Raw genomic sequence first — 257,878 nt, 5'->3', positions numbered from 1 at the left:
CAGGCAAAGTTGCTGCTGTTCAGGGGTGCGCGGTTAAAGACCCTCTCCCGCCCGGGCGGCAGCGGGAGAACCCAGCCGGCTTTGTCCGCTGTGCCATGGCCCGGGCACCTCCGCAAAAGCATCGCGGACCGTGCACCAAGATGCGGACAGGTCTCAGCCCATCTCTGAGCCTCCTCAACCACGCACAAGGCTGCAGGGAGATCGCAGCTCATCCCCTGGCATCCCTGAGCCATGCACTAAGCTGTGCTCAGGACTCAGCTCGTTTTCTGAGCCATGCACTGAACGGTGGCCAGGTCTCAGCCTGCCTCCCGGCCCTGCGAACCACACAGTGAACTGTAGCCGGGTCTCAGTCCTCTCACAGCCCCAGGAACCATGTACTGGGCCGTGACCGGCCCGGAGCCCAGCTCTGGCCCCACGAATCGCACATCGAGCTGCAGCCAGGTCTCAGCTCCCCTTCCCGGCCCCCCAGTCACGAGAGGTCTCAGCCTCGTTTCCCGACCTCTCTACTGACCTGCGGCCCGGTTCCGGCCAGGTCCCTGCCCGGCCTTCCTCGCACCGTCTACCCTCGCCTCGCACGGCCGCCAAAGCCACCGCTGCTCCCCGCCACAGCCGCCGCGGCTAGCTCTACGCCAACTACGGCCGCTACGCCAACAACGTAGCAGCCACAAGGCAAAGCAACGCCACCACAGCCCTTCGGGAATACCAAGCCCACACTACGTAATCTTCCTCCCTGGGGAGGGGTAAGGGGAGCGCCAGAGCGCCGCTGCCCGATTGGGCAAGCAGCAAGGCGAAGGCCCGACCCTAGCACGACTTTCATTGGCTGTTGCAGCAGGGGAGCGGGGAAGAAAGCGCAGAGATTGGAGGCGGATACTGTCCGTTTGGGCAAGGTCCGCCTCCCGGCTGAGACGGTGGGCGGGAAGCGGGGTCTCTACGGCGGGTTCGGTGGCGGGTCAGTGGGGAGAGCGGTGGTAGTTCTGCTCAGTGTGGCTGTAGGGTCAGTGGCTGCAGGGGATGTCCCTCGGACTTCCCGCGCCCCGGGATATGCCACAGCCCCTCGGCATGCCGAGCAGCACGGAGTATGCCGGGCTGGCTGAGGGGATGACAGGCGTTAGCCCTTGTAGCCTTCAGTCGAAGAGTCCCTGCCTCAAGATGATGGCAGAGGCATCTCTGTCAAACTTGGGCTCTCCTTGGCCCTGACCGTTGACAGTAGAACCCTTCGTCCTGTCCCTGTGCCTTCCCTGTCCAAGCAGCTCCCAGTGACGTCTCTTCCCAGTGGTCCATCACATACTGCTCTTCAGGCAGTGCTGCCTCCAATGCAGCAACGTGGCCTTGCTCTGTGCCTCTGGGTACCACAGAGTGGCCCGTGGGTCAAGGTGACCACTGGCACTTGGACTTGTTGTCCTGGAGCAGGAGGAAGGCCCTGTTACCACACACACCTGCAGGTGTTGCGAGGCTGGGCCAGGAGATGGAGTCTCACCCTGTGTGTGTCAGATGTGGCAGCCAGTTAAATGCATCTCTTCAGAAAATGGCGCCCTGTTATTATGTGCTGCTGCTGTGTCCTCTGCTGTGGCTGGGATCCCTGGTTAGGCAGGATTCCATCGTTCAAGGGCAAGCAGGACAAAATGTCTCTCCTTGTCCTGAAGGACTTTGCAATCATCAATGTGATTTGCCTAGTTTTTAAAGTCATGGATGTGTCTAAGATTCTCTGTGGCAGAGAAGTTGAGGCTCATATGGGAGGAAATTTTCCCAAGGCTGATTTGCATGTCTGGCAAAGCCTGGCTGAAAGCCTGGGAGTCCTTGCTCTCTGCCAGGCTTTGATGCCCAGACTCCTTGCCTTTAATGCTCAGACTCCTTGCCTTAAATGCTCAGACTCCTTGCCTTTAATCTTTGCCATCTATGCAGACAATATCAGCGCTATCAAATAGTTCCACCACGAATGCGAGCTTTAAAAAAACCCCAAAACAACAACTCCCCCCGCCCCCAACCTAGGAAAAGTATATGGCAACATACTTGGATAAAAGTTAACAACTGGATTAAGCCAAATGCATTCTTGTGATTCTTGCTTACCAGGTTAAGCAAATACACAGAACTTGGGCTAGGAAAACATTTCATACTGGAACAGTGAAACCAGCACAGAAGATACTAGTCTTCCCATAGAGCAGGGTTTATGGAGGCTGCTTTTAAAGGTAGGGCTCGAATTATTCCATTAGTTGATATCTGGTGCTTTCAAGGCCTTGAGATGTTGCTAGTGATGGGGTGGGGGGTTCTTGCTTTCTGTTTCTCATTTATGGGGAAAGAGCTCAGTCTGCCAAATATTTAATATTTGCCAAGCTGAGATGCTCAAATACTGGAAGCATCTGCAGGATCCAGCCCAGTCCCTCACACTTGTTCCCTGCTTGAAAAGACATGGCGATCTTTTGCTTCCAACACTAGGTAAATGACAAACGATCCCTCTCTTTGTGGTGTGGGAGGAGGCCATGTGTTATCTGGTATGATTCACTCTGATAAAAAAACCTCCTGGGAGGACTTCTCTTGTTTATAGCAACAACCTCGAATGCTAGAGTTTACAGAGATCTTAATCCTTGCTCTTCTCACGCATATTTACTCGGCAGTTTTATCAGAAACATCTCTTGAAAACCTCAGTGTTTTTATAATTAATTGAATAATGTAACTGATGTTAAAAATAAATGGATTTGGAAAAATGCCCAGTGAGCTGCTGAGCAGTGTGTAGTATAGCAACCATAGCTGGATTCTCAGGAGTATGTATATTTTCCTAACAAACACAGTCTCATAACCTAGAAATTAAATCTGCATTAGTTCAAAATTCACCCTGTTGTTTTTTTTCTGTGTTTATACTGCATAATTGTTCCTGAACGTATTCATATATTTTAAGGGGATAGTCCAAACATGTGCCTCTGCTGACCTTGGAGGGGTGAGTTAGCCCCATGGAGGAACCACAGAGGGGTTGTGGGCATAGGGTACCTCTGTCCATCCACCATCCCACTGGCTTGTATTATTTTCTGATCTAGATCCAGTCCATTCAGTAATGAGGAATGGATTTCTCTGACATACATTAATTCTGCTTACCCCAGCCTCAAAAGTTGTTAATGCCTCCTCTCTAACCCCTGCTGTACCAACCTCACCTCTGCTCTGTGGACCTCAGCCATGTCCCTGCCCCATGGTCTCCCTGACCTAGGCCTTTCCTGATGCCGCTCCCCAGTGCCACCACCACTTCCTCAACTTTTGCTGGCTCAGGGCATGGTCTTATCAGTCTGGGAGAATTTATCAGCTTGGGCTCTGCAGTTAAGTCTGGGCCTCACCTCTGCTATAGCCGAAGGTGTATCTTGCTGGCCAGGGCTGGGATCTCTACACTCTGCTCTCCTGGAGACTGCAAGTGAGTAGGAAAAGAGATGGCTTTTCTTGCCTCCTCCCTCCCTGCTTTGAGGACCAAGATAAAGCAGCAGGGAAGAAACAAGAAAAGACAAATTCAGAAGGGACAAAACTCAGTGAGGTGAAGCGAGACAGGTTCTGTAATGCATTTGGTGGGCCATCACATCCTATCTGTTATCCTAGGGGAATTCCAGATACATGAGCAAATTGTCAGGCCCTGTTAAACTACATTAGCAGCATCTTCCTCTGGAAAACATCAGCACGCTGATCCATTTGTCCTAGCAGCCAAAGGACTAAAGTTTGAAAACTAAATTACACAGTTGCTGCAAAAATGTAAACACAGCAATGCCTCTGCTGTGTTACCCCCTCCCCTCAGGCTGTAAGCCTTAATGAGCTTTCAGCCTTATCATCCAAAAGGAAAAGATGATCACAGCTTTATGCTATAAAGGTGTTCTTCACACTGCTGGTGGCCAAGCACCTGCAAAGCACCTGCTCTGAGGAACTGCATGCGAGCTGTCGGTGCCTTTTCCAGAGCTGGAAGGTAGATCCAAGCCAGTGAGCTCCTGAAATGGGGCAGGGGGTGCAGGACACCACAGTGGTATGAGCCCCATCTGTAGCATGCAGGCTGCTGGAAACTGGGTGAGTGGAGTGGGGTCTTCTCCCCATTACACAGGATTGTCCTGAGGTGTGGAGCTACTCTAAGCTTGTGGCTTCTCAAGCTAATTTAATAACAGCCTGCAAGCTCTGTTTTGATCTGATTATACTTTTCACTAGTTCCATATTTAATCAAACTCATCATCATAAAGGCCAGAACTGTTTCACTTTCTGTGCCACGCTGGGGTTCCTCTTGGATGTGCACAAGACACACCAGCCCAGTGGGTTTATGGCCTCACAGAATGGGAGATCCTGTTATCCACAGAGAAAAGGGAGTGCAGGAATCTGGAGTTGGTGGATTCCTTTCCCCAAAACATGTGGCCAGACCTGAAAATCCAGCTGCCTGGCTTTTTTTGTTTACTGGTTTCCATGTCTGTTCCAGTATATCCTGGGAATGTATGTTGGGACTCTCCACTGTTTCCCTGGAAGCCTATCATGGAACTGGAGCTGGTTTGCTGCTTTCAAAACCTGCAGACTGAAATTCACTTTGCCTGGAGGCCCGTTGGGTTTATGAAGTGTTATCCCGGGTCTGTATCTCTTCCCAGGAATCACCTTCAGCACTCTGCTGGACAAGAGGTTGGCTGGCCCCAGGTTTTCCCCCTGGCTCTGTACTTCTCCCTGCAGCCCCACAAATGATACTGCTACCCTGAATGCAGCAGAAAGCTGTAGGTCTGTGGTTCCCACTTGACAGAGCCTCTAGTTTGGGATCCCAGGCAGCAGAGGTAACAGAAACTGTCCCTGCTGGAGCTGGGCTTCTGCCTTGAGTTAATCACCTTGTGGGGCTGGGACTCAAGGGCTGGTTGAGCCCAGTTTGCAGGTGATGTGGGCTTTGTTCCCACCAGGAAGCTGAGACCTTTGGTGTGACACTTCTTGTCAGATGCTTTCAAGAAACACAAAGAATTTTAAATGCTTCAATTTCCATACTTAGCAGACCACGCTTGTGCTGATTGTGCTGGCAGTGACCTCTCAGATGGCAACAGGAAAATAACCTCAAAAGCCCTAGAAGAGTGCTTTGCCAAAACAGGCTTGACAAACTTTAAAAACATGCAGGAGGAGTTAAGGGTAGTTTGGGTGAGTGTGCAGTGAAATCATTCTGTCCCTTGGCACAGACCTGCTCCTAGAGCTGCAATGTGGCTATGGCAGCACACTGCACTTGGGGGGTCTAAATAAATCCAGAACCCTGTCCTTATGCTTATAATTTAAACAAATCACATGGATTTCTATCTTGTCCTTGCCCATTGGGTTCTGCAGTGAACTCAGCCCAAAGAGAGATGTGAGCTCCCGACACCTCAGTGTCCTCTGCCCGTGTTTGTGGGAAGCAGAGGGACCTGGTTTGTCTTCCTAGGGGTTGATTTGTGTTTCTAGGGGTGCCAGTGTTCCTCACCGCTGGGCTCTGCCTGCTGATTTTCTTCCTCTCCCTGTTTTCAGTGCTGAAAAGATTAATCAGTGAGAGGAGCAAGCAGGACCACAAAAGGTCTGGACCACAAGGACCATTTCTGGCTCTGCAGTGCTGCAGCTCGGGACGCCTGTGCCTTGCCCCGTTGTGCAGTGCCACCTCCTGGAAAGCCGTGCCAGAGATGCACACATTCAAAGCACGGTTTTGCTGCTGAAGCAGCTAGTGATGCTGCAAGCAGTGATGCTGCAGGCAGCTCCCCTGCTGCTGCTAATTGCTGCAAAGTTTATCTTCTGGCTCACCAAACGTCTTCTCCTCCACTGGTACAAAGGATGCCACCTGTCACCCCCATCTCCCAGGTACCCTGTGGCAGAACATCTCTGCAAAGCTCTTTCTCACTCTGGATGTAAAATACTAATCTCTAAGTAGCAAAGAGAACACTAGAGGAGCACAGATTAACATCCATAGATGTTACTTCTCAACTTTAGTTCTGCTTCGGCATGTTCCCTGTTCAGTTGAATAGCCCTTGTATATGTTCACCCTCTAAATGCCTTGTTTACCTCTTCCTCCTAATCTGGACTTTAAGGGACATTTTTTTCCATCTTCCTCCCTAAGCTTGATGACTTCGTCATGAGCAACAACCAAGCCCTTCATCCCAGTGCTCAGCCTGTGTTTAAAATGTTGCTACATCTTTTTCATGAGACAAAATCGTGCGTGCAGAACTTGCAGCTGAATGCTGCAGCCTTGACTAAGCTCTATATTTACCCTGAAAAGACAAGAAAAACAGGTGGTTCCAAGGGTAACATATTTACTCCTATTATACAGCAACACAGCCTGAGTGCTTAGTCACTGAAAAAATGCACACTGCAATTTTTCAAGCCAAAGGCTGACACTTCATGCATCATTTCAGGCTACTGTGGCATCTTCTGAGCAGTTGGGAGATTGGTACACTTCAGGAATTGGCCATACCCAAGAAAATAACTAGTGCTCCAAGGTAAGGCTGTAAAAGTTATTATTTGAACCAGCCTGTCATTATGTAAACACAAGGCCACAACATTCACAAACAGGAGAAAAAGCTTCTGTGACACATAGCTGCTCATGGCTTGCTTTGCCCCTTTCACAGGATTGTGTTGCAAACCTGTCACGAACTCACTTCTGCCCAGGAATTTATCAATGAAGTGAAACGGCCTCTTTACCAAAAACTTAGTTTTTATTAAAATTCATATGTAAGGGAAAGATCATTACACAAATGAGGTAAACCAACATGTATGACAGAGTTTTCACTTTAAAAATAAATTTCAGTTGAACAGTTGATTTGATTCCGCAAAGTCCAAGAGGAAGAGTCAGGCGAGTGTTACTCATGTGCTGAGATGCTGGACAAGGCGGGGAGACGCGGCTGATGCTGCCCTGACTCAGTTGTCAGTGCTCAAGGGTTGGGACTCTTCCAGGAGCTGAAATCTTCTCACCATGTTTGTCCTCCCCCTGTCAGCTTTACAGACGAGAGATAAGTAAAGGCTGGAGACAGGCAGCAGTAGCCTCTTTACCTGATGCTCTAACCAGAGGTCTCCCAGCAGCATGCCCCCATAAAAGGCTGTGTAAAGGCTTAATTTGATTGTGCAAATTCACTCCCTCATCAGTTGTCACTCACCACATCTCAGCCCTAAATAAGAGACTTAACAGCAAGCAAACACCAGCTCTGAAAAAGTTCCTTTTAAAAAGCACTATCTGGCAAGCAACAAGCCTGTTAAACATGACACACTGCAAGATATGGTAAGAAAAAGGTTATGCTCCCTTTTTTTTCTCTTTTTTAGGTTTGCCTCCATACGTGTGCAAGTGGAGCTTTCAATTTAAAATTTTAAGAAGTTACTGCAAGTCTGTCGGAATCATATTCACCACCCTGTGAAATGAAGCTTTCTCACCAAGGACCAAGCCCACTGCCTGAACACCTCAGAGAAAAGCAGCTGCAGTTGTACACTGGTTAAGAAAGAAGTGAGGTGAGCCTCAGATCCATTTCTGCAAAGGTCCCTCAAAGGCAGTTCACAGACTAACAATGAAGGGCTGCACTCACTTCCAGCTCCTAACAAGTGCAGGACAAACACCATCACCAACCAGTAGAAGCAAAGAATGCTCCAAAATTCACTCAATTAAATCAGTGGCTGACAAACTCCTACATGTTAGGAATTACTGTATGGCAGAAGCGCTGCAGTCTGCATCCACTTGATGAACTATGGAGGGTGACAGACTGCGCAGAGGATAGGGAGATGGAGTTTCCGCTCTTACACCCACCTGAGTGAAACTCATCCAGGCTCTCATGTATCAGCATTGCTGAGACAGGTGATACCTTACTTCCAATACATTTCCAGAACGCTATCTGATAACCAAGACATCAAATTTTCATCACATCTGACAAGTTTATAATGACATTCCATGACCGCACACAGACAGACCACAAGGTGAATGCACTATTTTAATCCCATTGACATCCTCAGGGGATTTAAACCATGTGTAGGCTTTGTACTGGTCTGCACAGGCTGGATGTCACACTGCAAAAGCAGTATCTGTAACTCTTGGTGTAGAAAGAAGGTTCTACCACATCTGGTACCACGTTTCCAGTAAATGCTTTCAGCAGGAGACGGCACAGCATTCACTGCTGTGTGCTGCAGTTTACGGTTAACAGCACCTAGGCAGCTGCAATACCGTGGGATCACAAGACTGTCCATGTCAGGAGTCAGTTAAAGGCTATAGATCTGGAGAGAGAGTTCTCACACTTTAGAGAGCTTTTTTTTCCAATAAAAAAATAACTGTCTTTTTTTTTTTTTAAATAAATCTATTGTTTGAGGAACTGAAGTAATGTTAAGTTCCCGCTTTATTACACATCCAGCTAGGGCTCTGTATGAGTCCGAAAAGGCAGATTAGGGTAAGATTAGCAAAGAAAGCAAGCTGGTTACGCTCAGCAAGACTCCAAGGTGAGCCACTTCACATTGGCAAGAGCTAGCACCCCTCATTCCTTGTGTCCACTGGCAGCACAGGCAGGTTTCTTCCAAGGAAGACATCCCATCACTGTTTCTTTCACTGGATCATGCCATCTTGCTGTCCTGTCTGGCTGGGGTCAGTGGTGACCGATGGACTGGGTGTATTGCTCTGCAAAAATCGACGGAAGTCCTTAATCATGGGGCGGAGAACCTGGATGAGGGCACTCAGTGCTGCCTGTGTTCCTTCCATGGCTTGTGCTTGCCTCTCCTGGGCACATGCCTGCACCTCCTGCGAGCGACGGATCATCTGAAGCAAGTCATTCTGCTGTTCCAGGTGCTGGGCAATCTCCTTCACGTGCAAATTGGTCACTCGCTGCTCCTGCAAGAGCTTGGCTGAGTTCAGAGCAATTCGGCTTTTCAGCTCCTGGGGTTTTGCAGACACTTCATGTTGATGTGCCATCATTTCCAAGGGTGCTTCGGCAGTGACTGTGGTAGGGGCTTCTGTTGTGCAATACTCCACCACTCCATCCTCCAGACTGTGGTAGGTCGTTTCTGCAGGAACTGAAAACAAAGGACAGAAAGGGGGTAAGAAGTAGTTGCGATATGAGGATTTTTATCTACAGGGCTATTCAATGAATATCACAGGAATACTGCCTGTTTAGTGAGATAACATACAATGAACAGCAATCCACAAAACTACCTATTTTAAGACTACTCCACCCTCATTTGAGCTTCCTTCTAGGCTGTACATTCCAAAGGAACAGGACATGCCTTATCTGTCTAGACAATATAATTTCTCAGCCTTCAGTTCAGAACAATCTTTCCAAGACAAGACCCAAAATTGTACTTATCAGAAGAGCTGCTCCCAGTTTGGGGCAGACCGGGAAATTAGCCATCAAGATGTTTCTGCCCCTGCTTTTGTCCCCAGAGGGGGGAAACCAAAGAATTTGCAGGGTGCAAAGGACACCGGCGTCCCTTGTTCTTAATGCTGAGCCCAGCTGTCAAAGCTGCCTTTCAGTAGGTGTGCATCTTGCAGCCATTCCTCTACAGCAGGAAGACATACTGGGAATGGCATTTTCATTACAGAGATGCAGGGGTTTCTTTTTGCTGGGGCTTTCCCTGCACAGGGCTCAGGGCCTCCTCTCAAGTGAGTGTCAGGACCCCCATATGGCCTTCCACACTGAGCACAAAGCATCTTCAGGAGGTGCAGCACTCACTCTGGGTCAGGGTGACTGTGGTGGCTGATGCAGTGATGGGTATCTCAGTGCCGTCACCTGCGCTGCAGTCCCCACTCGGCAAACTGATGATGGTGGCTTCTCCCAGCAGGTTGCAGATGCGTTGCTGCATGGGGGTGAGGATAACCGGGGCAGCTGCAGCGCCTGTTGGGTCTTCGTTCTCCGGCCCATTGCCGTTGGCATTTTGGCTCTCACTTCCTCCTTCCATAGCAGCCCGGACTTGGGCTACTTTGCGTCGCACCTCGGTCTTGAGGTCGGACCATTTCTTCTTGACCTCGGGCAGCTCGCGGTGGCAGGTGGCGACGGCGTTGACGCGGCGCAGGATGTCGTGCCAGGCAGCGGCCTTGGCAGCTAGGGGCACGCCTGCGTTGAAGTGGTTGATGAGGAGGTGCTTGCCTCGCTCCAGCTCCTCCACGATGATCTCCACCTCCCGCTCCGAGAAATTCATCTTCCGCTTCTTGGCTGGGGGTGCTGGGGGCGACGCCATGGCCATGGGGGGGCACGGAGGAGGGGGTACTGGAGGACACCTGCAGGCTAAAGGGGCCTGGTCAGGCCCAGGGGGTCCAGGGGGAGGCTGGATAGAACCAAGGAGCGGCAGGGCCCCCCCAAGCCTGCTCACCCCCGGGGCTGGGGACAACAGGGGGGGGCCCGAGGCCCCTCAGGGCCCGGAGGTGTCCTTCCCCCCCGCTCCCCCCTTAGAACTGCCAACGATACGCAAATTGCGTACCGCAACCACCCAACAAACCCCACTCAACGGCCTGCACCCTGCGACACTGGCGTAATGGCTTCCAGAATCAGCCCCCTTTTTTGCCTCGTCTGATTGGGTAGTCAGTCTGTCTGTCAGGCGGAGGTCTCGCCTCTCGCCGGCCTTAGCGCGCTGTCATTGGACATCGCGATGCCCATCATGGGGCCAAGAGACAGCTCCACCTCGCCGCCTGCCTCATGCCACTGGGCCTGCGTGAGGCCTGTGAGGGGCCCATGAATTTCCCCGCTTAAGTTCCGTTGGGCACTTCTCTCGTCTATCAACACAAAGCGCTCCCTGTCTCGGAAGTTACTGGATACATGCCACGTCCATCAAGGTCAAACTGACTCCCAGTTCCCGATCTGATTGGAGACGTAGCTTTGTTTCCACCTCCCCGCAAAGGCAGCTTGGCCCGGGCACTTCTACCGCCTGCTTCCGCCCCAGGCGGAGTTTCCTTCCCATTGGTGCAGGGGGAGGCGTTCCTTTGACGTTCGCACCCGCCCAGTCGAGGAGATCGGGGGTGTGGCTGAGGGCGCGTGGGCAGACGCCGGCGCGCGGGCTGCTGCCATTGGTCGGCTGCGGTGTGTGGCGCGAAGGCGGAAGCGCCCCGTGTCGGTTCCTCGCGGCGGAAGCGTCGCCATTTGCCGGCGTCGGCGCGTGTGAGGAGCGAGCGGCGGGACGATGCCGGGAGCGCGGCGCTCGCTGGCCTCCCCGGTGGTGAGCGGCGTGCTCTGTCCCTGCGACTCCCCGCGAGCCGCCGGAGCGGGACCCGGCACGGGAACGGAGGGCGGCGGCGGCGGGAGCGGGAGCGGGAGCGTGGGCTCCTGCGGGCGATCTGTGTGTGAGGCCTCCGAGCAGGACCGGCGCCTCCGCGCCCTCTTCCAGAAGCTCGACGTGAACCGCGACGGTGCACTCTGCATCCACGACCTGGCCGTGGGCCTGGGCCGCCTCGGTCTGCACCGTACCGAGCTGGATCTTCTGGTGAGCGGCGGGCGGTGGGTTTCTGCCCGGTGGAGTTTGACCTGGTGGGGCGAAGCCGTGCCGGGTTCTGAATGTGCTTTCCTTGGGGATGAGCGGGCGTCTGGCTGCACTCCGCATCTTGCGCCCTGTCTGTATCCGCTCCGCAGCGCTAGTCCGTCTCCGAAGCCTGGCTTCAGGCTGTGGAGCTTCATGCTTACCGGTTCCACCATTCTCGGGCGCGGGAGGTGGGCTCGGAAGATCCTTTAACTGTGCTTCGGCTGGGGCAGAAGACCCGCCAGGTCAGTGGTAGCAGCAGGCACCTGGTTGTTGCATGCCACCACTTGCATCTGGTTACCTTCCTGACGTGCGGCCGGGAGGGCCCTGGGTAAGAAGAGGCGTTTGTGCGACGGAAGACGCCGCCGCTCAGCTCTGCACCGCGGAGAGCGTCTGAGCGTTTCTAGGTTCTCGTCTAAAAGCAACCCTGTTGACTTGCACACTGAGCCCGGAGGAATCAGCATGCTTACTGCCTGTGGGCATGTATGGTATTAAGTGTGGAAATTTGAGGTTGAAAACTTACTGCTTGGACAGGAAGAACCATAAAGAAAATTCTCTTTTTTCCAGACACAAGGAGTAGGAAATTTGCCCACTTATTTAAATTTGTAAAAGGTTTTTGGAAGGGATAAGTGCAGTCTGGTTGTCGTGCAGTTTTCATTGCATCACTGTGTTTTCCTCACATTAGTCAATTTGGCACCACGTTGCTACTCAAGTTTCTCACCCAAAATGGCTTTTACATGCCAAATGTGGCTATTTAAAAGTGTTTGAAACGTCATTAAATGTAGGAAGGCTGCTCTGCTTGTGCAGTTTGTATATAAAATGTGCAGTGCGCTGACTTTCTACTTCAGTATTGGCAGCTGTGCCCTTTCGTGGTCACACAGCTCTTTGTGTGATACTGTGAACTGATGATTCTAGGCTTCAAGGTTCAACATGATGTTGCTATGTGTAACTGTAATTAGTGCAATTTACATCTGTGTGATCAGAGTAATAGGCTTGTCCTCAGTGCACAGTTTGTCCCTGCCACGTCTCTTGTATTTTATATTTGGGACCATAAAAAAGCTGAGTCTCTTGGGAGGATAGTAGATAAACAGATGGGTGCAGTCAGGGATGCACCATCTTGGAGTGCCTCACTCCTGCAGGAAGGAAGAAGTGTTTAATGATAACTTCTGAATCACTAAAGAGACATCTAATTCAAGTGACAGTTCTTATTCTCTCTCCCTGTTCTGGGAGTGGTGCCCCAGTTTGAGTGCTTTAATTGCACTTATCTATCCTTTCCAGACTTGCTAGTTCCATTCTAACTTTGAATCTTCAGCATCTTAGTTTCTAATTTTTTTTTGTTGTTTGTTTTGGTTGGCATCTTCCTTGCTGCTGTGAAGCATGAGCATTCTTTGGCAGCATGGGGATCTTGTGAGTGCTTCAGCTGCGCTTCTAAAAATAATGTTAGTGCCTTGGTGATTCTCTGCCCATGAGCATTTGGGTCATGAAACCTGATTATACCCCATAAACCACCAGTGCCTGCCCTGTGAAATGCTGACTGGCTGCCACCCATGGGTGCCAGATCCTTCACCTCTGGGCAAAAGTCTCCTCCACCAGAATTTTTTGTGCTTACACCTGCATGCTTCTTTTTGTTTGCACTCCCTTTTATTCACAGGCATGTTATTCAATCCAGCCTGACATTCTCTAGGCTAGGAGGATGCATGGTAAACCAAAATGCATTTCTACTTCACAGCAGGTAGTTTCTTTGCTTGCCATGCTGCAGGAGCGGCAGAGAGGAACCATTCTGCAGGGCCTGGAGGGAAGTGCTGTCTGGAGCCAGCTGCTTTAACAATCCTGTCTTTCTGCTGAAGCCCTTGTCTGTCAGTAGTGTATCTCAGCCCTCTTCCTCTGCCGACTCTTCCGCCCCGCAGGAAGTGGCTGGGTAGATGAAGGGGGTTGGCATTGTTGGTATCGCAAAGCATCCCCTCAGCGGCGTAAGAAGCATCCGTTAGGAACGAGGATGCAGAGTTCAAAATTCTTCAGGTCCAGTGAAACACGTGGGAACCAGCCTCAGAGTGCTGGCTGCAAAACTTCCGCATTGTGTCGGTTTGAGGGAAATCAAATAAGCTTCCTGTTTCCCAGGCAGTTCTATTAATAAGTCTTTCTTTTTTCTGCCCCATCCGTAGCTAATAATGGCACCTTGATGTTTGGGGTAACTAATGTGAAGTCACGCTCAAGAAAAAGTGCTTAAGCATCAAGATGAAAACCTTTTTGATCTATTGGACGTGGTGTTTGGAGACCAATTAGGCATGAATCACATGGATTGCTTCTGATTAGTAAATTACTTGGTGGCTATGGTGCGTTTCATTTTTCCTTCCATGCAACACTTGATGTGGGAGTTACCATCTAACATTTGGGAGACAGATGGAGAAAATATTAGACTCCTAATGTGAGGTTATCGCCAATCTTAGCTGGGAGTTGCTAATCTCTTTGCGTCAGTAGGCTAAAAGTCCCTGTGAACAATAATAGTTTTGGGCTGCAACTTGAAAACAAAATGAGCAATATTTTGGCTCCTTCAGTGCTTGAGAGTTCTTGCTGAGATAAAACCTTTTGTGGCATTCTTGGAAAATTGCTGCCTTCTGTTTTAGAGGTGGTCTTCTGGGGTGCTGGAGAGAAGGGCTTGTACTTAGATGTCCTTTGAGGTGGAATTTGCTTATGTAAACGATGCATTTTTTTAACCCATGCTGTTGTTATCTTTAAACCATTTGACAAATACAATGTGCCAGACCAGTGAGCCTTCCTAAGAAACTCTTGTTTGTGCTGGTTAGCATGGAGCAATACACATACTTCACTTGGCTTGAGCAGTAAATTGATAACCATGTGAAGCATTTTTTAAAGGCTTTCTTGTTCTGCTGTGCAGAGGGATTGTCTGGGATTGTCTTCTGCTGATGAATTACATCTGCCTCTGGAATAGCCCATCTCCTGTTGCTGCTGCTTCCTGACTTAATTCAGAAAATATTTCATGAAACTATTTGCATAGACTTATGGAACTGGAAATAGGTACTTAATGGAAAAGAGGGCAGTTGAACTGGGACTGGGACTATGTTTTCTCTGTTGTATCTGGAGATGTGTATTGTTGAAAGGATGTGCAATGGCAGTGTCTGTTTGCTAATATGCCTGTTTTCCCACTGATCCTGACTGACTGCAGGGCTGGAATGCTGTTCTAAAACCTCATCTCTGCTGCTGAAGTTCCAGACAGTTTGAACTGCTGAAATTAATCCCAGCTGCCTAAAAGTGGTGAACTTTGTCTTTATCTACCTCTTCTGTGGTTGGTGCTGAGCATCTTCTGATGGACTAATTCTCTCAGCTTTAAGAAGCAGCAAATGTGACCCTTGTCTGTTTTCAGTTATGAATGTCTGTTTGTCTCTGCTGTAATGATGATGTCCTCCTTGGCTTTGTGATACTTCTCCCAAATTCCCTTGTGTGACTGCCTATTGCTCTTTCGGTATCAGCTTCCCTATGTGCAACCGCATCAGCTCCCATTCTGCTGACATCTTCACATCTGCTTTCGTCACTTCTTTCTTAGCCTGCTATCTCCTCTTTGATCTCCAAATTCTGGCTGTCCAAACTCCCAGACACATACTGTTGTTCGCTTTTCACACGGACTGAAGAAGCATACCTGCACTGCTTCAGCCAGACTCTGCAGAATTCTGTTTGCCTCAGGCCTTTCTGAGTGGTTTTGCTTTTTAAGTGTCTCTCTGGACCTTTCCAGCTGTCAGAGAACTCCTTATCGCTGCTGTTCTGGGATGGTTGGTCAGTTAGCTCTTTCGCAAAGTGGCTCCATGGGTGGATTGAGAAACATTCTATTGTAGCAGTTGCAATCATAAAAAGTTTAATCTTGCTTCTGATCAATACTTTATCTTCTGTCATGGCGTGATTTAATTCTTCCTTTCAAACTATTTCTGTAACTGTTTTACTCTAAGGCGTTTGAATACTCTGTATTATACTGTGCATGATGTACTGCCATTCTCAGCCGCTGTAAGGGCAGGGGAAACGGAATCTTTTCTGTGTCATGCTTTCATCTGTTTTCCATTCACAGTCATCTGGAAAAGGAGGACCTCAGTTTTTACTATATAACAGAACTCTGTGGTAAAAAGAGCAAAATTCTCATACTGTTCTGTAATGTAGACTGGAATATCTCTCCAAACCTGCATGCATTTAGATGCAACATTTTCATGGTTTGTGTCTTGAATCCTGCTGGGGGCATTTGTGGAACTTTTAGTAATTCATCATGAAGGTCGCAACACAAAGTCATATCAAACAAATGAAGCCGTGTTACAGGTTGAAATTCCACCTGATACCCTTCCTACTGCTGAAGGGTATTTTCCAACAGCTTCTCAACTATCCATCTCCTGACTAATCCCAAAGGACAAATGTGGATATCCTGAAACAGGTGAACACAAGGTGAAACTGCTTTCAATAACATCTAAAATAATTCCACGCATTTCTCTATAATGTGTGTTAAACAGCAAACAAAAAGATTGTGCTTGCTGGGTCTTTAGGGAGTGGAGGCCTCTTGTTGTTCTTTGTAAATTATGAAATGTATGGTTTGCTGAAGGGCCTGTTCTTAGGCACTTGGGAAACCTTGTGCAAGAACAGAACTGTAGGTCAATGATTTAATTGTAGATAAAGCCTTGAAAATCTGTGATAAGTGGATGAGTTGCTGTGAATTGGGGGTTCTGCTGCCTTCTCTGAATTAGGTATGCTAAGGACGCAAATGAACTCTTTGTAATCAATCAAATGAGTTCTTGACAGCTGCTGCAAAGACTTTGAGAAGAAATAGAGGGATTTGTTTTGGCACAAGGAAACTTCTCAGTGCAGTGTGGGTTATTAATAGCCTTGGCCAAAAGCCTCCTTGAGGGAGAGCTGAGCTGAGCTGGAGGGCATGTGGTGACAGAGAATGTCAGAGGAGGCTGCTGGCACCCTAGCTGCCTGCGCCTGTCACTCTGCCTGGGCCTGGAGGTGAAGGGGAGAGGGACACTGGGGGGCAGGGAATATCACACCATGATGGTGAAAGTCTTTACTCAAACTTGGTCTCTGGTCATCAGACCTGCCTTGGTGTGATTAATGTGTTCAACTGGGAGTGCATGTCCACTGGGTATTCAAAGGGGTGAGTCGGGAGCAAGATTTTAGATGCAAATACATACAAGAGAAACTTGCTCTTGCATAAGTTTACCTTGCATATAAACAAACAAGTGTGGATTAGGCAAGTGTTGCTTTGTGTTCATGTACATACAGGACCAGGTGTATGACTCCTGAGAGTTGCAGTCTTGGGATGGATTTCTTCCAGGATCATTTTTCTTCTACTTGGCAGCAAATCCTGGTGTTTCTCAGGTATTTAGCAGAGACCTTTGTACTGTTTGCAGAGTGATTACAAATGAAGGAGGTTGGCTGACCTTTGGGAGGGAGAGATGAAACTTTGACTTGAGCTTATCAATTTTTAATGTTGATGTTGTGTGAGAGCCTCTTCTGTAGAAAGGCATCCTCCATGGCACTGATGTGGCCTTGAAGTGTTAACATTTTCTGCAGGATGGGACATCTTCTGAACTCTATAGTAAAGTGATTGCCTGCAGAGCCTGAATTAATTGAAACAACAGAATTAATCCAAAGCAATCTATTGTACCTGTGTAGAATCTACAGCAGGGTTTTGGTTTTTTTTTGACATGTGTTCTGTGGGGCATTATTTAGTGACCACGTCTAGATGCCTTAGTAAGTAGTGGAAAATGGCTCCTTATCCTCATCCACATTGGATCATTAGTCAGATTACTGAGATAAGGACAGGTGAAAACCCCCAGGAGTTCAGTATGCTTATTGTTTCTTTTAATTTTTCTTAACCTGGTGATTAATCTGGCTGAATATTGAGCAGAACCTTTAAATAGCTGACAAGTGCAAATAAAATGACATCAAAGCCATGATAAGGACTTGGTCTCCTGTTTGAGAGCCCTGCAAAATAGTGATGCTGCAGTTCTGTGCTCTCTGTTGCATATATTATGCCATGATGGGAGGAGTAGGAGAGGGAGGGATGTCTTTTCTTTCAGACCTACTTGTAGCAAATGGTAAATGAGTCTTTGTTCTTGTTCATGACCTATTGCTATATTTGTCCCTCTGAATGTGGGACATGAGTGCACTTTAATGATGCCCCAGGCTCTGTCTTGGGTGGAGAAGTGTAGCTCAGATAACTGGTGTCAGTGGGGAAGGGTGGCAGATAGGTCTTAGTTTCTTTGAATCACGTATAGTGAGCTGCAGGGGAGCTTCTGGCAGTTCAAGTGGCTTACAGTGGAGAATTCTGCTATAAGAGAAATTGTTGAAATTTTTAGATCATGAGTTGTTTGGAAAGGCAAAGCTGTCTGGTATGCGAACCTGCATTGTTTAGCCCAGGGGGAAGAGGGGTGGTGTGAGAGCCTGCCTGGGCCTGGCCTGCTGGAGGGCTGTGGTTTCTCACTGTCTGTTTTCCTGGTTAACTTTCTAGTGCCACAAGACATTAACTTTATAATTTCTGAGAATTGAGGATGTCTTTTTTTCTTGGTCAGTCCCTGGTTCTTCATCTGGTATGATGCGACTGCCCTGAACAGCGAGTTCCACTGAAATGGTTGCATCTTTCCCCCTCCTTGGCCAGCTCTTGTTGTATCTGTATTTGGCACTGGCCCCCAGCTGCCTTAATATATCACCCCAAACAGCTAATCACTTCTGCCAGGGTTCCTATAACGAGGTGACCTGGGTTTCTTTGTAGTGTTCACAGAACTATGCTGTGTCACCTTAATATATTAACATAGCTGAATGTCACTTAGCTTAATTATTTAAGCAGTAGTGGCCAAGATGTTTAGATCTTACGGCATGGTGCAAGAAGCATCATGCAGGGTTAGCTTTGGCTTTCTAAAGTAGTAAACACTTGATGTGTGCTTTTTACTTTATGAAGTTACATCTGAAAAGATAAGAAATAACAGAAAGAGTTGTGGTGGCCCTTCCTGGCTGGGGCAGGCTGGCTGCTATCTCTAGGTTGCACACATGTAGGCAGCACTCCTTGGGGTGTTTCCAGGAGAGCTCCCAAAGGAGATGAGTCACTGCTGATTCCTATGGGGTCACATAAGGAACTGGAGTCACATAAGGAACTGGAGATGATGGCTGCAGTGGCAGCTCTTCTGCTCTGGAGGAGATGGGTCATTGCTCTGAGCACAGCTCCCTTCTCTCTGCCACCCTTTCTTTTCACCCTCCTCCTGCATTTTTTACGTGTTAGCTAGCTATCTGGTGATGAGACTCACATTCTTGCTGGAAAACACTGCACGTTTACTCAGAAGCCTTCTAAAAGCCATCTTAAAGCAAATGATCTGAGTCTGAATCTCTGCCTGGTACCACCAGGTTGGGAAGGGCAGGTGTCTGTCTGAAACTTGGAGTTGCAGATTCAGCAAGTATTAAGACATGGCCTGCATGATGCGTATCTTCAGAGGATTCCTTAGGTTTGTGCCTTAAAACAGAACCTCCCCCTGACAGCCTGCAGTACTGAGGAAAATATTGTTTTAATTAAGCAAAACACATAACTCTCTTGCTCCTTCCTTCCTCTTTTGTCTCCGTTTGGATGGCTTATATGACTTTATTGTCGGCTTCTCCTCTGGCTATCTAATGACTATCCGTTTCAGTGGTGTAGGACTCTGAGGCCAGCTGCCACAGGCGCCTTCTGTCCCCTGTGACTGGTATGCTGGATCAGATGCTTTCAGATCAGCCCTGGTGCTTTTCTGCTTTCAAAATCCTGGATTTGGTTCATAGAAACTGCTGGAATTGGAGGGGTGACTGTCTCCTAGCAAAGCCTAGGTTGAAAAAGCTGCTGCACTGTAGCCTAGGTGTTCATGATTTCTAGAAAAAGTGAATTTTCTTCTTTTGTGTCACTGTTCAGGCTGGACTCAGGGTATTTATTGTAGCTGTTCTTATGTGTGAACAAATGGCTTCCTGGCAGTGTTGGAAGGGTAGTACCTCCCTACAAACTCCCTATTGAGCAGTTGTCTTGCCTCCAGCTATAATCATCTTGCCATTATTAGGTTTATTATTCTGACCTAATAAAATTCCCGACTTGGTAGAAGAAATGCCCCCCTTTTTTTTTTTGTTGTTGTTAAATATGGTTAGAAAAGTTTGTTCTCAAGGAGATGCGTAGATGAGCGTGATGGCAGAATTTTTTTTACTGAGGACAAAGGCCATGTAAACGTTGCTGAGTTTCTGCTTTAATTGCACCCCAGGCATGTTATTTCTTGCACAAATTATTATTATTATTTGAGTGTGGAATCTCTGAACAAAGTAAGATGGGGTCCCTGCCATGCACACATCACTAAAGCTAATGCTTTGCAAAGAACTGTGAGCATTAGTGTCAGGTAAGATCAGCTGATTTAATGGCCATGTCCTTTTGAGTAGCAGCCCAGCTACAGCAGGCAGCTCTCATGCCCTTTCCACAGGCAGTCATGCTTTCTTGGACCTCACCCATGAGTAGCCTCAGCTGGTTATCCCATCAGAGAGCCCTGTAATTTTTGGCTGGGTTAATGAGGTTGTCAGAGGAGCACAGGAGCAAGGCAAGCTGATGTAGATGTGCGAGATGACCTCTTTTAGTGGCATTAAGCTTCAGATCAGTTCACTGCTTCTTGTGAAATGGCAGCCTTAGGCTAAGAAAAGCTGATTTTGAAGAACCATGCCCAGTTCAGAAAATCAGCTTTGTTCCTCCTCTGGCTTGAGAGCATTAGAAACTTTTAAATGTCATCTTAAAGGATCTGAATCACTCTGCTTTAGAAAGTAGTTTAACTTCTGTGCTTGCAGTTGTGATGATTGGCAGCAGCTCAAGGTAATCGAGGCACGACAAAAGTTCCAAAGCCTGTGCCTGGACTTTCACTATATCCCAACTACAACAGGGCTATGCCATTGCCTAGAGAGGGACAGAGGTTACCCCCACCCTTATGTTACTGCCCCTGAATGTTGTAGGGTTTTTTCTGTTTTGTTATTTTCTTGGTGTGTCAAGTTTTAAGGTAAAAATTTTTGTAATGTACTGTATGTAGACGACGGATTAAACAGCATTTTTTCCTTCATAAGTAACTGAAGAGTAATTGCAGAAGAATTTAATGTGATATCTTTTATGTGCTTGTCTCTCATTTTTTCCATTACTCAGATTGGTTAAAAAGAATTTCAACATTAACAAGCTCCCCAAAAGTGACGCTTCATATTCTTTCTCAAATGTATTTGGAAATTGCCTACCTAAAGCTTGCAGGCCTTCCAGGTTTTTGATTGTATTTTCATAGCCAGTATCTGTAAAACAAGTTTCCTACAGTCTGTCACTCTCAAAAGACAAAAGCTGAAAACAGAGGTCCTCTGCATACCTTGCTGTGCTACTGTGGGAGCCTTCAGTAATGGAAGATTTGATTTGTACTTATTTATCCTGCATGTTGGAAACCCCAAATTGTTCTCTTACAGAGGAAGAGTTTCATACTTTGGAAGTGAAGTGTGCAGTGCCCTCTGTCTGTGGATGCAAAAGGCAGGCGAGAATCTAGGGCTGCAAAGGAAGTTGTTGATACTTTAAAATGGAAAATGAGCCCCTGCTGTTGTACCTGCGAGATGGGTACCACCAAGGTGGGATGACTTTTCTGGGTACTGTGACAGGGAGGCTGATAGCTGCAGCCTTGCAGCCAGAGCTATGATGGAAGCATGGCATTTCTTGTGGAAATTTAGGGAATGGCCTGTGTTGTTTGTATATATTGATATATGTATTTTAGTCCTGCTTTGGCTTATCCTGCCTTGATTATTAAAGGCTCCTTCAGCCTGTTTTGACTAATCAGCAATAGTTTAACCACAGGGTATTAGATGTTGCATAGATGAATAGCCATAAATGCTGTGCAGGCGTGTCGCTGCCTTGTAAGCCAAATGGCAGGAACACAATGCCGCAGCAAAGGGCTATTGTAATGACGGATGAGAATATAATAGAGCAGGCAGAGAGGCTGCAGTTAGAGCTTAATTCAGCCATGGCTGGGAAAAGCCGGCTTCTCTCCGCAGAACCATCTGCTGCTCCAAGGAAGAGCTGCAGCCGAAACCGCCGAGCAGCCCAGAGCAGGGTACGTAGAGGCTTTGGAAGATCCTGTGCTGCCAAACTGCCTCAGGGCCATGGCTGCTGCGCTCCGGCTGCTGCCCAGCTGTCCGCCATGCCTGTACCTGCCCATTGGAGCTGTCGGGCGCGCTCCTCTGCGGGGTGCCTGCTGCTCGGCGCGCTCCCGCCCGGCTGCGCGCTGCCGCGCTCCGCGCACCGCAGTGTTGGGAGCGGGGATTGGCTGGGCGCTGCTGCAGTGGGGACGCAGCCTGGGTGTCGAGCCGCGCTGCTCGGCGGATGTGCCGTTAGGATGAGCTGGGACGCGCGGCTTAATTGGCGGCTCTGAGAAGCGTCTCTTGGAGAGGTTCATCTTTAGCGTTCCTCTTAAGCGCAGAGTCTTGGTTTCCCTGTCCAAGCAGTCTCCAAAGCTCAGAGTCTCGGCTTCGCTTGTGCTTTGTCTGTTGCCATCAGATTTCTGAGGCTCTGGTACAATGAGCTGCTTGTCAGGCCAGGCACGACTGCAGTAGCAGCAATTTCAAAAGGCAGGAAGCGTCTGCAGGAGCGGTCTGTAAAGAATCTGAGCCCGTGGAGTCGCTGGGTTGAACCTCCCGCTGGCTGCCGTGCCGATTCCCGTCTTGGGGGTGCTTGGTAGTGCAGTCACATCATCCTTGGCAGCAGGCAGCTCCTGAGCACGCAGGGTTACCTTGCCTGGGATGCTCGCTGGAGCAGCAATGCTGCAGACCCTTTGGCATTTTCTGTCTAGCTTCCTTCCCAGGGCAATATGTCAAGGTCCTGCAGATGAAAAAGAGGATGAGGCCAGAAACACCACCCCACTTCCAGGCCCCGGGGAGAAAGGGCCAAAGATGGTGGGGAAGCCACAGGACAGAGGGACTGATCCTACTGAAAGGAGACCAACTATCCTACTGGTGGTTGGACCCGCAGAGCATTTTCCAAAGGTAACGGGATATCCAGGGGCCTGAGGAGGGGCTGGCGCACATGACAGTGGAGTGTGTGGTCTGTCGGGAGTAGGGGTGTTGCAGGAGGAGTGTGCAAGTAGCTGGGGGGAGAGTGTGTGCGTATTTGGGGAGAGGCACAGGAAAAGAGCAGACTCCAATGTGAGTGCTTCCTAGAGGGGAAATGTGGGTGAACATGGAGAATGACTGTGAGGAGAGGAGGTGATCCAGCTAACCTTCCAGACATGGTGCTTGAAGGGGGGAAAATGCTGTTCAGGGGCAAGGGGGAATACAGGGTCTCGAAGGTTCCTGGGCAATTTCAAGAAGTGTAACCGAGAGGGCAGGGAATGATCATGCAGGTTCGTGGTGAGTCCCACCCCTGCACTAGAGACCAGCAAAGGATCAAATGGATCCTAAAATGTTCTGGAGTCAGTCTCCTGGTAATTTGGCAAGCCTCTGGGAAAACCAGCATGTTTTGAGCAAATGACTAACTGGCTGTATTATTTGAATGGCACAGCCCAGAAGAGAATAAAGCCTGTCCCTGGGGAGCGGGTGGCATGAGGGAAGAGACTGAAATGTGTGTGAGGATGGGAAGTTCTCAGGGGGTGGGAGAGCAGGGAGCTGGTGGGTGCGCACAATTGGTGGAGGAGAAATGGTGAGGCTTTGTCTGGGGGGAGGCAAACAAAAGCTGCTTTAATTTAGTGCTTGGGCTCCTAGCACAGTGCTGGCTGACTGCAATTCTGATTTAGTTTCGTTGGGGAGGGAATCCTGCCCATCTTTCCTGAGGCTGGTGCAGTCAGCCCCGACTATATGTGGTTTAACACCAAGGGTGTGACCTGGGATTAGGGGAGAAGGAGTCAGGCATGACCCCTTGAGTGATGGGAGTTTGGGATAGTAGTGAAAGGCTGCAGCAGGGGTAGGGGTGCATGACTTGCAGGATCCAGCTTATTTGAGAGAGAATCAGGCATGGTTGTTGCTGTAAGCTTTCTCTCTAAAATGGGGGATGAACAGGTTTAAATTGTAGAGGGGATTAATATCTGTGCTGTTGCTGATTTGAATGGAAATAGGCCGGGCAGCTTTTCATGTTCCAGGGAGCCGAAGCCACTCCCTGCTTGGATCACACTGAAAAATGTGCAAGGACTTTTGCCTTCCTCCTTGTGGTTAGCAGTTAGCATTCTGCATGCTCTTCAAAGAGAGGAGCCTGCACATTTTGAGAAGAGGAGGACTTTTGTGCATAGAGGGTGAAGGAGGACAGAGGCTGGGAACTCGAGGTTTTGTGATGAAAATCATCATGGAGTAGAGCTGAAAATCTCTGGTATCATTCAGGGAACAATGGCCCCTCAGTCAGGGAGAGTCCATCTGTTCACACCTGCAAATGAAGCCTTCTCTGAAAGCTGATATTGATCTTCTCTATCCAGTGTGACCCTGGGAAGTTGTGCTGCATAGAAACCCTAAAATTGGCTAATGGAGAAATACCTAGAGGATAAGGATGTGGTAAAATGGAGTTATTGCAGCTTAGGAAGTAACTGCCCATATGCTAGGTGGTTGTGACTGTGTAATTTTAGCTTGCCCTGATTGTAAAGTAAAAGACAATGTAAAGCTCTTCTGCTGAGGATTATGCAGATATGTTTTACCTTGCAATTGAGGCTGGCAAACGCTGCAGCCAGCTGTTGTGGCTCAGCTGATGGACAGTAACTTGTTAAGCTGCAATGACTTGTTTGTGCTCCATCAGATATCTGTGTTCTAATTACCTGTCTGAAGGAGAAGTGTTGCAAAAACCCTGGTACAGCCTTAGGGATAGATTATAAACCTCTGCAAGCAAACAGCATTATTTGGTGTTCAAAGAAAATACGGGGGGCACACAGCTTTTGCTCACTGATGTTTTGTGACCTTGGGAGAAGTGTCTTGACTGGTATGTCACTTTGTTTGCTAAAAGCACTTGTAATTTACTCATTTGCTAAAAATACACAAAATATTAGCCCACTGCTAGTAAGGAATTGACAAGTATCAATAAACTTGACCAGATGTGTTTCCTAGCCCTGCCCCTTTGGTCTTCACCTTGTCATTGGTGTGTTTCTGTTCAGCTACTTGCCTGAAGGTAATGATTTCAACATGAGGCTGTTTCTGCAAATGTGGGAGAAAATACAGTTTGCAAAGGTGATGTGTTGGCCCCTGGGTGTGTTTTCACAGGAGAGAGGTAGGATCTGCCCCTGATGTCACCATCTGGACTTGTAACTTTGGATCTGTGTGTTGTCAGCAGAACAGATGACCTTTCCTGGTTACCTTTATGTCCAATACCTCTCAGTGTTGTCTGCCTACTTGGATCTGTGTGTCGTCAGTGGAACAGGTCACCTTTCCTGTTGTTTGCCTTTCTCTATCCTTCCCCTTGTACAGCCTTGGCTCTTCATTCTGCTGGGGTCTCTTAAATGATTAACTCCCCTCTTTCATACACTTTCCACTTGTTATTTTGTGTGTTGAGAGGACTTTCTGTACTGTACAATTAATTATAAGCTAGTTTCTAGAAATAAAAAAATATCAAGTCAGCAGAAGCTAGTGAAAACTGGGAGCTGTAGTGCTCTGGCCCATGGTGTACTTGTCTAGCAAGCTCTTTTGCCTGGGAAGGAGGATGTTAGTTATGTAGCTGTGATGCTCACTGGCACTTGGTATTTTTAGAGACTTTTTTTTTTTTTTTTTTTTTTACCAACTAAATTCAAAATTAAACAGCATACTTTCCTGTTCCTTGTATGGCTGCATTCTCCCTTTCTTTGGGAGGTACCTTCTGGAAGTGATGTACTGAAGTGGTGATGAAGCAGATGCCTGGAAGGATACAAATGACTTGGAGTGTTGGAATGTCGACGTATTCAAACTGGTACCTTGTGCAGCATTTAAGTAAGACCCAAATCCTATAAATAGTTTGCAGCTTTCTTGATGGCAAGCAAAGTGAGCCTTCTGTGGAAGGCTCCAAGGGAGCCTCTGGACTCACTAGTTGGATCTAGTGCTTCCCTTAGCAGAGGAGAGGGTATTGGGTAGGCTGGCTTCACATCAGCCACAGACGTATAGGTCCAACTCTGGCTTCACTGGCAAAAATGGTAGATGGAAGAAGTATCAGGGGAGGATTGATACTGACTTTATCAGACTTTATTTGGAGCTCTGTGCCCTGTCCTTGGTTGGATCAGGAATAGACCGTGTTAATGAGGGATGTACTGTCCATAGCTCATGTCTGAAGCCCTGGGGTGGGTGTGATGCTGTCAGAAGGGGCTGGGGGAGTGGAGCCAGCTCTGTGCTGAGACTTGGGCAGTGATCCCATACTGTGTTCCAGCAGCCAAGGTTGCAGTCAGCTCTGGAGGGGGTTCAGTTCTTCTAAGTTTACCAGGATTTTTTACGTGAAATCTAAAACCTTCTAAATGCTTATTTAAGTTCCTTTTGTCATTATAACCAGAATTGCTGGTATAAACTTCATTCATAATCTGTCTCTCCTTCTTAGCTTGCTGTCCTGTAATTAATACCCTGATTAAGATCAGCTTTCTTAGCCTCATTACCTTTCTCCTTTTCTCTGACGTAGGTAGTAGGGCTTTTTTTCCTAAAATGTGCAGATTTTGCCTGTTGTCTCTAGCTGCCAGCTCCAGAGTTTATTAGGAGGATCTGCATCATGTTGGCATAGCAACTGAGCTGCCAAGCAGCTATAACAGTGATGCTTGGCAACTCGTGGGAAGGACTGTGGAGGATCTTAAGGCTTGGTGGGGCAAACCTGAATTACATTTGTTCACTTACTATCTGGAGCTAGGAAGAGAGCTGCCCATCTTGGTCAGGCTGCTGCAAAGGTGTTTGCTTTTGGCCTGTGGCCTGTGTAGCATTTCAGGTTCTGCTTACAGCGAGTCTGGACTTGGTGGGAAGGTTGGGGTGTGCTGCTGGCATGCATGTAGTGAGCTGCTGCAGCTGATCTTTAAGAGGATCTGGAGTCGCTGAGAAGATCCTGTTTTCGTGCAGAGAGACGTCAGCAGGGAGTAGGTTAAGCCTGGTTAGGTAACAAGGCAGTAGTGCCATGGTAGGTGAGGTGCCAGGGGGAAGGGGATAGGAAGCTGTCTCAGGTCACGGTTCTAAAGGGTACTGACTTGCTGCGAGTTGTGATCTATTAAGCTTTCAAAAAAATCCTTGAAATCAAGCCCCAGATTAAATATTCCCAATTTGTGTGATTGACATGCAGCTCCACACACAGTTTATTACAGACCTTGGCTTTCCTTTAAATACCACAGTAAAGACATAAAGGCCCCCTGTGCATCCGAGGAGGGGAGTGCTTGCTGGACTTTGCACTGGCCAGGCAGTCTGATTAAAGAGAGCAAACAGGAAAATAGTGCTGTGTCTGCGGTGCTGGGGAAGGCTGTTAGCTGGCTGGTTTAAACCCGTGTAGCAAACACTGTTTTACTTCAAGTGCAGGCAGGATTATAGTGTTTTAGTTATTGGCTGTGGGGTTTTGCATCATGCCTGTGTGATAGTTTCTCTTTGGCAAATTTCAAGACTATAACTTCATTTTAAAATTAATGTTGATTCTACAGAGTCTCTACAGAGTAGCATTGTTACCTGCTGCACTTCTTACTCTCACTTCAGTGCCTAGGTGTTTTCCCATGCATCAAACTCCACTAAATGGTCAGAAGCCTGTAATTATGCCCACATAAATGATATGTGTACCACACTCGCTCTTCAGCCTGGCTAGCTCCTGATGAAAGCTCAGGAACTCCCTTACAAAGTGGTTAAATTGTAAACGGTAGAAACTGGAAAATGTTGTTCTGCCCAGGCCACTTCTCGTTCTAGCACATATCTCTCTGCAATGTTTAATTGTAGTTGGAAGAGAAGGGAAAACTATTAAGCTGATGTAACTGCTGTGGTTGCTTAGCTGGGAGGCTTTGAAGCAGCTGGGTCTGTTTTGTAGCCTGCCCTTGATTTTTGATGGTTTTCTGGGTATTTGGCACAATAGCAAAGCTTCTCTACAGGCTTTAGTGCTGCCTGTATTAGTACTTGTAGAGTGCTGCAGAGGAGACAAATGTTGGTGAGCAGGGGTTGTCTGTGCCTAGCTGGCACAAGTATGTTTGGGAGAACTTGTAACCAAAGCCAATGAACTCTGGCATGGCAAAGTAACCTTATAAAAGTGGAATCTCAAGGCTTGTGCTTAAGCTGGATATCCCAAACATGTATGAAAACAGCAAGTGGCTGGCATCCTGCTCGTACTGTGTTCTGGAGGAAGAATTTTTGGGAAGAGGAAGACAATGACAATCGTCCTGTGTTGTGGGTGGGAAAGGTTGTGATGAAGACTGGTCCCTACTGTGCTGCACGTGTAAATCCCCAGATCAATGAGAACAGGATCAGAAAGGGCTGATCTGATCTAGGAACAGCAAGTGAGCTGTCTCGGACCTTGGCCAAAGCCTCTTGGGTTAAAAAACACACCCAGTAAGAGTTAACTTGTGGTGAGCGTGATGTAAGAGCTGTGGGCATAATGGGAGTCTGGTGTTGAGCAATGGGAGTAGCTCACATGCTTCCTCCTGATCTGCTCCCTGGGTGGGACTTCACAACCACCACTTGCCTTTTAAGTAGAAGGGCAGGACTTGTAGAGCCAATCCCACCCGAGCCCTATTTGCTCATAGGCATGTGTCATGAGACTTGCTGGCATTTCCTTTCCACTACGCACTGAAATCAGCTCCGGGGAATTGCTCAGTCCTACTTCCCTTGCCGGTCAGTCTGAGCTCAGAGATGCTCTGCCTCTGTCTGTATGTGCCAGCTTTCGGGGAGTCGCAGACGGAGTTTCAGTACTTTGAGTCGAAGGGGCTGCCTGCTGAACTCAAATCCATCTTCCGACTCAGCCTCTTCATTCCTTCCCAGGAGTTCTCCACCTACCGCCAGTGGAAGCAGGTATGACCCCGAAGGAGGACGTGAGCTGTGGAGGGCTGGTTCCCAATGCCCCGAGTGGCTGGTTGGAGGGGAGAAGGTCGTGATGGCTCTGCTGTATAGCTGGGTACAGCACGGGCATGCTTCTCTTGACCTTGGCAGGGATTGCCAAAGCAGCGTGGAGTGGATATTTCTCTTCTTACTTCTTTTGGCTTGAATCTGATGAGATCTCAGTGCCTCTAAGACTGAACCAGGTGACCTGTATAGAAAAAGGGGGTTTCCATTCTATAGATTCCTATGCTTTAAGTGGGCTGCTCAAATAGGTTTCACATCCTCTTCCCTTTCCTTCCCCTTGCACTCTTCTTCCTACCCTGCCGCTCTTGGGAGATGAGTAATCTGATGACAGCTCCTCAAGCCAGCATGGGGCTCTCCCCAGTACAGGGAGGGGTTGGCAGCAGTAGGTGGGCTGAGCAAGGCAGGCTGTGCAGGAGCATTTCCCTTTGCTGCAGAAGGGAGATGCACTGAATCTGGGGAGCACTCTCAACTGCTTTTTATCAACCACAACCCACCCTTCCTTCGTCTTGCTGCTACCAGCATGATTTTCATGACCAGGCTGTCAAGGGCACAGACAGCTTATTACTGACCACAAGTGGGGGTTGTAGTGAACTTAGAGGTGTGTGGGGTCCCAAAGCATGCTGCAGGCACAGCTGCAGGTGACCATAGAAACGTCTGCAGCCAGCAGAGCAGGGCATGAACAGTTCTGTCTAGGGAGTTTTTATATTTGCTGGTAAAAGCGAAGAGCTGCAGGCAGATGGTTGTTCATCTCTCTGGAGAAGATGCTGGGAGCTTGGCTTTCTCACCCTTCACACACGTTGGAGGTTACTGGTCAACAGGCTTGCGGCGTTTTTGCTTTGTGGTCATGGAGGAGCTCTGTGGTCATGGAGGAAAGCCAGTGGAGAAAGGCAGCTTTGATTACCTGCAGTCTGTGATCTCTGACTGCACATCTCTGCAGTTGTTGTCCTGAGAGGACAGGAGCAGTTGCAGAGTCACATCTCACTTACAGTGCCTCTGAATTATTCCTGCCTGTCAACTGGTTGGGGGTTGCCAGTCGGAGGGAAGCCCTGATTCAGCTGTTGAAGGCCAGTCCAGTGACATGTGAGAAGTGTTGGTCTATCTTTAGCCTGCAAGTTGAATGTGGGGTCATAGCTGAACTTTACAACAGTCATTTGATAAATGGCAGGTTGAGAATACTGGGCATACCTCAAAGGTCAGGGCAGCTGGGACAACACTTTCTTATTTAAGGTTCATGAAACGATTAGGAATAATCCTCATGGCATTAGGACTAGTGACAGGACTTGGTGAGGTGAGAGAGAGTGGATTTTAATAGTGAAGTATTTAGTAGTGAACTCATTTAAAGTGGCATTGAAACAAAGACTTAAGGCTTATGAAGGTGACAGGACAAAGTATCACAATAAGCCTATTGCCTTATTGAAGAAAATATTGATGAGCAGAGGGCCAGCCTAGTGTTTGCTCCCAGATCAGAGCTTCCTTAACACTCTGCCTGCTGTTCATAGAAGTGTTATAAGAATTAGACCAAAAGCTTAGGTGGTGCAGTAGACTGAATCACACTTCATTTAGTGTTGCTCACAGATTCATGTTGACAAAGACTTACAGGCTGTCAAAGAGGGACTCCCTGAGCCACATTCCTGCAGTCTGGACATCACCTCTTCTGGCAACAAGTAGCCATGTGCCCTTAGAACAGTCCATCTGCTCTTGCTCCATGCTGGAGTGAATTAATGAGTTTGCCTTGTCGTAAATGGCACAGAGTCTGATCTTGATTTTGGCTTTGTCCCACTAAGAACATTTTCTTGTTCTATATGCATCTCATGGAAACTGGTATAATTAAAGCACATAGCTCTAGGGTGCCTAAACCAGTTCGTAGGGGTTTTTATCTTTGTCTGTGTCCATTAAAGCTGGACAGGCTTTTTCTGGTTGGAGTTAGTTATTGCTGGAGGGAGCTTACTTCTCTGAGAATCATAGTAGGCATGAAATTCCTTCTCTTGGTCAGGTTTTTTAATTACCTGAAGTTTTGTGATTCACTTCTTAGGCAAATCTCTTGCCTCATACTTAGTTTAAGAACCTCCACAGGGCCTTTGTAAGGTGTCAATCAAGACAAAGGGCTGAGATTAGACACATGATACTCTCAGTATATCCCTGATAAAAGCATGAAGCATTTCAGCTGTGTAACTAAATTTGGGAGACAGTTGCCTGGAATCAGGTGACTTTTCTACACTACTGCTTTGTTCAAAGGGGGAGTTATCAGAAATCTGTTGGCTACGTTCTAGAGAAAAGTCAAAGTTGTGTAGGAGGTGATCTTCAAATATCATAGAAGGGGCAGATCTACCTGAATGAACAAAGAAACTTACAGGCTTTGATTGGTTTTTCTTGATCAGAAAATTGTGAAGGCTGGAGACAAGGACTTGGATGGACAGCTGGATTTTGAGGAATTTGTTCACTATCTCCAAGATCATGAAAAAAAGCTGAGACTGGTCTTCAAGAGTTTGGATAAGAAGAATGATGGTAAACACATTTCTCATGCTCATGAGTAGACTGCTGCATGCATTGGCGTTTGTAATTCATGTGCTTGAGCTCTCTGGCTTACCTTGGCAGGCCGCATTGATGCCCAGGAGATTGTGCAGTCTCTTCGGGACCTGGGAGTCAAGATCTCTGAACAGCAGGCTGAGAAAATACTGAAGAGGTGAGGATTCAGCTGGTTCTTCTGTTTTACCATTGAGGGGGTTAGAAGGGAATGTAGGGACATGGAACCCATCGCCTCTTTCTACCCTGTACACACTTTCCAGAGACTTCAGCTACTCCCTTTTTGCCTGTTACTCCTTGTTTTGCATTGTGGAGGATTATTGTCAGACTCTTTTCCTGACCTATTGTGGGGTAGTGCTTGCACCTGAGTTGATATGCATCCCTGTTGTGACTGTCCTGCTGCCCTGAGCTTGTTGCTTTGGAGAGGGATTGTGCAGTTGCTCTTTGGAAGTGCTGAGTGCTTTATGCATGTGGCACTAACACATTAACAACCACTTATTTGTGCTGTTTTTTCCTCTTTCTTTCCTCTGCTACCTTCCCTCTGTCTGTTTGCCTCTGTGTCAGAATAAGGACGGGACACTTCTGGGGTCCTGTCACCTAGTAAGTATGACTTCTCCCTTCAGTGTCAGTTATGTCCTTAAGTTTGGTAGGAGGAGGGTGTAAAGGGGAGAGAGGGGAGGAAAAAGGGAGCCCACTTTTACCTCTGCAGTGTGTGGTGAATAGAAGATTTCCCAGCTTTGTCTTGTGTCTCTTTAGAAGTCTTTTGGTAGTTGCTTTGCAAAGCTTTTTTTTGGTGCATAGTCAAAGGGAAGGGGAGAAGGAATTTGTCTCCTTGTGGGAGTCTGTGCTTATCTAGTGATAAATCTTTTTAGCATGGATAAAAATGGGACAATGACAATTGATTGGAATGAGTGGCGAGACTATCACCTGCTGCACCCAGTGGAGAACATTCCTGAAATCATCCTCTACTGGAAGCACTCAACGGTAAGAAATGGCTCCTCTGCATCAGGTCTTGGTCTTCTCAGGCTCCTGACTGCCAGGAGCTGCTATCAGCAGTCCCTATCTTTCTCTTCATGGTTCAATGGCTGTCTTGTAGCCCTAGAAGCCAAATCACTTCCTGTCCTGTTATCTTGCCATCTATCACTTTTGCAGGAAGATGAAAGTTCACTTGACTCACACCTCTGAGAGCTTGTACCAGTGGCCAGCCCCTGCTGGTGCAGGACCTGTTAAGACTAGAAACTGATTTGACAGGCAGCCATCCTTCCTGGAGATATTTCAGTGTGTGAAAATAGCACAAAACAAGATTAGACTGGCTGCCAGCTTGAAAGGTTCCAGAGAAGTCCAGCTCTTTCACCATGCCACTGCCAGCAGTTGGTCATTTTGTTTCTTTCTATCAGCCACAGTACTTCAATGCAGACAAACGTTCAACAGCTGCCAGCTTCTTGCACAGAGGTCTCTGAATGTGAAGTTTCCCCAGGTGACATGTTACAGCAGTGGCAGTTCTGTGAGCCAGGCACAGCAGTTAATGGCTGTAAATAAGCTGCTGATTTGGAATAAGCATATCCAGTACTTCAGCGCTTAGCACTGATACAGAGCAATAAAACTTCAGAACATCATCAATAGCTGATGCAACATTTCTCAACACCTTCTACTTTGCAGATCTTTGATGTAGGAGAGAATTTGACTGTCCCGGATGAGTTCACAGTGGAAGAGAGGCAGACAGGGATGTGGTGGAGACATCTGGTTGCAGGTGGAGGTGCAGGTGCCGTGTCCAGAACCTGTACAGCTCCCTTGGACCGCTTGAAAGTGCTCATGCAGGTATGATGGAGCAGTTCCAGTTCACATACCCAAGCAGATTCCTCTCTTATTTTTGGATGCCCAGGAGATGGTAACGTTCATCCACACAGCACAGCACTGTGGCCAGGATTAATCTCATTGTTCTTCTGTTGCTATTTTGGAAAGCTTTTGGGGGTTACTTAAATGATCCAAGTCATCTTATGAAGTTATTCTTCACTGACCTGAAAAAATACAGAGAATCTTGTGGGAGGTAGACATGTGAAAACTTACTGGCTAGGGAGCATTGTGGTCTAGAGCACTGGCAAACTTGGGGTTTGGTGAAACAGGTTCAAGTGGTGTTTTCATGGGAGTCACCGAGGCCACAAGAGCTGAGGTGGTTTTGGTGCTCAGCTAGTGGAGCTGGTACTCAGTGTAAGTATTGCCAGTGTTAGAAAGGAGTTAGAAGAACTTGATTTTGGCCTGGTCTGTCACTGTACCTGCTCCTGAGCCAGCTGAGATGCTTACCCTGGGTAGCTGATCCTACAGTAGGTATAGGGTGGGGGTTTTCCTATGTAGCCTTTCCTCTGATTTCAAAGGGAGGTATTGATTAGATTCATTAGTTCACATTAGACTTTGCAAAAGAGAAAAGAAGGTTTCCTAATGTGGAAGTTATCTGGAAGGGGATTAAAGCCTTGGCAGATCTCTGGGCAAATAAAAAAAGCGCCCTTTTGTCCCTGGATTATGGAAAAACGTAGCACTGGCGTAATTGTGGCTGGAACTGATCCAAGCTGGCTTGCTCTCTCCCAGGTTCATGCCTCCCGCAGTAACAACATGTGCATCATCGGTGGCTTTACTCAAATGATCCGAGAGGGTGGCACACGGTCGCTGTGGCGAGGGAACGGCATCAATGTGTTGAAGATTGCACCAGAATCTGCCATCAAGTTCATGGCCTATGAGCAGGTGAGTCAAAAGACGCAGACAAGTCTGGCTGCAGAAGGGTTGACAGAAGGACAAGCTGATGGAAAAAAGGTGGCTGAGATAAGTCGTTGAGCCTCAACGTTTGTCTGCTTTGGCTCCTGCAGATCAAGCGCTTCATTGGCACGGACCAGGAGATGCTGAGGATCCATGAGCGACTCTTAGCTGGGTCTCTGGCGGGGGCAATTGCACAGAGCAGCATCTACCCGATGGAGGTGAGGCAGGTGGCTGATGGTCCAGCCCATGAGGGTCATGGCAAGGGGCTGAGGTGGGAAACTGGGGGTAGAACACCAGTTCTTGAAGGTGCTATCAGGTACCACTTGCATGGCACTTGCTGTAGTCCTGACTGTCGTGCTCTTGGGAATGACATTGTCTGTAGGTTTTTCTTCTGTTGATTCTCCTGTAGGTCTTCATGGTGTTTATGTTTGTCTTCTAGGTTCTGAAAACACGGATGGCTCTAAGGAAGACAGGACAGTATTCAGGCATGTTGGATTGTGCCAAAAACATCCTTTCAAAGGAAGGAATGGCTGCTTTCTACAAAGGCTACATCCCCAACATGCTAGGAATCATTCCGTATGCTGGTATTGACCTGGCAGTCTATGAGGTATGAAGCCTGTAACCTATTCTAGGGCTGTGCTGCTGGTGTAGCTTAAAATCCTATAGTAACTGACATGCCTGACAGTAATAGTGATTTTTCAAAGCTTTATTTGTGAGCCTTATGGGGCACCCAAAATGGCCTAAAGAGAATCCAATACAAGGATTCTCCTTTCTTAGTCAACGTCGAGCATAGTCCCTCATTTCTCTTTGTTAATGAGAAAACTGCAGCAGGAAATTACAGAAGGGATTTTTCCCCAGGAGTTACAGTAGCAGTAGCTCAAAGAGATCTGAGAAGCCTGCTGCTTCCTGCTGAAGTTGCACATAGCTTTCTGGGCCTCCATGCTAGGTCTTTCATGTAAAGTGATAACTCTTTTGATTGCCTCTGCACTGCTGACTTCTGGCTTGTTCCTTACAGACACTAAAAAATACCTGGCTGCAGCGCTATGCTGTCAACAGTGCTGACCCTGGAGTCTTTGTTCTGTTGGCTTGTGGTACCATCTCCAGTACCTGTGGACAGCTTGCTAGTTACCCACTGGCTCTTGTGAGGACACGCATGCAGGCCCAAGGTGAGAACTTCAGTGAGCTGTGGGAGCTCCTGTCATGGTCTCTGAGCAGGGTAAAGGTCCTTTCATTGGTACACATTGCAACAGCTGCCTCCACTGGCCTGTGCTGCCGAGCAGTGGGCTGTTTGCTGTGCTGCAAGAGGACAAAGGACTTTGTGCTGCTCTCAGCGTCTGGGGCCAAGCAGCTCCAGGACAGAGGTTCTGTTTTGCGCAGAAGTTGTGGGCTAAGGGTGTCTGCAGACCAGTTTGGGAAAATGGGTGTGATGTGCTGCATGGCTATGATGTACAGCACAGCCATGGCTTGCTGAGAAGTTAGATGCTGTCCCTTATGAAGTGTCTTTGCACATGAATCAGACCTGCTTTGTGAGACAGATGTCACCTTAGTGTTTTCACCCCATGGGCTGCCTTATTTATTGTGGCTTTTCCTATTGCAGCTTCAGTGGAAGGGGCTCCTGAAGTGACCATGAGGGGACTGTTCAAACACATCCTGAAGACAGAAGGAGCATTTGGTCTTTACCGGGGTCTGGCACCGAACTTTATGAAGGTGATCCCAGCTGTAAGCATCAGCTATGTGGTTTATGAAAACTTGAAGATGACTCTGGGTGTGGAGTCACGGTGACCAGGAGATGCTGAAGACCTGGAACTCTGAAATCTTGGGGTGCAATCCCAAGACGTACAGCCATCTCTCATTCTGTGAATGTGTTGACACTAAGCTGACTAAGCAAAGCTGTGAAATCTTCAGATTGTTTGTGAGTCAGTAAGGGGGAGGGGAGGATCTGGTGTCCTTTGCCATCTTGCTACTCGGAGCTCCACATAAACCATCACATGGTCCTTTTTGTTGGGCCTTTTGGGAGACCAAGAAGTGAACTCCTGGGAGAGTTTTAAGGCAAGAGCTGCCGAGGTCAGTTCCCAGCAGTATGGCAGAGTAGCAGAGGTTTGGGTAACAGGTCTGCTTTCAGCATGTTGTGTGTGCAGAGCTGTTTGCCTGCAGATGAGCACCTTCTGACTTGCTGAAAGAGCTTCTTTTTCCATTCAAAGAGCTTCTTTTTCCATTCAGTTGTTGAAATTTGTACAAACCTTGTGTAGGAGCTGCTGCCACACCAGGCTTGTTGTTATGTTTACATATGTTCCTTTGGGTAGGAGACATTCATGTTCTGCTTCCAAGACTTGACATGAAATGTAACTTTTGAACTATACTGGTTTTGAGGGCTGGTGGGCAGTGGTTTATCCAGACAGGTTGAAAGTTACTTAGGCCAGCCTAATGAAGAATTAGGATTATTTATTTTTATAGGTTTAAGTATGTCTCATAAATCCACTAACAAGATGCACTTACTAACAGAAGCAGCAGACCAGAGCCTGCATGCTTGTATCCTTTGCATGCTGGATTGGCTTGTCCTATACTCAGCAGGGGCTTGGAAAGGGGAGGGCAGCAGAGCCCTGAGTGAACTGGCACCTTGATGCATGGCTTTAGTGAACAAAAGACAATATTTCACAGCTTCTGTGCAGTTGTGCTCCCAACATGACATGAGAGCCCCTGTGCAGGATTGCATGGACCTCTGAATTCCATTCTGCCTGGTGCTGAGGATAGCTGGTGGACCTTTTCCAAGCCCCGTGCCTATGCTGCTATCTCTTTAGACCTCTGTGTAGATTGATGTTCAAGTTTGCATTAGTGGGAGGGAGTCCCCAAGCGAGGAGTTATGTCTGCTGTGGGAAGGTGTGTGAGGCAGAGAGTCACTGGGAGAGGTGAGCTTTTGGTCCTGAAGACGTGCTTGCTTTTCTTTCAAAGGGTGCTTTTCATAAAGCTAAGGGAAAGAAATGGCTTTAAAATTTCTCTGACTGCATTATGGGCTACTTTAGTTGCTAGGATCTGGCTTCAGAGGCCTGGGAGATCCTCATCCAACTTTTCATTCTGGGCAAAACGGACCAGCGTTGCATTCCACTGTTGTACTGCTTAAAGCGTATTTATTTTGTATTTATTTGAACAGAGTTATGTCAGACTATTTTTATAGACTTGTTTAAATATTGTTGCTGTGCTTATATTCCTCCTGTTCTAAAAAGTTCTCTATTTGTTTTCTTACATCACACGGCTGAGTCGTGGGGAGGGATGCTCAAGTCACAGGAGGACCTTCCCTTTGGGGCTTGAGCTGCCTTTTGCACGTCTGGGGCTGTTGCTGGAGGACCTCAGCCCAGAGAAATTCTGTAGCAAGAAGCCATAGGAGAGCAGGGAGCTGGTGAGGAAGCAGACCCTCGGGAGGAGGGGAGAAGGGTGCGCTGTGAGGCTCACCTGAGTTTGGAATTGCCTCTGTGTGTGGCTGAAAGGCTTTCAGGTGGATGGCTGAAGATGGGAAGTAGAAGGTCTGTGTATGTTGCATGTCACAATGGCTAATTGAGAGGGATCTTGGGGAATCTTTAGGTAAAGGGGGAGGGCAGAAATCTCAGGGTCTAAAGAAAACACAAGTTTCCAGTGAGATGGAAGGAAACTTACACTTGGACATAAGCTGCTGCAGTTGTGCTTTGAGGCTGAATCAGCAGCCCCTGTTGCTGACCCACTGCTCATCACCTGCAGATGGGTGCTCTGGACATGTGAGAAATCAAAAGGATTTGCTAGCACCCAGCGGCTGCTTTTTTGCTGATAGATTTTGGTAGTTCATGGAGAGCCTTCCAGATGAGGCTCTGCCTTGACTATCCAGTGCTGTCAGTAGTTAGCCACATGGAAATCTAACAAATGTGGATATTTCTGATCTGATTTTTTTCCCAGCCCCACTTCTTGAGACCTGTCATAAACTTTGCAGTGGCTCCTTCCTACCAGTGTGGCCTAATGGGAATATGAATATCAGAATGCAAAAATCAATGCAAAATGACAACCATCTTTGTAGCTGTAACCACAAATTGTTATAATGCAAATCTAACTCAGATTCTTCATGTAGGGAACAGTCTGCTAATAAAGGTCTGTCAAAGAGATACCACGTGTCTGCATCTCTTTCTTGATGGGTTTATTGGTGCCCTTTGTGGCCAGACTCTTCCTGGGATGGTTTTCTCCAAGGACATTGACACTGGGAAGGATTCTCCCTATGAGGACAAAGGCAAACCTGGGGATGTGCAGATGCTGTTAACCTCTCTGAGCGTTGCTGGATTTTGCTCATCTGTGCAGTATCCATAACTGTTCAGAGAAGTGAGTTTCCCAGAAAAGCTGGAAGCTCTGCAGTCTAATTATGCCCTCAAAGGAACTTGGCTTACAGAGTTTTCAAAACAAAGGCTTTGCACTTTTTCTTTTTTTTTCCCTTAAAACAAATAAAAACCCAGCCAGGAGAGTTGTCCTTGAAGGTCATTCAGAAACCACAGCTGGCAGCACAAGTGGCCTCTGATTCTGGTGAACAAGATTTGACGTGGGGGCCAGACTGGGTTTGTTGGTTCCTTATGTCCCTGACTGCAGTTCAAGGCTTTTTATTCAGCTGTACATCTACTCCTGAAGTCTGGGTCCCTGTAATCTGAGCTGCTGCTCTCCAGTGGTGTCAGCTGAGATGCTTATTGATGCTCTGGACTGCAGTGCTCAAGGCAGCTGGCAGCATCCCCTCTCCTACCTAGCCTTTAGCTGTCTCACTTCTCAAGGTGGGGTTTGTGTCACAGTAATAAAGATGTCTCTGAAGCAAGGGCTGGCCAGGTACCTGTGCCCTGAGACCAGGAGGGAATTGGCTGTGCTCAACCTTTTTAAAAACTCATTTTTGTTACAGGAATGGGGCCAAAGGCTCAGCACTGAAACACTGCCCAGGAAATGCTGCCATACAGGGACAGGGCACCCTGCTGCCACAGAGGGAGGAGCAGGGCTCTTGTCTTTTCTCTTTTTCTGCCTTTTTAAGGAAGAAAGATATTTTCAGTGTTTAATTACTAGGTTAGAGCTTGAGAGTGAATTGCTCTCCAGAAATGCAGCAAGAAAGTCTCTTTTTAAACTCCCCCTGCTGTGACAAACACAGTGACAGTGCTTTCCTGCCCTTGGGGCTGGGGATGTGATGAGGGCTATGTGAGGTGCCCCACAAGTGCAGGGGTGAACTGGAGGCACGGAGAGCAACGTCATGGCACTTGAACCTTCTCACCTCTGGCGTGCCAAGCTGCTTGGGAAATGAGGAAACATGACCTGCTTCTCTGGAGAATTAAAAATCCAGCCTGGGTTGGGCTGGCTCCCCCTCCTTCTCTGGCAGGAAGATGATTTGTCAGTGTCATCCTACCGTGTTGCAAACCTTGCTGTGGATGTACACTACTGAGGAGCTCCTGCCCTGGATCAAAGAGTTTGGGCACAGCTGGGCTATGTCCAACAGTCAAGCCGCTGTCAAGAGACCTGGCAGTTTCTAGCTAGGCACCCTCTTGGTTTGAAGAGAAGGTTCTGGCTTTCTGTATATTTGTTACTCACCAAAAGCTTGGCACCCATTTAAAATAGTTAATCATTGCCCTCTTCTGGTTAGCCTCCATCACGGCTCCACTTAAGCACTGCTGCTTTAGCAGAGCTCCCGTGAGCTCGGTGTGAGTCAGCACTGAAAAACTTCCACGTGTCACCTTGTTTTGCATCCCTTATTGCTTAAGCTTGACTTTTCCCAGCTCCTGGTTGAAATACACACGAGGTAACTGGTTGTTCCATTTATTTTTTGGAAGCCCCACTTCTAATCTCTCCAGAACCTCTGCTCTCCAACATCTTGGCAACAACAGGAACGCAGTTTGAGCAAGATATTTATTGCCTTACATGGGGGGTTGGTTGCCCATGCTCCAGGGCTGGTGGGTACCTGGAGGAGGTGATGCTGGGACCATAGCTGTGGGCTCCATGTGAGGGCTGTTTCCTTTTTCCATCTCTTTCACTTGACATAGCTCCTTCTAAAAGAACAAGAACAGCATAAGTGAAACTAGCAGTGCACCAGGAGGAGAGAATTTACTGAGGGAACAAGTATTCTTCTTTTCATCTAACTTAGTCTAAGAGGGCCTAGAGAAGCTACAGGCTTCCTCATGCTGCCCCAGTCACAGATGCTGCTTGCCTCGATGTGGAGCTGCTAGTGGTGCCATTTTTCATGTCTGTGCTGTAAGAAGGAAACCAGGTTTCTGGGGCAAAACTCTGCTGTGCTGGGGGCGGTCAGGGAGTGAAGAAAAGGGGATTCAGTCTTCCTGAGAAGTAAGGAAAAAGCTCATGCTGCCCAGGCACTCAGGAGTTCTGCTAATGCCTTGAGGTATGTGAGCCTTTGCTCTGGTGGTCTGTTTATGTCCATCTCTTTCAGCCTGATGACAAAGGTCCCTAAAATCTTTACTGCCTTTATTTGATTGGTTTCATTTTTACCTTTTAGCTGGGCACAAAACCCTTCTCTGCTAACAGCGATCACACCAGAGCCTGTATGGACAAACAGCTCTGGCTGATTCCATCCATTTTGGCTTTCTCCAAATGCAATTTGTACTGCCCAAATTTAGATGTGAGCCAGCTGTGCCTTGCCTCACAGGTGCTGCCAATTGCCAGAGAGGAGACCTGACCTGCCCATTCCCCACCCTGAGGGTTTCCACCTGTGCCTGTGCCCCTGTTCCTAGTTCCTAGTCTAAACTTGAACCTGGGGGGGTCATAGTTTTAGTAGAAGTCTCTTGAGGCTGGGGCATGTCAGGGGCTACATCAGGTCCAGTCTGGCAGCTCAGAGTGGGGTTTGGGGCACCACTGGAAGCTCAGAGTCTCCTGCTATGGATGAGTAGACAGCCAGGACAGGAATGGATGGCCAGGATGGGGCTGAAAAAGGTAAGGTATTTTTTCTCCCCCCAGCTTTGCAAAAGGAAGCCTCATCAAGCTGGCTTGGGAACTGGGTTGTGTGCAGGATAAAACATCTTAAAACAGGGGTTAGGGCTAGGGCTGGGTCTGGTTAAAACTAAAGGAAAAGGTCTGTTTTAATGGGAGTGGCTGGCATTGATTCTTTTTTAGTTTTCTCTCCCCTGGCAGGGGAGGCAAACAGTTACCAAGTTTCCCACTGGAGATGCTCAGGTGCAAGTTATTTGCTTTGAGGAGTCACATAACTGCCCGGGGGTGTTAACTGTAATCCACCGTCACCGTCGAAGCAAACTTGCATTTATTTAGTCCCCGAAATCATTTCCACCACCTCAAAAATCTCTCTGAGCCCCCAGTTTGGTGGCTGGAGCTACAGCCTGGGATCTGTGAACCCCTGCCTGAGGCGGGGCCACGGTGCTCCGCCAGCCCCTGTCCACGCAGGAGCAGCTACCTACCCTGTTCCACGGCGCATACACGATCTCCTCCTTGCCCAGCCCCAGGCACCGGGCGTGGTGCTCAAACTCTTCCCGGTGGGATGTGCTCATGCTCAGGTTTCGGGCTGGAATAGGAGAAGCATTTGCCAGGCATTAGATACAGAGCAGAGGCCTCGATGCAGCCCTTTGTGCTGTGCCCCTGCCCTCACTGCCTCGCTTCCCCAGGCTACCACTGAACATTTGCTGTGGCCATGGTCTCTGCTGGGGTCCCCTGCCCGCCTGGGGAACACACCTGAATAAAACCAGCATTGGGCTTTGCTTTTTTAAACTCTCCCTGCAGTAAGCTCTGGTTCTGTCTGCTCTCAAGGGTTGTGGGATAGTCTGATACTCTAGGGCACTGGGAGGGACCCAGGCTGAGTATGGAGCCAATTTTCTATACATGCCTCTCAGGAAACTGCTTTGCATCTTGGAAGGGCAATGGGAAACCTTATCAAGGTGTAAAATGCTGCTTCATGGGGTTGTGGGTAGATCTGATCAGCCTTGCTTGTGCTGGTATCACAAAGCCACATGCTCTGCTCTGGGAGGTAAGTGCTGAAAACTGATGGTTGGCTTGAAAATACCAAGATCTACAACGATATCAATGCTGAGCTGTGTTGGCTTCCTGCTCTCTGAACATCTGTGGCGTAAGTGGTTTTGTCTTCAACTTGCTCTTTCCCTTCTGCCAAGAGATTGAAGTTTTAATGGGATTTGTAAATACTCAGTGACTGCTGGAGTGGTGGTTCCAAGAAAATCACTGGCTGCTGGTGAAATCAAGTTCCTGTGTAGCTTGAGCTGATAATTTTGTGTGTGTGCTTTGGTGTCTTGTGATAGCTTTATGGTGCTTCAGGAGGGAGTTTGCATACCATAGAGGTACAGTCCCAAATATGTCCTTTCCCTCTGCAGTTCATATTGGATGAGTAAAACATCTTCAGAGCTGAGGTTCACCAGTGTCCCCACAGTTTCTTGGGTCCTGGCTTTGAGAAAATAGAGTCAGGGTTAGGAACAGCCACAATATTCAGTATTTCCAGTGCTGCAGCAGTGATAAACCACAGCCTGTGGGTGAGCAATGGCTGTATCCCCAGAATCCAGCCCTTAGCAGTGGGTGAGAACAAATGTCCTGACCTGGGGTGACTTGCTTGGCTCTTGGTTTATTTGAATTGTATTTCTTAAATGTGAAGGAGCCAGGCTTGCCCAGCTCCTGTCCTACTGTTGCCGTGTGTTGTATGATGTGGATTGCTGATCTGACCAGCCCCAAAGCTTGGAGGGCTGCAAAAATAGGGAGAAACTGTCCCCTGCTCATGGCAATGCTGTCTTGGCTGGGTCAGTGCGAACTGTCTTTCAGAGGGTTTGCAACTCCTACCCCAAATAGCTCACCCCATTTCCTCATTGAGGAGGAAACACTTTGTATTGTGAGGCTTCATTAATCCGCTGAAACCTGCTGTAAACGTTCTCTTCCTTTCCCTGAGGCATTGTGAAATGGCTTTGCAAACATCTACAAGGCTGGGAGCGGGTTTGTTCCTTGCTCCTGCCACGGCTTTGCCTTGTAGGGTTTAGTGTGGTGTGATGGTGTGACCACAGTCCCCAGGGTGTCGCCAGTCCTGGGGAGCCATTTAAGAGTCCACCAGTGCTTCGGACAGACAAAGCAACCTGGGACTAAAATGCACCAGATGATGTAAACCATGGACATGGGCCCTTTGTATGTCTCAGCCTGACCAAAAAATGGAGTGGCTGCTAACCCCCATGGCTGCACCTGCTGGTGCTACTCACTGTGCTTCACCAGCGTAGCATTCCCGGTGGAGATTTCAAAGTAGGTGGAGTTGTTGGTGAGACATTGGTCCCCCCTGGAGAGAGAGGGAAAGAGGGGACATGGGGAATGACAGAAGAGACACCCATAGTGGGCTTGAAAGGACCAGCAAAGCCCCAGACCTGGCCCTGGCACTGCACAGCACATGTGCCCCCAGCCATGGGATAGGAACAGGGCTGTGCCAGCTCCTCTGCAGGGTTAACTGCTTTCAATGTCAGAATGAAGCCATTTCTCCTGTGCCTTTGTCTGACCTCCACCTGCAGCTGTGATCTTAGCCTTGCCCTTGCTGCTCAATAGCAAGGTGTTTTTCACACTGAAATACCTGAAACTGTCTGCATTGGCACAGAGAAATTAATCCTCTTAAAATCTGACCCTGGGTGTGGGGGAAGCAGCTTTTGGTGCCTAGCAGAGCCAGCAACCACGGCACAGGGATCTCTGGAAACGTCTTCTCCTTGCCTGCATCCTGCAGCTTCCACCCCTGCAGGGCTTTGGGGGCTTGGTGTCTGCAACCTGCAAAACTTGTATAAATCTAGGGGCTCTTGAAGAAATAAACAAAAGGAGGGGTGAAGAAAGAGGGGACAGGAGAAACTCTCTTTGGGTAAAACAAGTCTGAAACTGTGCTCCTGTCATACACTGCAGTGGCTGCAGGTGCTGCAGCAGCTGGGAGGAGATGGTTTGGGGCAGAGACTCCAGGGCTGCATCTTACACTGCGACGTGTTGGGTGATGAGCAGCTCCTGCTCTGCGGTGTGGGGCCCCACGTAGAGGTAGCCGTGGTCGATGAGCAGCATCTCCAGGACGTGCTGAGGGAACTGGGCAGCCCCGGCCACGTACAGCCACGTCCCCAGCAGCTGTGGGGAGAGAGGGACAGGGTGATGAGAGCTTTGGGGTGTGCAGGGTGGGTTTTCGGGAAGAAATTTTCACCCTCCGCACAGCAAACCGGTTACTTTTCACTTTGGACCGCAGCAGCGACCCGAAACCTGTGCAAATGCCCGGGAAAAAAACCCCAAACCCAAAACAAAGCAGCTGAAGGTGGGGATTGGGAACCGGTGCTGGTGCGGGCTGCGGGTGCCACTGCGTGGTGCAGCTGCGTGAGGACAGCTCCGTGCTGCCCGGGGGATTAGAACCGAAATCCATCCAGCCGATCCCCAGGTTTCGAGGTCACCTTGTTGAAGGACCACCAGAAAACTGTGGTAATTCGAGGTGTATTGGAAAGCAAAGGCTTCCTCTTTGTGGCAGGTGTGTTGTGGAGAACACCTCAGCAGATGTGCCAGGGGGAGGAGGGAGGGAGGGTTTCCCCCTTTCCCAGGGGACAGTGACGCTTAGCAGAGCCCCCCCCTACACTCAGTGCAGGAGTAGGGCAGCCTCCCCGGGTCCCGGGGCTCTCCTACCGTCGATGCCGTGGTGTTGTCCCGGTGCGGGGCTCCGCAGGGGAAGGCGGCCGTGGGCAGCAGGACCCCAAGAGTGAGCAGGGCAGCGACCACGGCCGTGGCCGCCTGGAAGTGAGGGGCGAGCAAAGCCCTGGACAGACGGACGGACATGCTCGGCTGCCTGCTTCTGAGCCCTGCGAGGCGGGGACGTGCTGGGGGCTGTCGGCTCCGTGCTGGTGACGCAACCAGCACCTTTTGCAGGCACTGCCCAGAGCCGGTAACCCAGCCCCGGGCTTGGTGCTTCCCTGCCTGCGGCCCCTTGGCGTGGCTGCAGATGATGGAGGTGAGGCGCTTGCTCCATCTAAAACTAAAATCTGCCCTAAATTTGCCTGTTTTGTTCCCGAAAGCGGCTGCTCTAGTTGCCTCTTGCTCTGAATGAGGCACTGTGCAGCCCCCAGCCCTGGTGCTGGCTGAGGTGCAGCTTTCCTCCCACAATGGTGAAGTCTGGGGGGCTTTGAAAAGTCATCTTCTTCCTGGGCAGAAAGGTGTTTTCCCCTTCCTTGCCAAAGCAGGTCATAACAATGGGGCTGAGGGAACCCCAGGTGGTCACCCCTGTCCTGCTGGACATATCTCCTGTAGTGGCTTCCCCTGACCTCCCCATCCTTCTCCACTGGGTAAGGCAGGACCTGCTCTTCTGGATTTTTTTGTTTGCCCTTTCCTCCCTGGTAGCAGAGCCCCCTGAGGCCCTCACTTTGTCCATGGGTGATGGTTTTTCCCACCCTCTCCTGCTTCCCCTTTTTGACACCTGTGGAAGCATTGATGTTACCCTGTGTCACCCCATCCTGCTGTGACCCCTGCTCGAGCCCCAGGTGCAGGGGAAGCTTTGTGGGATTTGCTTGAAAATTCAGAGTGGGATGTTTGGATGCTGAAACCCCTTTGACTGGTTTGAGCTGTAGTGGAAGAGACCCAGAGGGGTTGGTAGGTTTGTGCATCCACCTGTGGGGTTCAGGCTGATGGCTGGGTGCTTGCATCACTGTGCCCTGGGCTTGATCTAGTTGGAGGTGTCCCCTGCTCGCTGCAGTGGGGTTGGACAAGATGACCTTTGGGGGTCCTTTCCAACCCCATGCAATCTGAATCTGTGGAGGGAACCTGCTGGGTGAGGTAGCCAGGAGGGTCCTGTGCTGCTGCAGAGCTGGTGGGAGGAACAAGCATTTCCATGCCTGCTGGCATACTCAGTCCTGGTGGGGTTTTGTCCAGGGCTTATCATGCCTCTCAGTGGCTTTAAAGATGCAGCATTGTGGGCAGGACAGGCAGGAGGGGTCCTGCCTGCCCCCCGGTGAGGATGCAGCAGAAGGTTGTCACACAGAGGTTTATTTCAGGTCTGGGTGAGAACAGGAAAAGCAGGTGATGCGTCAGGGAGGGAGAAATAAAACCTCCACACAAAGTGCTGAGGCTGAGCTGAGTCCATCCAGGGCTGTAGGAATGGCTGTCCCGGTGGAGGAGCTGGAGGAGGATGGAGTGGCTGACAGCCCAAGTCAGTTACCCAGCTGAGACTCTGTGTCACCTTCATCTGTCTTCTCTCCAGGCAGGGGACAGGCATACTGCAGGAGACAGGGAGAGTGCCATTGGTGCCCCATTGCCCCAAAACCATCTGAAGAGCCAAGGATGGCTGGGGTGGATGCCTGGGGAGGAGAGGGGTTGTACAGAGGGGCAGCCATGGTGGGGAACCAATCTTACAACACCCCCAGCCCCATCCCAGCTGGTGTCAGCAGCAGCCCAGGCTGGGGCTCTCCCACCCTGAGGAGAGGTTCAGACCTTTTCAGAAGTGAAGAACATCTCCTCATCGGTGAAGCCCAGGCAGTGCAGCTGGGCTCTGAACTCCTCCAGGTACTCCTTGCTCACGTTGAGTGTTCGTGCTGTTAAAAAAACAGGGTGATAAAAGGAGAAAGGGGGGTGGGAAGGCTGGGAAATAGAGTTTTAGAGTGTGGGCTTCTCCTTGTTGGTCCTTGTAGTGTTGCTGGGGAGGTCACTGCCTGCCCATCTCCATCTTTCACCTCTCCACACCAGTGAGAAGTGGCTTTTTGCTGTGAGGTCTGAGACTGCCAGTGCCTATTGATGTGTCCCCAGGCAGAGCTGTGTCCTATGGATCCAGGGCAGCATCCACTCACCTGAATAGCTCAGACCTGGGAAGTTGCCATTGGAGTGGTTCAGGATGAGGAAGCCTTTGTCATTTTGGATAAGTTGGGCTGTAGAAGTCACATTTTCATCGACTGGAAGACAGAGGCAGACCAAGGTCCCCATTAGTGAGTGTCATGCTGTGCCCAGGTTCAGCCTGGGCAGAGCTGGAGGGAGCTTCTCATCCCCTTTACTCCAGGAGCCTGATCCCAGTAGGGACCAGTCTGGTCCCACAGTGCTGCCACACACCCATTGCATAGAGAAGAACAAAATCCACCTTCCCCCCAACCCAGATGTGGTTTTAGGTGTAAAAGGACCTAGTGCTGGGGGCTCAGGTTGCCAAATATTGGGGGACAGAAGCAGATAGGGTGTAAAGTGCAGTAGTAGACATGTCCCCATCCCCACCCCACCATGCCCTGGCTGGGCCTTTACCATGCATCAGGGTGGAGTTTTCCCGAAAGACCTGGATCTTGCTGGTGTTCCTTGTCATGCAGGTCTCATTCCTGTGGGGCACAGAGGTCAGGCAGGGCAAAATATCTCCCTCCACACCTGCCCCAACTAAGCCTAAAGGATTCAGAACCCAGGCTGGGCAGCAAAGCTTGAATAAATTTGGCATAGCTGCTCTCCAGCCCCAAACTGGTGAAGATGTCTCAGCCCAGAGGGTAGTACCAGCAGATGGAAATGCTTCTGGGGAGGGGGAAGCTGGGGGAGGGGGGTGAATCCCCATGCTTACATTCTCATGACTTCCAGGACATTGAGCTCATCCTCATGGCTGCCAGGAAGGAGGGAAAAAATGGCGTATTTGACTGCTTTGAGCTCCTCCAGGTGAGGTGGGTATTTGGAGGCACCAGTGATGTAGATCCATGCTCCCAGGAGCTACAGAGGGAAGGGGAGTGGGGAAGGGTTGGTGGGGGCCATGTTGGGACACCATGTCAGTAAAAGCAGATGCTGTGACCTGCCATGAGCATCCCAGGTAGGTGACCACCTTGGGCAGGGTCCAGGCTGGGTGAGGGGCTCTTGGTATTGTCCCCTCCCAGCTAAGGCAATGCTCCAGCTGCCAGCTTGTTTCTGCAGCCATGTCCCTCCTGCCCTGTGCCTGGCTCTCATTGCTCTCCTCCCATTAACCATCCCCAGGGGACTAAATACTGTTTATGCAGTGAAGGGTTTTGAGGATGGACCCAAGTACCCACCACTTGAAGGACTGAAAATAGAGTGTCAAAGCACTGCCCTGCCTGGTTTGCATGGGGAGATGGAAGCAGGAGTCCCCCTGAAGGTGCCTGCTCATGAGATCATGGGTGCAGAGCTGCAAGGGTCACCCCTTCCCCGTGCTCCTGTGGAGAAGCCTTGTGTGTTTTAGGAAAATAAGCATGAACAGTGAGCCAAGCACTGAGCTGCCAGCTGGGTTCACAGCCTCTTGCTGGCCCCACAGCAGCTGGTGATGCTGATAGCAAGAGAGAACAGGGCCCTCACTGAGGGCAGTGCTTACCCTGGGGATGGTGTCACTGTCGAAGGTGACTGGGACGAGCGGGGTGCAGGTGGGGGGCTCGGTGGTGAGGGCGAGTGGCAGCCCCAGGAGGAGGGTGAGGGAGGCCAACATCTCCTGGCTGGCTGAGCAGAGGCTCCTGCTCTGACAGGGTGCAGCTCAGCTCCATCCCTTATATACAGCTGCCTGCAAAGCTGGGTGTCCCCAGCCCTGAAGTGCTTGTTCAGCAGCTGGGCTGTTTGCTCAGGCATGAAGCAATAGCAGGTAGGGGAAATTAAACTTGCAACAGCTTGGATTTCTTCAACAGGAAAGATGAAACAAAGCCAACATTTCACCATCATGGGCTTTTGTTCTCGGAAATTGCAATTAATATTGCCAGTGCCTGGCAAAGAGCTCAGCCAGCTCCAGGTGTGTTTGGAGGCCTCAAGGGAACCGAATGTCACCTGGATGTGGCTTTTCTCCACAGGGCAAATAAATCCCCATGGTGACAGTTGGGTGGTGGCTGCTCATTGTGTGAAGGATTTGGATCTGCACCAGCCTTGCTCCTCAGCAGCGTATGCAGCTGGTGCTGGGCTCAATGTAGGTTCTTGAGTGGGGGAATGGGACAGGCATGGTGTGGATGCTGCTTGGGATGGGGCTCTGCAGGTGGATGTGCACAGCAGGATTAGGCTTCTTACAAGCTAAGATTCCTTGGTACAGCAGAGACATGGACCTGTTGTAGCAAGTCCAGAGGAGGTCACAAAACTGTTCAAAGGGCTGGAATCCTTCTGCTGTGAGGATGGGCTGAGAGAGTTGGGGTTGTTCAGCCTGGAGAAGAGAAAGCTATAGGGAGACCTGGTGGCCCTCCAATACTGTAAAGGGTGTCCATAAGAAAGATGGGGACATGTTGTGACAGTACAAGGGGTGATGGTTTGAAGCTAAAAGAGGGAGATTTAGACTAGAGAGAAGGAAGAAATTTTGTGTTTGTTTGGTTTTTCTGTTTGTTTGTTTTTACACTGAGGATGGTGAGATCCTGGTCCAGATTGTCCTGAGAGATGGTGGATTCTCCATTCCAGGTCAGGTTGTATGGGGCTCTGAGCAACCTGCTCTAGCTGTAGATGTCCCTGCTGACTGCAGGTGGGTTGGGCTAGGTGAGAGGTCCCTTCCCACCCAAACCATTCCATGACAAGCTGCACTATTTAAAACCCAAACCCCACCACCCACCATCTCCTTCCTTCCTGCAGTGGTGCCACTGCCCTGCCCTGGTGCCTGAGCCATCCCTTAAGCTCTGAAATTTGGGGGCTTTGCCCCTTCCAGCTGAGCTCCCTGTTGTGCCTTGTCTCAGTCCACCTTTGCAGTCTTAAAGTGGCCTTTTGTTTGTGAGTGCTGATAATGTTCACAGCTGATTGTCTTAAGTAATCAAAAATACTTGGCAGGAACTTGTTTGATGAGTCCTGGCTGGGAGGGGTGGGTACTCCACTGACCAGTGCCTTCTGCCTCCTCCAGCTCTGTCCCTTGGCCCCTCCAGCTGCCCGGGGCACTGCCGGGAAGCGGAGCAGTGTAGTAAGCAAACAGTCCTGGCCCCTTCCCGCTATGCCTGGCGCAACCTGGCACCAGCCAAGGCAGCTCCTGTGGCTTGGCCTGATGGGGGGTGTGGGGTCACTCCTGTGTCCCCTTTCCTGGCTCAAGCCCATGGGAGCTTTGCTGTTGTCTCTCATATGTGATAGAGGCAGCCACAAGGGTTGAGGCTGAAGGTAAGTCTGGGGCCAGGAGACCTCCTAAGCAAGGAGAAGTTTAGTTTCAAAATCAGCCTGAAGCAACTGAGATGTGATTTGGGCTTCAGCAATGAAAAAGGTCAGCTCAGCTCTTTTATTTTAACTTGTAATTGTTTTTCTTTCTTCTTGCTCCCTGGCATTGTCTCAGGATGGGGACATGGATGAGGAATGGGCTGGTGGCAGCAGTGGGGTGATGTACAGTGGGGAGGAGTCGTTTGGATCCCAGCCTTGTCACACAGCATCATGCTAAGGGTTGGACAGGTTATGCTGTGACTGGCAACAGGGTGGTCTTGGGATGGGGGCTGAGCTTCCCAGGTCACTTGGGGGAGGTCTCTGAGCTGTCACACCAACATCATCATCCTTCAGCAATGGAGTATTTTCCCTCTTGCCTCCTTAGTTTTCCATGGAGAAGCAAAAAAAGTATACCAGTCCTGTTTCATTGCCTCAGTTTTAAATATTTATTTAAAGTCCCGAAACAAAACAAAACCAAGAAACAAAAAAGGAAAAAAAAAGTAGGTTTAAAAAAAAAAAAAAAGGAAAGGAAAAATAATCTTTAATTGAGAACAAATGGTAACTCCAGCCTTGAGAAACACAAAACTGATGGTGAGAAAGGGAAAAACCCAGGAGTGTGTGCAGGGGCAGGCAGCAAGCAGGTGATGGGAGATGGAGGTTTTGGCTGGGGGTTGCCAGGGCAAGCTGCCCTGGGGGGTGAGGTATTTACTGAGCAGAGGCAGGGCTGCATGGAGGGTGAGGTATTTGGGACAGATCTTGTTAACCTTTTCTGATGGTTGTTAGGAACCAACCAGCAGGCAGTAGTAAAAAGAAAAAAAAAAAAGATACACAAAGAGAAACTCACATATAATTATTTCTTTTTTTGTTTTTTCCTCAAAAAAATAAAATCCATAGTCCATATGAGACATGAAAACTCCAAACAGGCACTGAAGCGTTTCTGATACAGTACAGCTCTGATTACATCAATATTATTCCTTATATAGAATCCAAGCTTACCATAATTATCCTCTTTAAAAAAAAAAACCACAAAAAATCCTCCAAATTTACATACAGAGACTAAATTTCTACAAAACTTAACAAAACCAAACCCCTCCAAGCCTGGCTGGGTTCTGAAAGAAGGTACCATCGTGTCAGTCTTGACGGAGGGCCCAGGCAGAAGGGTTGCAGAGCTTGGTTTAAATCTGAGCTTAGCCCAGGGAATCGCCAGCAGGGACGCGTGGCCAGCGCGACCGCAGCAAAGTGTTACATGGCAAACCGACTCAGAAAAAGAGCTCTGTCTGAGGCTCAGTGCTTCCAGGTGAGCTGTATCCCTCACTCCCCTCCCAAAGCAGTGAAGTGCTGATTAACAACGCCAACAACTGGAAGTTGCTTTTCAAACATCCCGCGGGTGATTCGGGACAGGGTTGGGGTTGTTGCACACCATCGACATCGGCGGTGAAGAAAGGATCCCTTAAAGGTGGCTGTTCCTCTGATTTAGCTGAATGTGACCTCCTCTCTTCCCAGAGAGATGGTCCTATGGGCTTTTTTTTTTTTTTTTTCTTTTTTTTTGATTATTTTTGTTTTGGGGTCTGTGGCAAGACACTGTAGCACCTTCACAACCTTAAATAAAGTCATATATATAAAATAATACCATTTTTAAAGAGCACCAGAGATTTCACAGTGAGAGGTAGAAACAAATCAGACGAGCCCATCCTCTCTCTCTCTCTATTTTAGCACCAATCTCTTCCCTTCTCCTCCTTCCATTCCCCTCTCTTGGCTTCAGGACTCTCCCCTACCCCTACCACTACACATGAGAAGGGACATTGATTAAGCTCACCCATGGAAGGAGGAACTTAGTTGTGTTTATTTTTTTTCTTCCTTTTTTTTTTTTTCCTTTTTTTAATCTTTTGCTTTTTGCTTTAAATAATATAATATATATATATATTTTTTGTTTCTTCTAATATTGCACATCAAAATGCTTCCTGTACACAGAGCAGCCAGATCCAACTTGCAGCTCCACCTGGGAGACCTTACGCAGCACGTGGCCATCCAGAAGGCAACAAGCTCTGAGAGGGAAGCTCTACCCTTTAATTGCTTTTGAATGGAAAGAACATTTGGTAACTCAGGAACCAGGTAAAGACAAAATGGGGAGGGGGGTGGGTGGGGAAACAACCCAACCAGCCACACACACTGCATGTTGCTTGAGGTTTCTCTCAATGTTTTCTTTGGTCATGAAAAAGCTTTGTGTGTGGAACCACTGCAACGTTAGTCCCCTGATCCCTTTGCATTCCTCATGTCCTGCTTCCCCCACCTCCTTGTTAGTCCTCTCAACAGTCTGCTGAGTTCAGTAGATCACAGGTTCTCTGAGACCTGGAGCCAAAGGCTAGAGCAAGAGTTGACCCAGAAGATACAGCCCAGCTGTCCTTGCTGCAGAGAGGTGGGAGAGCCTGTGAGAAGACATAGGCCAAACCTGGGGTCAGAGCCTTGCAGCCTGGTTTTGATGGCTTTGTTCAAAGGAAGCACACGGGGCCGACCTCGAGGTGATATTGCTTTCCTGGCTCGGATGGGGGGAGGTTGTAGATGTTGACAATTGGCAGCTGCTGAGGGTCCTGTGTCCGAAATGAAAAGAGAGTCCGATGCCAGCGTCCGTCCTTGATCTGCGCAGGGAGGAGGGACAGAGAAGAAGATGTTTAGCAGAGTGAACCCTGCTGGAAAGGAAAGTGCTTCATAAGCCCTGCCTGAGGCAAGAGGCTGCCCTGGGGCTGAGCAGGGCTGCAGTGAGGCTTAGAAGGCATTTTGGGGAACCCTTTATCCAGGTCAGATTGGGCTTGGAATGGTATCACCAAACATGAGCTGCTGAAGCAGCGAGCCCAGACTGGACACAGGGCTGCCAACTCCTCAGGGCATTGGGCAGGAGCAGCAGCAGTGCCTTTGTGTGGCAATTCCCCTTTCTGCCTTTTGGCTGCTGCCACACCTGGCACTGAACTTTGGAATTTGACTTTTTTGCTTTCTGTTTGAAGGCCACAGAATCATAGAATGCATCGGGTTGGAAGGGACCCTCAAAGGTCATCTTGTCCAACCCCCCCTGCAGGGACATCTCCAACTAGCACAGGTTGTTCAGGGCCCCTTCAGTGTCTCCAAGGATGGGGCCTCCTACCATGTCTTTCAGCCACCTGTTCCAGTATTTCACCACCCTTATTGTAAAGAATTTCCTCCCATGTCCAACCTAAATCTCCCCTGCTCCAGTTTCAAACCAATGCCCCTTGTCCTGTCACCTTCTAAACAGTCCCTCCCAGCCTTCCTGTAGGTCCTGTCCAGACACTGAAAGGCATTTGCTTAATGGGAGCTGCTACAGCACCCTGGACTGGACAATGAAAGCGGAGAGCAGGTAAATCAGACCCTTCTTTTTTGTAGAATAAGAAGCCCAGGTGTAACTTGAGCCTTGCTGTGTGCCCTGTGGGGGGTTTCAGCCTGGCATTTCTCTCCTTCTCTCCCCTCTTTTGCAGCAAAGTACCTTGCAATCATCAGCTGCCACTTCAGGCCTGAGCTGCCCATCTGCCTCGAACATCTGCCCATTCCAGGCCTTGAAGCGCAGGGCTTTGTCTGAGGGCTTCTCAGCTGAGCCCTCCCTCCAGACAGAGGTGTTCAGGCAGTGGATAGTGATGTGCTGCACCACCTCTGAGCTCAGGAGCCGCAGGAAGTTCATCTGGACTCTGCCAATGTCAAAATCCAGCTGTGAAGGTGAGAGAGGTGTTAGATGTACCCCCGTGGTGGGGCTGGAGGGAGGGAGCAGCAGGGTTAGAGCAACCTGTGACAGCAAGGATGGTCCCTGTGCTCTGCTTAGGCTGGAGGTGGCTGTGCATGGATGGCCAGAACAGGACCTGGTGTGAGTATGGGCATAAGGGCCAAGTCAGCCTGGAAAGCTGTCCTGGGGGCACAGCAGGGTTGTTTTTTCCAGAACAAACTGGCAGAAAGAAAATAGTGTAACTGTTGAATGCAACACACACCTCTGCAAAACAGCAACTTCAGCTCATCTGCAGGTGAACCCAGATACTGCTAGTAGTATCTTTTGGTTCCAAGAAAAGTCCTGTGGCATGAATTTCACTGGGGACTTGTATATTTAAGCTGACCTTACTTTTGCAGGTGGCAGAGAACAATGTGACCCAAACACAGATCAATTCAACAAAGCATTTGGGAGCAGCATGCTTGTGAAATTACTGTCCCCTTGTTAAGGTTTTGGGTCAATTAAACATCTCTGGAAACACTCTGCTTTGTCTTGGCAAGAATCAACAACCGTCTTGGGTGTGTTTTTTAACTGCACAAGAGCACTTCTGAATGTTCAGCTACACTAACTCTGCCTCCAGGAGAAACCAGCTGTGTCAGAGCGGTCACCATCTGGCCTCCTGGGACAACAAACCCCTGGGTAAATATTTGGTAATAGTAGTATGGGAAATGCTGTGCTGGGGTGGAGCTGTGTGTACCTTGGAGACGGTGATGGGGCTGAGACATGTCTGCCCACCATTGGTGAAGTTGCAGATGACCTTTATGGTGTCTGAGGAACAGCCAAGATTTGGGTCAATCCAGTAGGTACCTGAAGAAGTGGAGGATTTAGGGATTAACAAAGACACTTAACCTTTTCAGTGAAGGAGAAAAGGAATGTTTCAATTTCTACATTACTAGTCCCAAGGAAGGAGACCAGTTTGGGCTGTGTGAAATGGCCCTGTGGAGGAAGCAGCCTTTGCACACTTGAGGCTTCCTACCGTCGTTCATTTTCTGTTCACAGTTCATGAGGTCTCGACAGATGCGTGCAGGGTTTTCCTTGGTTCCCAGGGGTCTTTTGATGCTCTGAATGAGGTTGCTGAGGTAGTGTAGAGTCTTAAAGATCTCCCCTCCATGGTCCAGCATGAGAAGGTCTGGATGTTGGTAACCCTGGAGAGAAAAGGAGGCAAAGTTAGATGTGCCCTGGGGGACACCAGGTGATATAACCACATGGGTTTCTGATTTATCTGTGGGGAAACTGAGAGGGTCAAAGACAGGCTCTGCTGGCTGGGATCCAGTGAGCTACAGCCCCTGCACTGTCCTGAGTGGAACATCTCTTAACTTCTGGCAAAGTGGTGAGGTCTGAACCTTCACAAATGAATAACTCAAAAAAACTGTATCCTTTCAGTGGATCTTTGTATGCACAAACCCCAGATACTCCACAGTAACTGCAACAAACCACAGCAGGTAACACACAAAGGCTGTATAGGCTTGAAGCATGCAGGAAGAACAAGCAACATGGTGCCCATTCCCATTCCCAGCCTCCAGCCCCAGGAAAGACCAATGGGTTCCCAAGTACCCTCCTACCTCTGTCTTGAGCGCGATGTTTGAGTCGATGAGAGTCTGGAAAGCTGCCCCAAAGCCATCTTGTTGCTAGTGTGGGGGTGGAAAAGACATGAACTTGAGAGTGTTAGAAGCTGAACATGCCCTGATGCAATCAAATCCTTCTTGGTGTAGGGCTGTGAGTCAAGCAGTGCTCTGCTAACACAGCATCTCCTGCTGGACCTGAGTGTGTGTCTTCAGGATCCCAGCAGCTCTTTCTGGAAGTGCCATCAGCACCTTGGCTCTGCATGACTTATTCTCATCATTAACAACCATACAGAAAATGACAACTTACAAAGGAGGCTGGAATTCCTGGTGGTCCCTAAAAACCAAAGCAAAAACAAAAAAGGGGCATTAGCCAGAAGGATGTGCAGGCACCACTGCAAAGCTACTCAGTCATGTCCTTTTGAAATCCTCCTTCCCCTGGAGCTCCTCAGTGCAGATGAGTGAGAGGGGCAACAATGCTGTCTCTATATAATACTTGGAGATGGTTTGGGCTCAAGCACAAGAAACACTGGTCCATTCACTCACACATTTTTGCATATGGGGAATGGGGCTAAGCTGTAATTTCCAATGAGTGAAGAGTCTCTCTGGAGAGTATCACAGCAATAACTTTAGCTTGTTTGAATAATGGCTTTGAACTCTTTCCACAGCTACATACCGGAGGGCCAGGGTGTCCTCGTGGGCCTGGAGGACCCTAAAGACAGAGTGGCAGCAGTTAGTGAAAGATCTCCCATTTAGATTTCTACTTCTCATGGTTTTCACAAGCATGAGTCTGTTCCCTGCTAAAAATCCTCCTGATTTTTGACATCTTGCAGCATCTGCTCTCCCAAACCCTTCAGGAAAGAGGAGGTGGCCCCAGTTTGTCCTGGGTGCATCTATCTGTACCTGGTCCATTCACTACTGCCTCCCTCACTCCCAGCTTTATCTCTTTAACTGTCATGAATGCCATAACCCCAGGTACTTACCACATCCCCTGTATGCACAATTGCCCACCCTACAGCTTTACATTTGCTCAAAGCAGCTGTTTTTATTTAAATACAAGACAGTAGTCAGAAAATGTGGTTTCAAATACTTACCCTTGGACCTTGCAGACCCTGCAGGGAAAAAGAAAACAGCACAAAACACAAAAGGAAGAAGCTGTCAGAAGATGCTTGCAAATAACCCAAACTCTCCCTCTGCAGCTGTGTGCTTTTCCCAAGCTGCCTGCACAAGCCTGGGTGCTGTGATGGCTGGACAGTGAAAACAGGGCCCCAGCAGTGTGTGCCAACAGCAGCCAGGGTTGTGGCAAAGGATGCTGTGGCTTTGCCACAAGCAAATGCTTGCTCTGGGGCTCAGATTCTCACCAGCCCACTGTCCTTTTCTGTGCCCATGGAGGTGGAGAATGGTGAGCAAGAAGAGGCAGAGGCAGCACCCTGGCTTGTTAGAAACATCCACTGGGGTTTTTGCTATCCAGTATACTCCATCACATACCCTCTATGGTGAGAACATCAAAGATATATGAGAAGGTGTAAAAGTCCATCAGCCCCCCTGTAAGAAGGGGCCCAGAGGAGGAGCAGAAGGTGAGAATGTGCTCTGGCACTATTCCCCCAGCTGTGGGGGCTGCACCCAGGCAGCACTGCTGCTCACACAGGTCCTGTACCCCTGGCCTGGGCAGGCTGAGGCTTCCTGAGCTGCCATTCACTGTGGTTTGCTCCTGGAGATGCCATGCTCATAGCTAATATGGTAATGTGGCAGCTTTTGCTGTGTTAACAGCAACGTGGGTGCATAGGTGCACACCTGGAGGTGCATGCACATAGGTCTGTGCACACGTGGACAGATGGCATTGCCCTCGTGGGAGCCTGATGCCACCACACTGAGCTGGAGCACACACAGGTGCAGTGGAGCCCAGCATGACTCTGGGCTGCTCAGAGGGACCCTCCTCATGGCAGGAGACACCAGGGCTGTGGACCAGCACTTACCATTTCTCCACGGCTGCCTTTGTCTCCCTTGGGCCCCTGTGAAAGCAGACAAGGCACCCTCAGTGACTGTTGGCAAGATGCACTGCCTTTGGACATGGGCATGGAGTGACAGGAGAAGGGGTGACAGCTTTAAACTGAGTGAGGGAAGATTTAGATTAGATTTAAGGAAGAAATTCTTCACTGTGAGATGCTGGAACAGGCTGCCCCAAGAAGCTGTGGATGTCCCCTCCCTGGGAATGTTCAAGGCCAGGTAGGACAAGGCTTTGAGCAGCTGGTCTAGAGGAAGATGTCCCTGCCCATAGCAGGGGGTTGGAACTACATGGCCTTTAAGATCCCTTCCAACCCAACCTATTCTATGTTGCCACCCAGAAACTCCTTGCAAGGACCCAAGTGTACCTCTAAACAGATTAGCTCAGGTTACCATATAAGCCAAGGCAAAAAAAAAAAAAAAAAAAAAAAGCTGTTAGTGGATATTTTGGCAATGTCCAAGTCCATCTTATTGCTTTTCATTTCTGCCAGTAGCAGCCTCTGGATTGGACTCTGAGCAGCTTCATGCTCTTGTTTTTATGAAGCCCTGGCCTGACCTTTAGGCCTTTGGCATTTTGGGGCAGGCAGGGATTTCCAGCACTTCCCAGAATTGAGCTGTTGCCAGTTTAAAACGTTATCAGTTTGGGGAATCTTTTTTTTCCCCCATGTTCCCTCCCCTGAGGCCAAGTCCTTTGGAAAATCTGGCAGCTTGCTCTTGAAAGACTGCAATGAAATTCTTGTCTTCTGGTCAGAGCCAATCTATCCACACACTTTCACTTAGCTTACTCCTTACTCTTAAGTTGATGTTGTCCCTGCAACTAGAAATGCAGCCACAGAGTCTAAGCCTGTGCTTCTCTCAAGCTGCACATCTTGAAGACCATTTTGTTTCCCTTGTTACAGCAGGGCTTGGGATTTACTTCTGCTGGTCTTCTAAAAGTATAGGCAGAAAAAGGCACAGATACTTACTGGGCTCCCTGTGGGACCCTGAATGCCAAGTGGACCAATAATTCCTTCTTTTCCCTAGAAAAGAGAAGATGTGAGTGAGCCATCATGTGGGAACTGATGGTGCCTTTTACCATGGCAGGCTCAGGAAAGACACTGGATCTCTGCTGCTTTTCAGCAGCATGATTGTGGTATTTGCTGTAGCTGAAATCAAACTGTTTCAAAACACACATCCAAAGACACAAGACCTCCACAGTATGGCTGTCAGGACACAGGTAAAAACTTCAGAAATTCCAGAAAGAGAAAGACATCAGTGTAACTGGAGTGGTCTGTGCAGTGGTCAGAGCAACATGACTGTCTCCAAGGCAGAAGAGACCCACCTAGTGCACATGTGGTTGCCTACAGATGTGCTTGGTGACTCAGAGGTGGTGCAACAGGCAGGTGGTGAGCAGTGCACTGTGCTCGTTGTAGCAAGCACCCTGTAGCCTCCCACAAATAGAGAATGGAGGAAGAAAATCCTCCCAAACCAAACAAACTGAAAAAAAAAAACCACTTACCATGAGACCAGGGGGCCCACGTGGTCCCTGAATACCTTTGAAACCAAAGTCTCCTGGGGGGCCCTGCAAGCAGAAATGAGATGCCAGATGCCCTTAAACACAGCCCATGTGTATGCCCTTGCTTACAGCTCTGCTGCAAGGACAGAGGTGCTGCCTGGTGTGTGGGAATGGGAAGGTCCAAGTTTAGACAAACTTTCCCCACTCCTGTTTTGCAAACCCTTTACTTCATACAGAAGACAAACTGCCCTCCCTTCACCAGGTAAATCATTGAATCACAGAATCATTTTGGTTGGAAGAGACCTTTAAGACCACTGATTTCAACAGTTACCCCAGCACTGCCAGGTCACCACTAAGCTATGCCTCTCAGCAACCACATCTACAAGGCTTTTAAACCCCACCAGGGATGGGGACTCCACCACTCCCTGGGCAGCCTGCTCCAGGGCTTGACAACCCTTTTGGGGAAGAAATTATTCCTCATGTCCAACCTAAACCTCCCCTGGTGGAACTTGAGGCTGTTTCCTCTTACTGCTTTTCACCTGTCAGAAGAGACATCCCCCTGGCTCCAACTTCCTTTCAGGAAATTTTGGAGGCTGAGAAGGTCTCCTGTCAGCCACCTTTTCACCAAACTAAACAGCCCCAATTCCCTCAGTCAATTCTCACAAAACTTCTGCTCCAGACCCTTCACCAGCTTCATGCCATTCTTTGGACATGATCCAGTACCTCAATATCCTTCTTGTAGTGAGGGGCCCATTATATTCTGATAAAATGATTCTAAACATCTAAAGATGCCCCTCTTCACTTCAGAGGGGCTGGACTAGATGACCTTTAAAGGTCCTTTCTAATCCAAACCAGTCTATGATTCTGTGACAAATTTCAAATCAAGGCTTTCAACATTAGGAGCAGGTATCAGTGTCTGAGGTGCAGACTGATGACTGATGCTGGAAACCTGAAAGGTGTTCAGGTGAGGAAACCAGCTCCAGGCTATACAGACATCCCTTTTTCCTCTATCATCCACCCCTTTTAGCAGGATTAAGCTCCAATGAAGCACATATAACCACACACTCATTTAGCAAAGGAAGATGGATGAACTAAGGGTAGCTGGAATCATGACGCAATGTCAATAGCTTCTGCAGAGCTGCTAATAAAATCTGTAACAAATATTGTACTGTCTGTCCCCAGTAGAGAGAGACTAGAAAGCCAGCTGGTCACAAGGCAGCCTCTTACCTTTGGCCCAAGCATGCCCATGGTCCCTGGAAATCCTGCCTCACCAAAGTCTCCCTGCAAGTAACAGCCAAGACAAACACAAGAAGAACGAACAGTGGTGAGCTTATATTGAACTCAGACACATGGCAAGAGCTCAGCAGCTTCAGAGAAAGAGAGAGCCATTAGTATTCTTCAGTCCAAGCAGGAGTGAGAAGAAAGAAGTATCAAAGCAATTGGAAAGAGGAATTACACAAACATCAGGCTAGAAGCAGCTCCAGAAAATCTCATAGACTTGTAGGTCACTCAGATCTCATAAACTAAGCATTTTTGCATCAGGCTAGAAGCAACTCCAGAAGATCTAACAGACTGGAAGATCATTTAGATCTCATGGACTAAGCCTTTTTGCCCCTCAAATGGGAGGTGTACTGGCACTACTTCTAGCAGATGCTTGTCTAGCTTGGACCACACTCAGTGGAAGCAGGATGGAGAGCATTTACTCTGATCTTGGAAGTTTATGTTGCAAAAAAATCCCAACAAAGAGCCTCAAAGGCCTTTAGGACAAGCTCTTCTTGGACTGACCAAGTACTACAGGATATTTTCAAACTGTGCTCATTCAAGTTGTCACAAAAGTGCATGTTCCTATAACAACCTCCCACTCAAAGCCAGGAAACCCATGCATACCCCTGAATTCTTTTCCTATTCAACCCTGCAGGGATGCTCAATTTCTTAAAAAAAAAAAAAAATAAAATGTTTGGAAGGCCATGCAGCTTAGATTAGCACATAGCATGCACTCAGAATAAAAACCCCACGCTGTGCTTGTATAAACAGCCTGGTTTCAGCAGGTCTGAGATGTCCTTTGATATTTCCTGGGCATCTCAGATGTCAAAATGTGAAATGACTCAACGTTAAAAAATCCATGGGTCAGAAACCATCCACCAGCTGATTCATCTACAGTCTTAGGAAGAGAACAGAGATGGAAAAGGCTTGTTTGGACTCTCAGCAGGACTGTGTGACCCATGCTGCATTGCACTTTATGGGATGTTTTACAATGCCCAGTTACAAATGACTCAAGCTATGGGGTTTCCACCACCTCTATTACAAGGCTCTTCCAGAGTCAGTCTGGAGACCTCACTGCTAGAGGCATCTTCCTGCCATGACAGTAAGAAACTGCTTGGCAAGAGAGGGCTTGTTTGGACTCAGTGGAGCAAAAGAAACTTTCCAAGGATGCAGATTCATTTATCTGTCCATTTATGGGTCCTGGAAAGGAAAACTGCAACTAAAAGAGGAATAAGGTCTTTCCTGTGTTAAAAGAACCAAGTAAGCCTTCTTTCTAGAGGAATTTCAGGCAACAGTCAGCAGGGTTTAAATGCCATGGAGTCATCTCAGCTAAGGGCTCCTGGTCTGTAGTTGTGCAGCAGAGTAGGCAGTGGCAGTACAGGGCAAACGAACCTGCCACTTGTGGATGTGAGGCAAAATGATGTTAGGATGTTGCTGCTTGGGATTCATCTTCTCCTTTCTTTTGTATGACTCCTAATCTCTTTTCCTCATGTTAGTTTTACATCTGTAGCCTAACTAGACCCTCTGATCTAAATCTAATCTAAACAGCTAAAGGATTCTCACTATAGCCTCAGGCTGATGAAGTGTAACACAGCAGTGCTAATCTGGGCACCACCAGCACAATAAATGAAGCAGGAAGGATTGGGAGCCTGTGGGAATTGAGCCTCTGCCTTGACCAAAGCTTCTTGGTGCTTCTTCCTCAGTGTGCCCTGAGCTTGCAGCTCCAGTGCCCTCCAAACTGCACTGGTGACACAAGCACTGGTGACACATGCTCTTGCATCTCCTGCACGTCCCAGTGGAGCCACTTTTGGATGGCTTGGAGTGCTTAGTTCTCCTCCACTCAACACTTCCCACAGGCTCTGTTCACCACTCCCATAACAGCTCTCCCCAGAGACAGTGCTGAGGGGTGTGTGAGGTGGCTCTGCAGCCTGGCTGCCAGCACACACCACGGGCACCAGGCTGATGTGAACAGTGCTGCTGCCTTGGGGAGAGCAGGCAGGGCTGAAGCCTCTCTGTGCACAAGTGGGCAGGGAAGAGCAGGGAAATGTGGACACCTGAGAGAGCTAGTTGTGGCCTCCTCTGTAATAGTCCCTACAAGGTTCAACCTGATCTTCCAGCCTGTGGCTCTGCTCCCTCTCCTGCAGAAGACAGCTTGGAGTCAGGTCTGCTCAGCTCTGGCCATCACTAACCGGCTGTCCTTTGGGTCCTGGGTCGCCAGGGCTCCCTGGAAGGCCTGTTCCTCCTGATGATCCTCTCTTCCCTGTTTGGCCAGTCTGTCCAGGCAATCCTCTTTCACCCTAAAAATAACAGAATTCAAGTAATTCTGAAGGACAGGAGCTAAATATAACAAGGCTCAGCTGAAATAGCCATAGATGGAAAGCTGGGAAAGAGTGGCTCATGGGGATGAGGAATGTGGCCTCAGCAGGAGATGCCTCAGGTCTGCTGAGGAGAGTTGTTGCAGGGTGCACAGCATGAGACTGGTGCTGGGCATGGCCACGTCCCCTCCTGAGCTCCACAGAGAGCAGGAGCTCCAGCAGAGCTGTATTGCTTGCATCAGGGCTATGGACAGGAAGGGGCTGAAACATCCTCTGTTTGCACTTCTCTCTGTTGTCCATCCTGCCCTGCAGTTTCTCACCATCTTTGCCCCCCAGCAGGCTACCAATTGATGATTAATCCATCTACAATGTGGAAGACATGCCAAGACTTCAGCTGTAGGTCTTCAGTTCAGAGGCTGCAAAACCAACACTTTCCCAACACCTACTCCACAAGTAAGGACAAGAGAGTGGCTTCTGAGAGCCAGCCCCACATTTTGCTCTCCAAGCAGCAGGAGCAACACAAGCCCCGGGTGCTTGATCTGGGAGAGAGAAACAGAGGCAGCAGGAGCCTAGAAAGCTTGAGCAGCTGTAAAAGGGCAGTCATGGGCCGAGTGTCATAACACACAAGGGTCTGTCAGTCCTTTGCGGTAGCAGCCTGTGATTCTACACAAGGCAGCTGGAGGGCAGCAAGTGACAGTTAGTGATGTGTTAGGGGAGGCATAATTTAAATCAGACCTGGTAGCCTCTCCAAACCCAGCTGGAACCTTCCTATTTCCAGAGACTTGCTACAAACAGCTGAATTTCTGTTGGCCCAGTTTAGATCCCTGTGTCCACCCTGGACCAGGGCAAGGACCAGGAAGAAACTTCAAGGTCACTAAAGCAGCTTGTCCCTGCTCCCACCCAGAGTGATGTCCAGGCCCGTACTGGTTCCAGCTGTTCCAAACCAGTAAGCATTTGCTAAAAACCAAGCAGCACAAATATCCCTTCAGCAGTTCAGGCCTCACAGGGCCACAGCTAGAGGACACCCAAATCTCCCATGGAGTTGTCCATCCTGGACATCCTGCAGACAGGCTGCAGCAGTTCCTTTGCAACTTCCCCAAGGCCATGTTCTTTTAGCCAGGTTTCTAATGAAAGAAGGCTGAAGTGTTTGTAGTGTGTGTATCTGCTCCTGAGCTCAGTGAACCCTGACAAAGGGCTCTGGGACATTCAGCTGCTCTGAATGTCATGAAAATGGATGGATGGATGGATGGATGGATGGATGGATGGATGGATGGATAGATGGATGGATGGGTGGATGGATGGATGGGTGGATGGATGGATGGGTGGATGGATGGATGGGTGGATGGATGGATGGGTGGATGAATGGATGGGTGGATGGATGGATGGGTGGATGGGTGGATGGGTGGATGGGTGGATGGATGGATGGGTGGATGGGTGGATGGATGGATGGGTGGATGGGTGGATGGGTGGATGGGTGGATGGGTGGATGGGTGGATGGATGGATGGATGGGTAGATGGGTGGATGGGTGGATGGGTGGATGGGTGGATGGGTGGATAGATGGATGGATGGGTGGATGGATGGATGGATGGGTGGATGGATGGATGGATGGATGGATGGATGGATGGATAGATGGATGGATGGATGGATAGATGGATGGATGGATGGGTGGATGGATGGATGGATGGGTGGATGGGTGGATGGATGGATGGGTGGATGGATGGATGGGATGGGATGGATGGGTGGATGGATGGGTGGATGGGATGGTGGATGGATGGGTGGATGGGTGGATGGGTGGATGGGTGGGTGGATGGATGGATAGATGGATGGATGGATGGATAGATGGATGGATGGATGGGTGGATGGATGGATGGATGGGTGGATGGGTGGATGGATGGATGGATGGATGGGTGGATGGATGGGTGGATGGGTGGATGGATGGGTGGATGGGTGGATGGGTGGATGGGGAGAAAGATTTACTGAGCCTACAGATGAGTGGAAGATGGCAGCAGATGTTGAGACTTTATTAGAGCTTGGATTCTCCAATAGAGACAACAGGCTCACAAATTGGAATGCTTGTGGTAGTATCTGAGGGAGTCAGAAACTCACCTTGAATCCTGGTGGTCCCTGTGCTCCAGGGAGTCCTGCTATGCCAGGGTTCCCTCTTTTGCCTGACATCCCTGTCACACCTTCTTCCCCATCATCACCCTGCTCTCCCTGGAAAAGAAACCCAGAAGACATTGTTAAATAAGATGCTCTGTTTCCACCTCTGCACAGCTTCAGGGTGGGACAGGGATGTAGTATGACTGCCCTCAGCAAGCACCATGCATCTGGGCATGGGTGGGCTTGCAGAGATGTAGACAAAAGTCTGTGCATGCAAGTATCTGCCAGGCTGGAAACACCACATTGGTTACAGACTTGGCCATGCAAAGGCAGCTGCTGCCTCAGTGTGCATGTGAGATGTGAAGAGGAGCACATGATGTGCTCTGGGAACATGCAAACTGGGATATCTACAGCTGCACCACATCCATTTCTGCTGGGCTACCTGTTAGTTTTCCAGCTCCTAAGCTGCTTTTGCTCTTGGTGCTGTAAGGTTACGACCACAAACTCACCAGCATCCCAGGCACGCCGTCCTTCCCCGGCACTCCGTCCACTCCAGGGGCACCCTCTTGACCCTGTCTTCCTACCACTCCTCGAGGACCTGGGAGCCCAAGGATGCCCTAAAATCACAAGGCTGTTAGTGGTGGAGCTCCCAGACAGCACTTACTGGAGGCAGAAAATCGAATCTTTACCTACCGGTGAGCCTCTGCTGCCTGCATGGCCCCGAGCTCCTTGCTTTCCTTTTTGACCCTGCAAGTGGAAACCAAGAAGACAATCTAAAATTGCTGCAGTTCTAGCACAGCTCTACTTGGCAGCCTGACTTGAGGGTGAGCTTTTGGATAATGGTTGGGAAGAGTTTTGTAAAAAGGAGATTTATAAAGTCAGTTGCTGCAAGGCTGGGGAATGAACTGCTATTTGGTTTTATTACAAGTGAGTCTTCATATGTCTTGAGAGTTCTAGGACAGGAATGAATAGCTAGGAGGCAAGGAGCTACATTTTTCTTAATAGAGAGCAGATGAGGACAAATAAAGCAGAATGAATTCAAAGGAGGACTCAGTGAACTGGCAAACATTAGAACAAGATGCTTAAAACCTACATCCTCTGTCAGCTCATTGAGAGCACAGTGACAAGCCCTCTGCAGGGTGTCCAGGAAGAGCTCTGCTCTGTGAGGTAGCTCCCTCTGGTTTGGGAAGTTAATGTGAATGCAAAGGGTATCGTGTGTCCAAGATCTGCAATGATGCTTTGTGAAGAAAGACATTGAAAAAACCCCAAACCAAACCCCAGAACTCCCGAGGTTTATTAGCTGTAAAAAAGGGATTAATTTCTGCAGAATGAATGGAAAACTCAGCTCATCACCTTCACCAGGGCTCTCTTGGTGAGGTCATGCACTAAAGCACTTTTAAATTGAAGCACTGCATTTTCTGTGCATTGTTTCTCCATCTGCAAAGGACCAGGCAGGCCAGCTTCAGCTACACAAATGTCACTCCTGAGGGTGCTTTCTCTGCTGTTCATTAGACCCAAAGGCAGTTCCAGATTATCCATGGATGGGCAGAGTTTATTTATCTTATTGCCTGGTACACTCTTTTGCCAAGAACACCTACTGTTGGTTAAACTATCCTCTGGCATTGCCCCAGCAGGGTCAGATTAAAAATCCTGACATCTGCCAAAAGGGAGCAGGAATTTGCTGAATATTGAAGCCACATACTTATGTTTTAACAAATCAAGTCCCTGATCTGTGAGAATAATTAGCAAGCTGTCATTATAGCCAGATGTGGAGGTAGGAGTAGGTATGAGGTACCCCAATGAACCTTGAAGGACCCATGTGCACTGTGCTTTCTTGCTCAATAAAGGCAAGAAGTTAGAGGGAGGCTTCCAAGACAAACAACTGTGTGGATATATGGACTTCAAATTTGCAAGGTTTCAAGCCAGAAAAGTTTATGGTCCAAGTGGAAGAGAGACACTTGCCTGGTTCAGACCTCCTTAGGGGCAGACAAGCCAGCTGTGGCTGGAGGCACCACAAACAGGGGTATGGGAAAGAAACACAACCCATAGCAATGACTAAAGACCTACCCAGGAGTCACCCATCATGCTGGAGCTGTAATTGTCCTGATCTTCTCCAGCTCCACAAAGCCAACAAACTATTGGGCTTGGACACTCCAATACATGTTTACAGCCCTCCCACCAGGTTCTCCAGTCTTTCAAGGCATAGACCATAGGCCAAATCACACATGCTGGCAAAACCCATGACAGCCCTCTTGATTAGACATCTTCTTTAAGCTTGGGACACTGTAAATCCACCCTGCTGAAACCTACCACATCACCTTTGGATCCCTTTGCTCCTGGCTGGCCTGGTGGTCCAGGATCCCCCTACAAAACATAAGCAAGAAAAACCTGCTTGAAATTCTCTTCTGGCACTATCTTGCATGAAGCACAAAGAACAGCATTTTTTGTGCCCCAACCATGCTGACTGCATGGAAACAATTCAGGGGAACAGCCTGTGCTCAGACAGGCCTCCTGGGGAAAAAGGAGTAAAGAACTCAGGAGAGAGCATTTAGCAGGGTGTCAACTGGAGAAGAAGCAATGCTAGCCCCTCACTTGGGTGTTTGTATTTGCAGAGATCATTCACTGAATTCCAGAGGGTGCCTGGAAAACAGCACAGAGCAATGGGCAGGAAGGAGCCTGTCTTGAGAAAGGTGCTGCAGAAGCAAGGTGCAGAACAAGCACTTTATCCACTGACTACATCTTTAGTGCTGGTACCACCTCCCACTTGCAGGCTGCAGCCCTTTCCCTGGTTTCACCTGGATGTCAGATATTAGAAAGCTACCTATAGGGGAGTAAAGCAGAGAGGATATTTCACTACTCTCTTAGTGGTCTCTTCCCCAAAACATGTCTCCATCTTTTCATCTGTCCATCCAGGGCTTTTAATTTGCGTCAGGGGCAATTTCTGGACTAATCTCAAGTAAATGTAAATCAGGACACACCTGCAGAGCTCTCCTTCAGCTTCTTAGCTATGTGTTTCTAATGACCCTTTACTAAAGACAATCCAAAGCTCCTGCTCTCATCTGAAACACTGACACCTGAGGGGCTACCAACCCTCAGAACAAGTTACATCCACTTGGGAATGCATCCCAGTTCTAGGCCATATGACAGGGCACTAAGGCTTTACCCCAGACTAGAATCTGTTGCTCTTCTCAGCAGCTCTACAAAGAACAGGAATTAATTGGACAAAGAACATTTGCTTTGCTGCACTCCCAGCTGCATTCATCTCATATACAAATGAGGTGCTGCTCTATATAGCAAGTTCTCCCCTGAAATTTGGATTTAATGGCATCTTTCATAAGTGCCCTGGGTTGAGAAGAAACACCATGCAGACAGAATAGCAATGGTCTCACTACACACTGGACCAGCTCTCACCAGCAGCAAGGCAAATGTGTAATTTCCAAGCAGACCCTTCCACTGTGGCTGTCATCTCCCACTGTCCATCTCTAGTCCCTCTTGGATCATTCAGAAAAGACAGTTTTGGAGACAGGCTTCTGGGAGTGCCTCCAGCTCCATTTATTAGTCCCAACATGTGACTCACAAATGCCCATTCTTTAGGTCAGGCTCAGGGCAATGTTGCATTTCACAGCTCACCACACACTCCCTCCTGTAGCCCTTCCTACCTTGCTTTTTGCACCTGTTTTTCATATGCACTTGACATTAGCTTACAATAAAGCAGCATCTCTTACAGGTAAGCCTTGCTGTCCAGGTTTCCCTCTTTCTCCATCAAGCCCTTCTTGACCCTGAAATAAAAGCCAGAGAGGGAACACATTTGTTCTTGGGTACTTTTGTGGCAATGGGATACAAAACCTGGTTGTACCATGCTCTGTGGGCCAGAAGAAGATTTAAATATCTGCTAATATAGAAATGTTGAAGTTTGGGTGGTGCACATGCTCCTGTGGCTATGCACCAGAAAGAAATAACCAGAAAGAGGAACTGCTAACCACCATCTAAGCAGTGAAGGTGACTTTCTGACATGTCCCTAAATACAGACAGCACTAAAGTAGGTGGACAGTTGGAGGCTGCTGTTCTACAAATAAGGTGAATGTAAACTCTTCTGTCACTCTGACCAGCTGCTTTTGCATGGAGGTAAGACTTAGTCCACAGAGCCTTTGCAGAGCAACATCAGCTAGCTGGCATCTCCTGCAAAGAGGGCTTCAGAAGCACAGCAAAATAGTTCCTAACCCTGGTCTGGCTTTTGAGAGAAATCCCAATAGGATTTAGGAAGCTTTGAAACCTCCAAGTGAAAAGAGATATTCCCATGAAAGAGTCTACAGCCATGGGCACATCAGTCTTGAATTTTGTCCAGCACTGACACGGCTTCTTTGCTATACATCTTCCCCAGGATACTTCCTTGATAATCACAAATACCTCTGGTGAGGTGATCCCTGCTCATTTTTTTCAGTCTCCTGTGCTCAGGCAGGTGCATGGCATAGTGAGATGCTGACCTGCAGGGCCTCCATTTGACTTCAGCCAAATTTGTAGCACTTCAGGCAAAGCTGTCTGAATTACTGCTTGTCTGAAACACAGCCATGTGCAGCAGCTGATGAGGGACAGCAGTGGGTTATGACTTGTGACTGCTGGGCACAGGGCAGACCTTCTGTGGGCTGATGCAGATTGGAAGCACTTCCCCAAGACAAACATTTCTGAATCATGTATTTAGAATAAGACTTACAGGATAACCAGGGTCTCCAGGCTCCCCTCGATCACCTCTGTCACCAACAGGGCCCTGCAACAAGAATAACAAATACCTCAATGCCTTGGGCATATTCTACAAGTAAGGAAGCCACCCAACTAATTCACCAGCAAAAATAAGGTCAGGATCGATTGGAGAAGGGATTCAACATCTTACTCTGTCTCCAGGTGGTCCCTGTGGGCCTTCTACCTTCCCATCATCACCTTGTTCTCCCTGTGAATAAAAATGCTGGTATTAATAGAAATTATATGGCAGATGCTTCTGCAGAGACCTGATCCAATCCTCCCCTAACTCAATGCCACTGTGGAATTTACTAACTTTCCCTCCAAAGAGAGTCTAAACAATTTGGGGTTTGTTTTGTTTCACAACCTGGAGTTACATTGCCTCTTCCCACTGCTTTTATGGTTTCTTTGGTGGTTGTTTGTGCCTGGTCGAACAATCCTCCCTCAGGAACCAGGTGCAAAGGGTTATTTTCAACAACTCCTCAAGCAAAGCAAGCAGCATGTAATTGTGACAATATGGGGAATGGTTCTCTGCTGCTGCATCTTATTGCTGACAGTCAAAACAAACTCTTTAATCAAGCATTTCTCCACCCTCACTGTCTGACAGGCTGTCATGGGAACAAGGGTGGTCTGGATGGGCTCTCCAGATGTGTGCCACTATTGTGGGCTTCTCTTACACAGGTGAAAGAGTCAGCCCCTCACACACTCACTGTATGAGCAGCTCTATAGAAAGAGCTTTGATGTTGCAGCTACCGGAGAGAGGAAGTCTGGAAGGTTCTGCCCCAGTGGAAGCTGCTGTTTGGAGAGCTTGGGGTGCTCCTAGAGCCTTCAATATCTGAATCTCCACAGCTATGCAAAGCTAAGTTTTCCACAGACTTCTGTAACTCTCAGTGGCTGCATCAGTCCTTCCTGATGTATTTACAACTGTCTTTGACTTTCTCTCTAGGCGACTCTGATCTTCTGTTCAAGTTGCAGGTGCTGATAGTAAGAATGCTTGGGCAATTTCTCAGAGGTCCTGCTGGAGAAGGCATTTGGGGTGCTTTGCTTATGTGTGATGTTTGGTAATGACACACCTGGAGCAGCAAATAACCTTCAGTGAAAACACTCAGGCAGTGGAGCCAATGTGCAGGAACTGGGCCACAGCTCAGAGGGACACACTGATCCATGCTGACTTCTACACAGGCTGAGCACTGCTATCAACATTGACAGCTTGGCAGAACGAGGTTCAAGATTTGGCAAAATCTCTTGTAGTTAACCTCAATAGGTAGTAAAGGGCTCTGTGCATCTCTCTTCATCAGGTCCTTGATGACAGTGACATTTTCTTCCTCTGCTGCCATGTGTGTTGGATGAATGTTGCCAGGATTTCAGATATGCTCACGGGTTATGGCCACACTGTCCTTGAAAGATCATGTGCTGGCTGGGGAACTCCAGCATACTTGTCTGGAGTTCTGAGGAGGTATCATGGTAGAAGAAATATATAAGGAGAAACTGTGCCAGGAAGGCTTAAGAATGTAGTATCGAGCAATGTAGACAGAGAAATCTGGGTGGCAAAGCAGAAGGAAAGAAAGGTAATGCCTAAAAGGCTCTGCCAACAGTTTACAGTGCTACTGAGCTTGCTGGTTGAAGTCAGCAGCAGAATGCCTGGCATCTGGTTTGCTTTCTCACCACTATCAAAAGAATGTAGGCCAGAAGGGAAACAAAGCCACCACTTCTCAAGCCTCACTAAAAAACCCCAATAATATCCCAGTATATGTGTTACTGTGCACAAGTCTTGGCACTGATTGCTTCTTTCCAAACAAGGGAACACCTTGCCACCTGGGAGGTGAGATGAGCATGATGAACTCAAAGAGAGCTCATAATTTTGGGGACCCTTGGAGAGCATCAAGACTCACAGACTTCCTCCCCAAAGCTGAGTTGTATTTTTTTGTCCCCTTTAGTCTAATTCCCACCTTGCCCTTTGTCCTCTGACTGAGAAAATCCTGCAGCCTGGTCATCTCTAGGTCTGCAAGACTGAGCTCCTCTAGGACTTCCTGATGCCTCAGCTGCCCAAGAGGGAGATGAAAGGTCTGCACTAATTCTTTGGAAAGTTGCAGTGAAAAAAAAAAAAAAAAAGTTAGAGTAAAGGGCAGCAAAGTAAACATCTTGGAATACAAATGGAAAAGGCATGGAGAAGAAGGGAAGGCTTGTTGTTATTGGCTCCTGTCCCAAAGTGAGATACACCAGTTTGTAATTTTTAAAAGGATCCCATCTGGACTGCTTTAAGCAGCTGCCAAGGGCAGGCGTCTGCTCCGAGCAAGGCCTCTTGGAGAAGCTGTAAACCTATTAGAAGCGGAGCAGTGTCTGGCTGGTACCGCACAAGGCAGCTGCATTCCCCGGGACTGCCTCTCTCCATGCTGCTTTCTTCTTGGGAAAAGGGAAGACCTTCCCCACCCTCCCCCATCCTCCTCCAGCACAGCTAAGTTTGCCATGTTGTTTAAAGCTCATAGTCCCATTTTTGTTTCCTCCTCATTTCTCAGGATTCAGGCTTCCATTTTCACATTTACACACGTTACAGGTGTCCAGAGGGAGGGAATCTGTGTATCCTTAGGCTGGGTCCAGGACACTCTTAGAAGACAAGGAAGGATGGATAAGATGCAAGATTTTTCTGGAGCACTTGGATGCTACAGAGAATGGTGCTGGAGGCTCAGCATGTGTGAGGCTGTGCTTTGCACATTCAGCTGGAGCTGCTCCCCAGTAAGATGCCAGCAGATCTGCTGACCTTCCAGGAAGACAGGAGTGAGATCTGTCTGCCAAAGGTCACTAACAGATCTGACTGTTCTCAGCAGGACACATTAAGTACTTTGGTGTCTTTGTCAGGCTTCAGCTTGGACACTTGCATATAGAATTCATTATATCATCAGTGTTGCTATGCTCTGATGACACAAGGTCCATGTCATCCCTGAGGGAGTGCTCTTCTACTGTCCATTTGCAGAAGAATATTTTGTTGGTGAAGGGTGACATTGAGTGCTTCAGATTAATCATTTGGGGAGAATTTACTACTGAAATGATGGGAGCTTTCGAGAAGATGGCAACTTTCAGTGCTTTAAAATAGAAAATCAGCTGCAATTTAATCCAGAGACACATATCTGCATATCTCTTACTCCTTCTACTGCACAGCCAGTGGCTGGTCTTGGTTTTGGTAGTAATGACTCACAACTTTTCGCCAGGATGCTGAAGTTTCATCAGTGGGACTGTGAGAAACTTCTGGCCAGGCTCTCAGCTGGCAATGTGCTTGGTCATGGCCTCTCACATTGTTATCCTGGGCTGTCTGTACCTGTTAGCCTGGGCTGGTTAACACTTGTGACTTCCTGCATGGTCACTCAGCAGAATACACTTGAGGGGGAATGCTGGTCAAGTCTGGAAGGCTGGAGAGGAAATTCAGCAAGGCAGTGATGGAGATGTGGAGCAGCAGGAACATCACCAGCTGTTCCTCCACGGATGCATCTCAGCAGCAGGAAATGAGAGGAAAAGCAGCATGACCATTGCTCATCCCCAGAGCAAAATTTCTAATGCATGTGAATAACTGAGGTGAGCACAACAGATCACTCTGCCCTGCTGACTCCCGGCCACCAGCACTGAGATCTGCTGCTGCACACAGGGTCTTCAGGCACAGCACAGAGTGAACCAGGTGTCCTGACACCCAGAAGGCTGAGCTGGAAGACTCAAAGGCACAGCAAGGCAAGCCCTTGGGATCTCTGTCCCACACACAGAGCTGTGATCACACCTGTGTGCAGAGGGAAGCCCAAAGTTCTTGGCGATGGGGAGCAAAAAGAGTTTATCTTTCCTCTTCATGGGGACTCCCAAGACTGACCAATCCCAATTGTCATCATTTCCCTTCCCACACCAAGGGAGGGAGCATCACTGCTGCTGCAGAAGGCACGTGTGGGGCTCCAGCAGCACAGCCAAACCCAGCTGGGCCATCCTGGGAGCGGAGCAGCCAGCCCCCGGCAGGAAACCATTAAAGAGTGAGTCACTTCTCCAGCTTGAACTGGTTATGGTTTGCTGACTCAGCAAAATGTGGAAACACCCAGGGAAAGCTGCTGTGGAAAGAGAGCTCTGACTCAGGGCAGCAGCGGCAAGGGGGATTCATTGAGGGGAGGAGGGGATGAGTGAGGTCAGGAGGTGGCAGTCGATGAGGAAAATGGAGCAAGGGTAATGGAGAGGAGACCAGTTCTGCCTCAATTATAACATGCTATCATCTGATTTAAGCACAGATGCTGAAGATCAGCTTCTTTGTGCAGAGCCTTATTCTGACTTCATCACAGAAAGCTACTGCTCTGATTCCTTTTGCTTGGGGATTGAGCAAGATTTCTGTGAATGCAGGAAAAATGCGTCCCCAGAACACGTGCCGGCTGGCCCAGCCACCACTGCAAGGGCACGTGGTGTCTGGAAAGCATATGCTGGTGGCACTGCTGGTTTGCTGAAGTAAAGCTGCAGCAGGACTTAATGTGGGTGGCCATGCTGCAGAGGAGGCACCTCTGCCACAGGTAGGGGAGGAGAGCACGGATGGCAGTGGGGCAATCATCTCTGTGTCAGATCAGCTGACAAAAGGGGAGACAGCTGAAATCTGTGAACTTACCTTTTCCCCCTTTGGTCCTGGTGGTCCAAGTGGCCCTGGTGGTCCTGCATGTCCCTGTGGAGAGCAGACAGCATGTGAAGGGACAGGAAAGAGCTGTTTGACTGAAAGCCCTCCCTGGTTTCCTGCCAGATCTCTCAAGCCTTGTGTCGTGCATCCTAGATTTGGAGGGACATATGGGTCATGGCAGAGAAGAACCAAATGGATCTGGAGAAATGGTGATGGTAAAGGCAGACACTAGAGAAAAACTAAACTGAACTCAAGATCAGAAATAAATCAGTTTAAGGACAATTTTGCATCCTGGAGTGGCAGTTTTGTTCCATTTGAGAATAGATAGAAGCTGAAGGATGAAAATTAATCCTTACCTGGTAGCCCTTTAAGCCAGGATCCCCTTGAGCACCCATCCTTCCTGGAGCACCCTGGAGAGGCAAGCACATAAAGCACCATAAAAGTGGCTGTGAGTATTACCCCACAAGAAGAGGATGCGTTTGGCTATGCAAAACAAAGCCCAGCACCACGAGGGAGTGCAGCCACTGGTGAGCTTTGCTGAAGCCATCTGAAATGCTCTTGCTTGGTTTTAGCCTTTCACATATGGAGAGTGATGCAAGTAGTCCAGTCTGTGTCTTTGCCAGCCTACAGCAATTGTGTCCTCACCTCACCTGAGCTTCTGGGTGTCTTTACATCCAAATTAGCTTTGTGGTAGGAAGTCCACCAGTGAGACCATTCTCATGCATGACCTGAACCTAAACTGCTGCAAGGAAACCTTTTCAGTGTGAGTTCTGAGGCCAAGAAAGGAGTTTTCTGTGTTGTGATGAGGGCACTGCAAGAGCTGTTTATTGCATCTTTAGCAGACTGAACGGTTTCAATCAGATCATCAGGTTAAAGCAAACTGCAAACTTTCCATATAATCCCATTTAGCACGGAAGAAAGCCCTTCCCACAAGACAGAGCTGTGGTCAATCCAATAGACTGCTGCTGAGATACTGCTTTGCTTCCTTGTGAAATAATCCATGGAGGCTTTGCCAAAGAATAGGAAGAGACAATATATGGAAAGGCCATAATTTTTCGTGCAGGAAAACCCAGAACAGTGGAGTCCTTTACTCCATCATCGCTCATTTGCTACTGTTCTGAATCATCACCACGATTCCCTGTTCATAAATCACTCCTGCTTTTTTACTAACTTCTACCAAATATGGTGCAAGAAGTTTCCTTATCAGGCTACAGTGCATGAGGATGGATTTTTTACCTTACTGCTGCTGTCCTAATACTTTTTTCTCATGTGCCTAAAGCAAATTAACTTTCTTCCCTCTTTGCCATACTACTATGTTCTCTCTGAAAGCCTCACCTTCAGCCCCCAACTCAAACCCTTTCCCATGCTGTACTTCTTCTTGCTGCAAGTGTTTTAGATAAGTAGATCAAGAGTGGGTGTAGAAACAGGGCAGAAGTCCAAGGCAGAGTTCCTTGTAACAACACAGTTGGAAGCAGCTCTTGCCATGAGCGTGCAGTCTCAAAGGGAAAGATCTGAGCAAAAAATAGCTTATCAGGCTCACTTCCTTCTCAGGAAAAAACCCCAATATTTCAGCCCATCTGGGGAGGTGAGAAGAATTGCCACGAAGCAGCATGGGCTAGGTTCACAGGGCATCAACACAACCATCAAAAGAGAGTCTCTTGTGTGCTGCTCAGTGTTAAACTGTTTTGCCCAACCAAAGCCCGCTAACATCATTTCAGTTTCTGTTCCCTGAAGCCTCTGTCAGGCTCCGCTTCTCTCAGACCTGTGCCCACCACTGCTAGTCACATATCTGTGTGTTGTGTTCAACCATTTGCAGAGCTCTTCTTCTCACCATAGGTCCCAGGGTACCTCGGGATCCTTTAGGGCCTTGGTTCCCCTTGGGCCCTGCCTTCCCTGGAGATCCTGTCTCGCCGAGCTGCCCCTGGTAGCCCTTGCTGCCCTGCAGAACAAAAGCACTGGCATCAACGTAGGATAAAACAGCTTCTACAGATAAATATCAAAGATGAGCATGAAAAAAAGATCCAGAGAAGGAGATGCTATCAACAGGAAATGTTCCTACCTTCTGGCCAGGCTTGCCCTTTTCCCCCTGTTTTCCTGGTTTCCCTTCTGGTCCCTAGGAGAGCAAAAAAAAACTCTTGGAATGGGAAAGCAAAGAAATCCAATCCCAGCCATCCACTCCCATGCTCCCTCCTTGTAGACTCAACCCCGATAGTGTCCTCACCTGTCCTATCCTATTCCCAAAGAAGCCAACAAGCAGGCTAGGAAGACATACAGGTAAGGCTGCAATTCACAGGTACTACAGCTCTTTAGGTTGGAAAAGACCTTTCAGGTCATGGATTCCAACGGTTAACCCAGCACTGCCTGTCACCACTAAACCATGTCCCTCAGCACCACATCTACATGACTTTTCAATCTCTCCAGGGATGGGAATTCCACCACCTCCCTGGGCAACTTGATCCAGGGCTCAACTATCCTTCTGGGGAACAAATTTTCGATAATGTCCAAACTAAACCTCCACTGCGACAACTCCAGGCTGTTTCCTTGTGTCTTACTGTTTATTACTTGGGAGGAGAGACAAACCCCCACCTGGCTCCAACCACCTTTCAGGGAGTTGTAGAGAGCAAGATGATCTCCTCTCAGCCTCTTTTTCCCTAGACTAAACAACCCAAATTCCCTCAGCAGACTTCTGCTCTAGATCCTTCACCAGCTTTGTTGCCCTTCTCTGGACACACTCCAGCACCTCAATGTCCTTCTTGTAGTGAGAAGCCCAAACCCGAACCCAGTCCTCGAGGTGCAGCCTCACCAGCGCTGCGGAACGCTGGCCTGCTTTGTGCACCCAGCACGGGTGCCTCAGAGGGAGCAGAACCTGCCGCCCCTCCTCGCACACACAGCACAGAGATTAGCTGAGATGGACTTCTAAGTCTAGCACACTCTCCTTAGGGAGCCCAGGGAACTCGCTTACTGAGCATTTGACCCTGCTGGCTGCAAGGCAGACAGTGTATTTTGGATTTGACAGAAAGAAGCAAGAGTATCACTGAGGAAAATGGCTCCTGTGTTTTGGCAATCCTGACTAATTTTTCAACAGCATCTACACACCAGCACAGCATCCTTCCCACTGCTCTCCCACCACAAGGTACAATTTTCACACCACGATGTTGCAGCCTCATCTGAACAAAGGCAACTTATCAGGCTAGCTGTATCAGAAGGTTTTCACTCTGATCTGCAACATGGACCTCATAAGTGCCTGCTCTTAGCACAAAGAAGCAATTCAGACTTACTATAGCCCTGAAGAATCGTGCCAGTCCCTCACCTCCCCAAAGGGAATTGCTCCATTTTACCTAAATCAAACATTTCCAGAGCCTACCTTGCCAACACTACTAGAGCTCCACAAAGAAGAGTCCTTGCTGAGGAGTACCTGAGCCCTGGTCTGTTGTGTCTTCTGCTTGGGGTTTTTGTTTGCTATTTTTTGCTGCCACTTTCCAAGAGCTCACTTTTGGAATGATTTTCCCACAGATACCGAGCAACCACAACACACGATGGGCTGTGGGTGCCAAGCCTCCAGCGTCACCCACATGATTTATGCTTTTGACAGGAGCACAGAGAAATCCTTCCCAATGAAAGCAGCAGCCTGGGAAATGGCCATCCCCATCCAGTTTTGCAGCTAGCTCTGCAAGGTCCCTCAAATCCCAGCTTCCGAGTTGAGACCTTGTGTAGCAAAGCAACAATAACATTTGCAGACCCTGTTCTGCAGCAATACTCTGATGTTTAGTGGCTTGAAAATCTGGAGAGTGAATAGAGGAATCCCTCACAAGTTTACTGTCAAAACAAGACATGAAGGAATAAAGACACAACTGGGATTTATAATTAATTGCACAGTGTTTTTCCATCAGTTTCCTTGAACTGTGCATTAAGATCTTTTGGAAGCACAGGCAAGAGATGTTTCTTGTAAATGGAAGAAAGTCCTTTTTAAGCTAAATCCATTCCTTGCCCTAGTGATAGCCAAGGCCTTGATCTTCTCCAGAAGAGTCACTTTGCATGCTCAGATGTGCTCCTGAATTGCTCTGCTGTAACAGCTCTTGAAACAAACACTTCCATGTTACAGTTCCATGCCCAGGATGTGGATCATTACCCTGTGAAAAATGCAGACACCAAGGCACTGACGACATGTTCCCTTTGATCATTGTGGGGGGCAGAGGGACCCCATTCACAGAGGAGGTCATGAGGATCTCATGGCTGCTTCAGTGGGGTTTGAAGTACAGCCTGGTTCCCCCCACTTAGATACATCTCCTGTAGAAGCAATGACTGCTTCTACTCCGCACTGAGAAAAGTCTTTGCTTTTTGAGAACAAAGGTTCAGGCCTTAAATCTTCCCATGTGAGAAACAACAATGCCACACTGCTCCTAAAATCTCACACTTGTACCCATGATTATTAAAAAGAGAGATAGGGTTAGAGCCATCTGGGAGAGGGAAAATCCCAAAGCGTAAACCCAGCTTTGACAGCTCAAGCCCCGCTCACAAAAATAAACGTGATCCTCAGAGGGTTGTGCCATGGTCAAACAGTGTCTCAGCTTGCTCTGGGTTCCCTCAGCTTGTCTTTCCCTCTTGGTGGAGTTGGAGCACAGATAGGGGCACGGGTTTTTCCTTTCAGGACGCCTTGGCCTCATTGAGCAGGGCTGTTCGTCTACTCCAGAAGGCTCTCCTGGGTCCTCCAGCTGGGGTGCGGCTCCTTTTTCATTGCTGGAGAGAAAAAAAATTGGCAGCATCTCCAACTTTTGTCAGTGATAGTGAGATCAGCTGTCACTTGCTGTAAACCACAGAGATCTTTCTTTGAGCCTCCCTCACTCTTGCTGGCTCTCATCTGCCAGTTAAAAGCTTTGCTGGTATAAATAAATGGGTCAAACCATGCTGGCAACACCATCAGCAGAGACGTGGCTTGGATCTTGCAGCCTAGGTCATCTCCTGGGTCTGAGTAAACTCTATCAGCAGAGGCTATTTCCCTGCTCTACCAGCATGCTTTCTAGGACTTTGGCCAGCAGAGCTCTGCTGGTGAGCGGGAAGCTTACCATATGTGTGATTTTCCTGGATCTGCTTTCTCCAACTGCACAGGAATTCTGACCAGATGAATTTAGGGGCAGCTCAACGCTTGTCTGGGGATCCCAGATATGTGATATCTCTCTGCTTGTGATGTTCCAGTTATGGTTGCTGCTTGTTGCAATCCCAGATGTTCCCAGGACACATAGGCAGTGGTTTTGCACACTTCCCAGAAATCACCACACGGTACATAGGGTACTGCCCAGCAAAAACTTTGGTAGCCTTCAAAAAAGGTCAGACCTTTTTTTTTTTTTTTTTCTTTTTTCTCTCCTTTCTTCTGACTCATCTGTCCAAGAATGGAAAAGTCAGAGACAGAACAGGGAAAAAAAATCTAAAAGGACAAAAATAAAATTCAGTGAGATTGTAACTTCATCCAGGGTCTCCAAGCACATCAGGAAGCTAGAATCTTTTGGCACCTCTTTTGCTGCAATGTGAAGTTCCTAGGGTTTCTGGTCTCTTTAGCAGAGACAGCAACGAGGAGCAGAAAAAATGTACAAAAGCCTATACATAAGAATAATTAATTCCAAGTTCTTTTTGCTGGAATCAAATCAGTTGGCTTAGTGTGCCAAGGCACTGAACACTTGATGCTTTTATTCTTGGGTTTGTACACATTTTGTTGTATGCTTTGGGTTGCTGGTTTGCTGAGAAAACAAATCTTCTTTCCAAGCTTCTTCTGTGAGTGGGATTATTTTGAAATGGTGATTTCTCTTTATATAGTGCACTCTTCACTGGAGAAGTGGATCAGCACCTCCAGAAGATGTTGATGTTTGTGACCAGGGACAGTGGAAAGCAGTGGTTTTACAAAGTCACATGCCAAAATATCCAAGGAAAGCAAAACCCAAATCATCTCAATTCTAGCATGTTTAAAAGGTCATTGCCAGCTTCAGTAAGGACCCCATCTTTTAAGTTTTTACTTATTATTATTTAAAAAAAAAAATTAGTATGGCCTTGGATATTCCCCTAAGGGAAAAGCTGAATGGTTTATTTTCCAATGCAAATTCATTAATTTTTAGGGGGAAAAAAGAAGCTTTCAGCTGCTTCTGGCCTTGGCAGCAAAGGCAGGTCTCTCGCAGTAATGTTTATTGGGAGCAAATAAATGAGCAGCCCAGCTTTAAATTCTCAAGACATCAACAGTTGCAATCTATGTTACAGCAACAACATCCAGAAAAACAAAGTAAGGAAGTTGAATGAACTGCAGAGAGATATGCCTCAAATGAAGCCAAACAACAAAGAGCATTAAAATCCAGACCCAAACTTCCCCCACATCCAGCAATGCTCTGCACTGGATCTGGGGAAGTGGTTAGTGAGACATGACTCACTGTCCTGGTTTGACTCAAGGGCAACTGTGGCTCTTGGCACTTCAGGGGACAGACATGTTCCTGCTTTGCTTGCAGACTGACTGCACAGCATGGGAGGGAAGCTCTCTAAGAGCACAGCACTGAGAGAGAGCTTCCCCAAGCCTGTCTTAAGCAGGTTCAGGATTGCTTAGGACTGTTGTGGAGCAGGAGCATATTCAGAGATTGCATTGGGTTGGAAGAGACCCTCAGATGTCATCTTGTCCAATCCTCCTGCACTCAGCAGGGACACCTCCAACTAGATCAGGCTGCCCAGGGACACATCAAGTCTGATGTTGAATGTTTCCAGGGACAGGGCCTCAACCACATCTCTGGGCAACTTGTTTCAGTTTTTTACCACCCTCATTGTGAAGAAATTCCTCCTGATGTCCAACCTAAATCTCCCCAGCTCCAGTTTCAGACCAGTGTCCCTTGTGCTATCTGAGCCCTTTGAAACAGTCCTTCCCCAGCCTTCCTGTAGGTCTCCTTCAGATACTGAAACATCATTTTCCAATTCCAATATCCAACCTATATTCTCAAGTTTGTTTTGGGTGTGAGAGGGTGAAGATCTGAGGTCACTCCTCCCTACCAAAAAACAGACATGAAGAAACAGAAGAATCAGAATTCAGCTACTGTGTAGAAAAAAGAAAGTGCCGATGGCGATGGGGAGAAAAGCCCAGGTGCTAGTTTGAGGCACTGGATGTAGAAAGGGCAGAAAAGCTAAAGCCACACTAAAGGTAGGAAGCACAAAACATAGGATGACCATGGCCATGTTGTTCAGGGCCTAGCCAACGAGCTCATTTAAAGGGAAATGAAAAAGCTCCATATCATTTCCTACTGCTCAGCAACGTCTCCATATGAGAACTTCTGCTTAATAAGCTTTGATCGAGAAAAGCCTCCCCCCATGCAGGACAGTTCACAAGCACTCAGGAAATTAGTGGGATTATTTGGGCTGGGCATTTGAAGACATAAATGTTTCAGATTTATAAGAAACACATTTCATAATCACTCTGCCTCGCTGCAGTTTGGAAGGGGAGGAGACAGGGCAGCAGCTCCTGAATGAGTATGGGGAAAAGAAAGACTCAAGTGTTCTCAAGAAGAAAGACCTGATTGTGCTGGGGTTCAGAGGGCTTCACTGGGATCACTGGCAAGTAATGGGCTCCTGGCCTGCTTGTGGAAACCCGAGTGGTGAGTGCAGGTAGGGCTGGCTGGCTGAATGCAAAGAAAATGTGAGGTGGGGAAATTCTGTAAAAAGGTCTTGGCTGGAGAGGCTACAGCTAGTGTCACTATGGCTTTCCTTTCAGCTGAGTTCCTCAACTTAAAATGCAGACTCCAACCCAAAATCTTGTGTGACTCTCTGCTTTAGTAAAAATTATCTGCATGCAGATGTTGCTCCAAAATGGGCCAGTTCTGGGTTTGTGGATAAGGAGGTCTATTTAACTTGGTTTTCCTAAGCAGTCACAGTGCAAGGCACTAAAGAGAACCATGTACAGAGCAGGGCTGTGTGCTCTGAGCTGCTCTGGTTGGCTTTGATAGCCCTGAACTGCCACTCATTTGTTGTTTATGGCAGCCTCTTTGCCTCTATTTCCGCATCTCTATGGAAGCACACGAGACAAAAGTGCCACCAAAAGGCTTGAAGGGTGGGTGGGTGGGAAGTGAAGGCAAAGTACAAGCCCTCATTCCTACTGAGCTGTGAAGCTTTCACACATGATGACACCAAAATGTTCCAAAGAATTATTAGCCAGTGTTGGAAGCTGACAACTGGGAAGAAAGGAATGGACAGAGCACTTGGGCACTGTGATTCCCCCTTACACTCAGTGCTACTTGTTCTCTTTTTAACCTCTCTCAAACACTAAGGGTTAATATCTTCATTTTGAAGGACACAGATGCCCTGGGGTTGTGGAAGAGGAGGGGAATGAAATCCTCTCTTGCAATAAGGAGGGGGAATCTTTAAGCAACTGCTCAAAAAGTGCATCTCCTTCGTCTGAGTCAGGAAAGAAACCGTGCCAAGTCAATGGGATTTATTTCAAATTCTGGCTCATTTTGACTCCTATTAACTCTAAACGAAGACCAGCTGGGATCAGCCTTCCCCAGCAGCCCTGAGACCAGGCAGAGCTGGCTGATGCACTGTGAGGGCCAACAGCCCCTCGGCTGAAGGGGAGCAACCTTGGTCACTGCAAGCAGTGGTTCCCTGGGGATTGGGAGAGCCCTGTGATTCCCAGCAGGATTCCCAGGGCACACAGGCAAACCCAGTCCACTCTAAAGTTTTCAATGGATGTGGTGGGCTGAGTCAAAGATACCAGAATAGCAGAGAAGGGGGGAGGGGGGGGGAAGGGAAATCCCAAGCCACAAAATCCAGCGTGTATCTCTCCGTAAAATGGGATATTTGCACTTCCACAGATGAGGCTGAACCTGAAGCCATCAGTGATGCACTGAATATGAAAGCAGAAGAAGGAGAAGCTAATTGCATCTAAAGGCAGAGCAGCCCAGGGATGACAACATGCTTCTAAAAGGGGAATCAGAGAGCAGTGGAGTACAGCTGTGAGAGGCTCTTGCTCCTGCCCTACTCAAAGCAGGGTGTTTCAGCTACATTCCTGAGCAACTCCTATTTGCCTTTGGGTTTTGATGCAAGGCAACTACCTGCTTATGGCTTTGCTGGATATTGGTCCTCATGAGCAATGCTGCTCCAAGGTAGTTCCACAGTGACACATTGTACAGAAGGGGTAGCTGTGGCTTGGGATGTGGATCCTGCACAAGCCCAGGAGATATTCACCTCCGCAGCAGAGGCCATGCCTTTAGACAAGCACAGCTGCCTCAGGAAACACCTACTGAGATGTGTCTGGTCCAAGGCTCCCCGTCTGCCCCTGACTGAACCTCCTGCATGACCCTGAGCAAGTCACTTTTCTGCTTTGTGCATCTTCTGCTAAGACATTATTCAAGGGCAAGATCAGGATTAGCAAGACTCGTTTCCTAGATGAAGGGTGTGAGGAGCGCATTGTTACCACTGACATGCTGCTGGGGCTGTCACAGCCCTCCCCTGCACACTGAGCCCAGTGCTCTCCAGTCCTTCCATAGCTCAGTCAGGGGATAACCCCACACCCTCCAGTTGAGGGAGTTTACAAAACTTCTTTCAAGCAAGAACTCTGCAGACAGCCCATAGAGCAGGGCATGAGAAGCAGCTTTCCCAGGAAACAACAGCTCAGCACATTATCAAAAAAGCAAAGATTCCTGCATGGAGAGCAGAGATTAAAACCAGAAGTGACTCCAGGACTGTCCTTGGGCAGGCTCAGTGTTTTCAGGGAGCTGAATGCCATGTCAGTGATGTGGCATTGCCAGCTGTGGCTGAGCTCATGTGCAGGGGCTGAATGGCTGGATTCAGCGGCGGCAGAGCGAGAGGCTTTGTTGCAGAAAATCTTTGAATCGTGTTTTCAGTGGCAGGAAACAGAAAAGAACAAAGAACAAAAAGCCACTCTGGGACAAATTCTGCTCTGAGTGGTGTTTGGACAACTTTGTAATAGAGCAGTGTGTCGGATGAGAATGAGCTCCTGCTCTCCCCTGGCTCTGCAGCGCCCAGAAACCAGCCCCATCTCAGCTGTCACTGCCACATGCTGTTCCTGAAGCAGCTCTGCTAGCTGAGAGCAGAAGGTCCATCCTGGTCAGAAAGTCCTCCCTTCCTCTTCAGAACTGTAGGCTGTAGATGGTGGAGAAACAAGAACATGATGGGAAGGATGTTCTCCTCAGGGCACCATCCAACACTGCGCAGGGGGTTGCTGCTGCTCGGGGGAGCAATGTGGCTGAGACCACAGTGCTGGAGCCAAAAGCCAGGAGTTCATCCAGCTCTCTGTACCGGGCTGCATAGTGGCTTTATCCTTCTCACAACACTGTGAGTTCCTTCAAAAACCTTTCTCATATCTCCACCCCAGTCCAGCTCCATCTATGTATCCTCTTGGAGAGCAAACGAAAGGACTTTGGACCTTGTTGCATCAGAGCAAAAGGATTCTCCAGCCCTTTGAGCTCTGTTGGTCTGCTGGTGCACATCTGCATCACGCAGCAGGGCTGGCACATGCAGCCAGACCTTCTCTGATGTAATTGTTTATGGTGATTGGTAGCATTGGATTGTCTGCCTCAAAGCTGTCCAAGTCCTGACGTGGCTCGAATGACACTGCAGATTGGATGGCAGGTTAGAAATGAAGTGGAAAAGGAAAAAGACCCAAAAAACTCAGCTCCCAGTTCTGCTGCACACAAGAAGGGATTTTCTTGTTTCAGAGCATGTTGGACTTCATTACCTACAGGCTCTGCAGTTACTTTCCTGGCACTGTCAAAGCCTCACTATCAGATGTCTGCCCTGTGCCACAACCATCACAGAAACCACAGTGCACAGCTGGAAACCCACCTCCTCCCTCCTGCCAACTGCCTTGGACCTTCTGCACAGCCACTGCAGGACTGGTTGACCTCCAAGGGAAGGGCCACAATGCTGTATTTTCTGTAGGTGGAGCAGAGCAGCAGCAGAGAGGAGCAGTTTTGTGGGGGTTGTCCTAAGGGACACTTGCCTGTGTCCAGGTTGCTGGTTGCATGCTGGTGACTTCAGCCTTTGGCTCATACCATCCTCTGTTGGGAAGAGCAGCACTGACTGGCAGCCAGAGCCTCTGCAAATGCACATTGCTCTCCAACAATGTTCTTTGGGTATTGGAAGCCCTGTGGCACTACTCCCTCATACAGGTCAGCAGATGAACTACCTTTTTATTTTGGCAGACTACACCATGACACTTGCACTGCTGATGGATGCCTTGCCAGGGTTCAACAGGCTGTTGTATCTTCCAGCCTCCTCACAAACTCCAGAGACAGATCCTTATCCTGCTTTGCCCATACAGGAAGTCTGGATCTCAAGTGGCTAACTCCTCCTCCTGTTGATACAAAGATTTCCATCTGATCTCTCTGAGTGAAGATGTCCAAAAAGTCCTTTGTGCTCTGCAAGGACAAGAGATCTTCAGCTCTTTGCTGCTCAGACAAGCCAACCACAGGTCAAATGGCCAAGTCCAGAAGATAGCCAAGATCAAGTGAAGGCAACAAGTTTGTATTAGAAGATGGAAACCACTGAGAGGAGATACGTCAGACAGAGCTCATCTCAAGAAAGATGCACATCTCTGATGTGAATTTTGAAATCTCAAGTGCATCTTGCACTCAGCTCTGAATCAGTGTTTCAGGAGCTTTGGGTTCTTGTTTTATGACCAGAGGGACAACTGGCCCATCCCTTTGCTAAACAGGAACTGGAATTGAACAGAGAGCAGTGTGAACTTGGACAAAGTGACCAAAAGATAGAGGATACTTGTGTATCTCAGCTCCAGCTGCCTTGAGTCCTTCCAGCCACAGCTGTGAGACTCATGGACCATCTCAGTTGCCAGGTTCATTTGGTGAAATCCACTGGGGTTGAAATATGTACAAACTACCCCTTGAGACTTGGCTGGGGCCTCCTTGCTGCTTGGGTTTGAGATTTAAAACCACAGTGAAAACCAGTTTTCAGATATGTTAATACTGGAGATGGCTGAGCCAAGCTAAAGCTCTTTGAAAAATATTCTTTGAGCACCAAGAGAAGTTTGGTTGTGCTCAGCTGGTGATGTTGTATCATAACCTTGCTCCATAAAGTCAGACATGTCCCTGCTCTAGGGCTTGATTGCTGGATGAATGCCTCTCTTCTGCATGACCCTGAAGGGCAGCACAGACCCTTTGTGCTTCCTCCAGCTTTAGCACCTGTGAAGGTGCTCCAGTACATCCTGTCAGGTTGAACAGGCTGCTCAGAGAGGTGATAGAAAACCCATCCCTGGAAACACTCAAGATCAGGTTGGACAAGGCTCTGGAGCAACCTGATCTAGTTGAAGATGTTCCTGCTGACTGCCATCATGCAGAGAGCTCTGTGGCTGCACAGACTGAACAACTGTTCATCTCTTTCCATCCCTTGTGCTGGTCCATTCCCATGTGGTGTGCAAGCTTGTGCATGCCCTGCCAAGTTCCCCAGCTTCTACCTGCTCTGCAGCTACATGGGACACTGCCAGCACCAGGCCTCTGCCCCAGGCCAGTATGTGCAAACTGGGCTGAAAATGTAGTAAAAGCAGATAATTTCAGGGCAATCAGACACCTCATTTCCTGTATGTGTCAAGAGGACACTTGATAGTGAAGTGTCATGTTCCCTTAGACATAAGCAAAATAAAGATTAAGACTAAACATATCCTTGGTGTTAAGGAAAAAAATCTTCAAGAAGTGGTGTAGCTGCAGGGACTTGTGATGAAAAGCACTTTCCAGAGATCTTTGCTGTTTGTGGAGGACCTGTTCCTGTGGGGCCCCTCTAGAGCCAAGGCAGAGGGCAACACAAGGCCAGGCCAAAGCATAGGAGAAGTTTGTCTCTATGTCCACGACTGCAGAAGGGCATCAGCTTCCCTGAGCTAACAGGAATCTGTTCCAGAAGCAGAAGTTGAGCTACACTCCCAGAGGTCAGTTTGTTGGCACAGGCAGCTTGCCAGGTTTGTTGTGTGTGTCTCTCCCACTGACAGCACAGAAGCATCACCACCTCCCCTGTTCCTTTGTAGATGAGCAGGATATCTGAATGTGTTTGAGCAGAAGCAAACATCTCTAGGAAATCAGTGGATCCAGGCAGGAATGCAGTGAAGCATGGATGTAAGGACTTCTGAGTGTCACGCCAGCAGAGAAAAAACGAAGATGCAAAGCTAAAGATGAAATTCTCATTAAAAACATCTAAACTGAGTACTGGACAGCACAACACCCTCACATCAGATGCACTAAAACCACATGCATGGTGGAATGTGCATCTCCACAGCCAGCATGCCTCTTCCCACCGATGCAAGTGCCTCCACACCTTCTCCAGGCAGTTCCAGTGCCACCCTACAAAGCCTGGGCAGGAGTTCATCACCATGCAGCCTTGGCATTTGTTTTGGGTGAATACCTCTGGAATTTTGGTTATCTTTGTCAAGCAGCATTAAAGCCTCACTGTCCATCCTATATGTTTGTGGTGGGCCTGTGCCTGAGGTGGCTTTTGTGGCATGTTGGTTTCATGTTCCAGCTTCCAATCCTCAGCTGAAGAGGGCTGCAGTTATCTCTGATGGTTTCAATCCCTGAGCTGTAAACTTTATCTTGACAGAAATCTAAGGAAGAAGCCACCAATATTTGTGCATTTTCTCCATGGGAAGGTAGGATAAAAGTCTCAAAGGGAAAAAATGGGAAGAGAAAAAATGATTTGCCCTCTGCCAGAGGACTTCCATCCTTGAATTACCTCAGTGAGTACAGGAACAGCAGCTGATTAGGTAAGGGCTGGGTTTTTGGCAGGGGAGGCAAAGCTAGCTGGAACCTGCATGGTCCCTGAGTCTGCTTGAGTTTGGACATAAGGATATACAAAGCAGCACATTAAAATAGTAGATGGAAGTACAGCACTAGGCAGTAAAACCCAAAAAACTAAAAAGGAGTGATTATGGGCAGGAATCTTGGCTCTGTTGACTCTTTTTTTTTAATAAAACAGAAAATGGCATCACATTCCCAGGGACATGCTGGCAAATAGCAGGGGCAGATTCTGAGAGAATCTATATTTCATATGCTAGAACTTAATATGGCTTTTGCTTGACTTTAGTATTTTTATTGGTTCTTTAAACACACACAGTGTAAACACAGGAACCTGCCAGAAGCACAGCCCAGGGAGGGCTGGGCTCCAAGGGCAGCTGTCCAGCTGTGCCAGCCTGCAGCTGGGAGGGAACTGGGATACTGGGGACCATCCCTTGCCTGTGGTACAGTCCTAGTCCTGCAAAGAGCTTCTCAAGGGTACAAGGGCCTGTGGTTGAAGATGGCCTTATCCGGGGCAGGTCTACAGCCCTATTCTGCACACTGATGGAGCTGCACCACAGTATTAAGCCAATGTTTCCACTTTCTAGTCAAGTCAGCACTCAAATCCCAACCTCAGCCCAAAAATAACATAAATCCATCCCCTTTGCTAGTTCCAACCCCTCACACCCTTCTCTCTGCCCTCTTTTTAGCCAGCCATAACATCACCAAATGGAAAAACAAAACTCTTCAGCAAAGAGCATCCACACAGCTCTCAGAGGTACCTGCTTGCCCTGCTGCCTCCTACCTATCCCAAGCAGAGATTTCAGAGCTGCCATCAAACTTGGTGAGACTTGGGCTACTCATTCCTTCTGATGTGCTGGGGCTGCTCACATGCCACCTGGAGAGGTGTGGTGTGGAAGCCAGCAGCAAGGCTCATGGTACAGGTGCATGGCCACTCTGGCCAGACAGTGGCTATGGCTTCACAGAGAGAGCCCTACAAGTCCATACTTTCTATAACTTTGATCCACAACAACAATTACAACACAACTGTTTTGGTTGGAAGAGTTCTTTAAGCTCACCAAGTCCAACTGTTAACCCAGCACGGCTAAGTTGCCACTAAGCCATGTTCCTCAGCACCACATCTTGATGGCTTTTTAATCCCTCCAGGGATGGGAACTCCACCACTTCTTTGGACAGCCTGTTCCAGAGCTTGACAACTCTTTTTGGGGAAGAAATTTTTCCTCGTGTCCAATCTAAACCCTCACTGGTGAACTTAAGGCTGTTTCCTGTTATCCTATCTCAAGGACAAATCATGTCATCAAGCTGACAAACCACATTTCAAGCAGAAGAGCAGCCCACTGGGGTACTGGGCAGAGCTAACCTCCATCTGGCACCACAAAAGAGACCTTGCCCAACTCCTCTGGCCCCACAGCTCTCACCTCAGAGTCAGAATCATATTTTTTCTGTGGCACTAAGCTCAAAACTTCTAAGTGAACCAGACATGCCTATGATAATCACTGAATATTCAGGAACAATTTTCTGCTAATTTCTTCTATTTGTTTTCTGTGTCTAAGGAGAAAACTTTAGAAGGGGAAAACAGAAGTGAGCAAGTAATCATCAACCAGCAGAAAGTAAAATCTGGCCATTTCCAAACTGTGGCAGGGGAAACTCTGCTTCTCTGTCCATCCTTCTCTCAGACCCTGCAAGGTGGCCTACTCTACAGATGCAGTATAAAGAGGCACAGTGCCCCAAAGCCTATGGCAGACCAGAGAAGAGATCCACATCTCAAGTGTTTATCCTGATGAAGAGAGTAAACCCTCTCCTGGTTGTAGTTTTTCACAAAAAATAACACTCTTCATGATGACATTCACAGGAGTCACATCTCAGATGTCTTCCTGCCCTAACCACCATCATGGTTCACTGCCTGCCATCTGCCTTTTAGTCTGCCCACAGGTGCTTTGCTGCAACATGCCATGCCCTGTTACAATAAAGTTAATGTCTGCAGTAATTGCTACCTTTGTCAAAAGAAAAAAAAAAGGGCAAAAAAAGGGGAAAAAAACCCAGGAAAAAATAAAAAAAAAGAGGAAACAAGTAAACATAAAAACCCCAACCAAACAACACCAACCAAAAACAAAAAAAAAGATAAAAAGAAAAAGGAGAAAATTAGAAAAAGAGCCTATTTATTTCTTACCAGGGTTAAACACAGTCCAGGGTCCCAGACACAAGACTGTAAACTTTCTTTTGCCCTCTTGTTGCAGAAGGATCCCCTCTCCAGAGGAGCTGGTTTGCCTCCTGCAGCCAGAGCTCAGTGCATGCCCTCTGTGCCCTGTGCCAGAGCTGGGGAGCAGGGACTGCACCTGCAGGCCTGTGCTGCAGCCCTTGGGAAGGTTCCAGTCATCCTGAACCCAGGGAGCTGCACAACAGCAGGTAGCAGTCTGCTGATCCTTTTGGGGCTAGATGTGGCTGCTGGTTTGGAAACCAAAGTGCAGATGGCCCTGTGGAGGAGCTGTGCTGGCAAATGGTGATCTGAGATGCACACACCACTACCTGGGCAGCCTGGGAGAGGAGCACTAATTCCCTTGGGACCCCCACAGAGCAGCTATGGGGGTGAGCAGGCTGGGTTTGCAGACTCACTCGGACACCTGTGATGCCAGGATATCCTGGGGGCCCTTCTTTTCCCTTCAGTCCTTCATTGCCTTTTTCTCCTTTCTCTCCTTCCAGGCCCTGGTCTCCTTTGTCTCCCTGTGGAAGAGAGGAGGTTAGGAGCTTTTCATACCCACACAACCATACCTGGCCCTTGCAAGATAAAAACCCACCACATAATTAATATTTCAGGAGGCTGGGAGGAGGGCAGCCTGCAAGCAAGAGGATGAATGAGGTTGAGTCATAACACACTTGACATTTAACAAAGTGAGCAAAAAGTGAACCTTTTGGCTGGAGTAGAAGGATCTCCCCCATCACCCAGGGTCATGTGAACCCCTTTGCTTCTCCTGCAATAAGGCCTGAACCTCCCAAATGAATGAGACAGGCTGACAAGATCTTAAAGTCACCCAGAAGCCCTGAGCATGGGATGCTGAAAGGTTTTTAATAGGATGGGTTTGTCTGGAGTGGCTGCATGGCTCTTGCTGCCAAATGGGCATCAGCCCAGGACTTGAATAAACCCTCTGTGAAACATCTCCTCTTGCCCCTGTGAAGGATTTGTAGTCCAGGCACTAGGCATCATATCAAATCACTCTTCTTATAACTGATGGCACAAAATCTTCTGGAGACAATCAAGAAGGCCAATTCTGTACTGACAGCAAACTTGTGCACCCAACCAGCCTTGACAGAGTCATTTTTCCACTAGCATCTGCATTAGGGAGAGCACAGCACCATCTGATCTGGTTATAGAAATGCTCCCACAGCAAGCAGCTGCTCTTCTACTGTCCACAAACACAGTCAAGGTTGAGAAGATCTGGTCTGGTTCAAGAGCTCTTAGGCACAGTTAGTGGTGGCAAGAAAATACAGAAGTCTTTAAGGAAGAGTCTTTTGGCCCAGAATTCAGAGATAAGCAGGAGCAGAGACACATGGCAAATAGTTTAACTAGAACGAAGCAATAAAGTGCATTGTTGTGGGACTGGCTGCCTTTCCTTTCCATGGAACAAAACTGTTGGCCTCTTTGGAAAGGCTGGCTGTGCAGGGACAGAAATTAGAGTCCTGAGCCAAAGGCAAGGTAGCAAAGTCACAGCAGTGAGATACACAGCACAGTGCAAGCCCTGGGTGAGCACCTGGGGCTTTGCCAAGAAGAAGGGAATCTGATTTCTTCACTTGCTAATCGCGTTCTGGTCAGCCCCATGCAGAGTGATGGACAGTTCCTGATTCCCCCTGCCAGGGCCCAGGAATTCCTGATTAGCTGGAAATTTAATCTGTAAAGACTCAAATAAAACAGAAAAGTTGTTGGATTTTGAAGAACTTGACCTTTTTGGAGATCTGATTGGATGCCAAAAATGTGGGTAAGGAGCAAAACAGGAGGAGTCCGTTATGTGTGCTTGCAGAAAAAAAAATTCCTTAGAGGGAGCAGTGCAGAGGCTTATTGCACAGGGGACTCAACAAACCCCTTGGCTTCAACCTTGCCCTGGGAACCATGGGGGCCTGAGTGCATGAGGATGTGCATGAGAGCTGAAATGAGTGAGGTTTACCTTGACACCGTCTGGCCCAGGTGGTCCATTGTCCCCTTCCAGCCCTGATTCTCCCTGCAAGACAGAAACAAGCAGCATAAGGCTGTGCCTAAACCTGCTCTATTCTCATTCTCAGCTCTCTGCAGATGAATGAGAATTGTAGACTGGAAGAGATCTTTCAGATCGTCAAGGCAAACAGTTAACCCAGCACTGCCAGGTCACCACTAAACCATGTCCCTCAGCACCACTTCTACAAGGCTTTTAATTCCCTCCAGGGATGGGGATTCCACCACTTCTCTGGGCAGCCTGCTCCAGGGCTGGTCAACTCTTTGGGTGAAGAAATTTTTCCTCATGTCCAACCTAAACCTCCCCTGGAGCAACTTGAGGTTGTTTCCTCTTGTCCTGTCAAGGACAGCAAGTTGTGGCTGCAGGGACAGGAGCCCCACACTGCACTTTGACACATGTCCTATCTCATATCCTAATGCTGAACAAGCTTTTCCTGGAGCAGGAGTGGGAATTCAGCCTCTTGCTTTATTCTGAGCCGTGGTTTCTCCTCCATGGATCCTGCTGCTAGCTGGCAAGAAGGTCTCCTTCCCCGTGTTGAAAAGGGAGCTCAGTCTGTATTCACTTAACCTGGGACTTCCCATCCTGCTCCAACAACTGACCTTAGTCCCAAGAAGGGACAAGAGGCACAGCCAGCATCAATCCCTGCATTCATCCTGTCCCTGGCTGCCTCCCATGGGTGCACAGTGCTACCAGTGTTTCCCTGCTTAATGCTGAGCAGGCTGTAACCTCCTGGTGAACAGGACCAGTCTGTTCCCTCACTCCCCATCTCATACAGGAGGTTGTCACAGCAGCTCTGTAGCTTTGGAGAGGCTCATGCAGGCTGGTGAGCTCCACAAGACAGACTCTGCCAGGAAGGTCTTTCCACCACTCAGAAGCAGCAAAGGACATATGGGTTACAGCATGCCCAGGTCAGGGTCTGCCAGGGAACAGAGCCTTTGGGGAACTGATAAGGCACAGATCATCTACCAGATGATTGTACTTACTCTTTGGCCAGTGAGGCCTTGCTCTCCAGGGACTCCCAACTGGCCAGGGTCACCCTAAAAAGAAGGAACCAGACATGGAGATGAGCTGTTTATGAACAGCAAGCAAGCATGGAACACTTCCCACTGCACCCAGAATGTTGACTCTTTCTTTTCTTCTCCCACACAAACACCTTCACTTCACTTGCAAGGGGGTCTCACAGTACAGGCTGGCATCACCAATGCTTCTGCTCACACAGAGTCATCACACACCTTACAGGCTCTGTTGCAATGATCAACCACGTTGAAAGGGACCTGAAGGATCATTTGGTTCAACTCTTCTTGGCAAAAGTGTGGTCTAGTTAAGGTGGCCCAGAACCCTGTCCAGCTGAATCTTGGAAGTGTTCAATGCTGACTACTCCATCACTTCCCTGGGGAGATTATTCCAATGGCTGATTGTCCCTGTGCATTTTTTTTTCCTGAGCCTAACTGGAAATTCCCCAGGAGTAACTTGCACCCATTAACCTTTGTCTTTTCCATATAACTCCTTGTAGAAAGGGAATCTCCATCTTCTTTGTAGCCACCCTTTAAATACTGGAGCACTATTTAAATGATACTTGACAAAGGATAGAGGTGGAGGAGAGGTTTGTCCTGTCTGCAGCTGCAGAGCCAGAAGATATTGCCTTGGCCTGGCCCTTCAGCAGAAGAGTAGCAATACTGGGTGCAATGCAGTGTTGCATCAGGCACAACCAGAGCCAGCAGTTAGTTCTTTGAGCCTCAGCATGACTGATCAGGGTGGAGAAGAACCTGAGCCTTTGATGGCACCAAAATGAGAGTGAACAGAAGGTGCTGGAGCTGGCAAACAAAGGGACCTTGGTGACAGGCTAGGAGTTTGCAATTCAGCATGGAGAATACAATGGTCACAGGACAACTACCTCCCACAGGTCCCCATCCAAGCCAACACCTTTGCAAGGAGGAGAGCTCACAAAATGCAGAGACATAAGGGAAAAAGCTTTGACCCATCCATACATCTCATCCTGCAGCCAACTGGTCTGCAAGCAATGGCTGTCCAGAGCAACTCCAGCCTGTCCCAGCACCTCCCAGCTCAGGAGAAGGAGCAGCTTGGGAGACTTGCTCCGTGACTCCTCAGCAAGGATGTGTGCCACTGGCAGCTGGTAAAGGGGTGTTTGTGCAAGCCACTGAATCCTGTGGCTGAGGAGGGCAGCCAGGAGCAGAGGAGCTGAAACACTCGTGCAGTATCAGGGTGCCAGAGACACGGTAGCTCCAGTGAAGCTTCAGAAGATTTGCCAAGGAAAACATGGCAAAGGATGGGGCTGGGGGTGGGGAGTGCAGGACACCAAAGAGGAAATTGCATTTAATTCCCACACCGAGTCTGTTCAAAAGCTCTGCACACAGAAGCAAACCTTCAAACCAAGTGGAAAGGGGGTTAGGATAAAATAACCCCCCCTCTGAACTGCTCAGCACAGGCATCTTATTCAAACAAAGAGATGGTTTTTATAGGCCTTTCCATGTGGACAAGAAGGTGCATTCATGGCTCTGGAGCAGGGCATCCTTCCCCCATAACCATGAGAGGAGTTCAGTCCCTCAGAGCTAAGGCTTGGAAACTGTGGTGGGACCTTGTCTGAGGGTATTTTTAAGCTTGGGACCTTCCTAAGACTCTTGTTTCAAATGAGAAGCTGCCTGGATCTCTGGGTCTTGAGAACTCTCCACTCAGATTTTGCATCTGCAAAGGAGTAGAGCTTCGTTCCCAAGGTCCTTCACAGCTCTTGAGGCACAAGATCCCTGGGACAATGCTTCTCCCCAGCACTGACAGCCTCCCCCTCGAGATGGGGCTCAGGAATTTGTAACCAAGGGCTTGAAGTTAACCTGATTTTGTTTCTCAGACTTTATCTTTTGTGGAATGTGCTTTCTGCTGCTGCTGCTGGAGGGTGAACCTGCAACGTTACCCGGTCCTGCAGGAATAGAAGTTGCTCTTATCTCCCTGGTCTGACTGAGAAACTGCACTAAGGGTTTCTCTTACCTTCATGCCAGGTTCACCTGCAAGGCCAGGTTGTCCTATTGAGCCAGGCGGTCCCTGGAAAGGAAAAAAGCAGGATAATGAAAAAGCCCATTGTAACCAAGTAGAAAGCAAGATCAAAGACATAATTCCTTTAGCAGAGCTCTCCTGGGACAGCAGAGCCCTGGTTGCAATGTAATTACCTCCCTGGAGCTAGCTCAGGCTACACAGCATCAAAGAGGCCCAGTTGTGCCTGGTTTCTGGGAGGACTCCACTCGTCTCTCACACCTCCCCTCTTCCCAGCCTCCCAGCAGCCCCCCAGCCTCCTCTGCCAAGCACCTTGCTCCAACTCCTTCCAACCCCTCTGCTCTCTAAGATTAGTGACCATGCCAAGGAGCAGCACTGGGACTAGTTGGGGCAGAAGGGAGAAGGTCCAGAACTAGGCTTGAAAGGCTCCAGCAGGTTGGCTGGCACAGTGGATAACAAAAATTCTCAGCTGTGCTCATGCTCCCTGCTCCCCATGACTATTACTACCGGTGTGGGAACATTGCCCATGCTACTGGTCTAATTTAGGTTGTGGTAAAGCATTACACAGCCCCAGGGTCTGCAGGCACATTGAGCTGTCCTGCCTTTGCAGAAGCAGATGACCCAGCTTGGAGCTGAGCTACTGGCCCCATGCTTCCAGCAAGTGAGTGGCACAATAGTGCTGTCTTCAGCTGTCCAGGACAGCTGAAAGGAGCCAAGAGAACAACAAGGTTACACCAAAGACCCCAGCACAAACTATGGCTGCATTAACCTTGCCATCCATCACTCACTTTCTCTGGCTGTAATGGGCCAACAAACATCTTAATGCCAGCAGCTGGGCTTGGGCCAAAAATGCACATCACAGGGCTGTCACCAGGGTGAAAAACCCATGTCTGGCAGATGAGATGATGTGGCTTATCTGTCTGAGCACAGACCCTGGTGGAGGGGTTTGGCAACTCTCAAAGAGTGAAAACTGAGCTGGAAAAGTATGGGAAGTAAGATAAAAAGACAGGAGATGAGAGAATGACCTTGCAAACTGTTCTCACTCAGTGTCCAGCTGCCATATGCAGCCTTGAGCTAGAGGGGTCAGGTTCATTTGCTATCTTTAGTACCAAGATCAGTTGGGAGCTTTAATCTGTGTACATTTTCTGCTACCTCTGCATAAGGAATGAGAATTTGTACAACAAGGCCAAAGATGGGACAGCAAAACTTGTCCTTAAAGGATTTGAGTGGTTTATTTACTCATGGTATTTGCTTTCCGGACAACAATCTCCCTTCTCTTTACAGTTGGGAATAAAGGGAAAAATAGAGCACATAGTCAAGGGAGCACTCTGCTGCCCAGGGAATAAAGCCAGCTCCTGGCTTGCTGAAATGGATTCAGGGAGAGGAGGGGGAGGAGGGGGTGCATTGGGTTTATGAACAAATGGTCAAACCACGCAATGAGAAAATGGAAGCTCCAATGAAAGCAAAAATCCTACTTTGGTTTCTCCAGAGGTGCCAACACAGAGAAAAGCTCCTGGAAGAGTCACAGAGTTGAATAAAGCTCTGTACTTTCTTGGTTGGCAACATGCAGAGTGGCTTGGTAGCACTTTTCCAGCTCCCCAGTGTGGTTTACCATGCTGAGAGCTCGTTCCATTCCATCCAGCAGCCATGAGAATGGAAACTTTCCTGACTCACACCCTTTGCAGAAGGCTGCATTCAAAGCCACCTTCACTGCTGCTTTCACAACCCAGTGTAACATCACATCCACATTACAGCTCAGGACCAATGGAAAGAAGCTACCCAAGGGGAACTGGCACACCTGGGATAAACAGCCAAAGCTATAACGCTTCAAGGGGAAGGAAATCAAGCCAAGGCTGCAGATGAGTCAGGAGGAAACCACGGAGGCATCTCCTGCACTCCATCAAGGCAGTGTTTGGCAGTTGCTGCTCCTTTGGTTGTGGTGTGTTTGTGCCACTGCTTCATGGCAACAGCAGCCCAAAAGCACAGCCAGCAGCAAAGGTGCTTCTCTGAGCTTTCTCCACTGGCTCCACTCCACTGGAGTGGCTTCTGATGGGACTGTCCTAGCAGTCCAGGAGGACTGACATAAGAGTGTCTCATCAGCAATGGCACCAGGGAGTGGGAGGGACCAGTTCTCAGTCTGAATTGGTTTTTGGTCTGTTTCTCTACAGCCTGGTGCAGAAAGGTGTCCCTGCTGTGGTCATAGAGCCATGCCTGGGATATGCTTGTCAGTGTGATCAGCTTTGAGAGGTTTCTCCTGTTGTGAAGATGTGTCTGCACAGCTACCAGCTGGGTGTCTATGGCCTGTGATGGAAATGGTGCTCAGATTTCTGACTTTCACTGTTTTCTTTGGAAGTTAGTTTCCTACTTGAGGGGAACGCTTTGTGCTCGTGTCCCCACGTGTGGAAGGATGTGCCTCTGCACCTCTCCTCCTCCCTCAGTCCTGCCACTGGTGATGCAAGGGGAAAACAAATAGGAGCAAAGATCAGACCTACCTTATGCCCAATTTCTCCCAAAGGCCCAGGTGGTCCCTGTGGTCCTTGTGGACCCTGAAAAACAGAGACACAAGGCTCTTTTCATTACAGCTCTTTTCATTTGTGAAGGGCCATCACTTCCATGGTCTGTAAGAGCAAACACCATTTCCACCCACGTCACAGTAGAGTTATGCAGTGTGCAAGAGAAGGCAGGTGAGGTGGAGAGGCCAGCAGTGGGTGTGCTGAGGCACCTTAACAGGCAAACAGCTCTAAAGGTTCTTCATCTTTTTGGCTCATGTCTAAGCAACTACAGCTGACAACCTGACCATGCCTGCTATACCCTCTGCCTTCGAAGTCCAGCTCAGTCCCCATAGACACAAAAGACGACCTCTCTTTCTGCTTTGGTGGTGCTGTGGGCCCTTCTTGAGGTCTGTGTCTTCACTTCTCACCTCCCAGTGCCTCCCCCAAAGCTGTGGGTTTGGTTCTGACACTGTCAGCCTCCCATCCACTGCCCCTTCTGCTCTACCTACCAGTGCAGTCCAACCCCTCCTGTTACATCTGACTCTCTCCCAGACCCAGCCTTGCCCTTTTTTCCTCCCTTCCCTTCTGAAATCCAGCCCAGGCTGTATCCTACACTCTCCCTGGTTGATCCATGGCTCCCTTTTGCTTTCCATGGGTCTGACCTTGTCTTCCCTCATTGCCTCCTAGGAGCCTAGCCAAGTCTTTCACATCTGTGACCACACTGGAATTGGCAAGGACAGAGAAGCTGGGATAGGAATAAGTAGTGGGGAAGAGAGAGACAGACAATGAAATGAAGTGTCTGGGTCAGTAGCATAGATGAAGAGAGAGTGATAAGACACTTGCCGGGTCGCCTGGAGCCCCTTTTGCTCCTGGAGGTCCAGAAGGTCCTTGGATACCCTAAAAAAATTAAAAATACCAAAGTCAGCTCCAACTCCCTAGAAATCCTTCCTGCCTGTCAGCAGTAACGTGCATCTCATGAAATGCTTACAGAGGGCCCTGTAAGTGAGACACCGTCCATGATCCTCCTCCTGGACCAGGACTCAAACCTCACAGCCTTGAGTGGAAGGAGGTTATGAGAAGAAGCACCAGGGATGGACTCACCGGGAAGCCACGTGCTCCTGTCTCCCCAGTCTCACCCATCTTCCCCTGTGGACACACAGTTACAGCAATTAGCAGCTGGGAACGTGCTGAGACACCTGCAAGGCCTTGGCCAGTGGAAGCTGCAGTTCCCTGGGCACTGTGTCTGTGTAGCTACCCCCATGGGGGACTGACACCATGCCAGGTGGCTCTCTCAGAGGACATACCTGCAGCCCATTTGGTCCCAGCTTGCCTGGCTCCCCTGGTCGACCCTGCAAAGCAAGAAGACAAAGACACTTTGGCACGAGCCAAAACTTGGTGTTCCTCTGCCACAACACATCTGCTCTTGCATTTTTGTGCATCAAATATCCCCTCCAGTTTCCTGCAGTATTTGAGATGCCAAATGCCCAGCATCCTGCACTGAGGAACACCCCAACCAGCAGAGAGCATGGGCAATGGGCTGCATGACCTAAAGCTTTTGGAGCAAAGACTGTCAGGGCATGAAATCAGGGAGATTCTCCACCCAAGTTCCATTCACAGGGCCATGTGTACCATGCAGGAGATGGAGTCTATGATGTTCAATGGCAGGAAACTGGTCCAGCTCTGCCACACTATTCTTATATCAGGCTGCTGCCAAAGAGAGACACTCTCCCATAGACTCATCTCAGAGCCTACTGTGGAGCAGGCTCACCCTGGGTGAGGATCTGCTTGGGTAGGGTATCTGCCTCTGGCTCTCTTTGCATCAGGCTTCTCTTGCCCTGCATTTTTACCCTATCCTGATCTAACTAACATGAAGTACATCAGAACAGTTACATATTCCCCCCCAAGGCCATGTTTTACCATTCATGTTAAATTGCTCTGATTTTCCTGCTACAGACATCTCAATCAAGCACACTGACTGTCAGTTAAGCTACTCCCTTTTCCTGCAAGGGACTCTCTTATTTTAGCAGAGGTCCTTTTTATGTTTTTGGACTCTGTATTCAGGGACTCAGAACCCAGCAGCCAGAGCCCTGATGCCCACATTGGACAGATTTTACTGTGCTTGCACAAAAGACTCATCCCTGCTGGCTGATCCTCATGGAGCAATTGACCATTCCCTGTTCCTAGAGGAGAACATGACCTTGATTCTGCTCAGAGCATTCCACAACACAGCTAAGAGAAGCCTTGACCAAGCTGGCCACCTTCTGGGACTCACCTTGACACCTCGTGGCCCTGGCTCACCTACTGGTCCATCAGGCCCTCTGGGACCCTGGAAAAAGGCAAAAATAAGAACACAGGTTGTAATTCTCCCTGGAAAATACAGCAGTCACCCTGGCTTTGGCCACCAGCAAAGCCCATGAGATCAATCCTGGCTAAGCCAACCCATACCTGCTTGGGTTGAGCTCAGCAGCTTGGAACCCAGGACTCAAAAGAACTTTTCTTTGGTTTGTTGCTTCATTTCTCACCATTACCAGCACAGAGCACCAAAACATCTTTTATTCCTGTTAAACCAACTGCCAGCCACAAACCAGAGGAGAGGAGCAGGCCAGGAACAACCTTATTTTCAGGTAACAGTTACACAACAGTTTTGCAACACACAGACTTGCAGGTCTAGCCTTACTGTTAGCAAACCTCTTCCTTCCTAGAAACCCTGCTTTGCCAGCTTCCCCTGCCCTTAACTCTCAGCACACTGCTGTCTTATGGTCATGATCGGGGCAATAAAGCTACAAAATATAGAGAGGCACACAAGCCCCCACTGTAGGGTACCTTCACAACTGTGTTGGGCCCCAAGATGCTCCCAAAGAGCAGGGCTTGTTTGCTGGCAGCTGAGTTCCAAGCCTCCAGCTCCAGTTACCTGCTATTTAAAGAGCTGGCTGCTGCTAAGGACCAGGCAGGTGCTCATGCATATGCAAGATGTATGCTGGGAGAAGAGCAGCCTGACTGCCTGCTTTGGCATGTCTGGTCCTATGCCCAGCATCTGCTCCTGGGTGTGTGTGCAGCAGGAACCAGCAACTCAGGAGGTGCATGGGATACAGCAAATGCTCATGGCACGTTCAAGAGTTCAGGTGAGGAGCCGCCCTGCACATGATTAACTGAAATGGAACAGTTCTCCTTGTGCTTTCCAGAGGGTTCTAAGTGAGGAGAACCTTGGGAAGCAAGGATAGCTGGGATCTAGCTCCAAGGCTAACTTCAGAAGAGCTGAACACAGCTCTCTGCACTGTTTGAACCCCCCAAAACAGTGGGACACACCGACAGAGAGTAAACAGAGCCATGGTCAGGGAAAAGAAGAGAGTGAACAAAAGGTTTATCAAGAGACCCTATTAACACATAGCCTGATTAGGAACATGACATGAGCACAGTTGGGACTCTCAGGCACTACTGCAATAGAAATAACAAATAAAAACACAGAGCAGTGCTAGAATGTAGTGGTGAGAGGAATCCTGAGAGCAGGCCAGTGCGGAAATAGAGAAAACAGGAGCCAGCGAGCTTCATCGGGATGCAAACCGAGTGCCAAAAGTAATAACAGGGCTAGGGAGTCAGTGCGTTAGAAAAGCAACTCCAGTGTGACAGGCAGAGAGAGAGAGACTCACAAAGAGCAGCAGTGTAACAGCAGAAGATGTGTGGGAGACTCAGCCAAATTATTACAGCAGGCAAACATTGTCAATATAAAATAATGCAAAAGCTTCTACTGTGCCTGGCAAAGCCCTGTGCTGCTGAGCCTCCCAGAGACTGAACAGCCAAACGCCTGCCATGTGTGGCAGTAAGACACAGCTCTGAGGAGTGCTCAGCCTGGTCTCCAGGACAGATGGACAGAGAAGGGCTGTGCAGCAGATGGGAACCCCACAACCAAATGGGATGTGTCACAGGTTGGTGCTTTGCTGCTCTAATGTGAGAGCAGCTCTCACCAGCCCTGGACGTCAAGCGCCCTGCTGATGCTGGCCCTGAGATCAGAGAGCAATAAGGACAAAAAATTGTATTAGTCCATGTCCCTGTAAACCTCAAAGCACAATGACATAAACCAGAAGGTCATTTAAAAGCAGGACTACTGGCAGCCCAAGTCAGACACAGCTGGAAGCTTGGAGGCATCTGAGGAGCTGTCTGGGTGACTAGGGCACCCATCAATCCAGCAAAACACACAGACCTGCCCTGGGCTAGGTACTGGACTGCCCAAAAAGAAGGGAGATGGCAGTATGTGTATGGCATGGGCACCCTGGGAAAACACCTTGCCATCCAACTTCTCACCTTCCCTGAAAAACAAACTGTTCCCCTCCTCTCTGAGCAGCCACTCAGATATTTTGTGATCTTTACTGTTCAAGCTGATGGGGTCAGCTGCTTGTGAAGAGGATATATGTGCAGAGGGGAAGGACACTCAGTAGTTCAGGCCCGGTATGTCAGAGAGTGCAGGTATCAGAGGCAAGTAGGACACGAAAACAACAGTGATGACCCAGGTTAGAGGTTTCCAGAACAGATGTGGCCAGGAAAGAAAAGTGGAATGTGTCTAGCTCCTCCACACTCATCTTCTCTAGCCTGTTCTGCCCTGCTCATCCCTTTTGCCAGTGCTGGGCTGCTCTGAGCTGGATGGAGGCTACTGGGTGCCCTCAGTCCTCACTCAGCCTCAGTGGAGGCTGTGGTTCTCTGGTCCAACCCAGCAGGGCTGGCTGGGGACTTGCTTATGGTATCCTGGTTTCCTCCAGCAGAGCCCTGTCATCAGCATCACAGGGTCTGCCAGGCCAATCTCATGTCACAGCAGCCACCTGCCTAATCTCATCACAACACATCCCATCGGCATCTGACCTAAAGAAAGAGAAAGTGACCCTGTAGTTGCAAATGCAAGGAGCAAGCTTCATCATCACCAGCTTCCTGGGCTGAAACCCAGGATAAATGCTTCCCTTAATATGCTCTGACAGGACAGGCTACATTTAGTCAATTAGTTAAATCTTTCAAACTCTCTTTTACTGACAGTGCTGGTTAGAGAGGAGTGAGCGAGGTCCTGGCAGCTCTCCAGGGAGCATCCCTTGCCAAATGCTGCGAGGCACAGCATGCTGCCTTTCCCCTGCAGACCTGGCAGCTTGGCCTTGCAGACAGGGCTCAGCACAGCTCCCCAGGCTCCCCCTGGACCCTCAGCACTTCCAAATTAACTGAGCAGCCAGGCATGCTACCCTGAGAGCAGGGCAGAGGGACCAGGGTGGGCATAGAACCACAGAAGCATAGAATTCTTTTGGCTGGAAAAGACCTCTAAGGTCATTGAGTTCAATTATTAGCCCAGCGCTGCCACATCACCACTAAACAACATCCCTCAGCACCACAGCTACATGGTTTTTAAACCCCTCCAGGGATGGGGACTCCACCACTGCCCTGGGCAACCTGTTCCACAGCTTGACAACACTTTTGGAGAAGAAATTGTTCCTAATGCCCAATGCCCAACTTAAACCTTCATTGGTGCAACATGAGGCTGTTTCCTCTTGTCCTATCACTTATTTTTTGGGAGAAGAAACCAATCCCCACATTGCTCCAACCTCTTTTTGGGGAGTTTTGGAGAGAAAGGTCTCCCTTGAGCCTTCTTTTCTCCAGACTAACAACCTCAGTTGCCTCAGCATCTTCTCAGAAGACTTGTTCTCTAGAGAGGCACCTTGGAGAGTGTCCTCCTAAGGACATGTGCAGCATGGACCCATCCTAAGAATGGGGTAAGGAGGCTGCAGTGAAAGCCATGGCTCTTATCACTGGTGTCAGCATTTCTAGGAGACCTTGACACAGAGAAGGAAGCTTTTCTTTGCTCTGTGTTAGTATTTATACAGCAGCACACAGCTCAGGAAAGGTCCCACTGGGCCAGGGCTGTGCAAACAGTGCAAGCTCCAAGCAGCTTTACAATGTAAACAGGAAAAAAAGGAAGTTTAAATTGAGACCTGTACACTCCTTTGCACAGAGGCAGCCAGGGTGCAGAGTGATACAGGCTCATGGAGCATTGGAGAATCTTTCTCCACTGTTTCACCAAAACCAGGAGGAAAAGAATAGGCAGCTTAAAGGCATTGCCATGTCTGTCTCAAAGCAGTTCACCCAAGGTCATGCAGGGAGTCACAGCACAGGGACATGCCTAGGCAGTCCCACTGCAGCACATGAGCTACAAGACCAAGTGCCATCACTCATTGCTACCTAGATGAAGATGTTCCCCTTCTGGCTGTGTAGTCAGGCAAGAGGAGCCACACTGGTATTGCACAGGAAATCAGGGCTCCAGTGCTCCAGCTGCAGTAAGCCATGCTTGTGCTGAGCTCCTGGATCTCAGCAGTTGCAAGACACTTGGGGCTGGGCAGAGCCCAGCTGTTTTTAAATTCTGGTATCAACATCCTTTGTAGGCACATTTCTCATGGTCACCCCTTTGTGGTTCCCCACAGAGCTATGTAGGAGAAAGCTGGTGTTAAGCCCTTGCGAGTCTTACCTGCAGTCATGTTCTGCCCCCTGTAAGCATGAGTTATTTTCAATGTAGGCTCCAGCAGTGGTAGAAAACAGGTCCCAGTGCCCCACATGTCAAGAGCTTGTTTCCCTCAGAGACATGGAATACTGAGCAGCACTATCAGCCATCCCAGAGCAAACAAAGTACAACGACGCTCGCCTGATATGAAGTGCACCAGCTCACTAGTGCAGGGGAATTCAGCTCCAGGCTTTGAAGATCAGGTTTACTGCTAGTCCATGTGAGGTGACAGAGATACAGCCTGATGCTAGAGCAGAGAACATCCCTGCAGAACAGAGCTAAATACTCAACAAGGTGTTTCTCCCAAATGGTGCTGTATTTCCCCCTGTTTAAACAGATAGAGCTGAGAGGCATAACCAGCTTCTGAAGAGCAGAAGCAGCAGCACAAACAAATGGACAGTAGCTCCTTTCCAGGAATCCAAAGCTTCTTCCTTATTCCTTTATCCAAATATTGATATTCCACTATCACAGTCTGGCCAAATGAAAAGCAAGCAGATGCCTTGAGTGAAGCTGAAGGGACACATCCCTGGCCATAGATCTGTAGCTAACATTTCCTTAAACAATTCTAAAGCATCTCCAGCTGACTAGAAAGATCCCTGGGAGCAAAACAAGAGACCTCTGCTTTTTCTCCATGAACAACTTCTCAGCTGGGCCTGGAAGTAGCAACAGTTTTCAGGTTTGTTTAGACAACTCCACTTTATAAGCCCCAGACATTTACAAATCCCTGCAGCCAGCCATGCTGCGGTGCCTTGGGTTCAGGTGGCAGACTCAGTGGTCCTCTCCTACCCAAAGCAGCAGGGTGCTGGGAGAGGAGCTGGGCATGTCTTAGCTCCTCTTTGCAGGTTTCACCTGGGCCAGAGTTAATGCAAGAGCCTGCTGAAGGAATGGCATGTTGGAAAAGAGAAATATGCTTTGGGGTTTGAAGAGCTCCTCTGAATCACCCAGTGACAGGACAGAATATTGACAAACACCTTGGCCAGAGGAACAGGGCAAGGTCAGTCACTTCACAGCAGGATTTGTGATCTGAGTTCCAAAGTCATGGTTCCCATTGATATTTAACCTTTTGTGGAGATTCTTATCTAATATCTGGGCTTTTTGGTATCCCTATCGTCAACAAAGGATGCTGGAGGCCACAAGCTCTCCTGCTGTGAGGAGCTGATTACACAAATGTGCTTTTAAATTTAAGTGAGATAGGGTGAGGGACTTGCTGAATCAGCCAACTCCGAATTTAAACCTTGATTTGGTTAAATAATTAGGTTGAAATGTGTGCATAGCTGTCACTAGATGAATATTAAGCACATGCCTAAGTGCTAGACTGAGCACGGATGAAGCGAAATCAGCCTGAGCTCACAGATCCAAGTTTCTTATCCTTAGGGAAAGAGGAGAAGGGAAATCACTTTTGTGGAAGAATCAGCATCACTTTGATGGGCTAAACAAAGACCTGGGAAGGAACACAAGCCTTGCAATGATTAAAAATAACGGTCACCATTTTAAAGGACTTTTCTTTCTAAAATTTGTACTTATATCCTGACACTACAAAAGCTATCACAACATAAATACAGACCCCAAAAGGTCTCCATTGTTCTTCACAATCAAAACCATATTTGCTATTTACGTTTCCTTCAAAAGCAGAATTGCTTTAATGAAGTATCCACAAACACAGCTCATGGAATCCACAAACATCTGGTGGAGGCTGCATTCATATTTCCACTCTGAATTGAATTACATCCCTTTTGTAAGCTAGGACAGACAGAGGGTAATGTCTGAAATTACAATTGGGGGATCATTTCCCTATCCTGAGAAAACCAAGAGCCGGAATAGCAGGACAGACTAAGCAAAGAAAGAATACTGTGTGCCTGGAATATCTTCTGAGAGCATGAAGAGAAGGAAAACGTGAGAGGGGAATATACAAAGCAGAAATGCTACAGGCAGGAGAACTGCTGGTCCTTACAATACCAACTTTCCCACTAAAATCTGTAGGATAGCAGAGCAGCATCCAAGTTCCCTCTCTCTGCTGGGCATCTTAGAAAGGATGTCTGTCTGTCTGTCTTGCAAATTCTGCATGGATTGTATCACTGTGAAGCTCAAATGCACCAAATCTGCACCATGCCACGGTCCGGCAGTGAGTGTTGAGGGCAGGATCAGTGCAAAGCACCATCAGCAGATCAGGTGCCACTGACAGAGGCTTACCCCTCACTGATACCAGCGTCCTTAGGGCAGGATCAAGCCCTTAGGTGCACCCTCTTCCCTGGGTGCTGCCTCCTGTTCTACCTCCACGTTCTGCACCTCCTGGGTGACATTTTGCAGGGCGTTGCAGCCAGCTGGGTTAGAGCTACTGCTGCATTTCTATTTTCCAGGGCTGGGATGCCCTTTGATGTCTGGGTTTCCTCAGCAGAGGAATGTCCAGGGGCACAGAGTCTGCTGGACTCGACATCTGAAGAGGAAATGCAACCCAAGGCCCTGAAGCGGAATGTCTCTGCCATGCAGTACATAGTTCTGAGGATGGACAGTGCTGGCACCAGTTGGTGTCCTGTGGGGGTTCTCCTGAGGGTTTGGCACCCACTCTCTGGAGCTAGCTACACCCAAAGGAAGGTTTCTGCCATGCCAACCAACATCCTTTCTTAGCAGCTGAATACAACTTTGCCCTTGGTTTTACCTCATGTAATAATAAGAATTCCCCCTGGATGCATTCCTGTACAACCTGATCTAGGTGAACTTGCATTAGCAGGGGGGTTGGACTAGATGACCTCCAAAGGCCACTTCCAACCCCCACCATGCTGGGATTCTGTGATTCCTGGCAGTACAAGTGGAGCTGAAAACAGCCTGGTCAGTTGTACTTTCCTTGTGCATTGAAGACTTTAGGCCAATGCAGATGTAAGAAGCTGAAGAACATTTCTGCAAGTGAATCTCACCCAAGCAGAGAGCCAAACACCACAGCTGCACGCAGCTGCCTGCTGTAAGGAGAGGCTCCATGCCAGGGGATGTGGCTGGCATCCTTGGCTGGCATCTGGGAATACACAGTGCTGGGGCTCCTTCTCCATCACTGCACATGTTTAAAGGCAGTGGTAGAAATATCTGACCCCCTGAGAGCACCCACCTCTCCAAGAGCTACAGTTTGCAGCCTGCGTTCTTTCACAAGGTGTTTCCTGTTCAGCTCTGTGCTGTAGTTTTACCTTGAGATGTTTTTCCACTGTCCATTCACAGTCTCCTATGAAAGGATGCCTCCAGCTTCTCATCTGTCATGGACATGGATGTCCCAGGCAGCTCAGTTAATTGCTGCTATGCAGCACAGAGAAACCTTGCACCCTAAGGGACCCTCTGAAAGTGGAGCTGGAGAACAAGAACCAGGGGCCTTCCCACTGAGGAGAACAGAGCCAAGGAAGTTGTTTTTCCCAGCCACAAGCTAAAAGCTGAACCCTGATAGGCATCTGCTGCTCTTGAATGTTACTGCTGTCCTTGTAGCTGTGCTTTTATGCTTAAAGCAGTTCCAGGGTACATAACTCTGTGGTTATAAAGCTTTCTAGTTGGTTATTCCATTTCCCTTTGCTGGTCTCAGCTACCTGAAGAGAGTATTAGCTCTGCTATAGAGAAACAAATGTAATCCTTGGCTGTCTTGAATTCCCCAGGCAGGAGTTGCAGTAGAAGCAGAGACTGGGGGTGGGTAAAGTGCATAGTTTACTCCAGCCTGTGTCTTTGAAATGAAGCATGGAAACAGATCTCGTAAGATCCTTGGAGGGAGAAATGCAAAACATGTTGTTGTTGGGGCCTGCAGCAGAAGCCATGTGCACTCACCATTAATACTTTGTAAAGCAGCTGGACAAGGGAAAACAACCCAAAGCAGGGATGCTCCTGCAATGAATGTACCATTGAAGAAGAAAGATTGAGGAGCTCAGTGGGACATGGGTTGGATGTCACAGGCAGGAAAACAAGAAGCTTCAGCAGGCCTAGAGGTCACTCTACTGTGGGCTGTCACCCAAATAGAGCAGGAAGAACCACACATGAAGTCACACAGAGTGCTAGTGAAATATTTATCCAGTGTACCATGTGCTTGGAGCACTGTCAGTGATGCTGGTTAGTGCCATTACCCAGCAACCAGGCTGGGGGTCTGCTCTTTCCTGGCAGAGTGAGGTTTCACACATGCTTCGTGGTGTGGTACTCTTTAGAAATGTAGAGATAAAATCAAGACCTTGTGTTATGGGCTGGAAAAACCCACGGAGAGATAGGGGACATGCTTAGAATTTTATCTACTGACAGTGCAAGCCACACCTTTCTCTACCAGAAGATATTAATCCTGTGAGACTGAAAGGGAAGACACGAGAAAAGGAGGCAGTCTGGCTCCTTGCCAGCTTTATTTCTGCCTTCTTCATCTCTTGATTCTTCTTCATGGTGTAACATCTCCTGCTTTATCTGCCTCTGGTTAAATCACAACACTTCACATCCCAGCTGCTCTCCACCCATTGGCAGCAAAGGCACTTTTACTGGTCCTCTACCTGCACCCTTTTTCCCAGCCCAGATGCATCTTCAGGTGACTGAACCCTCCTCACCATCTGCCCCAGAAGTGTCCATAACAATTGCTTTGACATTGCAGGTGGCTGGGAAAGGTGCACTGGACCACTTCCAGGATAAACTCTACACTGGGACCCCCTCCTGCCTGTACACATCACTTGCATTTGCAGCCCTTGGAGGACTCGCTCCAGTGACCACAGTCTTTATACACAGCAGACACGTGGCTGTGGAGGTGCTGCCCAACTGTTGCTCATCTTCACACCCCCAAACACTCACACCAGCTGACTTCCAATGGCTGAAACAGGAGAGAGAGAAAAACTTGTGAAAGCACTTACCCTGCGGCCCTTCGTCCCTCTAATCCCTGGTGCACCACGGACTCCTGTTGGACCCTGGAAGGAGAGAAAAGGGAAAAAAATTGAAGATGGAGAAGGAGGAAGAAGGCAGCAGATGTTGAGAGGATCCCACATGTGATCTGCAGGGGCCTCAGACACAGACTCTTGACCAGCAGGTTGGTTCAAAAAACTCATGCCAAAGACATGACCTTGTCTGTAGATGCTCTTTTTTAAAAAACTTGCTGAATGTCTTTGGATTATGAACATTTAGGCCAAGGATCCTGGCTGTGGTTTGTGTGCTTAAATATCTGCAGCTTGTTGTCTAAGTGGTGTGATCTGAAGAGAAACTCAACATCCAGAATTCCCTTCGAAGCTATTAAAAGCAGCTGTTGCTCAGTATCTGTACAAAAATCATAATAACCAAGATCTGCCTTTCAGTTGTCCAAACACAAAATCAGACACCTCAGCTTAGGTATCCAAGTGTGACCTTTTCAGTCAAATACGGATTTTTATCTTCAAGTAACTGTTGCCCTGTTAGTGCTGCCAGAAATGCTAATTTCATTTGGATGCTTGGTGCTGTGGGTGATCCTGCTCTTACACTTACTGAAAGATTTCAGGTTTTCTTTGTACAAACTCGGGTTTGTACATACTTGAGTTGTTAATGTGCATACAGAAGATGCAGATGAAAATGAAACAGCTCTTTTTTTTTTTTTTTTCTTTTTTCTGTTTGGATATTTTTCAGATTAAAAAATGAGAGATTATATTTAATTACCAGGATTTATTTCTGTATTATGACTTCAAAAACTTGTATTTAAAGGTAGGGTCTTTCTGCTGTCAGAAAAGAAAACCTCAGATTGACACATTCCATTCTTACTCTCTCAAGCATTCCACATCAAAGCTTTGCTATTTATACATTCATAGTTTTTTACCAAGTGTCAACCCTGCAAACTCTACCAAGGATCAGAACAAAACTGGACTGTGGTCTTCCTCCTGCTTGTTCCACTGCCACTAATAAAGATTTTGCTTTTGGAATGGAGGTATCTTTCAGCAAGTTCAGCATATAAATGCTTAGCTGTTCTCACTCAAGATGGAAAAGTTAGTTGCCTGTAACTATATTTGCAGTCCCAGTAAATCTTGGGTTTGCCAGTGAGTCAGTAGCGACTGGCACAGACAGGCAGTGGATGTGTCAGATGCCTGTTTTATAGAGATTTTTATGATAAACTCATACTGAAATGAAATTCTTTGTTGGCATTTGGAATATCCTCCTGGAAGTCTCAGCCTATCCCAAGTGGCTTATTAAAACACAAGCACAGGAATATTTGTTATGATGGCAAAATGTTGAGGAAAGTACTAGATCTCATGCTGGGAATGTCAAGGAACTGTTCAGGAGGAGATGAGTGACCTTTAATATCACTACATGTGCACAGCATTTTCAAAACTGTGTATTAACAAAAGATGTGCCAGGATGCGAGCAAGAGGAGGGGAAAAGGAATTCACAAGCCTCAGTAAGCTGAAATTAAGGACAGAGTTTCCTGCCATTGACTCTACCTTTGCTTCCCACTCCCAATCACCCTCTGTTGAATTAATCAGCCATCAAGAGCTGCTAAGGCTCAAAGATTTTAACAGTTCAGGACAAACAACAACAGCATGCCTCAGGTCTGGCTTGAAAAGCAAATAATGAATGTTTGGTGGAGAAACAGCTGGAGTTAATGAGTGGGGATTTGATATTAAGAGATTATTTGATTTACTGGCTTTGTGGGGAAGTTTGACTTATTGAATTAAGACTTTTTAAAATGCAGTCTTGGAGGAAACATTTGGCTTGGATGAGCTTGCTATTTGCCTGCAGAAGAACAGGGAACTGAGGGCAATGGCAGGACCTGGGGATGGTTTCAGCTCCAAGAGCTCTGCAGAGAGGTTTCAGCATCTCTACTCCAAGTTGATGTCTCAGCTCATACTGCTGTTGTCATGCCCCAGTGAAGTAAGAAGACCCCCAGCCTTAACTGAAGCTACTGGTTAGTGGTGCACTAGATAAGGCTTCAGGATTGGGAGCCCTCTGCCACATGGTGAGTGAAGAACCCACTTCTGTTCAGGACACACTCCTGTCCTCCCCATGCTCACAGACATGGAGAAAACAGGGGGCTTCTCTAACGCTCCAGCTACCCCCAAGTCAGGCAGCAGCTAGCGTGCTAAGAAAACTGCTAAGAAAGGGACATCTGCAGATCTCCACCTGCCTCCTAGACTCCTGTCAACAGCAAGTACTGCCGCAAGGGGCCACAGAGCAGCTAAGGGCTGTGGGCAGCATCATTCTCCTTGCATAGCAAGGGCCTGGCCCAGTGCCATGCTGATGCTCTTCTGGTAGGGATAGGTCACCCTGAGGTGCTGCTTGACCTCAGACCTTTTCTTGCCCTCACCTCCAATGACTTGCAACTGTGAAATCTCTCCTCAAGCAGCAGCTGGTATACTCAGAGCATCCCCTGAGCTCTCTGCAGTGGGCAGAGCTGCTGCTGACCTGGAGGCCAAACCTTTGGCACTGCCCAGGCCTTTCACTGCTGTGATCTTCCTCCCAATTAACAAAGCTGTGGGAATTCACACACTGAGCAAAATCCATTCTCTGTACCCTCCTGGAGCTGCCTTTCTGCTGGTTCCAGCACAGGACACGTAGTGGTGTTTGTGCTGCTGGGAGAGCTGGAGCTCCGTCTAAACAATGGCTGTGGGAAACTGGGGCCACACGAGAATCTGCTCCACATCAATTGCACGCTCCAGCCACAGCTGCACATGTACCAGATGAGCACAGCCAGATGGAGGATGCATCTGGGGGCAGCTGCTCTCACTCCAGTGAGGGGCTCTGAAAGTGCCTGATGTAGTCACACACACAGAGTCACTGTGTGGTGTGGTGTGATGTGATCACCATGCTGCCAGCCACCCCCGGCAGAAAGAGATGGCCCTGCAATAACAGCTTGTGCTGGTGAGCCTGTGCTCAGCTAGAAGATTGAGGCTGGAGTGTGAGTTTTGGATCCTCCATTAGGGAAACAGGCTAGAAATGTTTGAAATAACAGCACTTCTTTTCCCTTCATCTCCCTTTCATCCCTGTCCATGCTGTCCCTACCCATGCCCCATTCCTTTCCCCAGTATCTCTTGTACATATCAGACTCAGACCAGCTGGGACACTGTTGCTTCACTCAGTTGCTTGGCTCAGCCTATGAGTGCCCAGCATGTGAGATGCTGATTTTTGGTGTGTGGCATTACAAGGTGGTGATAGACTATAGACTTTACTTACTGTTGGTCCAGGGATCCCAGGAAAACCCACTCCTCCTGGTGTCCCAGGGTGCCCCTAAAAGAGAAGGAATCAAAAATGCCTGGTGTGACTTCCCAGGATCCAAGAAGGATGACATGAAAAAAGGCAGTGTTGGTTGCTTGCAGGGTCAGGCAGGTCTGTTATTTGTCAGGGTAATATTGCTTGGGGTAGATGGAGAAGGCCAGACTGCCAAAATCCCAGCTCCACCCACACTTAGGGGTGTAAGCACCTAGCTTTTCTGAACAGTCCAGAAAAGAATGGGCTGAAGTAATATAAAACTCTGTCTTTGGGTCCTGCACTATGGTAGGCAGGAGGTAAGTGTCAGAGCAAGACACGACCTTGCTGGGCACCCCCAAATGGCAGCACTCATAGCACAGCAGAACACCACAGCTGTGCTGGCCAAGCAGCCTTGCCTCTCCAGCTACCCCTGGTGACATGGTGGAATGTGACCAACAGATCCCTGTTCCTGGACTTTGTTCAGTAGCCAGGATGCTTGGAAACAGGCAGTCCTTCAGGTGCTACAGCCTGCAGTTCCTGGTTATCTCTACTTCATACAGGTCCTCACTGGATGGAGCTGCAGAGCATGTGTCAAAACCCAGTGTTTCCTGAGGGGCAGATTGCTGAACATGAGTGCTGGGGAGAGGTTACACCTCAATATCCAATCAGTCAAATGGCCATTCCCACTCCCCCAGAAACAGGATGAATTCTGCACTTGTTGTCATGTAACCAAAAGACCAGGAGAAGATGCCCCCATTGCTAGGAAAGAGAGAGAGGCAGCAGCAAGAGCAAGAGAATGCAGACTTACTCCTTACCATCGACCCCTTGACTCCTGGAGGGCCTGGGGGTCCCACTGAGCCACGGTCACCCTAGGAGAGATGCAGGTATGGGGAAGAGTGAGGAGATCTGCTAACAAGCACTCTGAGCTGGAGCAACAGGGATCTAGAGCAATGAGACAACTAGAAAATTCAAACCCTGCAGCCTATGCCATAGGATTTCTACCAGAAAGGCTTGCAGTATAGAATAACCCTCTTTCATCACCCATCACCTTCTTTCAATTATCCATCTCATCAGAGTAGCTGAAGGACTATAGCAAGAATTAGCTAATCCTCTACGTCCCCAAAGAGGAGACTTCACTATTGCCATCAAACCACTGAGTAACAAGAAACAAACAATGCACTCAAGAACACCTTCAACTCCATCCAGGGCTAGGACTGGATCCCAGGAGATCCCCAGTCCTTCCCACCCAAGGCATGACATCCCTCTCTGTTCTGCAGTGTCATGATCCCTAAGCATTCCAGCATTTCTGGAGGCATGAATTTGAAAGGTCTGATCCTGAGGCCCTGCTGGGCTCAGGGAATCAAGTTGGAAAACCCTAGAGGTGTTGCCAGGCATAGATGGCTGGTGCTTTCAGAAGACTGTAGGTGTTCTGGGAGGACTCCCTATCCTGTGGCTCATTCTGAGACCATAGTATAAACAAGCACTCTCTGGTGGCCTGTGTTTATGAAGCTTCTAAAGCAAGCCACCATTTGGCATTAAAAAACCTTAATGTACCCAAAAATCACTTATTCATTCTGAAGGCTTTCTTTATACCCATGAGCAGAACATCTCACTTCCCCCAGCACATCCTAGGCCCTACAACTCATCCAAGAACAGGAGACAAGGTGAGCACCATCACAACCTGCTGATGAAAGGACAAGTTGAAGGCAGAGCTCTTAGCCAAGGGACATCAACTGCTCCTCTTTGGAGAGAGTGGCAGTTCCCACCATGACTTTGTGTACTCTCCCTTGCAGCACTAGGAGTTAGGTGTGTTAAGTTGTGTGCTTGGGGGGATGAGGAAGGAGGAGTTAGCAAATGCTGCCAAGTAGTTTACGCCCAAAATCTGACCTACCTTCCAACAGCCAAAACGTAAGGGGAAATATTTTCTGGGCTCTAAGCAGCTTATTGAAAACAAACTCCAGAGTCTGTGTTGTCACCAGCTGGACCCTTGTAAACCAATGGAAGGTTTTTTTTTTTCCCCTCCTGTATGCATGGATTTTATTAAGTCTGTATTAAGTGCATTGTTCTCTTTGATAATCTTTGGATTCTACTGGCTTCAGCCTTAAGTTTTGCAGCTCTCAGGACAGAGAATGCTGACTCAGCTATGTCTAATGAGAGCGTATTTCCCACTTCATTTATCTCGTAGTAAGCTGCAGGGTGCTGTGGCTATGCCAACTGGAAGCCTGGTTGAGGTTTTGATTGGATGATAGTTATTTCTGTCATCCAAAAGTTTGTCCTGGTAGAGAAGCTGTCTGATACAAATCACAGCTGTGCAGAGGATCTCCTAGGGCAAATTTTCAAAGGACAGCCTGGGTTTGCCTTAACACCAGTGTAACATCATGGTGTTAGAGTCCATCTGCAAGATGAGGATAGCTCATGTGCTCAGGTCATTGGCATGGAAGTCACAGGGCCAGATGTGAATTTGCTGCAGTGAGGAAAAAGATCTTCCCACGTCTCCTGCATGGTAAACTCCTTATTCCTCATTCAATTCAGGGCTGCAGCTGCCATTGAGACAGCTCACTCAGGCACCAATTTTCTGTGTAACCAATTTGGACACATCACAGACTCCTTATTCCTCTGTTTTCCCTCTGTAAAACGCAGCCCACATCATGTCAGTCCTTTTAGTGCTTGTGTGCCTGCTCCTGCTCCACCAGAGGCCATCCAGTGCAAAGGGCTTTCCAAAGGCTGCTGCAGACAGGCAGTAAAATGCATTTGCAGTGAGCACAGTATAACTGTCACAGAGTCCTGACATCATTACCCAGAGGACAGGGCTTGAAGTAATAAAAACACAAGAGAGAACTGATGTGCAGAATGCATCATTTTATGCTCTTTACTATCTTTATAGCTGGACTGTGAATAATTAAACCACCAATGAAACCCAGCAGTCTGCAGCTGAGACACAATGAATGACATAGATGATTTGTCTTTGAAAGCTATCCCTGAATAAAATTTTACACTCTAATAGGGAACAAATTAATGTACATTTACATTTTTATAGAAAATAAAGCCATTTTTCTTCCTGAAAGCAGCACACAACTGTACTGTACACAAGAGGGCACCAGCCCTTAGTAGCATGCCCAGAGCAACCATATGGGCAGCCAGATGGGACGGTCTTCATCAAACAAAAAGGGAAATTTTTGGACCAGCCTAGGCTCAGATAGGCAGGTGGCTGCTCTCTTGTACCTTCTCTGTACCTGGGAAATTGCTTGAGATCTCCTGTTCAATGCAGGCTCAGTCCTAGTCTTGTGTGACCCCATTGACAACTCAGCCTGGGCTTGTGAGCACCATCTCTGCACAAGTCTATCTGTAACCTGAAATGCTTGGACTCCTCCCTTGACCAGAAACACAGGGCTGATGGGTCCCTCATTCCCAGAAAAACCAGGACTGTTCAGTACAAGCTTTCTGGCAGATTAGGAATGATTAAAGCTTAAATTTCCAGAGAATATGTTACAGCATCTCCTTGGAAGGCAAGTGCATTTTCATTCCTAAAAGTGAAGTGAATGATTTTTGCCTGGCCCAAGACGAGCTCAGCCACCTTGGATGTGCTGTATTCCCAGCTGGGTGTTGCACTGACATGGCAACTTAAATCTTCACAATATTCCTCCCACCCTGCAGAAGTTACAACAACCAACTCATTGCAAGCAACCTTACCTTTTCTCCCACTATCCCAAGCTCCCCTAAAGGACCAATGAATCCCATGAGACCCTGAGAAAAGAGAAAAGCACAATTAATTTTCAGCTTAATTTGCTGAGAAAGTGAACAGTTTCTTTGGTCCACCTTGCTGGTTGAAATAGCACAACATCCCTTCTCTAGAGCTCAGTAATTCCTACTGGCTACCAGCATGGACAGAGTTGCTCCTGGCCATGGGAATGTCTCACTCCACAGCTGGTCCTGCTTTAGGCGCCAGCTGGAACAGCAGTGCTGGGATCTGCAAGAGCCACAGCATGAGGGATCAGGGATGAGTGAAGCACGTTTCAGAGCAAGGCTGTGAGGCCACAGCCTGGCTTTTCCCAACACATCAGCACAGCTTCCCCAAGAGCATCAATAGCAGGAGCTCCTGGGTTGCACAAAGTCTGAGAGCTGCCATCATCTTCACTGCTGCACTGGGCAGACTTCCTCTGGGTTAACCTGCGCTGCCTCAAACTCTCCTGCAAAATCATTTTGACCTGGAAAGGGTCACGCTCTTGGGATGTCAGTAGGAAACATAGGTCTGAGGACAAAGCCTGTGGGGTCAGCAGGGGAGCAGATCCATCACAATGCTCAGAAACTATATTGGAAAAAAAAAAACCAGTCTAAGCTTAGGATTTCTCAGAATTTAACAACGTTTGGGAAAATGAAGAAACAAAGAGAACTGCTTTTAATTAGGAAGATGGGAACAGATGCATCTCAAGATAAGATTCCTGTGAATTAAAATGCAGCAGCCTTCCTACCAATGCCAGTGGGTTGCTGGCTCTGAGATGCTAGGGACCATCCTCCTGTTGTGGTAGGTGCCCTCTCTCACTGCAAGATTCTCACAGTCTTATCTCAAGTCCCAGCAAGGTTTCCTGGGAGATCGGTATCTATATTTAGTCCTCCAATGAGTCTGTAACTAAAGGGATTCATCTCCTGTTGGAAGTCTTCATAACCTGCCAGCAGCTAGCATGAGGATGACAAATGAAGCTGGGCCCCAGCTGTTTGATTTTAGGCAGTGATCTGATTGGTACCAGGAGGTGTGCTGACCAGATCCAGGAGAGGAGATAGGTTCTCAGGTGATATCACCCTACTCTTCCTCTTTTTCACAGTAATTTGAAGTCTTCATAGTAAATTGCAAAGTTCCTTGATGCAAATTCATCTCAGCTTCTCATTTCAACATCAAAGAGGTTTTTAACTGACACATTCAAGAAAATATTCAGCATTAACAAACAAGACAGGAAAAAAGCTACACTAGCAAGGCAACTGCTGGAGTGTGGTCTCAGAAAAGGAAGAGCTTTTCACCCTGCTATCTCCTTTCTGGGGAACAGCAAGAGAAGAAGCAAAGGTTCCCTCTCTACTCTTGCTCCATTGTTTTTTCCATTCCCAGCTGGCCTGACACATCTGCAGTTTGCAGAGGAGCTGTCTACAGGCTGTGCATCGCTGTGGTTCTGTTCACCTCTATGCATGGACAGTGTAGAGTGGCATCACTCAGCTACAGAGGAGCATCCAAGCAGCACAGCGAAGACTACTCGGGTTGTGCCTCTTCTCCTGCCATCAAAAGCCTCTCTCTCTTTATGAAGTCACATTCACAACATGAAGCTGTAGTAGAATATAACCAGTCCCATTGCTCCTCCCATATGTGTGAGGCTCAGCAGATCCACTTAGAGACACAAAACACAGCGTGGGTCACTGTCCAGTGACTTTTAGAGGGAACGGCTTCTGATGATGACTCCAAACACCAAGAGACCTCATGCATTAACATTCCTCACACAGTGCAATTAAATGGCATCCTTTGAACACTACTGGAGAGAGGAGCTCCTCAATGAGGCATGCTGATGGGCTTAACAAAAGCATCTCTCATGGGGATGCTCAGCTGGCTTTGCCTCTTGCAGGGAGCAGCCACACACATTCTGCTCTCAGCGGTGGTTTTCACATCCCGGCATGGGAGCAACATCCAGGTGAAAATTGTTGGGAAAAATCTCATGAGAGAAGGCAATGAGCTCAGTGGTTACATTGGAGCTGGAGTTAGGTGCTTCCATTAGAAATTCATCCAGAGATCATGTCCCAGGAGATAGGCATAATGGACACATTGATTAACTGTGGGAAGGCAGCTGCTGCCAGGAAAGCTCTGCTATCCTGTCAAGGGCTTAATGTCACCAACCCTTCTGACATCAGTGCTGAAATGTCCTTTGCTGTGTCTGAAGGTGAAGCAGTCCCTGTGCACAGGCATGCTGTTGTGGCCAGGCTCCATGGACAGCACATGTGTGGAAGGCAAAGCAGCACTGGGCTCAGCAGCAGATAGTGCAGTGCAGGAGCCAAAGAGAGAGGAGGCAAATTTGCAATATCTGCTCACCAAGGTTGCCACTGCATGGCATTGCTGAAGGCTGCTGAATTGATTATCCTTTCCTTGGACACGAGGGAGGTTTAGAGTGGATATTAGCAAAAATTTCTTTACTGAAAGTGTGTTCAGGCATTGGACAGGCTGCCCAGGAAGGTGATGGAGTCACTGTCCCTGGAGCTGTTCAAAAACCCATGTAGTTATGGCACTTTGGGACATGGTTTAAAGGCTGTGGTGTTGTTAGGTTGACAGTTAGACTTGATGATCTTAAAAGTCTTTTCCAGCTGAAACAATTCTATGATTTTAAGTGCAGATACAGAACTGAAAACTGTATCCAGTTACTGGAGTTTTCCAGTAGCTCAAGGCCATCAAGAAGGCAAATGTTAAGGCAGAGGAGAGAACAGCGAAGCAATGAGAGGGAACAAGGAAATGCATTGCTAGGCAAAAAAAGGTAATAGAGCAAGAAAGAATAGATTCATTCCTTTGTTTCCAGTTTCTCAGAACTGCCAAGCTCACTCTCTCTCCCTGAGACGATGCTCTCTAAGATATTTCTGGGTTACTTGGGTCAGTCCCTGCAGAGGAAGAGAGATTTGCTCTTGCAGCAAGTGTTGACACCGTTCAGAACAAGACTGTTTCAAAAATGCCACTGAAAGACACTACATATCCAAACCTGGCTTGAAGCTATCCTTCTGGTACACTGTTCATGGCAGCTTCAGCTCCCACCCTACAAAGTCTCTAAGGAATCTGGGTCATGAAGCAAGATACACTGATTGTGCTTCCCAGCAAGCCCAGCAGTGTTCTAGAGAGAGTTCTCAGAGCACTGATTGCCCCTACAGCAGCCCTCAGACCCACTGCCCTCCTGAGAACTCTCTTGCTGTCACGGGTGAGCAGTTTGTTATCACAGCCAATGTGAGCTGGATAGTGTCAGGGTACACATCAGGATGGTGGAGGAGCACACCCAAAATTTCTGGCCTGATCTTTGCTGCAAACCTGGGGAAAATTCTGTCCATGCTAGAACATCAAGTTTCTGTTCAAGGGAAGATGTCACTGCTCCCCACATACCCAGAAAGAGGAAGCGTCCCATGGTGTGACCATGATGGAGTTGGGATTGAAGTGAGACAGCAGAGTAGGGACCCTGTGACATGGCCAGGATTCCAGCACAGTAGCTCTGTAGTGTTTGCAGCCAATGCTGTCTGCTGTGGGCTCCATTAACTAAGATTGCTGTGTCTCCAAGCAGACACGAATCGAGATAGATATGTCTAGGCAAAAAAATCTCCATAAATTATTGGGAGCGTATGAAACAACTGGGAGAGATTGGGGAATGATATTCTTCAGCAGCCAGAATGGGACAGACACTAAAGGGAACACAAGCAGCAAAAGATTTAGGTTTTAAGAACCAGAAAAGTCACTGGTGGCAAATATTAAATCACAGCAGATGTGAATTGTGGCCATCACACTAAAATGGCTGCGGCAGAACATGTTTTTCCCAGGTTCCCAGGGTTGAAAAGCAGCCCTGCCTGGAACACGACTCCAGGCAGTGTGTGTAATGATGCACGTGAAGTCCCAGCAGCGGTGCCTGCCCGGATAAAGGCCCACAGTATACAGCAAAGAATGTCAAACATTTATATTAGAGGGGGAGTTCAGCATGTTGCTCATGATTCAGTCTGCTGCAGTCCCCGGCCAAGGGCACGGCGGAAAAGGGATGGAGATTGTTAAAAAGTTCCTGGGGGCTTGGAGGGAAGGAAAGGGGGGGACTGGAGGGGTGTAATTCCTAACTCCAGTCTGGCTTACCCCATTTATTGTCCAGCTCTGTCATAATTAAGCTCCCCCCCTCTTGGCTGCATCAACAGAGAGCAAGTCAGCAATGAAGCCTTGCATAAATCATAGCCCATTTGAGAGGCAGAGGCGAAAGGCGAGCCCAGCGTGAGCAGGGTCTCCCAGGGACGGCACCGCCAGTCGCTCCCAGCAGGAACCGATCATGGCCTTTCTGTTTTACTGGTTCGCTAGAACTCAAAACAAAACAAACCAGGGACAAAGGACGGGAGAGAGGAAATGTACAATCCTCCCATTCAGATGAAAGAAAGGGAAAGTAAAACAGTAAATATCGCAGTTTAAGGGAGGACGCTCTGACCCGCAAAGGAAAGCCATGTGGTTTAACCCTCTGTGCACCGGGCTCAGCTGTGCCCTGGGGCTGGGTTGGGGTCCCACTGCCCTCTGAGAAGTGAGGAAAGGAAAGGTGGAGACACGCTGACAAAACACAGATCAAGGGGCTGTGTGCACCACAGTGCCCATAAATCCCTGAAGGAGAGAGTTCTGCAGCTCAGGGGAATGCATTGGGAAAGGTGCTGCTCTGAGCTGTGGGAAATGCTGGTGCAATTCCCTTGCTTGGTTCTTGGGGACTCATTTGACCTTGATGAAGTCAATCCAGATCTCCACATGTCAGACCCCACCTGCCAAACTGGCACTATAGCATATCCCTCCTTTGTAAGAGCACTGCAAGGAGAATACTCGAAGGACGTAACTGATGGCCCTGGTTTCCTTTGACAAATGATTGCAGAATAGTATCTGATACTGGGACCAGATGCCCCTTCCTGGAAGGAAGAGATTCCCCCGAAGAGCCATGGAGCCACTCTCCTTCCCAGCTTGGTGCAATGGGTGTGTGGCTGACCCAAAGATCACCACTTGAGTGAGCAGGGCTTCCTGCTATGACAGGACCACCCTCATTGCCATGTGGACGTAGGCCAGCTGCAGCCTCTCTCAGCTGGCACAACTCCTTGATATTTTCAGTCTCTGGTGCAGAGCAGGAAGGTCCATGGGCTTGTGGCATGCTTCCCCAGGTTGCTATCCTGTCTCTTGTGGGGTGTTGCTTCTCCTGCAGGGCTGTCTGACCTTCAACATGGACATTTTGGTGATACCCTCTTTGCTCTACCTTCCTAGCTCTGGAAGACCTCCATATTCTTCTTCATATTCTTCTGCCTCCATCTACTGGCAAGGAAGGGTTAAACCACACATTTCCAGGGTACAGGGGAGCCCAAAAGCTGGAGTCCTTCCAGCATATGAAGACAATAAGCATCTTATGAATGAACTTCCTGAGACAGTATCCTTGCAATGGAAAAACAACACTTCAGGGACTGCCCTGTCTCATTTTTCCAGTGAGAGCTCAAGTGCCACTTGCAACCTTACAGAAACTCCCAAGTTTGCCTAAACAGATATCCTTAAGAAGGAAGAGAGCTTAAATGAGATGGATGGCTGATCTCTTCTCATGCTGAGGGTTTCCTCTCAGAGGGCAGAACAGGAAGTTTGAAAAGTTTGACCACTCTTTATTTGTTTCCAAGGAACAGAAAACATCAAGGGCTTCTCAAGGGAAAACAGGGGTGAGGTGAAGGTGTATTTTAGTTCCAAGTGACCTGGGTAGCTCAACCTCTCAGACATCTGCAAAAAACCAACCCAGCTCCAACACCAAATGCTGAATCTTAAGTGGAGGGAGGAATGAAAATGCAGCACTCCAGTGCTGCTCAGCAAAGGTGTGATGGGAGAGGAGGTTATTCCTCACTAATCTGGTGTGACATTTTTTGTTCTTATGACTTCACTGGTACAGAAATGGAAATTCTTTTTGGGTGATATTTCTAGGGAGAGACTAAGAACAATACAAACAGCTTTCATACCACTGTGCTGGTTTTGGTGTCAGCAGAGGCCAGCTGTGTTTTCTTTTTGGTGAGCAGTGCCTACAGTTTTCACCCAAGGTCAGTCCTGAGGGACATTAAAGAATAATAACCCTAATGATGCTTTTTCCTTCAAGGATGATGTTTTGTTAAGGATCTTAAAGCACTTCTAAAATACTCATTTTTAACTGCAACAGTATCCACAAGTGCCACCTGAGAACAGACATTGAGCTAGGCGCTGCTCAGAGCTGTCTCATGCCTTCCACAGAAGGGGAAACTCAAGCACAGAGCACTGCAAGGTGTTGCCTGAGATCATGCAGAATCTAATAAAGCTGCAGCTAGAACTCAGAGGTGTGGAAGAATTTTGCTTCTTCAGTTGTTTGCTCCTCATGAAGTAAATTATTTATCACATAGAAACAGGTCGAATTTCCAGATAGAAATTACTGTTCTTGATATATACCGCAACCTGTCAGGTCGTTGGTACTGAAAAGGACCCACCTTGGGTTTTTGGATGTGCTTGGCCAGAAACCCATGGAGGAAGCAATCCCCAGCCTGCTGCACAGAGGGGAAAGAAGAGCCAGAGAGGCTGACAAGCTAAACAAAATCTAACCAAACTTGTTGACCATTGGTCAGGGAAAATACTGGCAAGAGCAGCTGTGTCATGAAGCAGCACCCTCTGCCAGGGCCAGATGCTGCGGCCAGCTTGATGTGGTCATGTAGGAATACAGAGAACATGTTGGAGGTTCTGTGGCTGCAATTTCAGGGCTGCTGGTGGACAAGTTGGTTGGTTTCAGTCACAGAGACATGGGAACAACTGTTTCTTTTTCCTTGATGCTTGTGGTTCCCTTAAGCCTACAGGGATGGTGCACATCCCCTGCTACATGCCTCTCTTCTCCAGGGGCTCGTTTCTTCAGCTTCTATCTCCTCTGCTCCCCAAAAAGATTCAGAGGGAACCAAAGCAGCACAGCACCCAAAGCAGAGGATGCACCTTAAACCTACATAGGCAAAGGCTGGAAATTGCCCTTTTAGGGATAAGAGCAATACACAGCAATTCAGTCTCTTTCCTGACTGTGGGTTTAGCTCCTCGAGAAGCACAGCCAGCTCCAATGTGCTGTCCTGCTGCCAGGACTGGGAGCACATCCACCTGCACTGCGACTTATCACAGCATGGTGACTATGGAAAAACCTTCAGTTTGAAACAGACACCATGGACACTATCACTACTGTTCACCAAGAGCTTTGGCCAAACTATAAGCACCCCAGCTGGAGCAACAGTTTTGAGGTGGCCAGAAAGCCCTGGCCACTGCCCTCTGCCTGCACTCTGATCATCTAGGAGATAATGTATGTAGGAGGTTATCAAAAAGACAAGGAAAACAAAGAGTTTACCTGCTCACCAACTTTCCCTGGTCGGCCACTGTTTCCTGGCTCACCCTGCAAGACAAGGAAAGACAAAGCACACAGGTTACTTGGTGCTCCCAGCCAGACTCTCAGTACGTGATTGATCCTTTGCACACCCATGATTTGGGCTGCTCTGTGTCAATCATGGGAAATCAGCAAAACCCCAACATTTTGCAAACCCAACTGTGTCTTGAAAGATAATCCAAAGCAAGAAACACAGCTGACACAAACATGAAGCAAACACTTGCTGCTCTGTAGCAAAATGCCCCAGAAGCAGCTGGTCCTGCTGTGGTAAAAAAAAACTTTACAAAACTGAGCTCAGATACTGAAACATAAGCTGTCCACTTTCTTGTGGCACATCCTGGTTGCTTTATCCCTGTGTTTAAGAAGACAGGAGTTCTCATCAGGGATGTGTCTGAAGTTGGGCTGTTTCTGACCCATAACATTTCAATCTGAAAGGCCAAGTCAATCAGACAGATGAAGACAGAAACACAGCAGCAGCAGGAAGAGAGGAGGAGAGGACTCTGATTAACCAAGGGATTTGAGGATCATCTAGGGAAAGCAAGAGTACAGACACCATGGGGAGGTGTAGTTCCTGAATGACAGAGGAGAAGGGATCCAAGAGAATCCACAGGAATAAAAGACAACCCAAATATTCCCAGGCAGTATTGCACCCTGATTCTTCTCTTGCAAAGTCTCAAACACAGGCATGTTCCTGTCACATGAAGCATCCATGAAAGCCAAAGAAAGAACATACATGAAAGAAATCACAGTGCAAGATGAGAGAAATTCAGAGAACAAGAAAAATGTGAGGTGAAGAGAAAAGCAAGAGAAGGGGGAGAATTTCAAACCCACATGGGATAAGGGCAGCTGTGGCAGCACATGAAGGCTGGTGGAGTGGCCCTGGACAAGCCATCCAGAGGCCACAGTCACTGGATTGTCTCTGGGTGATGGCAGCTGCCTTTTCTCAGTAGGCACATACTCCAGATGTGCTGCCAGACCACATTTTTGCTATTTACTGTTTGAAGAGGTTGTTTTTGTTGGGCTTTCTCTTTCCTTTTGAGTGTGGGTTTGCGGAGCACGCTGCCCTGGCTCCTGCTGCTCATTAGGCAGCAAAGATAGGAATGATGTGCATTGTTTTAGAACAAAAACATGGAGAAGCAATGGAAAATAAGATGAGCTGATGGAAGGGCGAGTTGGTTAATATCAAAGGAGAAACACACTTGTTTGTAATAAAGCACATGGCCTAAAAAGTGCACCATCATTCTTTTTGGTGAAGAAACCAAGCAGAAGCTGAAACCCCAAAATTCAGAGAAAAAGAGAAATCCTCAGTTCTCCTTGTCCTCTCTGGAATAAATACCCTAGGCTTGAAGTGTTGTAGGAGTTAAGCAAACATATTTTCCTCTTTCTTTCATCTCTTCTACCCCCTGCTTCCCTGATCATGAACAAACTGTTTCCTCACCTTTGGACCATCTGGACCAGGTCTTCCTGGAAATCCCTTCCGGCCGGATCGACCCTGAAATCCATGGAAAAACAACCAACGTGAAGAGCTTGCAGCTGCCCTTGGTCACAGCAGTGTGTCTGTGAACCTATCAGCTTACAGTGTTCCCCATAGATTCAAGGTGATAGAGGTGGGGTAGCCCTTGCTGAGGACAAGGCAATGCAGAAGGAACGCACTGGAGTGTCCCTGGGTTTAGTCCATGGGGAGCATGCCTGGACAGGTACTCCATGGCTCAGCCCATTCGGACACCTGAGCTTGATTCATTCCATTACTTAAGCCTCAGATCAGGAACATAAGCACAGGATCACAGAATGGTTTAGGTTGGAAAAGACCTTTCAGATCATGGAGTCTAACCATTAACACAGCACTGCCAAATCTGCCACTAAACCAGTTTGGTTTCCAGTCAAAGTGCTTTACTATTTAAACGTTAGGTGAGAGTTCAAGGTCTGAGACTCTAAGCAAGTAATAAAATTAGAGTCCCACTCAACACCTTGGACAAGACACTTCCTTAGAAGGGCAGATCATTTTCTAAACTAGGAGGTCTGGAGGTTAATGTCAATTTAATAAATGTTGCTAAATATCTGAGGGCTGGGTGTCAAGAGGGAGGGGACAGGATCTTCTCAGCTGCACCCTATGACAGGACATGTTATGGATATAAACTACAGCACAGGAGGTTCCACCTCAACATGAGAAGGAGCTTCTTCACTTTGAGGGTCATGGAGCACTGGAACAGGATGCCCAGAGAGGTTGTGGAGTTTCCTTCTCTAGAGATTTTCAAGACCCATCTGGATGCATTCCTGTGTGACCTGTGCTAGATTCTATGGTCCTGCTCTGGCAGGGGGTTGGACCTGAAGATCTCTGGAGGTCCCTTCCAACCCCTAACATCCTGTGATCCTGCAATTTAACTACAAATCCACTGCAAGGTCAGCAGAGCTGGTAGTAACTGAGTAAAGGACTGAAACCTACCTCTGGCCCAGGGACTCCTGGTGGTCCTAAGGGTCCTTCATCTCCCTGAAGTGAAAAGAAATGAAATTAAATGATAAAGTAGTGACAAAATTTGGAGTCACCTTGCAGCAAGAACAAAAGGTCTGCAGCATGAGCAGCAGTTAAATGCAGGCTGTGTGCTCAGCTGACACATTTTAACAACTGAGCCCTTCTCAATCTTAGAGCAGGCAGCTCAGCATCTCTGAGATTTCTCATCTCCCTTCTCCATCTCAGAAAAAAAAAAAAATCTATCATCAAGTCCTGCAGCAAAAGCTATTCAAAGTCTGACCAAAGTCAAGGTCAGTTGATTGGGCCTATCATGGGCTGGATTTGGCCCACAGGGTTCCCTTGACATGCTTGCATGGCTCTGCTTCACTTGATTTGGCAAGGATATCAATGCTTGAGTACTCTACTCTTTTTCTTTCATTCTTTCTTTCTTTTCTTTTCCCCTCCTCACAAAAAGGGTGTTGCAAAATTTCCCACAGAACCATTTGGCAACTGCATGAAGGTTTCCCTTTTGCTTTCAAATGGGACTACACATGCTGCAGGATGGAGCTATCTCAAAATCTCACACAGCAATTGGACTCGGTCCTTTCCCTTGGCTCTACACCAATTTCTAATATGATAGGATCAGATCTACAGTTTCTAGGAGACCTTCAATTAAGCTTCACAAAAGTTATCTCAAGTGTCTAAAACTGACTGCCAAGAGAGAAATTAAAAGCACCCTTGGCAGCCACAGTTCTGGCTGTTCTCATTTAGGTGGTCAGCCGTGGTAATGAAGTGGCACGAGCTGGCGGGATGAAGATGGGACTGGAAGTCAGACAAACCACCCACAATCTGCCACATTTCTAAATCCACAGCCTTGGCCTTGGGTAGCCACAGTGGTAAAGGCAAAGTGGTGTAGTCTGGTGCACACTTAAAGTCTTTCAGCACAGCTGTTGTCAAACTCCATGTCCATGTCTTTAGTCTTACTTTTTGCACTCACTAACTAGAGTAAATTGAAGGCAGCTTGGTCATGCCTGCCTGAACCTGGAATGCAGAGCTTTGATTCCCTTTGTAAATAGTCTAGAATATTTTTCTCCCCTATTTCAGTGCAAATAAATGAGCTAATTTGCACTAATCCCATTTAGAGAACAAGCAAAAGAGTTCCCAGAAAAAGTTAAGAATTATTAGCATTATCAGAATGAATTCCTGTCCATGTGTGCAGTAAGCACTCACTGCACAATGTCTCGTGCCTCTGGACAGACAGCTCAGGCTGGTCTAAGTGAGAAGAAACCACACAAGTCACTGGAGTTGCAGCAGGACAAGCAGAGGGCACTCATATCTTCTCTGTTGCTACAAAATACTTGCAGGTACCCCAGGACTAATTAAATCAATGACAATTGTTCCTTCTCAGTGACTGCGAGTGGAATGAAGCTTCAAGTTTTCATGTGAAGTGGTCAGTGAAAGCTGGGAGTTCCCAGGTGCTGGGGCACATGGATCTTTGCAGAACAGCAAAGTCTCTGTGCTTTTTATACAAACACTTTAAAGGGGCAGAAAGCAAAAGCTGGGTCAGAATATTCCTGTGCCTGGAAAAGGGCATTGACACCCATCCTTGGTGCATGTGGGTGGGGGGGAAACAGTCTTTAAAATAAAAGCCAATGCAGAGTTCAAGGTCAGCAGATCAGAAGTGATCAGAAGCAAAGAGCACAGAATTGCAGCTTTAGGGGAAGCTGCTCTTCAGCTGGTCTCTGATCGCTGAATATGAGCAATCTGCTTCCAGATTCAGAGAGGCTGGAGGTTTTCGAGTCACAGGCACCATTTCAATGTGCATTCATCTTCAAAACTCAACATTATTTCTTTAAATCTGATCTGCTTTTGGTCTGAGGACACTCACCTCTTGCCCAGGCAGCCCTCTCGGCCCAGGTAAACCTCGTGCTCCTGGCTTTCCCTGAGAAAGAGCCAAAGGAAAAGTTACTCAGAAAACAGAAAGCTAAGTGCAGAAGGGCAATTAAAATGAGAAAGCCTCTTTCAGGGCCATGGGACATCATCCAATGTCAATTTTGTTACAGAAAAAAATAACTGAAAAAAAGAAAGCCCTGCACTTGGAGGGACCTCAAGCCAAACAGACCAAGCTGAAAGGTTTTCCAGGACAATCTTTAGGAATCTCCAGGGCTTTTTCTTTCCCTCCGTCCCACTACTTTGTTTTCCCTGGCTGCTTCCCACCCCACACAGGGCTTTGATCTATGCTCCACTTACCTTCAGGCCTTCAGGACCATTTTCTCCTGGTGGGCCAATGTCACCTGGGAAGCCCTGAAGAAAACAAGAATTTGTTAGGGTACAGAGCTGGACTTTTGCAGCCAGCTTCAGAGGACAGCCTCAGTGAGAGTTTGAATTGAAGGCCAAGGGCCGAGATGTTCGTTACGTGTTGGCAGTGTCTGTGCCTGGCTTCTAGAGGGAAAGGAACAGGACAATGGGAGCAGTGCTATCAGTTTGAGTCAAGAGCAGCCTTTCCCAGCAGCTCCCTTTAGGTCCATCTTCTTAGAAGATTTATTGCTGTGAGGGCCTCCCTGTCATCACACAGCTAGAACTGGCAATTTGTGTTTTAATTAATCTTTGTGAGTCAGCACATCATCGCGGTGCTGGGCGAAAGGAGCTGCAGTGACAGGGGAAGCAGGCAGGAATTAGCAAAGGTGCTGACACGCTCATTAGCTGCTGCCTTCAGCCAGGCAGAGACTCCTTTCCTCCCACCAGCCCTGCACTGAGGAAACAAAGGAATCTGTGGTTACTTCCAACAGCAACAAAGAGGAACGATTGCTAAGTGGCAGCACTCAAACCAGAGCTCTTCCAGACCCAGCAAAATACCAGAACACTGATGAGGAGAAAACAGATCAGCAATTGTGCTGGAAGTGGTTCTCTAGCATCTTACAAATGTTGTCTGGTTGCTTATGAAGGAGAAAAGTAATGATGTGTTGGGGGAAGCTGATCCTCCCACCATGAGAGTTTCTTCAGTAAGGGCAGTAAGAGAATTTTTTCTACATGAAACAGGATTTTGTGGGGGGAAAACTGGAAAAAAAAAAAGCCTCTCCACAATATCCAGGACAAAAAGTGGAAGAGAATAACAGGAAATAATGAGATGCAGAGTCATGAACCCATCTTGATCCTTTCTACCTCATCACCCCTCATGTACCATCATATTCTAGCAGAGAAGTGAAGCTCTAAGATGAAAAGAGGAGGGTACATGGGAATTAAGGTGCAAGAATCATGAAATGAGTGTTCTGTTCTGCAAAAGCAGATGAAGAACAGTCAGGGAGTAATATGGTGAGAACAAAGACCAGTGGCCACAGAGACTGGCCTGTGACTTGGCCTGTGACTTGGAGACAGTCTGGGGCTCTATTCCACTGCTTTTTGTCATTCTGGTTTTTGGAAGCTCTCTGTTTTTCTGGAGACTTGAGATCTTCTGTCTGCAAAATGACAGGATGCTCTGCTTTGCAAGATGGGGAGAAGTTGCTGGTTGTGATAAGCTGCTTGCCAGGTTAGAAGCAACCTCTGGGAACTGGCCTTTCACAACAAGAACAGAACAAGCTGTTACACACAGGATTTTCACAGGAATATTGGGAAGAAAAAGGCTTGGAATGGTAGCTGGAGACCAGGAAATCTGAATGTAGGGTGGCTAGAGGTTACAAGATGCACAGTTTGTTCAGTCTCCCAGTTTGAACAAAAGTGGACCTCAGTTCATTAAAAAACAGTAAACGCTACAGCGCAGCGAAGATCTTCTGCCTCGGCATTTCTGCAGCCCTGTTGTGCACTGTCCTAAAGCAACCCATCTGCTTGTTGTTAGCTCTGACCCCAGGACACACCACTTCGGGGTAGGTAAATATATCAGGTGTCATGGTGAGCAGTAGCAGTGGCAGCCATCCCCTCCTTCCATCAGGCTGGGTGCCCACGTGGGAGGCAGTGCTTGGCTTTTGCTTTCTGTATGAATTAGCAACAGCTCCATGCATATGCCTCCTAATCAAAACCCTGTGTGGGCCTGTCTGTGCATGGCTGGAGAGCTGAAAACCTCCAGCAGAGAAAGGAGATAGGCATCTCTGACAGTCCCTCAAGTGCCACATGGGTGTTTATCAGAGAGCTGATTCTCAGCGGGTGGCAAGTTGCAGACATCAAATAGCTGCTGCTGCAGGGGCAAAACGAGGTGGGAGAGAGCTACCATGTGGGTGTGCTGGAGAAAAGATGCTGCAGAAGTTACAGCAGAAAGGAAATATGTGAGGAGAAGGTGGTGGGACGTACCTCAGGGCCAGGTGGTCCTGGAAACCCAGCTGGACCTTTGTCACCAACTTTTCCCTGCAGTAATGAAAAAAATATGGAGACAAATGAGCTGGCTCCTGGCTTGCCTGTTGGAACAGCACATCCCTGCCAGGCTGTCTTTCCAGCTGGGCACTGAACCTTTAGAAAGGGAGATCGGGAAGCAGAAGATGCTTGATCACTTACCAAGGGGCCTGGTTTCCCTCGTGGCCCAGGGACCCCAGGCAGACCCTGGCTGCCCTGAGAGAAAGACACATTTTTTTCAGAATCATCATAAAAAAAAAAAAAAAAAAAAAAAAAGAAATCCTAATTCCCCAGGCTCCAGCTCCTCTGCAGCAGAGAGAGAAGCACTTTCTAAGGGCTGCACTGAGCCCTAGCAGGAGTTGGGACAGTTGCACTAATGTCAGTGAGATGTTTCTGCTAAAGCTAGGGCTGAATTTAGCCCTGAAGAACACATGAGCTGTTGCAGTTCATTGTGGCTCAGAGCCATGTCAGCCCCAGAGCAGTGCTAAGCACAGTGTTAGTCAGCTAAAGTCAGTATCATATTGTAGTCACAGGGGAGAAGTCATTTGCTTAGAAGTTCTACATGGTGTTAAGTGCTTCACTGGGTCAGGGTTTAAGTTGCTGCACTGAGCAGACAAAACCTCCAAGTCTGCAGCCGCTGGACCACACACGTTCACCCCCACCCCCATCAATCCCATCCCTTCCCATTTCTGCCTGAAGACATGGCTGCTTTTCTAGAGAGCCCCCAGCAGAAGAGCTTTTATTATCAACTGGCATCATTTTCAGAAAGGCTCAGCGGACCCCAAGAGGGAACTACCCAAGCAGGGGAACCTGACAACAGGATGCACCTAGTTCCAGCTGCTCCTGGCTTAAGATGAGCTGAGGAAGCTGGTGGCCACACAGACTGCTATGTGAGGGATAAAAATGGTGGAGTACGGAAAACTACTTACCTTGTCTCCTTGGAAGCCGATATCTCCTGGAACACCTGCTCCTCCCTGATCACCCTGGGTACACATCACCAGAGAGTTAAAATAGGCAACAGCAATGCCCCAAATGCCCAGGTAGATGCTAGATGGAGCATTGTACAGCAGAAGTCTCAGCACTATTCACATTCAAAACTGAACTGCTGGCAGAATGTAGATGATATTAACCATAACAACAACCCTGAAGGAAGTGTGTATCTCCCAACATTGATCCTGAAGTGAGAAATGGAACTGTAGGAGAGAGAAAAATAGGAATTCCCAAGCATTGTGTTTCTACAGGAGCTACAGGAAGAGAGACAATGTTCCTCTGGCTAACAGCAACCGTGAAGGTGGTGAAGTGCTAAAATTCAGCAGAACAGAAGAGCTAGTTTAGTGTTCAGTGAATGGACCTCTTCTCTCATAAGGCTCAAAAGAAAAGAAAACAATACTCATGGTTTCTGTGAGCATATCCTAGTGCTGGCACCAAAGATCAGTCTTCTTCCATAAGAAAACAATAGTAACTTCCAGTAATGTTTAAGTGACCTCTCACTGCCAATATTTAGGCTGAGATTTCCTAGGAGGGGTAGGCTGATGTTCTTTGGGATGTAGATCCCATCTTTGAGCACACCATCACTGACAATATTTTCTAAGCTATCTTTCTTACCCCTCTTTCAACCACTGCAACAGATTCTGACTCCCTGGGTAGAAAATAAGTATCCCTGCAGGTGTTCTTAGGAACAGTGAGTTTTCTTACATTGCCTCTCAGCCCTGCTCTGAGCAGGCTAGTGGACAAGATGACCTCATGGTTTCTTTTCCAACCTCGTTTATTTAATAACTTACTTAAACAAAGGATAAGTCAATGATGGGGCAGAGAAAGGAAAATTCTGCTTGGGAAGTTAAAGGAGGAATGACTGTAAAAACTTGGTACAATGACAAGACCCAACAGAAACAACTGTTAGAGGAACTCTGTCCCATGCACAGCACATGCCTCTGAACTTGGCTTCCTAGTAAGGGAAGAAGCCATACCAGAGCAGAGAGCTATATGTCTAAACATAGTCCACATGGAAGACATATGGATTGCTGCACCAGAGCCAAAGTCTACTAAGAGATGACAGAGGAAGTCTACTTCTACTCAAGCAGAACCCACCCATTTGTTATCAGAGCTGAAATAATTCTAACTACTTCAGTAACATGCAGGACATAATGAAATTGTGGACGGTTAAGGCTTGTTTTGGGAAAGACTTTTTGGAGACAACTTTTTCATAAGAAAAATAATTAAGAACTATGCAGAGTCAATGATGGAAACATTTCCTGCATTCATGCTAAATTTGCTTAAATATTTTGGTAAATGTTCCCAGAACGTTTCACTCAACCATCTTAAATCTTTTACAGAGCAAAATTGAAACATTGCTCTCAAAAAAAAAAAAAAAAAAGCTAAATTAATTTTGCTCATTTGGTTTTTAACCCAAAATATTTTAATTTGAGTTAGACAGCCAATATTTTGTTTCATTTAAGCTATTTTCCATCTATCCTTTTTTTCCCCCCTCATTTTTTTTTTCTTTTGGCAATGTAAGCAAATGGAAACAATCAGCTATTTGCACAGCTTCAGTTCAGATGAACCTCAAGTATGAGATATAATGGAGATGGCAAAAAACCTACTGTATGACCCAGTTCATTTCCAGCATTGCCACATATCCCTCATCTTTTCTGAATTTTCTACTTAATTTATCTAGTCCAAGACTTAGACCACTGAAACCCACACTAATCCTGGCTCTTACCAGATGACAGCAGGAAAATAGATTTTCTTGAGAGGTTTGCTCTGAAAACTCCTTGTCAAAGGGTCAAAAAAAAAAAAAAAAGAAGAAGTATTTTTCCATTAAATTGTTTTCTACCTGCACTGAAATACTATTTTGGAAGAAATGGCTACTAGAAGAAAAGATTTTCTTGAGCAGAGTTAAAGTCAGGAACAAGCCTTTACCCCTGACCTTTAAGCAAAGTGGGATAGTGACCACATGACAAACAGTTTTCAAACGACTCTGAGAAATAGGCACTAGAGAGGTAAGAAGGAAGTAGGAAAGACAAAACATCTTTATCTTCAGCTGAGCTCCACTCAAGATGTTCACATGCTATTGCAATAGCACAGCATGAAGGATCCATCTGCAAAGGCCATTAGTATATTAAACCAAAAGTGAGAACCAGGGCATCTCCTTTCACCTGCCTTGAGCGTAGTAAATCTGAAACTGTCAGATCTGAAATCAGGGAGTGTGTCCTTAAGGTGAGGGAAAAAAAATAAGGAGGAAAGGGGTCAGGAATGTTTATAATTTAAAAAAGGGGCTGCAATGACTTTCCTCATGGGAAGGAGGAGGAATGCACCATCTGAAATTACAAACAGGCTCTGCCCAGGGGTTGTTGCCTGTTTCATGTTTCACCTATAAAAAGAGCTGCAGCTTTGGAGACCCTGAGGTGCTTCTTAACACCATGCACAGAACAGGGGCTGGGAGGGAAGTGACAGATTTGCAAGGGCAAGGTGTGTTTGCTGTTTGCAGTGTGCAGATGAGGTCACTGTGCAGAAACCTCATTTTGCTCTTGACTGGACATCTCTTTTCCCAAGACTTTTTGATTAGCAATACAAAGGGAGCTAACACTGAAAAACTACTTGAGGTATTTTACTGAGCTGCATACTTCACAAGTTACAGATGTGCCGATTCATAAAACTCCTTTATGTGAACAAGCAGCTAGGATTTCCTCCACTTCCTCCACCTTTCCTCTGCACTCATCACATCATGTGGTCTTCTCAAGATCACTCTTTATCTCAGGGTTATGCAGTGTCATAAAATCCCTACACGGTGAGTGTTGGAAGGGACCTCTGGAGATTGTCAGGTCCAACCCACCCTGCTAAAGCGAGTTCACCCAGAGCAAGTTGCCCAGGATTATATCCAGATTGGTTTTCAATCTCTCCAGGCAGCCTGCTCTAGGGCTCCAGCACCCAGTAATTCCACTTCTCCCTGTAAGAGCAGACACAACCCTCTCTGCCCCTTCTCCTTGCCTCCACAAACACATTTAAATAGAAACGGAAGGATGACGCATTTTGTGGGAAAACCAAAGCTGTAAAAAACATCCTTCAGTTCTGTGGTACCAGGCTTTTGTGGGGGATGCTGATGGAGTTGGTGAGCATTGGTGTGCTCTGTACTTGCCTGTCTAGCTGCTAGATAAAAAGCTGTGATTTCTGCAGGAGGAGTGGGATGTTGCCCTTTATTTGAGTTCATGCCTGGCCTCCACCATGTGATGCATTGGGATTAATGAGCTCCACCTTGTAGAGCATGGAGCAAGGCTTTCTGCTCTATGGGCTCTGCCCCATCTCTGCACAGTATGGTGCCAGTCCTCCCTTTGCCTGCAGCACTCCTGGGGAATGCACTGCAGGAAAGCAGCACCAGCTTGGAAGGCTGAAATAATTTGCTCTTCAAAGAGAGCTTGGGGACCTCATATGATCATAGAGGAGGACAGTGGCATAGGTGTGCTTGAGCCACACTGATGTGTGGGGAACAGCTTGCTGCACAGTGGCTGGACAGTCGTCCCCTACTAGTTAGCTAAATTCACCCTTCTAATTGCATCTTCAACACCCAGCAGAAGTCACAATCTAATCAACAGAATAAAGAATAGTAGACAAGGAAACAAAGCCTTAAATATGACATCACAGCCTAAAAATAGCAGTAGCAGCAGAAACTAAAGTGACACAACTGGATTACAGAAGGGAGCCTCCAACACAAATCAACCCCTCTGCTCCAGGCAGGGTCCTTCCTGTGACCAAGGCCTAGCTGGGCACTAAATGAACACACAGACTCTGCCTCTGTGTTCCCATATGTGGGATTTCCTTAAGTCAGGTATTTCTAAGTCCAACTTCAATGCAAAACCAAGCATGGGATGATTGGGGGAGGATGGATAATTCTACACTTGGGAGTATTGTAAGGAGAACTCTAGGGAGAGCTTCAAACCATTTGGTTACTGTGAGAGTGGTGGCTGAAGAAATACTGGGGATAAATAGATCAGTCTGTGTAAAGTGATGGAGGCTTCTGCCCAGGAAAGTTGAATTTGCTAAACAATGATTTGAATATTGGTAATTCTTAAGATACTCAAGCATTTACTTAAGCAGCAAACAGAAGAATGTGTAGGCTATACAGAACTGGTGTTGAGACAAGAAACCAACTTGTCCTAAAGAAAATGTCCTCCTCCTGCCTTGTCCCTCCTTCCCTGCAAAAGTGAAAAGGTGGTACTGGGGAGGAAAGGAAACTGCAGACACAGCAGCCCTGGCAAAGAGCTGCTGTAGCACAAGGGAAATGGAATCAGCTGGCTTGAGACAACTTCCCCCTTGTGCAGTTTTGGGCTGCTAAATCATTCTTTAAAAGCAAACACCTAACAAGAGAATAAGACAGCAGACAGGAAGAGGGAAATACAGCTAATGGTCATTTTCCATTGCCCTCCTGAGCAATCAGAGCCAACAATAAATGATTGCAACTCCCACTCTTTCAGACTAAATAAACCCTGCAGTAGAATATCTGTAGGAGGATGGTTCTCATGACACTGAGACATTTACACAGTTTCATGCTGATTTAGCTCAAGCTGCGTGGTTTTGTGCCAGCAGCACTAAATCACTGCAATCACTGCCCTTCTCCTTTTTTCTTTTCCTAAAGTGATTTAGATCAGTTCAGTATAAGGCAATTTCCTCTCAGCAGGAAGCTGAACTGAGGTGAGTTTCTCCTAACATGTGCAGAAGTACCTAACACAGAAGAGCTTTTCCTGGGAATCCAGCTGGTTGGCTTGGTCCAGTGAGTTGTGCTGCTTTGTTATGTGTTTCCCTCAAATACATTAATTCAAACTCACTGTGAGTATTGTTAGGTCTTCCTCCTCCTCCCCATCCCAACATGTAACCAATATAAAAGCATAAAACCCCAGTGAAACTCCAGAAAATCTTACAGTCACTGTCATCATCAGTGGGAGACAGAAGGTCCAGAGAGGATCTGAGCATAACTGGTCTATACTCCATGGAAAAGGGGATGGGGCAGACATCATAAAAGAAAGAAAACTCAAAACTAGAATGTCAAGGAAGGAGGAAGAGTGGGAGGCTGGGGGCAAAGAGCAGCCAGAGTGGAACCAGTTCCATGGTGCTGAATGAGGAAAAGAAGCTAGGCAGGGAAGGAAGGGGATTTCACATGCAAAATTAAAACACAGTGCAATAAGGGAGTATTCAGATCACCTTATCACCTTTCAGTCCATGTTCTCCAGGGTTTCCTATCAGTCCCTGAAACAAAAGAAAGTTCAGAGTGAGTCCTAGTCAACTGTGAAGTCTTACTCAGGTCTAGGACATTGATGCTGCTGATGGGGCTGGTGGCTTGGATCAACAGCATTGACCTGGCACAGCCCCAAGGCCAGGCTGATCCCAAAGATCCGTCCCATGTTCTTTGAACATCCTCCATTGGCTGGAAGCACTTAGGGAAATGCTCCCGGGGTTCTGCATTGACCTGCACCTGCTGCCAACCACCAGTGGGATGTTGTATTAACAGTCCTGGGTCAGTACTGCTGCCCATCCTTTCTCTCAGGACAGTGAACACCGTCCAAGGGAGAAACAAAAGAATCTTCAGCCCTGCCATGGTGGGACATGAGCTCACACAGCTCAGTTTTTCTCTCACCTTTAAGCCTTTTGGTCCTCGGTAGCCCATTGGTCCAATAGGGCCTATGTCACCCTAGTAAGAGAAAGAGAAGTACCAAAGCCATTAGCTGAAAAGCCAACAGATGTGGTGAGAAATTCCTCTCTTGTCTGCACCACTGACTGCAGCAGAAGCAGCATCCTGGCAAGGAGGCACAAGACTTTTAACATGTAGATAGTCTCTAAGGAAGAGAAGCAGAGGGGCTTTGCCTTGCAGGTATATGAGGAAAGAAGAGCAGCACCTATCTGCATCCTTCCCTTGCCACAAAGCAGAAACCCTAAAGTGCCTTGACACTAATCACTGGAGATGTGAGCTGTCCCCCATGACCAGCTCACCCAGCCTCACCATGCTGCAGCTCCTCTGCATGGCTATGGCAAGTGGGCAGTGTGCTGGGTGCTTGGAGAAAGTGTGATTATCCTGCTCCTGCACCACACATTAGGGTGCCTGGGAGTGTGTTCAGACTCCCAAACAGGATCCACTAAAAAACAAATAGATAAGGAATTCTAGCTAGTAACCAATTGAAAAAAAAAAATTAAAAGCAAATGGAAAAGGAAAATTAATGAAGAAACCACCTTGAAGTCCACAGCTGGGGTAGGATCTGAGAAATGAGTTTTTGGTATGTTCTTCCTAACTTTTGCATGGATGAATTTGCCTCTTCCACTGTTTGAAAATTTAAAATACGGAGCTGCTTCAAGACACCCCTGGAGTATATTTCTTTCCAGTGAAGCTACTCGTGGTTCCAGAAAAAATCTACCACAGTATTCTTGAGTTCTACAGAGGGAATCTGAGGGCATGTTCTAAAGGACACAGACTCAAATGTGAAAAGGCAATAGTCAAAAAATTTGGGTCACTTCTGAGCTCTGATATCTGAAAGTGATATGGGGAGAAGAGAGGAGAACAGGAATTAAGGACAGAGGTGTTCCATCAGCGTGGCCATCCTGCTGGAGCAAGAAGTCAGCATGGCATTGTGTATTGGGACTTGGAGGAGAAGCTGCAGCACAGGAGGATGCTGGAGCTCAGGGTTGCTGTGAGTAGCTTCATGTGCAGGCACAAAAGAAGCCTTCAGTAAGCAGCATTTAAAGAGGCTTTGACTGCTCTCTGCCCATGAACAGAGTCAGTGATTGGGTGCACCAGCCTTGCCTGCAATGTGTAAATAAACAGGGCAGGCTCTGCTGAAGGAAGACTTCTCTGGTCAGCAGCCTTGGGCCCACAGCCACACTGGGAGCACTGGGCTGCAGCCGCCTGAACAGATGAGCTTTTCATACCTCCCCACATAAAGGCTTCTTGTAGAAATGCATTTAGTTAAAGCTTTGCCCATGCAGTTAATTAGGAGAGCAAGAGCCTTCATCTACTTTTAATTCTGCTCTTCAGCTTCTCTTAAACAGCGAACCCAGACACCTGTGGGGTGTGTGGAGGCAGTCGGGAACCTGGCTGGTCCCCAGGGTGGCTGTAGCTGGGAAGGAAGCTAGCAACTGAAAGGGGGCCAGCCCAGAGCAAACACCCAGCCACCTTCTCCAGGCCCTGCAGTGTGAGCCCCATGCTGCAGACCCCAGGGCAGGAGGCTGGTGATGTCCTACAGAGATGACAAGGCAGGAGGGGTGTTTGGAGAAGGATGAAGGAGGTCAGTATCAGCTCAATCCCACCAGAGATGCTTCAGCATCCTGAATTCAAGAGTTGTATATTACCCTGGGATACAAGATCTGACTCAGATGGACCTGAGTCTCACTTTTGAAACTTTTATTTGCCCAGACAGGTATCACCAGACTAATTTGAAAAGACAGCAGCCAACTGCTGCTGCAGCAAGTGATTCCTGAAAAGCCATTATTGCAAAGGACCAACTTTCTGCCTTAAAAGTAGAGCTACAAAGTAACTCACAACAGAAATGATCATTTCTTCAGCAGAAAGGAGGGAAGGGAGAATACAGATCAGGCTTAGCAGCAAAAGGAGAACTGCTGCTTTTCCAACAAAAACATGAGTAGTTGGGAAGTTAGTAGAAACCAACATAATGGATCAAGACAGAGAAGGTGACAGACTTGAGCTATCTGGTGATGAAGTTGAATGGTGGTCCAGGACATGCAATGCGAGATCTTGGGGACAGCCAGGGATAAAAAAACCCCAAAAAACAGTTTAGTTGTATCTCACATAGAATTTGGTGCCATTTAGGTAGCTGTAGCTAGTGTGGGATAAAAACCTCATGATCACAAAGGCAGGTTAGAAACCACATGCTGCCTGTCCTCGTTTCAGATCACTTCCAGGCAAAACCTGTGCTTCCTGGCTCTGGTGATCTACCCCAAGCATGAAGAGTTATAGAATCATGAAGCTTGGAAAAGACCTTCAAGATCATTGAGTCCAACCATTAATCTAATGCCAATTCCACAAGTAAGCCATGTTCCTCAGCACCACTTCTGCATGGCTTTTAAGTCCTTCCAGAGATGGGGACTCCACCACTTTGCTGGGAAGCCTGTTCCAGTGTTTGATACCTTGCTAGAACCTCCTTTCAGGGAATTGTACAGAATGAGAAGGTCTCCCCTGAGCCTCCTTTTCTCCAGGCTAAACAACCCCAGTTCCCTCAGCTGCTTCTCATAGGACTTGTGCTCTAGACCCATGACAGGCTTCGTGCTGACAGGAGCTACCACTTTATGTGCACAGAAGGAAATCTCTTGAAACAAGAACTGATACTAAAAATAAATCCCAGCATGTTCAGCTGGGTATTCACTAATCCCCAGCACAGCTGCCAGAGGATGAGTTGCCACCCATCCTTACAGTCATTTATCTCCTGCTGGGGAAGGGTGTAATGAAACATGGAATGTGACTATGTGCATAATTACCTGGGTTAGTGATGGGATGGGGAGGGTGCACATCAAATTCCTGTGTGCCCAGAGGACAGACGGTTCCTGCCCACCGCCTCTCCAGTGAGCAAGAGCTGTGTGTCCCTGGGTCACTGCTTACAGGGGCTTGCTTTCTGAAAGATGGCAGATCCTGGTGTGGAATGAATATTGTGTCTTTGAAGACAAACACCCTGGTAAGTGTTATCAAAAGAGTGTGTTACTAGGAATAGAGGCACTAACAGCAAACCTTTAATCTGTTCCCTTTTGCTTAGAGTTTGCCCTCCTCCACCTCCCAGTCTACCAGCCAGCCTCCTCTCTCCCCAGACATCACACCTCCCCCACACAAAAAGTCATCCTGTTCACTGCCCTGCCAGAGGAAGAAGAAAATCTGTGCCTAGTTATGCAGCCTGAAAGGGTTAAACCCGGAGAAGCCAGATCTCAATTTGTTTTTGTACTTACAATGAGTCCAAGGACTCCAGGAGGACCTGGGGCTCCCAGTTCTCCCTAAAAGGAAAGACAGACCGACATGGTTACAGGCACTTTGTAGACAAACAGAGCCTGAAAGGCCTCTCAGTGTTTCAAGAACTTGAGGGAAGGGCAAAGACCGTCCCTCCCCCTTCCATCCCCCCACAGCCCCTTCCCCAGCCAACACAATCCAGAGCTTCCATCTCAGGAAGTGCTTGGGAGTGCAGCTTCCAGACACAGGGCTGCTTGTTGCTCAACATTTGCTTGCAGGGTTGACTTCCCCTCCTGGGAGCTGGCTGGAGAAAAGGAGCATTTCACTGTCCAGGGAGGGGAGTGGCTGGGAGCCTGCCCCTGGTGAGATGCAGGCATGGGCAGGGAGAGGGACCAGGGACAACACCAAGGTGGAAAGAGGAGGAAAGCTGTTGCTTAGTTTTGGGAAGTTGAGATTTTGGGGGAATGGTTGAAAACCAACAAAACTCATGAGAAAAGAAAGGCTTGGATGAAAAATGAAGTGGTTAATTTAGGGAGAGGGTATACCAGCTTCTGAAGCTGCTTCATGGGCCCTGGAAGTACCCTTGGTACAGGATGCTCTGAGGCTGCTGCTCCTCTATGTAAGAGAGGATTTAAGGTGGGGAGCCAGCAGCATCCTCTGCACTCTGCCTCATCCAGCCATTTCTTTAATTTCCTGGAAAAGCCCCTAGTCTTGGGACTGCAGCTTGTCTGCAGGGAGGTGGCTCAGCACCTTGTGTCTGAAGCAGGGAGCTTTCTGCAGGGCAGCCAGCGCTTGCTTAGGGGTCGAGCAGCGGATGGACTACAGACGTTTTTGTCTTGGGCTCCATGCTCATTTGCTGTCTCTTACAGACTGTCCCCAAGCAGGGCATTTTGGAAAGCACCAGCTCCTCTTAAGAGGCTTTTCAAGAGCATGTCAGGGCTCACTATTCAAGGGAGTCACTATCAGGGGGGCTGGCTTGAATTCCCAGCTCCACTACAAACTCCCCCCCCACGCCAGCTTTCCAAAGACAAGCACATGCCAGGAGTGCCTGCAGGTGCCTGATAGCATTTCCAGGTGAAGTGCAGCAGAGAAGCTGTGTCAGACCCACACAAATCACCCATCTAGGAGCCCAGGTGCTTTGGCAACCACGTGATGCTCAGCCTGTCCCTGTGTCTCCCTCGGTGGATCACCTGCTCCTTTGCTGCACTGACAGTGGATTACTTGTCAGGGCAAGGACCTGCTCTTACACGCCTCCATCTTCACCAGGGCCTCTCAAAACAAGTGCACTGGAAATACTAAACTTCCCCTTGGCTCTGCCCTGCCCTCCCCACCCCTGCTCTGGCTCATGCTGGCTATTTCCTTTGACAGAGCAGTTGAGTTTATGGTGCACATCTGGTGTAGTCCCCTTCAGTGCAATAAAACTCCCCTTTTATGGAAAGCTTTGCCTAGTGAAAGAGAAGGGGACACAACGTGAGTAAACGTGCTCAGCCTCCTTGGGTAAGGGGTTATGTGTGTTTATTTTATGGGAAGTGGAGTAGAGGACTGTTGGGCAAGCACACACAAAAAGCGTTTCATAATCTCAACCAGCCTAAAATTGCCTTTTTTATGGCCGGATCCTTTCCTGCATACTTGGGACATCTGTGGAGCAATTGTTACCCGTGGGTGGGATTTCTGTGTCCTCAGAGCTACTGTAATAAGGTCGGCTTCAAGCTATATGTAAGCTGAGGCCTGGCATTACTAGGCTCAGCAAGAAGAGGGAATATCCTCAGGAACACTGAGCACAGGAGCTGCACAGTGGCCTGAGGTTCCCAGTAAGCTCTGCAGGCTCTAAGGGTGACTGGAATGGTTGGCTCTTGGTCCCACCAGCTGCAGGAAGAGACTGTCTGGATTTCTGAGTTATGTCATGTGGGCATTCCTCAAGAAAGAGTAAATGTGGAAATACATAGCCTCACATCTTAGGCAAGAGGATTTCCTCTTGGAAGAGGAGGGGGTGGACTCCCCTGGGAGATGTGGACAGGACTGGTTGTTAATTTGAGTCATTGGATGGCTTGGGAAATGGAGGCTTTACAGGTGCTCTTTTGTGGCTCTCAGTAATGACAGGCTGTTCCCTGACCTGTGAGGGAAACTGGGCTCTCTTCTCCTTTCTTCAGTGCATGGACTGGGAAATGGGAAAAGAGACAAGGAGATGAATCAAGAGGCCTTTCCCATGTCTAATTCCCGTGATTAAGAGACTAATTGGAGTGGCTAAAGCGCTCCAGGAGCGGGGATCTGGAATGTGATGGCTCAACAGTTCTCAGCAAGCTGGTAGGAGGGAAGAAGGGGAAAACGCTGCTGTGGCTGGAAGAGCCTTTGCTCTGTCTGGAGGGGGCGGAAAGAAGATCAGAGACCGTCGGCTTCTGCCATCCCCAAGAGATGGAGGCGGCAGCAGCAGCCTAAGTGCTCCGTGGATCAAACAGAGGCTGAGGCAGCTCAGGCCCCGTGGCAGCCTGCCTACAATTCAGCTGCATTCTCCACCTAGCAAACTCGGCATATTTATGTGCTCCACAAACAGACTTTCTGGCATTTTTCTGCGTCTGTGACTCCGCTTGTGACCCTGTGAACCTCCCTTTAAGTCAGCTGAAACAGTCTGTTTTCATTCTACAATCTCCAAGGCACATTAATATTGAAAAGCCCTTGATAAGATGAAAGAAGAGCAATCTTTGGGGCTGAAGGAAGGGAAGGGACATTAGCTTCTTTCCAACACTCTGGGAACTGACATTCAGCTAATACTGAGCCCATCTTCTGAATGGGGCTCAGAAAACTTGCAAAATTAAAAGAAATCAAAAAAAGTTATTTGGGAATAAAACATCTTTCTGACCTCCAAGACTCCTGGTCTTCCCAGTGGGCTGGCTGGAAATAGCAATGCAATCTAGAGAGTCTTCTACTTTGGGACTACTGATTCCACTCTGACCCATGGCTTAAGTTGACTGAAGGATGGGAAAAGTCCTGCAGAATTATTCCTTGGGAATCTGATTCTTGCAGTTTGCTGCATTTCTCACTCATATGTTGAATTCCCACAAAGGCTGGGCTGTGGCTGAGCTTGGCTTGCTGATTATAGTCCTTTGTGAAAATAACTTTTATGCTCTATATATGATGAATAGGAACTCGAAGACACATGTTGAGTGGGTTACTTCACAGAAATTATTCCATCAAACCCCAAGAGCAGCACTGTGTTTATGTGTGAATAACCCAGACAGCAGGAATTTTAAAGATGAATCAGCACTGCTCACATGCTAATTGAGGGAGAACCAAAGTAATTCAGAAAGTAATTTAGAGTAATTAATACATCTGAGGACTTTTGCAATCCACAAGGACATGTTTTGTGAGCAGTGGAAAAGACAGCTCATAGCTAATTGTTTGGTATTAAGTGCTACAAGAGCAGAGCAAAATAAACCTTATCAGCATGCAGCTGCTTAAATAGTCTCTGTGACCATCCTGACCCAATTCCCAGGAGACACATCCCATTCTTAGAAAGCCAGCAGGGGTCAGATGAAGACCGGACAGAGGCCAAGAACTCAGGAGCCTGGAGACTTCTCCCACTGCAGTCCCAGGGCAGCTTGAGGCAAGGGGCAGAGTAGCAGAAGCCTGGGCTATGGAGTTTGTCCCAGTGCTCCCAGATGCTGGAGTGGGGAATGTGGCACTTCTTGCACCCCTGTTAATAGTCACTTCAGATAGGGAAAGGTACTCAGCTTGGAGTACTTTAGAAACTTATTTCTACAGGGTGGTGAGATGCAAAGCAAGAGGTACCAGTTTGCTAACCTGCATTTCAAAATGAGATGTGGTGAAAGGAAAGGAACATGTATCTTTATGTACCTCATGGCCTGCTCTGGAGGTTCATGTGCACTCAAGTAGTGCCTTATGATGCTACACCCCTCTGCCTGTGGGTCCATGCCTCCCTGCTATGTTCATATGAAGCTCCATTCAGAGGACACTAGTCAATAAGGTGACTCCTGCAGCTCTCAACAACTTTGCATTATGCCCTGTAGTATGGACAACATGCTCCAACAACTGCCTGCTAACCAGGAGCAACATCCCTGCCTTTTCTCTCTTGACTTTTCTTCTACTCATATCCTCAGAATGAAAAAGCATCTCTCAAGATTGAAGTGCAAGAAAGATGGAGATGGAAAGCAAATAGCAACATGATGACCTGGCAGTTACAGAATGTTTACTTGAACACAGGAGTTCACAGCATGCTTGACCAGGGCAGGGATATATGTTTGTTTTTAAGGAAGAACAAACCCAAAATGCTAGCAGCTGCCACCAAACTTAAAAGCTTCATTCAGCTCTAACTAGCTGAAGTAGGACAGTGTGCTAGCTGATGATGCAGTAGTGTGCTGCCTGCTGCAACAGAAAGAAAGAAGGAATAAAGCTATTGACTTACTGGGTTCCCATCGATGCCTGGAGGTCCTCGTTCCCCAAAATCACCAGGAAAGCCCTGAGGAGAGGAGGCAAACACAAATATTAGTTATTGATGGACAAAAACCGGTCAGTTTAAGAACTGCTCCCCCTGCACTCAGTGCAGCACTTTGGTAGGCAGCAGATCACAAGGAAGTGTGGTCCAAGAGCCTACTTGTTCTCATCCAAACCATTCTTGCACCACCAGCACATCTGCTCAGCAAGAAGCTCCATAAGGCCAAAAGCTCTGATTCACTGCTCTCTCCTGGGGCCAGTGAAGGGTAACCAGAAGTACTGTTCACAAGGCTCAGCCATGAGCTGCACATTTATTAATGGGAGCCTTGAGAGGAAGAATCAATGAGGAGACAGGAAGACTTTTTCCTTGGTCATGCTATGACAAGCACCCAATGTTGAAGCTGCTGGTTCACACCTTGCCTTGTAGGCTATGTCCAGTCCTCAGTCAGCTGTGCCTTTTCTTAGCACCATTTGACAGCCCTGGGCTTCACATGACAGACAGGACTTTTGAAGAAAGCCAATGTGAGCATGCATAGCAGAGAGCAAGGGTGGAAATCAGTGCTTCAGTCTTCTTTTGGCTCACCTAAGTACTCCTATATGTCCAACAAGGAACATGCAGCCCTGAAGATTGTGCTGTCTAGTTTATATAGGAAAGGATACTCTCACATTAGGAAAATCAAAGTCTATATTTAAAGATACAGTGCTTTCCAGCCTCTTTTAGGAGGTAATAGCCTACACCTAGGGATACTTCCTTAAAAGTCAATCCCAAATCTCTTATGTTCTGGAAGAATACATAAACCTCACTGCAATGACTATCCTCAGAAATGGATTGTCAATCTGAATTATTTCATCCTGCCTGCTAACACAATCAGTTTAACAGTACCCCCTTCTCACAGGATAGCTGAACAGTGTCATGTCTGTTGGAGCCCATGCAGATGCTTAATGGAGCTGATCAAAGATGCCTAGTGAATTCACTCCAATGCATTCACGACCTTTCAGCTTGCCAGAGGAACAAATGATTCCAAGCTCATTATGGTCCACACCCCAGAGCTGTGAAAGACCATGTTTACTACATGAAAAAGTCACCACAAAAGACTTCTTCATCATCTCATTATATCTGATACAAATTTGGAAGACTTCAAACAATTACAGAGAAGGGAGCAGAAGTACTGAGCCAGAACGTGGCGGTGTGACACAGTGCTCTTGCTTGCACTGCTGGACAGACCCTGTGCTCCCCTAAGCCCCCCCAGTTCCTCATTGCAAACAAATAATAGAGCAGCTTGCTCTTCCCTGTCTTGACATGCTCCATCTCCTTCAGAAGGAACTCAGCAGACGGGTAACACCACCTCTCTGGTTAGTAAAACTTCTTAGTCACTACACCAATGTTTTCTAGGAGGAAGTAGTTGAGCTTAAGATGGATTGGACTCAATTATTCCCTGAGCTTGAACTTTATTCAGCAATGGACTGGTGGGCAACAGGCTGTGAAGAGCTATCAGGGACCGGCTCAAATATCAGCAGCTTCCACTTAGGCTGCAGTGGAAGGTGCTTTGGGGAGGTTGTGATGTTGCATTAAGAGAGTGCTGTAACTCTCCACTTCTTTTTCTTGTATCGCTCTTAAGATGGAGTGGGGTAAACTACGACACACCATCCACCTCCTGTAACTCTGAGCCAGTGGGGAAATCATTGTCTGCTAGAGGAGCTCTCCATGGACAGAACATATGCAGAGCCTAAACCCCAGGCTCTGACTGCTGGATTTGGCTAATTTAGCCACGGCTAGAATCCTGCTTTATTCTCACACAGTTCTGACTGTGGGCATCAGGATGGAAAACTAAGGAATATATATGCATATAAAAAGGTTCCTAGACAGAGCATCTACCTCTGTGCTTCAGTTCAGAATGGGAACTTGTAAAGCAAAGCTCAAACCACCTCTGCTACCATTTCTGTTTATGGTGGAGCAGTCTTGGAGAGTAGCAGTATTGCTTAATGAGGCTACACCAGAAGATGTGCTTCACCAACAAGTTTCAACTGCTAGTGAGTGCAGCACTTCTGACTCAACTGGGAGTAAAATTGCCTTACACCCTTCAGTGGCTCCACCACTGTGGAGATACAAAGGACACAACAACCATGTTGTGGGTTAGTTAAGGGCTTAAGAGACAGGGATGGAGAGGACAGGGAGAAGATGGTCCTTGCTGAGCCAGAAGGATGCTCTCTGTTTCTGCCTGCTCCTCTGTATGCTACAAACTCTGGTTACCTTGGAAAAGCAAACCTGAGCCAACAGCAGCACGTTATCTGGAAACCCACCAGCAACACTGAAAATTGAAATAATCACAGTGGACAGAACAGGAAACTACACTGGAAAGCTCTGCAGTGAAAGATGTCATCCATGACCTCCCTTCAGTGTTTGAGAGTTTACAAATTCGAGTCAACAAAACTAGGTGAAAAGATACCTGGGAGAAATGGAAGGCTTGTTTAACACAACCAAAATCTTGCCACTGACTTTAGAGCCAGCATTTCGCTTCTTCTGTACCAGTTCCCTACAGCATTCAGTAGTCACTCCTGAATGGACACAAGCTATTGCTTTCTTGCTTGGATTCAGTACTTCCGTTTTATGGGCAACACCATGAATGGGAAAGTTGTCTGCCTTTTCCTGTCTGGGTATTACATCCCTCAAGCCTGAGCACATGCCAAGAAGCTGTGGTAAACAGCCACTGGAAACAGCCTTCTGCCATCTAGAGACAAGGACATCAAATATAACAAGAAGGTGTGGGGGTGTGCCCTACAATTTTCTTTAAGGAAAAAAAAGAAAAAGGGAAAAATAACTCTGCTACATGCTGAATCAATAAGATCAGAACAGAGATGTGTAGGGAAAACTCATTGCTCAGGCAAGACAAAAAATATTTGACTGCCTTGGAATATTTTGCAGTTTACAGTCATACAACTTGCCAAGGAAAATACGAGTGCACACAGACTGATACTGTACTTATGCTGCTGTGGGTTTCAGTCACAGCCTTCAGCACTTGTCCAGCTGCGTCTTTCCTTTCTCACTGGGCAGAGCTGGGCACAGAGTGACCCTTAGGTGCCATGGAGCAGCCTGGCCCTAGGGCTGCTCAAGTGTCTTCTGTCAAACTAAGGACTTGCCAGCATGGGAAGGTTTTACTACTCTGAATAGTACAATCATAGTATCAGCTAGAGGAACGCTTGCTCCAGACCAGAAACGTCTTCTAAATTGGGTTTAAGTCTCTTCCAATGTGATATAAACAAGGCACTCCCCTATCAGAATAAAAGAGTCCTGATAAAGAACTATTTAAATTTGTATATTTCCCACTAATCTCTTTTTTGTGTCCCAGTTTCCAGTACTAACCTTACTGCTTGAAGATATAGGAGATGAAGCACTTAGTAACATAATTAATAAAATTTTAGCTTTTAGACAGGCTTTCCAACAGTAGATCTCCAAGCATTTAAAAAAAAAAAAACACACACACACAAACAAAACCAAAACAGATTATTGATTATTCCTGTGTTTTGGAGGCAGAGAGCTGAACACCTGAGATCACTTGGCCAATGCTACCCAGTACGCAAGGGACTAGACAACAAAATCCATTCACAACACACTGTGACTCTTCCCACAGTGCCAGGGTTTCTGCCTGTCCTCAAAAGGATATGGAAAAGAGTCAAAGTGGGAAGAAATAGAGAAGAAAACCCAGACAAGTATGGGCTGGCAACATTGCTCCTACAGCCAGGCCCAAGACAAAACTCAGCACAAAGCCAGCACCTGATTGCCCTTAACACACCATCTGCTCTGCTGGCATGAGCACCCCTTCCAGCCCAGGCTCACTGATCTCTGAGGTGTTGGGTGGTCCCCTGGTACTTTTTGGCCTGAGCTGTAAAACAAACCCAGAAGAGGAGACAAATGGAAAGAGCAGCTTCAATTCAACTAACCCCAGCATCCTAGACCAGTTTTGGAGCTTAGCAACACATGTGTTAAGAGTCTTTTGCACATTAAGTGAGACTAAGGCTGGTGTCTGAAGGAGGATATTTCTACATCCACACAGTCTCCAAAGACCCAAACCAGGTTGTGAAACTTGTCCCAACACAGTCCTATGCACAGCAGGAAACAATCAATCTTGTAAGCCCCTAATAAAAAGAAAGCACTTTCTTTCCATGGGGTAAGCAATAGCATTTTAAACCACAGCAAGAGTTCCAGTGACCACAGTGTCCTAATTTATTGGCTCTCACATATCTGTTAAAGCTGTTTTTTTCACTGCCTCTTTCCTCCTGCCTCAACCTAAAGGACAGAGATGTTCCCCAGTAAAAAAACTAGCACTATTCAACCAAAGCAAGCAACCTAACAATTACAAGTAGACTTAACACATCCATTTCATTCCTGTAAGTGACAGCACCTCTGCTCCTCTCCTGTGCACTACTCCAGCAGCCTCAGGAGCCCAAACAGAGAGAGAACACATCGGGCAGGAAGCTCATTTTAGGGTGCTGGTGGACAGGCAGGTCACAAGTGGCAGCCCATTACAGGAGATTTGTGAAAGAGATTAAAAGCCACAGCACATTCAGAGTCTCCTGAGCTTCCCAAAGTGGGTGCAGAAGGGATTTTGGTGCAGCAAATCCACTGTTTGTCAGGGTGCAGCTCTTTTTCCAGGAAGACTGGTCCCTGAAAATTATACTTAAGAACGGGGATGGCAAAATAAAACACCCTAGTGAAAAATACCAATTTGGTATCCTGCCCACCCTGCAGGAGGGAATGGACAGGCAGAGAAAGACCAGGACCAGGAAAGAATGGCAAATAGCAGCAGAGCTAGGAGGAGAACGCCTGACTAATAAGTTCTAGTGGCCAAGAGCCAGTGGGGTGCTCCTCTGCAGTGGCTGAGGTCAGGTTGTTGGCTTTATCTCAAAACTGGGAAATGCTGAGAGGAGGTGGGGAAAAGTAATCCAGCTGAATGGATTTCACATTGTCTGAAGGAGAAGTTCAGTGAAAGAAGCAAGATGAAGCTTGAAGAAGAGCTGGAGAAAAACCATGCAAGCAGATGCTCTGCTCTAAGATCTGGGTGATGCTGTGCTCTCCTGTCCCCAAGCAGAGCTTTACAGTGGTTGTTGCAGTTTGTTGTCACTGCATTCGGTGGAGCTGAGGAACCACTGTTAGAGAAGGAACTAAGGCACAGGGAGATGCAAACTGATTTATCCCAGGAATGAGAAGTTCAGAGCTGAACCAATAACTAAATCTCTATCTTTGTGGCCCTACAATAGTGCCCTAATTCCTTTTCATCCACACTCCCTGCAAAGGACATCCTTTCATACACCAGGAGCCTCCTGCTGAGAACAACCAGACCTAGACAGACACTGGAACCAGCTCCTCCTGCACCAGGGGATTACATCCCCCTCCCCTCCCCTTCTTTTCTTCCTCTGCTTAGAAGAAACAGAGCAGCAGGCCCTTTCTTGCTGTTGTCAGCCAAAGGGCTATTCTGTTTAAGCAGATGTCACCACTGCTTGTCCCTTGAAGCAGCTGTCCTCAGGGAAGTGGAGACCAGTGGGGTGCACCATGTCCCTTGCTTCCTCAAGGCTTTTTCAGGTGTGTGCATGTGGGTGGGTGTGTTGTATGTACACAACATCTGATTCATTTTAAAGCTTGATCTCTGATGGAGTAAGGGAGGCAGTCTGGCAGTTGCTGCTCCAAGGAATCCTGGCAGGTCCTCACGCCAACAGAATCCTTCTCCAAAAATAGGACTTTATTTTCCTGTTGGCTGAAGGTGAAGCTGCTCAGACCAACCAGCCCTCCTGTCTTGTCTGTGAAAGACTCTATTTGCCAGTTGGCTCTGGCCAGGTGAATCCCTGCCCAAGAGTCTCCCCAAGGGATGGACCTTTCAAGTCAAACAATTTAAATAATAATATTAAAAAAAGGTGGTGTTGGAGAAGCAGGGCTGAAGGTGAGAGAAGGCATTCACTGGAAAAAAAAGGAGGAGAATAAGATAAACAAGTGTAGCTTATATTGGCAGCTTACACCTCTGAGAGCATTCTTGGTGGAGAGAGCAGACATGATCCCCTTGGCAGGTGGGCATGAAGGCAAGCAGGCTACTCAGCCCCCATGCTGGTTCCTAGAGCATTGAGAGCCACCCTAAAGGGAGCCTGGCAAACCCCACACTCACTGGCTTTAATGCAGGCAGTGATGTGGGAGTCTAGACCTGAGGCTGACAGCTTTCATCCCTGTGAGGAAGGAAGAGGTCAGGACTGTTGGTCCTGCTGCAGTTCTGTTCCTTTGCCACCCAAAAGGGAGGTTTGCTCTCTCTCCCCAAGAGACTTCACAGTTCCTTGTCACATCCCTCTTTGGCTAAAGATTTCATAGAATTTCTAAACACAACTACCCCTGCAGCTGTGGGAGCACAGCCCTCATGGGCAGCCCATTCATCCAAATACAAGGAAAAGTCCCATGAAGCCCTTTCAGCCAAACATCACTGAAGTTATCTGACAGCCCCTCCACCCTCTTGCCCTTTTATGCCTGGGTTTGACTCTTCCCCAGTCTGTGGGGCCCTAACAGAGTGCAGGTTGCACAGCCCCTGTTACCTAATGCTGAAGAGCACTGGATCTGCCACCACTGCTCATTATTTGTGGCCAAGATTTCCAAATTAAGCAGTCTTCTATTTAAGAAAGTCAAATAGCTTTGGTGATCAAAATATTTTCAGACTCAAAAATGGTAGTAGTTTTTCCTTATATTTCTAATGAAAATAATTCTGAGGCTTTGATCTGATTTATGAATGAACATTTTCCTGAAGCAAGAAAGATGATCTCCTGTTTAGGAGACTTTGGTTCAATTCTTCATGAGTATTTTTGAATTGTAATGGACAAGTCACTTAGGGACATTCTTGGAAACAAACCATCTCTGAGTTTGCTCTTGTCTTTCAGCTGAAACTATGGCCATTGGCACCTTTCAAACTCTTTTCTCTGTGTTTTCAAGCTCTTTGGTTTTCTCATTCTGTAAAGTGTGAACTACATGCCAATATTGTCCACCTTGCCAGGTTATTTGGATGATGTAATCAGGAACGTAGGAACACGTTCTGATATCGGAGTGATAAGTAACCATGCAAGAACCTCACCACAGAGATTTGGGAAACTCCAGACATGTGGAACACATCTTGGGCCAAAAAAAAGAGATGGCAACATTTGCTCTGGGCTTGTGCCTGCATTTCAGAGTGGTGAACCAGACCCAGAGGGGAAGAGAGACCAGCTGCCCAGTTTCAGTGTCCAACTTAAGCATTAAAAAAAAAAAAAAAATCACTGCCTGCTCAAAACAAATCTATTTTAAAAGTTCAAGTTAATAAAAATTATAGCAAAGAATTGACTTAGATGGCTAACAGGAAAAAGCAATTCAGGGACTAAAACTCCCTCAGTAACATAGTTTGGTTGATTACTAATTCTGAAGACCTCCACTTGCCTCTTCATGCAAACAGACTGTTTACAAGCATGGCTTATGCACCAACACTGAAGTGTCACCTAGCTCAGTGGGAAACCACAGTTCATCCCTACTTTTTTTTTCAATTTAAGTTACAATATTCCTTTCAAATGTTTCTCAGAGAAGTACAGCTCCATTCTTTAAATCTATCATTTTTTTTTTTTTTTTTTTTTTTTTAGGTAACAGGGTCCCAGTGACAAGAGAGACACAGCTGGACCCTTAACAGTCCCTGTCGAGCCATGATCCCCAGTTCTGTAGGTGGGAGCTCTTGGGGTGTATGTCTGTGCTTTGATACTGATGAGAAAAGCCAGATGGGCTGCCACTTTGCAGCCCCAGTGAGCTCAGAGGAGTCAGCTAGGGTTTGGCAAACACTTGTTAAAGAAGAGGTGCTTTGAAATGCAGTTATCAGTCTCTCAAATCTCAACTTGTGTGGTGCAGGAGACTCTTGCTTGCTTCTCTTCGAATGCAAGGAAGGACCTCAGCTGCATCCAAAGCAGAGAAAAGATTGGAGCAAGAAGAGAGGAGCTGTTTATCATCTTAGTCCCTGGGGAGAGGAGCAAAATTTATTTTCTCAGTAATTTGTGGTTATGCCAGCCTTGCCAGACACATGGCAAACCACGTCCCCCATTGTTTGCATGGACAACAGCTGAGACTGAGCAACTTGGCAAAGTCCCATGTGCTTACTACGTTCACCACTAAGTTATCTTAGCCATATATCAAAAGGCTGGGGGAAGTTGTGAAATGAAACCTTCTCCACCCAAGGGCAGCACTGGTGTCTCCTACATGCCTTTTCACATGATGCCACAGCCTACCCATACTGCTGGGGAGTGCAGGGGTATCACAGGCACTTCTAACAACTTATCAGAGGAAGGAAAAAGAATATATTGAGACTTGGTGTTTACTGGAGGCAGCAGTTGATACATAACTTCCTAAGTTGACATGGAAGAAGACAGCAGACGTGAAAAACAGCCTGGCAAGCAGGCCCTGCCATGTTACACGCTGAGAGCTGGCAGAGGGGCCCCTGTCTGTGGTCAGCTCGTGGGAAGCGATGCCAGATTCGGCAGCTTGCCACCACGCTGATGCTCACAGCAAATACTGAGCCTATGTTAGAGTGGCTGCCAGATCACTGCTGGCTCTCACACCCTCCATGCTGCGGCTGACAGGCAGAAGGAAGGAAGACTTCTGAACTCACCTAGGTACTGCTCTCTAATACTTAACCCCCACACACCACTTTGCAACACCTCCTCCTTGACATCTGCACAGTAATCCTTAGCGTTTGCACGCTAAGTTTCAGCTGCTGAGCTGAAGGGTGAGCTGAGTGTGTTATCCATGTTTCACACGCAGTCAAGAATGGCTAAACAGCTTGTCTGAAGTTGCATGCCACAGGGAAAAAATCAGGTCCCTTATTCTCTTCCTCCTCTTATTCATTCACCAAGCAATGCAGCATCTCTCCACCTTGCCTTGGCAGACTCCAGCTGTTCTCACAGGCAGAGGTGTCAACTTTCCTGGCCCTGTGTCCTGACTGCACACCATCTCTCTGTGCCTGCTACTTACATGGTCTACTCCACCTGTTAAGCTATCACATCAGAGCAGCACATCAGCAGCATGTTGGCGCTTGCCAAACGCTATGCAGAGCCTGATGACAAAACCTGTGCTGTCAGGAGGTGTTTGCCTCCCTGGCCTGAGGTTGGCAGGTGGGCAGGAACCCCACCACGGCACTCAACAGTTGGTGACACAGAGCTGCCTATCACTTGCAACAACAAGAAGACCAAAGAGGGAGAACAGTACCAATGAGCACAGCCAGACAGGCTGGGAAGCCCAAATGTCTGCTTGTGGTATCAATGATTTGCTTACACTATTGTATGTCAAAACCTTCCAGCCCTGGGGATGATCTGATCCAGTGATGATTTGTAATCTAAAGTGATGGATCCTTTGGGCCAGGGCTTTTCTTTCATGAGGTGTTCACTTGGTACCTGACACGGTGAGGCTTTCAGTGTTGCATGGAACCAGCAGCACTAACAGCTTTGCAGAAAAATATAAGGAAACCTCAGTTATGTTTGGCTAAACTGTGAATAGACCTCAGACAAACCCAAGAATTACCAAATATGTCTTGGAACTAAACTTTGCTCCTTCCTTTCTATCTCTTTTAAAATATTACTACTAATAATACACATTGTATGCAAAAATCAGGCATAGGATAGTGGAGCTGGTGCAGTATTGATACTCTACATGAAAAAAAGAGATACAAGCACATACTAAAAATGAAAATGAACAAAAAAAAAAACCCAAGAACTCAGACCTCTTTGGATATATTTCCTGAAGGTTTGCCTTTAAGTAGCTTTCTCTAACAGGACTTGACTGCTGAAAATATTGCATTACTTGAAGCTTAATACAGTCTGCGGTGCAGCCATTTCTGATTTCAGCTACCCACCTCCCACAGCATAAGGAGACCACATCACCTCCAGCTTTGTGCTTCTTGAATGATGGCTAACTGTATCTTCTCTGCCTGCAGGTTATCTCCCCAAGTGACAGTACACCTCCTTTCTAAAGATGAACTAGGACCAGTACGTTGCCTATACATGCCAAGACAGAGGATAACAACAGCTCCTGTCAGTCCTTACCCTCAGCACAGTGCAGACCACAGCCCTGCTTCCCTCACAGCAATGGGGCCTTTTTTAATTCTCTTTTTTTTTTTTATTTTTTTTGGCCAGCTGCTCAGCTGAACACTAAAAATCCACAAAACCACCAGAAGAAGCCATTCTCTCTTCAGTCACTGCATTGGCAAGACCTTAGGTTTAAGCTAGCAGCCACTTCAGCTCCAGGCCTCCATCCTAACTCTAAACCAGGCAGCAAATCCTGGTGTTATTTCAGTCTCCCTAAAGTACAGTGCATGGTGTTTTAATCATAACTCTCCCTCAGCCCACCCCCAACCCTCTCCTTGCTCAAGAGTTCTCCAGGATCCACATGTTAGGAATGCCCTCGCCTCCTGCATTGCTGGTGCACTGCAGGGAGAGCAGAGTGGGAGGTGGAGTCAGCTCCTTCCACAACAGACTCACCATGTCCCTCACAGCTCTGCAAAACTTAACTTCCCTGGAAGGTTTTCAAGATCTGACTCATGTCCAGTTCTTCTATTTTAATCATTCCCTCTTACATCATTCTCGGAGGCCCACAGAGTCACATGCAAACTCCCCCAGCCCCCTGCTCCCCTTCTGCAGAGCACTAAATCTGTTGCCTACTCTCATCCCAAACAAAACTAAGTAAAAAAATGCATTTTATACCAACTTCTCTGCTCTCCATAGTATTTTCCAGCTTTGGGTGGCAGATAATAATGGATTCTAAGAGCTCTCCTTTGCAATGACGACACTGAAACAGAACAGCAATGGTAGCCACGCCAGCAAACCCAGTGATACAAGAGAGCAGAGAAATCACAGCAGGCTCACTCATGCTGGAAACCAGCTGGGACACAGCACAGGCCAGGAGATAAGTGTTGGGAAGGGACCAAGTCAGCTGGTTCCTACTTTCCATTCTCCCAGTGACTTCCTGAATCACTCTGGATGTCACTTAATCTTTTTGTTCACGCTGGGAAGTACAAATCATCAGCGTCAGCCCATTCAAGATTTCTTATTAAACCTGATATCATGAAATGGGGATGGAGCCAAAACCCTCTGAAAGAGCAGCGTAGAACAAAGGTGCTGATGTGCAGCCTCTTAATCCCTTCTCTAGATCCCAGCCGAAAAGCCTCCATGGATGAGAGATTCCCTGCTGATCTCAGGGGAGCCCCTTGTAACAGTGGCTGCCAGGCCAAAACTCTTGCCTGGAAGATTACAAACTGTAGCCAAAGAACAGCTGGAATGCTTGGAGCCTCCAGCCTGCTCTGTGCAGAAACAAGGCAGAGAGCAGAAACCCTGCACCTAACGACCGTTGCTTTGTTTGCTTGACTCTGGTCAATGAGTCATCCTTACAGCCACTGGGTCTCTGCAGTTACTCATCACAGAAGGTATTGGTGCAACCAGTGCCACACAAAACCATAAGATCTGCTGCCACCTCCCCCCCAAATCTCTCTCTTCCCTCCATTCCAGGGAGAGAGGACCAGCCAGCTGGGATGAATGTGGCACTGTTGGGATGTTTGCAGGGCTATGGCTGTGAGAACAGCAGCAAGCAGTAGGCGTGGGACTCCTGGAAAGCAGGCGTTCGCATGCAAGGGTAACAAGGAGAGCGCTGGATTTTTCCGTGTGTGGGTGAGTGGACATTTTGCAAGGAGCATGTGAGTGCAATGATGTCAGGAGATGGACTCAGGCTGACACAAAGGGCAAGGTGCAAATCAATGAGACACACCAGGGCACAAATGTGCTTGATCTGTGCTCTCCTCTGACTCCTGGAGCCAAAAACTTTATACCTTTTGCTGAAGGTGACAGGCAGAATCACTTGGGAGAAGGAAAGTTCTCCTTTCTGTCCTCTTCCTCTTTCCTCAACTCCTTCCAGTACTTTCCCCACCTCTTGCTTTTTGCTATGGTCAGCACAAGCCCCTTTCTTCTTATATGCAACTCTCACAGTTTCCACCTTGTTTTCAGCCCTACCTGCAAACACCTCTTCCTCCTGGTCAAGCTCTCAAATTTACTTGGTCTCCTTGCTCCTCAAATATGTCTTCAGCTGATCTGTGACTGCTTTAACTCTCTACCACCACCAAGGGTAAGAAGGTTTCTATACAAAAGTACACTTGCATTATTCAAACCAGGGTTGGAGAGAATCACAGCAGAGTGGGAAATGTGATGGGACTGGTGGGAGCACAGAACAGTAGATGGAACAGTGCAAGCACAGACACCTGGGATGCTGCAATCATGGTGGAGAATTAAAAAATTCTTTCAGAGAAAAGGTTGGATAGAGTGGAAGGCTTTCTCAGAAGAGAAGCTGAGAAGTGTAAGATCCAAAGGAGTGTGGAGACAGTGAGAAAAAGAAGAAAAATGCCTGTGAAGTGGGCAGGGCATGGAAGAAAGGAAGAAACCAATATTTGTATCTTCAATATTCTTCCCTGTTTGAGACATGGAAAGACTTGTTTGATCTCCCCATTTAGTTCCCATTAGAGGAGATGAAGAGACCCAGCCAAAAGCCAGAGGTTTTGTTTCCAGTTTCATTCAACAACTGTCTGCATAATAGACGAGGAAAAACTTTACCGGCCTACCCATCTTGCCCCTCTTCCCAGGAACTCCAGGGATCCCCTGCAAGGAAAACACACAGAGAAAAAAAATAATAGGTCTGGTTGAGAAAGCAAACAGCCAACCAACAATACAAAACAAAACTAGAGGAGAAAGGGGAATGCAAAACAGGCTAATGACTACGGCATTGTTCGGGAATCAAAATGTCAGCTACTTGCAGTCAGCTGCGAGAGCAGAAGACAATTAACCTTCACCCACTAACTATGGCCCTCCCCGAGGAGCACACACGCAGGCAACATCCACACCCAGGGCAACAGGCTGAAGCTGTGCTTAGCAGGAGCAGTCATTAAGCTACTGGTCTGGAACCGAATGAAGGCCACCGCCGAGGCAGTCGCTGGAGAACTCCTGTTTATGTTTCTTATTTAGTTATACAAGCATTAAATCAGCGACTTCAGAGTGCAGGGTAGTCCCCTTCCAGGCAGGCACACACACACACTCACTCCCACATGCTCCTGGGGCCTCTCTTGTTTCTGGACCTTGCATTTGAGGGAGAAAAAAATGGAATCAGTCTTCATCTCACGGTTACCTTCCTTGCGGTGGGAAGAAGGGATCCCTGCGAGGGTAGAGATAAGGCAGATGGGGGAACATGGGGGAGAAGAGCAAAAAAAGGAAGGGAGGTCCTGCAAAGCTCTGAACATGTGGCTTTGGAGAAGGCACAATAAAATGAATGGGGGGAAGGGAGGACACATGGGAACAGCAGTCAAAGCAGCCCATCCACAAACCCCAGTCTTGACTGCCCAAACTCAATGTAAATGAAAGGAAAGCTATTGTCAGAAAGTCCCAGGCACTGGGCTTTCCAAGAGCCAAGCTCTTTCTACACATCTCCAGTGTGGACACCCAAAACGCTGGGACACTGTGGCTGTGATGTCATTCCTGTGGGAGGAGAGAATTTGCATGTACATTCTGTACCCCACTACATCTCACTAAGGAGAACTCATAAGGGGGAGGAGGAAGGCAAGTTTTTAAGTGAAGGAAGATACAGAAAAACTCCTCTCTACTCAACAATGAGGTGTGAGGATCCCATCTGAAGCTTAGGTTTTCCTGAGCTGAATGTGAACATCATACAGGGACACAGGTCTTCATGCAAGAGTAGGAACAGCTTAAAGAAGGCATGGTTAAACATCAGGCGTCCTTTCCTCTTTTCAGGAACAAGGGATACAGAAGGTTACAACAGGCTCTGTAGAACTGTATTCAACCAACACACCAGGGTTTTCTTCATAAAATACTCACTCGTTCTCCATCAGCCCCTGGGAAACCAAACAATCCTGGGAGACCAATATATCCCTAAAGAAAAGAGGAAAGAAGCAGTCAAGCACATTTCTCCTTTAGCAGCCAATCAGTCTGTCTTCCCTGAAGAGCGAGCATCCTCCAGCGCGGGTCAATGGCAGCCGTGATGAAATAAACCTTGAGGCAAGTGTATATGCCCATGGACTGCATGGTGCTGGCTTCCACGATGTAGTCCAAGGGCACATACCCTCACACCAGGGATCATGAGGACTCCAGGCAGGAAGGAGCCAGCAGGAAGAAACCTTACCTGGGCTGGCTCTAAGTGTACCTGAGGGAAATGGAGCTTGGTGCAAGGTTAGCAAATGTAATGCAGATGCCTACACCTCCTTTCAATGTCTCCAAGGGCTCTTTCCCTGCCTTTGGCACTCATCCTGCACTGTGTTGTGAAAACATCCTCTTGCATCAAGCCCTTTCTTCTTGTCTAACATCACATGGTGGTCCCACAGCCAACCCCTCCTCATGCAAACACCTTGTCCTGGCATGCAATGCTGCCCAGCACCCTGCAGCTGAAAGAGGAGCAAGTCCATAATGGTTCTGCCTGAAGCCTTTACCTGCAGATTCTGTTGCACCACTAAAACCTTTTGCAAAATTTGTATCAACCTGAGCACCAAAGAGCCTTACTGAGACAGGGAAAGGCTAAATGTGCCACTTCAGGCTCTTTGGATCCAGTGTGCAAGGCTCAGTGTGTACATACAGACTCTCTGACACCCAGCTGTGAAGAAGCCTCCTCTACACCAATGTGTTTCACAAACTCATCAGCAGGCAGCACATTTTCAAGTATGCAGCATCTCTCTACATCCTTGAGATCCCGCTAAGACATGATGTATAAAATCCTCTGTTTTCCTTTCCTTGCAACAATTGAAGCCTTGTGTTTAATCCTCTTTGCTCAGTGGTTAGTACAAAGTTACCTTGTGTGCTGGTCCTCTGCAAAGGACTAAATTGTGCCAAACAGGCAGAATCAAGAGGAAGTGAATGTCAGCAGGGAGCCCCCTCGGTGGCACCTCACTGTTACAAGAGCCAAGTGTTAACACTGATTTTCTCTCATCTTTCTTTCCCCATCATCACTAAATCTCTTACTGTCAAGCTCACCAAAATTTTTCACCAGTCCATCACTCCCTTTAGGGATAATTCCTAGCCTGGAAATGTGACTACATTAAAACCATGCTGTTTGCTTTTGCCTCCTGAACCCCAAGACAAACCAGGTAACTTCTGAACTACTTCCTGTAGAAGAAAAATGTAGAGGTGGAGTGTGAAGAAGAGTCCAGAGCTGGCTCCCTCAATCCACAAAGTGCAGATATCTCACCTTAGTACCTAATTCTGAATGACTGCATTTGAATTGAGAAATGGCTTTCTTGGGTAGCTGTAAATATTTCAGTCCTCAGCTCTCAGGATTGCAAAAAGTGGGAAATAATTTTCAGTTCTTATGTTCTGCACATACATCACACAACAATTACAAGAGGTCCTGGCCAGACCAGTCAAACAGTTGCCCCAGGGAAAACTTCATCACTTGCAGAAGTGAGGTGAGCAAGCCTGTGCTATGTCACATCTTCCTCCCTCTCCTGCAGGACACTGAACGTGCCATCTCCCTTCCCAGCTCAGGAATACAGCTAGCTACGGGGTCAACATTTGTTTGTTCCTTGCAGTTTTCCTAGTGATGAAAGCCAGCTGGTTGGGTTACAGAGAAAGTATCACATGTTAGAGAAATGGGGGATTTTATTGGCTCTGAATCTTATTGTGAATTTATAATTGCAGGAAAAGAACAAACTGTGATTAACAAGAGCCCTTAACTGGTGAAAAGACAACAATCCTTTGCAGTGAGAATGAGCCTCCAGCAATTCAGTTTGGTGAGAAAACCCAGGCAGAACAGAGATATTAATGTTTGTATTTGCACATGGCTTCAAGATGCTGGCTTGCTCTTCTGTATAATATAAATCACTCTCAAACCCAGGACTGTACCCAAATGAGCCCATATTCAGTGTGGTTGAAGACTGCTGAACCACACTTAGTGGAACTAAAGAGGCCTTTGGGAGATGGGGCTTGCAGAAAGCTCAGAGTTTGGTCTTTGGTAGGAATTTGTGTGCTGTTCTTTCCTCTTCTGCAATGTGAGCTCTGAAGGGGTTTGACTTTGTATCAACAGCACTATTGGTGAACTTTGATCCTGGTGCATTCCACATCTAATTTTAAAAGTTTGGTAGTGCTTCAGCAAACAAATGGTGCACAGCTCACCTCCCCTGAATGCAACAAATGAAAGCAACTAGCCTCAGGACTGCACAATTAGGCATAAATTTCCTGGAGAAGACTTTGGTAAAAACAAGTAGAGAAAAGCCAAACAAAAGTCTACTTACCCGACTGCCTTTTGGACCAGCTTCCCCTATGGGGCCAGGTAAACCCTAGAGCAGAGGAAAAAACAAAGACGAATGTGGACAGGCTTTCGCTCAAGCCAATGAGCAGTGCCAAATCCCCAGCACTGTCCCTGTGTGGTTTCAGCGCAGAGTCCAAGGCGTATCAACAAAGGAGGGAAAAAAGGACAAAATTATACAAATAACAAATCTCCCATTGTTGGGGAGCTGGGACTCTGCAGAACCTGAGACTGCTGCACATAGTGAGCCTTCCCTGGGGCTGAAGTAGAGATTTCTGATCATAAAGCCCAAACAGGCTAATGCAGCAGGGTGCAGGGAGGTTGTGTTACACTTCAGATGCGATGGACAGTGATGCTCTGTACCCAACAGCTCTTGGTTCATTTTCCTGCCTAGCTGAACACAAGCATAGCAGATGACAAATGTATTTCAATACTTGTTCAGGGAGCACAAGTGGACCCTGATGCAGTGAGAAAGTCTCTCTAATTTCTACACCCTACAAAGCCACTTAGCAGTGGAGATGCTGCAATATCTCTAACTCTTTCCAGCATCAACAGCCATGGAAAGAACTGAAAATACATTCCCCATTTTAGTTCTATGCTTATTGCTGCTCCCTAAAGGTATTGTGAAAAAGAACCCTGTAAAAATGCATGATGAATTTTACTTGTTCATTGTCTTCTAGCAAGTTCCTAGGTCCATTTTGTCTAGTTTCAAATGTTGCTGGGCTTTTTTGGAAGGGAAGATTAAAAGAAAGAAAAGGCTCACTCGATATTTTCTGTAGCTGGCAGCACTGCACATTCAGCCTGGGATCTGAAAGTCAAGTTGTGCTCTTTCCTGACTCATGCATCATTGCCAAAGATTTCAGCCATTGGGGTGAAGTTAAGAATTTTGCCTATGATGCACAAATCAAAACAGAGCCAAGCTCTTTCTCCCATTATGCTGCAGAGCCAGCACAGCTGACAGGAGTAACAAGTAGTAAAATCTCAGTGAAGTAAACAGCTGATGTTGGATACACACAGCATCCAGACATGCTGAAGAAAGCTGCCTTAATAATAATAATAATAAAAAAGTCACTTTTCTGACCCAAATCACATTGTAAGAAAGCACTTTTTTTCTTGACATGTGGAGTGCAAAGATTTCCCTCTGCTTATGTGATAGGCAGGACTCTGGAGAATTGCTGAACAGCCTTCATTAACCTTGTATGTCCAATATGGTTTGGACCTCTCAATGTTAGTCACCTAACACACATTCACACCTAGAAGATTCTTTGACATGCAGATCTCTAAGAGCCTTTCAGAGTATGAATGGAGCATTTAGTCAGGTGCATAAAGCTCTCATCCAGTTCTACCATCTGCACTCTCCAGCATGCTAAGCAAGGTGTCCAATTAATTTTCACTTCAAAGTGGACCACACATTCTTGATAGTCTGAAAGAGGGAGATGCAGACATGTTCTGCACATCTAGCTCACATTTAGGCCAATAACCTACACTTCTGGGTAAGAACTCACAAGTCTGAGCCTGCGTGGGGTCTTTGACATCTGTCTAGCCCCTCAGGTATGTACTTAAAGGGAAAGATGGTGAAATACAACATTAATGTGTCCAGTTTAGAAAACCATGGATAAACTCATTTCACTTCAAAATTTTACAAAGGCCAGGTCATCCGCCCCTCAATAGATTCCATTTAGGGTCTTACAAATTCTCCCTCTTCATTTTCTTCCTGCTACTCAGCATTTTACATCAGTAAGACAGCAAAGATCCAGTCTTGATCCATTTTTCTTTGCACACTCCTCCATTCCTACAGTTATCTCTGTGCATTTTCTTTCAAAATGAAAACAAAGTCTTGATTTTCTTTCATCACCTATTTTTTTTTGGCAGCTGCAGATATGTTTTCTATACATATTTATGGTCCATGCATAATGTTCTATATGTATATATGATTATACTAATGAAATGTACAATTGAGAGTTCATGAAAGTATTTCCTTTTATTGACACACTTCTTTTTTTCTGTCCCAGGTTTCTAACCTGCTCAACTTTAGGTGCAATTTATGCCTAAGAGTTTGCAGGCATGTTTCTCTGCCATGTTTTTTATTAATATTTTTTTTCCTCTTTTCCTCCTTTCATTATATTGAAGCAAAAATCGATCAGATTTTGCTGTAGAAATGAAAGTTTTATCTATCACAGGTATAAAATAATTTCTAACAACCTTAATGTCCCCCAGAATTGAAAGCTTGTGACGTTGATACAACACCTTGGAAAGGGAAGAAGGAAAATATTCAACCACATTCTAGAGGTCTGCACTGTCTCTAGTGGGACATGTATTTAGTGGGGCATATACTTAGCTACCTGCACACCCAAATCCCTAGCCTGTTCACAGCACGATGAGATTTACTGCACCTGCCTGCCAGGATAACCTTTGGCACCTGGGCTTCCATCTGGTCCTCGGTGGCCCTTTGGAAAGAGAAAAAAAAGCAGCAGGTAAGGTGAATGTCATACTTGGGAAAGCTTTTTAGCTGCTTCATCCTTCAAGCTGGAGGGAAAGGAGGATGGAATGGATTAACCAGGAGCAATTTATAGAGAAGAAGACAATATTAAGGGTAGACAGTGATATAAATTAATGAGAGGGGGAAACACACAGAAGCCAAGTCAATAGGACCCAGGCATTAAGCAAGTGTTGCAGTTTCTCTTTCTCCCTCCATCTGCAGTGAAAGCAGCAGATAGTTTGAAACAAGGAGGCTAAGAGAAGGTGTAAGGCTGCATGTATATCTGGCATATGGAACCGTTTTACTGGGGGAGAACCACTGCCAAAATTCTTCAGAACTAAATGGATTCATGTATAATATCCTTTAACATCATTGCTAACAGGGCCTGCTATTCATTGCCCTTTTTTTTCCCCCTCAACTGCAAACATCAGACTTAACCAAATAAAAAAAAAAAGGGGGGGGGGGGGGGGGGAGGAGGGAGGGGAGCAGAGGGGGAGGAGGAGAAAAAGCCAGAGGGGGAATGGGCTTTGGGAGGGGAGTTTCATGTTAGTACTTAATATGATGTGGTCTAGTAAACTCCAGGTGAAATTAATGTAAAAGGAAAAATAAAGGGGGAGTAGGGCAAGCTGGTATTTCTTCCACCACACAAACTTAACATGGTTAAGGAATAAACATTATAAATTAAATTTAGAAACTCCAGGGCAGTCTCCTCCCACCAACCTGCTGATGCTTGGTCAGTGTATGTACATGGCTGCTGGCAGCAGGAGAGCTCTCTGCCCATCCCTGTGTGTGCCAAGCCTCCCCTGGCAGGACACAGGAGCTGGCTGTCCATACACACGGGATCCAAACCAGCATCAGAGTCAGCAAATCCTCCCCCCTTTAAAGATTCAGTGTTGGAAACTGGGAAGACTCACCTGGTCTCCAGGGTGACCTGGTGGTCCAGGGTAGCCTTTATATCCCTGTTGAAATAGGATGGAAGAGACAAATAATAAGAAAAAGGCCTGACAAATAAAATAATCTGGTTGGAATTTACAAGGTGGGACTAAAGTTCTGAGGAGAAGCAGGCTTTTAGATATGGGATGTCACTGCAGAACCACATGGACTTTTATCATGTTGATTTGTGTCTGCATCACTCAAACCCTCTTGGGGTCTAGTGGTCACTCAAGAAGGAACTTGTTCCATGAATAAATGTAACAGTTTATAGCCACACTCAGATCTGTCTGTAATCTACACACTTAGCAAAGCTACCCTTAATCCTTTGGAAACCACAGGCTTGTATGGTGAAATGTTGGCTTTGAGCAAGCTGGAGAACTCCATGGGTCACATTTCAGAGCACTCACTTTTGCTTTAGAGCTTGGCATGCCATAAGAAACACCAAATGAACTATTGACTGTCATGGGAAACCTCATGGGTTTTTTTCTACCTTGAATTTGTCCAGCTTCCCTTTTTTCTAATCCAATTATTACAAGATATAGAATCATAGAATTGTTGTGGTTTGAAGAGACCCCTAAGATCATAAAGTCCAACCTTCAATCCAACACCACCATGGCCAATAAACCATGTCCTAAGAAAGACAAGATGCAGAGTCCTCCATTATGAAGCTACCTAAAATGGTGAGCAAGCTGTCTCTTAACCTGCTCTCTCTCTGCTGAATTAATTAGAAGGAGTTTCTTAATCCAGTTTGTTGGTTGGCAAGTGTTGCAGGCTTCAAATTGTTCTCAAAGGTCTTTCATAAACCTGCCTCAGTTTTTTACTTTTTTTTTTTTAATTATTTTTGAGAAGCAGATGCTGGAGCAGGACAAAGGTAGCCTGTTTCACTGCAGCATGTATTGTAGCAGAGTTTGCTTTCTCCAGGATTTAGCTTGGGCTCTCTTCAGACACAGTAAAATCTGCAAATGACAGGAACTTCAGATATTTCCCCCTATCCTTTCTTATCTTGCTTCAGGTATTTAAAACAAACTCATTTCCATCAAGTGGAGTCAGAGCAGGTTAGGAGCTACAGAGATGACTCTTTAGCTGGGCTACCAGCAAGACTGTTTTTAAAGGGCAGAAAATGTAACTTGAAAAAAACAGGGAGAAAAAACAAACAAGAAACAACCCTTACACAAATACTACAGAGATCACAAGATGCTTTCAGGGTGGGTTGCAACTGCTTATTGTAACTCAGGCTCTGCTACTCACCCTGTCCCCAGGCAGGGCTCCCGGCACACATCACCTGGCTGTGAAACCCACAGAAGAGCATCCCCTGCTCTGGAAGCCATAACCAAGCCCTGGCCAAGGACTTGGCCTTTTGCTTCACTCACTAGGATGAACCCAGAGGTCCACACCTCTGCGTAACAGCCTTTTTATTCTTCCCACGGGCTATTGTAGAGCTGCAGCATAAGCCTTTGCTGGCAGAAGTAAGCAATGCTCTCAGCCATCCTGGCTACTGCCCACTCCCCTCTGCATTCCTCCTTGATTGTTAGTTCAGACATTTTGGCCTGGAAAGATGTTGATTCCCTTTTCACCAGTTCTCTCCTGCCCAACCTTGCTGATCATGGCCCACACTTTAGACTGAGCTGCACCTCCTGAGAAGGTGGTGGCTGACCTGAAAGACCATTTGGCTACTGCCTGGCCCTTATCTGAAGCACTTGAAAGGTCCTTTCTCCAAATGCTGCCAGTGCTTCTCAGCCAACAGCTCCTAATTGGAAAGGCCTCAGCAGCTCTTGGAGCAGGATCAGAAGACAGGATTCCCTGCCCTCTCCAGGAATATGTCCCATGAGGTCTTCTCTTGCTTATCCTCTGCCTGGCTCCTTGACAGAAGCTCAGCATCATCAGAAAGGAAAGAGGATGCTTCACCTGGCTGGGTGTCTGGCCTGAAAGTGAAGGCATGCTGTGAAGGTCTAGACCCACTTGAATGTTCTGGCCAACCCCCCATGCCTTCCAGAGAGAGCTGCCAACAAAACAGCCCTGAGTTCAGCACCTCTAGCTGTGGTCTGGGATTTAGAATGGAGCCAGTGGGGCCTCTGCCCAGCTATTCTGGCCACAGCCTGGAGCAGGAACTACCTTTTTCTCCAGACAACTGGAGCACCTACTTCCATGGATACAAACACTTACAGATGTCTCTCTCCCTCCACTGATAGGAAGCAGGTGCCTAACTTGAGGCTCCAAGTCATTCTGATCTGACTGGGTTCCTGCAGGACAGGTAATTCAAGCCTGCAATGTCCACCTAGAACAGGTGGTTGGATGGTAGCCCCTTAAGGTGCTCGAATCATGTGCTGAGCTGAAGTTTGTGACAAACACTGCCTTGATGTCTCTAACAGTAAGCGAATGGCACTTCAGTGAAATATGTAGACAATCCACTAGTGTTGCAGCCTATTAAATATCCTCCTCACACAGAAGGAGCTCTAGGAAGCTTTGAATATGTGTTTCTTCATGGTATGCTGCAATGTTTCTGTCTCAGGTTAATTAAGTGAGGAAAAACCACAAAAGCCTGTGTGTGCTTAAGCTGGCTGAAATGTAAAAGCATTTACCTGCTAAAACCCTCTTCAAATAGCACTAAAATGACAGGGCAGAGGGTATGAAAACAACTCCATTTGCTTTTTTATCCAGACACTTCCTGATGATTACAGGGTGCTCAACACAAAGGGCTGTGATTCAGAAAGGAAATTGCACTCCAGTGAAGGATTTACTCATCTGTGATGATATTTATAATCCCTGCTCGCTAGCTAAAACTGGATCATGCTGCAGTTTGATAGGAAATGTGAAGAGTAAAGAGCCAGGGAAGGAGATCTGTGTGGCAGGCTGTGTTTTGAAGCACTGACCAATGCCCAGCTCTGTCTCTGCTCTCTGAGTGACTTGAACAAAGCTGTTTCTCTCTCACTGCTGCTGTCTTCTACAATCATGTATTTTGCTACAACCATTTTCTCCTCCACAGCACTTGATGCTGGGAGCAATGATGTGCTCTGCTGAGATGTATCTGCAAGGCAGCTGTAGTCTGCAGCCTGCTGCCAAAAGCCAAAGTCCTTGTAGGCAGCAAAGGGCAGAGGGGACATTCAAGTCCTGCCACTGCTCCCAAGGACTGCCTGTAGGCAAAAGCAACATTTGCTGCATGGAGAGAACAGGAATGAGATCTGCTGTTTGAAAGACAGTTTCATATACTCATAGATTGGTGCAGGCAAATGGCTTTGGGGGTGCTGGGATGAGAGTCTCCAAGCATACAAAGAGCAAAGCTCTGCGTTCACAAGGCAGGGGCCACAGTATCCAGAACCAGATGCTGCCTGGTTGTGGCTCCAGCTCATGCTGCTGAGCCAGTTGTTTCATTTAGTGAGAAGAGTATTTTGTTTCCTCTGGTGAAATATTTTGCCTATTTGAAAGTTTCTACATGGTGTTTTCAGATCAAAGCCCTTTGAGCTCCTTTCACAGTCCCTCCATGGACTGAGCAGGAGGGATGTCCTTTTCCAAGGCGTTGCTGTTTTCTGGTAGCCAAGATGTGTTGTTCACCTTCAGCCAAACACCAGCATATTTTCACTGGGAGAATGCCAGGAGGGAATCCAGATTAAAAAAAAGACTTTTTTCCCCCCAAAACATTTCTCCAACAGCTGCAAATTTTTTTTCTTAATGCAGGATGCTAATAAAAGCCAGGTTACACCAAACCTACTGCCAGACTAGTGCTACTGGGAGGTGGGGTTTTTAAGCTGCACCAAAGGAAAAATTTCAGCATCCAGCTTGCTCATTACTTGAAGAAACAGAAGCCTACCCCTGCTGTTGCCCCGTCCTGTGGGAGCTGAGCTCAGATGTGAAGGCTATGTGCTGGACTCAGGAATGTTTGTTCAATCTCCTATTCCTTCTCCACTTTTTCCACTATGAGTCCTTGCACTCCTGACATTACATTTTGCTGATCACAACAGCAAGGTTTTGTTTTATGAGCTGTTATACCAGGAGAATGGGATTCTTTGCACCCTATTTGTTAGAACTTGTTTGTGACAGCAAAGGGTTGGTAATTAATCACTCGATTGCTCCTAGCTCCACACAGCACCTCAAGCATGACCAGTCTTGGGACAAATCCAACCCCCTACTCTTGGCAATTTTGTTCCAATATAAAGCATACAACCAACAGTCTTGGAGAAGCCTCCTCCACACCTTCTTTCTCTCCCCAGAGTCTTAAAGCATACCTGAGTAGGTGTTTGTGTGGAGCTAATTGGCCTGAGGAACAGTCTAACTTCAACCACTCATTGACTGATGAAGTGATTGAAACAAGATGCTAAATTTAACTATCAGCTTAGTTATGTCAATACTGGCCTGCTGAGGAGTCATGTCCCCTGAGCCCAACTATCAAACAGCTCCCTGTAACAGGTCCAGCTTTCACAAACCCAAACCAGCCTACCAACATAACCTGGAAGTGGAAGGTCAGCTGAAGTGTCCTTGATGTATGGAAGTTATGAGCTCACTATATGGATTGCTGAGGTATTGCTGTGCAGACTTGAATGCAAGGCTGTGAGCACACAAACACTGCTGCTGTATGAAGGCAAGGATGGATCTTGTGCTCTATCCCTACATACTTTCTCTAGGCATAAGTGTGCTGTTGGTGATGTTTATGCTGTTGAAACACCAACATGAAAGGAAATTAAGTAAAACCTGCCTAGTGCTGTCAGACTCCAGGGGAAACAGAGAGGGCACACTGATATTTTCTTTGATATGTGCTTTACCAGGAGAAGACAATCAAGGTTTCCTCAGAGTTTCTAAGCCTGTTCTGAATCCAGGCTTTGAGTACTGATGCTGGTTGTGGATCCATTTAGTTAACACATTGGTTGAACCAGGTCCAATTTCAGCTTCCTGATGGAGACTTAGTGTCAGGATGCAGTGCAGAGGGACATGGAATACAAAGAAGGAACAGAAATTTGGACCCAGAATTTAATTTCATACCCTTACATAGTCTTGATGCTACAACCTTTCTAGACCTGCAAATCAGGCACCAGATTTTTTTTTTTTCTGGATTCTAGGACTTTTAGCCTGATTTAGAGAAGAAACTTTCAGAACAGATCTAATTAATTAGAAAAGAATACTCTTACCTTCCTACCAGGTGGTCCAGGGAACCCAGTCAAACCAGGCAACCCCACATCTCCCTGCAGGAAGCAAGCAAGTTGGATTAGTTTTCCCTGTGCCTGCAATGATTTTGCTGACAGCAGGACCCAGCTATTAATATTTCTGATTCTAATTGCAACTCTTCACAAAATGCCTGGGTGAGAAGTGTAGATTTAAACAACATCTCTATTAACTGGCTTATATAAATAATAAACCCAGTTAATTAATGGCAGCTGTTGCTTTTTTGCCAGCAGAATGGATGCTTTTGTGTTTTGCAGTGATCTCATTCAGTCACATGCTTCACTTGCCTTTCGATAGGCATTTGAATAGCCAGGGCAAGGAAATTTTAGCTTTTAGATGCAATAAGAACAATAGGCACCTCCTGCCAAACCCAAACCACACTGGCTCAGCTCATGGCTCCAGTGCTGATGGTACTGATGGGATAATTATTTAACCTGCCTACAGAACATGGGTCTTTGCAGGCTGCTGGTGTGGAAGGGTTTTTTCCAGTGGCCTTTGCTTTTGAAGAGGGACTGCATCACATCCCAGCTGTCATACTCAAATCATCATAGGAACAGAGAAGTGTTTTCCTTGTGTAACCTCCCTAGCACCCAATCACTTTGTACAAGCCCACTTTGGCCTCCTCTGATTAGGATCAAAACCACCTTTAAAGTCTCTGACGGTGTGCTGTGCCTGATTACTGAAAACGCATTTGGAGTATCTAGCTTGAAAATTAGGCATCACTCCAAACTCCTGCAGGAAGCTCCTTGTTTCTCTTACTGCTAACAGGAATAAAGCCTTGTTAACATGAGCTGAAAGTGATCTGGATCTCTCCCTTTCTTACACTGAGCACGCTTGCAAGAAAATGGTTCCAGACTCTGCAGGTGGATGATTTCCAGCCAATGCCATTCCCCATCTAGTGCACCAGAAAATTCAAAAGGCATCTCGTGCTGTTAAGTTAAAAGCAGCATTTCAGACTTAGCCTTCTCAGTGTTTTCTAGAATTGCTCTCCATCTTGCATTTCTGTGGCTTGCTGTGCTTCGTGCAGGCATCTGGTTTCAAATGAAAGGCCTAAGTTCTTCATGGCTGATGCTTTCTATTAGCTGTGCACTTATAGCAAGGCTTATCATGAAAGGAAAAGAAACAGGCTTCTCACCCTGGACACGAGTTATGAAGTATTGTGCAGGCAACACTGAAAGAACTAATTGAGGTAGAAGTTGTGGAGCTTTAATAGCTCTACTGTTCACTTCTAGACTTCTGTGAGGACTCATTACCTCAGTAAAAATTGCTCAGCTGTGAAACAGCAAAGAATTAGCAGAACTCTGATTCTTAATAATTACTAAATCAAAAACCCAACTATGCTTCCCACTTGTGTGCTTGGTGTTGATCTGAGCAGACCCTGGTGGAAATTATTATCAGACAGCAGAGCTGTGGTCTGAGCAGCTTCCCTTTCTCCACCAGTAGGACATCAAGGCTGCTCCCACGGCAGTGATCTGCTGTGGGTTGCGTGTGTGATGTGAGGCAAGCCACTGCTTCTCAGCTCCTCAACCAGAACATCCTTCCTTTTGCCTCCAGGCTTTTCAGGGCTTACACTGGGACTGCCTCTTTCTACAGCTGCATGCCCAGAGCTGGCAAGGTGTGGCTGTTTCTCTTACACCCTAGATCAAATGCTTATCTTAAGTAGCCATGAGCCAGCAGCAAGCAGAAGCTGCAGATTGTGCATAAAATGGAGAAACACTTAGACAACAAAAAGCTGTGGCAGCAGGCACTTCAGTGCACTGTGGTCAATACCTTAGCTAGCTCTCTTTACTCCTGGAGCCTGGGTCTAAGTCTTAATTTTCGGTCCTAAGCCTACATAGGTATTTGTGAAGCTGGTGGCTGCAGGATGGACTCCCCCCACGTGTATACACAGGGTTTAAAGCACTGTTTGTGATCCCTGAGCAGCACCTTACCTTCTGTCCACTGCGAGCTTTGCCAGGAGACAGCCCAGGATCGCCTTTCTGACCCTGAAATGATAAACTTCAGTTAATGACATAATCCAAGGGCCCAGCCCATAGATTGTGTTCTGCTTCCACCAAGCCTCCAAACCAGAAAAACATTTTGTTTTATCTCTGCCCTGCCCCAGCCTCCCAAATGTGTTCAGTCCCTGGGTATAGCTGTTTTGCTGGGGGTGGTTTTGGTGAGTGATTGCTGCTGTTGCTGCTGCTGCTAAAGCATTGAGTTTTAAATAGTATTTGACAGTATTAAATTGACTAAAGACAGGATAACTGGAAGTAGGCAATGTCAGGACTTTTGAAATTTATTAGACTAGACAGCTGTGATATCTTTCTTGTCTACAACTACCATCACAAAAATAATTAGCAGGCTTATTACTGTGACTAAATCATCTTTATACGACTTGCTAGATGCTGTTGCTTTTTTAAAACTGTGGGCAACAGATGAAACTGCAGAGAAAGTTACATTAATTAGATACTACCAACAGCCAGAGCAATTGTGAGGCTTTTGGGCTGGCAGGGGAAGGAGACACAACTTTATCTTCAACTGGCAGAATTCTCTATTTTCCTTTTGAACAACTGTAATGAGAGAAATTACAGTTTAAGACTGTGATCTTCTGATGAACACAGGCTTAATTTCAGCAGCATTTGAACATCTCATTCCAACAGATTCCTTTGAAAATCCTGGTTTGTGTATTTAGAAGGTGGAAAGGTGATGTGTACAGCTAACAGGGTGGGAGATAGAAGCAGGAAAAGCTGGTAGAAATCTGAAGCATGCCAGATTCTTTTGAAAGGAGAGAGGTGAAGGGTAGCATGCAAAGCAGGACAGGTCTGTATAACATCTCTTCTGGCACAGCTAAGACACAGGTATCCCAGTATCAGGCACTGGCTGTTTAACACCTCTGGGATGATAAACCAGTTACAGCTTCTGTGTTGCCACATGAGCAGCATGGGATTCAAAACCAACAGCCAAGCACAGGGCAGTTGTGAGGGTTAGTTAATGGCTCTCAGGTGAAGTGCTTGGAGGGAAGGTGGGACCCTACAAAGGACTAATAGTATTTCTAAACTGGTGTTTCTCATTAGCAGCACAAAGGTCTAGTTTTAGTGAGCTGGGCAGCTTTTCCATGCAGCCTTACTACAACTGCATTCAACACATGCTTTCTGCCTTACTTCTTTCTCCACCATCCACCACACGCTGCAAGGTTCAGAGTGTTGGACTATTTGGCTATGGACTGTAGGGAGCACTGCTGATTCAAGGCAGATGCATCTGTACAACTTATGAATGAAGGCTGTCTGGTTTCCAAACAGCCTATGAAGTCATGCAGCTAATCTTGCTTTGCATGCAGCTGTTATCAAGGGCAATTCTCCCACTTATGTGAGCTTCAGAGCAGTCAGTGGGTGCTACAACTGCTTGGAACAGATTGGAGCAGGCCTCAGGATCACAGGGTATTAATTTCTGCTCTGCAAAATGACTGTACTGCAGCAGGTAGACACCCACCACTCTCCCTAAACCTTGCCATGTGCTCAGTGATGAATTTGAGCCATGTAAAGGAATACAAGCCTCTAACATTTTTCCCTGGGATGCTCCAGATCACATTAGCAGACTGCTTTGCAATACAGCTCTGTGCTCAGCACTGCAGATGTGGGTCCACAGTGTTCATCACACAGATGGAGAACTCAGCCACAAGAAGGACCACACATCCCTCAGATTAATCAGCAAGATGGCACCAGGGCCAGAAAGAATGGAGGCCTGGATGAGAGGGCTGTAATTGTGGATTAATTGTCCAACTCTTCTCACACAGAAACCACAACATGGGAATTAGCCTGAGCCTTGTACATTGCTAAGCCACTGCACCTTGCCCACAAGCTTCTCTCTGCTTGAGCATACTACTTCCTCTTTCAAAGGAAGAAAATTTTCCTGTTTTTTTTTTTTTCTCCTACCTAGGAGAAAGTCCAGAGTCTAGAAGTCTGGAGCACCACTTAAACACCTCAGCTTTGCAATCCCACTAATAATATTCTAAACATCAGTGAGCCAAGCTGCTGCGCTATCTCAAAGTGAAATCCTTCACAAAAAGGAAAATTCAGTTTTTTCCTAGCATGATAACAAGACAGAGTTATTTAGAGCAGGTATATAAGCAAACCATACTAACCCCTGATGCCAAAAGCCTCCACAAGAGAAATGTGAACCCAACTCTTGTCATGACTTCTGAAAAACACCTTATCTGACAGCTAACTCTCCTCCCAATCCCAAATTCCATTACAGCATCCTTGGATCTACATCTAGTCATTAGCAGAAAACCCCTTCCTGCCCCTCCAGCAGCCTAGAGGTCAATGTAGACAGATCCAACCCCAGCCCAGCATCTGTCTGCAACCATTAAAGAGGTTATCTACTATAATCAGGTTTTGCTAACTAGATGCAATTGCAATTTTGCAGCTGCCAAGGACAATAAACAGAATGCAGAGAGTGGCAAGAAGCCCCTTTAAGCAGCTGCACATTATAAATGGTTGAGAAAAACACCACGGGCTCAATTCTCAGGCGGCACGAGCGAGTGTAATGCCACTGAAGGCAATGGAACCATGCCCAAGCAGATCAGCAGGAATTTGGCTCACCAGCTACACACAGCTCTGTGCAAAAGATCAGATTCCTAAGCACCAGGAGTTACAAGCTCTCAGCTCCAGTGATGAGAATGAAGTGGACTCTGCACAGGATAGAGATGAGGCGGTCCAACACAAGACTGGTGCTCACCAGTGCAACACAGCTTACAAGAGACAACTGGAGCATGCCTATCTCTGCAGCTGCAAAGCCACGTCATGTCCCTCACATGCAGCTGATCCCCTGACCTTAGCAGTGCTCTCTTAATGCAGCTGATAAAAATTGTGTTCCTGGGCTCCTTCCTAAGTGACAACCGCTTGGTGTTAGTCATTGTTTCCAAGCTGTATCTATCTAGGAAACTTCTGTTTCCTTGCTTGGATTGCTTGTTTTCCCCCTGGTGTTAATAGCTATTTGGGTAAGACCTAGCAGTCACTTGAACACTCTCAGCAAGAGAAGTTCTAGTTGGGGCTGCTTGGCCTTGTTGCCCAGGCTGAGCTTTCACAAGTTCATATTTTTGGTCGTGGGCTGGGTGGGCTACAAAAGACAGCAGGTTGCAGGTGCAGGCTTGTCAAGCCTGGTGAAGAGTATGAGCATCAAAAATGTAAGGGGGGGGGAAATAGCACTTTTTGTGTGTGTGTGTGAAGTCCACCTTCTGAAACTGGTGTAACACCAGGAAAATGAAAGGAAGGAAGTCAAAACCCCAAGATCTGATAGACACCTTCCAAAAGGTGCTTCTGATCTTGCATTCATGGCTTAGCAGCTCTCTCTGCTAGAGGTGAAGTTATATCCAGGTCTGGGCAGAGCTGAAGCTCTCACATCCCATTACAAACTTAGTACTTATTTCAATGAAACATCCCAAGAACAATCTAGAGTCCTGCAAATGGTGGCACAGACCAATGACACCAGGTCTCTGATGCAGACTCCCACAGCTGTCCATCCGCTGAGGGCTTCCTGCTGCCAGATCGTCCATCAAGATGCAGGAAAAATACTTACAGGTGGTTTTTATACCTAGTAAACACCAACTGAATACAGCTGTACAGCTAAATGATGATTTCTGACAAGGCATTAGGCTAAAAGCATTTAAAAAAAATTCCTAAGGCACAGAAACGTTGTTTTGACTCTGCAGGTTGGACCAGGCTGAATTTGCAAGACTGGAAGTTAGATAAAAGAACTTTGATTTGAGTTATAAAACTCAACAAGTGTGATCTGGAAGTCATTGATGGAGAATAAACGCAGAACACCAAGATGTAGAACTTTTACAGCTTCACTTTTCAGGCCATATAACTACAGCTCAGAATTTAAAACAGCTGCTGTTCACCAGCATGTCTCCAGTGCTTAATTTTTAATCACATAGAGGCCATCTGCCAAGTTTCCAGAATCTTTTTCCCAGAGCATCAATAGTGTTCATAACATCTCTGCCTACTGATGAGATCATGACAAGGAAGAACTCTTGCTTGTACCTTTATGTTTGGCTGAGACATTCTACAGCTTCCTTGGTAGTGAAAACCTTTAAGTACTACCTTTCAAAACCCAACTATTCATAGAATGGTTTGGGTTGGAGGGAAATTTTCAAGGTCATCTGGCCCAACCCCTCTACCATGAGCAGGGATGTCTCCAACTAGATCAGATAGCTCAGAGCCCACTCCAAGCTGAGCTGGAATGGTTCCAGGGGTGGTGCCTCTACCATCTCCCTGGGCAGCCTGGGTCAGTATCTCACAAATGTCATTGTGAAAAAGGTCTTCCTTACATCTAGTGTCAATGTCCTGCCTTTCAGTTTGAACACATCTTGTCCTATCACAGCAGGCCCTGCTAAAAAGTCTCTTCCTATCTTATAGGCCCCTTTAAGTACTGGAAAGCCACAAGAAGGTCTCCCTGGAACCTTCTCTTCCCCAGGCTGCAGTACCTCAGGTCTCTCAGCCCGTCCTCACAGGAGAGAAGTATCAGTCCTCTAATCATACCTGATTATTTTTTGTGTCCCAGCTAGGTGTTATAAAATATAAATTTATTTCTGTAAGCAACCACACCAAAACAATCCAAACCAGTTTCCTACGAACTTCACAATCTTTAGGAAACACAAAGCCTTATACACAGGAACAAGCTGGGAATTAAAAGAGCTTTCTGAAGGGTTTTGCAGCACACTGGGTCAGCTTCCCTCTGGAGCCACCTCTCTGTGTTAAAGTCCCACACGAAAGGAGAAGGTTTGGCTAGGTGGGGTGACTCCCACTCAGCAACAGCACCCCAGGGGGAATGTGTGCACAGGAGAAAAGCACAGAACACAGGAGGAGGTCTGAGACACCTCACGGGGGAGATGAGGACACCTAGAAGGAAGTAATGGGATCAGTTTGGGAGGACTAATGGAGATCAGTGTTCCCAGAAACTCTGGAGAGGGAAGGAGAGACAAGGGAGTTTCAGAAGGAGGAAGGCAGAGGAAGAAGCCAGGTTCTGCCAGACCACGCTGCCACTGTCTGGACCCTAAGGCGGAGTAACAGGCTGCAAAACCCAGGGAGGAGATATGAGAAAGCAGAGAAATCCAGACCTGCTGAGGCTCTGGAGTGGGCAGATTGCACTGCCCTCCTCTCAACATAGCAGTTTGCTTCCTGGCATAGGCACAGCTTAAGCAGGATCCTATTTAGGCAGTCTGTGAAATTAGGGAGAACTCAGAACTGAGACATAACCCAGAGCTGAGGCACACAGCAGGGCCTCTCTCAAGCACAGGAAAAGGTTTTGGTTGTGCTGCTGGAGGGTCTGTGTGCAAGCAGAGGGGTGAAATGGCTTCTATTACTTGTAATACTGTATGTAGAAGGATGAAAAGCTGCACTTTCCCCTCTGGGACATCCCCTCAAACAGGACAGCAAAGCTTCTCACACCAGTCAATACTTACTTTCAAACCTGGGGGGCCAGGTGAGCCAGGATTTCCGTGGGGACCTGGAGGACCCTACAAACACAACAAACACAAAATAGAGTTAAAAGGAGTCAGTAGGCATCTGAGTTAGACCTGGGAGCTACAGGAAGCTGCAGGCTGTGGCCAGACCCAAGAGCAGAGCAACCACAGCCTGCAGAGGCAGAGACAGCTCCATGTGAACCCTCAGTAGTGCCTTCAGAGCTGTGAACCTTGGCTGCTGGATCCCACCTGCCTTCATGGGAGGGGATGTGTGTTTGTCACCACAAAATATGTCATGATAATGAATCTATTTGGGTACACCAAATATTCCACAATCAGGGACAGAAAATACACTTGGGATCAGGGGAGTCACAGCTCTGCAAGAAGCCCTGGCAGATGGAGGCAGGCAGGGGAGAGCGGGGGTGTTAAGTTTTTTTGGCCAAAATGAAAGAGAACAGAGGTAATTACTAAAGGGAACTTGTTCAGCTCTTTGGGATGAGCTCATTTCCTCGACAAGGCAACCAGGTTTTTGACTTCAGAGGTTAGAAAGAGAATAGACGGCTGGAGAGTAAAACAGAGGGAGCAGAAGTGGATCCATATCTAAGCCATTTAAATCTGTATTTTTGCATTGGTCTCCCAACTCGGTGATACTGACAAAGTATCTACCTCAGGTCACACTCAGCAGTATCTCCTTTTACATCTACCTCAGGTCACACACAGCACAACCTCCTTTTACATTATATTTTAACAGCATCCTGCATATTTTCCAATGACCATTTCCAGGATACTATTTAAGGAATTATCTGGAATAAGTAGCTAAGAATAGTTTATGCCAGGACTGTATACAGTACAGAAGATCTATTAACCTTTCAGGCAGAAGTAATAACAATTCTAAGTCCTCTTGAACACGTTCCTGGGAGATGAAACAACCTGAAGATTCAATTCCAAGGACTCCTGTTCTGCCAAGACTGTGTGTGAGCTTTACACTACCTCGAGGAGCATTTTGATGTACCCTCTAGTTAGGGGAAGTGCAGGCAAGGGAATAAAAAGCCACTCAGACACTTTCTCAGTAAGCTGTAGTATTTTCAATGAGCATTTTAGCACATGTGGGGCCAAAGTCTTCAGGGTCTGATTTCCAGGGAAAATTACTGCACTTAAACATGTGACTGCCATCCAAGTTCAGTGCCCTTGCTCTCTTTGGAGAGAACATCAGGGCGCTGATGTCTGTTCAGTTCTATTTTTACTGCCCTGTAATAGCAAAAAATGGCTTTATTTATTTATTTAGCTCTTGCATCCTGTGGCACAGACAGTTGTTTACTGCTCAGTGCTGCTATTTCACAACATACTCTGCTCCACTGCAAGAGGCTGTTCAATTAAAAGGCTGAGGATGAGCTTTCCAAATGGCATTTTTAACCCAAATGTCCCATTCTCAAACTCCTCTCAAATTTTCAGCATGAAATTCTCCAATAGATTACCCTGGCTGTGAATTTCCAATGAAACTGAAACAGCTTTAATTAAAATTAAGCTGTTTGGGTATCAAATTGTTATTTGAACCCCCTTATAGCTGCTGTAAACACAGTAACTGAGCACTGAGTAGACTTAAATAAATTCATCTTTCCAGCAAACTGTGGCATCATCTGTTCACCTCATTGAGTGGGACACCAAGTCAGAGACTTCATGTCCTTCTTACAGTAATCCAACAAATCTGTGGGAGCAAAAGAGCTACCCAACTCTTCCAAGTCTCCAATATGTATGAAAATTAATATGAAGTGAGAGAAAACAGAACAGTAAAGTCTCTATAAAAGATGAGTTCCTAAAAAGCTCTTACACGTAAGCAATAATCTAGGTAGCTCTGAACAGGGTTCACAAATCCAGACTACTGCTAGATTTGAGGAGGAAATTCAGCTGTTATTCAATTTTGGAGTCAGGCAGCTTGGCTTAAAGCCCATTTCAATGCAGTTAGTTGAAATCCATGCTCCACCACAGCCTGGGACAGGCTTAAACCAGTGTCAGACTGGAGGGAACAGCATGATTTGGTGTGACTCCTAACTAGAAATAATAGTTTCCAGGAGCAAACCTGGAACACTGAAGCACAGCTGCTGATCAAGCTCTCCTTGATAAGAGATTATTCACACCACTGACATAATTTAATGCAGGCTCTTCCAGCCCTAAACCAAAGCAGAGCAATAAAATCATAAGAAGCCTTAACCAAAAGGGAAGAAGGGAGAAGGAATCTAGTCCCAGTATCTGGTAACAAAATGTGATTATGAAAAACACAGGCTCTTGACACAAGCTGGAGCCTTTACCACCAAATTCAACAATACTCATTGCACATAATCCAGGCAAAGGAAGGTCAGAGACCCATCAAGTTCCTTCAGACCGATGTGGTCTTATCCTAGTGAGAAGAGCCCACGTTCTGCTCACGAAGTGACAGTGGGAAGTCCAGTCTGGCACACAAGAAACTGCTGTAAGCAAATGCAGGGCTTGTGCTAGCTGTTTTAAACTGCTCTCATAAATGTGGAGCAAAGGGCGTAGTCTGGCAGCAGTCCTAAAAATGGTATAAAATAACTGATCTTGATGTGTTCCAACATGGTTAGTCCTGAATCTGTGATTACACCCACATTCTTGGCAGAGCAAGAAGATGTGGTGTGGTACAGTTAGATTGGCTGAGTGTCAAGAGGTACAGGACAGCAGCTGCCTCAGGAGCTGTTAGCAGTACAAAATCAGAGCTGGCAGGCCTCACAGGTTAATCCACACACCAATCTCCAACCCCCAGTAACACTCATCATGCCCCAAGCTACCCACCCTTGTTTTATCCAACTCAGTCCAGCATTCATTCCTCTTCTCCTACTGTGCCCAACAGAATTACCCATTCCTAACCAGTACTCCCAGAAAGGTCTCTCTTTCCACACGGAAGGAATTCAAGAGTTAATTGCTCTGTAGTTTTATAGTGAATTGCTGTATTTCACTCATGCTATCCTGGATTTCGTTCAATTTTCCACTCATATATAGAAATTTGGATTCCCCTAAATGTATTTATGATCAATACATTCATTTTGCTCCTCTTTTATATGCACAGGATGGGACTGTGATGAGACCACTGAATAGAATAACCCTCAGCACATGTTACAGTTTGCACATGTATCTGTTCACCCGCTGGTTTTAGCTCCCTTGTAAGTGCTGAAACACTCCAGTCTAGCAGCAAGCAAACTTGCATCTGAAATATTCCAGAGCCTTGCACCAGAAATTCCAAGGAAAATGTTACCATGGGACAACAGCAGCCCAAGGTTCCGTGGCACGGAGACCAGAACAATCCCTGAATGTGTTCTCCAAGTGAGGCAGGGTTTCCCAAAGGTGACAGGGTTTGTAATCTCCCTGGAATGTCCTTTACTTGAATGATGTTACTTGAGAACTGTGCTGTGCCATCCAGTTCATCTCAGTGACGTGCCTGGAGATGGGACCCTGCTCACAGAAGCGCTTTTATGTCTAATGGTTCACAGCCCTCAAAAATTAACAAAAGTGTAACTGTGCACAGCTCCCCCCAGCCCTCCACTATTCACAGGGAGAACTCCTGCAAAATGCTAGAAAGCTTCAGTCCGAGGAGTGACCACTGATTAAAAACTCATTATGTGTTGGGGTTTCACTGTGTAAAAGCAACTTCTTCTGCTCCTGACCTACAGATCCCACTCTGACCTCTGGCTTGCTGAAAAATGAGCTAAATATTTGAAGCGAGGCCAAACAAACTGTTTCTTTAAACACTTCTTTCAGGAATTGGAAAACCTTCCTAATGAAATGAGGATACCAGGGAACCTCTACAGCTGACTAAGTTCTTGCTTGTTTGAGGAGGGAAGCCCTGCATTTTAAAGGAAAGGGAGATTTTTTGCAACCACAGACCAAATGTAACAGGGATGTGTTACACTGGGACCTTGCAAACTTTCAAGCTGCTAAGGTTCACAGGAGGATGCCAAGAGCATCCCAAAGCATCGGGGAGTGCACATACATTCTCTTGACCCATCCATTTGGATTTCTCCTGTATTGCATCAGGAGGTTGAATAAAACAGGGGCAGTCACAGTAAGCCAAGTTTTTTATCCCCAGTTCAGCTTCTGAGCTGTTATATATCACAGATAAACCCCTGCACTTGTCTCTGAGTATGCTCACCTGTTAGAAAGGGAGATTGACTTTCAGTGAGACATGGCTTCCTAAATTACTTATTTTGGAAAGTTTGACCACAGCTCTTTTCTTGCTGTCCTGAGAGCAAAGCCAACAACAAACTCCTGCCTGTCAGGTGTCAGCTTGCTGCGTCCTTCACGTCAGAGGGGAACAGATGACTGAGGTTTAATACAGTGCTGGTCCAGAAGGGCGCATTTAGGACCAAGGGTGATGGTTCCCAGCACATTTCTGCAGACCTGATTAGACTGTGGGTAGTTTGCTGGTCTGACTATACCAGTGAGGACTGGAATGAGTCACAATTTGTGATCAACAAAAGCTTCTCCTGCAGACAGCATGGGAGTGAAGCTAATTGAGCCTGGGTGAGGCAGGAATAAGCTACAATGGTTCAGAAGTTATTACTCCACTGGGATCCCTTTGCTGACAGTTACTTGTAGAGCTTGTTAGCACAGCTCTGCTAGCAAACCCCAGCCCCCGTTGCTGCCTCCCCACTAAACCTTGATGTTTGAAGAAACACAAAGGTCATCTGCAGAAATGATGTGCAACACACATTGCTCCCACAGAACTGCTCCGCTCGGGTTGCTGTGCACATACCCAGATGTCACCGCTCACATACACAGCCATGGCAAAGCTGTCCCACTGTATGCTTTCACATCACACAAAATGGGGAAATCCTTCATTGCTAGAACTGCCATTTCTTTCAAGAGGCACTTCAGACCTTACACAAACACTTGCCAAGGCACATGACACATTTATTGGAGGAGGAACGGTCTGAACAGATCTCTTGCTTAAGCCTCACAGACATAATGGTAAAGCTACAACAATCCTATCTGGATACAGAGAGAAAACCTTCCTGTGAGGCACATATGACCAATGCAGCAATATCCACACAGGTTTGCAGGGCTTCTGAAAAGGTGGTGTGAGCCAGGAAGTGTTATTTCCAGTCATGAGAATGGCAACACTTTCCCTCCTTACCCTTGAAATCCCTCATGCAATAAGGAAAAGAAGAAACATCAGCTTTCATTTGTTATATATCTCTGTCTTCCTAGTCACAGAGTAGAGCCTGAATCTCCTTCAGTGGGTGCAAAATTAATTCCATGCTTGTAAAAATCAAGAAACTGGCTTTTTCAGGAAGACTGCCACTATCCACTTTGCTACCCTACCTTGGCTTGCACTTCAATGCTGAGATGTGTCCTGAGCACAGCATCTTCCATGCTTTTGCAAAACTTTTGTTATTGCAAACCAGGTGGCATTGTCTCCCTGGAGGAGCCAGATTCAGACTGCACAGGCAAGTCTGTGTCTTATCTGCTGGATACTCATCTGCTGGAAACAAGGAGGGGGAATCATGTGATCAGCCAGGTTTTCTTACCAGCTGCCACTGATTGCAACCTCCTCTACAAAGCCAAAGCTAATCAGAGCTTTTACTTTACCCTGATCAATACTGGGGGAGAGAGGGAAATAAACCAGAGACTATAAGAAATTCAAAGAAGTGGAAATACTGCACTGTGTCAGCAAGAGAGCAACTTTATGGAATTCACAGCTGCAGAAGTTTGAGTCAAATGTTGCTACTAGATTTTCAAATGAGCCAAGTAGTTGTATAAGCATCGAGAATGTAGAAATTATGCAAGATACAATGAGGGTAAATATTGTTCCTTTCCTCTGGCATCCAGCGCTGCAAGCTTACATGCAATATCCACCTCCCCTCAGGAGCTCAAGTCTTGGGTAGGAGCTTCATGAGATACCTTATGTGCTCTGCATGGGCTGGGCAGGAGGAAGAACTCTGCAGCTGCTTTGTTCGAGGATCAGGTTGGGCAGTGGTAGCACAAAACCCCTGCAGTGTTGCACGTTTATTTTACTTTGCATAACTAAAGCAAAAGTTGCAAGAATTCCCCTAAGCCTGTCTTAGTTTCTGGCAGCTCTTCTTCTTTGCAACGAAAGCCTTAAGCCCCCAAGAGCCGCGAGAAAAAAATACTAGGAGAAACACGTTGCAAATCAAAACAACTTATACACAGAGTAGTTCTGTTTCCAGTGCTCCAGGCCAGACATTTACAGAATGACCCTTTTGCCCCCTCCCAAAATTAGCACAGCCTCTTTGCAGAGGTCTGAGCCAAGCCAGGCTCAGCTGTGCTGAGCGCTTCCTAACTGGGAACTCTTTCCTGGGCTGATTCTCAGCACCTCTAGCAGGGACTGAACTCAGCAATCCTCTCTTGCTTATTGGCTGTCAAAGCTTCATCTTAAGTGTAAGATGGAGATGCTACAGCTGGGGACTAACACAGAAAGTTATAACACAACTCTCATAATTCTTTTCTCTTCAGAAAAGCTCAGCTTTTGGTGGGTAGTGGGGTTCTGATGAAGAGCTGAGATTTGATCATTCCCACATCAGGCAGGGGATGCAGCTGGGGTCTCCAGCCACAGAGTCAAGGTTGTGCACAAGAAGATTGCAAGAAGTAACACCAAACATTTCTCATGAGCAGTGAACTGGGCTAAGAACAAACTTTCAGCCTCAAGGGGGACTTACTAAGAACTGCAAATTCTGGGCAATTTGCTGCTGTGGTTGCTGCTCAGGTATTTGTAAACAGGAGACACCAGGACTGTCAGACCAGTCCTGCTGATTTTTCACTAGACAACATAGCACTTTGTCCTGTCTGTGAAGTGTATGAGCCTGGTGCTATCTAATGCCTTAACCTCATGGTTCAAATCAGCATTCAGGTCTGTTGATAGCCATGCTCAAACCATGGGAGGTCCTGCAGACCTTTTGGCTTTTCCTGTTGTAGAAAGGAGGTGTGTTTATCCTTGCTGGTTACTGTAAGATCTCACAGCACTGTAACAAGTGTCCTCAGGGAATGCACAGCCTTCTAGCTCTTAGCCTTTCAGTTGTTCTTTAAAGACATTACGTTGAGTTGAGTTTTAGCCAAGTGTGTGTGAGGAAATCTCCCTCTGCTGCCAGGTCAGGATGCTGCCTGGATCACAGATCCAAATATGCCCTTCTTCCATCCTCAGACACTTGCATCTTTTGATTCCCAACCCACATCGTTTCAGTGGTCAGGAAACGGCCTTCACAGCAGTACCTTGTGAGACAGCACCATGCTACCAAGAAAACAGTGCCAACAGGTAACTGTATCCAGGTCAGGCATGTTGCCCAGCTTTGGAAGACTATTTCTGTAGCTTGGCCAAAGCAGAAAACTTTTCTCACATTGAGCTGCACCACTTGGCACCAGACGTTTCCTCAACATAGCACTCAATGTTCAAATATCTGCATCAGAATTCCATCTGAGGAGGAAGAAATTTAGGAATTTGCAATGGATCTTGTAGAACAGATACAACATTTTGATTTAGGTCTTGAAATGGAGGCAGAGAACAAGACTGAGTCTGGGAGGAGAAACAAAAGTTCACCCCTGTGTGTTGAGTCCTTGGTCCTAGACCAGGGCCCCACTAGTGAAGGCATTGTGACAGTGAAGAATCTCAAAAGGAAGCAATTTGGGAAGTTGGGGAAAGTGAAGGACTGAACAAAAAGCAGCCAAAACTAATGTTCAGCCCTGGGTTTGTAGGAAGGAATGGATACTGGAAACAAAATGAGACAGACAGAGCTCACTCTTCTGACAGCCATTTGGAAACATTCATCCCCAGCCTTTGCTGGTGCCAAACCTTAGCACAGGGAGACTACAAATCACCAAATGTGGCCTCTTGAAAACCTTTAACAGGGAACAAGAGAAAGGAGGAAGGCCAGACCTTAACAGTGGAGCAATCAGTATTCAGCCATAGGACCATACAAGAGCCCTTGGAACAGGAGGACAGGCAGATGCAAGTACAAATGGATAGAAATTTTGAAACTGCTTACTCGGGAACCTCTCTTGCCAGGTGGTCCTGGTAAGCCTGGTAGACCTGGTGGACCCTAGAAAAATAAAAACAAACATTAATGACAGTTCTGTAACAGGATGCTGCTCCTGACAGTGTTTCAAAGAGACCCATAATACAGCCTTTTGGAGATGACCTGGGGAGAAGGGCCAGCTGTAACACCACAGCCAGAACATCCCTTCAGCTTACACTACTGCTATAAAGGAATAAAACACCATGCACAGTAACATCTGCAGAAGCTTGTCTTTTCATAAAGCAGACACACAGCCTTCACATCTTTCTGCTGTGGAGCACATTCCCATGATCACAGCTGTTTCACAGTTCCATTTCCTGGACCTGTTCTGTAACACAGGGATAACACAACTGTCTCTCAGCTTTGGAGTTTCCTGCTACATGCCAGCACATAGCAGAAGTGATGTGTTGAGGTTGAGTGGTGTGTTGCTTGGTGAGGAAGGAACATTGTGTGTGGTAATACGTGTCAGCGGAGGGCGTGTAGCTCTTGGTATTGCAGGTTCCTTCATGAGTTATAACATAACCACATCCCAGCACTTCATATGTTAAAGTGACTTGTTATAAAGTATAATAAAAGTGGTGTCAGTATTGGGAGTTCTTAAATACTGCTCTTTAACGTAGGAGAGGGCAACTCATATACGTCAAAGCAGTGGGGGTTCCTGGAAGAGGGTGAGAACAAAGTGGAGATATCAGGCACCCAGCTGTGCACTGATCTGAAACAGGTTAGAAAAATACACTTAAGCAATGAGGTTTGAACTCCTTTGAATTTATTAATTTATTTTTTTTCCCCCAACGGCCTGGAGAATTCAGATTTCTGGAAAGCCATTTGTAACTCCTCATAATTCCTCAAAACTGCTTTCCCCCCAAGCCAAACATGTCTAACAAGAATAACTGTTAATTAAAGTGTTTCCCAGAGGGTTCATATTCTAGTAGCTTGTTGCAAGAGTTTTCATCACATCCAGGGGAGAGCGAGAGAGAGAGAGAGAAAGAGAGAGAGAGATCCAGAGAAGTAGACTGAAGGATATTGGAAGACAAGCTGAGCTCTCTAACCACATGGTGGGCAGGAGAGCAGGTCCCAAGAGCCATGCTGTGTGGGGAACATGAGTACACTGCATGGAGTGGGTGCAGTCTGGCCCCAGCATGGCCTCACTCCCTTCTCCCTGGGTCATATCTATAGGACCTCACATGCACAATGGCCCTGAGCAGAGCCTGCTGCAAGGCTGACCCTGCTGCTGCTGCTGAAGGATTGCCAGCCAGAGCTGCTCAGGCTCTTCAGTGTTACTGACCCTGAGGAGCAGTAAAAAGTTCATGATCTCTAAGGCAGTTTTCAGGGGTCATCAAGTGTGTGATTTAGTCACAAAAACAATCTCTGGAGATTTCTACTCAAAATCTCATGCCCAGAGTAAGATTTTGAACAGAGAAAACTTGCTTGAACCCAACAGATAATTGATGAACAAACACTTCCCTAATATTACCAACCCTCCTATACATAAGCAGCAAATTACTACGTATTCAAGTGTAAAAGACATTGATTAAAAAAAACAAACAACAAAACAAACAGGAGGAGTCAGCAAATCTCAGGGTAGGTCTCCCTGTGGTACTAATTTCTCAGGACATCAAATTAATCATAACATTTTTTTCCCCTGTAGTTAATTCCATCTGTAGGAAAAGATGTCAAGAAAAGGATTGTTGTGAAAGTGTGAGAGCTTACACAGCACAGAATAGCTGATTTCCCACACTGAGACACACAGGGAGAGACTTCAACCACCTTATCTCTCACTGCTGCTACCCAACACTGCTGCCTGTCCTGGAGATTTCCAGTCTCTAGAGCCTGGGACACTTCATCTGACCCTTTGGAAGTGACTTATTGCTAGCTAAGACAGTATTACTGCTCCTTGTATTAACAACCTGCATTGATACAGCTGACCCTCATTTCAGCAATATACACAGCATTTTAACCTGCCATTGTGCCAGCTCAGGGCCCCATGCATAATGCAATTATACAGCTGTGCAAATAGACACATGATTGGAGGGGTTTTTAAGGCTCCTGTATAATTGTGCTCCAGAATCCAAGCTTTTATTTAAAAAAATTCCCTTCCCTCTTAGTTGGGAGGGGTCCACAACATCGACCCAATGCCGCTGATGCAGCAACATTTAATAGAGTTTAACAAAGATTAATACAAGTTCTTAACCTCTTCTCTATCAAATCTCATCCTCATTTACCCCCTACATGAAGTAAAAGAGAAGCAGCAACTGAGAACTGCGTTCCCTGTGTTCCAGAACTGAGGTGACCTTTTCCACCTTCCTGCTAACAGCAGCTGTAATTGTATTTGGCCACTTGAATAAAAAACTTCTCCAAATATCTGGGCTGCTCAGAAGAAACTGAAACTAACATAACAGAGAGACAATACCTGAACTGGAGTGGGAATATGGAGTTAAAAGAAAGGCATTTAGCTGGAACAGCACAAAAAGAGCAGTACACAATTGACGAGTCCCAGGCATAGAATCATAGAATGGTTTGGGTTGGAAGGGACCTCCAAACTTCATCTAGTCCAACCCCCCAGCAGTGAGCAGGGACATCTTCCACTACATCATTCAGATTCAAGGCCCAGAGACCTTGAATATCTCCAAGGATAGGGTCTCAACTACCTCCCTGGGCAACCTGTTCCAGTGTTCCACCACCCTCATGGTAAAGAACTTCCTTTTAACATCCAACCTAAATCTCCTCTAATTTCAAACCATTGCTCCTCATCCTCTGGCTACAGACCTTTGTAAACAGTCCCTCTGCAGCCTTCTTGTAGACCCCTTCAGGTGTTGGAAGGCCACTATCAGGACTCCCCAGAGCCTCCTCTTCTCAGGCTGAACAATCCCAGCTCCCTCAGCCTGCCCTAGTAGAAGAGGTGCTCCAGCCCCCTGATCATTTTCATGGCCCTCCTCTGGACCATCAGGTCCATGTCCTTCCTGTGCTGAGAGCACAAAGCTGGACACAGTACTCCAGGTGAGGTCTTACCAGAGCGAAGTGGCAGAATCACCTCTCTCAAACCTGCTGCCTTCTTTTGATGTGCACACTGTCTGCTCCTGTCCAGCTTCTCATGCACCAGAGCTTTCCCAAGTCCTTTTCTGCAGGGCTGCTTTCTGTCAGGTGATTCCTATCAGCCTATATTGATAATTAGGATTGTTCCAGCCCAGGTGCAGGACCCTGTACTCGGTCTTGTTAAACCTCATGAGGTTCACCTGGGCCCATCTTTCCAGCTTGCCCAATTTGTTTTTCCCTCAAGCCTTTTTTCCCCCCCTCTTCTGAAGAGTAAGAGGAATAAGGTGACTGTGGGATGAGTGGCTGAAAGCTATCAGCCAGTATGGTAACTGCATAAGGCAAAAGTGTGACCATACATAACTTAGCAGCCAGCCAGGGGGGCAGAGGACTGGGGTAGCTGGATGAGCACAGCTGGTTGTGGAACATAACACTGCAAGACCACATTGCAGCTTCTCACACAGTTGTAACTGGATGGAACATGTCCTGTGACTTCCTCCTAACTCATTTCTGCTCTGCCCTGTACATGCCTCTGCATCATCCAGCTCAAGCTCTCAAACAAGAGGCCCACGTCAGACAACTGGCTTTGCCTGGGGAGAGCAATACTGAAATACACACAAAGAAAAATTCACATCTGCAGAGGCAGCCAAAAAAAGAGTAAGACTGGATCAGGGCCTGGCTGCTTACAGATGATGGATGCAGTCCCACTTACAATGTAGGGCTCTGAGACACAGAGAGTAAAAGACATCTATCAACAAGTCACCATCCAGCAAGCTGTGAATCTGCCAGGAGGTAATGTCCATGCAGTCCCTATGCTCACCAGAGACACCTCCACCTTCACCTCTAACGTAGAGTTCCAGGGAAGAGTTAAATGGATCTCACAGAGCCTGTGTGGACCTTTACATTGTACCCTTTGGAGCATTCCTGGGGAATTCCATAGGGAGGCAGGAAAGTTTCCTTCTCCTGGCAGCTGGAGGAAGATATCTCTTCTCTGCTCCTGCCCTCCCATTGCACAGAAGCCCCATGAGATCAGCAAAGCTGATGGCCTCCTGCAGCAAGGTAGCTCCAAGCACTTTGCTTCTTGTCTCCCTGGCTTCTTGCCTGCTCCCTTCTGCGAACTGATGGCAGAGCACACACCCTCTTGTCACACAAAGGAAAATCAGAAATCAAGGAGAAACGTAGCAAAGGCAGACTCTCTCTCTTCTCAAGCCAAACAGCTGATTTGTTAACCAGCCTGCACAGTTCTGTGAAGCAGCTAATGGCAGCCACCTAAAAATTTAACCCTTCTCAGTTTCCCACGGTAGCATTAGCAACAATGACTGATCCCACCAAATGATTATAGGATTTATTCTAAGCTGCTGCTGGGAAACTTTCTGGAGCAAAAGGACCTTTTTTTCCTTAGCTTTTTGAGCTTCAAATTGCATATGGAGAATTAAGCTAAGTTGTCTGAAAGGGAAATACATCGGACCCTGAGGACAAGAGAAATCTCACCATTTCCTCTTGCTGTCAAGATCAGCCAGGCAGAGCCTCTGCCTCTCCCACATCGTGACCCTCCTCACGCTGCCTCCCCTGCCCACAGCAGTGCTGCTGGCAGCTAGGGGCCTTCAGATCTTAGAACCTGAACAAGGCTGAACCTGCTCTGAGAGGGCTTGAAGGAAAGTGTAATCAGCAGAGGAATTGGTGCTGTGATTTGGGAAATGAGTGGCTTCCTTTTGAGTGGCTCCCGACTCAGCCAGCTCAGAGAGCAAACCTTTCCTCAATCGTTTCTCCAGAGTCAGGCATGATGCCTAGTAGCAAATAGCTGATGATCACCCAGGACACAGTTCAGCTCAGATTCCACACTGACAGACTGACTTGTCTGTAATTTAGGTTCCTTACAAACTCTGTCTCCCCTGCTCTGTACCCCTGCATAGCACTATTGGCAGTGTTCTCTCCCAAAAAAGGGCTGTGGTCCAGGTGTGGGCATCCTGCCCTGCAAAACACTGCAACATTCTTTCTCAGATATGAATGCATGTGGTGAAAGCCAGCTTAAAAGGGAGCTCAGAAAACGTATCAAAAGCTTCTCCTCAATTTGACATCAAATTCTGGGTAGTGACATTACTCCTGCAGCTGAAGAACCTGGTTTGGTTTTCTTCCCAGAAGACAAGGCATATCTCACGTGCAAGGCCAGTGCCACAAATCCACCATTTGACCTTGTACATCTGGAAAGCACCAACACAGAGGGACTGAGCCACTACAGAAACAGCACTAGAATTAAAAATCCCCTGCTCAGGAGAACAGAAGAAGAGCAGAAGACCTCATCTCCAAAAGACATGCCAACCCTGCTTCACCTCACTGTCCTTGCCAGGCACTGTGTAGAGGGGAAACAGGACCTGGCTTGAAGTACTGCCTAAAACAATTCTGCAATTTGGGGGTAAAAAAAAAAAATAAAAATCCAGTACTTTGGTTACTTTCTTTTCCAAGGCAGACTTATCTTATTAAATTTGAACACATCTGGGTTTCAACCAGTTGAAAAAAGAAAAATCCCTCATAATTCTGGCAGGAACTGAGATGTTGGTGGAAAGCCAGTCTTGTAATATGATTTCCGCAGTAGACGCAGATGTTTATTCTGGGTTTGTGCAACACCTATCACAGAAAAGTCCTGGTCTACAACTGGGTTCCTAATAGAGTGGCAACACAATACATAAAAAAATATTAGTATTCCAGCCTGATGAAAGCAGCTTTTCTATAGAGACATTTCAGGAATAGTCTCTGCATGAGGCACTTCAGACTCTTTAGCAACCTCAGGCCTTGGAAGGAAGTCTGAAGGAGTGTGAAGAAATAGAAGAATCCCATACTCTGTCACTCACTTAAAACCCAAAAGTATTTATTACAGTTCCTGTATGTATTTACACAATGCATCCCTACATCCTTTGCAGCACAATCATCTCAATCACGCTTTGAACTAATGCTCTTAGAAACGAACTTTTGTTTTATGCAAATAGAGCTCTCTGATGCTTAGTCATTTGCCTGCAAAAAGCCTTCCCTTTGGGGATAGTTATGGGTAAATTAGCAATAAAAAAAAAATAAAAATCATGATCCAACTCTGTGAGTGAGGTTAAAACACTATACAAAGTCTGTGAGCTTTTTTTTTTTTTTTTTAAATGGCATTAATATGACTCATTCATTAAGAGACATTCAAACATGTTGTGTGTTCCTTAATTTATCATAGACTGTCAGCTGGAGTAGCCTTTTCTGGTACAAGGAAGACTGGAAACAAGCACTTCATATTTTATCAGCGCTCCCAATCACCTCTCTCTCCTACCCACTGATTGAATTGGCAGGGACTGGTCCTTTATGGAAGGAACTGGGCTCCAAGACAAACCGCTCGTGCGGAAGATGGCAGCTGGAGCAGTCTAGACTCTGAAACACATCTGCCTTTGAAAGGAGGCTGCCTGCCAGGGTGACACCAAACCTTTGGCTGGGCTTGCTGCCACCAGGGTTTGAACCTGGGGCTCCTGGCCACGCACTGTACCGGGTGGGTGGGAGCTAAGGCTGCTGGTGTGTCCATCCAGAGACTCTTCTGACTTGGGAACCTGGGGAGCCATTGGAAACATGCTCCCTCCCTCCCCACTGCTCTTCTGTTACTCAATGCTTCCACAGCCTTTTCATGAACTCAGGTTTTCTTGATCTCAGACACTGTCAAATAAGTCAATATGGTGGGGTTTTTGTTGTTGTTTTGTAGAGGCCAAAAAGCTAGGGAATTAAAGCCTTACTAGATAGGAGGAGGAGAAAGGCCCAGTTTGAGGTACACCATGGTCAACCCAGGTAGACCATCTCTGCCAGGACAAGGGGTCTGAGCAGCTTTACCTCATTACACAGAACATACACATCCCAGCAGGCATCCTTGTGCTGATGGGCACAGGAGTGGGCTACAGCTCCCTAGATCTCCCATCAAACCTGTTGCTGGTATAGAGAAGCAAACATTACCCCAAGCACCTACCACATCACAGCCTTACAAGGGTCTGAAGGTTTGACAAGCTGGCAACAAAATACTGGTTTTCAACACATATATTTTTTCTGTGGGTGACGAAGCTACTCAGTGGCACATGCTGAGGATGCACTGCAGGTTGAGTGATGCTCATCCATCACAGGGACCTTGATGGAAATACAGCAGAGGTGCTGCAGGCAGCCTTGGGAATGATTCAGAGGGACCACAGCCAGCTGCTGAGTCAGGTCTGTGTTACTGACTTAGCATGATGTTTGGGTGTTCTTTCTGCTCTTCCCCCCACTAAAGAAATTTAGAGCAGAGATCCCAAATTCTTGTGGTTATTAATGGTTCCCAAGAAATTGTTTCTTTTTAAAGAACCTATTATCCTCCCTCCTCCAGCCTCCCAGCAAACCCAACATTCCTGAAGAATTATTGTTCTGTCATCAGTTGCATGTGGGACACTGTATCTCCATTTCCTGTTGTGCATCACTGTGGTGGTCCTTCAAGACAGATCAATCTACAGAGGGTGCTGCCTTTTATTGCTAGGTGAACCGACCTTTTTAGCCCCTTGCTTGCACTCCTCTAACCCTGAAGACACCTCCCTTGGTTGTGGAAAGGGGGCCATTCTGTACAACTAAATTATACCACACTTAGCTTGGTAGCATTCACAAAGTCAGAACTACAGGGAGACCACAGCGCCTGAGTCATCACTGCTTCATACCATAGTTGTCATTCACATCCTGATTTGGGGATGATCAGGATGAAAGAAGGTCTTTTCTTTCAGAGTGGAAGCCAGACAGGCAGGATTCTGTCCATAAACCGTTGCCAAGGTGGCCCCAATCCTTGCTGAAAAGGGAGCTGGCAGTTTCCTATACACCTTCTCTGCCTAAAGGCTTCTCGAAGAGCTCGTGTATCACCACAACTGGGAAAACTAATCAATCACTTTATCCTTCCATCCATGTGCCAGACTGGAATGACGTTCCCAGCCCACAACCTGCCCTGTCCAGGGAAAGCACTGTGCTGCCATATCACGCAGCTGAGCAGGAAGGGCTGTACTGACCTCACCAGAAACGGCTGCACGGCAACGCGAGGACGGCGCCAGGTAATTACTCAAGCACACAGCGTTTATCAGCACTTGCTCTGAAACATGCTGGCCTGGCCATAGAAGTGCTGCATTAATTGCTCAATATGTCATCCCCGTTCTGGTCTTTTCTCCTCTTTCTCTTCCCACGTCAGAGACATCCAGCAAAGTATGGTAGAGAGATCTCTGAGTGAGTCACAGGAGCTATCGAGCACCGCACAGCAGCCAGCTCCAGCCAAGCCATAACCTTTCCCTCCCAAAGTGCTGACTGTTTCCAGCAGTCAGAGAGGATAAGCCAGACAGAGCCTCGAAATGTTCTCCTTTCCCTCAGTTCAGGACTCCATTTGTTCTCAAACAGGATGGAAAAATCCTGCCATCTCTTCCCTCAGGCCTCCACAGCCTGAATCTGTTTCTTTGCTATGATTCACAAGCTGAGAAGGATTTTCCACTCCAGTTCAATAATAAGCTCTCTACATTGCAGAGAGAAGTGAGAGGGTGGGAGCCTGGTCACCCTCCTGACACTTGCAGGGCAAGAAGGTGGAAAAGGTCAGGATTTCACTGGGCTCAGGGAAGGCCACACAGATTTACCCCTTACAGCTGAGTGCTGTTTTAACAGAAGTTCACAACTGGTGGATTTCTCCTCCTGGAAATATGCCTGAAATGACTCTTCATGACACAGAAGACTGCCCAAAGACAAAAACCACTCAAGCTCATGCTGTCTACTCAGGGATTTAGCAAAATGTCTTCAAGTACAAAGACTACATCAGGGATGTGTGCCTGGTAAGTCAGGCAGGAACACAGGGCTGCCTGTGCTGCATCGTGCTGCCAAGGGCAGCACCTTCCCTTATCACAGAGCTCACAGAATCCCAGCGTGGTGGGGGTTGGAAGGGACCTCTGGAAATCATTTAGTCCAACCTCCTGCTAAAGCAGGGTCACCCAGAGCAGGTTACCCAGAATTGTGTTCAGATGGGTTTGGAATCTCTCCAGAGAAGGAGACTCCACAACCTCTCTGCCCATGCTCTGACACCCTCACAGGAGAGAAGTTTTTCCTTATAGGACCCTTCGAACAAAACACACTCTTCAGTGACTTCCCACCCAAATTACAAGGAGAGACATCTGCCACACTGCTTTGAAATGAGACAGCCAGTAAATGCAGACCTTGAAGGTAAGCACCCACTGAGGGCTTAGCAAAACACAACCATTGCACTTTAGGTGTTACTTGCAGCAATGAGCACCACATCTGCAGACACAAGGACTGCTGATCGTGCTCCTTAAGCCAGTCTCAAAATTTCCATTGTAAACCCTTCTTCCACTATTTAAAGAAGTCAGCTGTAAAAATTTTCTGGAGGCTGGAACTTGGCAACCAAAGACTCTGTCTGAGAGCAACTTATTTTACATGTACAACCCCTCTCTCGTATACACAATACATTGAAAAGCTTGGGTTGGAACACCAAATCCTCCTAAGAGCTGGCCAATTTAAGGATCCTGTTTGCATTCTTGCATTTGAAAAAAGGAAAAAAAAAACAACCAAACCAAAACCCAAGCTAGCAGATGATGACTGTGGCCTGACTGCTTTTAGCATTACCAAATGTGTGTATACTTTTAGGATGGCCAAGATATACACCCTGAGAGTGGTTATTGTGTGTGGAATGCAGTAGTTAAATTTATAAAGGAAACTCTTTGCACGTTTTAGGAGCACGCTATGAGAAATAAAAAAAATAAATGAACTTAATACCATGAAAAACAGAGGAGAGCAATCTCTGTGCTTGCATTTGCTGAAACAGAGCACTTTGTTGGAAATGTGGATTTCAGGGACAAAACAAATTAAGAACCAGTTTTAAGGAACAGTTAATTTGTGGCACGTTTTGGAGGCACCTGGGTTTTCTTTGGAAGGTGGCCAGCAAGCTCTGCCCTCTTGGCCCTGAGAAAAACTAGGGGTAGGGAACAGAGCCTCAACCTGGCCCTCAACTTGTAGGAAGGAAGGTGAGATTTCATTTTTTCTTTCTTTTCTTAAATCTAATATTAAGCAGCAACTTTAATCACAAACTTTAAAGGGGCATCCACCATCACATCCATTCCAGTTTACACTGAGATAGGTGCTGAAACTGTCACCAGCAGAAATGTCCAAGATGGGGCCAGTCTCTTGTCAGTGCTGCCCAGAGACAGGACAAGGAGCACATGCTGGAACCCAGGAGGTTCCATCTGAACACAAGGAAGAGATTCTTTCCTGTGAGGGTGCTGGAGTACTGGAGCAGGCCTCCCAGAGAGGTTGTGGAATCTCCTTCTCTGGTGAGATTCCAAACCTGCCTGGATGTCGTGATCCTGGGCAACCTGCCCTGGGTGACCCTGCTTGAGCAGGGGGGTTGTACTAGATTATCTCCATAGGTGCCTTCCAGCCCCCATGCTGGGATTCTGTGATTTGTGTTTGGCTGCTACTGCTAGTCTTTGTGGACACCCTTGTAGGCTGTGTTTTGCCAACCACTTGGCTGAGCTGTGATCAGGAAGAGGTAGCATTAAAAGCCTGAACTTACCTGAGGTCCTCTCTCTCCTTTCACTCCTGGATATCCCAGTAAAAATGGAAACGGAGTGGGTCCAAGTGGGTCAAAGATCTGATAGCCATCAGTGGCAGCTGGGGTTGTGAGGTTGAAGGTCCGTGTCCTGGCCCCTGAGGCGGGACGGGCAGACCCCAGGGGCGGTTTGGTGTACACCAGAAGGACGTCAGGAGGATCCACTTTCCTGGTGGGGGACGGCATGTGCTTCTTTGGGACAGACCCCTTGCTTGGGCTCTGAGGGGTTTGCTTCAGGGTGACAAAGTGGACGTTGCTGGTTGTGTTATCAGTCATCCTCCTCGTTGGCTTTACAGTACTGGGTGCGTCAGAGGGCTCAGTGGTGGGTTTTTGGTTGCTCTTCTTTTTGGTGCCTTGCTTGGATTCCTTCCTGCTGGCCCTGGAGGGTGTCTGGCTTGCTGGTGAGGACCTCTTGGCAGTAGGAAGGGGACTTTTCTCCATGTGTGTGCTGGGAGTGGGCCGAGACACCCTGAGGGTCGTCACTGTCCCCCGAGGGAGCGAAGGGGCAGGTGGCTGTGTTTTAGTGCTCGATGGAACAGGAGGTGAGACCACTGTGACCTTTGTGGCTTTGGTCGTCAGTCTCGGCAGTGACGGTGGGGATGACACCCCTGTGATGGCTGGTGTGTGTGTGCCTGAACCCCGAGTCTTGAGGGGTGCAGTGACCCTGCCAAACTCCAAGGATGGGGCAGCAGTGGTCAGGTTTGTCAGGCCCTTCAGCAGGAGCTCCATGTGCTGTGGGGTACTCGGGGAGGCACTGGGATCCCTGGGCAGGAGGGGGACGAGGGGAGGCAGTTTTGGCCGGTAGGTATCTGCTTGCCTGCACTGCTTTTTCAGGTATTTACAGTAATGATGAGCTGCCTTGGCAGAAGGATAAATATCAAACTGGCAGATGGCTCCTTCAAACTGCACGGAGTGCTGGTTTATCTTCCCAAAGAGGAAAGATCCCTGTGGATCCAGTGCCTCGTTCTTTTTAAGATGCAAATCCGCATGTACTCTGTGCTTCCCACAAGAAGTAAATAAAGTGACGGTCTGGCCACGGATATCGATGGCCATATTGTGCCACTGGCCATCATGGACATTGTAATCAAAATATACAGAGCGCTTGTGGCCCACGTACACGATGATCTTCCCAGGAACAAACTGGACCCCCAGCTGCAGTTTTTTCTTTTTGCTCTTGACAGCAAAGAGAAAAGCATTGTTGATGCGGTGGGAGCAGAGGCTCAGCACCAGGAGCAGGTCAGTGCTGGAGCCTGCGGGGAGGATGGCACTGACCGGTGCTTCAATCCGTGCTCGCTGAGTGAAGATGACCCCTGATTTGAAAGGAATGACTCCTTGAGGAGCTGCACGTGATGAGGACCATCCACTTGATGGCCTTTTCCCTGACAGGCCGAGTCTTTGAAGAACATCCACATCTGAAAGGGAAGCATGAAGAAAATGCAAGGTGCTGGGAACCCAAGGAGTCAAAAACAGTTCATGGAAAAAAAGGCAACAGGATGCAGGAAACCTCAACTATCCTCACACAAATACACATTCAAGTGTTCAGAATGGAGAGAACATAGCTGTTCTGCACATTCTTGAGGAGCAAATAGACGTTCAGCTTGGTCACCAGCAATTGCCAAAATGCATCAGCTCCATGGTTCATCTGGATAGTTATCCTGTCCCACCAGGAAAGAATTCCAAATGTTCTGAAGGGAGCTGACCTCAATGCAAGGAAATTTCCCACTGAGCACCAGTAGCCCACTTCTCTGGGGTTTAATTCTGAGTACTGACCACACAGTTGGAAATGAATTTGAACACCAGACTGAGCTGGGATTGCAAAATGTTACATCCCCAGAAGGCAAGTAAGAGAACTTTCAATAGGGAGCAAACCCCTTGTATTTGCCTCTCTCCAAATTAGTAAAGAAGCAGCTTTTGACCTTTGAGACTCCAGAGAGTTTAGGGAAGCAAAGGTGCCTCCCAGAGCGAAAAAAAAATTTGCACCTAGATTTCACTGAACCACTTTGGGTTCTCAAAAGCAGCACTTTTTTTCCCAGTGGATCATCTGACAGACTGCAATTAATTTAATAGGTTGAAAGAACCAGACTTGGTTTGTGAAGAGCTACTGGGCAGTAGAGGCAAGACCAGCCTCCAGCATTTGTCACCCAGGATCCAGGTGCCTTGTTCAAGACTGAATGAGAGTGACTGATGTCCAGAAACACCTATCTCTCTTCACCAACTGCAGGAGAAGTCTGCAACAGACAGACAATCAGAATGCTCTGGTTTCTGGCTCCAAGGTCTAACAGGAGTCACACACAGCTCAGAGTCCAAGGCAGATTAGCAGGCAACAGCAACACAACCTGGAGCCAACTGGCCACAGCATCCACTGAACAGCTTAACTGGGGAAGATGCTGAGGTCTGCGTGAGAAAAGCTGCAAAGCTAAACGTGTCCAGACCTAGAAAAGTGTGCATGCACCCAAACCCTTGTCCTTTTACTCCAGCTTGAACATTTGGCCTATCAGAGGATGTTACCTACACAGTATAGACAGATAAAGACTAGGCTGTAAACAATTACCATGACAGTACCACTGCTGAAATGAGCCAGGGTACCTGCATTTCCCTCCCTTTTTTCTGCCCAGATGCACCCCCATTACTCAATGACCAGCAAACTCTGAAGTGCTCCCAGGGGCAGCTAGCCCAGGATGGACAATTCAAACTCTGATCTCACAAGGTAAAAATTTGACAATCAGAGATGTGGCAGTGCCAAAAGTGGCTGCACATCACCTAACACCATGGGGCTGCAGCTTTCTTACATTAAAAGGAAAAGTAAATCAAAGGCTGTCCAAAGGGAAAACAAGCTCTTTCTCTAAAGGGCCTTGGAATTTTGCCTCTTTCACCCTCAATTATGAAATATTCAGCACAATACCAAATATTTGGAGAACTGGTACTTGAAAGAGGTCATCAGTGTTAGCCAGAAGGGTTGTAGGCTCAAGCCAGTCTGAAGCCTGTAATGTGGCTGGCCAGGAAAGGGAGGAGAATAATGACAAAACCTCTGTTCCTTGACTTTGGCAAAAACTTTAGCCATTTTTGTATGTAAGAACAAGTCAATCAATATTTACTTTGTCTGAGCTCAGCTTTATTCCCACCTCCCTTTTTTAAGGCAGCAGAGATTACCCTGGACAAGTTGTATCAGAGGTGAAAGGAGATGGAAATGTTCCCACTCTATGCAGAGGGAACGATTTACTGCACAGTATCACAGTATATCAGAGGTTGGAAGTGACCTCAAGAGATCATCAGGTCCAACCCCCCTGCCAGAACAGGATCACTTAGGGTAGTCCTCACAGGAACACATCCAGGTGGGTTTTGAAAGTCTCCAGAGAAGGAGACTCCACAACCCCCCTGGGGAGCCTGTTCCAGTGCTCTGTCACCCTCACTGTAAAGAAGTTTCTCCTCATGTTGAGGTAAAATCTTCTGTGTTCTAGTTTGAACCCATTGTTCCTTGTCTTATCACTGTGAACCACTGAAAAGAGCCTGGCCCCCTCTACTTGGCACCCACCCCTCAGTATGTGCCAGTGTTGACGATGGTACTGCTCTCATGCTGTGAAATCCCAACGTTTTTCTGCCATATTGCCCAACAGGACTGTCTGTCATCACAGCAAAGGTGGAGCCTTCCCCTCTCTGCATTGACTGAGGGAATCACAGCAGTATCTTCACAAAGGACAATCTCCAGAGCCCATGGAACAGCAAAGGCCAAGGACTGGTTTTAGCAAAGTCAAGTAGGACCCTTGCCACAGACTTCAAAGGCATCATGATTTAGCCCTAAGGAAATAAATTTGCTACATAAACTAGGAGCTAGACTGCAGCTTCCAATTTCTACATATAATTTTAAGCCCTCTTCCAGAGGCAGACAGTGCTGTGTCTCTACTAGGCAGAGGTGCTTTACACTCCAGGAACTATTCATTCGGTGGCTGCTCTGCAAAGACATAAGGATGTTTCTCTGCTCAGAGGATGCTGCTGCTGTTTCTAATACCAATCCAACTGCCTCATTAGCAACTGCATCCAACAGTGCTTAAGAAAAAGGAAAAAAAAAGCACAACCCAACCACTCCTTTCCCTCAGAACCCACTAAGGTAGAGCCAAACTCTAGATGCCTACGCAAAAACCTGATTAAAAGAGCCCTCATGCAGGACATGTACGTGGATTTTCCAGCACCAGGTCCAGGCACACAGGATTCCTGTGCACCCAGCCTGTCTGCCTCTCCATCCCATGTCGACTGTCCTGGGCTGGGGAGGCACATCCCCCAGGGATGATGGGATGTCATCAACTAACATAAAACGCAAGGTAATTTTGACTTCCTTAAATAGCTCCAAGTTTAGCAAAGCATTTTTTCCCCTTCAATTTTTTTCCTCTGTAGCTTTTTCCATCAAAACACAGTATTTAAAAAACCCATGCACTTAGAGCTGCCTGGTCCCTGCTGCCTTCAAGCTACTTGCAATGTTTGAACAACTGGGAAAATTTTTCCTAGCAGACACTGTGCATAAAGTGAGATGCACAGAGATTCCTGAACAACCACATGATCATCTCTGAAAGAGGGGATAAAATGTTTTATTGCTTCCTTTCCCATCTCTTTCTTTCCCTCCCCACACAAAAGGCTTTATAAGAAGAAGAAGCAGCCAAAAGGCAGGAGAGAAATAACTTGCAGCTTCCTGAGATGGGATGCCCACAGCTAAAGCTGAGTGGAATGAAAGCTACATTTCCCAAGGTTACTGTCCAGACCCTTACTCAGTGCACACCATATACTCACAAATTTCATGATCCTTTAGATTTGTAACACTTACAGAAAAATCATCCTCTGCATTCCCTGATTTTCCAGCATGCAGGAAGACTCTAAGCCTTACCACAATAACTGCAGTGTTTGCAAAGGCCTTGGTTTAATTTCATCCTCACACAGATCTGTGAACAAACTCTTACTGCTTTTGTAAATCTCATTTTTGAAAATCCCAAGTAATAACACAGTCTGAGGAAACAATGTTTCCTCACAGCCTTCACTTCCTTGGAAGGTTTTGCTTTCTGGTACACAGATGAGGAGCCTGTCTCTGCCTGGGGAAACCAAGCAAGATTAAAAATATTCCTCTATCATTGAGAAGGTATCTCAGAGAGGAGTTATCCACTACACTAAGGTAATGCAAAAAGAGCAAAGTGAAAGATTTTTCCTTGAGATTGATGGTAACAATCAAAAAAAGACATGGTGCTATCCCATAATTACCATAGGAGTAATGATGGATAGAGATGAATCTCAACAGCATATTAAAATCTGCTTTAAAAAACACAAAAAGGAGACGCCAACACACAGTATTTGTTCTGCCTCTTTATGAGCTGACATAAAACTTGCTCTGAAAACTGCTTGACTAAGTAATTCAGCCAGATGTTCACCTCTTCTGCACTGAAGCAGAATTTGGAAAATATTACATTTTTCAAAATTGCTGATGGCAGGGATGTGTTTTCTTTTTTTTTTTTTTTTCCCCTCCTGTAAAAAGTGCTCCATGGGCTGCCTGACAGTTGAGCATTGACCAACTTTCTAGTTTTCCTTCATGTTTTGGAGACTGAAAGGAGAGCCCTGGAGCCTGCTAGTCCACTTATTGTTGTCTACTGATTGCAGAGGAAGCTCTTCAGTTCCAGCATATACCCCTGTAAAGCTGCCATGTGGAAGAGGTGTTGCTATTTTAAGATGAGATGGCTCCTTTACAAACAGATGTTGCAGAGATGCTTGGCTCCCACTACTAACTGTACAAGAGGAGTTTACTTTTATTTTTGTTGACTGAAGATTTCTCTCTCCTCTTGTGAGGTCAGTCATTATTATATCCCAACCTTTTGTCCTGCTCCCATCAGCACTGGGAGGGGATGCTAAGAGAAGGGGTGTAAAGACAGGCTGAAAGTGCATAATCACTACAGAATACTTTCCCTGCTGCACAGGGACTGAGCCAGATGTAGGCATTCTAATATCATAGACATTATTTATGTTGGAAGAGACCTTTAAGATCATCAGATCCAACTCTTAAGCCAGCACTGCCAGGTCACCATTAAACCATGTCACTCAGCACCACACCTACATGGCTTTTCAATCCCTACAGGGATGGGGACTCCACCATTATCCTGGGCAGCCTGTTCCAGGGCTTGACAACCCTTTTGGGGAAGAAATTTTTACTCGTGTCCAACCTAAATCTCCCTTAGCACAACTTAGGCTATTGCCTTTTGGCCTATTGCTTGTTATTTGAGAGAAGAGACCAATGCCCACCTCGCTACAACCACCTTTCAGGAAGTTATAGAGAGCAATAAGGTCTCCCCTGAGCCTCCTTTTCTCCAAGCTAAACAATCCCAGTTCCCTCAGCTGCTCCTCACCAGACTCGTGCTCTAGATGCTTCACCAGCTTTGGTGCCCTTCTTTGGGCACACTCCAACACCTCAATGTCTTTGTAGTGAGGACCCAAAACTGAATCCAGTATTTGAAGTGTGACCTCACCAGTGCCCAGTACTAGGGGATGATCCCTGCTGTGGTCCTGCTGGCCACACTATTGCTGATACAGACCAGGATGCTGTTTGCCTTCTTGGCCACCTGGGCACACAGCTGGCTCATATTTAGCTGGCTATCCACCTCTGTAGAATTTTTCTTCTTTAAATTTGCTTTTACTTTTAAAACTCACATCATTTCTGTGTGCACCATGTCCTGTGTACCTGCACAGGCACAATCAGGTTGCATTCAAGTCAAGGAAAAACCAGTCTGCCAGAGCCACTTAATTCCTTAATGCCCCAGCCTCAAGGGGCACTTTCCAAAAGCAGTTAAGTCCTAGCAAGTGCAGGTAGATGCCAGTGACATTTTAGACACAAAGTGCTTCATTCCCACCAGCTGCACCAGACAGACAAGCACTTTTGGAACTCCTGTGGGGCACATAATCACCTGTTAAAAATTGGTCCTTTTGCCAGCTGTTAACTGCGTCATCTATACCATCAGTTCTGCAGTGATCATCAATAAATGCATTTAATTCTGTGCACTAGGCTCAGCTATTACTAAATTATGGTTCTTAACTGACATTAAAGCACTTGGCTTCTGCTTTTCTTGAAAGGGGAGAGAGAGAAAAAAAAAAAAAAAAAAGAAGTGTAATTTACCTTCAGAATTTCCCTGTGTGAATCCCAGGAACCAGGTAAAACATAATACAGTCCAGAGAAAGCAGAATCCCCTACAATTGGAAGAAAAGAAAAGAAAAAAAAAAAAAAAGATGAGTTTCTACAACACCATTGACAAAAGCTTGTCCCCTTCCCCATTAAGGGTCTTCTTGATCACAAGTCCAGTGAAGCCAGTGGCAGTGTCCGTGTGTCTCTGGGAAATGAAGAATGGACACTCAGCAGAGCAGCGCTCACTTCTGACTGAGATCTCACTTTGCTACTTTAAAGTCATCTAAAAGCCACTGAAACTAGTGGAAGGTTTTCCCACTGGTTTTAGGAGGTGCTGATCAAGCCTTGAACAAGGACCAGACTAGTGTTTTGAGATGCAGGGTCATCAGTGCCAGGTCAGCAGTTCCTTTACTACTGCTACTCTTTGGCACTTACCCTGTCTAGGACAGAACATCAGAAATACAAGAGCATGGAGAAATAATTCAAAATTGGAAGGTCAAAAGACATGCCAGGAGAATATGCCTGTGAGGATAGGAAATGATCTGACATGCAGTGACATGACACCAGGATCTCAGCAAACAAATTCAGAGTTCTTATGCTTTCCTACATAAACATATTCTAAAGATACAAAATCTTACATGGCTCTATTCCTCCTTTTACACCCTGATGCAAAGATGGTGGCAGCTTCTACCCACTCAGCACCCCATGCTGTTGCCACTAATGACTTTTTCATTAGCTTGGTAGAGCAGGAAATTTTAGAACATGTGAGAGCTGCAGACTCCCAAGTGCAGTGGCTCTCCAGACCCTTTCATGATGGAGAGGGAAATGAACAAACCTTTCAGTTGGCTCAGCTTCAAGCCTTGAAGTGCCACTGAAAACAGCAGCAGAGAGGAAAACTTTTACCAGAAAGGTAGCTGAATCCCCCCCTTAACCCACCAACATCCTTGATTTGTAGCCAAACAATGAACACAGGAAAGTCCTTGGGTAAGCTCACTTAAAACCCTCAGTGGAAAGTCTGAAGATTGAAATCCCTCCTTTTGTAGAGATGGTGTTTAGCAGCTTTGATCAGCAAGAGATGCTAGAGAAAAAGAGGCAAAATGTAAGCTACAGAAAGCCCTCAGCCAGAAGAATGCAGTGTGGGGCATCCACAGGTTGTTCTTCACTTCAGTCAGTGCAAACGCTGGGATATGCAAAGCAATGCCAAAGTGCAGCTTGCTCCTCTCTTTGGATCTGGCAAAGACAAATCATTTATCAAATGGGATTAGAGACCACTCTTCTCCTGCCATCGAGCCACAGATTTAGCACAAGAAAGCATCCTCTGAGAGAATGTATTATCCTGGGCCAGATCCTCACCCAGTGCAGGAGACCCTCTCCCACAGCTAAAATGAAGCCGCAGTGATTTACACATGAGTGGGGAAACCTGGCCTTCAACCTGGCCTTCAATGTAAAACTCCGTGCAGGAATCCAGCCACTGTTATTTTAAGCCTGAAGGGATAAAATACTGGAGCAGCCCTGCATCGCTCGGGAAACAAATAAGATGAACCACATCACTCTGTGCTGTTTCCATTACCCTGACACTGGGCTGCACATTTCAGGAGCTCTGGGGCAGCTTTAGTTTATGCATGAAGAAACCACAGCTTGGAATAGCTTGGAACTGAGGTATTCTCTCAGCATGTCCTGTAGCTGGCCACATGCTAACCAACAAATCCTCACCAGGTTCAAGAAATTTCGAGCTGGGGACACTTGGTTGTTTTCTCCCCGTTTCATCCCACAGAACACAATGCTGGGCTGAAGATGCTGCTGAGACCAAGGAGAGCTATTGCCCCATTTCATTCAAGGGATGTAGGAAGGGGAGGAGAACATGAAGATTCTTCATGGCCACAAGTCTTTTTATGACTTAAAAGAGGCTAAAATTCATTTCATGGAAAGACCTGCATCGCTGTGCAGATCACCAGAGAACACGGGAGTTTTAAGATGCAGACACAATTCCTTGCATGCATGGAACAAAGACCTTGCTGGGGATCATCAGCTGGGTTTACCTGCCTCATGAGAGCATGGGAAGATGAGCATGAACACCAAGGGCAGCAGGAGTCCCAAGCATTAAGAACCTTTTCCCTCATGAGGATCAGGTTTGTACCACTATGCACAAATACTGGTGTGTACAGCGAACCTATCTGAAGTCCATCTCTTTTTTCTGCAGGGTACCTTCATAGCCCAAATTTGCTTCCAAAATTCCTATTGACCAACACAGTGAGGGAAACAAGCCTTAGGGGAAAATGCAGCACGTAATTTCATTCCAGTGACACTGACAGGGCTATAAAGGAGACGAATGTGCAGTGTGGGATCCAGCTGGCCTCAGCCAAGCTCCTGGACCCCTTGCACAGCCAATACCATAAGAGCCGAGAGTGGGGCCCAGTGCCAAAACACTGAAGAAAAACACTTTGGCAAAATTCACCAACTTAATGGAAAAAGCAAAAGTGGCTTCCAAATGGCAGACCTGTGACTGATGGGGCTGTTAATTATTGTGGGGGTTTATAATGCAGACTCTTTTTCCGTTACAATTCCGCAGTGACAGGATTGCATAAGCAGCTTGAGCAGCAATAGTAAAGGAAGATTTTTCTCCTTATATAGAGCTATCAAACCCACCTTGCCTTTATCTCAGCTTCTTTCCACAACCAGCAATTTCCACAAAGACTCTATAGAAATAGTCCCCACTAAAGGCAGTTATTTCTTGTACTGCACAGAGCCTGTGGATACCAGAATGAGAACCCCGCTGCTATAGTCACTAGGTGAAGCAATGCCCCTAACCACAGGTGATGTAAGTTCGTGGGAACCCTAAAACTTTTCTAGTTCTTACAAATTCCCTTTATAACAAACTGAAGCTACTGACTAATTTTGCTTTGGTACTTTTTGTGAACTTCTGTGATCAGTTTGTGGGGACTAACCAGTGCCAAAAGTGCAAGGCAAAGGACAGCAGAGAGGGACAGAGGATCACAGTGACCGGTATTAACACTACTCAGACTTCATGGTGATTTTAGCATCTTCTCAGTGAGGACCATATGCACACAGGTAGCAGCCAAGAATAAACATCCTTGGGAGTTCCTACAAAAAGTAACCAGAAGCTCTAGGCCGTGTTTCTTCTGAGGCTTCAGGACAGAGAGCAGGTCCCTGCACATGGTTGTAGGCAGCAATTCAGAGACCTGATGAAATCACAACTTCCAGTTAGCTTACAGTTACAAAATTGTGCTTTGGGTTTTCAGCTTCCAGACTCATTTGCTGTCTTCTTACTGAGCATTGAAAGATCAGAGTGCTAAGAGTGGCAAGCTGTGTCTTGGAGGCTAAAGAGTTCTCACTTCATAGCTTGTGTGGTGTGTGATAGCCCCAGAAATGTCATGTTCAAGGTGGCAACCTCAAGAGCAAAAGGAAAGGAAAACTTCTGCTGACCATATTGGTTCTTACCTGACAACCTTTTGAACAAAGCACTACCCTGAACTAAGGACAACACTGAGACAATAGCCTCTAGGGTAGACTTAGTCAGGAACTAGCCTCAAAAAAGTGCAAGCTTGATGAAGCTTGAAGCACTCTGTAAAACAGTTATTTAAATCCACTGTAAAACAGTGGATTCAGCTAACTCTCCACAATTTCTGGAACTGGTTGGAAGGATTTCAGCTTTTTTAGATTAAAAGGTCTGTCCCTACCTTAAAAAAAAAAAAAAAAAGACCAAATGATTTTGACATCTTAGAATCACAGAATTGCTGGTTGGAAAAAACCTTTAAGATCACCTTTTTTGCTTATTTGATGGATTAAAGCTGAAGAAATTGTTACAAGGGCTCAAAGCAGCAGGTTTTTTTAACTTTGTTGTTGTTTTCTCTTTCATTTACAGTGGGGAAATGTTTTTGAAACTGCAAACATTATTGCAGTGTGGAAAAACGATTCCCCCTCCCCCCTTCCATTCAGGTGCATTTTTTTCCTGTCTGAAAGACCATAAAGTCAGCTGGATGCTGAAAATTGCTTTCCAAGAAAGGCAAATTTGCATTTCTAGCTGTAGGTCAGGCAGTGTATCTTAAAAGCAGAAAATGTTTATGCTGCTTAAGATCCTTTGCACATAACTGGAGGTGATATAATTTTATAAGACTCCCAAGCAGTTTTGATAGTCAACAGGAACCAAAAAATCACAACCTACATACTGAGGCTTTAAATTGCACTGTGACATTGATTCCACTCCCAGCTTTTTTGGGGTAGAAATCTTATTTTGTACTAGTACCATCCTTTGCAGAGCAGACATCTGGTCTCTTTTCAGGGCTTATGGAAACTGTGATATTTCTTCTGTCACCTATGGTTTCTGCAGAGATCAATGGGAACATACAGTTATGGAGACGACCCTGTATCAACCCTGCATAGACCTTTGCTGGCCCTTTTCTGCAGTATAAAGCAGCTATCAATGCACACCTCCACACACAAAGGCTTTGTCTGATGTATGCAGGCCCTGCTGCACACCCCAGCATGCTAAGGGGAGAATCTCTGAGATGACTGAAATAATATGAACTTTAAATACCATCCAGCATCAAGTACAAAACCCATTTCAGTATCCAACCCACTGCTCCTAGGCACAGGTTGATCAAAACAGATTTTTCAGATGACAACCAGAAACTCAGTGCACATGCAGCTGTAATGGAGAAGATGAAGTGGGGTCTGGCTGGCTGCCTGAGCTTTACCATACTCTGAGCAGAGGGTCCCACCATTATTACTGGAGACTCCAGCAGCCCAAATAGGGAAACTCCCTTGGATGGAAAACTCTCCAGACCATACTTCAGCCCCTCCTTGGAGTGATCCTGAACAGGAATGTCTGAATCCCCCTACACCTTGCCCCAGAGTTTGGGGTGTGTGTGCATATCCAGAGATTCCCATGGTTTCTGTGGCACCATTTCTGACAAATCTAATCTTCATTCAGGATGAAAATGTCCTCAGTGCTGTGCCTGTAGAGGTCTGTCTCAGACTCTATCTCACTTTGGCAACTGTGGTCCAGAAGTAGCTGCTGTTTCCTTTGAAGGAGGCCCTTGGCAGAGAGGAACAACCCACTAGGGCCTGATGAATGGGAAGAACTCTGTTCACAAAGGGGATGGACCTCAGCTTCTGGCAGTGCTACAGGAGCTGGTCTCAAGGACTGCAAAGAAGCTTTCTACTCTTAAAAGACTGCATATCAGCCAAGGTCTAGATGTGAAAGGCCTGGTGTTTGCTCCCTCAGCAACTATAGCTCCTCTCAGGATTTCTCCCAGAGAGAATGCAGATCTGCAGTCCACAGATGAAGTGTTAGTGTGGCAAATCCTTTCTCCTGCAGACACCTTACACCTTGCTCTTTCAGGTTCTGTCATCTGCAGACAAATGGCTGATGGGTTTCAAATCACTGGTCCTTGTCCTCCTAATTGGGAACTAGAGCTCATGCTTTTGTTGCACAAAGCTGGCTCTGAGCTCACCAGCTCCGCTGAGCTGCTGGTGGTGACAACCTACTTCCTCACCTGCTGGATCCAAGACTGACTGACATTGCTATAATACCCTCTCAGAAATATCCTACAATAGGGAATCTTTCTTGACAACCCATCGCTTGGTCTCCTCTTTGGTCACCACCCCTGTTTGTCTGGATTATTGAGTTTGCTGCTGTTTGAAGTGACAGCATTCAAGTACTGGCCCTTGCCTTTGTGCTCTCAGTTAGTAACCAGAGCCCTCAACAAACAGAAGTGCTAAGTATGATCTGTCATCTAACTCTTGGGGGTTTTTTGCCTTTCCAACAAATGCCTTTGCGTTCCTTCATTTTGTGAATGGGGTTTGGCAGAGCCCTTACAAAACTTCCCCTTGTTTCCATTTGCACTTCAGTAAGAGTTCATCATTTCTACTTATGTCCCCAACAAATTGAAAAAGATAAAAAAATAACCCCTGTGCCTGTCTCTATTCAGAGGTTTCCTGCAACCCCCTCACCTCAAGTCCTGAGCAACCCTTGATCCATAGCATAACCTCCATAAAAACTGTTTTCAAGCAATAAAAATTTTATCCCCTCAACCCACTGCAGGATGGGGATGGAGCTAGAGCTTTATTAAAAGGACATGCTCAGAGATACATCGAGGCAGCAGTAGATGGGAGACCTGGACTCTGGACTTCAACTTGTACTGTGGCTGTGGCACTGTCCCCTCCTGGGACACAGCTCCAAGAGGCTATGTAATTGCCTCCTTTTTATGCTATGCACCTAGCACTCATTTGCCTGCCTACTGTATTTGTCCAGCTGTGCCATAATTTCTTCTCAGATCACCCTTCCACCTTGCATCCAATGGTCTTTTCCTCTTGAAACAGGAGCCATACCTTTCTTTAGCCCGTTTCAGGGGCTGACCCACCTTGGCAGTGCCAGGTGGGTGCTGTACCACCTGTGTGCCTCTTTGTCATCCAGCACGTGGGCCAGGCAGCCCCTGAGTAGCATTACACCAACAACCCAGAGCTGTAACAGCAACGAGGCACCCATCAGAAGCCTCCAGAACATCAGCTGCCTTCATGGGCAGCATGGTGCACTGGGGCTGGAAGGGGCCAAGGTGGCACAATGACAACTGAAGAGCACAAGTGCTAAGGTCTTGACACATGCTCAGTTCACAGCTGAATGTAAAACCTTCGTCTTTGGTTTAGTAAGCCTGTGCTCACTAAAAATGCATCAATGGTAATGATCAAGAGAGGCATTTTAGGCTTGCAGAGCCTGTAAAACTTTGTGTTCTGGTTTTACAAGCTGTAGCTGCTCGAGCCAGGACAAAGCTTCAACACATTCTGCAACTGCTTCTCCTTCCCTGGTGAGCCAGCCCTCCCACTCCCATCTATGGGTCTCTCCTGCATGTCTGGCAGCTCCTCCTCCTGAGGATGCTGCAGGAGTGCTGGGACAAGCAGGACCTCCAGTGCCACGTGGTAGTACACCAGTACCTTCCCATTACAAGCTGCCTTCGGGAAGCACAACCCGCACCCACCCCTAGGAAGACGGCGGCACAAGGGTGGCTTAGTGAGCCCAGGCACAAGCCAGATCTGGGCTCAGAGGACTCTCTCCAAAACTAACAGCCTCAAGAGGAACATCCAGCTGTGGGAATGGTGAGATGCACAGCACTCAGCTCTGCCAAGCACATCAAAACCCAGCCGCAGAAAGCCCATCGGGAGATAATGTGAAGGGGAGCAAGCGACCTCTGCTGAGGAGGGGACGTAGCAGCAGCACATTGGCGAGGTAGCTAAGCCAGAGCAGATCCTGGGAACAAAAGGCACACATATTCCGAGTCACCAGAAAAGACCAACCACAGACTTCCCGTGGCACAGCCGCACTCAAACCTTGTGCAGCCCTGCACAGCGCTAGCCTGGGACACCGAGATTCAAAACCAGATACAGACCTCTGTGAGCAGGCGGCCACACTGCCTTCTCCTGGGTCCCCATTTCCTAACCCTGTCTTCAAGCAGCATCCCGTTTGCCCTGGGATTGGAGCAGGATCTCCCTGTCCTTATTTGTACCGTGACTGTGGTCAACTTCTCCATCGTGGGAGTGAGTCAAGTAGGTGCTCTGTGTGGCAGCTGTGCCTCATGCCAATTATCTTCCCAGCATCGGGCCCCTCCCGTCACCTCAATGCTCTCCATCTTTGAAAGGAGTCTTTCAAAGACTGTCACAAATGGTGAAGCCCAAAGGGGAGCAATCACCGTCACACGGTCTCAAGCAGGCAGTTCACTCCAGACCATAACCAACACTAAAACAGTGCAGCTGGGAGGCACTCTAGTTACCAGTATCTCCAGACATGCTACAGCCACATCTAGGCAAAAAAAAAAAAAAAAAAAAAAAAAAAGAAAAAGAAAAAAAAATATCCTTTGAGCACTGAAATTCAGTCCTTGTGAGTATAGAAGCACAGGCAAAACTCCTCAAGGGGAGCTGGTTGCAGCCCTCGGGAGAGGTTCTGGTCTCTGCACAGAGCTTCACAGGCTGACACAGAGCAGAGCGTGCGCTGAGCCCACAAAGGAGCTGCACGTTCATCCCTGGCCAGGCACTGCGCTCTAGGAGCAGCTGCCGGAGCGGGGTGACCCTCAGGGTGAAGGGGCCCTGCCCCCAGATCCCCTCACCCGCTTTCCACCCTTTCACCCCATCTCACAGTCCAGCCGAGGCCGGCAGGAGCAGAGGGATCCTGTACACAACTTTTTCAAACTGCCAGGCAGAAGAATCCCAGTCTTTCCAAGGGAGTGTCGGTAAATCATCATTACATCCGACAACGCAACCAGAGGGATTAACCCTTTGCTAGTCCCCGGGAAAATAATAATAACAGCAACGACAACACATTTAACAACGAAAACAGTGCAAGCAGATCCCAGCTGTGTGAGAAGGAGGACGGGCAGGGTGTCTGATTTTTTGTCTCTAAACATAGATAGATAGCAAGAGGTATTTGTGCGCGGGTGCGGACGCTGAGCACATGAGGGACATGCCACCCGGCACCCGCCAGCCGCTGCCCCAGCTCAGCCCTCCCCATGGCTCTCCACTGCCTGAGGACCGCGGTGGCCAGCTCCGGGTACTCGTGCCCCCACGATCCTGCGGGACAGGAGCAGGGAGTGGCATTTCTCCCCTACTCCCAGGAAGGATTTGGGACTCTCCCCCCCTGCCCGGGAAGATTGCAGGTGTGCAGGGTTGGGGGGGGGGACTGCAATTGCCCGTTGCTGCATCTCGCCTGGGTGCAACACCGGCACCCCCCCACCCCCTCCCCCGGAGCAGTTCCCGGGCTGGGAGCTTCTTCCCCGGGTGCATGGGAACGGGGGGGTCGGGGGGCTCCTCCCCCGCTTCCCGACTCCGAGACCCCAGCTCTCATCCGCTTTCTGCACACCCCAACACCATTCCCATCCTCCTGCTGCAGCGTGGCCTCCCTTCTCTCTCAGCCCATTCTCCTCTGCAAGCCCAGGAGTTTTCACATCATCCCCTGGCAGAAGGAATGTCTTCCCTCCACCCCATCCCCAACCACCCGGGAGCGGAGTTCCCCTCTCGGGCCGGCTCTCCCCTCCCGCAGCCCTCCCGGGATCCCCCGGCTCCCCGGGCACCCCCATCCCCGCCCGGGATGCCCTTCCCCAGCGCCGGGAGAAGTCGGACTTTGTACTCACCCCCTGCCTGCTGCAGCTCTGAGTCTGGAGACCGGCTCTGATTCCGGCTCCATCACGTTTAGTGCATTGTCTCTTTCGGGCAATTTTTGCGGCAATCCATCAGAAAAAGAGGGACAGGCTGGTTTGTGGGTACATCCTTCCCAGGAGCTCAGCTCTCTGCCTCTCTAAGGGGCTCAGCCGTGTCAAAGACACCCCCTGGCCCGAACGGCTCACTCCTTCCTCCTTCTCTTCTGGGTCCTTTTGCTTACACAGATCTTTTAATCCCATTTAACTCCCTCTCGGCAGACTGCAATTACCTTGGGAAAAAGGAGAGAGAACAGAAAGTACACGCTAGGAAGCCAGGCTGGCCCATGGTCGCTGGATTTCTTGCCTCTCCTTTTTTTTTTTTTTCCTCCTCCTTATTAATAGCACAATTTCTGTGATCTCTGATTTCCAAAATCCTTGATTGAAAGTGTTTGGTTTTTTTTTTCTTAGCTGTTACTTTGTGGTTGTTGGTTGGTTGTTGGTTGTAATTATTATTTTTATTTGCAGTGCAGATGTGCCTCCCACCCCTCCAAGGACCTCTCCTCTAGACTTACAGAGAAGAGGAAAAGGCAGATTTCGAGAAATGAAAATTATTTAAGGATGTCCCTGCTGCCTCTCTCTGCTGCCCTCCTCTGTAACACCGAAGCACTTACAAAAAATAATACAAAGTAAATAAATAATTAAAAAAAAAAAAAAAAGGAAACTATTTCGGCCAAAAGAGCTGCTGAGAAGCAACCAAAGATCCCTTCCAGGTTCCATGGAGGACATGCATAGGCCCCTGGAGGCTGCTGATGGAGGTCTTTTCTACTTTGCTCTCACCTGCCAGGAGCCATGAGCCCTCTGCCCAGACTGGCTTGGACCCACCTCACCACAGACTGGCGAAGGACCTATGTTATGAGGTACTTGACGCAGCTTTTCCCCTGGGCTCAGCGTTTGGTGGGGAGCATTGGGGGCCTGTGGAGGGGGCTCAGGCTTGCAGAAAAGCCTCCCTGGGTCCCTGCTCCTCTCCTTGCCCTGCCTTGCTTCCACAGAGGACTGGGTGCGGGGCTTTACCAGACCCCCCCTCCTCCTGGCACCAAGTGGTGGAAGAAGCTGCAGCCTGGAGGGCAGGGAAAGGGGCATGGGTTTTCTCATGCAAGGTCCACCAGAGCAAATCAGATCCCAAGTCCATTTAGCCAGCTCCACCAGGAGAGAGAGCTTTTGTATGTGGATAAAACCTGCACCCTTGTGCCCTGTCCTCTCCCAGCTCTTGCAGAATCCCACCAAGCTGGGACCCAGCCACTGCGCACACCCCACGGTGTCCAGCAGGTCCCTTTCAACCACCGCAGGACGCGGCAAATCCCTGAGCTCTATGAGATCCCCTCAGGTAAGTGAGGGCAGCCCATCACAGCGAGACCTCCCACCTTGTACCTGCACCCCCGGGTGCCCCTTGGCCCTGCTCCTTTCCCCTTGGCACAGCGTCTCTGCCTCGGGCACTTACTTTGCAGGCAAGCGAGAGGCACCTTGTCCTGGCAGCCCTGCGTGCATTTGTCCCAGCAGCTTATAGTAATTTCTACTTAAAAAAAAAAAACAAAAACCCAAACCCCACAATACCCCTAAACGACAAACCCCCAAGCCCCTTCCTCCCTCCTTCTCCTTCAGTCTCAAGGTGTCTCCTGTGCCGGGGACCAGAGACCCCAGGCTTTCTTCTCCTGGCAAGCCTGAGGTTCCCCCAGGTTCAACAGATAATCCTTCCCCAGGGCTGCTTCGGGCAGGTCCCCCTCGGGCCGTCGCTCCCCTCGTGGGTCACGGATGCTGCAAGGATCCAGGAGAGAAGAGAGGTTGGGACCGGGCGCTGGGAGGGACATGGATGTGAAAGAGATGGGAGTTGTGCGGCTGCCCTTGTCCTTTTAAATAGCTGCAGCCAGGGCACTCCGCCGGCGGGCTGGGGTGCTCCAGGTATCCGGTTTCAGCAAACAGCAGCTAATGAGCAGAGATCCAGCCTCCGAGGGGCAGGTTCAGGGCTGCTCTGCAGACAGGGGGGCACCCCGGGCACCCCACCGGCGAGGGATGGGGCAGGGATGAAGCTGGAGGAGGGAGGTGAGAGCTGAGGGTGAAGACTTATTTGGTTGCTGTTGCTCCAGGGTGGAGGGCAGGTTGCAGCTCCCTGTAGCAAGTTTTACAAGGCAAGGGACAGCTCCTGCGAGGTGCACAAGGCTGAGGTGCTAGCATGGGTCTAGGTATCAAATCTGAGCCACCCCAGGAACTTGCTCCACAAAGGTAAAGGTATTTTGTATCTTGCCATGTGATCTTAAGGGTCTTTTCCAACCTAAATGATTCTATGCTTCAATGATCATTCCCCAAGGCAGGGTGAATGATCAAGCAGAACTAAAGCACCTTGAATCTGGATATAAGCATTAAGCTTACACACTTCCCGTGGCAAAAAACAGAGCCACAAGTAGAATCAGCATCGACCCACCAAGTACCTACCCTTGAAGCTAGAGGGGAATGATGCTATCCTTGGAGCAGAAAGTTCAAGGATCCACTGGCCTGACTCAGCAATGCATGTTTTACTCAGAAAACTGACCTCAGAATGTGGCCAAAAATTAAGGTTTCCACCAAAATCTGATCTCCCATCCACATGACATCTATCACCATGCAGGCTGAGGGCTTCTCTCTATATGTATATTTGAGTTGTGGATGCTTGCCAGGACTGTGGTTTTGCATCTCCCATTTTCTATAGGCATAAGATTTTGTTCATACCTTTGCTGTCGAGAATCAGAATTTTGTTTCCTCGCTTGCTGCAACAGATGAAGCTTTAAGGAACAACAACAAAAGAATGTAAAACAAGCAGTGTTATGGCTGGGGTAGATAACTAAAGGACTGCTGTCCTCAGAAAAAGCTTCAGGGAAGTTCAGATAAGTTACACATCCAGATGCTTTAAGAGACTGGTCTGCACAGACAAAACCATCTCAGGGCCCAGGAGCTCAGATGACCAGACCAGCTTTGAGAACTGGGACTTCAGGGACAAAAGGTAGGCACACAGTATGTCAGGAATCACACACAATCTCTGCTTTGCTTTGCTGTTTTTTCCCAGCTGTTTTTTTTTTTTTCCTGTGTTTCTCAGACACACATTCCTCAGTGAGCAACATATTCAAGCCAAGCCTAAGTGTTTAAGATAAAAGCTTTAATCTAATAAAAAAATACTTTGCAAAGAAGAGAGTGGGAATTCCTGTGCTGTTGAATACACCTTCTATTCTGCTCTTTGCATTTTCTCTCTTCCAAATACACCAAATATCTAATAATCTTCCTCCTCAAAAATCCCACCCTACCAGGGAAGAACAAGGCTCTGGCTTCCCAGAGTGAAGGACAGAATGGAAAGAAAAAAGATGTGCTGCATTGTTTTGTAAAGACATAAGCAAATGGGATGCGTATGGGCAACTAACTGGTGAGGACTGGCAATGCTTTGGGTCCACAGCACTCTGCCAAGGACCACCACAGAGCACACTTAGAGCCCCATCCTCAAACACTCTGCACATACTTAAGTGTGCTCAGATGAACACTTTCAAACCAAACACATGCATAAAAGCTTTGCTAGCATGGAGACACAAATGTAACTCAGCAGTAGGAAAAAAAGGGAATTAGTTCAAACAAAAGGAAACCCAACGTTGCTGAAGCCAAGACCAGTGCCAAGTGAATTCAGGTTCAAAAATTAGACCTCATTCTTCAAAAAGAGAAAAGTCACAACATATGATCTGAATAGAAATATATTTAGCACATTTATTTTTCTTCCTTTCCAAATTTAAATAAAAGCCATTTTAAAACACTAAATAAACTGAAGCAAATCAGCACAGCAGTGGAAAAAAAAAAAAAAGAGGGGGGTGGGGGTGAAAAAAGGAATTGGAATTGACTCTTCTAGTTTAATTAGCCAAAATAAGAAAAGTACAGGGGAGGAGGAAATGCCACCACACACCACTGGGAACAGGGACCAGAACAGTTGCTTTTGACAAAATGCACCTCTCCAAAAAAGCAGCATGTCATTACTGCCTGGATAAATACAGCAGTTGAAATATTCACCCATATTTAGCCAGTTTCCAGAAGAATCAGTACCCACCTCTCCTCAGGATCCATAGCATCAAGGCTCTTATTAATATGAATGTGTCTCTTTGCTCCTCCTGGAAAACCAAGCATGAAGGCATCTAGGAGCCATGGCAAGCACACCTTACAGCTGGGCTACATGACTCAGTGCCCAGCTTCATGGCCCCAAGGGATCCCAGACACTAACCCAGCCTTGCCCTCCCAGCTTGGCTTGGCCTGAGGGACAACACTGAATTACAGTTCAATCATTTTTACCTTTTTCACAAGTCAGAAAAGTATCCCAGCTCACTCACTGCCCCCAGAACTCACAAGGAATTACAGGGATAGGTTTGGATATATTTAGATAAATGCCCTATTCATGTTTAAACTGTGGCTTGACCAGGCAGAAGGCACAGGCAGCCTGAAACCCAAGGCACCGGAAAAACTTGTGGGAGGGATCAAACAAACATGTGAAGGAGAGATGGGATAAAGAGCCTTTCACTCCCCTCTGGGCTGGGGATCTGCACCCAGCCTGCATTGGGAGTGTCTAAACTTGGTACCTGGCTAAGAGTCTGTCCTGGCTTTGCTGGGACAGAATCATGGAATTGATTTTCTCTTCAGGAAAGCAGCATGTTTGAGAAGACTGCAGTACCCAATTCAGCAAGAACAAAGCTGAGAAGACACTTGGGGTTTGTTTGTGGCCAGCCATGCTGCGTGGGTCTCCACAGTGGTCAAGGTCTTTTTTAGCAGTTTTGAGTCAGCCAGGTGCTAAAGCCAGGTGCTAAAGCCAGGAGAGGTGAAAGCCAGGGCAGCTCACATACTGGACATCAGAAGTATTCCATACCATAAACATCATGCTCACTGCTAATTAAAAACTTTTCTGGGGACAGTCTCTTCTAATGGTGACCATCCCTGGAGGTCTGCTCTCCTCTGTATTGTGACCATCATGTTTTCACTGCAGCTGTGGTGCCCACAGTACCTGACATCCATCATTCACTGCTGGGAGCGTGCAGCTCACGACCACTGCATGGGCTGAGTGTAACTTGCTGTTCTTTCTATTAATATTAGGTTTAATTATTATTTTATTAAACCTATTCTCATTTTGACCCACAGGTCTCCTTTCCTTTTTCCCTGATTCCCGTTCCAGGAATGGGGGTGTCATTGGGTGGTAGAACAATAGACTTAATGAAGACAGAGTTGCTAGATCCATAGGGAAGTGGAACCTACCCTATGAGAAGTGCCACTGCCATGAAGGTGTGACAGTCCCTGCCATCACAGGAGGACACAGCTATATGGAATTGGGGGTTGTTCAGCTTGCAGAAGAAGAGGCTGAAGGGAGATCTTCTCTACAGCTTCCTGAAAGGAGGTTAGAGCCAGGTGGAGGACAGCCTATTCTCCCATGTGACAAGTGACAGGAGAAGAGGAAATGGCCTCAAGTTTCACCAGAGGAGGCTTAGATTAGTTATGATGAAAAATGTATTCACTGAAAGGGTCATTGGGCACTGGAACAGGCTGTCCAGGGAAGTCACCATCCCTGGAGGTGTTTAAAAGAGATTTGGATAAGGAGCCTGGGGAGACGGTGTAACAGTTGTGTGCAGAGAGATGCTGGGTTATGGTTGGACTCAATGGTCTTAAGGCCTTTTCCAACCAGGCAATTCTATAATTCTTGTTCCCAGTATGCTATGGAGAGTATTCATTTTACAGGAGACGTAGGGAAAGCTCAAAATCAGATAAGTAACCAAAGTTAGTGCCCAAAAGTGCTATTTCCCCCCTCTCTGCAGCCTTTCTGACAAACTCCATCCTGTCCCGTGCCGCAGGCCAGCGGTGACATGTTTGAACTTCTGCAGCCGTTTGATGTAAAATGTTTTAAATTCCTTTTGAGAACACTAAAGGCTTTTGTCTCTTGACCAGTGCCGTGGGGATGCCGTGGCTGGCAGGCACTGATCTTTCTCTGCTTTCCAGCTACACCCTATCACACCGGGCTGCCCAGCCAGCCGAGAGGCAGGGCTGGCTGTTAATCATTAAATGCAGCCTTTTGCCATTGGAATGAAAGGAAACACAATGCAGTGACACAAGTCCAGGCCCACCCTTCCCAAGGAAATGCTGCCTGCTGATTACAACTCTGTCACACACTTCTATTTAGATATTTTGAGAGCTGGAGTCTTACAGGATGGGCTGTAAAGTGTTAGAAACAAGCAGTGTTGAGCTGACAGGTAAGACACGATGGAGTCACCCATCAGCATGCTTTGACAGGATTATGGCTCCTAAAGCTTGGTTGTCTTTAAGATATCAGGCAAAGGCTGCCTGGTTTTGCAAACATCACTTTATTTTCTCTGTTTTTCAATCTGTTCCTGAGCTGCAGTCAGTGAATTCCTGGTTTAGGACTCATTCAGTCATTGGTGCTACTAGAAAACACAAGGAAGTCAACAATACTGAGCAGATTTGAGTGTGGCCTCCAATCTCAAAGCAAACCAGGCTGTTCTGCTGTCCTTGGCATAGCGTGGTGATCTTGTGCTAGAGTTTGAACTGCACAGTAGAAGTTCAAGGCCAATTTCCCCCCTTTTATCATGGAAGTTAAAAAAAAAACAACAATCCACCATCAAAATCCCCACTGGGCTGCTGCACACAGAGCAGCAGTTCTTCCAGCCTGGAGGTTTGCTGGTTAAATGCAGTAACGCATCAGTGAGCAGAAATGCTTTTCCCACTGCTGTGCCAAAGGACCCTGTTCAGATAGAGGAGATGGATGTACACTATCCTGGGTGAGAACAGGTAACATGATCTTTCTCTAAAGAAATAGCACATCTTTTCTTCATGAAACAGAACCACCCTGAGAGCCTCTTTTCCCGTGGCAAAGACAGACGTTGCACCTGTATGCAAAACTACCTGGTGATCTAAAACATTTCCTACATACTAGGGGACAACTGCCACTGTGGTTGCTACTAGGACAGCACATTACTACAGCAGGAAGCACAAACCAGTGTGTAAAATTTAAGTCTGAAGTTTGCCAGACACACGTAGACAATGCTTAGGCAGCGTTGTCCATTTCCAGCACGGTCTGTCAGCTTTCTGGATATCCCCAGTAGCACTGGTGCCTGCATCAGTGGATCAGACCCTGCACATGAACACAGAATTGATGCAGGTAGCAGCAATGAGCCTGACCTGCTCTGAGCATGTTGGGCAATGGTTAGGTAGCTGCAAGCACCAAACATTGGAAGGTATTGACCACCAAGTCATATGAAGTCCTCTCAGAGATGCAGCTTGCTCTGTAGGTGCACGTGCCTAAATGCACGGATGTGATGCATATGGCAGCTGGAGCTCGCAGCCAGCAAGCCTCAAGGCTGAGTTCAAAAGGGAGGCAGAAAAAAGTGCAAGATTTTGGCCTTCAAGAGACAGAATGTTACAATGCAAATGCCTAGTACAAAGATTTTGTGCAAGACAGACAGAAATTAAGCCTGGGTCAGATTCTAAGTAGTTTCGGTGGGGAGGGAAAAGGAAGAACAGCTCAGAAAACATCAAAACAACTTTTCTTTATGACCAGCATCTAAGGCAATACTGTTTAAAACAAAAAGGACAAGTTTTCAACAAGTAAAACAAGATGGATTTTTTGTTTTGGAACTGAGAGCTTTTGGCACGTTGTCAGCTCCAGCTGCTGTGGGAAAGATAACTGTGTGCTGGTGTTGAGCAGACCTGTAGGAGCAGTGTTCTGGTCAAGGGAAACCATACCTGCCTTGTGTCAGGAGGACACCGAAGTGGAAATGATAAGTCTAGGGCAAAATGAAGGAAGGGTGAGACTAGAGAGAGCTGAGATGAGCATCTCTTGGGCTTCACCCTGCACTGGACTCACTGATGACACTAAACCAGCTTCTTCAGTAGTGACAAAGATGAGACACCTCTTGTGTGTACACATATGTGTATGTTAAGCAAAAGATTTTACTCCACTAAATTCTGAGGTATCAACACAAAAAGAACCTTGTAATTTGGTTTGTGTAGTGCAAAATTAACTCTGAGATACAAACCAATCATATCAGGGAGCTGCTTATTTTAATCTAAGCTCTGATGTACTGCTATGACACCGTTTCTTTCAGCAACTGTGTTCAGCTGTTCCTGCAACCAGAAATGTTCATCACTGTTCTGATGACAAGTGCTGTGGCTGGTTAGATGGAGAGAGGTATCACCTCATTTCTTACATCTGTTTGGTCCTGGATTGCCTCAGACTGAACCACCTGCTCTTCCCTGCCTGGAGGCTCACGTGCTAACCTAGATCTCAGCAGAGCTTGGGTTTGGTTTTCACTGCTCCAGTGACCTGCAGAGTGACCTGAAGCAACTTAAACCATTGCTTTTGTGCCATTATTTTCTCATCTCTAGAGAGAAGCTTGTGATATAGATCATCTTATGTGTAAAGAGGTTTAAGACCTCCAGACACTGAGCGCTGCCAGTGAACAGTTATTAGTTTACCATGCAGCTGGCAGCAGCCTCTCCTACAGGAGAGAGTGTAAATCTATTTCCCAACCAGCTTTTCTATTCACCACAACCTGCAGATGCACAGTTCATTACAGATCCTTCCATTTTATCTGGCTGTAAAGCTCTGTGTAAAAAAAAAACAAAACAAAACAAAAAAAACCCCAAAAAACCCAAAACCCAAACCCTGCTGATTAAACCTGCAGTTCAAATACATCTTCTGGAGTGCAGCAGACAATTCCTGGGGCTTTATCTGCACCGACTGAAACAGAATCTGTGCCACTTAGTGCAGAACAATGCTCGATTTCTTCATACCTTGCCTGAATTGTTAACACATAAAGCAGAAACACAGCCCATTTTCACAGAGAAGGTCTCTTCTGACATACTCAGTGTGCGTTAACCAAGAGTATCCAAGTCTGCTTCAAAGCTATTAGCCTTTTTTTTTTTTTTCCTTCCAGTAAACACACCTCTTCATATCTGCACACTTGCACTCTTCCCCACTTCAACAGCAATAGTATTTGGTAAAGTTCTCCAAGCTGGAGCCACGGCACAAAGACTGTATTTGCCCATGTTTGGGTAAGAAGTAATAAGAGACCCAGTTGTGTCTGTTCTTCCAGTTCAAAAAAAAAAAAAAAAAAAAAAAAAAGCCCCCCCCCCCCAAATAAATCAAGTCAATATTTATACACCTACTGGTGAAACAAATCCCCTCCTCCCCAAAGAGGAGGGAAATAAAATGAAGTGATTGAAACAGAGTTTCATGGAAGGAGACTTTGTTGGCTTACTTGTTTTCAGAGCTTGGGGGATATTTGGGTTTGTTTGGGTGTTTGTGCTTGTTTGTTTGGGTTTTAAATGATTTGTTTGTTTGGACTCTTTAAATATTTTGTTTTTCTTTTTTAAACAATCTATTGTCATTTAAATGAAGCTGTACTGTGCAGAGAGTGCATCAAAGCAGCTTCACAATGGGACCTCTCATTAAGGACTAAAAGCTCAGGAGCTCTTGCATGCTGCTAGACTTATCACTGGATCTGGTGGACACAAGGCTCAGCTTTGTCAGGGCTGGACCATCTCCATTCCCACTAAACACCCTCTTGGGATGCACTTGGCTCAGCCCAGGTGGGGCCAAACTCACTGAGCAAGATGCAGTTAATGTTCCAGGATGTTAGATACAGTATAAACAATTTGATCAGCATTGTTCTAGCCTTCCCAGCATGGAGATTCTGGCCAAAGCCTGTCAGGACCAACAGAACTTGTGGGCCACTGACTTCCCAGGCCTCCAGAACATGTTCTGGTTTCACCAAGCTTCTTGGCTCATATAGACCCACGGCTAATTCCAGCGCTTCTGGTGCACAGCCCCTTTGGAAAGGGAAGACCTACCAGTAACAGATTTGCTCTTCACCTCTCTCTCAAACTGCTTTGCTGGCCTTCTCCTTCCACCCACACTAAAGCCCTTGGGCTTGTCTGTTCCATATGATTAATAAATCCCTTCAGTAAAGCAATAACCACACACCAACATGCCTGGTGAAGGTAGTTTCCCCCTGCCAAAGGCAAATCCCCTGAACTACACACCTGGACTGAGTCCCACTCAGCCCTGCAATGTTTGAATTTCCAGTGTGAGCTACCCCATGGCAGCCAACCAGAGCATTTTGTGTGCAGTGTGATTGGCCTCTCCACACCATTCATCAGGAAAGCCTTTATTTTAGTTAGGATTTTGCTACCCAAAGTATCTGTTGTTCAATCCAACATAATGAAATTGTTAGTCCTATTGTTATTATTTTAAAGAATAACATAATGAAATAGTTAGTCCTATTGTTATTGTTTTAAATAAAGAATTCCAAATCCTTTTATACAAGACACCTTACAGAAGAGAGAGTCGCTAAGCTGCCAGAAAAATTCTTTCCTCAACTAACTACTCTGGAGCAAGCAGCATATCAGCCTTCCTAACATGGCCTGGGAAGACTTAAACTGCCAGGCTTGTCCTGGATATCAACTGAGAGCACCACAAACTGCAGATGGGCAGGTCCTATATACCATCTAGAGACCTGGGAGCAGATTTGTAAACTCTTGGAAACAAACACATAAGTGCTGCTCAATAGCACCCTCTCCATGCGTACAGAGAGAAAAACAAACAAACAAACAAAACCCCCCAACCAACCCAACCACCCAGGCACAAATCCCAAGAGTAAACGTTAGTCAATGTAGTGCAAATGCTGCATTTCCACTGCTCACACTTGCAGCAATGGAACTGCATTGAGTAGCTGTGAGTTCAGCAGAAACTGGTTCTTGTGGAACAGCACAGAGAATTTGGCCCTTAAACATTTCACAAGTGTAGCTGAGGGTGTAAGCCCTCACATGCTGCATCCAGTGGCATCACCACAGAGGAGCCATTTTACAGACCAAATCAAGATAGTTTTGAGCCTGCTTTCCATTTCCCGTTTCCCCAAGGCGTGTGGGATCAAAGGAGAGCCTTGCCATTGATGAGGGTTAGTCCAGGGTCAGTTCTATGCTCCAAAACCCAAGGAAGAAGCTCTGTTTACTCTCCCATTTCTCAGAAAACAGTCAAACCCCTCTTCATATGGAACATCTCATTTGTGTGTCATCAGCAAACTTTTCCACTGGCAAACTCACCATGCTTCAACATTTGCTTCATATGTAAATGGAATGTATGCTCTAGCAGTGTCACCTCCCTACACAGCCAGCCTGAACACTTTCTTCTCTCAGATTGTTTTTCTCCGGCATTTCTTTTGTAGGGTCTCACATTAAACTATTCCTTGTCTAGATCAAAAAGAACAACTTTGAATCTCATTCCATTGCTCAGCGTATCTTGAGATGCTCTTCTCCAAACAGCTCTGACTGTGGCTCTTTTCCCACCAAACTCCATACTTGGCACACCAGCCAGACCAAAACTCACTGCAAGACTTGCACTAATCAGCAGAATGGAACAAATGAGACTATTTAATATTTTACATCTTCAAAGTCTTGAATAAGCAACACTACTTTGTTAATATTCTTGTTGGTGGCTATGCCTCAGGCTTGGAGCAGGTACAGTATTTTCTCTGTACTGCTGCTGTAGTGCACCTGACAGCCTGACTGTGAAATGGCTAAGGCTGCTTCAGCTGTATATTGATGTGGTTAATGTGGCTCTCCCCTTTGCTTTCCTCCAAATAACACCCAGAAAACACCCAAACCAGCCATCCCCATCAAACACACGATGAACAACTCAGTCACTACACAACCCACTTTGATGCCTCTAATGTGCCTTTCATCACAGCATCCTGACAGCACTTTGCAGTTATTAATGTGATCCCTAATTCATCACCTATCCATCCACCCATGTGGGTTTTCCCTGGACACACAGAAAGCCTCAGATACATGAAGATGCAATTCTGAAAAGTGAAGGCTGCATGCTCACGTTCCCTGTCATCTCTGGGAGCTGTGCTTATAGCCCCTACTTCAGAAAAAACCCAAAACAAAACAAAACCAGCAACCCAAACCATCACTAACTTATCCCATGTTGATCACAGTGAGCTGCAAAATGAGGAGAACTCACAAATCTGTCCCCACAAACCCACAGAGCCTCCCCCTGACATGGTTGTGCTCGGTAAGGATTGCAAAACAGGCCTGTCCCGCCTTCATGGTCAGCAAAGAGACCTTGTGAGGAAATAAAGTTTCTCTGTACTCTCCACTCCTTCATCCTGAGCTGGTTTTGTCTTTTTTTTTTTTTTTGTCTTTTTTTTTCCCCCCCAGACATGTCATTATTAAACAACAGGAATAAACTAGTTTCTGGGTAAAACTTTGCCCAGAGTGTCTGAAAGATAACAAGAAATGCCAAGCTTTCCATTTCCCTCCTCCTTCAAAATTAAAACATTCGTAAAGAGTACAGATCTGCATCTTATTTTATAGCTTGGATTTTTAAATATTTATTTTCTTTCAGTCCAAAGACCACCCTCTCCCCGCCACCCCCCTCACCCCCCCCAGCAATACTAGGAGGGGACTGTGCTGAAAATTATAGATTCCAGAGTTTGAAAGAGAACCACGAGGGCTTAATTATAGTTATTGACATAGCAAACACCCACTGAAGGCTGCTTAACCTTCCCTTGGCCAGAAACAACCACATGAAGTGAAGGTGGCAAACTGACACCAAACCACCTCAACAGGGACAGCTTTTAAAGCAGTGGGGCATGAAGACACATTGTGCTCCCCTCCTGTTACAGCCTGGAGGAGGTACTGCTGGGGCTGTTGTTTCTGTCAGCCCACCAGCAGTATTGACCTGGTTTGTTTAGTTGTTTTTTTTTTTTATCCCTTACAGAATAGTGTTGCATGAGTTCCCCCTTCCACACGTCTTTCTCCCAGAACAGGTCTGAAAGCTCTCCTGTGCCTGCTGTGAGATTCCATACCCATGTTCTGCACCACTAATGCACAGCACATCCCAGGCTGTGCATGTGCACCCCATCTTCTCTGGGTACCCTGACAGAGGTGTTGGAGGGAAGGAGCCTTCAGGTGCAGGAAAGCTCTGCAGATAGAGGTGCAACACTCCTGTGAGTGAATAAATGTCTGGACTTGGTCTGCCCCAGCCCAACCCTGTTTGCTCTGGGGCTGTGCTGGCAGATCCTGAAGGAATGGTGCTTGTGGGCAGCTCGTTGCCCTCCAGGCAGACTTCACGCAGGCAACAGCTGCATTCACATCAAAGACTGTATGTCTAAAGCGATGCTAAAAGGGTTACAGAAGGTGGAACATTGGCTGGGATGTTCCCAGGGAGCCCATGCAAGCTGCTGGGCATCAGTCCCTCTGGACCAAGAACACTGCCACGTGGCGCTGGCTGAGCAGGATGTGAACAGGGCCCAGCAGCCCCAATGCTCTAGGTGATTTATGGCCTGTCCTGCTGCACTGCTCATGCAGAGCCCCTCACACCATCAACATGACCTTGTGACAGCCTTGGAAAGGCAAGGGAGAGCCTGATTAACCAAGCAGACAAGGTGAAGGCAGCAGGAAGGACCTGGTCAGAAACAACCCAGCCATATGTTTCCTTTCATTTCATCAGCATGGGAAGTCCCCAGCTTTGTCCCCACAAATCACAAAATGTTTTTTGAGGGGATAAGGAAGGCTGTTCAACTTGGGCTGCATTTGCCCCAAGGTGCTGCACCTGCCACCTTCCACCTTCCACTGCAGTCACGTACCACAGAGGTGCAGAGGTTCCCAGAACTCTTCACAAATAACAGCAGGCTGCACCACAAAGCCCTCATTTAGAATGGAGCAAGTGTATTCATGCAAAAAACCCACAATGAAGCTTTTGGGACCTGTAGGAGGAAAGAGCTGACTGTAGGAGCACATTTTTCACCCTCACACCCAACACCTTGCACCTCTCCCATGGGGCTGTTAAAGACCACATAAAGAGATACCAAATGTTGGATGGACTCCACTGCAGGCTTGGGCTACATGGTGCTTGAGGGTCATGGCTATGGGGGAGGCAGGTTCAGGCAGGCTTAACAGCAGCTTGCATTTCTCTTCCATCAAGGGACATTGCCTCTTGCACCGTACAGCACGGATGTTACCTACGCCCCTGCAGCACCAGACCCCTCCCAGCAGCCTGTGGGTTTCCACACCCTATCTGGTTTATGGTGTTCATGTGACAGGCTTTGATTGAAACTGTTCCCCAGCCAGTGCACAGGGTAGACAAAAAGCTTTTGTAGGGATGGGGAGGTCAGAATTAACCCTTTTCTGTAGCGAACTTTACAGTGTGTATGGCCAGGAACTTTGGCCCAGAGCTCAGCATATCACCTCCAGGACCTTCTGTTCACAGGTGACACCACCAAGGGGCTGCAGGAAAACTTCTAAAGAAGGGAGCTGGCTGGTGTTGAGCAAAGCAGAGACCTTCCCAGGAGAAGTGTGCTACCAACAGCTAAATATGCAGCTACAGCAGTGCTTGGGACTCTCATTGACAAGAGCAATAAAGAAATCTCCTTAAATCGAGCAGAGAAAAATAAATGGGATAAAAGCTAAAACTGAACAGGCTAGTTATTGAAACCAGCAGTATTAGACTTACTTATTTCTCATCTCCCGTGCACCAGCTTTAGTGCACTGAATAGCTAGAGAATTCACTGGCATTATTCCTAATTTTACAATGATTTGGGAGAAGAGGGGACTAAGGCAAGCAAACAAAGCTAATTGCCTTCAATGTTTTGTTTATCTGGTTTTTGTTCAGCCAAACAAAGAGGACGTTCAGGTCCAAGCTGACTGTGGAGCCACAGAACTCTTTTGCTCGGCCGATCTGTTTAAAAACAGTTTGCAGTTTTGGCATTCAGCATCTTCAGCAACTACCACTAGCACAGTACTTCCTTATCTCCATCTGGTCACTATAGAAACTCTGGTGACTTCAGCCACTGTTACTACAGATTAATCAAGCTTGCAAAGCCCCTTCAAAAAAGCAGGAAGTCCTCTAAGAGCCAATCCCTTGGTCTTAAAAAGAAGAAAGCCAGGAGCAGATTAATCGCTGGATGCTATTTCCAATGCAAAAGTCCAAGCAGGAAAAGAAGTCTCAATTTTAATACCAAAGCTATGTGTTCTAACCCATCCATACCAACATGCTTTTGTTCTTTGTGCCAGAGAAGAGCACACTGAGCAGAAATGTAAATAATATGGCATGCTGTGCAGGCAGAGCGTGCTGCTGGCAGGAGGGACTGGAATATGGACTACTCAAACCACAGCCAACCAGTTCAGCCAGCTTTGGTTGTCTTTGCTGCCTGCATTGGCCAGCATGTAAGATTTCCCAGCACAGTCTGAGCGAGGCAGCAGGATTTTCAGGCACCAAGCAGATGAGTAAAGCAAAGAAGAGGGAGTTTGGGTGGGCAGATCCAAACTGCTGAGATTTTTAGTCAGGGATAAAACACCTGGTTGAACATAGATGTGCCAAAGATGCCAAGAATGGAGATCACTTAAACCTGTAAGTAAGACTCTAGCAAAATAAGATTACCAGAGGTTAAGTAACCTGGTAAGAAACAGGCATAGCTATCTCCACATGTCTGAGAGGACCCTGCAAGGCTGTCTCACTGCTGCAAGGTGGAATTGGACAGACTTCGAATCACAGAATGTTAGGGGTTGGAAGGGACCTTGGAAGATCTTATAGTCCTACCCTCTGCCAGAACAGGACCACCTGTACCAGATCACACAGGAACACATCCAGGTGGGTTTTGAATATCTCTAGAGAGGAAGACTCCACAGCCCCCCTGGGCAGCCTGTTCCAGCGTTCTGTTTGAGCAGCCACCCAAAAGAGAAAGATGAATCCTGACAGTGTTACATGTCCTGAAGTGCCCAAGCCAGCAGAGCAGCTGCATGCTGTGCTGTGGGAGGTAGCTAGGATGCAAAGGGGCAGCAGTTTGCCTTAGTCCTTGCATCTTCTCAAACAGGGAGCAGTGGCTGCAGGGCAGGCGTTAAGATCAAGAGTGCTCTGCTACTAACTCTCAGGAACATTCAAGAGTAGAGATTTCCTAGGGTCCGAGGACTGCAAGCATCCTTTTCTCACTCAAAGAAAACAAAGTGTGTTGGCAGAAATTTGTGTTTCTAGAAAGAAAAATGAAAAATATTTGAAAAGACAGCTACTAAAACAAAGCTACAAACCAGAAGACAAACAGAATCAGCCCCAAATCTATTTCTTTATTATGACATTGTGAGCATGACCTTAGGCCATCTGGAAACTGGCATTAAGTATCTCCCCAAGAGACACCAACACGACCGTTCCTGACTCTCAGCAGAAAGAGCAGTTGGGAGGCTCAGGGCAGCATCATTGGTACCAGCATGCAGCCTTCAGGACAGGCTGGTGGAGCATGTCCTGTCCATCCCTCACTCATGCCTTGCTGCTGGCAGCAGCTCATGGAGCTACTGCTCAGCCAGTAACACACCACCTGCTCCCATCCTGAAGAACAGAGGCAACCCTGGACACTGGCCTTTGATTCAGGGACTGGCTTTCAGTACACTTTCCCAACCCTCACTGTGCCCACTGGCTTGAGCACCTTTCTCAAAGAAGACTTTACAGTAAGGCTTTAAATGCTTCAAGTTACAAAGCTTAGGAGTTTGGGAACCATTCTTAAAGTTAGGTTCCTGAATGCTTTTCTGTTTCTAGAGCACAATAGGCTGCCCTCTGGCACCAAGTGGAGGATGGATTTGGGTGAGCAGCATCCAGGAGAGACCAGCAAAAGGGTGCCTAACCATCTCAGGGCTTGTTGCTCAGTAACCAGAGCTGTCACAGTGCCCTCTCGACAAGAATTTGCCATTAATCCTGCCAGCTCAACTATAATAACCCAACTCTTATTATATCATTATTTTCTGTTTATACAGTCTTTTTTTCTTTTTTCCTCAGAGTAGACCCAGAAGGAGCAAAGGAAGGTAAGAAACAAGGAGAAGCTAATGCAAACACAGTCTGGGAAGGACCCTTTGAAAATCAGGCAAGTTTCAAAGATTTCTCTTTCGAGTGTCCTTTACTCTCCTCCATCAGGGAGGGAGCACAGAAGAACTAGGTCACAGAATCTGGGGAAAAGTCAAACAAGCAAATCTCAGCTGAAACCCCTGAGGTTAATATGTCATGAGCTTGTTCCAAAGGGGAGAGTTTCTGCTCAGTTTCACTGAAATGTGAGCAAGATGGGCTTTAAATAAACTAAGGGGGTGGAACACATTAATGTCTGCCCAAATTGCTTTTAAATATCAATGAAAACAAGAAAGGAAAATTTCTTCTAGGGCTTTGGACAACAAAACCACCATTTTACTCTGGGAAAAAGGCCAGGAGAGGAAAGGAGAGCAACAGCCCACTCTAAAGTCATGTTGGACACAGACCTGTGCTTGACAAAGGGCTTTTGGGTCTTATTTATAAGGCTCTTAAAAAATGAGCTTTCATTAATATAATGGAAATAAAGCTTTTAATCTCAGTTTGTAAACACAGATGGAGGCTAACAGGCTCATGCCAATGATTTTGAAACATGACTGCTTCAAGGTGCTTCCACTTTTGTAATGCTACTTGTGATCCCAGAACAAATCCCATTGTTTCAACATCTTTCCAAAAGCACTCCCCATCTGCACCCAGAAATTCTCCTTTGCATAGCAAAGGGTCTCCTGCACCCCAAAATATTCATTTGATGTCCCCATCAGCTTTCTCCATCTTTTCTATTCATCACCTATTTATGTCTTCTGATTGTAAAACATTGATTGATAAACACTGAGCAACATTTTAGGAATCTTATGATTTGAGAGTCTTCATTTTTGTCCTCCGTGAAACAGACAGAGAAGCTTAGTGCTTAGGCACAAGCTAAGATGATTGTCATTTCCAGGACTGTTGTCAACTTGCTGCTCTGTTCCCCTTTTACAAATTACCCTCAAAACAACTGGATGCTCCCCCTGGTTTGACTGGTGTGGTGTGAGAACAACTGTCCTGACAAATGCCCTGGCTGAGTTTGGAGGATCCCTGCTCCCTCCTGGCTTTCTGCCTTCCCTTTAGCTACCAGACAAACACAGACTCTGGAACGAAAGAGACTTTCACACAAAGCAGAAAATCAAGATTAATTTTCCACATTCTCTGTACCTTCAACTGCCAGCCTCTGGAGCTACCATGGGACCTCACATGCTGGACACACTGCTCCTCCCAGGCTGTCTGATCCTGGCCCTCACCAAACCCAGCATGAAGGTAAAACTAACAGCATGTCACACCACAGTGCTGGGACTGGCCTGGGACATCAGAGCACACTCTGAAGTGGCTATCTAGCAGCACAAAGCAGCTTTCTGCATTTCAGCCTGACACCACACAGATGTTTCCTCAGCACAGGGCTTTGGCAGTTGAGGATTTGTAAGTTTCTTCCTGCTTAGAGCATCCCAGAATGACCACTGGCAAGGGTTGACTTGGGTTCAGAGATCACACGGGAGGCATTCCCAATGGATTTAGGAAGCTCAAAACAGAACTTAAAATTCTTCCTGGTCTTGCAGTAACTATGGTTGCTTTATCACACATCTCTTCCTCACTTCTGCATGCTTGTGCTAACTCTGGTTTTAGTTTACACATCTTTCCCTCACATCTTTGAGCTACAATAGCTTTGTTTTTTCTCCAACATTCTCTCTATCATACACACCAACAGAAGAGATTCTTTTCCTCAGGACACTTGTATGCATACAGCAAAGTATATCCCCTCTATACTGCACCAAAAGAAACCTGGTCCTGTCCACCCTCCTATTATTTGACATGTTATAGGAATTTCAGACACCTAAATGGGGCTCTGATCGTGCTCAGACTGGACAAATGCAAAGCAAATGATCCCAGCACAGAAGACTCTACAGCTGAAATTTTTAAGTAAAGGTGGAAAGAGCCCCGAGAGGACACTAACCCCAGGTCATGTAAGCCACAAATTTCACATCCTATCTCACTTTCCATACTTATGGATGAAGCAAGCTTAGAAATAACCCACGATTGAAGAAGCTGAGCAAGCTCTACCCAGCACATTTTCTTTCTAGTGCACTGAGCTGAAGCACACAGACATTACAACTTTCTCAGGCCACTCAAGAGTATCATAGCAGAGTGACTATTCCCTGTTTAAACATCATTAGGCTGTATTCATGCAAGTCTGGCTTCAGCCATGTGCTGAAGATAATGAGTTGCCACAATTTTGCCAATTTATTTTTGGAAAGTGTCTGATAGAAGCTGATAGTTCTAGCCTTGACCCATTCGCCCAGAGAAAATCTTATTCACGGTAGCCAGAGTATTTAAAGAACGCCGCCACCAGAAACAACAACGACAGAAAAGGCACTAAAATATAAACCTAGAATTCACAAAAGTTAAAGCTGCTGTGGACATGTGAGGGAGAAGCTTTGGTGCTGTGGACAGCAAGCATATCATAAAGCTGCAGGTATTAACTACACCTTCCTTGTGGAGTTTGTGGTGGAGCTTTTGGCTCCACCTCAGGTTCATTTACTGCAGAGACAAGCGTGGAGTTCATCTATGCTCCCTTGCCCATTACACATTCCTCCCTCCCTGTTCCAAATTAACGAGAGTTTCTGCTCGCTCAGCAGAAATGAGACTGGTCAGCTTTAAAAAAAGGGCAATTAGGAATCTCTGCTTTTGCTGAGCTTCTCGTGTGCCAGGTGAGGACAACAGCAAGAAAGCAGAGAGGTAGGGTTGTGGAGTTGCAGGAGTCTCCAGGCATCCACCTTCTGAAGCTAGCTGAGTTCTCACTGGCAAGAGCCAGGGTTTCTTCCCCACATAATGCTTGCTCTGGTCTCATTTACCTTGTGGTGCAGACACCCAGCAGCAGAGCAGCAGTCTATAGCTGCCTGTGCCTGTGTGAAAGAGGAGGGGCAGACTCCAAATCCCCACTACAAGGCTCCTGTCCGTGCTCCTGCTCCCTGACCCCTGGGGCACGCTGCAGAGCCTCTCTGTTTGCTCAGCCTTTTCCTGATCAAAGAGGGAAAAGCTCTTTCCATTCTTGGAGCAGGGGAGGAAAGAACTACAAGTGCTGTTGGCATTGCTCACCAACACAATTCATCTTTTGTATGCAGAATTCCTAAAGCTGCAGTCGTGGGGACACACAGGGGTGTGGAACACCACTGGGAGGACCTGCCAGTGCAGGTGTGGAAGCAGCACAGTCCAGAGAGGAGAAAGGGCAGAAGGTGGGGAAAGCCACCCACACCTCCAGCCAAGTTTCCATGTTAGAAATTCAGAACACCGTATTTCTTATTTCTGGACACAGGGGGATAAAGGTGTTTGGCAGTTTTGAGAGTTAATCAGCAATTCTGAAAACAAACAGAAACATTAAGGCAATGATTCAATCCACTGGGAAGCAGCAGCTTGCTTATGGGTGTTTTGAAGTCCTTAGATGACTGTAAAAACCCTATAAAATTCTGGGCTGCTACATAAACATCTTAAGAAGAAAATCACCAGAAAGCTTCACTCTTATCCCAGAAATCTAATTCCATCCTTAAACTGCAACAATCTGAACCTGTCTTTAATTATAAAGGACTGTCTCTTGTTAGGGTAATGGTGCTGAACTTCTCACGAACTAAAAAGGATTCAAACATTGTATGAAGAAAAAAAAAATACCTAAAGCAAAATGCCTAAAAGGATCATTTTTAATGGTCCTACCTTAACATTTCATTATTTTAGCAGACTTGAATTAACCCAGCAGACAAAGGGAAGCATCTTAGGATTCCTCCTCTCTTCCCTGAGAGAAGGAACTAGAAATGTTCTCACCTTGGCCAGATTCAATTTCTGACTCCCAACTCCCCTTCCTCCCAGCTGCAGCCCCCACACCCAAAGAACCAGACACAGCTGCTGGGGAGTCAGAGGAGACCTCGAAGGGCACAAAGGCTCTCAGGTTCTGATGGACAACCAAAGCTTTAGCCATGGGTGCCCCCTTGTGACTTGGTGAGTAATTGAGCACAACCGATAGAGGCCAGTAAAGAATCCTAGAATCGTTTTGTAGGGAAAAGACTTCAAGACCACCGAGGCCCACTGCTAACCTAGCACTGCCAGGTCACCACTAAACCACATCCCTCAGCACATCTACACTGCTTTTCAATCCCTCCAGGGATGGGGACACCACCACTGTTCTGGGCAGCCTGCTCCAGGGTCTGACAACCCTCTTGAAGTAGAGGCTGTTCCTCATGTCCGACCTAAACCTAGCCTGGTGTATCATTTCCTCTTGTCCTATTGCTTATTACTTGGGAGAAGAGACCAACCCCCATCTCACTACACCCTTCTTTGGTTTTCTGAAGATCACTCATGTTCAAAGCAGCACTAGGAGATATTGGGCTGAGGTCTTCCACTGTGGAAGGCTACTGGCAGATATGGCACCAGCTGGCAGCCTCCTGCCATGAAGTATTCATCTGCCATAGCTGCACCACTGCATTTCCTTACCTTCCACTTGCCCTTCCTTCTCAAAGCCACAGTCATGCCTGCCAGCTGGTTAGCTGATCCTCCTGCTTTATCTCCCCACAGACATTACTTCTCTGAGAAGCAGCCCACAGGTTTCTAGGTGCAGATCTCCACTCCTGAGGTAATACAGAAGGGCTGTGACACCATGAGGCATCACTCCAGCTGAGACAACAGCCTGCCCAAAGCCCCCCTGCAGGGATGTTTCCCAGATTTCATCTTCCCTTCCTAAAGTCAAAGGACAGTCGAGCAGGCAGCTGTAACATCACTCATGTGACACGTCAGGGTGAAGATGAGCCACATCAATTCTCAGCCTGCCATGGTACTACACAAAGGCTGTGCTGAACGTCTGCCTTTCTTGCAACAGCATCATTCAAGGTCTCCAGCATTTTGGCACAACTAAAGATGGATTTTTCTGTTTCCACTACATGGCAGCTCATTGCCTGGGGCTCTTTGTCTCAGTTCTGATATTTCTGCTGCAGAAGGGCCAGTATGAGAACTAATTTGCTCTGATTTGACTATCACGGCAGAAAGGGGCAGAGTCACACTGTGCCTCTACATCCAACAACAGTCACTTCAGTCTGAGCCTCAATCAGTGCTTTAATGGGCCTAATTTTCTAGCTTTTGATCAAAATGTCTTCATTGCAGCACATCTTCAGACATTGCTGCTGGCCTCTGCAAATAAGCAGAAAGAACAAGATAACCTTTGTGAGCCTTCACTGCCTAAAATCTATAGCCAAATCTACACAGCCTCATTCTGCTATCTCCTTAACCCAGCCTGAGCTGGGCAAAGCTGGATGTGAAATGGCTTCCTAGCCAATCTCTCAATCTGCTTATTACCATTTTGGGGAGGCATGGCAGTTCCTTCAGCTTTGAAAACAGGAATGGCTATCTCCTCTCTGAAAATCCTACACAGTGTGCAAACCTGGCATTGGAGAATTGAAGTCCAAGCTGAATTTCACTGTGACCAATTATACAAGGGGTCTGGTTTTGGTACTTAATCAAGGGCAGCTCTTCAGGATGGTACCAAAAATATACAACCACTCTAAAACCCCCAAAGCCATTCCCCTGCTGTTTGAATCTCTCAATAGAGACAAGTCAGAGAAAGAGCATTAGGGAATTTTTAAATTGCTTTTATAATCTGTTTTTACAAATTGCTTTTATAATGTGTTCAGTATTAACCAAACAGGCTTCCTTCAAGCTTGACAGCTGGACTTGAGGATCTTAGAGGTCTTTTCCAACCTTAATGATTCTATGAAGTCAGTGCTAGAAAAAAATAGAGTTGCTTTAAGAGTAACTCAGAAAGATTGTCTCCACTGAAAGCTGACTTTAAAATGCAGTTAGTTCTCTGTCTTTCATCACAAAAATCATTGCATGTGTATGTGGTTTGAGTTGCTCTAGGACTTGGCAGAGCCTCTCCAGGCTTCGTTGCTTTGGTGCCAGAGGTGCAATGAGAAGTTTGGGGAAACCAATTTTGAGATCCTATCAGTCAGCACCACAGTTCTATAGGATGTCTGCTTTCCATAAGCATTTGTTCAAGTAAAACAGCCTTAGACACATCAAATTAACACAAAGCTGAAAAACTGTTTCAGGACTCTGGATTTGCCATTGGGAAAGATTTCAAGTGGTTTGCAGCAGGTCTGTAACATAGTCAGGCTCTTCTTGGAGCCAGAACTGGTGCTGAGAACAGGCAATACTCTGGGTACCATAAACACCAAGCACTTAATTATGACCCCAAAATTTTTCTTACAGAAGCAAACCTTGAAGAGAGATCATTCTGAAATGTAGAGAGGTAACAAATCAGTGTGCAAATGCTAGAGAACACTTCCTGGGTTTGCTTCAACTCTTACTTCTCCAGCAGAAAGTACTTAGAGCTATGCAAGACTCACAAATACCTTCAGCTGACCTAAAGTGAACAGCTTTTAGCATGTAAATGATTGCTCTGGAACTCTTTGCTCACTTGTGAAGTTACACATCTTCTTTCCCAGGTTTGCAGGTGGGCCTGCAGCAAGGAAGAAACATCTGAGGTGGGGTATTTACTGCTTACACACAAGGCTCTAGACCTATGTTGGCAGCAAGATCATTTCCCTGCTGCTTTGATTTCAGCTTTGAGTCAGTTCCTGAGGCAAAATTGATGCCTGGAGCCTAAGCACTGCTGTTGGGCCAGCAGTCATGTTTGTGTGCATCTCTGTTCTGTTTGGTGGGGACACCAAAGCCCCTCAAAAGTTCATAACATAGGTCCCTCTTCCACAAAGGCAGCACGCCTTGATTTGGCATTTGCTACTGCTCTCCAGAAGAGCAGCATCAGCACAGGAGACTGTGATACCAAAAGGGTGGCAGGACTGTTCACACATTAACAGTTAACTACTTTGAAGCAATTTTGGAGATGTACACACAGATTTCTGGTCCTCATTAAAATTAATGAAAGGTTTGTATTTGAATGCCTATGCTGCCTCAGAAACCTCAGTCATTATGGCTCAGAAGCTGTCTCTGTCATACAAAACCTCCCAGGATGATTTACAGAGCTGTACATCAGTTAGTTATTATATTCAAACACACAATTATTATTTAAGGTTAAATTGAGTATTGGGGGAAAAAAGAATAAAGAAAAGAGAAAGAAAAGGCTTCAGGGACAGACTGATGGAGCAAAGCCAATAAAAGGGAGCAGAGTATTGTAGGGGCTGAAGCATCAATAGCACATGGGCATAAAAAGCAAAGAGAGTGAAAGCAGCTGGACCAAGCACGGAAGCAGACAGACAGCAGGGACTCTTCTGAGCTGAGTGTTCAGATTTTGTTTTAACATTCACAAAGCTGAGAAAGAAATGAAAGGACAGCAGCAGGAATAGTGCAGCAAGACTCTCTCACACTCAGGGACTGAAAGCACAGCTTCAAAGATTTCTATTAACCTTGTCTTTTAACACACAACCCCCACTCCTCTCCCCCACATGAGCATATTTTCATAGTAATCATTTCTCTGGCTCAGTTGCCAAAACCTTCTACTTTGCACCAAGCTCCTGCTTTCAGAAACAGTGCAGAGCAGAATATGAGCAAAATGAAGTAGAGTCAGGCTCCAGAGATTGCCATTACCTAATCCTGTGCCATTACACAAATTTATTTGTTAGGAATATTCCAGGGTTTTGGGAAAAGGCTTACAGCAGCTCATAGTGTTCCTGCTGCCCACCACGAACGCTGCTTTTACCCATAGTGGAACCACACTTGCACTCCTACATGGAAAAGACAGGGAATTACAGTGAACCTCAGAAATGCTGAGGAAAGATCCCTCCAACCTCTGAAAAGACTGGTTTATTATGTTATTACAATTCCCTGGAAATTGCTACATGGTCATCACTAGAGCATAAAATTTCATCAGAAGCCTCTGAAACATCCCTGCCTATATGTTACAGGAGACGTTTAAGAAGCCTCATTACACAGAGGTTCACAGAAAAACATTATCCATCTACAGCACCAGGGTATTGATCTGTCAGCACAGAACTGCTTGGAGAGTATTGCAGCCACCCACTAAATGGTTTTTTTTGATTAGCTACGTTGTTTGAAACCACCACAAACTTTCATAGCAAACATTGGGCTGCTAGGCAAAAGGGTCAGTCCCCAGGCTCAGCCCAGCTTCACAAAATTCTTCCACTGGCTCTGGGCTGGAGTTCAAGTGAACCTCTAGATGAGGAGCTGGGTTTAAGTTTAAAGTTGGCAACCCTGCCTGATTTTATCAAAAGCCTCATGATGCTTGGCATGTTGCTTAAAACCCCAGCTCTTGGAACCTTGTGCAAGAAATTCAACTTCTGCTTACAAACCCCAAAACTTCTGTTCCATGTAAGTGTTCTGCAAACCTGAGACACGAGTTCTACAGAGCTATACATGACGTATCATTTAAGTCTCCTTAGTTTTGGGAAATGCATTTATGACTTTTTGAACATCTGGCATTAATAATATGCTTCTGAACTCATAACATGGACATTTTCTTTCAAAACTGTGACTTTAAACTTGCCTGCTTTGAAATTCTGGATATATTAATTCAAAGGAAAAAGCAAAAGGAATAAAAGGGAAATGAAACAGCAGTGGACATTCAAATGTCTTTTAAACCAGAACCAACTATTTCCTCTCTAAAACAACCTACTGCACTTACTCTGCTGTGCTTTGTGCCCTACAGAAGCTATGGCTCAGTCAAGGTATTCCTGACTGACCTCTAGACCAAGGTAAGTTGTGCATAGAACAGGACCTTAGAGTAAACCAATCTCAAAGTCCTAGTCAATGACTTGCTTTAAAACTGCAGATTGACTCCAAATAATCCCAAAAAATCTTCACCAGCAGCCATACCTGAAGCCAATTTGTGCACAGTGACTGCAATTTAGAGCTTAACAGAGCTGTACCTGTGATCTTTCTGGCTTCTCTAACACCATTACTTTCCAGCACTGGTATTATCTTTCTCTTTTCATCCTTCACATCTCCCCCTCCCTTCTCCCTCTCACACAGTAGCTCTTTCATCTGCTTTCAATAGGTGCTGCTCTACCTAATTAATTGAGGACTTAACAAGTGCACTTTCTAATTAATGTAAATAAGCCCATGCTTGGAACAGTGGCTCACAGTATTACCCAGCACTCCTTCCTCAGAACAGGATATTATGAGCTCCACCTCCTCTGTGCCAAATTAATGCATTAAACTAATAGAGCAGAAGCAAAAAAGTCTCTTCAAGCATCATTCAGAGACCGACTCTGAAACATAAAGCCATTCCCAGCCTCGAATCTTGGAAGCCAGTGAGATCCACAGTATCTGGCTGAAGATCAGGCTTTAGGAAGAGGGGAGAAAAAATAAAATAAAACACCTAGATTTTAACCCCAAACTCGTGTTTGATTGTCCCAGCATGCTCATTGGAGATGATTTAGTACATGGGCAGGGAAGAGACAGCAGGAAGAGGCAAGTGAACAGAATCACAAGGAGTTGTTTCTGTTGTCTGTCATCTCTTCTGGTGCCTAAATGACTTTAACTCTGTTCCATAATAACATCCAATATTCAGATTTCCCTCCTTCAGTGCTTCTGTGAGATAAAGATTTAGAGAGGCTGTCTGGAAAATCCCCATCTTCCTCACCCTTGTACCATATGTGCAATTATATGCAGCTCTCCACCTCTATTATTAAACCAATGCCAACAACCTTAACGCACACACACACACACACACACAAATGACTCTCAACAGACAGATTTGGAAGAAAACTGATTATTAAATGGCTGCTCCCACTAGGTTAAGCAGGGGCATTCACCATCTCTCTTATGGGAGAGCTCAGCCTACAGAAGTGTTTCCAAAAGCTGTCAAAGTCTGCGCTCGTGACTGTCCTATTTGGTGAGAGACAGCAGGGCTGGCTTGACACACTGGGGCAAGACAGAATATATAGGCCAAATACATCAGACAGTGTTTTGACAGGGAGGAAAACCAATTTTTTTTTTTCATTCCCCCCAGTACAACTAGTTAAATGAAGCAGCAGGGGTGCTGGGGGTGGGGTGGGGGGTTGGCATCCAACTCGATGGACTCTCACGCAGCGGGAGCAGGGCATCAGCTGCACCATCTGCAAGGCCAGCCTGTGAAAACCCAGCCAAAAGGTAGATTCCCCAAACAAAACAACCACCATCTTCCTCTGTTACTGAACACTTTTCCATAGCAGTATGGATGAAAACAAAATTGTGAGGATTTCAGAGTATCCTATGAACAGGCAAAAGTGCTTCCGAGCCAGCACTTAAATTTCTCAGTGTGTTTCCACAGATGGGTTGGGAGCAAGACTCTGTTAGTTTAGGCTTTACATACCTAAAGTTCATTAAGTCAAAAGCAAGCTTTGTGTTTTTCAGTAGCTTTTGGATGAGTTAACAGGTTTCAATAGCCTGGAAGAACTAACAGGAAAGAGGGAACAGAAGTGTATGGAGCAATGAGTGTGAATAGAGGGTGACAACACCGCCTTTTGCATCAAATGATTCTCAGCTTGTTGTAAGCTCCTGGCTTTGAGCAATTAGTCCAGAAATAAAGATTTGTCTGTATTTTCCACAGTCTCTCCCTGTTGTGGAGACTAGACAGACCCCCCCCCAAAAAAAAAAAAGTGCTCTTCCCACTGCATTTTTTTCAGCAGTAAACAACTTCTTCATTTATATATCTTTAAGTAAACAAGCACAAGAAAGAGCCAGGAAACTGGTGCTCAAATCTCATTTGGATATAGGCAAAAATCAGGCACAACAGCTGGGCTGATCCAGGTTCAATCTCTTGCCTTCAAGAGAAATTTCACCTCAAATTTCTTTTTATGTCTTTGTCTCGCAAAGCAGTGCAAAAGTGAGAGCCCCCCCAAAATTAGTGGGGATTTGGATCAGTGTGGCTGTCAGAGCTCCTCTGTGTGCCAGCCACAGAGCCCTCAATAAGACTGCTGCTCCCTTATGCCACACGCCCTAGATATTATCAGCAGTTAGAGGCACAGATGTGTCCACTGGAGTAAATAATTGGGTTTTAGTTTTAAGAAATCAGAAATTATTTTCTCTGCACAAGGCTCTCAGAAATGCTCAGTTTTCCAGAGGAAAGTTGCTGGTTTTCAGCAGGTCCAAAGCCTCAAGTTACCCCTTCAAATATGCATCCACTTGCCTTTCTGTTGACTAGAATTAAAGCCAGAAGAGAAAAGATAACTCTGCTCCAGCCTGACATCCTGAGCTGGAGAGGAAGAGGGAGGTGTAGCAGCTGAGCAGGGAGTACAGTTACACTCAGACTAATGACCAGCAGCTCCAGAAAGTCACTGGGCTTTGTTATTGTGCTAGCACTGGAAGCATTACACAAAAAGCAACATTTTACTTGCATTATGTTATTAATTTGGCTAGAAGCCATTGCCTTTTCTAGATGGTCTTAAAATAACTGTTTCCTACTGAAATAGCTTCCTTTTTCTGCAGCCAAATAATAAAAGTATTTGGGTTTAGGGATGTGGGGGAGAAAAGGGCCCCGGGGTTGTTTTGAGTTTTCAGACTTATGGAAACTTAACAAAACGTACACAAAAGCAATGGAAGTCCAAAGGGCTGGAGTGTTTAGTGTTTGTTTTTGCTCCCTCCCTGCCAAAGCAGCAGCAGTTGCCCATTCTTTCCTTTGAGCCTGGCAAAGTCACCACTGGTAGGACAAGCCTCTAGTCTTGGTACCTGCCACGGGGTGTTGGCAGCTGGTCACCGCTCTGCTGTCCTGAGCTGATCCTTTTATTCCATGGCATTCACCTCAGCTGTATTTTAGCTGGCTTGGTGGCCTTGCTCTTAAAATAAAAAACCTGGATGAATCACCTTCAGTTCATACACAGAGCGAGTCACAAGTTTGCTGCTCCTGTTAGCCTCTGTTTGTCCCACATGCCAAGACATCCACCCGCTTCAGGGTGTTTCAGCTACCAGAGGCACCAATAAATCCCCACCCTTCTCCATCAGGATGGGCACTTTCAAAGTTTATTTAAGCCTTTAGAAAAGAAAATAATCCTGACTGCTCCCTGTAGACTTGCTCCTGAGAGCAGCCTCATCACTAATTTTACTAAGTTAATGCATTTTCAGAAATACTTTCTGATGCTGAAGCAAAAATTCTTGGGTTATTTTTGTTCTGTAAACAATGACATTTGGTCTTGCACTGACCTAAAGTGTAAAGGTCTATGAAGAGACACTGAGAGATCTGGGGCTGTTTAGTCTTGAGAAGAGAAGACTGAGAGGGGATCTGATCAGTGTTATAAATATCTGAGGGCTGGGTGTCAAGTGGAGGAGGACAATCTCTTTTGGGTGGTGCACAGTGATGAAACTGGGAGCTGCACAGTGATAAGACAAGGAACAATGGATACAAACTTGAACATAGAAGATTTTGTCACCTCAACATGAGGATAAACATCTTCACAGTGAGGGTGATGGAACCCTGGAACAGGCTGTCCAGGGGGTTTGTGGAGTCTCCTTCTCTGGAGACTTTCAACACCTACTTGGATGCATTCCTGCGTGGACTACCCTAGGTGGCCCTGCTTTGGCAGGGGGGTTGGACGTGATCTCTAGAGGCCCCTTCCAGCCTCTAACATTCTGTGATTCTGATCTGCTCTTCAGTAAAAAGAAGGTCAGCAAAGATGGGAACTCAAGATATACTTTGGATGATGCTGCTTGAGGTCTCCTCACCAAATACAGGACAACAAGACACAGATTTTGTTGTTACTCTTTGAAGCTTGACAAATGATTTGGCTAAGTGTGATCCTGCTCTCCAGGTAGCTATTCCTGCTGCCACTGATACAATCTCTTGTGATCATATGAAAACATGGCATAAAAGTCAATGAACAAAACCTCAAAGGGTTTTGTCATCACCTTAAACAGAGCCAGAATTTTCCTGACAAATCTCTGTAGTGGGAATATAGATTTGTTCTGCTAACAGTGAGGCCTGAGACTGGTAGAAAAGAGAATTATCAGTAACACATCAACAAAGCCACTGCATTAAACAGTGACACCTGGCCAGGACCCAGCAAAGGTGAAAATGTGGCAGAACAAGTAGAACAGAGATACCATGAGAATGAAATGCTGTGAGCTCGATGCAGCCAACACTCACAGGGTCCTTCCTACCACACTAAGCTGCTATTGATGTACCTAAAGTGCTGCATCCAGTGTACAGACCAACAACTTGATGACATCCACACAGGTCTGCAAAACTCTGGCATTCTGACAGTGAAGGAAGCAGCCCCACAGTAAAACACAGCACATAATCAAGCTGTGAAACCCACTGGTACAGGACATCATGGAAAGCAATTGGAAAAATCTGTCAATGGGTGTTAAATTCAAAAGGCACCATCGCCAGCTGAGACAACCCCTAGACTGAAGTCACTGGAAAAACATACATGGGGGAAAAATTATCACTAAGTATTGGCTATTATCCTCCTCCCTAGCTGTTAGTGCTAGGGACAGCAGCATGAGGTTGGACAGATCTACACTATGAGTCCTCCTTCATTCTCAGGGTCTTTGACCCAGGGACAGAGCCTCCCTTCACTCCACATTAGCATTGCTGATTTTTCTAAACAAGATTAAGGTCAATGCACAGCTTTGTGCTCTTGCCATTTGACTTTGAAACTGCTTTGCCTGCACTTGGAGCCCAAAGCACAAGGGCAATACACAGAGGGGATCATTGCCAGGTAGGAGCAGGATCACCATAAACAGTGCATTTGCACATCATCTGTTCAAGCTCTCTGGGCACAGCACCCTGCTGGCACCGGCACGTCTGACACCTCCCCTGCGTTGCCGGACGTCCGGCTGTAGCACAAGGTAAACAGACAAGGTTAAAAGTGGTCTTTGACAGGCCTGCACTTGTTTGTCTCCTGTCCAAGCTACCAAGCTCTGTCCCCAAAACAGTGAACAGATGCATTGCCTTTTATAGAATGTAAACACTCAGACAAACCCCAAAGCCCAGAACAGGATTTCTAGGGAGACTCCCAGAAAGCCACAGGTCCACACTGCAAAGGTGACAGGAGCATTATGTCTGTATTATGTCTGTATGGCAACTGAGCAAAGAAACCTTGGCTCTGGCTGACCTGAAGGGATGGGTAAGGAGGTCTTGGTCTCTAATCATGGTCCAGTGCAGATTAGAAAACAGATTATGGTCCCCTGAAAACAACAACAACAACCATTGAGGCTGGGAGAGAGCAAACCCTCTTGAGCTGTGATCCTTCCAGCTCATTAAAGCATGCCACTTAATCCTGGGCAAAGCGATTGACTGCACACCTCTGTGCTCCTATCAGGGGACCCATTTTACCCAAACAATAAGCAAAAGGCTTGTCAGATCAATTCTCCTCTCTCCAGAATAAGGATTTAGGACACACCAGGGACTTAGGGATGGAAAAGTTGCATTCTAAATGCCAAGCTGCTACCTCTGGTTGCCTCCTGCCTGGACATCCTTTCCTCCCTCAAAGCATGACTGGTGCAGGCACTTTTCTCCCAGTCCCCAAACAAGCAACCTTGGGACCCTCAAGGAAATGAAGGCTAAGAACCAAAACAATTTAACAGCATTTTTAAGGCAGCAAATGAGCCAACACAGCCTCCTAAATGGGAGAAAGAAGGAAGGGGTCTGAACTCAACACCTGGCAAAACCATATGTGTCCATCAGCTGGAGGAGGACTTCTGTATGTACTTCACCACTTCAACATGGCACAACAGCTCAAGGTGGTGATTGTACCAGTCACCCCCTTCCTACTCCTACAGCCAAGAGAAGGGTTGATTCTCTGATGGCTTGTGCACCCCCTTGCAGAACTCAGGCCCCAAGGACCAGTCTCCTCTTCCAGCAGTAACTTCCCATGTGCCCTTCCTAGGCTGCTCCATCTTCTACTTCCCAGAGCCCTTTAAATATATATTTTAAATTCCAACCAGATTCTTGGACTTGGCAGATAAACTGTGGGTCCCATAAGAGTTATATTTTCTTTGAAAGCCATGAATGAAGTCTTTATAAAAAAACTTCATTAATATTGCTACCTATAAGCCTGCTCCCCACTTCCTGTGCAAATCCAAACAGATTCTCCACACAGAAAAACTTTTGAAATTCACATATTTACTTCCCCTAAACAGGGAGAGTGTTACTGAGGAGTTTGTGGTAGAGTCAATCCACATGTGTGTTGTCCTGCTGGACTTTAAGAAGATGAAGCCTTCTATTCATTGGAGATTTAAAAAGTAGATGCAAAAAGGGGGATATAAAGTTGGGGAGATTAGGGCTCTGGAGTTTTGTGCTTTGGCTTGGTGCCATTGGCAGAATTTGGTCCATTCTGGCAGTTGTATGAGAGTAAAGAGTCATTGCAGCTAAGGCAGTGCAGTGTGTGCAAGGGTGTTAAAGCTGCTTCTGCCAGAAGAGTCAAAACTAGTAAAGGACTTGTTTCAAAAGCATCACAGAACTTTGGGTTGGGTTGTTTTGGTTGTTTGTTTTGAAAACAAACAAAACTATTCTGCTGAATTCTGCAAGCTGCAAAAGCACAGCCCCTGGCTCTCAGCACATCATCCACTGAGATCCAAACAGCACCTCAAGAAACTATGCCTACAGAACAAGCCCTACTCCCCCTGAAGTTGGAGGGTGAGCTCCCCTTGCTGAGGAAAGGGTTGGAACACAACTGGGACAGAGGAAGGAGTAAAAGAGTCTACCAGAGGACAACAGAAATCCAAATTTCATAATATTCCTATTTTTAAAGTTGCCTTCTTCCAGATTCGCTACACCATCAAGGATTGAGCAGCAGCACCAATTAGCTGCTACAGAAAAGGGCAGCATGCAGGCACCAGGATGGATAAGAGACAGATGGAGAGACAGCAAGCAGAACATAATCCCAGCTCTGTCATTTACCACCCTTTCAATTTCCCTTTTCCAATGCAAGGCCAAAAGATACGTAACTGTTCATGAGGAGCTCTGCAAGCTACAGCCTACATGCCATGACATGCAAGTAATCTCTCTGAAGACTACTTAAATGTTTCAAGTTATTCATGCTTTTAAATACATCTCAAGGAAAATGGTTGGTCCAAAAGGAAGCCAGCTGAATCTGCCAGACCTTTACATCCACACTCAATATCCAGCAGTCTATAGGGCTAACCAGCCGGGTGTTGCATACTCCTAGGATGCTCAGCAGTTTAAAATCCTTCCTTTGTAGATTGATAGAACCAACACAACTCAAGGAGGAGAACCTCAAGTAACCACCAAGCCACCTGTGCTTCTAAGTGACTTGGTGCTTCCATTCCTTTGACCGGGGACACTTTACTGATGGCTTTAGGAATTCTCTTTTGACCCAAACTGATTGAACTCTTGAGGGTACTGTGAGGTTCTTGCATTTGGGCAGGTGTCTGGAGAGGGCCGCAGACTAAAAAGGAAGAAGTTCTTCACCATGAGAGTGGTGAGACCCTGGAATGGGTTGCCCAGGGAGGTGGTTGAGGCTCCATCCCTGGAGGTGTTTAAGGTCAGGCTGGATGAGGCTCTGGCCAGCCTGATCCAGTGTGAGGTGTCCCTGCCCATGGCAGGGGAATTGAAACTGGATGATCCTTGAGGTCCCTTCCAACCCTGATGGATTCTATGATTCTATGACTTTAAATCTTTCTTTAAAGGGTGCAAAATGGGGGACATTTTGGATGTGTCAATAGGGCTTCTTTAAAGAGTAGCTTGTTTTAAACTGGGCTGCTTTAACTAAAAGGTAGCAAGCAAAGGAAAACAGGGGAAAAAATGATGCATTTGAACTCAATCAGAAATCCAGTTTTCCGCTGAGGAAGAGTTGTGTGACCTTTACTTCCAAAGGAACATCAAAAATTTCTGAACAAAACCCAAAAGATGAAATATCTCATGGGAAGCTGTAATCATGTATTCAAAAAAATCCCCTTGCTCCTCAGCAGGCAGCATTCCCAGGCACCAAGCATCCCACACAGCTCTACTGCTTGGAGCTCCCATGACAAACAAACCAAGGCAGGAGCGCGTCAGGGAACGCTCTGTGCGAGCAAGGAGATCTCCTGAAGGTCTTGCAAGAGCACAAAGTGACACAGAAGAATGGGAATATTCTGGGTTTGAAAAAATTCCTATTTGAAGGTGAACATTTTCCAAACAGCTCTTTTTTTTTTTTTTTTTTTTTTTTTTGGTCAAGTTACAGCCCACACCAGTTTGTTTGGTGCAAATAATCAAAATCAGGATTGCATCAGATTTTGGCTGCAGGAGGGAAATACAGAGTAGCTGTTTCAACAGGGTGCTGGGAGAGCTATCTCCCTCCCTCTTTTCAGTGCTTCAAACCAACTTGCTGGTCAGCTTGAACACAATTGGCTTTTGCACCATGTGGCTGGAGAAGAGTAACCAGGGAGAGCTACAGGAGAGCTCTGCTCTGCCTTGCAACACACACATGCTGCAGGTCACGAGGGCAGGTGCTGCAGCCTCTCAGCATGGTTTGTCACCTCAAAGTCTGTAAGAAAGCCACATCCACTCCTGAGACTGCTTGGTTCTTTGTGACACTTATACGATACACTTCCCGAGGTGGGTGAGGAAGTTATTTCCTTGGCACTTGAAGAGCAGTCTGACCTTCTTCTCCAGAAAGCCCCCAGACTGCCAGAAGGCTGATGGAGCCGAGGAATTTCCTTGGAAACACTCTTTCCTCTGCGTTGGGGAGAAATACAGTACCATCTGTCTGGAAAAGACCTTAAGATCGTCAAGCCCAGCCATAACCTAACATCTCCCTGTACACAACTGTTAGACCATGTCCCTAAGAACCTCATCCAAATGTCTTTTAAACACCTCCAGGGATGATGACTTCACCACTCCCTGGACAGCCTGTTCCAGTGCCTGATGACCCTTTCGGAGAAGAAATTTTTCCTAATATCCAATATAACCCTCCCCTGGTGCAACTGGAGGCCATTTCCTCTCATCCTATCACTTGTTACCTGGGAGAAGAGGATGGCCCCCACCTAGCTACAGCCTCCTTTCAGGTAGGTGTAAAGGTCTCACTCAGCTTCCTCTTCTCCAGGCTGAGCAACCCCGGCTCCCTCAGCTTCTCCTCACAGGACTTGTGTTGAAGATTTGTGTTCAAGTGACTGTGTTTAACTGAGGGTGAGCACCCCAGTTACATGAGAAAGCCTTTCTGGGGCAGATTCCATCACCAGGAGAACCACAATGCCTCCCTGGGGCACGTGCTGTGCCCCAACGTTTGCAGTTGGGAATAGTACATTCAAGTTGAAGTGCTGCAACTGTGGATCTGTGTGCAGCTTCTAATGGGAACCTGCTGTGATGGGAGAGAAAACTCCAACACTGGTTAATTCTTTGAAAGGAACAAAGGCCAATAACATCCCAGCAGAGAGCACTGGAAGGGTAAATATCCACAAGCAGCATAGCCAAGGATCATTGTTTAAAAGTCCTTTGCAGAACAAATGAAAGGCTGAAATCCTAAGAAGTTTGGTTGGGTTTTTTTTCCCCCCATTTTTTAAGGAAGGAAGAAACATCTGTGGGAAGTATTTATGAGACATAAAATACACCTCACATAGTACCCTAAGGGCCATCTTTAAAGTGGAAATAAAGCTTCCATACTAGGAGTTTGTTAACATTGTGGCAGGAATCAGATGCAAACACAAAAGCCTGCTTGTTCTCTAATGACTTGCCGAGATAAGTGTCCCTTATCAGCAATACTGTTTTCTTTTGCAAAGGAAGGGACTCTGTGTGTACAAGCAGGGGATGGAAGTCAATGAAAACAGAAGGCTGGAGAGGTCTGAATGGGTATTTTGTGCTGTAATTCTAGCTTGGGGCTGCTTTTTTTGGGTGTGGAAATATCAAACACTGACCTCCCACTGATGGTCCTTGGCAGTGGGATAAGTCACTCATTTATTTTTGCCCGGCCACAAAGCTGCTGTGTAACATGGCAAGGTCCTTGCAAAGTTACACAGGTCCAATACATCTCCCAGGCAAACAGCCTGCACCCCAGCACCACCCTCACATGCCCCTGCTCCAAATATCACCCAGCTCATGCCCACAACCAGGTAATCCCCACAGCACTCATCAGGCAGCTCTTTCAGTTTGGGAAGAAAAGAGAATTTGTGGAGAAGGAGGCTGGGTTGGGAGAGGTAAAGCCACCTAAAGCATCCTTCTACTATAGCCAACAAAGTTAAAAGGGCCTTCAGAGGTGATGCCCTGCTGCTTCTGACCTAGAGACCCCAAATACATCAGGCTGAAATGAACTGCATGAAAAAAATCTCACACCCAGGAGAAGTGAGGTGTGCAGGATCTTCTCTCTAGCCAAAGCAGTCACAACATTCTTTTAAACAGGGAGGAAAAGGAGGAGGAAAGGGTTTGAAGAAAGGTGACCACCTCTGACTTGAGACTTGCTCAGCATGAAGGTGGCTATGGACTCTTCTGACTCCTGGCTTAGGCTTGCTGACATCCACAAGGAGTTTTGTCTTTGTCTTGGTGCCACTTTAATAGTGGAGGATGCTCTGTTACAGGCTGAGGTTACATGAATGCAGTGAGGATTGTTGGGCTTCTCTCTGGAGTGATGCAGACTCAGGAATTAACATGTGGCAGCAAGATTCAGGGTAGAGCAGGACCACAACAGCAGGGAGCCCTGGTTAAGTCCCACCAGAACACGAATAGATTGACATGTCTGCTGGCAGGAGAGCATTTCAGACCTCTCTGCTGTACCAGGGGTTCAGCCAAACCAGCTAAAAAGTGCTCCTAAGCCATCACAACACCTGCAGCAGGCCATACACTGACACGTTGTAGACCACCACTGTTTCACAGCATGCTCAAACAGCAGCACAACTTCTGGCTGTGTTGTCACCTGATCATAAGAGGTTTTCCCCTCCCCCTGCACTAGCTTGCCTCCAGAAATTTTATTGGCAGGTCTGAATGCGGAGCTGTACCACAGCCTGGATAGAAAAGCATCAGATCCATCAGCAGGATAAAGCAGCAATACTGAATCAACAGCCCGTGGCAGATGATGCAGAAACTCACTTGTTCCCAAGCATGTCATCTCTCTTAGGAGGCACCAGCTCTGCATGGTCACATGCTGTTCCTTTAGACAGAGGGAGGCTGAAAAGTCTGGATTAAATAAAAGGAAAACAGCTCTGATAGCCATCAACGTGGCACTCAGCATTGTGTTTCCAGGCTGGCTTCTCCTACGCAAGAGGGGAAGGGTTCAGGACCAGAGGAAACTTCCACCATTGTCTTGGATGACAGAAGCCAAGGTACTGAAGGAATGCCTGAGCCATCAGCTCTCACAGCCATGCCAATGTGGCTAACTGGCCAATATACCAATGCTGAAAATGTTACCTTTCATTTTTTAAGGCTACTCAGCTCAGCCCCACTCTCCCTCCAGAGTGATCCAGGCTGGAATGTCCTCTGAGCAATCATGAGGACATGATTTTTTGACCTGTGCCAAGTATTGCTGAAAATCCAGTTTGACACTGATACATTTCTGCTCTTCCATTGCTAATTCAGCCACTAATACCTACAGAGACTCTGTTCCATAAACAAGTCTGAAACTAGACAGGGGGGATCAAGGGATTTTGTAGGATTCACATGCTACAGCCAAGGAATTCTCCAACACAGTCCACCAAAGACCAAAAATTAAAAAAGGCAGGTTCAGGAAAAGATATCTACCAGGAAAGCACTCCTGTGCAATGCAGTGGTTTGAACTTAAAGCAGTTGTCACTTTAAAACACCTTCTCTTCTTCTGCCATGGCTACAGCACTGCTGCTCACCATTAGCCAGCCATGGAAAAGCAAAAGGTCATCCTGACAAAACTGGGCTTTAATAAACAAAGGGCATCTCCCCAAGATGAATCTCCTTCTACTCAAGCCTAGAAGGCTTCCATCATAAGACTGAGAAGCAGGGAAAGAATTAGAACAAACTGGAGCTCATATAATCCCACCCAAGGCAGCCAGCTGGATGGTCACAAGGAGCAGTCATCTGCTAAGGCAGAGACAGGGGATGGGGGAAGCTTTCAGACCAAACCAGCAACGTCTGCTGTGCAGCCAGCATCAACTGTGCAAGGTAAAGTGCAAGCCATTAGAAATCCACACGCTTCTGGGCACCTTGTTCAGTTGCTTTTTTACAGGCAGCTAGATGGAATTTGCTGGATAAACCCTTCCTGTGGGGACAAGTGGGCTGACAGGAGGGTTTCTGTCTGCTCTCTGGCATGCAGCAAGATGGCTTTTTGAAGCCTTCTGGCTCCAAACCAGGAGCAACAAGGAACTCAGGCGTTTTGGTGCAAAGTCACTCCCTTCAGTGTGAAGCTGATGATGAAAAATAAGGCTCCAGACTGCAGAGGTGACAGGATCCCTGTCTGTGCAGTTTGGGATGGGCAGTGGAGGAGCTGGGAGTAGATGTGCAGGTAGTGCTAAATACATTGAAAAATGTATTGCCTTTGCTAGAAACCAGCCAGGGCACGTCTGGCTCTGCCACCAATGCACTACAATTTGAGGCACAGGACAAGAGAGGAAGGCAGGAATAAGCAAGCTCCTTTGCCCCCAGGTAGCTGGCATCTGCTTGGAGGAATACCAAAGGTTGTAATAGTTCATCTGTGTTAAAATACAAAATCTCTACACTCACTCAGTTAGCCCTGGCTCTGTAAAGCAAGGCTTCATGGAGACTTTGGGAGATTTTCTTAGTGTTTGATAACTGTACAAAAGACATTTCAGCAGATACATGTGGCAGTGGCCTTTGCACAAAGTGTTTCACTACCTGAGGCACAGCATTTGTGTTTTGCAGCCAGTTGCTGAGTAGCAGTCAGTCTGCACCCAGACAGGTTAACATTTCTATCTCAGATAAAGGCACAAGACTCCAGGTGCTCCAGCATCACTAAAAACTTGCAGGAGCATCACAGGAACCTACATCACTGCAAAGCTGGTTGCAAACAGAGCTTTGGTGATGCTCTGGGATGGCATCTCTAGTCACGTTGTTAAACAGACATGAAAATAAACAGTAGTATTTTCTCCTGTGAGGAGACAGCATCAATGTGCCCTACCCTGGGCTCTTCTAGAACATCATTTGATTTGTCTTTTAGTGGAGGACTGCTTTTTCTTGCTGACAGAATTGAAAAGTAGCATTTCCTTGGAGAACCCATGAAGCTGTCTCAAAAGACAGCTTTCTGGGGGCAAATTTTTGTCTCACTCTGCCCTAGATATGCTCAGAACAGAGCTGACTAAGTGGCAACAGTGGACACACCAGAGTAACCTGTGCATGAGGGAAGTGGTTTTATTTGACTTATTACGCCTCAGAGTATAGCATGGGCTGATTTAAGTCCAGCCCTGCTTAGGCAAAACCTCAGAAAACAAAAGAAGAAAGAAGGAATGCAATCTGATCCATTTCAGCTTTCACAAGACAATAAACTGCTAGTGCACAAAGAAAACATCAAGAGAAAGAATGATCACTGCTCTCAAAATCCAACACTTGACATCCACCCTTGCTTGTCTCTGTGTCTAGAAGGGTAGATTTGAAAAGCCTCACAGGCACAAGCAAACCAGGGAATTTTTACCTGTGATGCTTGCCTGTGAACCACCTAACTTCAGACAAAAAAACCCCAGCCCCACCACTCATGTTTTTCCTTTCAGAACAAATAGTTCAACCTGTAGCCATTTACTGGACTTGAGCAAAGGTGAGCTCAAACTGATACATTTTGCACTGAAATTCAGCTTCCCAAGAAGTAAAAGTGGTATCTAGGTTTGCATCTAAAAGAAGCTAAGATTGAAATCAGCTTCCATGAATTCCATTCACACTGGAACCTGTTTCTGTACTGTCAATACTGCATGACAACCACCACCATCAGCCAGACTTGTCTCTCGGTGGGTGTACATCTCCACAAGTTCCTCTGCCTCTTGGGGAGAGCAGGGCAGAGCAACTTCACCACAGCCTGGAAGGATCTGGAGAAACTCCCAAGCAACAGGTGTAGGGAATTAAATCCTAAGCATCACCAGCTGTCCACCAGAGGAAATGCAGGTGAAAACACTACCACAAATCTCCCTGGTCAAGCACAATGGCAAACAGAAGCAGAGTGAACTCTGGCTGCCAGATTACAGCTTCCTCCTGTCCCCAAACTCCCACCAAACAACAGCATGAGAGCTGAAAAAGCCTATTCATTTAGGGATCTCCAACAAACTCTTCCCAGTTTTGATTGTGGTTCTTACCCTTTATCATCCTCCCATCACTTGGTAGTTTCTGAGCCCTTTAGGCAAAGCCACCACCTCTGGTCGTTCTCCTTGTTTGCCTCGGGACTCATTTAGTTTTGCCCTTTTCCTTCAGCACAAGTTCAAAGCTGGGTTGGTTTATAGAGGCCTTGCTCAAGAATGTAGAGTGGGAGGAGGCTTCACAGAAAGAGTGCTCTGGTGTATGCCTCCCAGTATGGTGCTTAACCTACTCCCTCTCCTTCTTCACTGTAATGCTGTAAACTGTTTATAATTCACTGAAATATTTTCTTTCTGCAGGATTGCTGTGGCAAGTTCTTCACTCCTGCAGTCATGGAGTGAACTGTTCCCACATAGATTCGCTCTTGTTTAGAGAAACATTCAGGGTTTTTTTCTCCTCTAGGAAGGATTCTCTCAAGATCAAGCTGAATCCCATCTTCCAGCATGGTTGAAGCCTTTGCACTCCGCTGTTGCCTGCAACTTTCAGAGGACTATCATTAATACCTATATAAAGTGGTCCTAAAATCCAGACAAGGTACTACTTCAGTGTTTCTTGGGGTCTGGAAGCTTCTTCATAGTTCCAGCTTGGGGATATTCTCCAAGAATGATTAGTAATTTGGAAAAATGAATCCTTGCTATAGCCATTGTCATAATCTAGATTATGTTTTCCTAGCTCGTTTACAAGAACAGCAAGTACTAAAACATAAACTTACCTACATCATCTACTGTTCCTCCCCACCCACAAGCCCTCCTTCCACATCACTGCATCAAACTTGTTTAATTGAACAGGTTTCATTTTTGACAAAGCCTTGTTATCCCTTAGCCAGCCACAAGCCCTTCCCTTATTCTAGAGATCAGAAGTGAACTACTCTGCTCCATAGTTCCTGGTTTCTTCCCCTACACTTTATATAGCCTAGTACTAGGTTTGCCCTTTCAGTTACGTATAACCTCACTGTTCTTCAGGAGTCCTCAAATGCAGCCAACTGCTGCTCAAGAACTTCTTTGGCACCATTCTGGGTACTTCAGGGTGATTTTTATCCCAGCCAGTTATCTAAGTACCTCTAGGGTGAGCCCATACCATCATCAGTGCCTGCAGAGCATTGACTGGAACTGCAATCATGCAGGTTTGGACAGACACACTGATATCCTGAAATATTCTGGCATCTTTAACATTAGCTTCCCTCTGCAGTAGGCAGAAGACAGATGCCTGTTTGGTCTCATTCACAATGATTCTTCCTTCTACTATTTTTTTGGAGGCATGCCTATTTGTTTGATCTAATTTCTACTTTCTTTTGTCTTTTCTTTTGGAGTATGAGGGCATTGAGCAGCTCCCAACTCAGCTGAGCTGATCTCTTGTTAGACTCCCTCTGTTTGCTTTGATCAGGATAATTTGTGTTTGTGTCCTTCATAAGCCTGTCTTCAACACATTACAGCAATCTACTGATCTGAGACAAACAAGACAAAACTTACTGTGTTCTGGGAGGGATGGGAAGATACTGGAGGCCATATGTTCCCATCCCCAAATAGTCTGTAACTTATGCTTTCCATCACAAGCTGCTGCTATAGAAGCCTCTTTTATCCAGATTAAACCTAAGTAGTTTAAGTCTCTCTGCTCCCAACAAGAAGAAAGAGGCCAGCATCCCTCAGCTGGAAAAAGGGTGTGATCTGTGGTCAGGGAGGAGCAGCCAGGACATGCCACAGACACAGCCCATGTATGCCGGTCAGACCGCATCCGCTCACGCAGAAGCCGTCCTGCAGCGCACAGGCTCCTCCTGGGCCACAAAGGTACTTTGGAGCACTGGAGAAATGCTGTGGAGCCATGCTGTGCACATGGCACTGTGTGCATCTGCATCATCCAGCCTTCCATCCCTGCAGTCTGCAGTTTTGCTGTCTTTCCCAGCTCTCTTTTGAAAACCTAACTACCCACTGACAGAGGGCTTCTGCAGCACTGATTTTCACTGTGCACCAAATCCCTCACTGATGGATGAGAGCAACTCTATCAGGATGGGTGTTTTCAGCTTGATCTATGTGTCTGGGTGAAGGCCAGCACTACCCCCACACTTCCCTTAGCTCATCATCTCACTCCTATACTAAGGCTGAGAAAAAACCTGCTTATGAATGAATAATCACCTCCATCAACATTTAATCCTTCTTATCTTCTTGCCTTGTGGAACATGAAGCAGTTTTAGGCTCTTTCTCTTGCCACTGATTTCCCACCTAGGTCCTCTAGAACACACAGAGTCTTCAGCTCAGCCTTATTCCAGGTAAAATTCTTCATCTTTCTCTCCTCTACTCCCAGAAAGCCTCCCCACCGTGTCTTGGATTGCTGTGAAGCACCACCGCCATCCCAAGCCTCCTACCAACAACCTGGCCATTGCTTCCTCTTGCTCCCTGCTCCTGGACTAGACCCAAGCACAATAGCTGGATGGGGTTTACCACTCCAAGAACATGGCCTCTCTTATTCCCCCACCCTGTCGAAATCCCCTTCTCCACCCTGCCAAAATCCCTGCCCAGGTCCATGCATTAGCTCATAGATTACTGCAGTCGCCTTTCCTCCAGCCTTGGCAGGCGGCTCTGCCGCGGTGTGTGTCTGCTTGGAACAGCACCATCAAGATTGCTTTTGCTGTTTGCCTTTCCCCCTTGTAATTCCTCCTTTTGTGTTTATCTTTTGATTTTCATGCACCAAAGCAAACCCACTTCTCTGCACGCCCTTCTGAGCCCCAACAAGCAGCAGCAGCAGCATAAGCCTCTCCTCCATCAAAGCTTTTGCTGCTCTTTCCTCCAGTATCTCGAATAGCCCTGAACACAGCCTAGACCATGGCTGCTTCTGAAGACCACAGTTTGCTCCATTGCTCTCAGTGCTCCCATGCTCATCCCCTGACCTCATCCTTGCACACTTTGACTGTGAGCTCCATTGCTCTCAGTGCTCCCATGCTCATCCCCTGCCCTCATCCTTGTACACTTTGACTGTGGGCACCATGGCTTTGTTCACAGTCCCAGTCAGTCAGAGCCCTCCTTACTGGGGGCTGATAAACTATGGCTTCAGAAGACTCATGCATCCAAACAACCTCAAATTGCTTCCATCTTCTTTGTAAAGGGAAAATTCATTTGATGCAATTTCTTTCTTTTCATTTTTTTTTAACAAGGCCAGCTTTTACAGACCCTCCAGCTCTCGTTATGGAAAATAAGTGGAAACTCCTGGCAGAAGATTATACTTTTTTGTTGTTGTTGTGGGTTTGTTTGGTTTCCTTTTTTTTTTTTCCTTTTTAATACATAGGAGCAAAAGTGTATATTATGCTCTGCCTCTGTAGGGTTTGCCAACAAAATATGCTGATGCTTGCAAAGCTATAGGACAGTTGTCCAAATGCCTGCCACTCGCCGACAGTCGTGAATTGTCCTTCTTGCTGACAAGTTAATGTTGCATCATAAGCTGCCCACATGAAGTTTTGTTGCTCTAACACATGACTGAATTCAATATGTCAGAAAAAAAAAATGATTAATTGCCCTAGAGATTTGGATCTTTAAAAATATAGCAGAAATACAAAAGCTGAATGTTCTTTCTTCTGATGCTGGTAGAATTTACATGGTGGTTAATAAAGAACAGGCCTCTTTCAGAAATTAGGTCATTAGATGATTCTGTTTGCAAAGAGAAAAACCCAATCAGATGGAACTGGTAATGTCTAGGGTACATAGGCTAGTCACCAGTGACATCTCAAATGCTTATGGGGATCACTTCAAGGAAATCTTGGTTTGCCTTTCAAGTGTTTGCATGTTAGGTTCTTCAGTAGTAGAGGTGATACAGTATTTTAGAAAGGGAAAAGATTTTTTAAAGTAGCTCAGAACTTGCAGGTTTGTACCTTAGGATGTTCCAAAAGTTAGTATAGCTCCTCAAAACAGCAAACATGTAGCTGACCCAGGTGATGTGACTCCTAGCATGCAAATCAGTGGCATCCACCTTGCCAAACCATCTCAGAATGGCAAATTCACCCCCGTGTGCTGCTCGCTGGCACAGAGACAAAGGGATCCTTGCTTCCAGCATTTGGGATTGCAACTGCGAGAGGTTCTTCCAGCCCTTGTGTAAGTTGTACAGCATCCTACTGCACGCTGCTATTCTCCATGCATTTTGCTGCTTTTGATGTAGCTGTGATGCATGAGGCCACCATCATAAAAAACCAGCTCATTCCAAGCCTAAATGCATTATGCTGAGGACTCTTACCTGGTGCTTCTCTGGTGAGCACAGCCATACAACACAGCCTCCCTCCACCTTCCCCACAACCACCAAGTGGTTACATATTAACTTGGTTATTGCACCGTAACCAAGTGACTGCAGACTTGCCCACCCCAAACATCAGTTCTTTCCCCAGCACATCAAAAGCCACCCAGCCACGACAGAGATGACCTTTGCCAGTGATTGACAGCGAGTCTGCAGAGGGAAATGCTTCTGGTAGGATGCTCAGGCAAACCTAGAGACAGGCAGGAGGGGGCCACTTGACCCTTCCTGAGCCAGTTCTCACTATTTCCACATACCTCTCATGGCCAGAGAAGTCTTTGCAGACCCAGCACCCCACCAGCAGCCTGGGAAGAGCTGCTGTTGCCAGGAGGCACATGGAAAAATAAAAGGCAATTATAAGTGATGGCTGGGCTGACAGCAAGCACTTTTAGTACAAGCACCACACACCAATGCCAATACACTGGACTGAATCCCTTTCTCACCAGCTCTTTGTGTGCTGCAGACTATCAAGGGGAGCATGGCCCCCAGCATGACAGAGCCTGACCTCAGGACTGCCTCGCTTGGAGCGTGGGGTGGGGGAACTGGTGCAGACAAAAATCAGCTGGGATGTTACCAGTTTATTGAGCCAGTACTTTCTGTCTTGGTTTCATGTCTCAGAAGTCTTGGCAATGGAGGAAGACTTTTGTTCCCCAATGTCAGAGGATGCTTTGGCCACTTGAATGAACTGCTTTTGCTAATAGCACACTATTCCTGAGAGCTACAGGGAAATTTGGCACATAAATAGAGTTGATTGAATGGCTTTGTTGTGATATAGACTCAGGCTCTTACTGAGAGGAGGAAAGGGTAGCCCCTCAGGGCCTGCATGAGACCTTGTTTCCTCCAAAAGGCCATGGAGCATCCCATGGGAACAGAGGGGAGCTGCACAGAGGGCTCTCCATCACTTTTACCTCATCCCTGGGGCTCCCACAGCAGCTGTCACATGAGCCTTGATGTTGAACAATACATCTACCAGTCTGCAGCCCTCTGCTTGTGCCTTCATAGCCCAGGATACCAGAGAACAGGACACACCAGCTCTTGGGACAGAGGGCTCTTTCCCTTTTTCTCTTTAAAATGCCTCTCTGCTTCCCCACAGGGAGAGGAGGGTTGGTAAATAGAGACACAAGCCTGGCCTGTACCTGGGTTGTTTTTTCAGAAAATGCTCTCCACTGAGGCTTTTCTGTTCCCTCCAGTCCACACACCAGGACCCCAAGCTTTGGCCAAGCCTCTGCTCTTAACACTTTTTTGTTTTCTTAAATGGACTGAGAAGTCCTTTCATAAAAGTTCACGTGGGGAAAACACATCCATCCCAGGGTCCAAGCAGGTTTTCAGCTCAGGCTCTCACTCACATCAGCAGTGAGCCCATCTCAGGACAATGTCTAGGCCTTGAAGAGCCACAGACATGCACAGCCCCACCTTTCTCTCAAGCCTTTTTGCATGCACAGGGTTGCTGCAGCACTACAGCAATTCTCTGACCACAGCTCTCTGGGTGACAGGACACAAACATGAGGCACTCCATTGGCTGACTGCAGAGAGCCTCCACCAGCCTGCTGCTGCTGTGGTCTCTGGAAAATGTAGCATTTGAGACATTTCCCCCCTAATATTTTGAAGTCTGGGCACTTAAGTGTGACTGTAAGTATCTGTTTTTGCAAGTGCCCTGTAGTTTTGCCAGCCTTGGAAAAGTGATGAGGGCAATGGTTAAAAAATGGGTAGAAGCATTTCTGTATCCAATGAATGTTTCAGACCTGGGTCATTCCATGTTATAACAACTGTCCTCTATTTGATTATTTCTTTTCAACATGTCTGCAAGTCCTTCTGCCCAGGGATCTCAAAGCATTGCGTAATATCAGGCACTATCCTAGCACCATCAGATGAACATCATCTACTCACATTGATGACTGGGAGGGCAAAACTAGGGAGAAGTGACAGTGAGAAGCAGAATGAGAACTCAAAGCCACCAGCACCTCTTCTGCAGGTTCCCTCCAAAACTAAGTGTACCTTCTTTTCACAGAGTTTGGTCTTTTGTACAGATTGGGAGAAGAGAAAACCAACCCTACCCTGCCCAAACCTTACAACAGCACAGTCTTACACTTACAGTCTGACACCCAGATGGTCTTCTGGGTCTCTAACACCTTCAAGACTGCTCCCACTTCTTGGGCCCAGCTGAACACAGAAGCAGAACTGCCACTGAAAACAAAACACTCCATGACTTATGGTTTTTCCAGCCCAACACACCCATAGAAGGTAGCTTGTGAAACAAAGGAACTGCCAAACTGTTCTGCTTCCCTTCCACCATGTTTATCCAGGACACTATAACTGGAAGGGTTATTACTAATAA

General features: G+C 47.1%; 5 protein-coding genes across 8 annotated transcripts; 1 reads left to right on the top strand and 4 right to left on the bottom strand.

Moving 5' to 3' along the window:
- Positions 1-8,506: 8,506 nt before the first annotated feature.
- On the bottom strand, positions 8,507-10,137 carry NAIF1 (nuclear apoptosis inducing factor 1). Its single transcript, XM_054393507.1, has 2 exons — positions 9,627-10,137; positions 8,507-8,970 (listed from the first exon to the last, which is right to left on the bottom strand). The coding sequence occupies exons 1-2, from the start codon at positions 10,135-10,137 to the stop codon at positions 8,507-8,509; spliced, it is 975 nt and encodes a 324-aa protein (XP_054249482.1).
- A 12,078-nt stretch (positions 10,138-22,215) lies between these two features.
- On the top strand, positions 22,216-35,585 carry SLC25A25 (solute carrier family 25 member 25). Of its 4 annotated transcripts, none has more exons than XM_054393306.1 (11): positions 22,216-22,440; positions 30,768-30,894; positions 30,985-31,072; positions 31,477-31,512; positions 31,785-31,896; positions 32,572-32,730; positions 33,496-33,648; positions 33,771-33,878; positions 34,100-34,267; positions 34,676-34,826; positions 35,258-35,585. In XM_054393306.1, the coding sequence occupies exons 1-11, from the start codon at positions 22,216-22,218 to the stop codon at positions 35,440-35,442; spliced, it is 1,512 nt and encodes a 503-aa protein (XP_054249281.1). In that variant the 3' UTR covers positions 35,443-35,585. The 4 variants fall into 4 exon arrangements, with proteins under 4 accessions (XP_054249281.1, XP_054249282.1, XP_054249284.1 ...); XM_054393309.1 differs by lacking the exon at positions 22,216-22,440 and adding an exon at positions 28,180-28,338; XM_054393307.1 differs by lacking the exon at positions 31,477-31,512.
- Positions 35,586-39,551: 3,966 nt separating this feature from the next.
- Positions 39,552-44,418, bottom strand: LOC128976114 (alpha-1-acid glycoprotein-like). The gene is made up of 6 exons (XM_054393232.1): positions 44,269-44,418; positions 43,586-43,728; positions 42,843-42,916; positions 41,939-42,049; positions 41,058-41,161; positions 39,552-39,680 (listed from the first exon to the last, which is right to left on the bottom strand). The coding sequence occupies exons 1-6, from the start codon at positions 44,416-44,418 to the stop codon at positions 39,552-39,554; spliced, it is 711 nt and encodes a 236-aa protein (XP_054249207.1).
- A 1,216-nt stretch (positions 44,419-45,634) lies between these two features.
- On the bottom strand, positions 45,635-48,019 carry LOC128976329 (alpha-1-acid glycoprotein 1-like). The gene is made up of 6 exons (XM_054393528.1): positions 47,909-48,019; positions 47,156-47,298; positions 46,855-46,925; positions 46,416-46,517; positions 46,063-46,163; positions 45,635-45,848 (listed from the first exon to the last, which is right to left on the bottom strand). Exons 1-6 carry the CDS (start codon positions 48,017-48,019, stop codon positions 45,783-45,785), a joined length of 594 nt encoding a protein of 197 aa, XP_054249503.1. The 3' UTR covers positions 45,635-45,782.
- Positions 48,020-52,160: 4,141 nt separating this feature from the next.
- Positions 52,161-211,269, bottom strand: COL27A1 (collagen type XXVII alpha 1 chain). Its single transcript, XM_054393343.1, has 61 exons — positions 211,217-211,269; positions 202,074-202,144; positions 194,900-196,347; positions 184,258-184,311; positions 176,252-176,305; positions 170,736-170,789; positions 168,771-168,824; positions 163,635-163,679; positions 162,635-162,688; positions 160,228-160,272; positions 157,826-157,879; positions 156,554-156,598; positions 143,901-143,954; positions 139,483-139,527; positions 136,178-136,231; positions 135,745-135,789; positions 130,482-130,535; positions 129,715-129,768; positions 129,514-129,567; positions 127,483-127,536; positions 127,121-127,174; positions 125,227-125,271; positions 124,222-124,275; positions 122,748-122,792; positions 115,342-115,395; positions 112,467-112,520; positions 111,637-111,690; positions 108,363-108,416; positions 99,271-99,324; positions 98,303-98,347; positions 98,100-98,144; positions 97,842-97,895; positions 96,999-97,052; positions 94,504-94,557; positions 92,487-92,540; positions 91,459-91,512; positions 89,915-90,022; positions 75,592-75,645; positions 75,364-75,471; positions 73,889-73,942; positions 73,527-73,580; positions 69,063-69,119; positions 68,886-68,939; positions 67,900-67,953; positions 66,485-66,538; positions 64,868-64,921; positions 64,684-64,791; positions 64,181-64,288; positions 61,948-62,055; positions 59,723-59,776; positions 58,499-58,561; positions 57,966-58,019; positions 56,973-57,008; positions 56,091-56,108; positions 55,673-55,708; positions 55,307-55,333; positions 54,997-55,062; positions 54,411-54,579; positions 54,132-54,241; positions 53,165-53,383; positions 52,161-52,307 (listed from the first exon to the last, which is right to left on the bottom strand). The coding sequence occupies exons 1-61, from the start codon at positions 211,267-211,269 to the stop codon at positions 52,161-52,163; spliced, it is 5,247 nt and encodes a 1,748-aa protein (XP_054249318.1).
- Positions 211,270-257,878: the final 46,609 nt, after the last annotated feature.

This window comes from Indicator indicator, chromosome 28, assembly GCF_027791375.1.
Source record: "Indicator indicator isolate 239-I01 chromosome 28, UM_Iind_1.1, whole genome shotgun sequence".
NCBI classification, from domain to species: domain Eukaryota; kingdom Metazoa; phylum Chordata; class Aves; order Piciformes; family Indicatoridae; genus Indicator; species Indicator indicator.
Note: the sequence above shows the minus strand (reverse complement) of the source record. Positions and strands in the feature narration are given on the sequence as shown.

Excerpts from the sequence above, each read along its gene's own strand:
- NAIF1 (XM_054393507.1), bottom strand. The coding sequence starts at position 10,137 with ATGGCCATGGCGTCGCCCCCAGCACCCCCAGCCAAGAAGCGGAAGATG. Across the intron at positions 8,971-9,626 it reads CACAGTCACCCTGACCCAGA|TTCCTGCAGAAACGACCTAC; the intron begins GTGAGTGCTGCA and ends CTTTGTTTTCAG.
- SLC25A25 (XM_054393306.1), top strand. The coding sequence starts at position 22,216 with ATGCTGCAGACCCTTTGGCATTTTCTGTCTAGCTTCCTTCCCAGGGCA. Across the intron at positions 22,441-30,767 it reads CCGCAGAGCATTTTCCAAAG|AAAATTGTGAAGGCTGGAGA; the intron begins GTAACGGGATAT and ends TTTCTTGATCAG. Across the intron at positions 32,731-33,495 it reads GCTTGAAAGTGCTCATGCAG|GTTCATGCCTCCCGCAGTAA; the intron begins GTATGATGGAGC and ends GCTCTCTCCCAG.
- LOC128976114 (XM_054393232.1), bottom strand. The coding sequence starts at position 44,418 with ATGTCCGTCCGTCTGTCCAGGGCTTTGCTCGCCCCTCACTTCCAGGCG. Across the intron at positions 42,917-43,585 it reads ATCACCCAACACGTCGCAGT|GGGGGACCAATGTCTCACCA; the intron begins GTAAGATGCAGC and ends CTCTCTCTCCAG. Across the intron at positions 42,050-42,842 it reads TGCTACGCTGGTGAAGCACA|CCAGGACCCAAGAAACTGTG; the intron begins GTGAGTAGCACC and ends ATTTTCTCAAAG.
- COL27A1 (XM_054393343.1), bottom strand. The coding sequence starts at position 211,269 with ATGGAGCCGGAATCAGAGCCGGTCTCCAGACTCAGAGCTGCAGCAGGC. Across the intron at positions 156,599-157,825 it reads CAGGGGCTGATGGAGAACGA|GGGATCCCTGGAGTTCCTGG; the intron begins GTGAGTATTTTA and ends TTTTCCTTGCAG. Across the intron at positions 67,954-68,885 it reads CTGGAGACCCTGGTTATCCT|GGTCAAGAAGGGCTTGATGG; the intron begins GTAAGTCTTATT and ends CTTTTATTTCAG.
- LOC128976329 (XM_054393528.1), bottom strand. The coding sequence starts at position 48,019 with ATGTTGGCCTCCCTCACCCTCCTCCTGGGGCTGCCACTCGCCCTCACC. Across the intron at positions 47,299-47,908 it reads ACAGTGACACCATCCCCAGG|CTCCTGGGAGCATGGATCTA; the intron begins GTAAGCACTGCC and ends TTCCCTCTGTAG. Across the intron at positions 45,849-46,062 it reads TGTTCTTCACTTCTGAAAAG|TATGCCTGTCCCCTGCCTGG; the intron begins GTCTGAACCTCT and ends TGTCTCCTGCAG.